Genomic DNA, 233536 nt, shown 5'->3' with positions numbered 1-233536 from the left:
GAATTAAAAATTAAAAGACGGGGTTATACATTAGAGGGGAATCTTTGGGATCAGGTGTTCTGGGAAGTCTGAACCTCTCAAGTACCTCAGAAATGGGGAAAAAACCCCTAAATTCCCTAAGAATTAAAAATTCAAAGGGAGGGTTGTACATTAGAGGGGAATCTTTGGGATCAGGTGTCCTGGGTAGTCTGAACCTCTCAAGTACCTCAGAAATGGGGAAAAAAACCCTAAATTCCCTAAGAATTAAAAATTAAAAGGGAGGGTTGTACATTAGAGGGGAATCCTTGGGATCAGGTGTTCTGGGAAGTCTGAACCTCTCAAGTACCTCAGAAATGGGGACAGAGAGAAGGGAAATGCAGCTGGGAAATTGGGATAAAAAGGAGGCTGCATCCTCCAAAAATTGGAGAGACCCCAGGGGATGCCCCATGGCCTCTGCCTGTACTGGAATAAAGCCAGAAAGGGCTGCTCTGTCTCCTTTTTGGACATAAACCTCTGCTGTTTGTGGGTTAATTTTCCTGACACCTGTGAGGTGTCTGTCTGTCTGTCTGTCTGCCTGTGCAGCTCTGGGGAGTTCTCCTCATCTCCACTCCAGTTTCTGTTTGGTAACGTGGCTCAGCAAATAAATAGTGACTTGTGGGCTTTCACCATTATAAACCAGCCAAGATAAGAGTGGGTGAAAAATGACAGATGAGCGGAAACAAATCATCCAGAATCATGAAAAGATACCAGAGGGGGGGGAAAAAAAAAAGGCTTTTTACTGTGATTGTGCAGAAAATCAATAAAGCCCCACTACAAGGCAGTGCTGCAGATAACAAGCAGATGATATCAGTTTTCATGGAACATATTGTTCAGCAGGCAGAACGCTCTCGGAGGCTGTAATGGTGCATCATAAAGTTTAAGTTAGTGTTGTTGGTGAGGAGATTTAAATAAAACCTAAATGCTGACATTTTGATGGTTATTATTTATTCAACAGCCTGAGATGTCAAACCTTGTTGTGCTCAGTTTTGCAAGGAAGAGAAGCTCCAGAGAGAGCAGGCCTGGAGTGATGGACAGCCATCACATCCCACACCTCAGCACAATCCCAGGCGGATTTTCTCCCAGAAACAGGCTTGAGGGCAGCCACAGACACACTCTGCCCTTGGCAGAGAGAATTCCTAGAGCAGGAATATCTGTGTGTGCCCTCAGACATGCAGTAGCCTGGCCATGAGCTCCCCAGGAGCATCCTGTGTTGTTGGAATGTTGGGGGACACAAGGCAGATGATGAACTGAGGGCCTGGTTAACATAAGAGATTTGATAGCAGGATGCCTTGGCAAAAGCAAAGAGAACTTTGAAAATTAGACCTGGATTGCAAGAAGATTAAATCAAACGGGTTACTGGAAAAAGAAAATCCCATTAAACTCTGCAAGCAAGAGATGTTGTTATATGCATAATTTTGTGTATGTGATTTTAACCTAATCCTTGTAGTACACATTACTAGTCTCCCTAAAATATTATATATTATATATATATTATATAAGTGCTTGTATCCCACAATGAAATGGAATATAATATAATATATAATATATAATATATAATATATAATATATAATATATAATATATAATATATAATATATAATATATAATATTATATATAATATTATATATAATATTATATATAATATTATATATAATATATAATAAATATATAATATATCATATGTAATATACAATATATAACATATAACATATATTATATTATATTATATTATATTATATTATATTATATTATATTATATTATATTATATTATATTATATTATATTATATATATTAATTATTATATATTATATTGTATAAGCATTTGTATCCCACAATAAAATGGAATATAATATAATATAATATAATATAATATAATATAATATAATATAATATAATAATAAATTAGCCTTCTAGGATCACGGAGTCAGATTCTCAATTCCTCCTTCATCCTGGGGACCCCAAAAATACCCCACACCTTGGTCACTGGGTCAACAGGGGAAATGTTATTGGGGTTTAAAGTGAAATGGTTTTGTTCTGCCCATGGAAATGCTGTTGTTCACTCTCCACGGGGTGCTCCTGCCAAGTGCAGCCGTTGCAGAGTGCTCACTCTTCTGCTAATTGCAAAGCTAATTGTTCTTACTGCAGAAGCCATTACAGTGTGTCGTTATGCTGCAGTTAACGAGATGTTTGGATTAAATGGCTCACTAAAAGTCAATAAAAAGAAATTTGCTTGACTATTCCTTTAATTTTTCAGATGCAGTGTTAATTCACTGTTAATTCTCCCCAAAGGCCTGGATTCATTAAACTGCTTAACACAGGACTAATAAATGCATATATATTGTGCAAAGGCATTAAGGCAGAACTCCAGAGCAGGGAGAACAGGATCAGAACCCCAGAACAGGGAGCAGAACCCCAGAACAAGGGATTGGAACCCCACAGCAGGGATCAGAGCACCAGAAAAAGAATCAGAACCCCAGAGCAGTGAGCATGGGGATCAGAACCCCAGAACAGGGATCAGAACCCCAGAACAGGGATCAGAATCCCAGAACAGGGATCAGAACCCCAGAGTAGGGATCAGAACCCCAGAACAAGGATCAGAACCCCAGAACAGGGATCAGAATCCCAGAACAGGGATCAGAACCCCAGAGTAGGGATCAGAACCCCAGAACAAGGATCAGAACCCCCAAGCAGGGATCAGAACCCCAGAACAAGGGTTTGGAACCCCAGAGTAGGGATCAGAACCCAGAAAAAGGATCAGAACCCCACACTAGGGAGCACAGGGAATCAGAACTCTACAACAGGGGATCAGAACCCCAGAATAAGGATCAGAACCCCAGAGCAGGGGGCACAAGGCACCAGGAGGACGCTGCACAGTGCAGATGTCAGATGGACACACAGCCACCCCCCAGAAGGACCCCAATGACAGCATCAGGCAGCTCCTGTCCCCTGGCAGGGCAGGGCAGTGTCCCACACTGCAGCTGGGAAAGGATGGCCTGGATGAAAACATCCCTAAATGATGGAGGAGAGATTGCAGGGGGAGAGGAGCAGCAGCCCTGCCAGAAGTCACTGTGAGGGGCACCTGGGGACAACAGGAGGTCACAGGGCAGTGGGAATCTCCACACCTTGGAGCCACAGGACAGGTCAGTGACTGCTCACCTGGCCTGGGTCTGTGGCAGGTACTGTAATCACCATTTATCTGGCTTTACTTGCATTTTCCTACAGTTCCTGCCAGCAGGTTTGTCAGCCCTTTGGGACACAACAAAGTGCATCAGGAGCAATATGAATATATCTCTTCCAAAATGAGATGAAAGAGCTCACAGCACTTTTAGCAAGTATCCCAAGCATCTGAATTCTGAGCAGAAAGATCTCATTTCAGCTGTAATGAACTATAAAGAAGGAATAAATGCTTTTTATGCTGGCTTGTCTTGCAGAAACCCATCCTCCTTCGTTTGTCTCACGGCTGTGTGTGCTCCATGGGGTGCTGCCCTTGGGTTTCCTGCTGCTGGAGCAGAGCTGGAGCCATTCAGAGAACAGCCAGACACTGCTCCAGCCTCGAGGAGGTTCAGGCCAGGTGGACAGGGCAGGGTGAGAGTTTTCTGCACAAGAAGCATTTTCAAGGGCAAACGCAAAACAATCTGATGAACACTGAGAAAATTTTACATTGAGTGAATGTCTAAAGGAAATCCTTTAGTCTCACTTCTTGCTTTCCCTGGCACAGGTTCCTGACATGCTGCCAAGCAAGATATGACAGGGAATTATGCCTTTAACTAGGCAACAGAGGAAGGAGAAGCTGAAAAGCAGAATAAAGGGGCAGCCACACTCCTATTGCCTGACACTGGGCTGCTCCCAATGGCTGAATCAGTTACCCCAGTGCTGGAGATTGCAATGCAGGATGTGTTCCATTACCATCTGTATGGCAGATTGCCTTTGTCAAGTGGGAAGTTTGCCTTATCTCTCTCTGAGTGACCACAATCACTCCTCCCTGGGGAGGGGACATTGCTGATACGAGCTCTGGAATGTCCCTGCATGGCTGATAAGAACTACAGCATCCCATTGGCAGATGGGAGCCCAGAGGGAGGAGCCAAGCATTCCTACCCGGATAGAATCTGGAGATTCTGGAACACCAGCACGGCTTCTGCACTGCATTGCCCAGAGGAACAGCAGCTGCCTCTTGCCCTGGATCTGCAGAGGCAGAGACTGCACCTTTCTCCAGGATCCCTGCTCCAGCAGAACCAGCCCTGGCACTGCAGGAGGGCTGAGCCACAATTCCAATGGTTCTGCTGCCACCAGCCTGACCCACAGGGTGTCAGGCTGGGTTCTGACTCTGCCACTGTTGCTTTAGTTCACTGCATTCTTTATTTTATCTTTTTATTTTTTTCCCTATTAAAGAACTGTTATTTCCTGCTCCCATATTTTTGCCTGAGAGCCCCTTAATTTCAAATTTACAGCAATTCAGAGGGGTGGGGAGGGTTTACATTCTCCATTTCAGAGGAGGTTCCTGCCTTCCTTAGCAGACACCTGGCTTTCCAAACCAAGACACCCAAGCACACAGAGAGATGGGAGGACCTCTGGTGTCACTGATTCTGTTTCCAAAAAGGTGTTACTGCTGTTTTGAAGCCACTTGAAAACACACCAGCCACACACCAGCCTTCCCACAGCTCAGTCACCAGGGCTGCACTGAGTGTCACAGGCTGTGAGTGTCCCCTGTGCTGGCACTGTCACTGTCACTGTCACTGTGGGGTCCCCCCAGCTCCCACCACTGCCCTGACCCTCCTTGGGGTGTTTTTTTGTCCCCTTTTATCCAGGACAGAGCTGCTGTCCTTGTGCAGATGGGCTCCTCAGAAATGATGACCCCACAGCTCAGTGCCAGCCAGGGCCACTGCAAAGCTTCAAAGGGAGCAGGGGAATGGAGAAGATGACAGGAATAATGAAAGGCACAGCACAAAATGGGGTTTAACAGGAGTTCAGAGCCATTATCCAGATCACAGCAACTCCTCAGAGCTGGGTGCCAGGTCAGGAATTCCCTTATGGAGAGACCCAAACAAGGCTGGCAGGTGAGGAAGCTCCAAAGCCCCAAAGCCCCCTGCCAGAGGGACTCTGCCGTGCCATTCACACTCCCCACATCATCCATCCTTATCACACTGCCAAGAAAAAGGTTCCTGTTCCCTGGGACTCATCCTCAGTCTCATTAAGAGCAGGGCTGGATTACTAAATTTTTAACCAGGGGAAGCTCCCATGTCCATTACTGCTTTCCTCCCATGTTTATTAAAGCAATAACTTTGTTTTTAAAAGGGACATGGTTCCCCTGAGCTCTCGCACACTTTGGTGTCCTAATTAAAAATATAAATTAGAGATTGAGCAGGTCTCGTGCTTCAAAGGAACATAAATTGGGTGGCTTGAAGTGCTGGGGGAAGTCTGGGCACAAAACACTGAGGTGGCTCTGCAGATGTCTCGGGGCCTCTCCAGCTGCTCAGAGTGACCCCAAGATGTGTTAGAAAGTCTCTTTTCACAGCCTGGTGCTCAAAGAAGGAGTCAGAGCTCTTCAGTTCTTGTTCTCAAGGTTGTTTATTGTTTCTTATCTATAAAATTTTTTCTCCTGTCCAGCCAAGGTCTGTTCAGCAGGACAGACAGAGGCACTCTGGCCACCCTCGGGGCAGTGTTGTTATCTTTTTATACTAAAACTACCTGTACAATATTTATAACAACTTCCCAATACCTATCACCTATGTTAGACAGTGAGCTTCTACTCTAAACCAATCCAAAAGTGCCACCATCACAGCAGAAGATGGAGGCCAAGAAGAAGAAGAAGGAGAAAGGCTGGGCACACCCAGATTCCTCCATCTTGCCCCCTGAACCCCCATTCCAAAAACCCCCAAATCTATTTTTCACCCTGTGATAAATTCACTATCATTCTACTTATACTCTTGTGGCTTGCAGATCCTCATATAAGGTTGGTAATTTTTTCCATGGGTCATAATCAAACCCACAGGTGTGTCCTGGGCTCTGTGCCAGGATCCCTGAGCCCCCTGGCAGGGGTCCTGGCAGTCCAGGACAGCCAGAGGGATGTCCTGAATCCCAACACAGGTGATGGTGCCTGAGCTGAGAGGAGGAGGAAGATGGGGGTGAAGCAGCGCTCTGAGGGCCTCATTCACAGCCCTGGGCACTTTGGGAGAGCTCTGATTAAAATTTCATCACCTGTTCCTTTTGCAGAGCAGAGGGGCCCTGCGGGCTCTGTCAGCTGGAAATGTTCCTGCCCAGAGCCCTGGAGGCGCAGCTGTGGCACCAGCCCCACATCCTTCCATGCTCTACAGCCCTGCCTTGGAGTTTTTCAGCCCAAATCTGAGGGACAAGGAGGAATCTGGGGTGCAGATGGAGAATGGGTTAACAAGGTGACCTTCCTGCTCTGGGTTTTGCCTGAATCAATCTTGCACCTTCTGCAAGTCCAGAAAAACAAAATTCAGTTTGGCCACAAACAGAGAATTCTGGAGGTTTGACACAAAGCTGGATTTCTTCTTAAGTTCCCAGGTACATTTTTATCTGTGCAGTCACACATATCCACACAGACACACGTGCACATGGACCCCTCCACATCTACAGCTGCATTGTGAGGGCCCTGACAAAGGAGGAATGATGAGGAGGACTCCATTGATATCAGAAGGCTAATTAATTATTATTTATAGTATAATTTTTATATTTATAGTAATAATATATTTACATTATATATTTTTATATTATTTATATTATAATATTATTTATAATATGGTTTCTAGATATAACATATAACATATAACATATAACATATAACATATTATATATTATATATTATATATTATATATTATATATTATATATTATATATTATATATTATATATTATATATTATATATTATATATTATATAAAATTTATACAATATATATTTATAATATTTTAATTTATATTATTTGTATTATTATATATTTTTTGGATATTATATATGTTATAGTTATATAAGATATAGTTACATATAATATAATATATATTATATTTTATGTATCACATTTTTATATATTATATATTTATATTTTATATTTATAGTATATAATGTATTTATAGTATAATTAAGTATAATTATTTATTATACTATATTATTCTATACATCTAAAACTGAACCTGCCAAGCACTCAACCCTGCACACAACTGCTCACACTGCCCTGAATCTCGTGACTGTCACCCAAAAGTCCTGACACACACACACACACACACTCTTGGACCTGATAGCACAAAGAAACAAAACACCATCACTTTGGGTAAACAATCTCCATATTGCATTCTACTTTTGCACAAGCACAGGCACAGCAAATGATAAGAACTGTGTTTTCTTTCTCTCAGAGGTTCTGAGAATGTGAAACCCGGAAATATTCTTGAGAAGAATTGTGCCTTGCTTTTCTCTGTGCAGAGAAATGTGGGGCTGGCAGAGTCCCTGCACATACCCAAGTGCACATGAACCCTGCACATCCCTGTCCTGGCAGTGCCCCCAGTCCCCCCCAGGCCAGCAGCTCATCCATAACCATCACACACATCCACCTTCAGCTGAGAGATGTGGCCGGACTTTGCTCTGTTATCTTTCCGTTTCCATGGCAATAAAAGTAGCTTCTGATAATGGCTATTTCCTAAGAACTGTGAGGGTTTGGTAATTTTAGCAGCATTACAGCACAGACTTCAAATGGTCAGAGTCACTCAGGGTCGCTCTGCCTTGGGCTTTGAATTGTGGGGGGATGTGAGCAGGTCCTGAAATCCAGGGGAGGTTTTTCTGCTTATCCTTAGCTTATTCCTTGTATGCCTGTTCCCAAGGGATCCACAGGACTCTGTTCAGCCCCAGGCAGGTTTTGGGACTGGTGCTGTTTGTGGTGATGGTGTGACTGCAGGAAGCTGTCAGCTCACCCATCATCTGAACCTGCCTCACAAACAACAGCTGAATTAATGATTGCCATAAAAAAGAAAACAATGCCCCATGCTCCCCAAAGCCTGTGGTGCAGGAGGGTACAAGTAATGCCCAGTTAATGTACCAGAGGATGAATTCCAGCTCTGCATGGATCACCCAAATGACCACGGATTCTGTGGCCACTCCCTGCTCCTCTGAGCCACACCTTTCTCCCCATCAGCTGCTGCCCGGGTGCTTGAGCAAACACCTGACCTGATTTTTGGCTGTGCTGCTGCAGGAGCTCTTTGCCAGCCCCAGGATTCTCAGGAGAAAGCAGGACCAACATCCTGCTCCTTCCCTGGGCTGTGCCTCACCCACCCTCTCCTGAGGCTTCACTGCACCGACCCCCAGACCCTGAGGAAAGGTTGTTGGGAGGAAGAAAAATTCCATTTTCCCACGTTTCCAGTGCCTAGTTATAAGATTTAGAGGCAGTTCTGTTCCTGGAGTGTGCTCTGGCACTGATGCCCCAGGATTTCAGCTTTTATATTTTTTCATCTATTTGTAATCCTGCAGTTCTTTAGTGTAGAACTCCAAACTCCACACACAGTGGGAGCTGCTGCTTTCCCATTTGGGGCAGACACAGCAATTCCTCTCCAGGCCTGGCAGTCAGGGACACCTCACTGCCTCAGGCCCCAGAGATGGAAACAAAAGTGAGTGGGGGCAGCAAACTTGGGGTCAATGACTTCATTAGCTGAAGCTGTAATTGGAAGATGAACCCCAATATGCAAATGGCCCAAACTTATAAAAGTGTGAAAAGCTGTGACCCATTGTCCATTTTGGGTGTAGCCCCTGGGGGGCTTTGTCTGCCCTAAATGTACCTGAAGGCCCTTCAATAAACAGAACTGCTTTTTATTGCCTCAATTTTGTCTGGCCTCTGTTTTTAGGTAGTCACAAAAAGGCACCAGCACAGCCTCACTCTTCCCATGCCATCCCTGGGGACAGCCTGGGGACCTCACCCAGGTGGCACTTCCTGACCCATGTGGCAGTGATTTAATCTCCAGATGTGCTGAGCATCATCCTGACCTCAGAATCACATTCCTCCTGCTCTCGAGAAGCCAAGCTTTAATATGAAGTGTGAAACTTCTAATTTAGTGTCACATCAAATAATAACTGGCGTGTTCAAACTGTTGCTTGTATTAGTCAAACAATCACAGATCAGAGCCAAAGGCTGCTCTTCTCTCTCCTTTACCACTGACTTGCAATTAATATTTATAAAGCAGGAGGGATTTTTCTTTAAAAGGGAATTTGCAGCTGTCCTTTGGACTCTCAGACACAGGCTGTAAAATTTATAGGCTTTCCTTCACCTTCACTCTAAGAGAACAAAGCTTTTCATATTTATAATTTTAGTCTGTAGGGACAGAAGGGAAGCCAAGCATGGTGAGGGATGGGAGAGAGCTGGGATGGGGAGGGGGAAGGCACTGGCAGCAATGGGCAGCTGGTGAATACCAGCAATCATGAGCTCAGCTTCACACAGCCCCATGGAAATGCCCCTGGATTTGAGGAGTGGAAAACTAACTTTTAGAGCTTTTTATTTAAAAAAAAAAAAAACAACCAAAAATTTCCCCCTTTGGTGAAAATGTTCGTAATTTCCCATTGTAAAATCATTCCAATTTATTCACAATATTCCTGAATATCTCATTGTGAAACTGAAATTAAAATATCCCAATAGGCTCTGGCAGAAAACTTTGCGTAAGCGTGATAGGATTTTCCCACAGTAATAAGTCCCCAAGGAAAAATACATCAGAGAAGAAAATGTTTCAAAATAACTGTTCCCAATTAAAACTTCACCAGGATTTACATTGCCCAAGTTTTCTTTTTTCCCAGCATGATAAGCATAAAAATGACACACACCCAGTCCAACACCAATTTCTCCCCAAAATGACAGAGCAGGAGCCACACACCACACTCTGGGTGAGACACCGAGCTGGAATGACCAAACTGCCTCCTCTCATTCCTCACTTCATTATTCCCTTGCATTTTGAAGTCAATATCAATAAAACATACATTAGAATTGCAGAAATCATGGAAATGTCAAACATCTCTCACTCGCTTTGGTGAGAACTTTGCTAAGTACCAAATGCAAATGTGCAGCTGGTGCCTCTGACATTTTGGTTCCTTTGCTGGCACAGGCTAATCAATTCAGTTTCTAATTTTAATTTTATCAGCAGCAAATCTGTTGGATTTTTCAGGCTCTGATGTAGGCCAAGTCACTTCTAATCAAATTACCTGGGCTCTGATAGGCTTTGCCTGCACTCTGGGCAGCACCAGGATCACAGTCCCAGGTCCTGATTCCACTCCTGGTCCTGCTCCTCTTGATGAGAATGCACAAATTGACCCTTTCCTCACAAAATTACACAGTTTTCACATCCCAGATCAAGGCCAGCTTTGCAGGACTGTGCTGGAGGTGAAGGACCTGATCTCCACCTGCAGATAACCTGGAGAGCAGGGAGGGAGGTGGGAGGGGTGGCAGAATGACCAGGTTGGAAGAGACCTCCAGGATCAAGTCCAACCTTCAACAAACAGCCCAGTGTCACTAAACCAAGTGCCACATCTGTTTGTCACCCTGCTTTTTTAGGGTTTTCTAAGCTTTCTGATGTTGACATTCTTGTAGTGAACTTTCTCACACACTTTCTGTAAATAACTCATTGTTTTGCATTCCTTTATGGAAGAAGAGAAAGTTGATGTGCTGTTGGTTTGACCAGTGCCATTGGAGAGGTGGCACTGTCACCCTCCAATCCACTGTTACTCTTGGAAAACTATAAATGTTAGAGTCAGAAAATAAACTTCCCTTTTCCTTCACCTTGAGAACAGCGGTGTGAGCTTGTGTTTTATCGTGTCCTATAGCGATATGTGTTCACCTTTGAACACTTGACAGAATCACAAAATTCCCAGAATTCACAGAATCACAAGGTTGGAAGAGACCTTCAAGACCATAGAGTCCAACCCAGCCCCAGCACCTCAACTCAACCCTGGCACCCAGTGCCACATCCAGGCTTTGTTAAACACACCCAGGGATGGGGACTCCACCACCTCCCTGGGCAGAACATTCCAGAACTTTATCACCTTTCTGTGAAAATCCTTTTCCCTGCTCTCCAACCTGTATTTCCCTTGGTGCAGCTCGAGGCTGTGTGCTCTGGTTCTGTCAGTTCTTGGAGAAAGAGCCCAGCCCCAGCTGAGCACAGGCACCTTTCAGGAGCTGCAGAGAGCGATGGGGGCACCCCTGAGTCTTCTCCAGGCTGAGCAGCCCCAGCTTTAGGGGTGGAGAGGGGGCAGAGGAGCTCCCTCCTCACACAGCCAGCCCCTAAAACAGCCCCAGCCTTTGCTGTCACCCATGCTGTCACCTCAGCCCTTTCCCCCACCCTGGGGACAGCCCCCATGCCCCACTGCCCCAGGGAAGGGCCCTGGCCATGTCCTGTCCCTGCTCCCTTCCCACCCTGGCCCACAGCACTGAAAATGAAGCCCCATTTTCTGCTGGAAAGGGAAAAGTGGCTCCCACCCTGACCACTGAACAGTGTCAGGCACTTACTGCTGGGGAAGTTTCTTTCTGACACAAAATGAATGAGCTTTCAGACCTGCTCAAATGGAGAACAGAACCGGAAACAAGGTTCCTTTTTGTGTCTCCTAATCTCTAATTCAGCTGCTGGTTTCAAAAACCATCCTGTGATGTCCAGACTGAGTTTGCATTTAATGCCATTTTAATTTGTTAAGATTTTTAACATTTTCTCCTGCCTTTCTCTGACACAGGGTGTCATTAGTGCAGCAATTAACCAACCTGGTGACCAAACACATGTGATGAGCAGTCTCTACATCCCAGCACTGACTGATTTCCAGTCCCACCAGCCACAGCCATGGCTGGGTGTGCACACATTTGTACACACACCCCTCTGTGCCTGACTGGCAAGCTGGGGTGAGTCACAGATAAGGCTCCATTTTGCTTAAAGAGCCCTTAAAAAAACCCCACTCTTAAATAGCAATATAAGCACTTAAAATAAGTGTTTCCTTGAAAAATAATATTGTATTTTCAGAGCAGGGATGGCAGCCAGGACAGACAGACAGGGTCAGGGCTCTGGCACAAGGGAAGCAGCACAAGAGAAGCAGACCAGAGCACATCCTCCCACTGCTCCAAGGTTGTAGCTGCTCCACCATTATCTGCAGCCTGGAGTAATCTCCAATCTTTATACTTTAATCTGTAAAACAGACAAAGAGTTTTTCCAGCCTTTCATGTGCTGAATGACAGGCCTCGCTCTCTCCCCAGCATTTCCTCTGACTCACTCATTACAGGCTATTTTAGAACGTGCTAATGACAAAAAATACATTTTGAACTTTACTCTTGTGAGTGAATAGAGAAACTCCCCTTTGGGGTATTTGTCAAGGATTTCTTCTCTTCCCACCCCATGTCCAAGGGGTCCCTACGTTCTGCTCTGCAAGAGGCCTTTAAGTTTTTACTCAGAAACAAGCAGGACTCACCCAAGCTGTTCATGCAATGAAGTTTTCACTCCAACTAGGATCAGGGACACAAGCCAAGCAAGAGAACCAAATAACTGATTTTATCACCATGCAAGGAATTTTTTGCCCTGAAGACATGGTCAGGATTCAGAGGAAGAAGTCGACACTGACCAGACAGAATCCTGTGTTTGAATGGAATTTATGCATCATGTATGAAGTGTATGAATATGCAACAGGCTGTTGCTTTTAAGGGTTAATCCTCTGTTAATATGGGTCCTTTTTTGGGCTTATTTTGCCCAGAAAAGGAACCCAGTCTGTCCATGACTTTTTGTTTTTATTGTCTCATATTGTCCTAAATCCTAATTGTCCAAATTTTTATTACTCTAATTATATTGTTGGAATGTTGGGGGACACAAAACAGATGATGGACCTGGTTAACATAAGAGATTTGATAGCAGGATGCCTTGGCAAAAGCAAATGGAACTTTGAAAATTAGACCTAGACAGCCAGAAGATTAAATCAAATGGGTTTACCAGAAAAAGAAAATCCCATTAAACTCTGTAAGCAAGAGATGCTGTTACATGCATAAGTTTGTGTATGTGATTTTAACCTAATCATTGTAGTATACATTACTAGTCTCCCTGAAATAGGATATAAGTGCTTGTATCCCACAATAAAATGGGATTCTGATCACCAAGTCAGTCTCCCTGGCTCTCTCCATGGCCAAAATTATATTGTTATTTTCATAACCATTGTATTACTATTAAACTTTTAACATTTTAAAAACAACTGATTGGCATTTTTCACACTGTGCAACCAGAGCAGAGCAGGAGCTGCTGCAGGGGCAGCCCTGGGGAGCAGAAGCTGCACAGCACAAGTTTCTCTCTCCAGGCTGGTTCCTGCTCCCCACACTGCTCCCTCCAGGACAGCAGCTGCTGCTGCTTTTGCTTCATCCATAGATCCTGCTGGGCCTCCCACACACTCCTTATTATTCTGCCCAACATCTGTTCACAATTTGTTTCTAATTCTTTGCTCTGCTCCTCCTTGCCTGACTCTGGACGTGGAGTTAAATTCTTGTGCAGAGCTGGGGCCTGAGGAACTGGAGAGCACAGGCACTCCATCCCCTGTGCCCAGCAGGTGGGATTTTTGGAAGGTGAATCCTGCAGCATGTGGTGTTTGTGAGGTGAGAGATGAGAATCTGACTCCATGTTCTCTGAAGGCTGATATATTATGTTATTTTAATTATATATGAATATAATATAATATAATATTGTATTATAGTATATTATAATTATATTATATTATGCTATACTAAAACTATACTAAAGAATGAGAAGGATACAGAAAGCTTCAACAATGAAAACTCGTGACTGACTCAGAGAGTCTGACACAGCTGGCTGTGATTGGTCATTAATTAAAAACAATTCACATGCTGGATAAACAATCTCCAGACCACATTTCAGAGCAGCAAAACATGGAGAAGCTGAGGCTTCTCATCTTGCCAGGAGAAGCAATCCTGGTGAAGGGATTTTTCAGAAAATATCACAGTGACAGCAGCACAGGTGCCCTGTGAGCCACCAGGGCACCTGGATGGGATGGCAGGTTGTCACCATAGGACACGAAATAACACAACATACACACGCAGCTCTTCCAAGGTGAAAACAGAATTTTTAATTTCTGACTCCAACATTTATAGATTTCCAAAAGTGACAGTGGATTGGAGGGTGGCAGTGCCACCTCTCCAATGACGCTGGACAAACCAACAGCCCATTAAATTTCTCCTCCTCCATAAAAGAATGCAAAACAATGAGTTATTTACACAAAGTGTGCGAGAATGTTTGTTACAATAATGTCAACATCAGAAGGCTTAGAAAATCTTAAAAAACCAGGGCAACAGCAGCTCCCTCAGCAGCCCAGCACTAAATGCCTACCCCAGGCCACCAAGGTGGCAGCTGCTGTGTGGCTGGCTCATATCAGTGGGCATTAAACCACCTCAAAATTAACTTCTCAAAGGACAAAGCCAGCGCTGAGCTGTTCTGCACGTGCACAGGTGCAAGCGAGAGCCAAGCACTGCCCCGGGTTTGCAGAACGCTTTGGATCCTCTGGAGCAAAAGGGAGATACAAACTGCTGGGTGGGTGCCAGGTGGTAATGGTAAGCAGATGGCAGCAAGGCTGCTGAGAGAGGATGGGTTTATTTACTTGCTTATTCATTTATAGACCATATTTTGGGGAAAGAAAATGAACGTGACTTTGTACATCTGCACTCAGAGAGGAGAGGCAAGGGCACAGGCCGGGCCTAACAGGCCTCTGCCTCCTCCCTCCCTGCTCTCCATGGGAGCTGCAGGTGTAGGAAGGACAGGGATGGGATCCTTCCCCTCCAGCACAGTCCTGCAAAGCTGGGCCTGATCTCAGTGCAGAGCTGGGGTATGAAAACTAATAATGAGCACATCAGAACTACAGCAACACGCACTGAGAGGGGCTGCTTGGCTGCAGCTCTGTGTCAGCAGTCCCAAAGATGTTCTGGCCCCTGTGAGGAATCAGGGATCCCTCTCCAGCAGCCTGTTCACCCCTCACTGTCCCTGGCTGACAATCTTTCAGTCCAACTGCTCAGAGTGAGGATCCTGCTCTCTGCCAGCCTCACATCCCTCATGAGACCCTTCTATCTCACTCCATAGCTCCTCTCTGTCTCAAAATTGTCCCCAGTGACAGAACATCCTGCCCCACCCCCAAGTGCCTTAAATGTCACCTTCAATGCTACACAATGCACCTAGAATGGAGTAAAAGAGCAGAGAGCCCAGGTGCAGGAGCTCCTGAACTGGGGTGGGGAAGAAGCCTGGTGTAGGAGTGTTGGGGAGGAAGGATGGTCAGGATGGACAGAGAGCAGAAATCTCTGAAGCCAGGGCTGGGAACTTGGGGTTTATTGCAAAGGGCCTGGGTGCAGGGCCCTGCTGGGAGCTGCCAGCCACAGCTCAGAGCAGGCCCAAGAGAAGTAAAGAGAGAGGTAAAAGGATGAGAGAGAGACAGAGAGAGTAAAAGATCATGAGAGAGTGAGGCTCCCCTTACAATACAATAAATCTTCTTCTGTGCTGAATATTCTGATTCTCACTAACCAATCTAGTCCAAGATACAAATCCTACAGCATTTCCATACAGCCTATAAGAATCATTCCATTACCACACAGGGTTACATTTTAAACCCTACAAACTCCTCTTTGGCCCCTTCTGCCAAGCTGGCAGGGTCTGCTCTGCCCCTTGGGCCTGTCTGCAAGCAGAGGGGATTGTTTGATCAAAAGGGGATCACCTTCAGCTGGCCATGCCATTGTTTTCCAGTTGTTCAGGAACTGAGGGATCTCAAAGCTTGCTTTCATTTCAATCTCACTTATAGTTTCCATATTCTCAAAATCTTTTGCCAGGCAATCATATTCATAAGGCTTTCCTGTTTCATCTTCCCCAACAGCACAGAGGCTGACAAAGCCTCATCACCCCTGGCTGGGGATCCAACCCCACCGTGCTGGGCCAGGCACTGTGCACTGGCTGAGCCACCCTCTCCCTCTGGAGCTGTACCTGGTTCCCACCCTGCTCCCACTGTACGTTTTTCCCCTTCTTGATGAAAAGAAGATCTTTTCTGATTGAACTAATTACGCTGATTGAATTTCCTCCCTCTCTGTGTCTCTGAGTGTGAAAGGTTTCCTTAATTTGATGGGGGTAATTGTTATGCACACACTGTCAGATGTTAATGCAATTCTGTGATTGACAGGTAATCAGTGCATCAGCTGTACAAAAAGAGTGAATAAGTCTGTAATTTTATTTCCCCTGATTCCACTGTGTGGGATGGCAGGAAAATCTAAATTAGCAATCAGGGAAGGCAACCCTGCTGCAGCACGGGCTGCTGCAGCCCAGGAGATGGCTGGGGCTGGCATTGCCAGGGCTCCCCTGGCTCTGAGGGACTCAGCTGCAAACACCTGCGGCTGCTGAACCTCCTGTGGCTGCTGAGCCTCTCTTCTGTGGCTGCTGAGCCTCCTCTGGCTGCTTCACTCGGGCTCGTTGTGCTCCTTTGGAACACAAGCCCCATGAGGAACGTTTGAAGGAATTTGGGTTGTTTAGCCTGGAGAAGAGGAGGCTCAGAGGTGACCTCATTGCTCTCTACAACTTCCTGAAGGGAGGTTGCAGACAGGTGGGGTTGGTCTCTGGTAGAACCAGAGGACACAGTGTCCAGCTACAGCAGGGAAGGTATAGGTTGGATATTAGGAAAAAGTTTTTCACAGAAAGAATAATAAAGTACTGGGATGCTCTTCCCAGGGAGGTGGTAGAATCACCACCTCTGGATGTGTTTAAAAAAAGCCTGGACATGGCACTTGGTGCTATAGTCTGGGTGAGGTGTTAGGGCATAGGTTGGACTCGATGATCTTAGAGGTCTCTTCCAAACTCATGATTCAGTGATTCTGTCATTCTGGGATTTGGGCTCCGGCGCTGCTCCCAGGGCAGTGTTTGCACAGAATGCACTTCCAACATGTGAGAGGCAGAATTTCCTCAGAAACCTCAGTGCTTGAGTTCCTCTGAGGAACCCTGAGCCTTGCAGAGTCCCTGGGCTTTGCTGGGGGAGAATCTCTGGGGCAAGAGCTCTCAGTGCCACAGCTACCTCCAGAGAGAGCAAGGCAGAGGGGAGAGTTCTGTCCAGGTGCTGCCCTGGGCTCGAGGGAAGGGAAGGGAAGGGAAGGGAAGGGAAGGGAAGGGAAGGGAAGGGAAGGGAAGGGAAGGGAAGGGAAGGGAAGGGAAGGGAAGGGAAGGGAAGGGAAGGGAAGGGAAGGGAAGGGAAGGGAAGGGAAGGGAAGGGAGCAGCTCGGAGATTGTCGCTTTGCAGCTTCCATGGGGCTGGCAGAGCTGAGTGACAGCGGGAGAAGGAGCCCAGCGCTCCTGACAGCGCTGCCCAATCCATTTACTGCTCCTTGTCAGCTGCTGACAAGCCCCAGACAGGCAGGAGGGAGCAACGCCAAGAAATTCCTCCAGAACAGTTCCAGAAGCCTTCTTACATCCCTTCTTCCCTTCCTTTAGTGAGACCCTGGTGTAATTTGTTGTTCATTTCATGTGGCAGGGTATCACTGCACAGCAGCTCTGAGCAGACACGTGTGCACACAGTGATTTGCTCTCTCTCAGCCCTGTCAGTGTCTGCACACTCTGGGCACAGCCCCTGGGGTGCCAGCACAGCCCAGGGAGAGAAACACCATCTAAGGAAACCATTCCCAAAGGGGGTGCTCCTGTTGTGGTGTTGTGAGGGTCCCCAGGGCGAGGTGAGAGATGAGAATTTGACTCCAAGTTCTCAGAAGGCTGATTTATTATGATATGATATGATATGATATGAATTATATTATAAGAAATGCTATACTAAAACTTTACTTAAGAAAGAGAAAGGCTACATCAGAAGGCTCAACAAGAATGAATAATAAAAACCCGTGACAGACTCAGAGAGTCTGACACAGCTGGCTGTGATTGGCCATTAATTAAAAACAATTCACATGCTGGATAAACAATTCTCCAAATCACATTCCAAAGCAGCAAAACAGGGAGAAGTTGAAGCGTCTCATCTTGCCAAGAGAAGAAATCCTGGTGAAGGGATTTTTCAGAAAATATCACAGTGACGTGCTCCCTCCCTGCTGTCCCCAAGAGCTGGCATTGATCCCTGGGAGGGGACACAATCTGGGGTTAACCATTTGGGGAAAGTAAGGGGATACAAAGACAAAAATGACAACATAAAAATGAGCATAAAAATGACAACACTGGTGGGTGGCACAAAGCCCCTGCCCCTGCTCCTGGGCTGGCCATCCCCCCTGGCACTCACCACACCCGGAGCTCCTGGAGGAGAAGGAGAAGGGGCTGCCCCTCCCCAGTATAAAACAGGGCTGGGGGCTTGGGGACCCCCAGCTCGGGGAGGGATGGTTGGTGGCAGACAGCAGGAAAAGGGAGAGGCAGCAGGACCCTGAGCAGCAGCGGCATTAACATAAAAAAGGGTCAAATCCCTCGTATGAAGAGCTGGGAGTGAATAGCTACATTTACCATTAGTAAGATTTATCTGAAATACTTAAAATCCCTTTTGGAAGGATTTTAGTCTTTAGGAGGCTGGTTGTCTCCCTCAGAGTGTGCATAAACCAGGCTATTCAAGGGGAAAAAAAATAAAAAAATCCGTGCTGATTGGGATGCGGAGCGCTGCCCTGCACTTCAATGGGATTGAGCAGGGGATGAGCAGCGAGGAGCTCTGCCCATCACAGAGATGATACGGGAGACTCAAGGAGCTTAGTGGTTCTTAGGGAAAGAAACAGGGTGTGAGAGGAGAAGATTAGAGCAGGACCTCTCTGTAGTCAATAAACCCCAAGGAACAGCAGAGAGAGAGAGCTGGCAGAGCTCCCCATGTGCTGTGGAACATATAAAGCAGCATCTCCAGCTAAAAGGATGTCTGACATCGGAGAAAATTAGGCAGATTTTTTTTTAAATTTTTTTTTTACCCAGTGTAAGTCACATGCAAAATAAATTGCAAAGGGCGGCAGCAGGAGCAGCTGGTAAAGACAGATTAAAAATCAGATTCAGACAAGCATCTCCAGGCAAAAGAGATATTTAGGATTAGGCTGCTAATTTGTAATCACAGATGGGGATGGGGCTGTGCTGTCAGGCTGGAGGAGGAGCACAGGCACCGTGGATGGAGCCAGGAGCGGGGGATTGCGCCGGGAGGAAAATGCCCAGTGCATCCAGGAGGAGAATTCCCATGCCCGGGAGAAGGAAAATTCCTGTGCCCTGGGGAAGGAGAATTCCCATGCCTTGGAGAAGGAGAATTCCCATTCCCGAGAGAAGGAAAATTCCCATGCCCAGGAGAAGGAAAATTCCCTTGTCTGGGAGAGGGAAAATTCCCATTCCTGAGAGAAGGAGAATTCCCATTCCCGAGAGAAGGAAAATTCCTATGTCTGGGAGAGGGAAAATTCCCATGCCTGGGAGAGGGAAAATTCCCATTCCAGAGAGAAGGAAAATTCCCATGCCTGGGAGAGGGAAAATTCCCATGCCTGGGAGAAGGGGGTTTTTTGGGAGGAGCTGAGGCAGTGCCCGGGGTGCAGCACTGGAGCAGGAGCGTGTGGCGCTGTCTGTGCTGCCTGTGCCAGCAGAACTGTAGGTGGCAATCGCATCTTGTCACGGGAGGAGGAGAAAGCTCCGTCCGCAGGCTCTGCCCGAGGACTGGGGAGGGGGCTGCACAGAGCCCCCCTTTCCCTTGCTCACATCTGTCAGGAAAATTAATCCACAAACAGCAGAGGTTTGTGTCCAAAAAGGAGACAGAGGAGTCCTGGAACTTTATTCCAATAAAGAGAGAGGCCATGGGGCATTCCCCTGAGGTCTCTCCAGTTTTTGGAGGATGCAGCCTCCTTTTTATCCCAATTTCCCAGCTGCATTTCCCTTCTCTCTTTCCCCATTGGCTGAGGTACTTGAGAGGTTCAGACTCCCTGATGCGCCTGATCCCAAAGATTCCCCTCTAATGCACAACCCTCCCTTTTAATTTTTAATTCTTGTGAAATTTAGGGATTTTTCTTCCTCATTGTTTCTTTCACCTTTCAATGTCCAGTTTCATTTATCAGCCAACCTACAGTTTATTTGTAAAAGCAAATACCTTTTTCCATTCACCAATCAGTGGAATCCTCCCCATTATTTAATTTATCTCCCAGTGCTGGTTTTACCCACCAGCAGACCCAGAGCTGGTTTGGAAAGGCACTGAGGCAGCCCCGGGGACATCTGCAGGAGGTGACAGCTCCTGCCAGGAGCTGCAGCACCGTTTGGGCTGTGTGACACCCCCACTCCATCCGTGGGGACAGTGTGACACTCACAGCCCTCCTGGGGACATGTGACACCCCCAGCCCTCCTGGGGACAGTGTGACACCCCCAGCCCTCATGGGGCTGTCTGTGCTGGAAGTGGAGACCCCACCCTGGCTGCTACAGCCCTGCCAGCCCAGCCTGAGCAGCCGAGGCAGGTGAGAGCTGCCAGGTGAATCCTTTTGTGGATTTAAACAGCCTCACAGCTCTCCAGCACACGGACAAGAGCCTCGGGTGAGAGTCAAGAGTCATCCAGATGGTTTTCTCTGCCCTGCAGCACCTCCTGTCCTTTCCCTGCCTCTCCCCAGCCCTCTCTGAGCTGACTGCCTGGGGCTGATGGTTTCACTGCAGGCTGCTGCTCTCTGCTTTCCATTTCCTCAGCAGGAATTTCACAGAATCACTGGGTGGGAAGAGACCTTCAAGACCATCAAATCCAACTTCAACTCAAACCCTGGCACCCAGTGCCACATCCAGGCTTTGTTAAACACACCCAGGGATGGGGACCCCACCACCTCCCTGGGCAGCCATTCCAGATTTTTATCACTCTTTCCATAAAAAACTTTTTCTTAATATCCAACCTGTATTTCCCTTGGGGCAGCTCGAGGCTGTGTGCTCTGGTTCTGTCAGTGCCTGGAGACAGAGCCCAGCCCCAGCTGAGCACAGGCACCTTTCAGGAGCTGTGAGAGCGATGAGGGCAGCCCTGAGTCTCCTTTTCTCCAGGCTGAGCACCCCCAGCTCCCTCAGTGGCTCCTCACTCACAGGGTTTGTGTTCCCAGCCCCTCTGGATGAGCTCAGGAGTCCCAAAATCCTTCCCAAACTGAGGGCCCAGAAGCACAGACACCTTTCAGGAGCTGCAGAGAGCGTTGAGGGCACCCCTGAGTGTCCAGGACAAGCACCCCCAGCTCCCTCAGGGGTTCCTCACAGGGTTTGTGATCCCAGCCCCTCTCCAGCCTCATTGCCCACTCTGGATGCACTCAAGCATCTCAACATCTTCCTAAACTGAGGGGCCACAACTGGACACAGGAATTTTGTCTCCTTTGCCTCCCCCAGACCTCTCCCTCCTGCCCAGGAGTGAGGGGCTGGTGTGGCTGATGCTGGGGGCAGCTCTGAGCATGAGTACAGTTCTGAGCATCCTTCCCAGGCAGGGCATTGCCATACCAATAAAAATCCAGCAAGAGAAGCAGGACTGAAGGCACTCTCTCTTCTCCAATCCCCACCTGACCTCTCCCTTCCTGGGGAGGGTCTGGGGGCAGCAAGGAGCCACCATCATTGAAATCATGACCTTCTCCCCCATGGTTTCTGTGGGTAAGTGCTGTAGCAGGCACCACTGTGGCTCCCATTGGGGAATTCTGGGTCAGAACCTACAGAATGTGGAGCTGCTGAAAACAGAAATTCCTGGAAGCTGCCCCTTTCTTCAAAATATTTGGAATTTTTGTCAAAAAAAGGCTGACAACACCCAAACTGACTCTCTTGGACTGGCTTCTCATGCTCTTCAGTTTTCAGCCAACATTTTTCAGTGGGTTTTGGCAGAAAATCTTTGGGTTTTGACAGTTGTTCTTTTCTCAATGACAAGCTGACATCTTCCACTACATTTTTTTTTTAGAGTATCTGAGTTTTGGTTGCTGGAATTTGACTCGAGAAAAAAAAAACTGATTTTCACAAACTCTGTAGTAATAAAAGTGAAATTATCAGTGGTCAGGATGATCTGATGGGATGGGAGCTGCTGGGAGATCTCAGGAAGGAGAATGGGGGACAGAGTGTGACCTTCCAATTCCTCACAGCCAGGAGCACCAGATTTACTCATGGCATCTCAAACATTTGTGCCACCATTGCCTTCTGCCTCTAGGGCTGCACATTCATTCACTCCTGCCAAGGCCTGTAAAGAAGTGAGCAGCTCACTCAGAGCTCTCAGTTCATGCCCCAGCTTTGGGGTCTCCTCTGGTCCAGACAAAGCATCCCTGAGCTTCTCCTCACACTGATCATAAATTGAGAAGGTATCAGACATCACCTGATAAAAACAGACTTATTCCCCCAGAGCACTCCTGAGAAAAGCCCTAAATGCCTTTGGGAACCCAGGGCACAGGGAATATTTCTCTGTCTGCTCTGGGGTGCCCCACTGACTTTGACCCTCAGTCATGGAGAAAGTTTCCAGACTTCAAGATAGACTGGAATCCACAAAAGTGTGAAATAGATCATAGAGAGCAGTGTAGGTGTTATCACTTGGTGAGAAATTGAGGGTTTGGGATTTTCAGTATGTTGTGGATGGAAGCAAGATGGAGGGCACAGGGTGTTGTCTGGGGTTTCTTCTTCCTCCTTCTCCATGGGTTTGGGTGGCATTTTGTAATTGGGCAGAAAAGTCCCCATTGGGGGCTCTGTGGGATCAGTTATTGGGTTAAAAGGGAAAATAATCCAGGTGTCAGCTCTTCATTGGATAGTTCAGTCTTCAAAGCCCTTGTACCAAGAGATTGTTGGCCATTTTGTGGTGCCTTCTAATGAAAAGCTGCTGAACTCACAGTAATGAGACTGGTTTCGATAATAAAACACCTGAGTCCCAACATGAACTACTGTAGATACAGAGAAACCCACAGCTGGTACCCCCACAATGTCCCTTCTCTGGACACAACCAAAGTATCCAGCTCGTCCCTGTCACCTGCCAGGACCCCACATTCCCTGAGTTCCAGCTCCTGCCTGACCTGCCATCCTAAGCAGAGGGAGGAGGATGAGCCCAGCTGGGAGGGCCTTGACTGTCACCCTGTGAATCATCAGCATTAATATGGCCCTGACATGGCTCTTTACAATTTACTGCATGTGATGGACTCGGGGAACATCATTGTTTTAATTACAGCCAGGCAAGATTGGTTATGCAAGGCAATAAATCACTTGGCTGCACTGATTAAACAGGAGTAATATTTTGAATAAGTGACTGTCTCAGGAACGATCATCACAGTATTACATTATCATTCTCCCCTGCATGTATATTGCAAACAAAATTAAATGGAGATGTCAAGTTGCACAGAGACTAGACACTAATTAAGGCCAATGCTTTGAGGACTTTTCCCCTTCCTCCAAAGGTGAGACTCTGGAGCAATGACCACTACAAGTGGCTTTTCCCACCTGTTCTCTGGATTTAACACTCACTTGCCAGCGAGGCCAGCAGCTCCTGGGCAACACCTGCAAAACAAGCGGGCAGATGGAAGGAGGATTGGAGGAAATGCTCACATCAGGCAGAAAAGAGAGAGATGTCCTTAGAGCAGATGAAAATTCTGCCAGGGAATGTGTTGAAGATTGCAATGCAAGATGTTTTCAGTTACCATCTGCATAGCAGATTATCTTTGTCAAGTGGGCAGTTTGCCTTATCTCTCTCTCTGAGTGACCACAATCACTCCTCCCTCAGGAGGGGACACCTGCTGATAACAGCTATGGAATGTCCCTGCATGGCTGATAAGAACTACAGCATCCCATTGGCAGATGGGAGCCCAGAGGGAGGAGCCAAGCATTCCTACCTGGATAGAATCCAGAGGTTTTTGAGACACCAGCACGGCTTCTCCACGGGATTCCCCAGAGGAACAGCAGCTGCCTCTCCTTGCACTGGATCTTCAGAGGAAGAATACATCCTTCTCTACAGATCCCTGCTCCAGCAGAACCAGCCCTGGCACTGCAGGAGGGCTGAGCCACAATTCCAATGGTTCTGCTGCCACCAGCCTGACCCACAGGGTGTCAGGCTGGGTTCTGACTCTGGCACTGTTGGCTTAGTTCACTGCATTGTTTATTTTATATTTTTTTTCTTTTCCCTATTCAAGAACTGTTATTTCCTGCTCCCATATTTTTGCCTGAGAGCCCCTTAATTTCAAATTTATAACAATTCAGAGGGGTGGTGAGGGTTTACATTCTCCATTTCAGGGGAGGCTCCTGCCTTCCTTAGCAGACTCCTGGCTTTCCAAACCAAGACAGAAGGGGAGTGCTCTCCATGGCTGGGAGAGGAGCCCAGCCCAACCCCAAAGCTTGGCTTCAGTCCCCCAGACAAGGGCCACATCCTCACAGACACTGTGTGTGATGGGCCACATTCTAAACGAGGTGAGAGACACGATCCAGTGATCCTCCCCAGTCCTGAGCCCTGGAATGATGAATTGTGCCAGACATTCCAGGCGAGTGTTATTTATTTGATCTGATTTTTACGGAGAATTAATTTTTCTGAAAGTACCTACTGGTACCTTGAAGAAACATTGGCATGTTCATTAGATTTATAGCTTCTTCCTGGGTAATGACTAATACATGAAGAGCCTGAGCCTGGTCCCTGCAAGGCAGGCAGAGTCTCGTGGGAGGGATACACCAAGTGAGAGAAAAGCCTGTGTTAGACTGACTTCTCTCTCAAAATAACCATAATGGTGTGTCTTAGCTGGTTGCCAGAAGAGAGACAAGAGAATATCATCAAGGTGAAATACTTTCTGATGAGCATCTTTCATGCTGCAGAGCCTCAGCCAGGTGCAGGAAAGCTTCCAGCTGACCCGAGGTTAAATCTCACATCAAACAGCGAGCTCATCAGCCTGCTCCTGCTCCTCCAAAGGAGCTGGAACAAGCTGTGGGGCTGGCCTGACTCCAGCAGTTTGGCAGCTCTGACCTGCCCCCTTGGCAGCCCTGCTGTGCCCCCAGAGCTGGCATTGTCCTGCCCTCCTGGGCCGTGCTGTCCTGGCAGGGCTGAGCCACGAGTGGCGGCTCCTCCAAACTCACATCCCGTCACCACCTGCACGAAATTGATTTTTTAGCACCAGGCAGATGGGTGTTAAAAGTCAGGAGTGCAATTTAGGGGGTTTGCAGCAGCCTGGAATGGTTCCTTTATCTATTTTTTATTGCTCCAGCATTTTGAGTCCCAGCTGACACATGCAGTAGTCAGGGCTGTTATCAGTTCCTGCTGCCTGCTGATGATTCCCATACCCCAAACCTTTATGGGGGATTTAGGAACACATGAGTGGGTCTGCTCTGCCTTGCCTCACCTCTGTTATCCTCAGTGTCATCAACATCCACGGGCACAAATCTCCCAGCATCTCCCTGAGCAGCCCAGGGATCTCCCTGCTGCCCCCACCTCTCCTGCCAGAGCCAGACCCCAGACACTGCACTTTCCTCATGCTGCAAGAATGGGGCTTGGTTTGCATTGAGGGAGCCCTGGCTGAGCTGGAGCAGACCCCTTCTGCTTGGCATCAAATGGCATTATCAATGAAAAGAGAATTTTGACTTCTAATCTGCCCAGAAATTGCTCTCTGGAATGACTGATGCCCCACGGACTGCCAGCAACAGAGCTGAGCTTCTCCTGCAGAGCAGGGCAGCAGTGCCAAACTGCAGGTGAAAAACACTTCTCCTGCATCACAGTGATTAAAATATGGTGAATTTTTAAGGTAATTCCAGTGTCATTCATGCTGTCTTCAGACCATGTCTCATTTTCCTTGCAGCAGCATTCAGACAGATCTCCAGTGTGCTACACACTGAGATTTTAGCATTCATTTCCATCCATTTCTCTTTCTTTTCTTTTGCCTTGAGGGGCTTAGAAAGGGTCAGGAATGTCTGTTCTGTGTCACAGGCTGTACTGCACACCACCACAGCTGCTCCACCCGTGCAAACTCTTGGGTTCCATTTCCCTGGGAAATGTGTACGTGGGTCAGGCTGGGGCTGCTGCAGCACAGGGGGAGTCACTGGGGCACTCTTGCACCATAATCTGTGCCCAAATTTAGTCCCTGCCTGCGTGGTGCTGCCACAGGGCCAGCCCAGTGAGGGACATCCTCAGTGAGGAGATGACATGCTGTGCTGACATGGGGGACAGGCAGGTTAAACAGCTGCTGTTGGTCACATCCATCGGGGTGCTGGGGGACACAGGGGACAGAGAGGAGGGTTAAACCAGTCTGACAGCCAGCCCTGGCTCTGCATTTCTTCCTGCCAGTGCCTCATTCAAGCTTAGCTCATGTGGGATGCAGCAGCTTTAAAAACTAAAGTGGGACATTAAATAATTCCCAGAGCACCCAGCAGTGCAGGGAGACCTCTTGGAAGGACACAGGAAACGAGGCCATTCATAAAATGAGCACTCAGAGCCCTCAGCAGGAAGGCAGGGATGCAGCCAGGGGGATACAGGGACAGTGTCCCCACATTGCTGGAGCCAGACATGGCACTGAACCTGATGCCTCAGCATGTTAACTTTTCTATTTTTCATGTATTTGTAATCCTGCAGTTCTTTAGCGTATAACTCCAAACTCCACACACAGTGTGAGCTGATGCTTTCCCGTTTGGGGCAGACACAACAATTCCTCTCCAGGCCTGGCAGTCAGGGACACCTCACTGCATCAGGCCCTGAAAGATGGAAACAAAAGTGAGTTGGGGGGAGCAAACTTGGGGTCAATGACTTCATTAGCTGAAGCTGTAATTGGAAGATGAACCCCCAATATGCAAATGGCCCAAAGTTATAAAAGTGTGAAATCCAGTGACCCATTGTCCATTTTGGGTGTAGCCCCTGGGGGGGCTTTGTCTGCCCTAAATGTCCCTGAAGGCCCTTCAATAAATAGAACTGCTTTTTATTGCCTTAATTTTGTCTGGCCTCTGTTTTTAGGTAGCCCAAGAAGGCACCAAACCTGCTGAAGGTCTGCCCTGCAGAGACCACCCCAGCAGCCCTTCCCAAGAATTGCTGCCTCCATTCCTTTGGTCCTTCCCCCTCTCTGGCAGGGCTGGCCCTACAGATCCTCATTCTCACCTTAATTGGATTTTAGGGCTTATTCCCAATTATGGGAGGGAGATCAGACCTGGGTACCCCCCTTACTCCTTCCCCTCCTTTCTCTCCATCTCCAGTCTCAGCTCTGCAGGGGTTAAAACACAGATATTGCCTTTCTGCTCAGTGAACCAAGTGATAGGATTGCAGTTAATGGTAATTTGAACATGTTTGGTCAACTAGAAATACATAACTAGATTGAAACATGAAAATGCCCTACGAATTTATACAACTGATGCATTTGAATGCGCTCAGCTGTTAACTTCATTGCAAGAAGGATGGGAGAAATAATTTGCAACAACCCACACATTTTTTTATTGAACCTTTGCAAATAGGAATAATGTATCAAACATATCTCTGTGTCTGCCTCACACCTACAGGCAGCAGCACTGTTCAGGTATGAGTCAGCTGCAGCACTCAGGATCTGATGGCAGAGGTTTTCATATACAAAAGATTTCTCTCTCATCTGACCTCGTTCCTTTGATAGCCAGAGCTCTCCCAGCAGTTGTGGGCACACAGACAGCCTCTGCTTCCCCTCCCTCCTGCCTAAGCCAGGCACCTCACTCTCAAATTTAACTTTGAGCTGCTCGGTGACCACCAGGCCACCCTGCTCTGCCATTCTGTCACTCAGAGAAGGCTCCGCCGGTGTCACGACCACCTGAAGAACAAAGGATCTCAAACCTCCTCCCCACTTGTACCTGCCAGCAATCCCAGCTGGATGCACTCCCTTTTCTCCTAAGAAATGCATCAAAGAAATGTGAGCCATGGCTGCCTATTCCTCAGCCTCCAAGGAAGGAGGTGGGAGTAGCTCTAGCTGGGATCCCACATGGAAATTCATCCCTGTGCAGAGCTGGAGGCACTGGCTGGGATGTTTCTGCCAGGAGCTGCTCCTGGAATGGTTTTTCAGACCTCCCATCCCATCCCATCCCATCCCATCCCATCCCATCCCATCCCATCCCATCCCATCCCATCCCATCCCATCCCATCCCATCCCATCCCATCCGTGTCTCTTGTTCCCTGCTGGGTCTTTTCCCTGCCTGTTTTCACATGTCCTGGAAGGGAGATGGAGCTTGTGGTCCATCAGAGCAGCCCTCACCAATGGGTCCAAGAAGGAAGGAGAGGATGGAGCTGGGGCATTTGGTGGGGCTGGGGCTCAGCACCCCCCTTGCTCATCAGCTTGAGAGGCTGAAGCTCAATGAGTTGACAATAAATCCTCCAGCTTTCCCTATTTCAACTTCACCATTTTCTCCTCTCATCTTGTTAGAGGGTGTAATTTATGTTGTGTGTGTCCATTTACCAGCCATTATAACCTAAATGAAAGAAGAGATGAAACATATTCTCTATTTAAAGCTTCCAAAATAGGCCTGATTAATATGTCCAATTGATTGTTCAGCTGTTCTACTTGCTAATCTGCAAAAACTAATTAGACAAGTGGGAAACCAAAATACTGGGTCGTTTTCATTGTGTGCTAATGAATGTTCTTCGGTTTAGCAAATGTTTTGTTTCTACCATGGAAAAAGAATAACACTGGAGATGGATCTGGCTGCCATAGTGGGAAAGCTGCACCACCAGTCAGATCCATAATTGATATGTCTGACTAGACTGGCCTACAAAAAAATAGGTATTGCCTCTCTAGGAAGCCTGTGTTTGGGGCCAGGCTGCAGACAAGCTTTCTGGGTTAAATCTAGTAAAAAAACATGGCTCTTTAATCAGATTGCCAGGTTCACAGCCCTCCCTGCCCTCTCACATCCTCACCCCAGCAAACAAACCCTTTTTGCCCCAAACATGCCCTTCTGAAGGAGTCCTAGAGGCACTTCAGGTATTCTGGAAAAATCCTCTCCTTTCCTCTAGAATTCTCTCAAAGATTGCTGCTTTCAATTCCCCATGTGCAATTTGCTGCTGAATAAGTGAATTTGCTCTTGGTGTTGCAATTTGGAGTGTCTGCACATTGCATCCTTAATTGTTCCAATTACTAACGAGGCTGCTGGGAGCCATGTGAGCTCAGGTCTTTGCTACCTTAAAATGGGCACCTAAAAGCAGGGACACTAAAAATGGATAATTCAGGTCAGAATGAGAAGCAGAGAAAGCCGCGCAGGATGTGGGGAGGAATCTGTCTGCAGCCCAGCAGCCAGGAGAAGCCAGGAGCTCATCTCCAAGTTTCAGCAAGCTGAGGAGAGGTAGTTGAGATGCAAATGTATGCACTTTGTAAATAACCCTTTTACTGCAGGTTAAAAGGCAGTTTCTGGGATTACATACGGAGGAGAGACAATTAGAGCAACTCCCAGTCTGTGGCTCGCCTCAGATCAGCACGTGTGGCTCAGCTGAGCAGAGTAAAGAGCCCTGATCAGCTTGATCCTCTCCTGTTTGATCTGGAACTTACACAATGAATATCTAATGCCTGCCTGCTCAGTACCCAGGACTCCTTAAACTGAATAACTGATTCCATTAAGAGGGCATTAGCTCTGTACGCTCATAATTAATCTCCTCGAGAGAACTGAGAGTTCAAAAGACTCGCATGGAGTAAGGACATTTTACATGGCACAGCTCATTTTTCCCTAATTGATTAATTTAAAGCCATCTCTAGAGCCACGTTCTGTGGCACAGAACCTCTTGTTCTTTGCCCACTGCCAGGCCAGGGAAGGCCCTGGCACACCTGGCAGCCTGCAGGTCCCATCTCCCTGGGGCTGGGGCTGGTGGTGTTCACAGGGGTCCCAGGACCAGGGAAGAGATGAGGATCTGAATCCATGTTTCAGAAGGCTTGATTTATTATTTTATGATATATATATATATTATATTAAAACTGTACTAAAAGAATAGAAGAAAGGATTTCATCAGAAGGCTGGTGTTGTATGGAAAATACTTTTATGGAAAATCCGTTCCTTAGGATTTTTTATGGAAAATCCTTTCCTTAGGATTTTTTCTCCTGAGAAGCTGAGAGGCCTCAGGAACAAAATATAAACCATGGTTATCTGCTGCTGTGGAATGCAACAGGTGCATCTGGGATTGGGCTCATGTGGTTGTTTCTAATTAATGGCCAATCACAGCCCAGCTGTCTCAGACTCTCTGTCCCAGACACAAACCTTTGGTATCATTCTTTCCTATTCTATTCTTAGCCAGCCTTCTGATGAAATCCTTTCTTCTATTCTTTTAGTATAGTTTTAATGTAATATATATCATAAAATAATAAATCAGCCTTCTGAAACATGGAGTCAGATCCTCGTCTGTTCCCTCAACCTGAGACCCCTGTGAACACGGTCACAGGCTAGCAAGCAAGAAGAAGAATGGGATGAATAACAAAATCCTGTGTCTGACCAGAGAGAGACACATTTGGACTGTGATTGGCCATTAATTAGAAACAACCACATGAGATCAATCCCAGATGCACCTGTTGCATTCCACAGCAGCAGAAAACCATTGGTTACATTTTGTTCCTGAGGCCTCTCAGCTTCTGAGGAGAAAAAATCCTAAGGAAAGGATTTTTAAGAAAATATCATGGTACAGCTGGGGATTGCCAGGGACACTGCAGGGATGCTGATGCTGCTGGGATGCTGCAGGGATTCAGGCTGCCCAGGCAGGTGCTGCCCTCGTGCTCTGCTCTGTTTTGGGTCAGGGAACCCAGCACTGCCACAGTTTGGTCATTTGGCAGCTGTGTAAGGAGTGAAGCACATCAGTCAGGGGCTTTTCCAGGTTTTGATCCCAATATGCTTTGCTGGATCAGTAAATAGAAAGTGTGCTCAGGGAAAAATGGTCTTTTAGAACTGGCAAAATGCTGTGGCTGCTGCTGAGAAACTGCCCAGTGTGTGTGGGGCAGCAGGCACAACACACAGCTAACCACAAGGACCATCAGCTAAACTGAAAACCAGAGTGTTTGCTGCTGGAACCAAACATTCCTGCAGCCCTTAGGAGGGCTCACAGCACTGGGTGTTGCCATCAGGTTATTTGATTAACTTCTTATAATCTGAATTAAGTAAGGAGTTGTTCTTCCAAATAGTGCAGCCACAGAAAAGTTGAAAACAACAAACCCAGGCCTTTGATGCTCAGGACATGCTGACAAGGTGTTGTAGCAGGATCTGCTGGATCCTGCAGGGATCAGATACTGCAAAACAGCCCTAAAACAGCCCCAAAACAGCCCTAAAACAGGCTGGCTCAAAGCATCAGCTGCACTGGCTCTTGGATCAAGTGGGAATAGTGATGGAGTGCCCTTCACAAGAGCCTGTGGACTTGCAGAGTGGCAAAACTCCTGCTGCACCTGCCCAACCTTTCCTGCACCCTCCCAACCTCCCCAGCACCTGCTCCAATTCCTGCCACCTCTCCCAAGGTTTTACATATTGGTTTACCAAGGTTTTACACATAGGGCACTTGAAGAAAAGTTTGAGCATGGTGGAAAAGAGGGATTTGCCTTGGGAGGCACAGGAGCTGTCTGGCTGCAGTGCTGGTGCTGTTTATGCCTCGTTGGCTGTGTCAGAGCTGGGGTTTAGTTCCAAGCTGAAGCTGTTTTCACTGTGTGCCCTGCTCTGAGGCCCATGCAATCCCCAGTGGGGCTGTTCCCACCCCAGGCAGGACTGGCATTGTCATTGCCATCAGCCCTGCCTGTGTGCCAAGCCCTGCAGGAAAATCTCCATCACACCTGAGATGGTGCCACAGGGACAGGAGCACCAACACCACAGAGAGGCAGAGGTACAGGAAAACTCCTTTCTCATAAATAAGAAGTGTTTCAGTTGAAACCAAATCATTCATTCTGCTCAGAACCAGGCACCAGCTGACCACCCCAAATTTCCAGTAGTACCCAAAGAAAAGACAGCCTCCAATAGCTGCTGCAAATGCTACATCATGATCTCCTGTTATTTAATTCTCTGAGAGCTTTGATAGCTTTCCATAAGTCAAGGTTTATTTGCCTTCCCTTGAATGTCACGCATAATTCTTGTGGAAATGTTTATTTGCCTAATGCAACTTTTAGTGTCCAGGTTATTTATTCCTTCCATTTGTCAGCTAAAAGAAAGCCTCCCTTAGCCTCCAGCCTGATTACTTACAGTAATGCCGTGGCTCAGGCTCTTTCATCTTCTCACTGTGACTGAAATGCATTTACAGCTGAATGGATTATCACCAAAAAAATCTAATTTTAAAAAGTATACTACATTTTAATACACTTTGCATTGCACATAAGTAATCTGGGAGTTAAAAGCTAATCAGAAACTTCTATTTTGTTAACTGCGAGGATTAACCAATAAAGGGGACGTGTAGGGGGAATTTCAGGATGAGGAAACTGCTGGGTTTTCTTCTCTGTTATTTATGTGACAAGTCCCCACGAGGCCTCACTCATCACAGCTCCCTGTGGGTGTGCAGACCAGTGTGGGCCCACGTCCATCCAGGAGCTGACAGCTGCTCCACAGCCCAATGTGTTTCCCAACATCCCAAAATCCCAACATCCCAACATTCAAACATCTTTCCCACTATCCCAAAATGCCAACATTCCAACATCTTTCCCAACATCTTCCCCAACATCTCAACATCTCAGCATCCCAATATCACAACATCCCAATATCCCAACATTCCAACATCTCAACATCCCCAAATTCCAGCATCCCAACGTCCCAAGATCCCAATGTCCCAGCATCCCAACATTCCAAAATTCCCACATCCCAACATCCCAAAATCCCAAAATCCCAACATCTGCCCCAACATCCCAACATCCCAACCCAGCTGCCATTCCCAGGGTTGCCCCTGCCACCTCCTGGGGCTTTCCACAAAAGTGCAAAGGCCCTTTCCAGGTGGGAGCAGCTTGTCCCTCTCTCCTCCTCCCTCCCACAGCCCCACACTGGTGGGTCCATCCCAGCTGCAGTGTTTTCCCATTCACAGAATCCCAGAATCTCTGAGGCTGGAAAAGCTTTCCAAGACCACAGAGTCCAAGCTTTGACCAAACCCCCACCTTGTCACCCAGCCCAGAGCACTCAGTGCCACCTCCAGCTGTTCCTTGGACACCTCCAAGGATGAGGACTCCAAACCTCCCTGAGCAGCCCCTTCCAATGCCTCACCACCATTTCCATGAAAAAATTCCTCCTGATGTCCAACCTGAACATCCCCTGGAGCAGCTTGAGGCCGTTTCCTCACATCCTCCTGCTGTCTGCCTGGGAGGAGACTCAACCCCACCTGGCTACAACTTCTTTTCTAAATCTGCAGGGTTAAACCCCTCACCAGAGGTGCCCTTGGGGCCCCACAGGCACTCCCTGTCCCATGGGAACACACAGCCCACCCTGCCCAGGAGCCCCCTCGCTCATCGGCCTCCAGAACACAGAGCTGGTAAGAAAAAAATGAAAAATAATCCTGCTAGAAGAAATTACTGTATGTCAAAAATAATACTTTGCCCCCGGACTTTCTGCTCCCACTGAAAATGAATCATCTTCTGGCATTAAGCAGCCACAGCTTTGTTATTAACAATCAATACCATTACAATACACCTAAAACTTGACTAAATGCAATTATGGCACATCAAAGAATTTTACAGCTTAAGGGGCTTCAAAGACTTCTCAGCAAGGATCCTGAATTCCTGGCTTTGGCTCCCTGCACCCAGATGGAGGGAGAAGTCACCATCAGTGGGCATTAATGCTTGGTGATGCTCAGTGACAGCATCCAGGGGCACCAGGGGGATGGAGGGGGTCACAGGAGCCAAAGAACCATCCCATGGTGTCTCATGGCCTGGGGAGATTAATTTAGAGTCCAACGCTGTGAAATTAACTCAGTGCAAAACAACAATTAGCATAACAAGGCCTCCTGGGATTCATTAAAGAGGAGCCTGGCACAAGAAATGATGAAGTCTCGCAGTGCTGGGCTGGCTGTGGCCTCACTGGACACAGAGGGGGTGATTTGGGATTGGGGATGATCTGTCTGTGGGATTGTTTTGATGTGCTGTTTGTGGTGCATTAAAAACTGCAACTTAGTGCTCAGCGTGAGAATGAATTGGGCTCTGCACACAAGCTGTCACCTGTGCTGAGAGGTGTGAAAAAATTATGAGCTGCATTGTGTGGGAACTACAAGTAGTGCTTATTGCCAGGAATAAACACAGACATTTGAGCTGGGAAGTTGAAATTAAGCTGTACACAAAACACAGATTTATTTGGTGGGTTTGCAGGAATTGGCAGCTTGTACAGTTTCACCCATGGAAATCAAGGCTCCTGCCCATCATTCATAAAAATATATATATATCACATCTATTACTTGCCTTGCCTGCAGCTCCAGGTATTTGTACAACCAACCCTGTGTGCCCCTTCCTGAGCTGGATTTAAAAGCCCAGAGGGCAGAGCCAGCACAGTGGTTCAGTGGCCACTGTGCCCTTCATTCCTTTTCTCTCCCAAGTAAGTGAACTCTGAACTCAGTTTGACCATCCATATATATTTACAAAAATTTAGAAGTTATTTTGGAAAAGCAGAAGGATGTTGCTATTACATTTAGCATTTTTTAAATTAAACTTTATATGAAAATGTATGCTGCTGTAGAAATATCATGATGGCTCCATTTTTGAAGGCTGAACATAAGAAATGATGAAGTATTTGAAATGCATTTCATAACCTTGCTAGGTCTCTGGTGGCTTCCTCGGGTGAAGGGTTCATGCCACTGTTCCAAAGCATAGCCTGTCCTATCAGCATTGGGTTGGATTTTCTGGAATGGTTGGAACTCACCATGTTGTGCACTTTGTTCTGCAGCTTCCTGCTTGTGAAAAATGCGTATTTTATGATTGCCTTTTCACAAATATTAAAATGGATATTATATTTGTTATGTTAGAAAGTTATGCTGTAATAAACCTAAATAAATAATAAATAACATAAATAATAAACCTTTTAAATTTTTTTGGAAGTGAGGATCATTTCTCACAAAAGCAAACCAGTCTGCAGGTCCATGTGCTCCCAAATAGCCACTCCATCCCCTCTGGATGCTGGGCCTCTGTGAAAAATGCATATTTTATGATTGGCTTTTCTCAAATATTAAAATGAATATTACGTGTGTTGTGTTAGAAAGTTACGCTGTATTAATTTTCTTAAGTAGTGTGTTAAATATAGTTTTAGGTTATAACATAAGCTTAAAATACAAACTATGCTACGTAAGATACTTTTTAAAGAAAGGACTCGCAGTGAGATAGCAGCCACAGGACACCCAAATCTCTCAGAGAAAGAGAATTTATTGCTCCATTATCAGGAGAGACGAAATTCTTCCTGCCTTGCTCAGGCCTTAAGAAGCCATCAGGATTCAGAGGAAGAAGCTGACACTGCCCAGACAGAATCCTGTGTTTGAATGGAATTTATGCATCATGGATGAGGTGTATGAATATGCAACAGGCTGTTGCTTTTAAGGGTTAATCCTCTGTTAATGTGGGTCCTTTTTTGGGCTTATTTTGCCCAGAAAAGGTACCTGGACTGTCCATAACTCTTTGTTTCTATTGTCTCATATTGTCCTAATCCAAATTGTCCAAATTATTATTACTCTAATTATATTGCTATTTTAATAACCATTTTATTATCATTAAACTTTTACAATTTTAAAAACAAGCGATTGGTGTTTTTCACACTGCTCAACCTCAGCCCCTCCAGCCCAGCCCAAGGAGCAGCTGGGCTCCTTCCTCTTCCTCCTCCTGCCCCATCACCTGCAGCTGCAAACAGAGCAGTTCATGTCCTGTTTGCTGTCTGTGCTCTTAATGCAACAGCACAGAGGGAGAGATGTTTCCTATTTTTAGCCTTGTAGGGGGTGTTTTCTTCTGGCTGAGCTGTCACAGCACCTCCTGCTCACACCAGGCACACACAGAGGGTGATGAGAGCTCAGCTCGGCCAATGAACCCTCTGGCAGTGAAGGGCCAGCTCACACCAGCTGCAGCTCCTGGCTGTGACGCCATTCCCACTGCTGGGAAGAGCTGATTCTGCAGGGAAAGACAGAAGCAACATCTGAAACCTCTGAAGGTTTCTGCTGCTGGTCTTTCTGCAGAAGCCTGCAACTCTTCCTTCCAGCTGCTTTTCCCCAGGAAGAACAGGAACATTTTTCACCTGAACACTGTTATTGCCACATCCAGGCTGACTCTGAGAATCTGTCACCCTCAGCAGAGCTGTGCCTGCACCACCAGGACGCCTCTGTGCCTTGGGGAGACCAAGCAGAGCCTTTGGTGTTGTCATCTTATGGCAGGGGTTCCATCCATCCATCCATCCATCCATCCATCCATCCATCCATCCATCCATCCATCCATCCATCCATCCATCCATCCATCCATCCATCCATCCATCCATCCATCCATCCATCCATCCATCCATCCATCCATCCATCCATCCATCCATCCATCCATCCATCCATCCATCCATCCATCCATCCATCCATCCATCCATCCATCCATCCATCCATCCATCCATCCATCCATCCATCCATCCATCCATCCATCCATCCATCCATCCATCCATCCATCCATCCATCCATCCATCCATCCATCCATCCATCCATCCATCCATCCATCCATCCATCCATCCATCCATCCATCCATCCTCTTTTATAGCACTCTTATTCTCATTGGTCACAGCTGTGGCCTTTTAAAGTCAGGCCTGTTCCTAATCTTTGATAATTGGCCCAGCTGCAGCTCCTTAGGGGTAAGATTACTTTATACCCTATTTTTATTTTCTTATATTCTATCCCCCTACGCTTTGGTATCACACCCCAATGCCACTGCTCTTGTCACCCTGGGGTGGGTACAGAACAACCCACAGCAACCTGAGGAAATGCAGAGGGGGCCATGGGCACCTCAAGGCTCTGATCACAGAATGGCCAGGTTGGAAGAGACCTTCAAGACCATCGAGTCCAACCCAGCCCCAACACCTCAACTCAACCCTGGCACCCAGTGCCACATCCAGGCTTTGTTAAACACACCCAGGGATGGTGACTCCATCACCTCCCTGGGCAGAACATTCCAGAACTTTCCTGGCAGTGCTGTGTTCCCCGCTCATGCTGGGGTGGTCAGCAGGGTCCTTGGGTGATGGCCATGGCAGCTTCTGGGAGCCTTGGGGCCTGCCTGGGCTTATGATCCCTTGGAACTTGGCAGAAAATTCAGATTTTTCCAGTCAGCTTCAGACCTGAGAACAACTATCTGGTGTGACTCAGCAGCACCAGCAGGGCTCTCCTTGCCTCCCTTGCCAAAGCCTGTGATTATGAGCAGTGAAATGGTCCTTTGGAAGGACCTGCCCCTTCTAACTGACATTTAACTGCTCTTGCAGCTGGGGAGGAAGGTCACAGCGCCGAGGGTTTCCAGGATCTGTTCCTTCTATTAATTCATTACTCTAGGTAGTGTCAGGAAAATTAATCCATAAACATCAGAGGTTTATGGCCAAAAAGGAGACAGAGGAGCCCTGGAACTTTATTGGAATAAAGGGAGAGGCCATGGGGCATTTCCCTGGGGTGTCTCAAATTTTTGGAGGACACAGCCTCCTTTTTATCTTCCCAGCTGCATTTCCCTTCTCTCCTTCCCCATTGGCTGAGGTACTTGAGAGGTTCAGACTTCCCAGAATGCCTGATACCAAAGATTCCCCTCTAATATATATATATTTATAACCCTCCCTTTAAATTTTTAATTCCTATGGAATTTAGGATTTTCCCCATTGTTTCTTTCAGCTTTCAATGTCCAATTTCATTTATCAGCAAACCTACAGTTTATTTCTAAAAGCAAATATCTTTTTCCATTTATCAATCAGCAGAATCCTTCCCATTGTTTCTTTTCTCTCTCAGTGCTGGTTTTACCTACCAGCAGACCCACAGCTTGTTTGGAAAGACAAATCCCTCCTTCCTCTCAGTAGCAGGAATCTCAGAGTGCTCCAGAAAATCCCACTCAGGTCCCTGCACCAGAGCTGCCCATGCCCGAGGGGAATCTGCTGGCAACTCACTTCACATTTGCATTCCCTGAAATTCTGGGAGTGAATCCAGCAAGGATGGGCCCAGAGCAGCATGGATTTCTCTGCTGCTTCTCAGTGAAAGTACAGGGAAGAGAACCCACTTGTAAAAATCTCATTATTTTGATTTAAAATATTCCATTGCAGCTGGTCGGTCATAAAGGAATGCGTAGAATCATTTTTTGAAAATCAGAGTTGCTTTTTTTTCTTCATGCCACAAACATGCAGGGAACACAATGTGAACGTCCCGGGTTTACTGTAATAGGGAAATTGCTGAAATCAATCAACCAGTGGGAAATACAAGATCCAGGAGGGACCTGCAGGTTGCCTAATGGAAAGCATTAGTATTTTAAAAATAACTGTTAAAAAAATGCACCAACTTCAGCATTAAAATTGCTTCTATTAACACAGATTGTGCTGGCACATTTTAACATGGATTGTTTGCCTTGTGAAACCCTCTTGAGCCCAGAGCTTGCACTGCTGGGGGGTTTGCTGTGATTGGGATCAGGGAAGAGCCAGGGAGGGAAGTTTTTGGCATCTTAACACTTTGAAAATTGTTGTATTTTTTTGGGCTTACCTAAAAATAGAGGTCAGACAGAATTAAAAGAATAAAAGAGGATATTTTTATTGAAGAGCTTTCAGGCACATTAAGGGCAGATGAAGCCTCCCCATGGGGCTACACCCAAGATGTAATGGTCATGAGTTTTTCAGACAGATATAAATTTGGTTTATTTACTTATCAGGGGTTAATTCTCCAATTACAGCTTCAGGTAATGAAGCCACATACCCCCAGTTTGTTCCCCCCAATTCATTTCTCTTTATACTTATTGGGGCCTGAGGTTCTAGGGCATCCTTGGCTCTCAGGCCTGGAGGAATTGTTTTGTTTGACTAAAATGTGAAGACAGTAACTAACACTTTAAATGGAGTTTAGAGCCATACTCTAAAGCAGTAGAGAATATATATCTATATGTCTATATATCTATATATCTATATATCTATCTATATATATATCTATATATATATTTTTATATATAAAATATATGTATTTTATATATAGTTTTATATTATATATAAAATACTCTAAAATAGAGTATTTTATATATATTTTATATATAAATATAGATATATTTATATATTAAATATATACATTTTTAATATTGAAAAATAGAAAAATAAATAAAACCAGAGAATTTTATGTATATATTATGTATATATATATATAATATATATATATATTTATATATATATATAAAATATATTTTTTTATATTGAAAAATACAAAAGCTAAAATCCTAAGGCATCAAAACCATAAGATAGAGCAGGGCTCTGGGAGCCAGCTGCCCACAGAAGAACCTGTCCACAAACATTGTCCCCTGCTGTCCCCAGGTCACCCAGGTGGGATGAGCCAGCTCACCCCCGCCTCAGCTATTTTAAAGCACAGACCTGCAAACAAGGGGAAGGAGGATTTGCAGAGGGGCTAGTGTGTAATTAAACTTTAAACATTCAAAACTAAAATTATATCTTCCTTTATTGAAAAGAGGCATTTAAGAGCTCACAGTCCTGGAAGCATTGCAAGGCTAATGGCAGCCACTCATTAGAGCAGACAAAGGAAGCGCGGGCTCTAATTTGTCTTTAGGCAACTGTCTTGGGCTTGAAGGCCGTGGGGATGGGGAGGAATGCTTCTGAAGTAATGAAAAAATTAAGGGGCTTCTAAAATAAAGCAAAATTATTTTATCTCTGATGCAGGAGGTTGATCTAAATATAAACAGAAAGAGAGAAAACTCTCTGCTACTTATATAAAGCTTTAGGGAAAAAAAGCTTATGAACTGAACTGGTCTTTCCACTGTTTTCTGATTTTTATTAAATAATTCTATCAAAATGACCAAATTGATCAAAATTTTCTTCCTCTTTCTTGGTTTTTATTAATTTGCCATGAGTATTTTATTTCAAACCTGCATTCTCGACCATTTACCTGTTACCTAAACAGCCCAGTGAAATGGCGTCACTTGGCAGTACCTTTAAATAACTCAACCTTCCTAAGAACATTCAGGCTGTAGTTTTCCATTGATTCTAAAGGTAAAACAGAAGCCCACATCCTCATCACACCTTACCCTACCCCATTCCATTCCTTCCCATTCCATTCCATTCCATTCCATTCCATTCCATTCCATTCCATTCCATTCCATTCCATTCCATTCCATCCCATTCCATCCCATCCCATTCCATTCCATCCCATCCCAGTTATCATCTCAAAGCATTCACCTTTAAAGACTTTATCTTGGGCTTCAAGAAAGGCCATTGAAATCCAAAGACCATTTAATAGGATTTTGGATTACTGACACCCAACACGTTCAGAGTCTGCAAAATGCTTTGTGGGAGGAGACCCCATCAGATGCTCCTGGAGCATCTCACAGCCCAGAGGAGGAGCAGAACTTTCCAGCACCTTCCCTGCTTGCTCCTGCCATTGCCAGCATGGAGTGGTGTGGGAATGTTCCTCACTCGGGGTCACCAAATGGGGAATTTTTCTTCACTTGGGGTCACCAAATGTGGTAATGTTCACAGTGGTCCCAGGATGAGGGAAGAGATGAGGATCTTGACTCCATGTCTCAGAAGGCTGATTTATTATTTAATGATATAAATTATATTAAAAGACAATGATATATTAAAACTATATTAAAAGAATAGAAGAAAAGATTTCATCAGAAGACTTGAAAGGAATAGAAAGGAATGATAATAAAATCTTGTGACTGCTCACAGCCTCGACACAGGTGGCTGCCATTGGTCATCAAGTAAAAACAATTTCACATGCTGGGTGAACAATTCTCCAAATCACATTCCAAAGCAGCAAAACATGGAGAAGCTGAAACTTCCCAGCTTCTCTGGAGAAAAGATCCTAATGAAAGGATTCTTCATAAAAATCTGTCTGTGGCAGAGTGGCAGTGAGCTTCTTCCTCCCCAAGCCCTCTCCTCCCTGAGCATCCCCCTTCCTGAGCATCCCTCTCCTCGGGCTGTGGGACCCCTGTCTGTGCCCTGTCTGTCACCAGGAGACAGAATTTACTCTGCACCCCCCGAGGAATGGAGCAATCTTCAGGGCTGGAATGGTTTTTACGGATTTTCCCTTTCCTTTGGCGAAGATTACCCGCTCGGTGCTCAGGAGCTGCACACAAAAGCCTTAACAACGCCTATTGTTGGGGAGAAAAACATCCCCCATCCAGCTCCCATGGCTTCATCGAGCCCTTTGAAACCCTGATTGTGCTCCAGCACAATGAGAGAACATGATGATGAGAGACTCCGGGGAGGAATCCAGGTGAGCTTTGCGTCAGGATGGAAATGAAGGATTATTTGCCTGACAAAGCAGCAAGGTGCTCTCTCTCTGCGGGCACTTTCCAGGGTGCAAATCCCCAGGTCCAGAAGCAATTTCTCCTCCAGCCAGTTCCCTTTCACTTGAGGTGTGGGTTCGCCCAGGACAAAGAGAGCCAATACAGAAATGTGTCTGAAATCACCAAACCTTGGCTTTTGGGGCTCTGGGAAACACCTTGGCCGGAATTTCTGTCAATTGCTCTGAAGGATTTCCCTGTTTCAAATGCATCAATATCCAGCTGCTTCCTTTCAGTACAGCCTCTCCACCCATCTCATTCTTTATTTAGTGACTTACTTCTCTCCCCGTGATAATAGCACATTGCATTCCCATTAATGCCGAGTTAATTCCTCACTATTGGTATCCAGAGATTTAATGATTACTTACTTGCTTTAAAATAATTATTTTTATTGTCAATCATGCAAGTGGATAACGAGAGACTCAGTGAAATGATTTCTGTAGCTCACAGGCTGGCTGTGAGATGATCACCTCCCCAGCACCTCCCTGTGAACTCAGCTGATCAAAAATTTTTCAGTTTTTGAAAATTTTCTTTCTTTTCTTTTTTTTTGAGGCATTGGAGCTGGGCAAAACCCATGTCTGCCTCCTCTGCCTCAAAAACTTTGTGGTTTCTTTTAAAAAATATCTGTGGTCTTGGTAAATGTGCCCAGAAAAAGTGTGACAGATGAGCAGTGCCACCGTTGACTCTCACAATTAAAAGGCAAATATCATATATATATATATATGTTAGGAGAAGTTTTATAGATTTATAGTTAGGTTTTACTCCCTTGTGTTGTTATCAGGGGTGCCCTGGGCTTGGGACATTTGGGAGGGTGGGATTGTTACCATGGCAGCAGCTGATTTCCAATCAAGATTTTAAAAAAGTGATCTCCACCCCTGAGGGAAGGAGGAGTGGATGGACAGAACTTTGGGAGGGGCCAAAGGGTTAAAAAGTGAAACCTCCATGGTGTGGGTGAGTCCATGGTGGGGAAAATCCTCTGCTCCCAGTGCTGTAATATTTTCTCTATTCACTCTTCTGTTGTATTTTGGATAAGGTTTTAACAAACCTTTTACATTTTTTTGGAAGTGAGGATCATATCTCACAAAAGCAAACCAGTCTGCAGGTCCCTGTGCTCCCAAATGGCCACTCTAGTTCCTCTGGGTGCTGAGCCTCTGTGAAAAATGCATTTTTTTTTATGATTGGCTTTTTGCAAATATTAAAATGAATATTATATGTGTTGTGTTTTAGATGATAACATAGTGTTAAAACAGAAACTATGCTATGTAAGATACTTTTTTAAAGAAAGGACTCGCAGTGAGATAGCAGCCACAGGACACCCAAATCTTTCAGAGAAAGAGAATTTATTGCTCCATTATCAGGAGAAACAAACTTCTTCCCACCTCACTCAGCCCTGAAGACAGTGTCAGGATTCAGAGGAAGAAGCTGACACTGACCAGACAGAATCCTGTCTTCCATAAATTCCATTTTGAATGGAATTTATGCATCATGGATGAGGTGTATGAATATGCAACAGGCTGTTGCTTTTAAGGGTTAATCCTCTGTTAACGTGGGTCCTTTTTTGGGCTTATATTGCCCAGAAAGAGGTACCCGGACTGTCCATAACTCTTTGTTTCTATTGTCTCATATTGTCCTAATCCAAATTGTCCAAATTATTATTACTCTAATTATATTGCTATTTTTATAACCATTTTATTACTATTAAACTTTTAAAATTTTAAAAACAAGCAATTGATGTTTTTCACAGCCTCCAAGGCCAAAGTTTTCTGCAGTCAGACCACGGCAGGAACAAAGCAGCTGCAGTTGGATCTTAATGAACACCCGGGCTCTGCGTGAGGATTATTCACTGAGTGCTCAGCTCAACCTGCGCTCTGGGAAATTAGCCACAGATTTCATTTTCTCAGGGAATGTCGATTCAAATCTTGTGCCTGTTTCTGAGAAACAGTTTCATCTCCCACAATGCCACTTAGAAGAAGCAGGAGAACATTATTCCTTGAAAGCAGATGAGAGGTCTCTCTGTGTGGCTCATGTTAACAGCACGGGAGAGAGCTGCCCTGGGGATCCATCCCAGCCCTGTGGGGAGCTGCTGAACAGCTGCTGCCTGGGATCTGCATGCCTTATCCTGCCTCCCTCAGCGTGGGCAGGCACCCCTCTGTGAACTCCACCTCTCTGTGCCCTTCACTCTCTGCACCCCTCTCCTCTCTGTGTGCTTCACCCTCCGTGTCCTTCATTCTCCATGTCCTTCACCCCTGTGTCCTTCACCTCTCTATGTCCTTCATTCTCCATGTCCTTCACCCCTCTCTGCCTTTCACCCTCCATGTCCTTCACCCTCCATGTCCTTCACCCTCCATGTCCTTCACCCTCTGTGCCTTTCAGCTCTCTGTGCGCTTCACCCTCCGTGTCCTTCACCTCTCTGTGTCCTTCATTCTCCATGTCCTTCACCCCTGTGTCCTTCACCTCTCTGTGTCCTTCATTCTCCATGTCCTTCACCCCTCTCTGCCCTTCACCCTCTGTGCCTTTCACCCTCCATGTCCTTCATTCTCCATGTCCTTCACCCCTGTGTCCTTCACCCTCTGTACCCTTCACCTCTCTGTTCCTTTCATTCTCCATGTCCTTCACCCCTTTATGTCCTTCACCCCTCTCTGCCTTTCACCTCTCCATGGCCTTCACCCTCCATGTCCCTCTCCTCTCTGTGCCCTTCACCTCTTTGTGCCCTTCACCTCTTTGTGCCCTTCATCCCTCCATGCCCTTCACCCTCCCTGTCCTGCACCCCCTGTGCCTTTCACCCTCTATGCCCTTCACCCCTTTGTGCCCTTCACCCTCTGTAACTTTCACCCTCCATGCCCTTCACCCTTTTGTGCCCTTCACCCCTTTGTGCCCTTCACCCCTTTGTGCCCTTCACCCTCCATGCCCTTCATCCCTCTGTGCCCTTCACCTCTCCATGCCCTTCACCCTTTTGTGCCCTTCACCTCTCCCTGCTCTTCACCCCCCTGTGCCCTTCACCCTCCATGCCCTTGACAGGAACAGCAGATTTGTCTTGCCAAACCAGCTGGGGGTCTGCTGGTAGATAAAACCAGCACTGGGAGATAAAAGAAACAATGGGAAGGATTCCACTGATTGATAAATGGAATGAAAGGGATTTGTCTTTACAGATCTACTGTAGGTCTGCTGATAAATAAAACTGGGTACTGAGAGATGAAGGAAACAATGGGAAGAACCATTAATTCCATAGGAATTCCACTGATTGGCACAAGGAAAAGAAAAAGGGGGGTACACTTTAGAAGGGGGTCTGTATTAGGTGATTTGGGAAGTTTGTACCTCTCCAGTACCTCAGCCAGTGGGGCAAGAGAGAGGGAAATGCAGCTGAGAAATTGGGATAAAAAGGAGGCTGCATCCTCTAACAACCTGAGAGACCCCAGGGAAATGCCCCATGGCCTCTCCCTTTATTGGAATAAAGTTCCAGGGCTCCTCTGTCTCCTTTTTGGACACAAACCTCAGGTGTTTGTGGATTCATTTTCCTGAACAACCCCTCCATGCCCTGCAGCACCATCCCGCACATCCCCAGCTCCTCTGCTAAACACTTCCAACCTGTTCCAACCACAGCACCCTTCAAACCCCCCTCTTTAACTAAAGAGATTTCTCTGCAGGAAGCCTGGCAGCCCCTTCATCCCAGCCCCAAAAGGGTGAGAAATCACTGACCCTGAGAGTAAAATGTTTAAAATCATTAGTGACTGCTCTGGTGGCAGCCGATTACACGCAAATTTCTGCTCGGTGATTAATTTAATCTCAGAAAATGCCTCCACTGTTCACTTTGGGGGAGCTGATGAAATAAGAGAATTAGGTTCTTTTCTGAGTTACATTCTTGAAAAGCAAATTTTTGGCTCAAAATGAAAGTTTAATTTAATTACAAGATTAAACTCTCTTGTAGTGGAAGATGCAGGGCTTCCTTTAAAGTGTCAGGAGAGCAGCCATGGCAGAGAAACAGCCATGTGGCTCCTGGGCTGCCAGTCCCAAAACCTAGCCCACAATGGCAAGTGCCAAATGAAATGAAAACCTTGCTCCTGCTCTTTACTCATCAGCTCAATGTGACTGAACAAAGGAGTCAATTATCTGCTCTTTCAGAGAAATCTCTGTGGAGGAAAACTTTAATTTGCTGGATAAGCTACACCTTGCATATTGCTGATCTTTTAAGTACTGGTTTGGAGGTTCCTTTGGTATTTCTGAGGATGGAGAGCACATCTCAACACAGAGCCTGGGTGAGGACACCAGAATCAGCAGTCATGGGGCCCAGCCTGTGGTTCCTGTCACTCCTGTCCTCTGTGGCTGCTTAGAGATTTGATTTTCTTTAAGGCACCCAGGCTCCTCCTTTTCACATCAACCAGCCAGATAATGTGATGGATTTCACTGCTCCACAGGCCAAGAAAGCTCTGCTCCTTCCCAAAATGCCTCAGAGCCACATAAAACCATCATCAGAAAAGGTAAAAAACAGTCACAAACAGTTATTTATCGACTTACAGTTTAAGAAAATGTTGTTTCCTCTCACTACCAGAATAGTATGAGATGCAGGCTCTAATGCTATTGCTCCCACTCTTCAATCAATAACTTCCACAATAACTCAGCCTCACTCACCCCAGCCCACGTTTCCAGCCTCATTTCTCAGTGCTTTTGACGAGCCCTGGAGAATAAAAGGATGTGGAATTACAGCGACCATATTACACACAAGTGATGTGAAAAATGCCTCAGCCCCTGGCACCCAGCTGCTCCCACAGTCGATAAATTCAGCACTTCTGAATTTGAGGGTGAATTTCTGAATCTGAATTTCTGAATCTGGTTTCTGCTTCTTGCCAGGGCCACATCACACCTGGAAGGCACCATTTCCTTCCTCAGAGCAGGTGTGTGGTGGGAGGGGATGGCCAGGGGTGCCAGGAGAGCCCACATGGCTGGGCTGGTGATGAGGGTCATCATCTCTGAATGCCAACCATGCTCCTGATTTCCTTCTCTGTTCCATTTTCAACCTCTTCACTGTCACCATCATATTTTCTGAAAAATCCCCTTGCCCAGGACTCTTCTCCTGGGAAGCTGAGAAGCCTCAGAGAAAAAGGAAAACAATAATTATCAGATTTGCTTCTCCCGTGTTTTGCTGCTTTGGAATGTGGTTTGGAGATTGTTTACCAACTGGCCATTGTTTGATTGGTTTCATGTGAATTGTTTTTGCTTAATGACCAATCATGGTCAGGCTGTGTTGGGACTCTGGAAGGAGTCACAAGTTTTCATGATTATCTTTTAACCCTCTGTAAGTATCCATTCTGTATTCTTTAGTATAGCATAGTATAGCATTCTTTTCTATAATATAGACCGTAAAATAATAAATTAGCCTGAACATGGAGTCAGATTCATCATTTCCTCCCTTTGATGGGGGTCTCAGAAAATAGCACACTTCACATTGCAGCAGGTCCTTGTCTCTCATTTACAGTTCTGCAGTGTCCCATTCCATCACAGCCTCATTTAATTTGGAATTCTGAGGTGATCAATGCTGGGATTCACTAATCCCTCTCATAACCAAGAGGCTGGCAGGGAGAAATTCCCCTCCTGCTGCACCCCCCATTTTGGAGTTCTGTCAGGGAGCTCGCCAGGGAAAATGTGGAAGCCTGTAATTATGAAGTTATTCCAATAATTTAGATTTTCTAAAACACTTAACTCTGATTCTGGAAGGTCTCAACCATCTCTCAGGCTCAGACCTCATTGTACCCTCTGACCAAAATTCATCATGACCTGAGCATCACTGCCCTGGATTTGGTTTAACAAAAGCCACATCCTCTCCTCTATGAATGTCATTAATTATGGAAAAAAATGCACCTCAGCTTGGGATAAAATAAATATGTGAATAAAAGACAGATCTAATAAACCTGGACAGAATTTATGATTTTTTCAGCCATCGCTTTGCCAGAGATAATGTTGCACAGTAAAGCTGATTTGCTGGATGAGAACCATATAATTTATCCTGTCAGGGAACATAAGAAATCTTGTCTATGAAGGGGATGACTGATGGGCTCATGGAAACTGGCAGGGAAGCAAATAAAATAATTTTGTCTGTTAAAAATATCTAATTATCATGTCCTTGTTTATGACAACGCACGCAGGTGAGGACTGTGTCAATACCTATAACAGAGATTTCTGCTTTATGCTGAAACTTTCTTTTCATTTCAAACTTTGAGCATTTCTAAAGCTAATAATTACAGCTGTTAGCTCTTTGCACTGATGTAAGAGCTTATCCCCAAGAAAAAGCTCTGGTACCTGAGCTGACACCACTTCCCTCTGCCACGTCTGCTGGGAATTTTCTGTGTGAAAAAAAGCACAAGTTCAGGTCAGCTAAAACCAATCAAACCCCCAGGAAACAGCCTGGGGCTGTGCTGGGTGCTTCTGTCACAGACAGACAGGGCTGTTGGGGGGTGTTTGGGGCTGTTTGGCCATTCCCATCTCACACCTCAGCATCTCCCCAAAGGCTTTGCCATTTTGGCTGCTGGTTCTGCTCCCCTGGTGGGAGCCACAGCACTGCCAGGAATCCAAGGTCCCTCAGGAGGGTGAGGATGTGACCTCTGCCAAGGCCACAGGGTCCCTGAGCTCCAGGGTGTCCCTGTGCCTCTCCCCACTGCTCTCCCTCCAGGCTGTGCCTGAAGAGCTGTGAGCAAGAGGGAGAGGAGAAGGAAATTGAAACAGAGAGATGGAAAAAGGATGACCTGATGAGAAGAGCTGTAAAAATCACGGTTTTTTGGAATTCTGTGAAGAGAAATAGAAAATATGTCTTAAAAGCCACTGGAGCTGAGAGCTGGAAAGGTCAGAGGTTTGCCTTTGCCTGTGCTGGAAGCTCTGATAATTGCTGTTTAACAGGGTTCACTGGTGAGGAATGGTTTCAGTGGCAGGGCTCGTTCCTCCTTTGGAAGTGCAGGCCTGGCTTAATAACACCTTATTCTGCAAAAAATTCCACTTCACTGGAGCATGTGTGGAAGGGGCTTTGGTTTGAATGAGGATTGATGCCAGTCCTGCAGAGCAGGGCACCTAACCAGCCACAAACCAAGGCCTTTGTACCCAAACTGTCCCCAGCTGTGCTAAACAGCAGAGTCTGACCAGGCTGACTATTCTGCAATAATCTCAGGGAAAGGGCTGAGCCCCTCTGCCCAGCAGAGATTCACTGCCAGGTCATAAAACCTGCCTGAAGCTGGAGCCTGGTGTGGGGGCTAATTGCCATAATAATGTCTGATAATAATAAATAATAAACAGGGATGACAGAACCTGTAAATGATATAACCTATAAATAATAAAAAATAATAAACAGGGACAACAGAACCTGTACAAAAGTGTGACAGCTCAGCAGGAGCCACCTCTGTGCTCCAGGTGGAGAATCCAGAACAATCTCCTGGCTGGAGAAGGGGTGCCTGGATGGGTCCCCAATCTCCCTGAGACCAGAACTCCTGGCTGGCCTGGTCTGGGGCTGCACTGGGACACCCTGGGCAGCTCTTTACAGCCCCCCCTCCCCATTGCAGGGTGCTGGGTGCTGCTGGGGCTGGAGCAGAGTGGGACCACCCTGGGGGGAGCCAGGTCAGGCTGGGGGGCAGATGCTGATGCCTTGGAGTGGCTCCCTAGAACAGGGGCTAGACAGAGTTAAGAGATAAGAGTTAAGAAGTGGGCATTTACTAAATACAACCTTCAACAGATTGGTATTTATTCAATAGTGGGTATTTATTAAAGTCCTTCAATTAGATGGGTATTTATTAAATAGTGGGTATTTATTAAAGGCCTTCAATGGATGGGTATTTATTCAATAGTGGGTATTTATTAAAGGCCTTCAATAGATGGGTATTTATTCAATAGTGGGTATTTATTAAAGGCCTTCTGACGCCTTGAAACCTCTGAGAGGGGCTGCACCCAAGCTGGACAATGGTCATGAGTTTTTCAGACAATTATAAGTTTGGTCCATTTACATATCAGGGGTTAACCCTCCAATTACAGCTTCAGGTAATAAAGTCAATTACCCCCAGTTTGCTCCCCCCAGTTCACTTTTGTTTATACTTTTTGGGGCCTGAGGCACAGGGTGTCCTTGGATCTCAGGCCTGGAAGGATTGTTCTGGCTGACCAACATGTGAAGACAGTAACTAACACTCTACATGGAGTTTAGTTATACACTAATGCAGTACAGGACCTGAAAAATATAAAATCTAAAATATTAAGGCATCACAGCCCTGGGCTGGGACCACAGGCACACCCAGGCAGGGAGAGGGAGCCCACACTGGCTCTGACCCAGAGCAGGTGCTCTGCTGCACAGGGCAGGGCTGGTGGCTGCCCCAGAGTCCTCCCTGCCAGCACTGTGAGGAGCTGTGGCACTATTTTTGGAAGGTACAGTTATTTTGGCATCTATTTTCTCTGCATTCCCTCTGTTACTCTCACATCCAGGCAGAGAATGACATGGATGAGCTGTGCTGCCCTCACCCAGATGTCCTGATGCAGGGTGAAAGACCACAGGTGCTGTGAGGTAAAATGCCAGAAGAGAAACTGGAAATAATAAACATGGACAACAGAACCTGTGCAAAAACAGGTACAACAGAACAGTGCAAAATAATAAATGGGTGCAATAAATAAAGGGAATTAAATCCCAGCAAAATCAGGTGGCATTTATGTCGAGCATCTTCTTTGCAGATTACTCATGTAGAAAATGTGCCCACATCAGCACAGACCTCAGTCTGGCTCCAAGATTAGATAATACTCAGGCAAACAACTCTCATAATTCTGTGTTATGTGCTATCCTGTTGGCTTCCAGAGACACTTCTGAACACAGCTGCATGCTAGGACACAGAAATAACTGTGTCCCCTCACCTCAGGCGGAGTCTGGGGCGGGCAGGAGAAGAGCAGGCACAGCAACAGGTGTGGACATGACCCAGCCCCAGGAGGGAAGGTGATCTCAATAAAACAATAACCTGAGGTGATTTTATTCTGGAGAGCACTCATCAGGGTTCAGCTTGTGCTAATTAGAGGAGCATCAATCACTTTCTAGTTTAGTAATGTCACCTCCCATGGCATCAGCACCCATCCTGTCAGTGCTGCCCACTGGGCTCAGAGCCACCCTGCTCAGCTGAGGGGATGGACATTCCCAGGAGAGCAGCCTCTCCTCACATGGCTGCAGAGTTTAACAAGGCCAGGGCCTCATCAATGTCCTCAAGCACCACCAAGATGCTGAAAATCTCGACACTCTAAGAGCAGAATCATCCTCAGGCCATCGCTGTCTGGCTCGCAGCAAGACAGTCCAGGCTATTCTTCTTGGGAATCTCTTTGGAAAGCCTACTTTGTGGTGATAAGGGCTGAAACTGCTTTATTTCCCCCTCTCCCTGCTGGCTTTGGCTCACGCCCTGTGTGGCTCTTTGTGTCATTTTTATAGTGATTTCTAACAGCCTCAGTGGAGGGAGTGTGATTTACTGCCAGAGACAGGCTGGCTTTTGTCAGAGCTGAAGTGGAAATGTTCCCATTGTTGAGACTTGATGGCACTTAGCTAAATAAAATCATGTGGGAAACGAGGAAAACACAGATATTCTCTTTGTATTAAACAATTATTTCTTCCTCAGAACACCGTTGGTAGTCAGCATTTCCATCCTCCTGCGGCAGCTGCTGTGTGAGGACTCCAAAGGCTGCTGTGTGTTCAGAGCCTCTGCTGAGGAGCTAAACCACAGACACACCCTGGCTGGACATCCCTGGGTGATTCCAGACAAATTCTGGTGCCCAGCCCCTGCCTGCTGTGGGGGTCCCACCCTGCCTGGCCCCCAGGAGCTCAGCAGGGCAGCAGGGCCATGACCAGGCCCCAGCCTGGCCTTCGCATCCACAGGGTCAGGGCAGGAGGAGCTCTGTGGGTGATTGTGTTGATGCCTTAAGATTTCAGCTTTTATGTTTTTCATGTATTTGTAATCCTGCAGTTCTTTAGGGTATAACTCCAAACTCCACACACAGTGGGAGCTGCTGCTTTCCCATTTGGGGCAGACACAACAATTCCTCTCCAGGCCTGGCAATCAAGGACACCTCACTGCATCAGGCCCTGAGAAATGGAAACAAAAGTGAGTTGGGGGCAGCAAACTTGGGGTCAGTGACTTCATTATTTGAAGCTGTAAATGGAAGATGAACCCCAATATGCAAATGGACCAAAGCTATTAAAGTGTGAAAACCTGTGACCCATTGTCCATTTTGGGTGGTAGCCTCTTTGTGGGGGGCTTTTTCTGCCCAAAATGTTCCTGAAGGCTCTTCAATAAATATAACCTTTTTTTTTTTCCTTTTTTTCTTTAATTTTGTCTTGTCTCTGTTTTCAGGCAGAGACACAGGCACAAGTGTCCCCCTTTTTGCACAGCCTGGGATGCTCCAGCTGAGCCAGGCACTCCCCCAGGACCCAGCAGCCCATCCCCTCTGGAACACAGCACTGGCTGGAGCCAGGGACTCAGGACAAGAAAAAAGAAAATCCAATTAAAACTCCACTTGCAGATGGACACTGACTCAGAGTTTCATAAATAAAAGCTCCATTTCCTCCTCCTGACCTGGCCACGGGCCCCAGCTTAGCCATGACCCCCCGAGGCAGAGGCAAAGACTCTTCTTCCTTTTACCTGTGCTGGGCTGTCAATCTCCTCCTTATTAAAGCTGGAGCTGTATGTCAAAGGTGGCAGCTCCCTGCTACTAAATTCCACCCCTCAGAGCACACCTTCCCCACTCTGGTGCTCTGTGTTCGTTAAGGTTCATTTTCAAAGTGGCTGCAGCCCGTGCTCCCAGCGAGTGCAAATGCCAAACTTTGCAAGAGATGAGGGGAAGATGGGGGAGATACCACCATCATACCCTCTTTAAAAATTGATAAAAATAAGATTAACAGATGCCTCTGGCTGTGAGGCTCCATCGCTGGAGCATCGTGCCTGTGCTCAGCACATCTCCATGGCAACTCGCATATGTGGCCTGAATAGGAGCGTCAGGAAATTCGGGGTTCTCTTGGACTTTCAGGATGGTTTGGTTTGCTCAGAGCTTGCCTCCACAGCTGTGGGGGTAGGGAAGGTAGGCAGGGGAGCAGTGTGGGGCCTGTGGGTTTCCAGCACCACTGTTTCTGTTGGAATTCCCCAGGTAAATCAGGTTTGCAGGCTGGGAAGCAGGGGGGTGTGTCGGGGACAAGAGTGGCTTCGTGGGTGGGATGGGGCAGGCATGAGCAGCATCCTGTCAAATCCCAGACAGAGACTCCAGTTCAGGGCTGGGTAAATGGGAGGATGGTCTGAAGGAGCCAGGGAGTCCCATCCCTGCAGTGCCAGGAGTCAGGGAAGATACAGGTTGGATATTAGGGTACAGGTTGGATATTAGGAAGAAATTTTCACCGAAAGGATAATAAAGTACTGGGGTGCTCTTCCCAGAGAGGTGGTAGAATCACCATCTCTGGGTGTGTTGAAAAAAAGACTGGACATGGCACTTGGTGCTATAGTCTGGGTGAGGTGTTAGGGCATAGGTTGGACTTGGTGATCTTAGAGGTCTCTTCCAACCTCATCATTCTGTGATTCTGTCATTCTGTGAGTTTACAGGGGTGTAGGTGCACCAAGGGCCCTCCTCCCTCCCACCTTCATCCCCCAACACACCCCACAGAACCTGGCTGAATGCTGCTCTTCACCTGCACGCAGCACAGCATGGGCCCAGCTGGGTGGAAATATTCCATTTGATGCTCCACATCCCCTTTTCAACGTTTCATCTCCCTCCCTCCCTCCTGCTGCTCCCTGCAACTGGAACAGTCCCCCACCATTGTATTTGGGGGTGCTCTGTGGCAGGAAGGAAGGAATGATGAATCTGACTCCATGTTCTCAGAAGGCTCATTTATTACTTTATGATACTATATTATATTAAAGAATACGAGATTACACTGTACTAAAGAATACAGAAAGGATACAGACAGAAGGCTAAAAAGATAAAAATGGAAATTCCTGACTCTTTCCAGAGTCCTGACACAGCTTGGCCCTGATTGGCCAAAGAGTGAAAACAACTCACAGCAAAATCCAATGAAAAATCACCTGTGGGTAAACAATCCCCAAAAACATTCCAGATGAGCACAACACAGGAGAAGCAAATGAGATAAGAATTGTTTTCCTTTTTTCTGAGGCTTCTCAGCTTTCCAGGAGAAAAATCCTGGGCGAAGGGATTTTTTTCAGAGAATGTGAATGCCACATTTACCTTCCTCCTGAGGAAGACTCTGGTTCAGCTCAGCAGGTGCTAAGGAGCTCAGAGCCCTCCTTTCACCCCTGAGAGCTCAGACACTGACAGAGACCAAAGCTGAGCGAGTCAAGCTAATTCTGTTACAGAGAACAGCATTGATTTGTTGTCACAAAACATTTGTTACCTGAACAGCATTTCCAGCTGAAAAGGGAGGAGGGAAAAACCCTGCTGAAGTTGAGAGTTTTTGCTAATTTAGCCAAACTTTGGTTTACAGCTGAGAACATGCTCTCCAGCAGGGAGAGACAGAATCTGCTGATGTTGCTGCATATTCCCCTGATAATGAGGCATCTTTTGGGGAGGATGAGCGCAGCAAACCCAGAGTTCTCACACCAGGGGGGTGTTTTCTCTTCCCTCTTTGCACAGCCCATCAACCAGCCTGTCCCTCCAGGCTCTGCTGATGCCCCTGTGCTGGCCCTGGCCACCCCAGCAGCACTGGGAATGATTCCCTGGATGCCTTCTCCCCTTCCTACAGTGTCCACAGGCACTGACAGCAGAGCAAACTTCTTTTTTCAAGCTAAGGAGGCTGTCCCAGGGGCTGGGGAGGGTGCAGGGCCTCCTTGGGAGAGGGGGAAGTGCTTCCCCCTCCCAGCCCTGTGGTCCCCTATGTGCTGCAGAGAAGTTACTTTTGATTTGAAGTTACATTTATTTGAATGGAAAATCCTCAGCTTAAATTGCAGCAGGTTTTGTGATATTTAATATCCAAAGCTGGGAAAGGTCATGTCTGTCTGAAAATAAAATGAGGTTTAATCTGGAGATTGTGTGTGGCAGGTTTTTTATGAAAATTTGGTTTAGAAATAGATCTTAAATCCATAAGGTCACTGAGAGGAAGGTTTTTCTTTCTCAAAGACTTATCACTCCCATATCTCAGAGGAGCAAAGGATAATTCAAAGAGGAAAACAAAATCCTGTGACTTCCCTTCTCTTTATTTCTGCACCTGCACCCAGAACGCTTCCTTCTGCATCCATTTGTCATACTCCTCCTCTTCTGTTTATTTGAATATCTGTGTTTAGGGTGTGCAAAATATGATACTGTGGTTGCATTCCTCCTGACTATTTGTCAGTACCTTCACGTTGAGTTCATGACAGCACATACACAAAGCAACCTTAAGAGGACCCAAAGAGTTTTTTTCCAAAACCCCAAATGCTAAACTGCATTTTTTATCCTCACTACTACCCTCAATCCTCCTGTCCCTCTCCAGAGGATCCATGTCCATGCTCTGGACATGGCCATGGGATGGACATCCCTGTGCAGCTCTGCTGCCAGCTCCAGGCTCCTCTGCCTGCATGTGAGCTGAATTCTCCTCAAATTCCCCTTTCCTCACAGACTAATGGAGAGGTCCCTGTATTTAACCACTGATGTTCTCAGCAGCAGAACCAGGATCACAGAGAACATGAGGTTACATCACAGGGCAGCGTGAGGGCTCCCTGATGCCTTAGGATTTTAGCTTTTATATTTTTCAAATCCTCTACTGCATTAGTGCATAACTCTAAACCCCACATAAAGTGTTAGTTACTGTCTTCACATTTTGGTCAGACAAAACAATCCCTCCAGGCCCGACATCCGAGGACACTGTACAGCCTCAGGCCCCAAAAATATAAACAAAAATGAATTGGAGGGAGCAAACTGGGGGTATGTGACTTCTTTACCTGAAGCTGTAATTGGAGGATTAACCCCTGCTATATAAATGGACCAAACTTCTATCTGCCTGAAAAACTCATGACCATTGTCCATTTTGAGTGTAGCTTCTTGGGAGGCTTAACATACCTGAAGGCCCTTCAATAAATATGTCTGCTTTTAGTCTTTTTACTTTGTCTGTCCTCTGTTTTTGGATAAGCCCCAAAAAGGCACCACAGCACCCAGAGCAGCAAACAGAGCACAGCCAGAGGGTGGGACCACCACTGTGGCCAGCATCCCCCAAGAGACAGGTGGTGTCCCCAGGCCACCCCTGGAGATCATCTCCCAGGACTCTGCTGAGCCTTTGGTTGTCCCAACTTTTCTGTGCTTGTGCAGTCCCCAACCCATAAACAGCATTGGGAGGGAAGCCTTGTGTCACACTTATATTTCCCTTTGCCCAGGATTCTTCTCCTGGGAAGCTGAGAAGCCTCAGAGAAAAAGGAAAACAATATTATCTCATTTGCTTCTCTTGTGTTTTGCTGCTTTGGAATGTGGTTGGAGATTGTTTACCCACAGGTGATTGTTTCATTGGGTTCTGCTGTGGGTTTTTTTCACTCTTTGGCCAATTGGGGCCAAGCTGTGTCAGGACTCTGGAAAGAGTCACAAGTTTTTCATTATCATCTTCTTAGCATTGAGTAAGTATCCTTTCTGTATTCTTTAGTATAGGTAGTATAGTCTTCTTTAATATAATATAATATCATAAAATAATAAATTAGCCTTCTGAGAACATGGAGTGAGATTCATCATTCCTGGGAACCCCTCATATACAATAGCCCTACTCTGCCCAAATTTGTGTTTGAGTGGCACAAATTTGGGGCTGCAGCCTCTCCTTCCCAGCAGAGCATCCCCCGAGGAGCCCCAGCCCTTCAGCTGCTCCCAAAGCTGAGCAGTTTACCAAACCTTTTACTGGTGTTCCTGTCGCTCTGTTTGATCTCGTTAAGAATCAAAGAAGGCAATTACATCCCTAATCTTGTTCTGTGAAACTGTAGCTACAGATAAAAACCACCACGAGTAACACATAGCAGAGCACGAACACAAACAAGAGAGGAAAAAATGACAACTGATCTTTGATGCTTGACTTAAGGCTCCAAGAAAGGAGCTTCAGAACTCCCAGGAACTTCAGATCCCTCTAAGACAGCTCGAGTGCAAGCTGCAAACTCAGGGACTTTTTTCTGGCACTTGTGTACCAAGAACAGAAAGTATCAGTGAGGCCTGAAGATAAGGTTTTCTTCTAATTCTGGATACACTTACTAAGACAAGCAGAGATCTGTGAGATTTCAGGGCCCAAAGGGAAAGGAAAACAGGAGAAAAGGAAAGGAATTCCAGCTTCATCAGTACAGGGATGAACCTCAAGGAGTTATGTCATTTGGTTTGCTGAAAAAACATTGTTCTCACCTTGGGAGAAATCCTGCACACTGGAAGCTCTGTCTGGGACTTAAAAATCTCAGTTTAGAATTACAAGGTCTATCCCAATCCCACAGCAGAACTTGTTTAGAATGAGTGTTGCTCCTCTGGGGCTTGTGTGCAGTCGCTCCTGACACAGCCCTGTAGGAACCCAGGTGAGCAGCCCCAGTGATATTTACTTTTCACTAAGTACCTGAATCCTTGCAAAAATATCTGCTGTAAAACAAGAATTACTGCAACATAGGGATTGATGTTCCAGGTGATTGCAGAGTCCTGGAGCTCTGATGGGAAGGGCAGCACTGCATGGGGGGATATTGTAAATGCAGGTCCACCAACGAGGGGAGAGAATGATGTATCTGACTCCATCTCATCAGAAGGCTAATTTATTACTTTATTATACTATATTCTCTTAAAGAATACTATACTATCTATACTAAAGAATACAGCAAAGATACTGAATGCTAAAAAGATAATAATGAAAACTCATTACTCTTTCCAGGATTTTAGCTTTTCTATTTTTCATATGTTTGTAATCCTGTAGTTCTTTAGTGTGTAACTCCAGGCTCCATACGCTGCTTTCCCATTTTGGTCAGACACAACAGCTTGGCCCCAATTGGCCAAAGAGCCAAAACAACTCCCAGCAGAATCCAATGGAACAATCACCTGTGGGTAAACAATCTCCAAACACATTCCATGTGAGCAAAACACAGGAGAAGCAAATGAGATCAGAATTGTTTTCCTTTTCTCTGTGGCCTCTCTTGCTGCCTTTCAGCTTCCCAGGAGAAAACCCTGAGCAAAGGGATTTTTTCAGAGAATGTGAATGCCACAGGGGGACACCAAGCCAGCCCCATGCACCCCTCTGGGTGGCCTCAGCTGCCACATCCCTGTCCCTGCTGGGCTGACAGAGCAGGCAGAAAGCCACAGTTTGTCTGCTACAGTGGGGAAAGGTGGGAACACGTGTCCCCTTGAAAACAACAAATGCAGATAACTTAAACTGCATTCCTGTTCCCAAGGGATCATGCATAATTCAGTGCTAACGGAGGCTACACAGACACTTCAAACCAAATGTGCTCAGCCCTCAGATCTCAGAAATCACCCAAGGGATGCTCCCTTGCAAGGAAGCCTTTGCCATGGGGAGCTGAGGCCATCAGCACATGGACCAGAACCAGGGAAAGCCTTGGAAACCTGTGAGGCTTCAGAACCTCCCCCATCAGCTCCCTGGGGCTGTCGGGACTCAGGTCTGGCAGCTTCACATCCAGCTCAGCTACTGAACACCATCCCCAGCTCTGGAGCACCCACCCAAGCACCCTCTTGACCCACAGAGCCCTTTGCCACCCCCAGGGCCCTTCTCCTCCTGCCACTGCTGCATCCTGGGGCAGAAGAAGGACAGGGGGAGGACCCCGTCACAGGGCTGAGCCCAGCAGGCCAGGGAAGCATTAAAATCGGCATTTGGAGAGGAAATGTGACACCTGGTTATTACACGACCTAATGGAATCAGCCAAGTGGTAAATGTAGCTTTTAAATAGGTTTTGTGCTCCCCATTAGCTGCCGTGATGCTGATTAGTTCTGACGGGGAAAGGGCTGGGCTGCAGCTTTCCCACCGAGGCTGCTCCCCTGCCTGGGGCTGTGGGGGCTATGGGACCACCAAGGAGGTGAGCAGGAGCCACCTGCAGCATCCTGCACCCATCCAGGTGTGGGAAATGATACCCACTGTCAAAAATGTAAAATGTTCATGAAAACCTTATCAAAAACCTTATCAAAAAAACCTTATCAAAAATACAACAGAAGACTGAATGGAGAAAATATTACAGCAGAGGATTTTGCCCACCATGTGCTCATCCATGCAATGGAGGTTTCACCATTTAACCCTTTATCCCCTCTCAAAGTTCTGTCCATCAACTCCTCCTTCTCTGCTCAATGGTGGAGATAACTTTTAAAAATCTTGATTGGAGGCCAACTGTTGCTATAGTAATGAGTTACCCTCCCAAATGTCCCAAACCCAGGCCACCCCTGATAACAACACAAGGGGGTAAAACGTAACTATAGATCTATAAAACTTCTCTTAACATTATATTTGTGATATATATATATATATATATATATATATATATATATATACACACACACATTATATTTGTCTTTTAATTCTGAGAGTCAGCCATGGCATTGCTCATCTGTCACAGTAAAACATAACTACAGATCTATAAACCTTCTCTTAACATAATATTTGTGAGATATATATATATATATATATAGATATATATATATATACACACACATTATATTTGTCTTTTAATTCTGAGAGTCAGCCATGGCATTGCTCATCTGTCAAATTCAGGGGGAACTTCTGGGCTTGTGTCATTTCTGTTAAGGGAAGGCACCTGCCAGGGAGCAGCAAACACCCAGCACCAGCTCTGGAGGCTCCAGCCACCCACTACAAGTGATTAGTCTCAAATCAGGAGTCTGTTTCATGAAAAGAGCTAAATATTATTTCTTAGTGTTTACAAAACACAAACAGGTGGGAAGGAACACATGGCAGAAAGCTCTGGGCAGCCTGGGAGAGCCTGTCTGTCCCCACAGCCCTCCTGGGCAGTCCTGCTCCTCACTCCCATCCTGGGAATGATCTCTCAGGATTTCAGCTTTTATATTTTTAATGTATTTGTAATCCTGCAATTCTTTAGGGTATAACTGTAAACTCCATGTGCAGTGTGAGCTGCTGCTTTCCCATTTTGGGCAGACACAACAATTCCTCTCCAGGCCTGGCAATCAAGGACACCTCACTGCCTCAGGCCCCAGAGATGGAAACAAAAGTGAGTTGGGGGAGCAAACTTGGGGTCAATGACTTCATTAGCTGAAGCTGTAATTGGAAGATGAACCCCCAATATGCAAATGGCCCAAACTGATAAAAGTGTGAAAAGCTGTGACCCATTGTCCATTTTGGGTGTAACCCCTGGGGGGCTTTGACTGCCCTAAATGTACCTGAAGCCCTTCAATAAACAGAACTGCTTTTTATTGCCTTAATTTTGTCTGGTCTCTGTTTTTAGGCAGCCCAACAAGGCATCAAACAGGGGCTCACCCCTCACCACATCTCCTGGGCTCCAGCCCAGTGATGCCCATGGATGCACAGCCTGGTGGGTGTTGTGTTTGCAGGGAATGTCTTGACAAAGGCAGGAATGATGAATCTGACTCCACGTTCTCAGAAGGCTCATTTATTACTTTATGATACTATGTTATATTAAAGAATGCTATACTAAACTATATTAAAGAATACAGAAAGGATACTTATAGAATGTTAAAAAGATAATAATCAAAACTTGTGACTTTTTCCAGAGTATCAACACAGCTTGGCCCCAATTGGCCAAAGAGCCAAAACAACTCACAGCAGAATGCAATGGAACAATCACCTGTGGGTGAACAATCTCCAAACACATTCCACATGAGCACAACACAGGAGAAGCAAATGAAAATAATTGTTTTCCTTTTCTCGGAGGCTTCTCAGCTTCCCAGGAGAAAAATCCTGGGTGAAGGGATTTTTTCAGAGAATGTGAATGCCAGAGGTGGGAAGGGGAGGGATGGGCTCATCCCCCAAGAGCCACCTCTGCTCTGCTCCCAGTGACTCCCTGCCCAGCAGCCCCCAGAACACAGACTGCAGACACACCCATCTGCTGGGCACCCTGAGCCCACCTATTCTCCTGAAAGGAAAACAGAAATGCAAATGATGCATTCTGGAAGGATCATCTCTATCACTGCTTAAAGATCTGGGTTTGGGAGGGATTCCTTCTCTGTGTGTTTCACACTGACCTGGGGCATCCTCCCCTCCTCCTCAGGGAGGGATCAGCCAGTCCCAAACTCAGAGCTCTGAGATTTTGGGAGAGAAAAAGGACAGGGAGGTCTCCTGCCATTGATTCTGCTATCAGCACACCTGTGAGCCCTGCCACAGGTTTATCTGCTGCTGTTATGCTGCTTTTTTTTTTTTTCTTTCAGCTAAACAGGGTTTGTGAAAGGTTTTTATCTCCATTCACAGTTTCTAATAAAACCAGAGCTCAGATTTCCTCATTGCTTTACTTTGCTCTCCAAGCTTGCCAGCACTCCTCAGATTTTCAGAGTGATCCAACAACTGCTTTTATTCTTTTCACTTGCAGTCAGCGCCCTCATGTTTTCCCAGGATAAAGCTTATTAAAAATGCATAAAGAATAGAGGCTTATGGAGAAAAAAGGCAAAGAAAAATAATCTAGTTAATTGGAATTTGGAAAGGGTTTTACTATCATGGGTTTAAAATCCAAACCAGATTTCCAGTCCCAAGCTGGTTCCATTTGCTTTGGCCCAAACCTTGTTTTCATGAAAAGTGTTTAACGAAAGTGTTAAAGGAAACATCAAATTTGAGTATCTTAAAATTCTGCAGTAAAGATGTTCAAAATGAAAAAGCCATTTTGATTCAACTTGTCTGACTTCCAGGCTCAGGATAAATCTTTACTTTCCATTTCCAGTGCAGGGGCAGGTTTGTTCCTTCCCTGGAAAGGAGAATCCTCAAAGAGAAGAGCAGCAAGCTTGTTATTTCATTTAGTCCATAAACAATCCTTTGTTTCCCAGTAAGATTATACCAACCCCAGTATTTTAATTGTGCTATAAGATCGTTCAAAATGACAATAAAAATTCATGGATTTATTTCCTTTTAAAATGAGAACATTTATTCAGAGTGAGTAAAAGCCCCCTTTGCCTAGCAGGGGGCTGAGCACAGAAATTGCTTTTTTAGGAGAGTAACTCCTGCTCTTTATGCAAATACTGATGTATGGCTGAGGCTCTGGGTATTTCCATTGTCTGTTTATGAACTTAGAAGCTTAAAATCTTCCTGCTCAATCCAGTCCAAGGCATTGCCCTACAGCTGGGAACAGGATGGTTACTAAACCAGCAGCTCAGAGAAGCAATTCCAGCAACGGCCCGAGAGAGCCCAGCCTGCGGGGCCAGATGTGCACACACCCCCTCAGTGCCAGATGTGCACACATCCCACAGTGCCAGATGTGCACACACCCCCTCAGAGCCAGATGTGCACACATCCCACAGTGCCAGATGTGCACACCCCCCCCCTCAGAGCCAGATGTGCACACCTCCCTCAGTGCCAGATGTGCACACACCCCCCTCAGAGCCAGATGTGCACACACCCCCCTCATAGCCAGCTGTGCCCACATCCCTCAGTGCCAGCTGTGTGCAGACCCCCTCAGTGCCAGATGTGCACAGACTGCCCTCAGTGCCAGATGTGCACAGACTGCCCTCAGTGTCAGCTGTGCACACACCAGCTCTCAGTGCCAGATGTGCCCAAACACCCCCACCCACCCCGTGCCAGATGTGCACACCCCCCCCTTAGTTCCAGCTGTGCACACACTGCCCTCAGTGCCAGCTGTGCACACACACCCACCCCCATCCCATGCCAGATGTGCACACCCCAGGCACCTCAACCAACAGCCCCAAGTTCCCTGTGAACCTCTGGCTGGACTGCAGGAAATATCAAACAGCCCGTGGGTTTCATTTTATATTCATTTTTATATTCCACTGTCTCTATAAACCACCTCTAGCAAAGCTCTGCAAGCAACAACCCCCAAATTCAACAGATGTGCTGCACTTTTTAACCCTTATTATACAGAACAGAAAATAACCCATAGTATTTCTTCCAAATTCATTTATTCCATATTTTTTTATCTCCAAAGTTATTTATTTCTTTCCAAATTTATTCCTGAGCATCAAGACTCACTGTGCTGACACATAGGACCCTCTTCACTTCTACTTTAAATGTCACTTAGCTGCTGTGCTGGAGTTTCAAGTGTTCCCTCTAATTTATGTTATTTGTGCACAATAATTGTTATTCCTGTTGCACTTAGCAACACCCTTTGAGAATGAAGAAGCACAAGTCACTGTGTACTCACCAGAATAAGTTTTTACACAGGAATATTTGAGTGCCAGTTGCTAAAACCCAGCCTAAATATGCCAACACAGCAAACTTTGAGCAGAGCTTAAAGAATCTGGAAATGCAACACTGCTGAAGGAAGCCTGGCTTTAGCTGAACAGCTCTGTTCCTTCTAGCTGCTTCTAGAAATGTGAATTTTAAAGTGATTATTCCAGCAGCTTGTAGCACAAAGGAAATCAGAAGGACTATTCCAGCCAGGAAACAACAGCATCCTGGGGAACAAACCCAAATCTCCTTCGCAGGTGCGAGCAGAATTGCCTGAAGGGCTTCACACAATCAATAAAATTTCACTGCAGATGGATCCAAGCTGGAGCCTCCTCTCCTCCACTCTGAGTTCAGGTGATATTTCCTGTGGAGGTTCTCACCAGGGCCTCGTTACTGGGGGTTCCAGCTGCTGCCCAGCCTCCCCTGCTCCATCCTCCTGCGCTCACTCTGCCTTGGTGAGGTTTTCAAACTGTCCCTTGAAAATCAAACGCTGCCAGGGCTGTGACACTGGAGGCAGAGGTGCATTTGTGATGGTTTGTTGGAGTCCAAAAGGCAGGGAACTCTCAGAACTTTGGGGCTGGAAGCCAAAGCTTAGAATTAAACCCAGGATTTGATCTGAGACCTCGGAAAAGGTCCCCAAACTTAGGTGGTAGAAGTGAGAACGTGGATTTATAGTTGAAAGCAGAGACACGTTAAGTTATGAAGAAGAAGGTTTAGAATTTTGGTTTGGGATGTAGAAAAAATAAACGTAGTTACAGAGGTAAACAAGAAAATTAGAATGCAGCACTGTAGGTTTGTGTGTTATAATGTGATTGGCTAAGAAAGCTGACACTGTAGTAAGGGTCCATAAGACAGAATATTTAAGGTTGGGTCAAAACCATAAATATCCTTGTTGGCAGTATTTTATTGGTCAATAACTCCTTAAAAGGTCTCGTAACTAAGGGTCTTGTGACTTTCTGAAGCATGCATCCCACAGGCTGGTTCTGCTCTTCTGGAGGCATCTGCTCCTCCACTGTGTTGCCCCTGGCTCCTCTCCCTCCTTCCAGGACAAAAAAGGCAATTTGGGGTCAAACAGCTCTGCCTTAGAACAAAGCCTGTGGCTCCATCCAGCTGCCAAACCCCAGGTTTTCTCCAGATAAAAACACCAGCCAAGTCTCTACTCTGACAAAATCCTCTTTTCCCAATATGTTTGTGTTTACCACAAACTGCCCAATTTTCTTTAATGTGGCAGCAGTCACCCTGACAGGGCACATTTTGGCTGAGACTTCATGCTCATAAAATCTGGAATCAGAAAGTTCTGGTTCCCACAGCAACCACAGGTAGCAATTATCCTGGTTCTGGAAATTTCTAGAATAGAAAGAAGATTTGCTTTCTGCAGCCCTCTGTTAAGTGCACAGCAAAGGATATGTCTGTGTGCATCAAAATGAATTTATTTTTCTTTTTGCTCTGTTTGTAGCTCTGTTTACACCTTAGAAATCTTTTCTATATCAACATTTTTGGACAGTTTTTTATACCTGTTACAGAGCACAGAACCTCCTAAAACACATCACGCTTAATTTATTTCCACTTAGCTCTAGTCATTGCAACAAATGCAATTCATTGCACTTTCTGCAGCACGTTTTCCCTCTGTACATCACGTATAATGAATATCACCACAATAAAATTCATAGTTTGTGACACTCCTGATTAATACCAGCTTCTCACGAGGAAGAAAGATTACTGCAGCCATTATGAATTTATACAGATCTTGCTTTTTCTATTAGAAGACACGCAGTGATGCAGGCTGCTTCCAGAAAGGGAAAACCCTTTCCTGCCTCTGATGGAACAAAGACAGAAACCCGGAGCACAAGTGTGGTGTTGTGAGGTCCCCAGGGTGAGGTGAGAGATGAGGATTTGACTCCATGTTTTCAGAAAGCTGATATATTATTATATTATATTATATTATATTATATTATATTATATTATATTATATTATATTATATTATGTGACATTACATTATATTACGTTATGTTATATCATATCATAGTCTAAAACTATACTAAAGAATAGAGAAAAGATACATCAGAAGGCTAGAAAAGAATGATAATAAAAACCCCTGATGGACTCAGAGAGTCCAACACAGCTGGCTGTGATTGGTCATTCATTAAAAACAATTCACATGTTTGGATGAACAATTTCCAGACCACATTCCAGAGGAGCAAAGCATGGAGAAGCTGAGGCTTCTCATCTTGCCAGGAGAAGAAATCCTGGTGAAGGGATTTTTCAGAAAATATCACAGTGACACACAGTGCCACATTTGCCCCTACCCATGCAGCTGGACAAATGGCCATGGGTATTCTCAGCAGGTTAACACACTTTAAATGTCATCATCTCCACAAAGAAAGAAAAGAAGAGCAGTGTAGTGTTTCTGTCAGGATTTTTGAGGACTTGCACATCTCCCTGAATTCCCCTCAGAACATTACTATGATTAACAGGCCACTGGCTTGCTGCGGGTTTAGTGGTTTATTTTTCTCTTTAATTGGCCAACCACACCTAATGAATCAGTCATTCTTTATCTCCAGCACCTGCTCTCCTGAGTGCAGAGCAGGAAGTGCTGAGCAGACCCCAGGCTGCTCCCTGGCTCCTTCAGGGAGATGCTCTTGCCCCTGGAGCAGTTCAGTGATGCCCAGAGAGCTCCTGTCACCTCCATTCCTGCAGTTACACACTCCTCTGGGCTGCAAATTGCTTTTGGTTCCTCCCTCCCTGACCTGCAGCACTGTTCAAATTCCAAGGAAAGATGACAAAGATCAAAGCCCAATTTCCAATCTACTTTTGCTTTATGTTTGCTGCCAGCCCTGTGTCAGCAGCCCCTGCTACAGCTGCGCTGTCCATTGGGGTCTGAACATCCCTGGCTCTGCCTTCCCAACCCCAGAGTTGCTCCTCCCTGAAGCCTGGTGGGAGAAAAGGGATAATTTCTGCCTCCCACACAGCAGGCAGCCTACATCTAATGAGTATCAGTGTTGCAAACTGTCCTGATCTCTTCAGTGCCTTCATATGTACTCGGCCCTCTCAGAGCCAAGATGCAGCACTTGATTTAAATTTTTGCTGTCAGATCTGATTAAAAATTAAGTTGAACACAGTTGTAGGGAAACTAAATTAGCATTCTTTTTGAGTAGCACCGTGTAATTTAATGCAACAACTCATACAATTGAGTCATGCAACTACTAATATATGTCTAGAGGATCCAAAGGTTGGGAGCAGGCAGGGACACGGTGCTGGTTGAAGGAGCTCAGGCAGAGGTACAGGCAGGAGCAAAGGAGCATTTCACCACTCCAAAGAGAGGAAAATAAACAGAATATTGAAATCCATAGGGTGGAGTTTCAAGAAGGCAGCTCTAACTGGGCACTCCCTCCTTGCAAGACAGATGGAAATTTCCATCCTTACTTTCTGTTTAGGATTTTTGGAGAACGCTCTCGGAATCTGTGTTGGAAAGGAGCTCTGGACTTCTCTGTTTGGTTTCAGCACAGCCAGCCCTCAACCCTCCCAGAGCTAGGAGAACCTGCTGCACACCTCATTTACCGAGGTCCTGCTGGAATCTCAGCTCCCATAGCCAAGAAACAGCCAAGAGGAGCCATGATCCAGGTGAAGAGAGGGGAGGAACAGCCCATTTTCTGCCCAGGCCATCCAGCTGCACTGACCTCCCTAAGGGCAGGTCCCCATTCTGCACCAGGACCCTGCAGGGGTGACCCTACACTGATCCCACAGCTGTTAGAGGTTACACAGACAGTACCCAAAGCCACACAGGGCAGGGATGCAGCCAGAGGACGAGCTCAATACCCTTTGTCCCAACATCATAAACATAAAATCCCTGCAGTTTCACAGAAAGACAGAGTTACAGACATCCATTGAGAAGCACATCCCCTCTCCAGAGGCTGAGCAGCTCGGGACAGTTTTCATTTCTTTGCAGCTTTCCCACTGAATGGAGACAGCTCTGACACTGGGATTTCAATTCAAGGGCCATTTAGGATTGAAAAATAGAGACAGGATTATATACAAAATGGGAGCATTTCACAAAAACTCTGTCTCCTGCTCACTCTCTGAGAATTATTGTCCCTTATTATCCAGCAACAAAGGGAGGATTTGCTGCTTTGCCAAGGTGAGCACAATCAGTCCTCCTGTCATTCTGCAAAATGGAAAAGGAAAATAACATTGACCTGAAACCTGAGCTGCGGGGCTGAGCATGCCATGAAGCTCTGGAACCCTTTGGTGTGTTGCTCCCTTTCCCTTCTTGGGCAGAATTGAGCAGGGAGTGCACAGTGAGCTTGGGGTGTGAGGCTCACACAGGCAGGACAGGATGAGTCACTCTGTGACAGGGACTCTGCTCTATGTGGCAGCAATTTTTTGCCATTAGCAGAGTTCTGTGAGTGCCATTCAAGCTGCCCATCATTCCTGCAGGTATTTTTGGCTCTGAGAATGCTGAGGTTCATTGTGTAACCCACTCATCCCCTCAGCTCCATGGCTATTTATACCCCTGTCCTCACAGGCAGGGGCAGGGCTGGCTCTGCAGCCAGCTGAGGGCTCAGCAGCTGCTGGTCAGCAGGATGCCCCTTCTTGCTGCCTTCTGCTCACCTTCACAGACTTGCTATAAAGCAGCTCAACATCAGAAATTCAGAGCCAAGGTCTGGGCCAGGCAGCCTTGCTTTGATCCAGCTGGAGGAGAGAGGCAGAGGTGCAGGAATGGATTTGGGAGTGATTGATCTCCCTGTCCTGTTCCCTCCTGGCAGGAGCTGTCAGTCCAGCCTGCCTCCTTCCCCCTGCCAGATGCAGAAGGGAAGGAAATGTTTCCCTTGGGGAAGTTTCAGGTCGTGCCGTGCTGCCCCATCCATTTCTGCCCCCCAGAAGGAGCCAGGTCCTGCCCCAGCAGCCTCGTGGGGCTGTGGCAGTGAGTCTGAAATGCTCCTGGGTGTCACATTTACATTTTCTGGAAAAATCCCTTTGCCCAGGATTTTTCTCCTGGGAAGCTGAGAAGCCTCAGAGAAAAAGGAAAACAATTCTTATCTCATTTGCTTCTCCTGTGTTGTGCTCGAATGTGGAATGTGTTTGGAGATTGTTCACCCACAGGTGATTGTTTCATTGGATTCTGCTGTGAGTTGTTTTCACTCTTTGGCCAATTGGGGCCAAGCTGTGTCAGGACTCTGGAAAGGGTCAGGAGTTTTGATTTTTATCTTTTTAACCTTCTGTAAGTATCCTTGCTGTATTCTTTGTATAGTTTAGTATAGTATTCTTTAATATAACATAGTATCCTAAAGTAATAAATTACCCTTCTGAGAACATGGAGTCAGCTTCCTCATTCCTTCCTTCATCTGGGGGGCAACATAAATACAACACCTGGGCATGGACACACCTCAGGGGGGTGAACACAAGGGTTCCACCTGCACAGCTGGAGACTCTGCTCTGAGCACTGGGGATGTCACTGGTGCCTTAGGGTTTTAGCCTTTGTATTTTTCAAATCCTTTATACTTTTCCAATTTATGTTTTCAATCCTGCATTAGTGCATAACTCTAAAGTGCATATAGCGTGTTAGCTACTGTCTTCACATTGTGGTCAGACAATACAATCCTTCTAGGCCTGAGATCCAAGGACACCTCACAGCCTCAGGTCCCAAAAAGTACAAACAAAAGTGAACTGGGGGGAGAGGAGCAAACTGGGGGTAAATTACTTCATTACATGAAGCTATAATTAAGGATTAACCCCTGATATATAAATGGACCAAACTTATAATGGTCTGAAAAGCTCATGACCATTTTCCATCTCTGGGAGGCTTTGACTGCCCAGGGTGTATCTATTGAAGGCCTTTAATAAATCCCCACTTTATTCTCCTCACTCTGGCTAGCCCCTGCTCTAGGGAGCCACTCCAAGGCATCGTCCCCAGTTCCTCTGCAGCCACAGGGCTGAACGAGGATCACTCTGATGGGACTGAGGGCTGAGCACAGCCCCTCTCCCTGCCTGTGCACAGAGCTCCAGGGAGGAAACAGCCACAGGCAGAGCCTGGGAGCAGCTGTTTGGTGCTCAAGCACCCATCTCACACATTAGAGATGGTGATTTCTGTGCAGGTGAGTTTTTACAGGCATCACAAACATCCTCCTGCCTCTGCTGAAGGGCACTGTGAGTTCCTGTGCACTAATGCACCAAACAGAAATGAACCAGATTTGGAATCATCACCCAAAGCTCAGCACAACATCCTGCGCTGTCTCAGGACCACTCAACAGCAGAACAGGCACAGAGATGGCAAAACTGCAAATTCCTCCCTATGCAGCAGCCACACAGGGCCCTTAGGTCTATTTTCCATCCAAGTGGATCTAACAAACACACCTGGAGCTCACTGGCAAACCCTGCTGTGGGCCACCCCTGCAGCAGCTGCTCCCAGGGCAGCTCCAGGAGTGCCATGGCCAGAGGAGCAGCTCAGGGAGGCCCCAGCAGCCCTGGGAGGAGCAGACACTCGATATCCTGCTGCAAACAGGCAGCCAGCAGAGCTGCAAGACTCTCTAAGTGCCTTATTAGGGTTTATTAATTCTTCTCTAGGAAGTGCTGCCAAGATAGGTGTTGGGCAATTATCTGCAGACAGAGCTGCCACCAGGAATCAGCATCTGCAGAGAGCCCTGTGGAAGGAGCCCTGGTCCCTCTGGAAACGTTCAGTCAGGAGAATTTACAGTGAGTGAAGGGAAACTGGTGAGGACTGCAGCACAAAGCAGCCAGGGCTCTGTGCCCCCAGGGGGGGATTACCTGACCCCCACTCCACCAACAGCCCCCAGCCCCAGGGACTGCACCCCCGTGTGCTGGAGCTGAGCACAAAGTGGGAATTATGAATGCTTCCCCCCTAAGCCTGTAAAAACAAAGAAATTCTGTCTCTTCCTGCCCTACAGCTGAGGTTTCAATGGGCATTTCTGCCAAACGAGGCTGAGGTGGGACACAGACCTGCTAGCTGGTCACCTGCTAAAGAAAACAGCTCCCCTGAATGCCTTCTACCTGTCAGCTCCAATTCTGACCCAGCTTCTCCCCTCATGCAAGGCTGCAGGGTTTTAGGATGAGAGGTGGCAGGTTCTGTCTCCTGAAGCCTGGAGGATAATTTGGCTGGACTGGCCCCTCAAGATCTGTCTCTGTCTGGACCCAAAAAGCAGCACCTGAGCAGGACTGGCCCCTTCAATGCTACAGGCACAGCCAGCAGCTCCCTGCCAGCCTTTCCAACACTGAAATTGCCTCCAGTGGCTCACACAGGCTGTGAGGAGGAGCAGGGATGCTCAGGGGCCATGAGCTGCACAACCTCGTGCCAGGGGCTACAGCCCAGCCCAGCCCTCACCTCACCCAGAGAATTCCCTTTGTGTGAACCTGAGGAGCAGAACAGCTCATCCCACTGTGACAGGCATTATTCATTCATTGCTCAGCAGAGATATTCAAATCCTTCACCCCTAAAATTAAAGCCTGGCTCTTTGAATCCTGCTCAAGGTGTCTCACCCCGTCTCCCTTCCCTCCCTGTGGTTCCCAGCTCCAGAATTCACACACTCTGCACAGTTTTGCCTTAGGTCTTTAACAAGAGGAGTTTTGCCACTGCTTATTATCACTAAAATTATGTGTCACCTTGGGTTTTCCTCGCTCCCTTTAGCGCATTCCGCTGCTGTCTCCTCCATCTATAAAAGGAAACTTTATGGCTCTTTGCTCTCTGCTTCTTAAAAATTGCATGCAAAAAAGAAAAATCTCTCTCTCTCTCTTTTTTTTTTTTTGTTGTTAATATGCAGAAATAGTTTGTGTTGCACATTCACTGCACAGTGACCTTCTGGCAGGACTGCACAACTGTTCGTGGCTGATGTGAACAAGGTTTTACAGTGGCAAGAGAAATGTTGGGGAAAATGTAGATTCTACACTGGCTTCTCTCACCTCTGGGGCTTTCCTCCACTGCCTCATAAACAAAGGTTTTGTTGACCTGCAACACTCTCCATCCTGACCTCCTTTTAATGCCTTAACCCCAAGATTAGACACGTTTGTCTGCAGCTGGTGCAGGAGAGGGATCCCAGAGGTACCTGCTGAGCTCTGTAAGGATACAGGAATGTTACCAGATGAGGAAATTTAAGCCCAAATTCCTTAACAGTTTTTCAGTGAAGAGTCTCATCCCATAGGACTGTTGAATTAACCTGTCTGACATTCCTTTTCTCTACTGGGACAAGAAAAGCCACCAAATAACAGCCCTGCTATTCCTTAAATCCAAGGGACAACCCAGGAAGAAAACCAAACATAAATCCCAAAGCAAGGAGGGAATGCAGAGAATCCCAGCCTCCATAACTGATACAAAATTAATTTTTTTGTTCTACTTGTTGGCTGCTCTGTCAAACCCTGAGGCACATAGCTTTGAATGATGTAACAAGGACTCTCCATAGACTCCTCCAGCATTTCCTTGTCTCTCATCATTAGTAACATTTTCACAACTTTAACTAAAAAAAAAATAATAATTAAAGATTGAGGTAAACTGAGTCCTGTCATTCCTGCTTGCAACAACAGCAGAAGTGGATGTATGGAGAAAAACTAAAAGTATGTATGTGCAGAGTGACATTTCCCACTCTGTACTTCCAGCTCTGGTAAAGTGTCAGGAATTTCCTGATTTTCTGCCACCCAAGGACATCCCCCATGCCCTCCCTTCCCATCCATGGTCCTCCATAGCATCCAGTACCAAAGCCCTCCATGCTCTGAAAACAAACATTTCCCTCTGTTTCACAGCTCCACGTGGGTGAACACCAAATGCAAATCCTCTGCACAGAATATTGCTGCTCCCCCTCTCCTTCCCAGGTCTGTGTGACCTCAGGGGGTACCCCCAGCCCTTACAGGGGTAAAATCCACCCTCAGATTCCAGGGCTGGTTCCAGGCAGGATCCCTTTAAACTATTCTCCTGTGGATCCTTTCATCCTGAGAGAACACAGTTGCCTTCCCCCTGGAGTAACTGGGATACTTTTGAAGTTGTTTTGCCAGCATCCAGCTCGAGCTGGGCTGGGTTTTAACGACATCGCCACGCTCCTCTTCCACATCTACAAAGATTGTTTTGATACTTCAAGAATATTTGACTTGCTAGCCAAAATAAAGTACTAGAAATTGAATAAAAACTACCCTTGAATACAGAAATCACTTATTAACATGAACTTGGTCTGTAGGATAGGATCTGGCCTGACTTCCCAATTAGCTCCGACACCGGAGTCTGCTGTTGGAGCCAACTGTGCGAGACACAGGGCTATTAATTAACTGCTGCAGTTTCCCTCGGCTTTTGTCAGCTCCTAAATTGATTTTTCCCTAAGTGACAGGGTGCATGTCTAGAGCAAGGGCACAAGGAAGTCCCCCTCACTCCAGAGCTGAGCACATCCCCAGGGAGCAGAGTTGTCCCAGAGCAGGGCTGGGAACCCCTGCCCAAGCTCAGCTCCAGCTCAGAGCTCTTGGGAGTTAGCTGAGTACAGAGCCCACAGAGCTGCTATCAGACTCATTTGCCAAATAAAAGGAGGCACAGAGGTGCAGCACCTTGATCCCACAGACTTGCAGCTCTTTCAACAAGCACCCGAAAATTGGAGAACAGACAACACCCCATCCCTACTGCAGCTCCACACTGCCAAGCCAGCCTGTCTCATGCTATTTTTTATTGTTATTATTATTATTGCTGAGATGCAGATGAATTAGTTCTCTCGGGGCTTTGCACAATTTTTTATTTTGCTAAGCTGCATTTTCTTTTCCAGAAACCTTATTTTGATGTAAATCTTGTAAACAGGGGACTGGTTCGTTCAAATGCTGAGCACAAAAGCTCTTCCAAAGGAGTAGATCAAAAGTCTGCAGTTGGCTTAATGAAAGACAGACTGACAATTAGGCTGGGCAGAACTGCATGGATGGGGGGGAAAGGCAGATTTAAGGGTTTAGTAATTGCCTGAGAGCACATGGAAGGAGAGATGCAGAGCAGTGAGAAGGGGTGGGGAGGATGAGGATACCTTTCTGCATTTTTGCTGTTCTGAATGCCCTCGATGTAAAATGTCCATTGTTAAGGCTCATACAAAACAGTTGTGCACATGCTAAGTGCTGAGGCAGATAGAAAATTGAACAAAACTGGGAATATTGAACCATTTAGAAAAAATTGTTCAATATTTAAAGTGTTTTCTTTCAATCAGGTGTACCCATTGTGCTTTCTTTTCAAGCTGTTGCCATTCCCGAAATGACTACCAGGGGATAATTGTGGTACTTTTCACAAATGAAGCAGAGACAACACAAGAAAAGCAGCAGAGCTGTCAATATCATGGCCAGAACACACAGCTATTGTCATGCCCTGACACCAAAGGCATCGATCCTCCCTCTGCTGCCACTAACAACAGGGAAGAGAAAGAGTGGAAGGATGAGAAGGGCTCACTCTGGGAGAGGCTGGGCTGCCTGCATGGCTGAGGGGCAAGAGAATGCTCTTGGCTGGGGTTTGATTGGTCCTGAAAGTTCTTTTTGCTTTGTTTTGAAGAATTCTGCCATAAAAATGGGATAAAACAAAATTGGTGGATAAAACCAGAGTGCAGGTAGAGCCCAGTTCATCATCACTGGAGCCCATCCTGGAGAAACTTGAAATTAATTAGTGCTGTCCCAATGTTGCACAGTTACTGTAGCCTGGAGGAGGTTTCTGATGTGGGAACAGGCTCACCAGTGTGTTCCAGGAGCTCCTGAAACAAGAAAGAAGGCCATGATATTAGAACCAAAAGTAGATTAAGTGCAGGAAAAGAGACGCCAGATCATGTCAGTTTTACAGAAGCATTCACTCCCTTTTGAGCCTGGGTAATTTGCAAAGAATTAAAGGCCTGATGAAACAAAATGGACTTTTAAAGATGCCTGGCACACTGCAAGTGAGCTCTGCTGATGGTTGTGTGGAAGGCTCACTTGCACCCAGTGTGAGTAAATAAAAAGATTTGGATGAAAACAGCCAGGAAGGGTGAAGCTGGATGTGGCCAGCAGGGATGTGACCACACACCCCACTTGCCACAGACATGGCTGGGGCCTGTTGATGCCTTAAGAGATTTGCCTTTATATTTTTTAAATCCTTACTGCATTGGTGCATAACTCTAAAGCCCACATGAAGTGTTAGCTACTGTCTTCACGTTTTGTCAAACAGAACAATTCCTCCAGGCCTGAGATCCAAGGACACCCTACAGACTCAGGCCCCAAAAAGGATAAAGAAAAGTGAATTGGGGGGTGGGGGGGAACTGGAGGTATGTGACATCATTACCTGAGGCTGTAATTGGAGGATTAACCCCTGATGTGTAACCAAACTTATTTCTGTCTGAAAACCTCATGACCTGTTGTTTGTAGCATTCACATTCTCTGGAAAACCCCTTCACCCAGGATTTTTCTCCTGGGAAGCTGAGAAGCCTCAGAGAAAAAGGAAAACAATTCTTATCTCATTTGCTTCTCCTGTATTTTGCTCACATGGAATGTGTTTGGAGATTGTTTACCCACAGGTGATTGTTCCATTGGATTCTGCTGGGAGTTGTTTTCACTCTTTGGCCAATCAGGGCCCAGCTGTGCTGGGACTCTGGAGAGAGTCACAAGTTTTTATTGTTATCTTAGCATTGAGTAAGTATCCTTTCTGTATTTTTTAGTATAGATAGTTCAGTTTTCTTTAATATAATATAGTATCATAAAATAATAAATTAACCTTCTGAGAACACGAAGTCAGATTCATCATTCCTGCCTTCATCCAGGGGCACCCCAAATACAATAGTCTGGGTCCTTTTGGGTGCAGCCTCTGGGAAGCTTTGGCTGCCCAAGGTGTATCTATTGAAGGCCTTTAAGAAAATCCCCACTTTATTCTCCTGACTCTGTTCTAGGGAGCCACTCCAGGGCATCATCACTGTGACTGGATGATCCCTCCAGTCCCTTCCAACCCAAACCATCCTGTGCCTCTCCCAACCCCCAGAGCTCACACAGGGACAGCCACGAGCATCACAGGCAGGAAAAAAACCAAACAACAAAAAACTAAAGAATAAAAACCCTCAAAAGTTTTATCTGCCAGCAGGGCCCAGAACAACCTGCATGTGAAGCTCTGCAAGCTCATCTCTGGATAAAATCAAAGAGTTAATGTGGAAGGGAAAAAAGATCCTGCGTTGACTTTTATCTAATCTTAGCTGGACACAGCAGATTATGCAGAACACTACAGAAAGCAGCATAAGCATTTCCTTTGGTACTTGAAATTATTCACATTATCTTAAAAATAAATCATGCCTATTGCCCCTTTGAAGTTCTGTCACTATTTTTAATCGTGGAGCTGGGGCTTGGCTTTTGAGGTGAATTTGTCAGTAATTTATGCTAATAGATTTCTGTGCTGATGCTGTGTGCATCTCTGGATCTGTGGAGATGCCAGAGCCACGATAACCACGGGAACATCAGCACATCTGCACCAGCCTGAGATGGTGAGCAGAGCCTTGCTGCTGCCATGGTCTCAGTCCTGTCCCCCACACAGGCTGCTCCAGCTCACACATGCGCTTCCTAGAGCCAAAAACATTGCACAAATGCACAAAAATATGAGATTTGTATTTTTCCTGATATGTCTTTTCTTCCTGGGCTCCTGATAAGAGCCTTACATCTTTAATTTTTCGGTTTTTAGCGTCTGTAAATGCAACAGCTTTCATTGTCACTTGAATGTCACTGGCAGCAAACACGGATTTTCCACCTCTCATAATGCCCTGGCATGAGGCCGTGGCACATTCAGGGATCATTTCATCAGATGCATAACACACTAATCTGCTCAACTCCAATTATTTAGCCATATGATCTGTGTAAATCTGACCAGCTTGCAGCAGCTTCAGGCCTTGATGTGTTTGTGAGTAATGTTGATCCTGTGATTAATTTTGGCAGTTTTAAATCTTCACCATTAACAGGAGGGTGTGAATAACCAGCCCCTACAAACCAGCTCTTGCAGAAGCTGATGCTCCAAGGGCTGAGCTGAAGCACATCTGGTATTCCAGGAAATCAGAAACACACAGATGTTATTTTAGATCTGGAATCTGACACCCCAACCAGACCCTGCCAAGGACTGGCTGTGGACATGGCACCAGGTGATGACCATCCTGGCCCAAAAAAATGTTTTTGATAGCCAGCACAATGGCAGATGCAAGTGGCTGCCCTCAAACAGAGCCACATCACCCTCCAGGTGATGCCAGCAGAAGAAAAATAATATCTGGTTTCACATCATATTGCCATTGGCAGCAGAGGAGTATTTTAAAGGAAAAACAGAAACACTTTCAGCGTGACTCTAAGCTAACTGGTTGCTTTGGTTTGGTTTATCTCAAACACCAGTGCTGTGCATGGCTCCCCAGCCTCACTGCAGGAAGCTCACAAAGGGAAAATGCTCAGCCACAGGTACCTGGCTCAGCCCACCTGGCCAGACCCCACCCAGCCTCCCCCTCCTCACAGCCAGCACAAAACATCCTCACTGAGCCAGCTTAATGCAGAATTATGTGGAATGAATCCCCTCAGAATACCTCACCTGTGAAGGGTGATTACATCTCATTTTCATGTAAGGAGGACCTTAAATAACATTAGGTCTTACAGGCTTTGCCTGTGCCTCCGAGGAGGAAGGATGGATGTGTAACCTTCATGGATGAGGGGCTGTGTATTTATTGTGGGGGAATGGAAGAGCAAATGGAAGAAAGCAGGGGAGCTTAATCCCACACACACTGTGGATGCAGTGACAGAACTTTTTTGGTTCTGGGGAGGGAATGCCTCTGTCTGCCTTGGGAAGGAGCCCTGGTCTGCTGAGGACTCACAAACGCCCATGAAACCAACACCTAAGAGTCACAGAAAGGGCATTTTCACCTTAAAGCCTAACAGTCATTTAGGAACCAGACATCTGAACTGTCTGTTTGCAAATACAGGCCTAATATTTCATAAATAAATGGTTTAATGGCAGCACCTTTGCAGCAGAGGAAGGGCAGTGAGGAGGAACTGGTGATAATCCCAATATTTGGCAGAGAAGCAGAAATGAACTGCAGAGCTGGCAGCAGCCCCTCCTGCCTACCTGCCAGGATTCAGTAGTCTCTGGCCTGGAAGCTTTCTATTGGACTCTGGATTTAATTTTTCACCCTTCTCTACAAGATCAGTGAAATATCCACTTTCAAGGCACTTTGTGTCCTATGGCACCAATTTTCCCCAAGTTCTAGTGCAGGTCCTGTTCCTTCAAATCTCTCCTACAGCAACAGAGATGTGAAAGAGAGAGGAAAAGCATTCATAAATCCTCCATTAATAACCAATATAAAATTCTACCAGAATTTGCTCAAAAGGAAAGAGAATCAATTGCTGTCTGTTCTCAGTTCTTTAAGGCAGCCTTATATTGTTTCTAACGAAACAAAAATCAATATGAAATTCTTCTTATGGTTCATTTTTTAAAGCTCAATACCAGCTGGGTAATTTGGCTGACAATTATGAATGATCTGTTGTGTCACCAGCCCAGGCTCTGCAGCCCAGCCTGCAATCATGTGTTATTGCTTGCAGGTACATCTCTCACTATTGGTTTGCTCTCCACTTTTCTGCAATGATCATTCAGAAATAAAGGGAATTTGCTAATCAATCCCATTGACTTGAAAGCAACAGTTATTAATGCCTTCAGTTTGTTGCTGGCTTCTAAACTTTTTGAATCCATTAGCTACCAGCCCCCATTGATTACAAACACACCCCCACACAGCATTGGCTTTCCAAGAAAAAAAAACAAAACAAAACAAAACCAAACAAAACAGAGCTTTTTGAGTCCCTTTCCACTGGAGGCACAGCGTGGTGGGAAGCCAGCACGAGATGAGCAGGTAATTTCACCACAATGACTTCCCTTTGTGAGTAAAAGTGACAAAGCTATTTTTGAAGTGCCTCATTAAAGATGACTTCATTTCATTTCCAAACAATGCATTGTTCTCTCTCCCCTCCTGCCTGTGCTTCACCAGACCCACAGCTCCTTTCTCCTCAAGGTTTCCAGAACCACCTGTTGGGTTCCTCTTGCTGATTCCCCAACTTCTGGGGATTCTGGCTGGGCCCTCCCCTGTTGGGGGAGACCCTCCTGGAGTGGTTTTGTGTCAGGAAAGAGAGACACACTGCATCTTTTTGCTCTTTAGGTTCTGGTTTGTCAGAAGCCAAAACGTCCCTCTGGCTGTCTTGGATGGCTCAAGCCCTGACCTTGGCACACAGCCCAAGACCCCTGTGACTTTGATTTGGACCCATGGAACAAATTACCACCTTTATATGAAGAATTACAAGTCAAGAAAGTTCAAGTAGAAGGATAGGGAATTTATCACAGGGTGAAAATGTAGAATTTTGGGGTTTTCAGAATGGGGGTTCCGGGGGCAAGATGGAGGAATCTGGGCATGTCCAGCCTTTCTCCTTCTTCTTCTTGGCCTCCATCTTCTGCTGTGATGTTGGCACTTTAGGATTGGTTTAGAGTAGAAGCTCACTGTCTATCATAGGTGATAGGTATTGGGAAGTTATTGTAAATATTGTACACATAGTTTTTAGTATAAAATGATAACACCAGTGTGCCTCAACCCGACCTACGGTGGGTCAGAGAAAGAATGTTATTGATAAGGAAAAATAAACAACCTTGAAAAGCAGAACAGAAGAATCCTGACTCCTTCTTTGACTTCTGGGCTAGGAAAAAGAGACTTGTACGTATCTCAGAGTTACTCTGACCAGCAGAGATTCTGAGACTGGTTCGTTGTTATCTTGTCTAGAGTTTTGCACGCTGTCCACACCAGGTTCAGCGTGCTGGAAAAGCATCACAAAATGGCCAACAATCTCTTGGTACAAGGTCTTTGAAGACTAAACTGTCCAATGAAGAACTGACACCTGGATTATTTCCCTTTTAACCCAATAACTGATCCCAAAGAGCCCCCAATGGGGACTTTTCTGCCCAATTACAAAATGCCACCCAAACCCATGGAGAAGAAGGAGGAAGAAGCAGCATGAAGCAGAAACCCAGGACAGCACCCTGTGCCCTCCATCTTGCTGCCATCCACAACATACTGAAAATCCCAAACCCTCAATTTCTCACCAGGTGATAACACCTGCACTGCTCTCTATAATCTATTTCACACTTTTGTGGATTCTGGTCTATCTTGAAGTCTGGGAAACTTTCTCCATGAATGAGGGCCAAAGTCAGTGCTGCCCTGGGGGTCAGGGCACCCCAGAGCAGACACAGAAATATTCCCTGTGTGCCCTGGGTTTCCAGAACCACCAGAGGTTCTCCTGGCCCTGTGTCCTGGCAGAGCCACTGAGGCTCCGGTGCTGGCCAGGTTGGATCAGGCTCTGCCTTGGGCCCCATCCCAGCACCCCTGACACCACAAATTAGGGGCTGCACAGGGCAGCACCCACAGCCTCAGAGCACCCACAACCCTGATGCCAACCCAGCTCAAAAAACTCCTTTTCCCCTTCCTGGGGAGCCCAGTGTGCCCAGAACCATCCCAGCCCCAGTGGGAGCTGTGTGGCCTCTCCCACACTGGCATTGCTGCATCTTCCACTGAGACTCTCTCTGAAAAATGCATCATGGCCATTTTCACTTTCAGCACAGACACAGCTTTGCTTGGAAGAAAATAAATTAGAGTTGTTTTCCCCAGCAGGAGCATCGTCCAACCCCCAGTCCACCTCAGCCAGCCCTTCTGGACCAACAGGAAATTTGGAATAATTATTTTGGAACAGCATGCAATCAAATGCTATGTGTCACCACTGAGATGCTTGGTCAGCACAGTCCTGGCTCTGTCCCTGGTCAGGCAGATTTGTCCACATAAGATGAGGAGGGAGGGAGAGGGAAAATCCTCCTCCTTCAGGGTAAAACATGTCCTGAAGAAGGTTTGATACCTGCCACTCTTAAAAGATGCTTTTCCTGTGATTTTGCCCCATTTACACCCTGATTATTTTTTCCCCCCTAACAGGAAAATTACATTTAAATGGCCAGGTCAGAATTTAGAGAGAACACTGTCAGTCAGCACAGAGCTATGGGATAGACTCACCAGCCTCTGCTCTGAAGTAGGTCACAGCAACTGTCACAGAATCCCTTCAAACCCATTTAAAATCCAATAAGTCTAAGGAAAAAGACCCGTGGAAATGTATCTAATTTGCAAATCACATTGGCTGGGCTCAATTCTGCAAATCATTTAAACATGTTCTTAACTTGACACTAATGAATCAGCTTAGAGAAGTCAAAGATACTTGAAGATCAGATCTGAAGTGCTCAGCATTTTGCACCATCACATCCCACAAGAGGCAATGTTACTCCAGCAGACTGTGGTGGCACCAGTCACACCAGTCACACCAGTCACACTGTGCAGGGGAGCCCCACACACCCCCAGCTATTTCAACCTTGAGAAATCTCAAGGTTTACCAGGAGATAATTAAAAAATAAAAGACTTAAGTCTCCAAACAGGAAACTTTGCCATTTTTCGAGTGCAATTCACAAGATGCTGAAAGGGATCACTGTGTTTCATTTTGTGAGGAGGAAAAAAAAACCCAAAAGCACTTCATAATTCTCTGGCATTCAGATGCCCTAAATATATCCAGCCCTGCCAGGGAAATCTCATGCTTAGAGCAAGTCTAACATTAGCTGCTTCTCCTCTCAACTGAAAATATTCCTAAAAACATCTGATGGATCCTAAGAGGATCATTCATTGTGCCCCAGAGGCTGGACTGAAGCAGCCCAGAGAGGGGATGGGATGGGATGGGATCAGCACTGAGGGAATTTGAACCTGCATCCAGCTCCCACAGCACCATGCCCAAAGGCAGGAGAATGCATCCCTTCCATTGCCTCTGATTTGCAGCACAGCACCCCAGGGATGTGCCTCCCATGGGCTGGGCTTCCTCCTTTTTTTGGGGTGCACAAAAAGAGATGAGATTTGGAGAACAAGAGGTGGTGGCTTGGACAAGATAGAGGGGAACTTTGACAGAGGGGGCTTTGCTTAAGTGCTTCGTAATTTCCAATAATTGCCAAAAAGTGGGAGGTGGTGCCTTGGCCTCTGTGCTTTGCCAGGTGGAAAAAATAAATTCTTGATGTGGATAAGGGAGGATGAGCAGAGCCCTGGGGGCTGCCTGCAGGCACCTGTGCACTGAGAGGAGCCTCAGCCAGCAGCAGCACGAACAAGGAGATTTCTGCAAGTTCCAGGGAGCCTGAAGGATTCCTCACCAAGGAGGACATGGAAAACCATGGCCCTAAGGAGAGGAAGAGCAGGGGTGGTGGGGGAGAAAGCTCCTGCAGCAGAACCCAAGGAATGCACTTTTTGTCACCCTGGCACCCACAGAAGACCCACGGGTGTGCAGTGAGTCCTGCCCTGAGCCTGCTCTGACAGCAGAGAGGATGAACTGCTTAGGAAAGTAACTCAGCCCTTCTTTTGGGAGAGGGGAAATGGGCATCAGTGCTTTTCCTTATTAATGGCTTGTGATCTGGAGCATGTGATGTGTGCATGCAGTGGTGGGCTGGAGAAGGAACGAGAGAGAGAAATTCCCTGAAGCCATTTCTGCTTATCCTCGTTCTTGCTTTTGGAGCATCCTCAGGGATTGCCCTTCTCACTGCCACTGAGGAGTGGCTTTGGAGGAGAAAGAGGGTGACACAGTCTCAAGGAGCTTATTTACAAGTGCTCTCTTCTAAAGATCAATGTGTTGAGCCTGGTGAAGAACGATTTCAATTTTGCCTTGAAAACTTGGATCAAACCCTGCTGACGATGCAAACTTCCCTGCCATCCAGAGATTAAACTTGTTCTGCTGTTTTTAATGGGGGCCTGAGTGCTTTGCTTGCCAGAGGCTCTCAGCACCATGCTCCCTCTTGGAGCAGATTCTGAGAGCACCCTGCAGAAATAATCCAGTTGTGGCTGCTCAGGAGGAGCCTGATGCATCAGCACTGAGCTGGACCTGGGAGCTCCCCACAGGACACAACTGCAGAGCCTTCAGAAAACTGGGAAAGCTCCAATTCCAATAAAGGACTCTTCTTTCTCCTTTTTGGACATAAACCTCTGAAGTTTGTGGATTAATTTTCCTGACAGGGGTAAGATGTGCTTCCCAAGCCTGTCCCCAGTGCAGACCAGCCTGTTTGGCATTGCACAGGGCTCTTACCTGGGAACAGGGATATGTGCAAACTGTGTGCAAAGACAAGACAAAAAAAAAATACAGCAGACAAACAAATTTGATTTAATTCTGGATCACTACAGGCTCTTATGACCTTGAATAACAGGCAGTGATTGAGAGTGTGATGGCAGAGCGAGGACACAAGTGTCCTGTGCAGTGCCTGGGTTTACAAGAGGTCTATATTCAAACATCCAAAGCAATTTATAGCCAGAGGTCCCCTTGGCACACAGCATCTCCTGGGAGCTGACTGTCTGGCTGAGGCTGATCACCCTTGACTTCACCTCGAGCTGCTCACTGCCTGAGCCAGCAATCAATCCTGCAGGCTGCTGGCCCTCGAGGCTGCCTGGTTGGGAGTGAGCACTCAGGGAAAGCAAGGGGCTGCTGCTGGAGTGGATTCCTACCTCACCTCGGGTCATTGAACCTGCCTGGTTGGGAGTGAGCACTCAGGGAAAGCAAGGGGCTGCTGCTGGAGTGGATTCCTGCCTCACCTTGGGCCATTGAACCTGCCTGGTTGGGAGTGAGCACTCAGGGAAAGCAAGGGGCTGCTGCTGGAGTGAATTCCTGCCTCACCTTGGGCCATTAAACCTGCCTGGTTGGGAGTGAGCACTCAGGGAAAGCAAGGGGCTGCTGCTGGAGTGAATTCCTGCCTCACCTTGGGCCATTAAACCTGCCTGGTTGGGAGTGAGCACTCAGGGAAAGCAAGGGGCTGCTGCTGGAGTGAATTCCTGCCTCACCTCGTGCCACTGCACCTGCCCTGTGAGGTCCCTCTCCCACCAGGGTGAGAGGAACGAGGGATTTGTCTTTACAAACCAGCTCTGGGTCTGCTGGTAGAGAAAAACAGCACTGAGAGATAAAAGGAACAATGGGAAGGGCTGAGCCTACATGATGGTGGTGCCTTTTTGGGACAACCTAAAAACAGAGGCCAGACAAAATTAAAGGCAATAAAAAGCAGTTCTATTTATTGAAGGGATTTCAGGGACATTTAGGGCAGTCAAAACCCCCCAGGGGCTGCACCCAAAATGGACAATGGGTCACAGGTTTTCACACTTTTATAATTTTGGGCCATTTGCATATTGGGGGTTCATCTTCCAATTACAGTTTCAGCTAATGAAGTCATTGACCCCAAGTTTGCTCCCCCCAACTCACTTTTGTTTCCATCTCTCAGGGCCTGAGGCAGTGAGCTCTGCTCATTTTTAAAAACCTGGTTTGTTTTCCATCTGTTGAAATTCATTTTCTCTGTTTTCCTACCACCATTAAAATGCCAAATAAAAAACATATTTAAAAAAAAATTTAAAGCAGCATTTCTTTCTTCCACTGAATAGTAATACACACTCTCCAGGCCTGGAGAGGAATTGTTGTGTCTGCCCAAAATGGGAAAGCAGCAGCTCCCACTGTGTGTGGAGTTTAGAGTTATACACTAAAGAATTACAGGACTACAGATATATGGAAAATATAAAAGCTAAAATCCTGAGGTATCATGGAGAGCCCTGGGGCCCCCCAGCCAAGACTCCTCTTCCCCTTCTGGGTCCCTCTCCACCACCCTGAGCCCTTGGGTGTGCTGCTCTCCCTCTGCCTGCTCTGCATTTAGCCTCTGAAGTGCAAAGCCTTATTAAACTCATCCTCAGTCACTTCAGAGTGGCAGCTGAGGCTGCCACGCTCCGCCAGCCGCTGATTTATTAGTCAGTCCTGCAAGACTTTAATCTACTCGCAGGGTTTTTCCTTCTCTTTTCCCAATTCATAAACGGGTATCTTTATATTTAATCTCTAGTCCAACTACTCTGTACTTGACCTTTAAACTGCTACACGAGGGTGTGTAATTGCCTCTCTCCAGGCCACATCTGCCCACTGGAAGTGCCTCAGCCCCAGGAGGGCAGAGCTGGGATATTTTGCTCGCCCCCACTTTCAGGCTGGGGCTCACTGAAATATTACATGAGGATTGTGATGGCTTTCCTGGAAAGAGATATATTTGCTTCCAGTCAGTGCAGAAAGGCATCTGACTCCCCTGGTGGGATGCAGAAATAAGTGCTAACGGATCTATTACGTGTGGTTTTGCCTTTCATTTATTAGAAAACAGCCACTCAGCCCAGTCCAGCATCAGCCTCCCCCCCATCCTGGGCAGAGTGGGCATCCCACCCCCAGCTGAGCCTTGGATACAATTAAAGGCTTTGGGGATGAAAAATATAAAATTAAAATTGTGCAGAACACATAATTTTGCCAAGACCTTACTCTCCCTTCCCCCCAGGGAATGTTTATAAACCAAAAATAGTTATGCAAAATTATGCATTTTTTTGTTTTGTTTTATACTGTAAAAAGCCAACACAGAGTGCTTCTCTGTGTACAAATACTTTAAATATCAAATGCTTACTGGACACAGTTCTGGCTTTTCCTTTACATTTGGAAAAAGCAAACGCTTCCCATGGAAAAATTATGGAAATAAACAAGGAAGGGAGGCTCGTTATTTTTCCAAGGGATTTTCACACCAAGTTTCAATATGCAAGTCACGCTCCCACCATGGAGGACTGTGCACAGATACAATCTAGTGAAGATTTTGTGTACACTGTGTAAAATAAAGCCACTTCAGCTTCATTTTGCTCGTGCTAAGAGCTGCTTAAATGTATTATTCTCCTGCCTCATCACCGAGCAGAAACAACACACAGAAACAGCAGCAAAATTAAATTAAGGGATTTAGCTCCAATTTACAGCCACGAGAAGAAAATGTCCTGTATGAGGCACCTCCAGAGCTTCTGCAGGGGGATCTTGGAGCCCTGCATCTGCTGCACTGCCATAAGGAACCGTCTGGAAAAGGTTTCCAAAAAAAAGCCACCCACAGCTTGGCCTGGGGCACATCATCTTCGATCCTCCTCCACGGGGATGGCAGCAGCTGCCCAAGGTGCTCAGTGGCACCAGCCAGTGCTGGAGGGAAAGGTGTCTCCCAGCAGCAGCAGCCATGCCCAGCATCACTGCTGGGATTTGGAAAACCAGAGTGCAGCACATTTTTAAAAACCCGGTTTGTTTTCCCATCTCTTGAAATTAAATTTTCTCTGTTTTCTTACCACCGTTAAAATGCCAAATAAACATCAGATTAAAAAAAAATATATAAAAAGCAGTATTTCTTTCTTCCTGTGAATGGTAATACACACTGGAAGCCTCCCACACTCCCCTTTCAATCTACAAATCCCCACATGCTGCACAATCTCCTTCCCAAAGGAAAGAACCTGAACCCGTTCATTGCTTGCTAAGCTGAAAAGTGCCAAAATTAACCCAGACACTGGCAACTGGGAATAAAAGGGATTGAACTGATACAATGGTCTGCTTTAGGAGGTGTCTTGCAGCAGCTTTAAACAAGGCCACTGGAAATCCCTGCTCCAGAGGGTCTTCTCTTGGTTTGGAAAGACAGGTGTCTGCTAAGGAAGGCAGGAGCTTCTCTTGAAATGGAAAATGCAAACCCCTTCCCTCCAAATTGCTGTAAATTTTAAATTAAGGGGCTCTCAGACAAAAAATATGGGAGCAGGAATAACAGTTCTTTAATAGGGAAAGGAAAAAAAAAGATAAAATAAAGAATGCAGTGAACTAAAGCAACAGTGCCAGAGTCAGAACCCAGCCTGACACCCTGTGGGTCAGGCTGTTGGCAGCAGAACCATTGGAATTGTGGCTCAGCCCTCCTGCAGTGCCAGGGCTGGTTCTGCTGGAGCAGGGATCCTGGAGAAAGGTGCAGTCTCTGCCTCTGCAGATCCAGGGCAAGAGGCAGCTGCTGTTCCTCTGGGCAATGCAGTGCAGAAGCCGTGCTGGTGTTCCAGAATCTCCAGATTCTATCCGGGTAGGAATGCTTGGCTCCTCCCTCTGGGCTCCCATCTGCCAATGGGATGCTGTAGTTCTTATCAGCCATGCAGGGACATTCCAGAGCTGTTATCAGCAGGTGTCTCCCTGGAGGGAGGAGTGGGTGTGGAAGAGATCAGGCCCAATGAACAGAAGACAACTGCCATACAGATGGCAAACAGAATACAATTGACTTGGCAATCCAGGACAGCTCCTCAGATCCCATGATCCGAGCTGGGAGGGAGGAGCTGGTGGTGGTGGCTGATGGAGAGGTTCTCCCTCCCTGCTTTCACTGGACACAAACAAGCCTTGAAAAACTAAACATTTGTATCTGAGGGTGGTTTTTGCCAGATACTGCCCCCAGCCCTACAGCCCATCAGAGCTGCAGGTGCTGGGCTTGGCACTGCCCACTGCAGCAGGAAGCAGGGACAGAGCCAGGAACAGGCAGGACACTGGGAATTGCTGTTTAATTATCCAGGCAGGACATGGGGAAAAGTGAGCTCTGCAATTCCTACAGAGACTGGGGTTTGAGGCTGAAACTGGGGGAGATGCTTGGGGTGGTTGCAGGCAGCAATTTGGCTGAGAGGTGCCAGGTGAGCACAAGGATCATCCCAGCCCCTGAGCCAGCTCATGGGCAGGACATGGCACCCCCTGTGCCCTCTCACAGCCCTGCCCAAAGGTGGGATCCCTCCGTAGCTCAGGGTCAGCTCATTTTCCTCTGGCAGGCAGATAATTTTTGCCTGCACACATTTAACACTCCTCATTTAACATTCCACAGCATCTCCTGTGGGCAGCACCCCCTGCTCCCTCCAGCCCCCCTCTCCCTTCCCAGGGCAGGGATCCCCTTGTCCCCACACATCAGGCCAGATTTTGTTCCCAGTGGGTACAGCCAGATCCACCCACAGCTTCTCACCCAACATTTAAACTTCCCCTGGACATGCTGGAACAACCAAGAAATTTGCTGTGAATTGGAAATGGGCCGGAATTTGCAGGGATTGGGCAAAACAACTGGCTGCAGCTGGCCAAATTAATTCCCAGCCTAATTCCACTGAAGTGGAATTTATCAGGCATTTGAAATAACATGATCTTTTCTTGCCCTTTGCATGTGTAGAAGGAAAAGGGAAAAAAAAAAAAGGTATTAACAACTCATTCCCAATCTTTGCATGGGTAATTAGCCATGTGGGGAGCAAAGAGCCCTGTGCACTCCCAGGCTGGCAGGTGCCCAACCTTCTGCTGTGCCAGTTGGTACCTTTGTTCAGGAGGAAAAAGGAGCTGGGTCTGTACAATGGGCACGTGCTGGGGCTGGCAGGTCACAAACAGGTCACGTGAGAGTGGAGCAGAATGCCATGGAGCATACCAAGTCTCTTTGTAAACTGGTTCCATGCAAAGATAATAGTGAGCAGAGGCTAATGCTGCAGTCTCTAATTTTCTTGTCTGACTAAGCAGGCATAATTTACACCCATCAGTTGCAAATGGCTTCTCCCACCAATCCTAAAGATAGAGGACTTTTTTTTTTTTTTAAGGGAAAAAAAAAAAAAAGGAAAAAAAGATGATTTCCTACCTCTGCAGAAAGAGGATGAAAAACACATGCAAAGGCTGTCTGACACAAATATATATTTTCACTCAGCTAGTTCAAAGAGATCATCTTGCAGCCCTGAAACAGGAGACCTTGATGGAACCAACTGGCCAAAACAGCTTCTTCTGTCAGATATGAGCACAGGGGGTGATAAAGACAATAATTTGAACTGGTCTTACTTAGTCATTTGCTCCCTGTTGCCCTTTTCAGCCCGTTTGACACGCTGCAATTGCACAAATTCAGCTGCTGCTGCACAGGGCTGCCAATCAGCCGGGCAGCACGTGGCTCCATTCCACAAGCCCCAGGGATCTGTCACCTCTCAGGTGCCAGGACAGCTCTGTCCCTGCTCACAGCCTCCACATCACATCCAGAAAGGCCATGCAGGTCTCTGCATCCTCCCTTGTTCACCTTCCTGGGCTGGCTCTGTCCATTGGGAAGTGTCTGGTCCAGACTCCCGGGGCACCAGGATGCCCTCAAAGGCTCAGCAAAGGGGCCCTGCCAGGGGTGCCCAGGGCGTGTTGGGCTGCACAGGGTCCATGCAAGAGCTGGCAGGGGTGGAGCTGCCCCTGTGGCAGAGCCAGGGTGGCTGAACCATCTCCAAAACTCCCAGCTCCCCATGCCACCCAAGGGTGCCACAGCCCCACTGTGCCCGGCCAGGTCTGGCATCCCTGGCGCAGAGACCCTGCAGGGCACCCTGGGACAGGGCAAACTGCAGCAAAACTGATTCAAAATAACAAGATTCACTCCCTTTGTGTGGTGCCACAGCCCCTCTGTCTCTGCCAGGTGGGAGCAGCCAGATCATCAGGGTCTGGCATCCCTGGTGCAGAGACCCCACTGTGTCTGTGTCAGGTGTGTGACACTCTGAGCCTGTAGGGCACCCTGGGACAGGGCAAACTGCAGCAAAACTGATTCAAAATAACAAGATTCACTCCCTTTGTGTGGTGCCAGAGCCCCACTGTGCCCTGCCAGGTCTGGCATCCCTGGTGCAGAGGCCCCACTGTGTCTGTGCCAGGTGTGTGTTTGACACTCTGAGCCTGCAGGGCACCCTGGGACAGAGCAAACTGCAGCAAAACTGATTCAAAATAACAACAAGATTCACTCCCTTTGTTACTGTCTCATTCAAAGAGGCTCCATTAGCCTCAGCTACGCCAGCTCCAGGCAGGAAGGTCTGGGAAACCTCTGTGGCCATTGTTGGAAGGGTCAGTGTGCACCCCCAGCACAGCCCTTGTCTCACCCCCAGTGCTGCTTGGCTGGGAAGGGGCAACAGCAGAAATTGGTGCTGCAAATAGCACGGCAGGAAGGGAGGGAGGAAAGAAGGAAAGAAGAAAAGAAGGAAGGAAGGAAACAAGGAAACAAGGAAACAAGGAAGGAAGGAAGGAAACAAGGAAGGAAACAAGGAAGGAAACAAGGAAACAAGGAAGGAAACAAGGAAACAAGGAAGGAAACAAGGAAGGAAACAAGGAAACAAGGAAGGAAACAAGGAAACAAGGAAGGAAACAAGGAAGGAAGGAAACAAGGAAGGAAAGAAGGAAGGAAACAAGGAAGGAAACAAGGAAGGAAACAAGGAAGGAAGGAAACAAGGAAGGAAACAAGGAAGGAAACAAGGAAGGAAGGAAACAAGGAAGGAAGGAAGGAAACAAGGAAGGAAACAAGGAAGGAAACAAGGAAGGAAGGAAGGAAGGAAGGAAGGAAGGAAACAAGGAAGGAAACAAGGAAGGAAAAAAGGAAGGAAACAAGGAAGGAAGGAAACAAGGAAGGAAGGAAACAAGGAAGGAAGGAAACAAGGAAACAAGGAAGGAAACAAGGAAGGAAGGAAACAAGGAAACAAGGAAACAAGGAAGGAAGGAAGGAAGGAAACAAGGAAGGAAGGAAGGAAGGAAGGAAGGAAGGAAGGAAGGAAGGAAGGAAGGAAGGAAGGAAGGAAGGAAGGAAGGAAGGAAGGAAGGAAGGAAGGAAGGAAGGAAGGAAGGAAGGAAGGAAGGAAGGAAGGAAGGAAGGAAGGAAGGAAGGAAGGAAGGAAGGAAGGAAGGAAGGAAGGAAGGAAGGAAGGAAGGCTGCTCCTGCTCCTGCAGGGTGGGTTTGCCGGCGGGGGTGATGCCACCCGCATCAGAGAGCACCGAGAGCCTTTGATCTGCTCGGGCAGCACGCAGGGCTCTGATCCCAGCCCAGCCAGGGAGGGAGGGCAGCGCCTGCTCCCAGCCCCTTCCCACCCTCCCGGCTCCTGCGGGGCGTCGCTGCTCCGGGTCTGACAGGAGCTCGCGTTCTCCCAGCGCGTTCTCCTGACTTTCACAATAATGTATTCAGCAGAGCTGGATACATTTCAAACCAGCTATTATACCGCGGCGTGTTCCAACACAAATATATGCAGTGTAGCGAAGCAACAATTCTGTGAGCACCGCACAGGCTGAGGAACCCCGCACTGCCTGCCCCGGGCAGAGCAGCCACACCTTCACCTTCACCGCGGGAATTGATTGGGAATAAACCTGATAAAAACCTAAATGGGAAACTGTAGCGTTTGCAGGGAACCTCAGCGAGGGGACAGAATGATGAGGAGGACTCCATTGATATAGATATATCTATATAACTATATATATAGATAGATATATATAGAGAGAGAAGGTGAATTAATTACTTTATTTTATTACATTACGTCTAAACTGAATCTGCCAAGCACTCAACCCTGCACACAACTGCACAGAACTGCACCCCAAGTCGTGACTTTGGGTGAACAATCTCCACATTGCATTCTACTTCTGCACAAACACGGGCACAGCAAATGATGAGAAATGTTTTTCCTTTCTCTGAGGTTCAGAGAATGCGAAACCCAGAAATATTCTTGGGAAGAATTGTGTCTTGCTTTTCTCTGTGGAAAGAAATGATGAGGAGGACTCCATTGATGTCGAGATATATATAGATATATATATAGAGATATATATATATAAATGGCAAATTAATTACTTTATTATACTATATTACATTACATCTAAACTGAATCTGCCAAGCACTCAACCCTGCACACAACTGCACAGAACTGCACCCCAGCTCATGACTTTGGGTAAACAATCTCCACATTGCATTCTACTTCTGCACAAGCAAATGATCAGAACTGTGTTTTCTTCCTCTGAGGTTCAGAGAATGCAAAACCCAGAAATGTTCTTGGGAAGAATTGTGCCTTGCTTTTCTCTGTGGAGAGAAATGATGAGGAGGACTCCATTGATGTCGAGATTTATATAAATAGATATAGATAGATAGATAGATAGATAGATAGATAGATAGATAGATATATGGCAAATTAATTACTTTCTTATACTATATTACATTACATCTAAACTGAATCTGCCAAGCATTCAACCCTGCACACAACTGCACAGAACTGCACCCCAACTCATGACTTTGGGTAAACAATCTCCATATTGCCTTCTACTTCTGCACAAACAAATGATGAGAATTGTTTTTCCTTTCTCTGAGGTTCAGAGAATGCAAAACCCAGAAATGTTCTTGGGAAGAATTGTGCATTGCTTTTCTCTGTGGAGGGAAATGTGGGGCTACAGAAAACCACCCCAGCAGCACAACACAGGAGCTGGCAGCACTTCCCTCTGCCCCAGCCCCACCTGCCTCCATCCCAAGCACACAAACCCTGCTCAGAAACAAACACAATGCCTCTCCCTTCCAGATGGAACGCCGAGTAGGAAGTGGGAATTTTCCCTCTTCCCTCCGCCCCACAACAAGCCAAATGTAACACAAATCGCAGTGAGTTTGGGGCGGGGGGAAAGGCAGATGAGCTGGGGTTTGCTTTTGCAGGAGCTGCTGGAGCGTGGGCGGCAGCATCACCTCATCCTGGCTGCTGGCACGGAGTTAAAGCCTCTCCCAAAAGAGGCACGGAGTTAAAACCTCTCCTAAAAGAGGCACCGAGGCATGGAGTTAAAGCCTGGACCAGAAGAGGCATTGAGGCACGGTGTTGAAGCCTCTCCTAAAAGAGGCACAGAGTTAAAGCCTCTCCTAAAAGAGACACTGAGGTACGGAGTTAAAACCTCTCCCAAAAGAGGCACAGAGTTAAAACCTCTCCCAGAAGAGGCAGAGAGTTAAAGCCTCTCCTAAAAGAGGCAGAGAATTAAAACCTCTCCTAAAAGAGGCACCGAGGCAGAGTTGAAGCCTCTCCCAGAAGAGGCACCAAGGTACGGAGTTAAAACCTCTCCCAAAAGAGGCACAGAGGCACAGAGTTAAAACCTCTCTTAAAAGAGGCATAGAGTTAAAACCTCTCTTAAAAGAGGCACAGAGTTAAAAGCTCTCTTAAAAGAGGCACAGAGTTAAAACCTCTCTTAAAAGGGGCACCGAGGCACAGAGTTGAAGCCTCTCCCAGAAGAGGCACCAAGGTACAGAGTTAAAACCTCTCTTAAAAGAGGCACAGAGTTAAAGCTTCTCCCAGAAGAGGCAGAGAGTTAAAGCCTCTCCCAAAAGAGGCAGAGAGTTAAATCCTCTCCTAAAAGAGGCACCGAGGCAGAGTTGAAGCCTCTCCCAAAAGAGGCACCAAGGTACGGAGTTAAAACCTCTCTTAAAAGAGGCACAGAGTTAAAACCTCTCTTAAAAGAGGCACAGAGTTAAAACCTCTCTTAAAAGAGGCACAGAGTTAAAACCTCTCCCAAAAGAGGCACAGAGGCACAGAGTTAAAAGCTCTCTTAAAAGAGGCACAGAGTTAAAGCCTCTCCCAAAAGAGGCACAGAGGCACAGAGTTAAAACCTCTCCCAGAAGAGGCACCGAGCAGACCCAAACTCCTCCTGCAGCACTGCCGTGCCCAGCTCAGCATTCCTCAGTGCCAGCACAGCTCCTGGATGGTTACATCCGAGAGCAATGAGGGATTTGTCTTTCCAAACCAGCTCTGGGTCTGCTGGGAGGTAAAAGCAGCACTGGCAGATAAAAGGAACCATGGAAAGGATTCCACTGATTGGTGAATGGAAAAAGAGATTTGATTTTACAAATAAACTGTAGGTTTGGTGATAAATGAAATTGGGCATTGAAAGGTGAAAGAAACAATGGGAAGGAAAACCCCTAAATTCCACAAGAATTAAAAATTAAAAGGGAGGGTTGTACATTAGAGGGGAATCTTTGGGATCAGGTGTTCTGGGGAGTCTGAACCGCTCAAGTACCTCAGCAATGGGGAAAGAGAGAAGGGAAATGCAGCTGGGAAATTGGGATAAAAGGGGAGGCTGCGTCCTCTAAAAATCTGAGAGACCCCAGGGGATGCCCCATGGCCTCTGCCTTGATTGGAATAAAGTTCCAGGACTCCTCTGTCACCTTTTTGGCCATAAACCTCTGGTGTTTGTGGATGAATTTTCCTTTCACACCCAAAGGGATCCTCCTTTCAGTATCTAAACTTGCCATCAAAACCAGGAAATCTGCTGTGGCACAGCTGCAGGAGCCAGGATTAACCAGAGCGTGGGGTGAGACCGGGGAGGGAGGGAGGGAGGAAAGGAGGGATGCTTCATCGTGGATCTGCGATCCGCAGGCTTCAATTCCATTTAGCAAGCCGTCAATCGAGCTGCGGGTGTCACAGCGAAGGGCCGGAGCCGGGACGGTTTCAGTAGAGGGCACTCAAGTCCCAGAAATCCGCATTTCCCAGGTATTTTCCCTCTCTGATGTTTTAGGAGCCGACTTCGGCACATGAATCTCGGTAATGCGAGCACTGAGCCTCATAACTCAGATTGATTGTGGTTCTATTAGACCTGATGCATATAAATCTAAACAAAACACATGTGGATGGAGCTAATTCCAACGAACCAGTTTAGATACCATTACAGAAATAAAGAGAAGCCTCTTTTTCTTCATTAGAATTGAAAAATGCTGTAGCTATAGAAATGCTTATGTCTCTTTCTGCCAGGTTCACAGTTCTGCCGCTGCTCTAAAGCATTAGTCTGATTTGAAAATGTCTTTCTTCAATCAGCATTTTCCTCTAGATATTAATAATCTCAACACTATTTCCCACTTTTGCAAGTGGTTCCCTTTCATACTCAAAAATAAGAGATCTTAAATCAGTGTCTTGAGAACACCCATAAACCCACAAAGCTTTATTTGTAGGTGAGAGGGCTGAATTTTTTACGTATATAAAAACCCCCATAAAATGTACACAATTTCAAATCTGACCTGTATAGTACCTGGAGCTCTAAATACCACACATATTCATAGTAAAAACAGCAGCACGAAAAAATAACATCCAAATATCTTCTCAACAAACTCAAAATAACGAATCGACTTCTCCTCACTGGTACACTATGTTCACAAGTTATAAATACACCAGAGTTTGCATTAATTGATACACTCTTAAATGATGAATTACCACATTAAAGCTATTTTCACAGCACTTATGAACTGGGCAAATATCTTGTATTTTTAGCATTGCTGTAACAAGCCATCCAAAGCCAAAGCCCTCCTGCCACCTTTGATCGTCCTCAAGGCACAGCCAAAGATTCCTGAAGAAAATCCTGACTCAGCTTGGAGTAAATCCTGCTCCCCAGGCCAGCATCCCAGCCAGAGCTCTGGGTCCATGAGGAGCTCTACCAACCTTCCAGGTTCCTCCTTCTTTTGTCCAGCCACGCTGCCTGTGCTGTGATTGTCCTTCACAGCCTGGCTCTGGCTCCAGGGGAAATCTGGCCTGGCTGCTGGAGGTCACTGCTCACAGGTCTGGGTCCAGACAGCCCCTCCATGGGCACCAGAGAAATTGAGTCTTTGTATGGGGAAAAAAAAAACAAACCCAAGCAGTGATGGTGCAACACGTGAGAGAAGTTTCCAAAGTGCCCTCTTTGTAATCCTGCCACAGAACAGGCCTGGGTGCTACCCAGAGAGGGGAGAATTGCCAGGTCACACAAGAGAGATGGGATGGGGACAGTGTGGGAGCAAAAAGGGAGGGAGACACAGCCATGGTGGAGTGGGGACAGTGTGGGGATGTGGGGACACAAAGGGAGGGAGACACAGCCATGGTGGGCTGGGGACAGTGTGGGGATGTGGGGACACAAAGGGAGGGAGACACAGCCATGGTGGGCTGGGACAGTGTGGGGATGTGGGGACACAAGGGGAGGGTGGCACAGCCATGGTGGGCTGGGGACAGTGTGGGGATGTGGGGACACAAAGGGAGGGAGACACAGCCATGGTGGGCTGGGGACAGTGTGGGGATGTGGGGACACAAAGGGAGGGTGGCACAGCCGTGTGGGCTGCTCTGCTGAATGCTCTCTGGTTGCTTTGGGAAGGAGAAGCCATGGAAGCAGCCCTGGAGTGCTCCTCTGCCAGTGCCCAAGCTCATGCTGTGATAATTTCTGGTACAGGGCTGCTCCTGTCCTGCCCTCTCTGACCTACACACAGGAGATGAGGACTGTCTGTGACCTTGACACACCCATCTGCCACTAATCAAATAATTTAATACAAAATAAGCTGTTTGTGCTGGCTCTGCAGTAGAATCCAGAGCCTTATCAGTGCCTGGTACTGACAGAAAGGCAGGAAGCAGCATCCCAAACTAACAGAATGTTTCCTCCCAGCTACAGTTTAATTTAAACTCTCCACAAAATCAAACCTCTGCTCCATGTGCTGGAGTCTGCAAAGAGCAAAGAACAGCCACAGCCGAAACAGCCCTTTTTACCTGCTCCCTCCCAACAGCTTTGTGGGGCTTTTTTATCTGCAGGTGCAAAGAGTCACCAGGTTGTGACATTTAATTTTATACCAAGTTCACAGAAACAGCTGTCCTTCACTTAAGCAGTATTTAAAGAAGTTTTCTTCCATGCCCTTTTGCTAAATCTTATCCACGCTGGATGTCAGGAGGGATAAAAATATCCTTAACACGAGCCACTCTTTTCTGTAACCAATTTGGCACAGGCAGGAAGGTTCGGGCTGGGAGCTGGAGCCTCGGCCCTGCCCACAATCAACACCAACACCCCTTCCTCCGAGCCTGGAGGGGGCTGAGCAGCCCCTCTGCCTCTCTGCTCGGGGCTGAGGAAGGAGTGAGGCGTTCCCTCCACCACGATGCAGGGATGAGACCCCAGCTGCACCTTCCCATCGCACCGGGGAGGCACCGCAGCGTCTCCGCCAGGGGCTGGTCCTGCCCTGGCCGCGTAGCCAGAGGTTTTCCCAGATTTTCCTTAGGATTCCGTGCTGATGACGGCTCCCTGGCAAGTGCCCCACTGCTGGTGTCCCATCAGCCAGAGCCCAGACACCGCTGCAATGGGGAATCCACTGCGTGTCCACCTCCCCGCAGCGGTCCCGCAGAGGCGACAGCCAGCAACTTCTCTTTGAGTTGTAGATCAATGACGCCTTGCATTATTGCAGTGTTCCTCCTCCAGTCCACACACCTCGGCTCCCAAAACCTCCTCCGGGATGGGGCTCTGGAGATCAGCGTTTCAGCATGCCGGGCTTGCTGCTGGGGAAAGAGACGGGCGAGGAAAATTAAAAAGATGAGCAGATACAGAGTAATAGTATGTTTGTAAGAAAATTAAAGATTTGCTCTTCAGCTGTTCCAGGCTGGAGTGAGCAGACAGCTGGCAAATGGGAACGATTGGAAATGATGGAATAGATCAAATTATTTAAATAAGAAAAAAAAAAAAAAGAAATTCACCCTAGCCTGGCCCAGCACGTTGACAAAGCAGCTCCCGGTCCGCGGCACGGGCAGTCCTTTGTCTCTGTCACCGAGGTCATTAAACTCCGGCTGCGGAGCGCGGCCCGGGCGCTCCGACCGCTGCTGCAGCGGCCTCGGCCCCGGCCGCCCCCGGGATGCCGCCCCCAGCCCCAAACCCCCCTGCCCGGCCTCTCCCGGCGCCCGACGGTGGGGACACCGGGACCCCGGGGTTATAAGGGACCCCCGAGCCTTTGGGGGACACCGGGACCCCGGAGTCATAAGGGACCCCCGAGCGCCTGGGGTCGGGAGCAGAGGGAGCAGAGGCGCTGCCGGGACCCCCGGGACCCTTTGGCCATCGCCCCCCGCCCCGCGGTGCTCGCCGAGGGTCCCCCTTGGCATCCCCACCCGGGGGAGCGGGCGGGTGACAGCAGTGTGTCAGTGTCGGGGTGTGAGTGTGTCAGTGGCGGGGTGTGAGTGTGTCGGGGGGGACGTGAGTGTGTCAATGTGAGTGTTGGTGTGAGTGTGTCGGGGGGTGTGAGTGTGTCGGTGTGTGCACGCTCCACTCCGGGGCTTTGCGCGAGCCGCGCATCAGCGGTAGGAGGGGACAGAGCCGCTCCTGGGGCGCACCGGCAGCCCCGGCTCCGCAGGTGCCGCCCGACCGGCACCGGCACCGCACGGCTCGGTCCGGAACAGCCCTGCCCGGCTCGGCTCGGCTCGGCTCGGCTCGGCTCGGCTCGGCTCGGCTCGGCTCGGCTCGGCAGGACGCGGAGGGGAGCGGCCGGAGCTGTGGCTGCCGCGGGACGGGCCGGCGCGGCCGCTCTAAGATGTGCCATGAGCCGCCCGGCCCCGGCGCCGAGCGGCCGCTCCTGAGCCCCGGGCAGCAGCCGCCCCCGTCCCCGCTGCCCCTGGGGCCGTAGGGCCGCGCCGGCCCGCGCCCTCCCCAACGATGCCCCATCTCTGGCCGGCGCTCCGCCGCGTCCTCTGGGAATACTGGGCAGCGCTCCTGGTCGGCGGCTTCTGGGGACAGAGCTCGCACGGGATGCCGCATGTCATCCGGATCGGTAAGCACCGGCGGCGGCCGCGGGAGAACTTCGGGGCCGGGCGGAGAGCGCGCTGCCCGGGGGATGCGGTACCTGGGGCTGCGGGATGCGCTGCCCGGGGCCGGGGCGGAGGTTCCCCGGGTGAAGGATGCGCTGTCCGGGGCCGGGGCGGAGGTTCCCCCGGCCAAGGATGCGCTATCCGGGGCCGGGGCGGAGGTTCCCCCGGCCAAGGATGCGCTGCCCGGTGCCGGGGCGGAGGTTCCCCCGGCCAAGGATGCGCTGTCCGGGGCTGGGGCGGAGGTCCCCGGGTGAAGGATGCGCTGTCCGGGGCCGGGGCGGAGGTTCCCGGGTGAAGGATGCGCTGCCCGGGGCCGGGGCGGAGGTTCCCCCGGCCAAGGATGCGCTGCCCGGTGCCGGGGCGGAAGGTGCCGGCGGCGCGGCGAGGCGGGGGCTGTGTCCCGGAACGGAGCGGGCAGCGCTCCCGGTGCGAGCAGCCGCCCCGGGCGAGGTGCGATGGGGGTGCCGGGCACCTTGCGAAGAGGAGAGGAGAGTGCTGTCCCTCTGTCCCTTTCCCCGGGGAAAGGGAACGCTTTGCTCCGGAGAGGAGAAATGCTTTGCCTCTGGAGAGGGAGGATGCTGAGCCCCCAAAGACGGGGGATGCCGAGCACCCCGAGAGGGGGGATGCTGATTCCCTGGAGAAGGAGGATTTTTGCTGACAGAGGTGGGGGATGCCGAGCCCCCGGAGAGGGGGATGCGGCTGCTTGCGGTACCCGGTGCGAGGAGAGCTGTTGAGCCTGCGGCAAGAGGGTGCTGTGCAGGGGTGCTTTGACCCAGGGCTGGATGTGCCCAGAACAAGGGACAGACAGCCCGGGGGGGCCCGCGGCACCGAGTCCCGCTGCCTGGAGGATGCCAGTGGGCTGGCTCCGCTGCAGCTGCTGCTGAGGACCAGGCGTGTTTCATTAAATTGCTGAGGTTCTGGGGAAAATTAATTTTTAATAATGTTACATAAAGTAATTGCACAGATAACATCCTGGGAATGAGTCTGCGATCTTTCTTTTTCTAATTAAACGAGATACTTGTTTTAATCATGTCATGTAAAGAACGGTGCTGATTTCTGTTACATCCCATGCACTTTGCCATTGGTACACATTCCCGGGGATTTGCTGTCTGCCCACTAAAAATTACAAGGACAGGTTTACCTGTCTTTTGACAGTTCAGATTTTATCCTAGAGAAACCAGTGAAAACTGAATAGATTTGTGAATAATATTAACTGGAAAAAAAAAAAAATTGGGTCTTACTTAAGCCAGTGCAACTGCACAGCAGCAATGTGAAAACCAGAAAGAGAAGAATGCTGCTCCTGAGGGACAGGTGCTTTTTGAAGTGAAACACTGTCACCTCCAGCATGACTTGAAGTGGCTGCATGGCCCAGATTGTCTCATGGACAAGGGCTTGATTCCTGCAGCTTGAGCATCTGGTATCCCCCAGACTTCCGTGGCTGGGGTGCTCCAGGCAGATGTTACCCCGTGCACATCGTAGTGGCAGAAATCTTGGTGGAAAAGGTTAATGGATCTGCCTCCGGGCCTGGGGCCCTGGCGGCTGCTGAACTTTCACCAGAGCCAAGCTGTTTAGTATGCTCAGCCTCCTCCTGGAACAGCTGGAAATGTTTTGTGCCGCACAAACCCACTCCCAGGAAGGCTCCGTGGCTGCTGACAGTCCCACTGCAGGAGCGGGGAGGTCCTGCTGTGAGACCCCCGCTCTGCGTGCCACCAGCCTGTCCCCAGCGCCAGCTCCGCAGTGCTGGGGTGGCAGAGTTTCCCTCCCCGGCAGGTCCCAGGGCTCTGATGGCCTTTGGGACCGACAGCCGTGTGCGGGGGGGCTGTGGCAGCTGGGCTGCCGGGCTGGCAGCTCCTCCTGCTTTGGGCTTGGCAGCGGCGGGGCCGATTCTTGGTGGCCAGAGCCGGCTGCTGCCAGGCTGGAGCCCCGAGGAGGCGGCCAGGGGCGGCTGCAGATGTGGCAGATGCTCGTGGGGAAATGGGCTGAGGCCGCTGGGGCTGGCGGCTGCTGAGACTCCAGGGAACACTCGCCTGGCTCATGGGGGACATTCAGGATACTCAGGAGTATCCCTGGGGGCTCTGTGGAGAGGTTTAGTCTCGACTCTCAGTGCCTCAGTTGTCCTGCAAATGGATTTTCCAGGCTCAAAGCAATTGCACAAAAGGACAGAGGAGATTTCAATGCAGACGCTGCTGCCAGCCCTCCACGAAAACACTCGGGTCTGCTGCAGCTCTGCTCCCCTTCACCGGGCAGGCAGGGAGGGATGGAGGCAGGGAGGGAGGGATGGAGGCAAGGAGAGAGAGATGGAGGCAGGGAGGGATGGATAGAGGTAGGAAGGGAGAGATGGAGGAGTCAGGGATGGAGGCAAGGAGGGATGGAGGCAGGCAGGCAGGAAGGGAGGAAGCGTTGCCCACTGCAGGAGCACAGCTGTGCCACTGCCAGCACTGCCGTGCCTTCCACAGGAACGCTCTGGCATTTACCTGCTGAGAAATCCCACAACAGCCAGCCCCTCATCGAGCCACCTTCTTGATCACTAAAGTAAGAAACTTAAAAGATCAGGAGAAGGCTTTAATCGGGGCTGCAGGGAGATCTGTGTTTACCTTCTCTCTCAGCTAAAACTGGCATCATTTTGTGACCTCTTTTTCAGCCCACTGGAAAACTGCAGCTTCTTGCCCTGCATTAATTTGTGCAAAGATGCCCTGGCTTTCAAGTAATTATTTTAATTATTAGGTTATGACAAGACGTGCAGAGCACTTAAGTAACTATTGGTTTAGCACTGAAAATCAAACCAGAGAGAAAGCAGGTAACTTCTCAAAGCTCTCTTTTTTCCTTGTGAAGCTGACTATTAAAATAAATACAGGGAGAGATATCTAAGAAAGGGAAGAAAAAGCCAAAAGCGCTCTTTCTCTCACCAGTAAAATATAAATATTTAATCTACACATCTAAACATAATCTATACATGCACATGTACAAAGAAAATCTGTGCCTTGTTGCAGGATGGGTTTTTAAAGCAGGAGTTTATATCTGAAGCTTCTTCAACAGCTGCTCGGTTATTACGCAATCTGTTAAATATTTGAAAAAGCCGTATCAGAAAACACCACCCGAGTGCTCAATTCAGCTCCGAGGTGCCCTGGAGCAGAGGCAGAGGAGGGTGGTGGTGAGAGGAGCTGCCCGTGCCCACCCCGCTGAGGGATCCTGCGCTGCTGCCCGCCCTCGCTGCGGCTGAGCCGGGCACTTCACACCTGGCAGCAGGAGCAGCTGAGCCTTTGCACTCTCGCAGCCAAAGGAGTGCCAGGAGGAGCTCATGGGACCGTGCAGAGCCCGTTTGTCCAACCCTGCACTCGGATTAAAAAGCAGTTGTAGCACCCTTGAGCACACAGACAGAGCCTGATGCCATTTTGCAGCGCTGATGGCACCGTCCTTAACAAAGCAGGGCGGGATGGCTGGGTTAGGTGGAGCAGGACTGGCGGCTCCAGACCCATTTGGTTGCTGAAGCATCATCGGGAATTCCTCCGAGTGCTGCTTTTGGGGGATGGTGTGTTAGTGAGACACAGTGCGGATCGGCTGCCAATGGGCTGAGATCAGTAAAGGGTAAAGAACAGACCCCGGGCACTGGGCAGGCAGCAGGAGCTGGGTTTGGGGGGTCCTGAGTGGGTTTGCATTCAGGAGCTGGGTTTGGGGTGTGCTGCACTCAGGAGCTGGGTTTGGGGGGTCCTGAGTGGGTTTGCACTCAGGAGCTGGATTTGGGGGGGGGGGTCCTGAATGGGTTTGCACTCAGGAGCTGGGTTTGGGGGGTCCTGAGTGGGTTTGCACCCAGGAGCTGGGTTTGGGGTGTGCTGCATTCAGCAGCTGGATCTGGGGGGTCCTGAATGGGTTTGCACTCAGGAGCTGGGTTTGGGGTGTGCTGCATTCAGCAGCTGGGTTTGGAGGGTCCTGAGTGGGTTTGCATTCAGGAGCTGGGTTTGGTGTGTGCTGCACTCAGGAGCTGGGTTTGGGGGGTCCTGAATGGGTTTGCACTCAGGAGCTGGGTTTGGGGGGGGGTCCTGAATGGGTTTGCACTCAGGAGCTGGGTTTGGGGGGTCCTGAATGGGTTTGCACTCAGGAGCTGGGTTTGGGGGGTCCTGAATGGGTTTGCACTCAGGAGCTGGATCTGGGGGAGGGGTGATGAGTGGGTTTGCATTCAGCAGCTGGATTTGGGATGTGCTGCACTCAGGAGCTGGATCTGGGGGGTCCTGAATGGGTTTGCACTCAGGAGCTGCTGAGGAAGTGACTCCACTTGGCCCTGCTGCCATCAGTGCCCTTGGCCACCCCACTCCTGCCAGGAGTGCCCCTGCTGTGTCCCCTGCGTGGGCAAGGGGACAGGCAGGTCCCACCCTGCCCCTGGGTCACCCCAAGCCCAGCTGTGTGCCCCTCTGCAGGAGGAGTGTGCCAGGCCAGGGAATGGGTTCATTTTCCTTGCTGCATCACCTCCATGTCTGGATCTTCACTTTTGTGCCAGGATTTTACTGAGCTTCTACTCCTGCTGATATTTGTGGCAATAATCCCACCTCAAGCATGTCTGACAGTCCCACTCCTGTATCTCTGAAGTCACTGTGAGCAGGATCAGTCTCCAGCAAAGCTTTTAAACAAACAACCCTGCGTGAGGAATTTATCAGATTTTATTTCTTGTAGTGTCTTTCGGAGCTGTGTTTGCATAGAGAAGGGGTCAGAGCATCGATTGTTTGTATGATTTGCAAGTAACACAGAAAATACAATCAAATTGGAAATCCTGTGAGAAAAATATCATTGATTATTTTACACAAATACATAGAAAACAAATTCTGGGGATAATTATCCTGCTCTGTGTGATTGGCTTTTCTGAGGCTTATTATGCCTGTCAGGAATTTTATTTTGAAACCACCTTCCCACACTCTGCAAATGAAGTTGTATTTTTAAAAATAAAGCAGAATCAGGCTTTTCCAGGCTGAAAAGGCAGCACCCAAGGGCTGGGAGCTGCACATCCACAGGGGACATGAATGGGAATCCTCAACAGGGCAGCTCCAGGGTTTTTCTGCCCAGCTCCTGCCTGGTGACCAGAGTGGCCAGAGTTCTTTGAGGAGGCTGGCAGGGGATGGCACCAGGCTGGTTTTAAATCACTTATTGCCTTTGTAGCTTCTGCTGCATTCCCCTGGGCATTTCTGTGACCGTGCACCCACTGCTCAAGCATTTCATGGTTGATAAAGTTATTTCAGGTCACGAGACACTTTGTGTGTCAGATAACACATTCTGGTAATTTCAGCAGGATAGGAGGGCGGCAGTGTAAATTGTTTGGTGGTAAATGAATTCTGAATACATTTGAATAACAATGTTAACTCTTTATCGCAGAATAGTCTAATTATTTGATCTTGGCATTCTCTCGAGAACTTCATACAGGAAATTAAGATCAAACCACACAGCAGAAAAGAATAGACTCTCATTTATCACGAGGCAGGAGAGACACCAGAGCAGACAGCTCCGTGCTGGGCTCCTGCCTCGGGGCACTTGGGCACCCTCGGGCCGGGGGCAGCAGGGGCTGGGCACAGCTTAAGGGGTGGGGGAGCCTTGGGGGGCTGGTTGTGAGTGGAGAGAGGGGGGTGCACATCTCCTGACACTGGGACACTGTGAGACACTTACTGGGACACAGTGACACTCACCAGGACACAGTGACACTCACCAGGACACAGTGACACTCACCAGGACACAGTGACACACACTGGGAAACACTGACACACTCTGGGACACAGTGACACTCACCAGGACACAGTGACACACTCTGGGACACACTGACACACACCAGGACACAGTGACACTCACCAGGACTCAGTGACACACACTGGGAAACACTGACACACTCTGGGACACAGTGACACTCACCAGGACACAGTGACACACTCTGGGACACACTGACACACTCTGGGACACAGTGACACACTCTGGGACACAGTGATGCACACTGGGACACCCTGACACTCACCAGGACACAGTGACACTCTGGGACACACTGACACTTACCAGGACACACTGACACACACCAGGACACAGTGACACTCACCAGGACTCAGTGACACACACTGGGAAACACTGACACACTCTGGGACACAGTGATGCACACTGGGACACACTAACACACACCAGGACACAGTGACACACACCAGGACACAGTGACACACGCCAAGACACCCTGACACACTCTGGGACACACTGACACACACCAGGACACAGTGACACTCACCAGGACACACTGACACACTCTGGGACACACTGACACACACCAGGACACACTGACACACTCTGGGACACAGCTACACACTCTGAGACACACTGACACACACCAGGACACAGTGACACACTCTGGGACACACTAACACACACCAGGACACAGTGACACACTCTGGGACACAGTGACACACTCTGGGACACAGTGACACTCACCAGGACACAGTGACACACTCTGGGACACACTGACACACTCTGGGACACACTGACACACTCTGGGACACATTGACACACTCTGGGACACAGTGATGCACACTGGGACACCCTGACACTCACCAGGACACCCTGACACACTCTGGGACGCAGTGACACATGCCAGAACACAGTGACACACAGTGAGACACTGTAACACTTACTGGGACACAGTGACACACACTGGAACACACTGACACACCATGGGACACAGACACACACTGGGATGCCTTGACACACCCTGGAACACAGTGATGCACACTGGGACACAGTGACACACACACCAGGACACACTGACACACCCTGGGACACACAGACACACACACTGGGATATCCTGACACACACCAGGACGCTGGGACACACCCTAGGACACACTGACACACACTGGGACACTGCGTCACACGTGCCTGTGGCACCTCCTCTCGTGCTGCAGTCTCACATCTGGTTTTACCACCAGCAGGTGCAAATCCCCCTCTCTGACCCGAATCTCTGCCTCTCGGGTGTTTTTATTAACGAAACCAAGCAGAGGCTGATGTTGGGAGAAGGTTCCTGTAAAGCCCGCCCGGAGCGACACTGAGCTCACTCTGTCCCCGGCAGAGCTGGCTCCCTTTTCCTGGGCAAGGAGGCGCTCCTTGGGTACAGAGCAGCGCTTGCAGGGAATTAGCGCTGCCGAGGGAATCCCAGCCTCCCCGCCTGTCGCGATATGCGCTGGCGCCCAGCCGGGCCCCGCATCGGCAGAGGGCAGTGCCCCGCCGCGGCTCCCGCACCGTCCTGCGGAGCAGCGCGGATCCATAGCGCTCACACCGAGCTGTGCCGGCACAGATGCGGTGCTGGAGTCTCCTCCCGGGGCAGAGGGGATCCACAGCGCTCACACCGAGCTGTGCCGGCACAGATGCGGTGCTGGAGTCTCCTCCCGGGGCAGAGGGGATCCACAGCGCTCACACCGAGCTGTGCCGGCACAGATGCGGTGCTGGAGTCTCCTCCCGGGGCAGAGGGGATCCACAGCGCTCACACCGAGCTGTGCCGGCACAGATGCGGTGCTGGAGTCTCCACCCGGGGCAGAGCGGATCCACAGCGCTCACACCGAGCTGTGCCGGCACAGATGCGGTGCTGGAGTCTCCTCCAAGGAGCAGAGCGGATCCACAGCGCTCACACCGAGCTGTGCCGGCACAGATGCTGGAGATGCTGGAGATGCTGGGGATGCTGGAGTCTCTCCACCCAAACCAGCACGAATCTCCAATGCTCAAACAGAGCTGTGCCAGCAGAGATGCTGGAGATGCTGGAGATGCTGGAGTCTCCCCCCGGAGCAGCGGGGATCTCCAGCGCTCGAACCGAGCTGTGCCGGCACAGATGCGATGCTGGAGTCCCTCCTCCCAGAGCAGAGCAGATCTCCAGCGCTCGCACAGAGCTGTGCCAGCAGAGATGCTGGAAATGCTGGAGTCTCCTGCCGGGGCAGAGCAGATCCCCAGCGCTCGCACAGAGCTGTACCAGCAGAGCTGCGGTGCTGGAGTCTCTCCTCCCAAACCAGCACGGATCTCCAGCTCTCGCACAGAGCTGTGCCAGCAGAGCTGCTGGAGATGCTGCGGGTGCTGGAGTCTGTCCTCCCAAAACAGCACGGATCTCCAGCTCTCACTCGGAGTTTTGCCAGCAGAGATGCTGGAGTCTGTCCTCCCAAAACAGCACGGATCTCCAGCTCTCACTCGGAGTTTTGCCAGCAGAGATGCTGGAGTCTCTCCGCCCGGAGCAGCACAGATCTCCAGCGCTCGCACCGAGCTGTGCCCAGCCGAGCTGTGGAGATGCTGGAGTCTCTCCTCCCGGGGCAGAGCGGATCTCCAGCGCTCGCACCGAGCTGTGCCAGCAGAGATGCTGGAGATGCTGGAGTCTCTCCTCCCGGGGCAGAGCGGATCTCCAGCGCTCGCACCGAGCTGTGCCAGCAGAGCTGCCGTGCTGGAGTCTCTCGTGGAGGAGACACAATGGCAAATCCGCCCGGCGCGGCGCTTGTAGCCAGCATTAAGCCTCCTAATCCGGTGTAATGTGTGTCTCCACCAGTTTCGCAATCTCCTTCGCCTCCTCTCGGCTGCAGCTTTACCGCGATGCTGTCTGGGCTGTTCCCTGTGCACAGCAGAGTCTCTGGGAATGGCAGATAGCGAGTGGAAAGCACGGAGGGGGGATAGAGGGGAGCATTGAGGGCTGAACGAGAGGATAAGAACGGCTCTACGGCAGGAACAGGAGTGCTGTGCCCCTTGGGGAATCCAGCTCGGTTTGCCAGGCAGGGATTGTCGCAGTGTGGGCCGGTGCAGAGGGGATTTCAATGGGATGGGGAGTCGTGCATTGATACATCGATTCGTGTTATTGACAGTGAAAACAGGGACGATGCGCTGCTGTTTACCACTTGTAATAAAGACTAAAACAGATGCAGGTCCTTAGCACAAACGAGAGCTCTTAAAGCAGGTGGAGGGCTCAGCTCATTGCTTTGTCATTGCTCCTGCACCAGCTTTGCTTTGTGGTTGCATTTGTTAACCCCTTCTGCCTCCTCTCACCCCCCTTTGCTGTGCTGCCCCCGGGGAAGCCACAGCTCCAAGTGCTCAGATTTGCACTGTGAGACTCCCACCTCGCCAGCATTACCTGGCTCCTTGTGCTTTAAATCTGCAGCGAGACTCTGAGCATGAACACACAAATACGGATGTGACTGCTCTGTTATTCCTGGCAGGGAAGATCATCAGCAAAACGTGGTTCAGCTGCAAACGGCTGAGGAGAGCGTGGGGTACCCCTGCGTCAGAGGCAACCCCAGAGCTGCTCTGAGCTTCCCCCACGCTGCTCAGCTCTGCAGCACTGGCAGGAAGAGAGGAGAGCAGACACCAGCCTTGGGCACCACACAGTATCTCTATTATTCAATACTTCAGTCCAGGGACCTCGTTAGGCTTCGGCTTTTTTGCTGTGCCCCAGCCAACAAGCTGCACTCCCCTGTGTGGGGTCAGATTCAGAGAATAAAAATAAGTATTGGGAAGTAATAAGGGAACAACTGGCACATTCTGTGTCAGCTCGTTGTGCCTGGGACATCCAGCACAGCAGTGTGACCTGGAAAGCAGCAGGAACGACTGGGCTTCCAAAGGCACAGACCCTGTGGGGACATTTGGAGAAGTTTTTAAGCAGACAGATAAACCAAAGGCACAAAACAAAGACTTAAAATTACATAAGTGTTCAGACAAATTGGTGAATTTGGGCCTTGCACTTTGCTCATTGCTCTGGAAATTGGGCACTGGGGATCTCCTCTAAAGGGTACCCATCTCCCCTGGACTGGAGCACTCAGTGTTACACAGGCTTTTGTGACAAAGCCCAATTTCTCCTTGGCACCTGCAAGCAGCAGCTTGGGTGGAAATGGTGGTTCCTGCCTCCAGTAAGGACTGGGATGAGGCCACTGACTGCCCTGGCCCTCATTAGCAGGTAGTGACATCTGATGGCTGCGGCATGGCCTTTGCTCCCACTGGGGACTTGGGGGTGAGCAGACCAGATCTCTGAACTCACCAGCTCCCAGGTGAGTAGGAAGGTACATCATTCCTAAAATAACAGAGCTGGCTCTGCAGAGCCCAAACTCCATTAGAGCCGTGGAAGTGAACGGGGAGAGAGCCGGCGGCGCCGTGGGCGGCTCCCCCCACTCTAATGAATAGACGGCTGTCAGCTCGCACTCTTCTCCCAGGATGAAGCAGTAAATAAAATCTGGTGTAACCCACAAATTTAGCTGAGTTACGGCTGTCTGTGGGGACTGAGGTGTTAGACTTGTTGGTTAGTTTTGCAGTGAATTCAAAGCGCTCTGAGGGAAGTCACCGCAGTGATTTTAAATTCCGCCCTCTGCGAGACACCGTGCCTGCCTGGGCTGAGGGGGATTTTTCCTGCCTGCAGCAGAAGTTTTGTGCTGGGAACAGGGTGGATTCTGTTCTGAATGGAACAAAAAGCCACAACACCTGCTCAGCAGAGGAGACAAGGCTGGATGTCACAGAACCTCAGAATGCTTTGGGTTGGAAGGGACGTGAAAACTCAGCTCATTCCACAATCTCAGAATGCTTTGGGTTGGAAGGGACATCAAAGATCAGCTCATTCCACCCCTCCACATGGGCAGGGCACCTTTCACTGTCCCAGGTTGCTCCAAGCCCTGTCCAACCTGGCCCTGGACACTTCCAGGGATGGGGCTGATGTACCCCTGGGGCTCTGTCACTATAGGACACGAAATAAAACGATGCACACACACTGTTGTTCTTAAGGTAAAAAGGGGGAGTTTATTTTCTGACTCTAATTTATAGTTTTCTAAAAGTGACAGTGGATTGAAGGGTGACAGTGACACTGTCCAGTGACACTCTCCAATGACACTGGACAAACCAACAGTCCATCAAAATTCTCTTCCTCTATAAAATTATGCAAAACAATGAGTTCTTTACAGAAAGCGTGTGAGAAAGCTCGTTACAAGAATGTAAACATCAGAAGGCTTAGAAAATCTTAAAAAATCAGGGCAACAGGGCTCTGTCAGATCACCCTGCCCACTGCTGGCACCAAGAGCAGCCCCTCAGCCATGCCAGGGAGGTTCCCTCCCTGCAGAGCCTTGGGACAGACACCAGTCCTTTAGCACTGCAGAACTCTGAGCTGATATTCTTTTATCAGATGTGCAGCAAAAGGTACATCATGATTAGCCTTAAAAGCTTAAGCTTTTTCTTTGCCTGTGCGAGACAGATTTATAATATTTCCCCCTCCTTTTTTAAGACAGGATTCTTAGTGCGGACAGTGATTTATGGAACAATCAATTTCCTTATCTACGTAACACATTCAAGTGATCCATCAACGCCAGATAATCAATCCAGCTCGGGATTTTAAGTGTATATATGTATACTTGTATATATATTTTCCTCCTGTACTGTTGTCAGGCCAAGTAATGTCTCCCTTTCTTTGCTCCTTTCCTTTCCCAGTGACTTCTGTTTATGGTGTGTAAAAGAAACCCCCCGACGTTATATTACACCTTGTAAGTTTTACAGTACTTGAGAGGTTTATGTGCTATGAATGTAAAGGGCAATGCAATAACGCAAAGGGCAGTGAGACATTTTTAAGCACAGAAGGATATACACAGAGCTGAGGAGATAAATCTGGGTGGATAATCGTCCCACTGTGTCTCTCCTATTTATGAGAGGAAAAGACATTCGCTGCAAATCATGCTTCAGGTCACTCGTGCTCTGGGCTCTGCTCTGCTCTGCATTATTGGCTGCTTTAACTGCTCTTAATCTGCTTTGAGGTCTCTGCCCTGGTTTGGAGCAGTGTCCTGGCCCAGCAGAGGGGGCTCAGCCCGGGTGGGGAGTGATTCCCCATGGCTGGGGGGGTACATTGATGCTGTGCAGCTCAAGGACTGGTGTGAAAAACCCCAATCACTTGTTTTAAAATTTTTGAAAGTTTAATAGTAATAAAATGGTTATAAAAATACTAATATATATACACACACACACATATATATAAATATATAAAATAAATTTATACCTAAAATTTATATTGTATAAATATAAATATATAATATATATAATATATATATAAATAAATAATATATATTCTAGAAATATATAATATATAATATATAATATATAATATATAATATATAATATATAATATATAATATATAATATATAATATATAATATATAATATATAATATATAATATATAATATATAATATATAATATATATGTATAAATAAAATCATATTATATATATAAAAATTAGAGCAATAAGAATTTGGACAATCACAGTTAGGACAATAAAAAGCAAAGAATTTCGAACCTTTGGATGCTTTCTTCAAAAAAGCATGCCAGCTAACAAAGGATTAACCCTTAAAAGCAACAGCCTGTTGCATATTCATACATCTCATACATGATGCAAACATTCCTTTCAAACTAGGGATTTTTCTGTTTATTGCCAACTTCTCCCCCTTCATCTTGTAAATCATGGTTTGGCTCCATGGAGCCTGAAAGGATGCAGAAGGAGCCTGGTTCTTCCTGCAATATTTCTTCTCTTTGGGATTTTAATGTCGTTGTTATCTCTGCACAAAGAATTTCTTGATAATCTTTATCCATTCCTTGAGCTAGTTAGAAAAGTATCTTACATCGCATAGTTTCTATTTTAATATTATGTTGTAGCCTAAAACTATATTTAACACACTGCTTAAAAGGATTAATACAGCAGAACTTTCTAACATAACACATATAATATTCATTTTGATATTTGTGAAAAGCCAATCACATAATAGGCATTTTTCACAACTGGGGTATGTGGAATTTGATGTGTCTGTCCTCTCCGAGTTGGGAAAGGGCTGAGCTAGGGAAGGAACTGTAGGAGGGAGTAAGAGGAGTCACAGCTGCCAAATCTGGAGCTTATGGGTGGTTGAGCTGGGAAAGAGGAGCCTGGGTTCAGCCGCCCACAGTCTGGGTGTTCGCTCCTGGGGTTTGGGCTGGGCAGGAAACTGTTCTGAGAATAGGTCTGGGAACTTCAGCTGACACTGTTCCTGCAGGAGAGGAACTTCTCCTGGGGGCATTCAGATTTCTGAAACATTCAAGCTATGAATCCCTCTCAAATGTGAATATTCAGAAGTCAGCATTTGCAATTAGCAGTAGAATTGGAGACAAAATGCCATAATTCGTTTCAGAGGTCAAGAGAAGTTGTACACAAAGGTCACTGTTCCATTCAAAATCCAATTTGTTTTTTGGGCTTACTATGGCAGAAATGCTGATGATTTTGTTATTGCCACATGATAAGTACTTTCTGTGCAGGAAAAGATTTTGCCTTGATTACTTTCAGTTTTAACTGTCTGGGGCAGAGATGGGATTTTCCTGATTTGAACCATCTCTTCAAAAGAGACCGCGACCAAAAACCTCGTGGTGTGGCAGAGCCCCATGGAGCTCCCAGGGGCAGGAGCTGGTGGCTGCTGTCCTGTTTGCCATGGTGGCAGCAGCACTCCAGAATGTCCCTGGGACGGGAGGAGAGGAGAAGAACCTGCAAGAGAATCCTCTGAATCCATGTCCCTCCCATCCAAGCAGTTCTGCAGAGCCCAGCGCCTCCTGCAGCTCCAGGTGCTGTTTGTTTCAGCAGCAATGCCATCACCATTTTAAGCCGAACCAGGGACCTGTAAAAAGGGTGTTCTTGGTTTAAATCTCTGGTCTATAAAATCTTAAGGACCTGCTCTTTCTTTATAGGGAAAGAAAACCATTTCTTCCTCATTTTATGCACTTTTCTTCTTGCGAGTTTTTATTTCTGCAAAAGCAGTTTTTGTCATCTTTGCTTAGACAAAATTCAAAGTAAGACCCTGGATGTTTTGCTTCAGGGTGGCATCTCAGCTTGGCTCATAATATTTGAATGGAAATAGGATCTTCAGTTTTCTTTCCTATTCATCTACATCACAGCAAAAGGGTTGTCTGGAATGGGTGTTGCAAAATCTTAGATGAAGCAGATAATATTTTTTAAAATGGAGGGTTTGTCCCTGCACAGTTTATCAAATTTCCTTTAGGTTAAAGTTACAAATGAGGTGTTGAATACAAAAAATGCTCAGTTCTTTGAGCAGCTACCTTCTACCCTGTGGCGTATTCCAATAGCCAGGACTGACTTTGGATGTGTGCCTATCTATTTATAAAGGATCAGTAAATAAAATGTTTAGAACCATCTTTACTGAATTTTCTTCGACATTAATGCAGTGGTTTCTATTTGGTTTTCTTTTCTACAGTGCAACTTCATCTATGAAATGTGGCAATTTCCTTCTGCTGAAGGGAGAGCAATGGCTCAGAACAGCCAAAATCCAGCCTGGGCTGCAGATCCCTCTCTTTACACTTTGGATTTGCATTTACTTTAGAATTTTTCTGAGGCAATTCCCACTTAATTGACTGTCACTCCCTTTCCTTCTGTCCCCTGCTCCAAGGATCACACACACACTTGGTGCCCCTGGCACAGCCACTCCCTCTGTGACTTTCATCTCAGCTGCTGAACTCCCCTCCTCATCCCCAGGCCTCAAAAGTGGAGGGAAGAGATGAGCACAGCTGAAATCCTGAACAAGCTGTACTTCCTGGTATTTTAAGAAAATGCTGAATTTTAAGAAAATACAGAGTTTCCTCAGCAGCTGGATGAGATTTTTCACTTGGGAACAGAACCCCCAAAATGTTCCTGGCTTCCTAAAGATGCTGTGAGGTGCCACCAGCCTGGGTGACAGCACTGGTGACACTCTCAGCACCCACACTGACCCCAGCACTATGTGCACATGATTTAAAGGGAAGTTTCCCCCCAGCCTGGTGACCATGGATATTTAATGCTGGCCCAGGCACCTCTATATTTTGTGTTATAGGCCTCTATATTCAGTGTTATTAAGGTCACTCTATGTGGTTACACGACTCTTTGTGCTCTTTGAGGGTTTGTGGGGAAACCAATTTCCATATGAATTATGGAAGTTGATACCAACAGGGCTGTAATTCGTAAATTGTTCTGACAGCAACATTTTGTAACAGAACACAGAGAAACCAGGGTAATAAAACTTGCCATTAAGGGAGTGGACTTGTGAGTCCTAGAAAGAAATCTTGTCCAAGGATTATTTATGATCATTGCACACCAAAATGTGTTTTTGCATTTTTATTGCTGGCAAATTACTTGTAAACCCACCAGGGAGCTAATGATTTTTCCTCTGAGGCCATGCAACTTCATTTTGGTTTATATATATATATCCATTTCTGCCACCAGTTAAGCTGTCACTTTTGATTTAGATTAACCATAATTATTTCGAAATAGCTCAGGTGTTAAAGGGTTAACTGTCCTTTGACTCCAGCTGACAAAATCCACAGGACAGTGATTCCAAAGGAGAATGGTGGTGCCTGGGCAGCTTTTCCCTGGATCACTGGAAAGGTGCTAACCACCTCTAATGGGGAGCACGGATTATTTATGTTCTTCTGCTGCTTCTCATTAATTTTTCAGAGCACTTGCTTGAAGAGTTCCGACTTCTCTGCTCCTTCATTAGTGTTACCTGCTCAGCAGCGTGCAGCAGGGGAGGTGGCACTTCTGAAAGGAGATTTCTGCTTTGCAGGGGGAGAACAGCAGCAGGAAGCTCTGGACAAGGAGCTGGGAGCAGGGACAAGGTTTTAGAGAGGTTTTTGCCTCCCCAGCAGGGCTGGCTGGTGCAGGGGCTCAGTGGCCTGAGCCTGCCCGGTGGCTCCTGTGAAAAATGCCCATCACTTGTTTTTAGAATTTTAAAAGTTTGATAGCAATAAAATGGTTATAAAAATAGTAATAGAATTAGAGTAATAATAGTTTGGACAATTTGGATTAGGACAATATGAGACAATAGAAACAAAGAGCTACAGACAGTCTGGGTACCTTTTCTGGGCAAAATAAGCCTGAAAAAGGAGCCACGTTAACAGAGGATTAACCCTTAAAAGCAATACCTGTTGCATATTCATACATCTCATACATGATGCATAAATTCCATTCAAACACAGGATTCTGTCTGGGCAGTGTCAGCTTCTTCCTCATAATCCTGATGCCTCTTCAGGGCTGAGCAAGGTGGGAAGAACTCGATTGGAGAGCAATAAATTCATTTTGTCTGAAAGATTCAGGTGTCCTGTGGCTGCTATCTGGTGCGAGTCCTTTCTTAAAAAAAGTATCTTACACAGCATAGTTTCAATTTTAACATCATGTTATAACCTAAAACTATATTTAACACACTACTTAAGAGAATTAATACAGCGTAACTTTCTAACACAACATATATAATATTCATTTGAATATTTGCAAAAAGCCAATCATAAAATACTCATTTTTCACACTCCCATCACCCAGGGCTGGTTGCCTGTGCTGAGCCACCCTGGAGCCCTCCAGGGCAGTGCAGCTGTCCCAGCCCCAGCACACGGTGGCTTTTCAGCATCACTGATGTCAGAATTCAACACATCCCTCTGGCTGTCCTGGACTGCCAGGACCTCTGCCAGGGGGCTCAGGGACCCTGGCACAGAGCCCAAGACACCTGTGGGTTTGACCATCATGATTTGCTCCATTATGACCCATGGAGCAAATTACCAACCTTAGATGAGGATCTGCAAGCCACAACAGTTTAAGTAGAAGGACAGTGAATTTATCATGGGGTGGAAAAGTAGATTTGGGGGTTTTTAGAATGGGGGTTCAGGGGGAAAGATGGAGGAATCTGGGCGTGTCCAGCCTTTCCCCTTCTTCTTCTTGGCCTCCATCTTCTGCTGTGATGGTGGCACTTTTGGATGGGTTTAGAGTAGAAGCTCAGTGTCTAACATAGGTGATGGGTATTGGGGAGTAATTGTAAATATTGTACAGGCAGTTTTAGTATAAAAAGATAACAACACTGCCCTGGGGGCAGGCAGAGTGCCTCTGTCTGTCCTGCTGAGTGGACCTTGGCTGGACAGGAGAAAGAATTTTATAGCTAAGAAACAATAAACAACCTTGAGACCAAGAACTGAAGAGCTCTGACTCCTTCTTTGAGCACCAGGCTGGGAAAAAGAGACTTCCTAACACATCTTGGGGTCACTGTGAGCAGCAGAGATCCCGAGACACTGAGGGGTCCCTGTGCAGCCATCACTGCTCCTGCTCCCTCCCTGACAGCCAGGCTGAGCTCAGCTGCACCCCTCGCTGTGTCCTGTCCCCCAGATGTCACCAGGGCCTCTGTGTCACTTCACAGGACAGCAGCTTTTACCCTTTTCCTCCTTGGGATGCTCCAGTCACTCACAGCAGGAACACCCCGGCTGCAGGGAGCTGCAGGGAGCTCAAGATCAGCCTTACAAAGGTTAAGGCAGCACTAAATTATTCCTGGCCATGGCTCCCAGGGTGATGGCACCTCCTCTTTTGTGATGTGCAACCTTGGACAGATTTTCCTGGTGCAAAAGAGGCAAGAGGTGCCCCCAGGGATCACTCAGTGGTGCCACCCACTCTTGTCAGTCCAGATGGCATCCCCTGGGCACAGGTAGCAAATGGATGGAGATGTTTGTTAGACTTTGGGGGTCATGGGACATTTGTACATTCATTACCACAGTCACCAATGACTAATTGCATTTTTGATCGTAACAGAGCGTTTCGTTAGAGCCACATTTCCTTTATGGATTTTCAAAGCCTTATTTTTAGAGAAATAGTTTTTGATCTGTTGTTGGCTCTTCTTCTGCTCTATTACAGACTCCCTGCATGGCTTTGAACAAATGGCTTTGCTCTTCTTTTCCTTAATTCTGTACTTGTAAAATAGGGCTGAGCACGCTACCAGCTCCTCTGGGCTGTGGGGATGGGAAGGGTTTAGAGCCTGCAGATGTCAGTAGCTGAGCTTGCCACACCCAGCAGGATCTTTGAGGCACAACAAACAGATATGAGCAGGCACAGCCCTATTACCAGTGAAATACTGAGATTATAACCCAGGACTCTCTGACTGGAGCAATTCTGGGGAATAAAAAAAAAAAAAAAAAAGAGTATCCTAAATACACTTAACTGCTTATTTAATGTAGATTTTAAAAGTTATTTATCGAAATTTAGCAACTGTTTACTCAATCCAGTACTGGAAAGCCTTTAAAACATACTCTTAATAATCCCTTTGTATTTAACTAATGTACAATAGCGTGTGCTATTACATTGCAATTACATCCTATTTGAGACACTTAATTAAAAGGGAGGCTGTAATGAGCTCCCAATTGTTTGGCTCCTCAGCCAGACCCACACGATGGAGGATTCTGCCTGTCAGTGGTGCCAGGCTCATCCTGGAATGACACAGTGGCAGCATGGAGCTGCTACATGTGAGCCTGGGGCTGTGTGGGGCTGGTTCTGTGTGGGGCTGGGTCCATTTGGGGCTGGGTCTGTGTGGGGCTGGGTCCATTTGGGGCTGGGGCTGTGTGGGGCTGGGTCCATTTGGGGCTGGTTCTGTGTGGGGCTGGGTCCATTTGGGGCTGCTCCATTTGGGGCTGGTTCTGTGTGGGGCTGCTCCATTTGGGGCTGGTTCTGTGTGGGGCTGGGTCCATTTGGGGCTGGGTCTGCGTTGGGCTGGGTCTATTTGGGGCTGGGTTTGTGTGGGGCTGCTCCATTTGAGGCTGGGTTTGTGTGAGGCTGGGTCCATTTGGGGCTGCTCCATTTGGGCCTGGGTTTGTGTGGGGCTGGGTCCATTTGGGGCTGCTCCATTTGGGCCTGGGTTTGTGTGGGGCTGGGTCTATTTGGGGCTGGTCCTGTGTGGGGCTGGTCCATTTGGGACCTGTGTGGAGCTGGTTCCATGTGGAGCTGTGTCCATATGGGGCTGCTCCATGTGAGGCTGGGTTTTTGTGGGGCTGGATCAGCAGGGTCACAACCCCACAGGTCTCTCAGGCCCTGGAGATCACTCCCACTCCATCTGGGATGGCTCCAGTCTTCTCCTCCTCTCTGGGAGAGAGTTTGGACCATGGACACTTTGTGATTCTGGGCTCCAGAGCTCCCCAGGGCTGGAATGTCCCAGCTCAAGGGTGCTCTTCAGAGGCAGCTGCCCATCCCAGCAGCTCTGGCTTCATTACTGACATGGGAACCAGCAGCAGGCCCTGCCCTGCAGGAGCCACCTCCAGCTTTGAGCTGTGATGTGGAAGGGCAGCAAATTCTGATGTGGAAGGGCAGCCTTGGAAGGTGCACCAAGGCCAGAAAGCTGTGTGGTGTTCATGGGAACCTTGGGAACCCTGCTGTGTGCCTGAGCATCACACGGTCTGCCCTGCTCTGCCCTGGCCTCTCCACAGCTGGGAATCACAAATCTGGCACACAGGGCCCTGCTGGGAATCATAAATCACAGTGCCATGCTGGGAATCACAAATCTGGCACACAGGGCCATGCTGGGAATCATAAATGTGGCACACAGTGCCATGCTGGTGTGGTCACCCTGCCCCGTGCCAGGCTGGCTCTGTGCACGAGCTCTCAGACATCTGTCTGCAGCCAGCTGCTTGCCATCCCACCAAGTGGCTGCTCTGCTTCTCTCAAGTAAAAAATAAATAATAATAATCCAAGCCCCCTTTAATTCAAGGCTGTTTGAAACCAGAAGTGACAGCAGCTTTGTGCTCGCTCCGTGGCGGGATGTGAAGTTAATTTGTATAAGTGATTCTTTTGCTTTTAATTTATCAGCCAAACTGAGGGACACAGGGACCCCCACGAGGCATGCCTGAATCTTTCAGGAGTGGAGCTTGTTTATTCAAGTGCTTAAATATAGCTCTTCATTGTGTGGCTGATCCTGCAGTGCAGTGCAAGGAAGGCAGGATAGGAGATGCCTCTGCTCCCTGGGTCACTGTGGTGCCTGTGCAGCCCCCAGAGTGAACCAAACCCTTCTCCCACAGAGAACTGAGAGAACAAGGGCAGAGGGATCTGTGTGCAGCAGCTCTTTGGGTTTTGCAGGGGATTTTTAGGCCAGCCCAGGTTTATGAGCTGCCCATGAACCCAGTGCACAGCATCTCATAAAAATCCTGCTTCCTCCTCTTGTTGGATTAAGTTTCTTTTTTTGATTCAGAGATGAGGTAATTGAGAGGTGTTTTTCACTTCTCTACATTCTCTTCAAATCCATTTCCCACACCCTCTCAGCTCTGCAGTTTTATTTTGTTTGCAGTCTGAATCTAATAAGAGGATGAAGGGAGGTTTTGGCAGGGAATGGTCCCAGTCCTGGGCGTGGTGACTGATGCAGCCACATGTCAGAAATCCAGGATAGCAGCCCTTCCCTCCCAGAGAAGGGGCCAGAGAAGGCTGTTCCCTGGCATTTTGGTTAGGAAAGGAAGGATGCTTCAAAGTGAAAGGGAAACAGAAACCTCCAGGTGTTTTTTGTTGTTCCAACTGCTTTAAAATGATGTTTAGATTTCACGTATCAGTAATTACATCCACTTGGGTGGTATTTAATGCCAGCCACTGATGGATGCTCTGTAATCCTATAGAGAGAGAACACGTTTGTTTTCTGAGGCTAACTGCACACAATCTGTTATTGTGTGATGTTGAATACTTTGAGGGTTGGTGCCTTTCAGCGTTGAGCATAAAAGCCAGGCCTCCCTGACAATAACCTCCATTAATCAGGCCTCCCCAGTCCACAAGCCTTGGAGACTGCCACGTCCTCTTTGTACACCAAAGCTTGCCAGAATTCCAGAGTGAAAAACCTCCTACCGATCTCCCTCTCTTTCATTTCTTCTTCTTTTTTTGGTTTAAACAGGAAAATAGCCTCCCAGTACAGCTCCCACTGCTTTAGCTGCATCTCCACACGTTTCTTTTAAACTAACTGACAGCTTATGGTGGGAAGGAGAAGCAGCTGCAACTTGTTGGGAGCGGGGGAACTTCACTTCCAGAGGATTCAGCTCCTTTTGTTTTCCACAAGAGCTGTTGAGTGCTCAGAGCTTTAAAAAAATAAGGCCACTCATTCAGACTCCTGCAACATGGATTCAGGGCAGAGGTGCCCTGCAGGCTCTCCAGAGAGCTGGGAGCAGGAATGAAGGTCCCCCAGAGCCCCACTGGCTGCTGTGCTTGGCTACACTTCCACAAACTCCCATGGGAAATGAAATTCTGGTGCTTCAGCTCAACTTTTCATCCCTGTCGGAGTCCTCAGCTGTGCTGTTTGATATGTCCCAAACTCCCCAGCTGCTCTGAGTGCATGGGAATGACAGAAGGAGAGGACACAGCCTTAAGCTGCACCAAGGGAAGTTTAGGTGAGATGTTGGAAAGAAATTCCTCACTGAAAGAGTGACTGGGAAATGGGATTGGCTGCCCAGGGAGGGGGTGGATTCACCACCCCTGGAGGAGTTTAAAAACAGATGGAGGTGGCACTCAGTGCCAGGGTTTAGCTGATAGGAGGTGTTGGGGCAGGGCTGGGTGATATTAAAGGTATTTTCTAACCTGAGTCATTCTGTGATTCAGGGCCACTCCAAAATGAGCCTGTTAGAAAGAAATTCTTCACTGAAAGAGTGGCTGGGAAATGGGATTTTCTGCTCAGGAAAGGGTGGAGTCACCACCCCTGGAGGAGTTTAAAAACAGAGTGGAGGTGGCACTCAGTGCCAGGGTTTAGCTGATGAGGGTATGGGTTGGGCTGGGTGATATTAAAGGCATTTTCTAACCTGGGTCATTCTGTGATTCTATTATTCTGTGATTCAGGACCACCCCACAGTCAGCCTGCTTTTCCTGAGGTGCTGAAGCATGCCAGGGCTTCCAGAGTGGAATCACTGCAGGGCAGGGCCAGGCTGGGCTGGGGCAGCACTGCAGGGAATGGGAATTCTGGGCAAGAAAAGCATGGCCACGGGGCTGGGGAGGGAGGTGTGGGTCACCTGGCTGAGGAAGGGAGTTTGAGGAGAGCAGAGGGTGTTCCAAACACCATCCTCTTCCTCTTGGGCAGCTCCAGTGGGGACGTGCAGGGTCCCAGCTTGGCCAGCCCAGCACAGCTGAGCCACTGTTGTAAACCAGTGGCCAAATTCCCTCAGGGCAGGCAGGCCACGGGTTTGTGGTGCTCACTGGGGAGAAGAACCCTCCAAAATGGCCAAGGGTTTGTGGTGCTCCTTGGGGAGAGGGACCCTCCACAATGGCCAAGGGTTTGTGGTGCTCCTTGGGAAGAAGGACCCTCCACAATGGCCAAGGGTTTGTGGTGCTCCTTGGGGAGAAGGAACCCTCCACAATGGCCAAGGGTTTGTGGTGCTCCTTGGGGAGAGGGACCCTCCACAATGGCCAAGGATTTGTGGTGCTCCTTGGGGAGAGGGACCCTCCACAATGGCCAAGGATTTGTGGTGCTCCTTGGGGAGAAGAATCCTCCACAATGGCCATGGGTTTGTGGTGCTCATTGGGAAGAAGGACCCTCCACAATGGCCATGGGTTTGTGGTGCTCATTGGGAAGAGGGACCCTCCACAATGGCCATGGGTTTGTGGTGCTCATTGGGAAGAGGGACCCTCCACAATGGCCATGGGTTTGTGGTGCTCACTGGGGAGAGGGACCCTCCACAATGGCCAAGGATTTGTGGTGCTCCATTGTGGCCCCCCACAATGGCCAAAGGTTTGTGGTGCTCCACTGTGGCCCTCCACAATGGCCATGGGTTTGTGGTGCTCCATTGTGGGCCTCCACAATGGTTTAAAGCACATTGGAAAAAGGCAGGACATGAAAGAAAAGCCACACAAACCTAGACTGCAGCTGGACACTTTGGTGTTGAGCAGTGTGTAACCTTCACCTCACCCAAGCTGTATTTTCCTCCTGAAGTCAGTCCCTGCCTGTCCTTGAGGGGCAGTTTCTCAATGGAGAAAAGACTCCTCGGAGCTGCCAGCCAAAATAAACCTAATTGTTGCATTGTGTCTGAGCAAGTCTGAAAGTTGCCAGTAACAGCTATCTCAGACCATCACAATCAACATAATTTTGGTCTTAATTGCTAAGTATTGCTATAGAAAGACGGGTTGTCTTTCTGCTCCAAGTCCTCACAGTTGCTCTCCCAGGTTTCAAGATGCAGTGAAAGTTTTTGGGCTGGTTTTTCTTTTTTTTTTTTTTCACACTACGTTTCAAATGCTTCATTGTCAAACTGGTTAAAAGCCCTTATTTATAAAACGTGTGCGTCTCTTTCAGCTTAACTGAAAAGGCATTAAAATAACTGCAGCTGTGGAAAGAATAATTACAGCGAGATTTTGTCAAGGACTCTCTTGTCTGATGTTGCCATCTGTGACATGGTGAATGCAAAGATCATTTGAAACATAGGCAGTTAATGTAGAGAATAATTTCGGAGCTTTCGATATTTATGGTAAATTATTTAAGTTTATTGTTTGGTTTTATGGCCTCATTATTCTGTGTGGTAAGGATCTCTGCTTTTTGTGTTGTTCTGCACTTCGATTTCCACTTTGTGAAGGAAAAGAACCCTGCAGTAAAAGTAACACTTCACACATTTCAGGAATGTTTCAAGGAGACATCATACTAATCAGATTATTTTCATGCACCTCAATATCATCCCTGATGCCTTTTAAAAAAAAATCTGCAGATAAAGATCTTCTTCTTGACCAGGTGTTAATAGCCAGTCCTTCAGGCATGGGCAGTGACAGGGGCTGGTAAACATTACAGACTTGCATTAATTTTCTTTTGTCTCTTAGAATATTGTTTCTGAGACTCCCTCTGCGAGGACATTGCTGCATTATTTCCTTCAACAACCCCTGACTGGCCAAATTAGGAACAGACTGTCGCACTGGAAATGAGTAATTGGCTGCCAGAGACACAGAAAAGGGGACTTGGCTTCCCCCAGCCTGGCTGCTCTGTACAGGGGCTGGTGCTGGAGCCAAATTCGTGTGTTAATTAATCAAATGAGGGCATGGCCAGGCTGTGGGCAGCTCCTGTGTGGGCACTGCCAGGCTCCCCATGCTCCTCCTGTGTGGTGGTGTTTGAGGGTACCCAGGACAAGGGAAGAGATGAGAACCTTGACTCCGTGTTTCAGAAGGAGTTATTATTATTATTTTTTATTTTTTATGATTTATTATTTTATGATGTATATTATGTTAAAAGAATTTATTATTTATGATTTATTATTTTATGATGTATATCATATTAAAAGAAAATTATATACTAAACCTACACTAAAGAAAGAGAGAGGAGACATCAGAAAGCCAGAAAGGAATGATAATAAAATCTTGTGACTGACCAGAGAGTCCGACACAGCTGGACTGGGATTGGTCATCAAGTAAAAAACAACCACATGAGTCCAATCAAAGATGCACTTGCCACATTCTGCAGCAGCAGATAATTATTGTTCACATTTCATTTCTGAGGCTTCTCAGGAGAAAAATCCTAGTAAAGGTATTTTTCAGAAAATGTGTCAGTGACACTCCTGCTCCAGCTGGGTGTGTCCCATGTCACCTGCACGTCCTGCCCCACAGCAGATGGGGACAGCACCCTGAGAGTGTTTCCCTCCTGTGCCCAGGGTGCAGCTCCTGCACTCTGAGCAAGGTGTGGGCAGCTGTGTCCAGGGAGGGACCCCAGGAGGAGACTGTGATGGGGTGAGGGTTGAGGCCTTTTTGGGACTACTTAAAAAGAGAGGTCAGGCAAAATTAAGGCAATAAAAAGCAGTTCTATTTATTGAAGGGCTTCAGGTACCTTCAACATTTAGGGCAGACAAAGTACCCCAGGGGCTACACCCAAAATGGACAATGGGTCACAGCTTTTCACACTTTTATAAGTTTGGGCCATTTGCACATTGGGGGTTCATCTTCCAATTACAGCTTCAGATAATGAAGTCATTGACCCCAAGTTTGCTGCCCCCCCAACTCACTTTTGTTTCCATCTCAGGGCCTGAGGCAGTGAGGTGTCCCTGACTGCCAGGCCTGGAGAGGAATTGTTGTGTCTGCCCCAAATGGGAAAGCAGCAGCTCCCACTGTGTGTGGAGTTTGGAGTTATACCCTAAAGAACTGCAGGATTACAAATATATAAAAATTATAAAAGCTGAAATCCTGAGGCATCAGGGTCACCCTGGGTACAGCACCCTGTTCCTTGCTGTGGCTCCTTACTGCAAACCCCCCCCCAGGCTTTCTGTGTAGTGCAGGGGATGGTGCTGCTCACAGAAAATGAGGTTTGCTCCTTCTGGGGAACTTCACGTGGCTCCATCTGAAAAGCATCCGTCAGCACTTTCCTGGAGGTGCTGCACAGCACATCCTCAGCAGCACTGTGAAGCACAGCAAGTGCCTCCTCCAGCAGCTTTCCCTGCTCCTGCAGCACTTCCACAAGCCCAGGGATAGCTGAGACAGCCCAGAAGAAGTATTTTGTTTGGTATGAACTCTGACTGTGTTCACAGGGGTCCCAGGATGAGGGAAGAGATGAGGATCTGACTCCATGTTTCAGAAGGCTGATTTATTATTTGATGATATATATTACATTAAAACTATACTAAAAGAATAGAAGAAAGGATTTCATCAGAAGGCTGGCTAAGTATAGAAAAAGAAGGAATGATAACAAAGGTTTGTGGCTCACACTCTCTGTCCGAGCCAGCTGGGCTGTGATTGGCCATTAATTAGAAACAACCACATGAGCCAATCCCAGATCCCCCTGTTGCATTCCACAGCAGCAGATAACCATTGTTTACATTTTGTTCCTGAGGCCTCTCAGCTTCTCAGGAGGAAAAATCCCAGGGAAAGGATTTTTCATAAAAGATGTCTGTGACAATGAACTTTTCAGTGGAATTGGGATTGTCTTTCCACCAGCTGAGGGCTGCAGCTCTGCTGTGTGCTGGCAGTCCTGGGCAGCTGCTTTGGAGAACTTGGGAGGGATCAGGAGCCACCTGTGTGCCCCTGCAGAAGAGTCTCTTCCCACCAGCCAGCCTTCTGTGTGTGCCCTCTGCAGCTGCTCAACATCTGGATCTCTGCCTGGCTCTGTCCTGGCTCAGCACAGCCTGAGCACCCAGAACTGCTCCAGCTTCTCCTCCACGGGTCACTGGGCAGGGCACAGCTGCTCCAGCTAGGAGCTCTGCCCTATAAATGTGTGTTTGTCCCCAGGAGAGGGTTGTGAGAGGCTCTGGAAACCTGAAATGCTGCAGGAGGTGGGAGGGGAAGGTCAGGAGCCTGCAGTGAGCAGATGTGCAGCAAGCTGGGCTTAGTGCGGCCAGCAGGGCAGCAGCACATGGTCACAAGGGCCAAGTTGGCTCTGTGCAACTCCTGCACAGAGGAGACAAGGTCAGAACCTTTCTTACACCCTCGTTTTGCACCCTGAGCTGTGTTTACAGCCACAGCAGAGCCTCTCTCCAGGAGCCCAGAGCCCCCTGGTCTGTGCCAGCAGCACCCACTCCCTTTGTCCATACATTTCTTTTCCCTGTGCATAAAGGCACAGAGGGCAGAGGTGGCAAATCCAGCCCAAATGCTGTGGCCTTACTACAAGGGGAACTGAACTGGGAACAAACGTGAGGGTCAGGGATTAGTAGAGAAGAAACCAGGTAACATTTATTTTCCTATCTATAATCCAGCCCTGGGCCAGTTCCCTGTTTGCCCTCAGCCATCCAGGGGCACAGGAATCCCTCAGGAGCTTCTCCTGAGCCTCACTTCCCACCTCAGGCTGTAAAGGAGGCTTTGCCACATTTAGCTCAATCTTTCACATTTCTGTACCTAAAATTAGACCCTGTGCTCCATCCCTGCAGTCCCGGAGTTCCCAGCTCCAGGGAGGTCGATGTGCAAACGTCTGCAAGCACATGAAGAAATATTGAAAGAACAACATTTGCAGACCCCTGGAAGCCAGACAGTGCCAGGTGTTCCTTTATTTAGAAGAAAAGTAAGTTTGTGTACGCAGGTGGTTTATGCTAGTTAGTAAATTTTGGTAATTTGTCTATCCCTGGTAAACTTGCTTTGCAAAACAATGCAGCTCATTTTGGGAACAAATGAAGCAAATAGATTCAGAGCTGTGCAGCTGATGAAACACAGGCAGGACAAAGGAGTTCCCCACTAGGGACTTTTCCTTCCCTCTGAGCAGTGATGGTTTCTAAGCAGTAGCATGTCAGAGAGTGCGAGCTCCCTGTCCAGCTCAGCCCCAGGTGGAGCAGGAACCTGGTCCTGCAGGGCTCTCTCCAGGCTGGGGGCTGCCAAAAAACACCAGTGGGAGCCAAAAACCTCAGTGGGGACAGGAAGACACTGGAGCTCCAAGACAGCCTCAGGTACTGACAGCAGGAGCATCATCTTTGGTGTAGGACGGTCAGGATGGACAGAGAGCAGAGATCTCTGCAGCCAGGGCTGGGAACTTGGGGTTTATTGCAAAGGGCCTGGGTGCAGGGCCCTTTAATAATAACAGCTCAGAGCAGGACTGAGAGAGAGAGAGGTTGAGAGGGTAAGAGAGCAAAAGGGTAACAGAGCGAGGTTCCCGTTCCAATATCATCAATCTTCTATGTTGAATATTCTGATTCTCACTAACCAATCTAGTCCAAGATACAAATCCTACAGCATTTCCATACAGCCTAGAAGAATCATTCCATTACCACACTGGGTTCCATTTTAAACCCTACAAACTCCTCTTTGGGCCCCTTCTGCCAAGCTGGCAGGGTCTGCTCTGAGCCTTGGGCCTGTCTGCAAGCAGAGGGGATTGTTTGATCAAAAGGGGATCACCTTCAGCTGGCCATGCCATTGTTTTCCAGTTGTTCAGGAACTGAGGGATCTCAGAGCTTGCTTTCATTTCAATCTCACTTAGAGTTTCCATATTCTCAAAATCTTTTTCCAGGCAATCCTATTTATAAGGCTTTCCTGTTTCATCTTCCCCAACACCCTGGGATTCCTGATTCCTCAGAGACTGTTTCAGTGGTGGGAATGCAAAGGCCCCAAAAATCTCTGGGGCTGCTGGCCCAGTTACCACCAAAATCAGGCAGGAGAAACCCTGCACTTGCTTGTAAGCAGAGTCCTCGTGCTCTTTGGTTTCTTTTCCTCTGGCTCTCATACTTGTTAACTCAAATTAACATTCATAATGCAGAAGCCATTGGAACATGCCTTCCAGACTCCCAGATATTCCTGTTATGGTCAGGATTAATCACAAGGGATAATTAGAGTATTAAATGAAATAATTATAACATTATGACTCTAATAACCAAATTCATGGATATTAGCTTCCGAGAAAAGACAAATAGAGGAACCAGAGAAGTTTTGATGGATGCCTCTAGCTGCATTTTTTTTTTACTTTGCATTTTTGATTTAAAACTCCCAAACATCTTCCATGCTGAGGCAACTTCCCATAATCTGAGAGGGGGAGGTAGGGTTGGAGCCATGGGGCTGGTGGCAAGAGGGGCTCCTGCAGAATATCCACAATACACTCCTGCAGAATATCCACATTATATTCCTGCAGAATATCCACAATATACTCCTGCAGAATATCCACAATACACTCCTGCAGAATATCCACATTATACTCCTGCAGAATATCCACATTACACTCCTGCAGAATATCCACAGTATACTCCTGCAGAATATCCACAATATATACTCCTGCAGAATATCCACAATACACTCCTGCAGAATATCCACAATATACCCCTGCAGAATATCCACAATATACTCCTGCAGAATATCCACAATACACTCCTGCAGAATATCCACATTATACTCCTGCAGAATATCCACAATATATTCCTGCAGAATATCCACATTATATTTCTGAAGAATATCCACAATATACTCCTGCAGAATATCCACAATATACTCCTGCAGAATATCCACGATATACTCCTGCAGAATATCCACATTATACTCCTGCAGAATATCCACCTTATACTCCTGCAGAATATCCACAATATACTCCTGCAGAATATCCACAATATACTCCTGCAGAATATCCACATTATACTCCTGCAGAATATCCACCTTATACTCCTGCAGAATATCCACAATATACCCCTGCAGAATATCCTCCTTTGCAGCTGCAGAAGGCTGAGCACCCCAGGACTGAGGAGGGGGGAGCACCCTGACTGTCCCTGCACCAAAAAGCCCAAAATTCTACTTTTTCACCCTGTGACAAATTAGCTATCGTTCCACTCAAACTCCTGTGGCTTGTAAATCTTCACACAAAACTGGTCATTGTTTCCATGGGTTAAAATTGAAGGCACAGGTGTTTTTGACTCCGTGCCAAGGTCTCTGAGCCCCTTGCCAGGGCTGGGTGTCCTGCAGGGGAGACAGAGCTGCTGGAATGCTGGGGCAGGTACCTACAGAGGGATTTGTTTGTGTGGCAGTGCCAGTGCTCCTGCTCTGCCCTCTGGGTCCCCCATCTCCTGCCAGCTCAGAGATGCCTGGCAGGTCTGGCTGCAGCCAGGGCTGAGCCCAGCCAGCTCAGCTCTGTGGGACACCAGGCTCTGGCAGCACCTCCTGGCCCCAAGCATCACCTCCTCTGAGAAAATGGAGATTTTCTCTGCCTCAAGGATGTGATTATTGTATCTGACAGAGCCCTGAGTGCAGCCAGGCTTGGCTTGTCCTACAGGACAGCTGCTGCTCTCCAGGGATGCAAACCCTGGTGGTCAGGGCTCCTTGGAGCCCAGGAGCTTTCTGGGGCACTAATGTATGCTCAGTCTCTCTCCTATATTCTGTGTCGTGCTACGGAGGAATAAATGAATTCATTAAAGAATTATGCAATTGCAAATGTTTAAAAATACCAAGTACGTACATTTCTGGGAGCCTACACAGCCCTGTGAGGGGCTGGATGGGGATTGGCACATGTTCCCAGGGAATGGAACAGGGAGAGTGCTGCTGGGAGTGCAAGCTCTGCTGCTCAGTGCTCTGCACACACTCAGCACAGGCAGGGCACTAAAAATGCAATGAAATCTAAAATACACAGACTAAGCAATTTCATCTTTCCAACAAGCAATGTTAATTCTAGATAATAAATTGGGATTTTTATCATGTGATCCCTGGATGATTTAGAGTACAGCCAGATTTATATTAATATTGAATATTTCCTCTCTCAGGCAACAAAAGAGAGAGTTCTTTTTGGTACCTGGAAGCACTTCCCACGATCTGGGGAAGAAATCTCAGTGTGAACTACTAATATGCCATGCTCCATATATAACCTTGTATCTGCACTTGCAGTCTAGATATTCTAGTCAAAGTTTTTGTGTCACTCAGTTCCAAAAAGAGACAAGAGTTGGGGAGCAGTTACACATCTGAGCATGCTGTAAATGCCATGGGCCACACACCCCATGTCCTGCACACTGTGGCTCAGTGCACACCCCTGCAACAGCCTCAGCTTTGGAGTGAGTCCCTGCCTGAAGAATGCAGTGCACCACTTTAATTCCAGAATTTCTTCATAATATTAAATTATAAGAATTTTTTTCTTTTTCTTTTTTTCTTTTTTTTTTTTTGCAGAGTTCTGACAAAGCAGTCAAAATCCAGTTGCAAATGCTCTGCTGTTTATTGATAGCTCCATAATACAGGCGAGGTAGGATGCCAGACAGCTGCATTTCCTGGCATTTAAAAAGAATTCACTGTAATGTATTGTAATGCATTAGCATAATAATTGGTAAGCATTCGCAGATGAATAGTTTACTGACTGATAGATTTTGTACAGAAACTGTGAAGGTTACATGGAGGGTGAAAACATTTCACTGTGTCAATGAACATACTTAATTTTTCTGGAAGTGCTATTTAAATTGTGCGGCGCTGGGACATTAGCATAACAAAGACACAACGCGAGCTTGTGCCGTGATAGGGAACATTGCCCTGCCGGGCTCCGGCAGGTGACCCGGGAAAGGTGGGGCTGGGAGCGCTCCCAAACCGGCCACGGGACGGGCACAGCCCCGCCTGGAGCTGCGGCTCCTCCTGGTCCTGCTCTTCTGCCTCCGCATCCCTGCGCGGCTCCTCTCCTGTCCCTGTCCTTGTCCCTCCTTCCCTGCCCTTGTCCCTTCTGTCCCTGCCCTTTTCCCTCCCTTCCCTGTCCTTGTCCTTCCTGTCCCTGCCCTTTTCCCTCCTGTACCTGACTTGTTCCTCCTGTCCCTGACCTTCTCCATCCCTTCCCTGCCCTTGTCCCTCCTGTCCCTGTGCGGGTCTTCTCCTTTCCCATCCCTTCTCCCTCCAGTCCTTGCCCTTGTCCCTCCTGTCCCTGCCCTTCTCTCTCCCTTCCCTGCCCTTTTTCCTCCTGGCCTTGCTCTTCTGCCTCCCATCCCTGTGCAGCTCCTCTCCTGTTCCTGCCTTGTCCTTCCTGTCCCTGCCCTTCTTCCTCCTTCCCGGCCTTTGTCCCTCCTGTCCCAGCCTTTCTCTCTCCTGTCCCAGCCCTTGTGCCTCTTGTCCCTACCCTTCTCCCTCCTGTCCCAGCCTTTATTTCTCCCTTCCCATCCCTTGTCCCTCCTGTCCCTTCTCTTCTCCCTCCTCTCCATGCTCTTCTCCCTCCCTTCCCATCCCTTCTCCCTCCTGTCCCTGCCCTTTTCCCCCCTGTCCCAGCCCTTGTCCCTCCCTCCCCTCCTTTGTCCCTCCCTTCCCTTGTCCCTCCCTTCCCAGCCCTTCTCCCTCCCTTCCCTGCACTTCTCTCCTGTTCCTGCCCTTGTCCCTCCTGTCCCAGCTCCCCCTGCCTGCTCTGCCCTCCCAGGTGACAGAGTTTGGATCCTCTGGCTCACTCCAAGTCTGATGAGCAGCAGCTGAAGGAGCTGGGGGGCTCAGCCTGGAGAAAGGAGGCTCAGGGGGAACCTTGTGGTTCTCTAAACCTCCGTGGCAGGAGGGTGGGGCTGGGTGGGATCAGCCTCTTCTCCAGGGGACAATGGACAGGACGAGTGGAAACGGCCTCAAGCTGCTCCAGGGGAGAGTCAGGTTGGGCATCAGGAAGAATTTCTTCATGGAAAGGGTGACAAAGCATTGGAAGGGGCTGCCCAGGGAGGTTTGGAGTCCCCATCCCTGGAGGTGTCCAAGGAATGACTGGAGGTGGCACTGAGTGCTCTGGGCTGGGTGACACGGTGGGGAGAGGTCACAGGTTGGACTTGGTGCTCTTGGAGAGCTTTTCCAAGCTCAGTGATTCTGGGATTCTGTACTGGTATGTGCCAGTGGGCTGGGCACTATTCTGGGCTTGGTGACAACCCATGCTCCTGACCCTGGGGGTCACCACAGCTCCTGTCCCATGTCCCCAGAGCCACCAACACTGCGTCCTCCAGAGCTGAGCAGTGGAGCCTGAGAGCAGCTGCAGCACCAAGCTGAGCAGGGGAAGGGGGCAGCACCAGCAGGGTTTGGGCTCAGGGCAAGAGGAAAGATGCAGAGAAGCAGCTTTTAAATGTAATGAAGTGCAGGGTGTGTGTGTCTGGGATGTTCCTGTCAGGGCACAGGGACAGGCACCTGCTAATGGACAAAACCTCATCTCTGACTGGGACATCTTGAAAGGCTTGCACCAACTCCCAAGTTTCCTCTGGGTCTTCTGAGGTCTTGGGCATGAACAGACATCACCTGGGTCCCCTGGAGAAATGCACATTTCTGAATAATTCACAGCCTTTGGCTGCTGCCTCAGTCTCCTCCCTGTTGTACCACAGGCTATCACAGTGACAACTCTGCAATTACCTCAGAGAAAACCAAAAAGCCACTTGGAAGGGACACAGCTGATTTTTTTTGGACATAAAATTCATGGAAAGCATTTGAAATCAGATTTTCCCTTGCCATTATATATGTTAATCCCACTGTCATCTGGAATAAACTAGGGAAAACAGATGTGAGGACGAATGAGATATTCCAGCATGGGAGAAGACAAAGATTTCATCTCCACTGGCACCAGGTGGTGGGAAACCAGACACACAGACAGACCTTGCCTGCTGGGGATCCCAAACTCTTTTACCACACAGTTAATGGTCATCTCCAGAGCAGGAATATGGGATTTCCTTAAAATCAAAAATCACCTTTTTGTCCAGGTGATAAACCCAAAAAATCTTCTTCATCATATCCATCTGACCTGTAGTTTCTACCAGAAACAAACTGATTTTAAGTGGTTTTAGGATTTCATCTGAAAGCCTCGTGGACAGGTACAGTTGCACCGGTACCACATGAAGTGTGGTACAATTCATTTAATTTCTTCCAGAAATGATGGAAGGATGAATCAAACCTTATTTACAGGGATCTTTTATCTTAACATTTGTGGCTTTCATTTTTCCTCCCTGGGAAGTTCCTGTGGCATAAGGGGGGAAGCTGCAAACAGGATTTGTACTTCAACATTTGTCATCAACAAGACGCCCTTCTGTAGATTTTTAAAACCACCCTAAAACATGAAACACATGGGATATAAATAATGGATTAAGAAAATCTTGCTAGAGGTAAGAATATGTAATTGCTGGAAGAGGTTCCTCATTTAAGAGCAGGAATATTTAGGATTTTGGGGAAAGAAAATCCGTAATGAGGAGTCCACAGACATACAGCTGCATTCCAACCAGACCCTTCCATGCCTTCCCTCAAAAATGTCACATTAAACAATTAAACAACTCTTCCTCCTGGTATTTTAACTGTGAATCTTCTTCTTGATGAGCTGTACACAAACATGACCCGCTCGACTCCCTGAGTCTGACTGGAAACAAGGAAATGGAAATGCAGTTTATAGTAACAGATTTCTTCTGACTTTACAGCTGCAATGTGTTTCATTAACACTTCTGCAGCAATTTGCACTATTAGGGACACATTTGCTTCCAGTAAAAGGAGAGAAAATGCACCAGTGTGGAGTGTAAGGATGGTGTCAGCAGGCAGTGCCTCCCACGGGCTGCAGCAGGCCTGGGGATGGAGATCTCTGGGCAGACACCTCATCACTGGGTCCCTCTGATGCCTTTAGCTTTAATAGTTTCCATATATTTGTGATTCTTTAGGGTATAACTCCAAACTCCACACACAGTGGGAGCTGCTGCTTTCCCGTTTGGGGCAGACACAACAATTCGTCTCCAGGCCTGGCAGTCAGGGACACCTCACTGCATCAGGCCCCAGAGAGGGAAACAAAAGTGACCTGGGGGAGCAAACTTGGGGTCAATGACTTCATTACCTGAAGCTGTAATTGGAATTAATTAACCCCCAATATGCAAATGACCTGAACATATAAAAGTGTGAAAAACTGTGGCCCATTGTCCATTTTGGGTGCAGCCCCTGGGGGGCTTTGTCTGCCCTAAATGTACCTGAAGGCCCTTCAATAAACAGAACTGCTTTTTATTCCTTTAATTTTGCCTTTTCATTCCTTTAATTTTGGCCTCTGTTTTTAGGTAGCCCAATAAATCATCACCAAACAGGCCAAGAACCCCACAAAACAGGCTGGACACATGCAGGCCTGGTGTGGAATGGAGGTGGCAGTGGCTCCCTCAGCACAGAGTTATTCTCAGGCAGCATTTCTAGAGGATTGTAAATAATTACTCTGAGGGGAAATAAAATATTTCTCATTCTTTCTCCCACATTTCCTGTGTCTGTAGTACAACACTGTCATTCCTTCATGTTTCTTAGTAATTCCACTACATTTTTGATGTGAGGGAAGAAGAGAAAACACCTTCCCCAGAACACTCCAGAGGAGCCTTGCTCTGAATCACATCTCTCACAAGACCCAACACTGTTGTGCTCTACCAAGGCAGCCCCAGAGGAACTTCAGGCTCCTTGTGCTCAGTAAAGACTTCCCAGGAGTTCAAAAATCAGTGGAAACAGGGCCAGGAATTTTGGACTGTTTGGGTTTTTTCAGCTTTTGGTGTCGCTGCCTCGGCCCTGGCCCTGCCTGCAGCATTAGGTGATGGAATATAAATAATTTTACCTAATGCTGCCCATCACATTTTAAAAGGAAGCGCACAATATTTTGAGATGATTTGTAACAGAAACAATCCCTTATTCCTGGATAAAACATCCAGTGAAGGCATGAAATTCACTCACCAGGAAGGGAAATGATGGAGGCAACTGGAGCTCTTCCAGTCTGGGTTTGCTGGGGACAACGGGGGCAGGAGGTCTTGCAGTTTGCTTGAGAACAAAAAATGGCATTTTTTAGCTGAGGACTGGCTTTGGAAAAGGGCTGGATGGCAAATGGAAAAAGAACAAAAGCAAGTGGCCAAAGGGAGTCTGGGTGTGCTGTCCCAGGGTGGCTCAGGACGTGTTAAGGGACTGCAGCTTCAGAGGGAAAAACACATCCTGACACCAAAACGCTCATTAAATTTTACTTCTGGTTCTTTAAAGGAAATCTATTATTTATTTCTGTTCAGATATATTTAATAATTAGCTGAAGAGAAAGCTAGCAGCAGATGGAGACATTCCTGGGGACAATTTGAGTGCTGAATGTTTCATGATGTACAAATGGAACTCGCAGCCCTTTGCTTCAGACAGAAGGGGATTTGCAGAAAATGTGGGAGGTGGCAATATTTTTTTTTAAATGCTGTTTGTTTAGCAAATAAATTTTTACTTTATTAAAAACACAAATTTTTAAGTCGTCCTGGGGAGTGTGTTAAAATCCATGTTAACATCTTCATGTTTTACACCAGATGAAAGCAGATCATTCCCATGAATGGAAATGATGCTAATCCCCGGGTAATGCAGACAAAATCCTGAGTGCAGCTGTGAGTGGGCTTGCCTATGACAGCAGCACTTCCTCCTCGCAGGAAATCCCTGCAATTTCAGGAGAGTTGGTACTTCTGCTAATTTTAAACATGAATATTTTGCATTCAGATGAAGACCCCTGGAGGGGTGGCCTTTGCTCCGGGCTGGACTCATCATTCCTGAACAGAAAATATGATTTCAAGGATTTTTTTTTTATTAGAGGGTGGACCTTGCACAATCAAATCTCAATAAAGATGCATGCAATGTCCCCTAACCTAGAAAAAAACCACTATTTTCAGTCCATTCCTTCAGAGTTACTGGGGAATGATGTGAAGAGGGAGCTCAGCCTCCTGCAAACTCCCCTCTGCACTTTTTCATGAAAATACAAGCTTTCTTCCTCAAAATTTAAACCTTCCTCCCTCCCCTGTAGCACCAAAATCCCCTCAAATGTGAATTTTTAAAGTTTGAATTTCAAACATGCTTTGCCAAAGCCACTGATGGTCTGTAACTGCAGAGGGCACAAACGCTCCAGGGGCTCTGAGCCCTCCCAGAAGTGCCACAGCTGGGAGAGGAGAGCAGGTCTGGGGGTCCTGGGGCTCCAGCTGGAACTTCTCGTGCTGGGAGCACCAATGCCTTAAGATTTTGTCCTTTCTGTTTTTCAAATCCTGTTCTGCATCAGTGCATAACTCTAAACTCCATATAGAGTGTAGTTAATTGTCTTCGCATTTTGGTCAGACAAAAAAATTCCTCCAGGCCTGAGATCCAAGGGCACCCTACAGCCTCAGGCCCTGAAAATTATAAACAAAAGTGAATTGGGGGAAGCAAACTGGGGGTATTTGACTTCATTACCTGAAGCCCTAACTGGAGAATTAACCCCTGATATCAATAGAACAAACTTATAATTGTCTGAAAAACACATGACCATTGTCCATCTTGGGTGTAGCCTCTTGGGGAGGCTTTGTCTGCTTTTCATATACCTGACAGCCCTTCAATAAATATATAAATATATTCAATATTTATAAATATTGAAAATGTATAATATATATAAATATATAATATAAAAATATAAAAATATAAAAATATAAAAATATAAAAATATAAAAATATATGAATATATAAGTATATAATATATAAAAATAATATCTATATATGCACAAATATGCAAATATAAAAATGTATACCTTTATAAATACACAAGCATAAATATATAAAATTATAAAATGTAAATACACAAGTATACAAAAATATAAAAATATAAAATTGCATAAATATATAAATAAATAAACATAAAATATGTTATATATAAATATATAAAATATAAATATATATGAAATTAATATATAAATATGTCTGCTTTTACCCTTTTACTTTGTCTGGGCTCTGTTTCCAGGTAAGCCCCAAAAAGGCATCAGCACCATCCTTTCCCCAGCCCTGGCAGCCCTGCCCAGGGCACAGCAGTGCCACGTGCCACCCTGGCAGGGGATGAGTCGGTGCCCTCAGCCCTGAGAACACCCTGGAATGTGGACTCTGGGCAGTGCTATGGATGCTGGATGCTCTGCACAGCACACTTGGCTGCCCCCATATATACTGGGTAATAAATGCCCCCTTGGTAGGAGGAGATGGTATTTCATTGCAAAAGTAAAAAAATAATAACGAGGGAAAGTGCTATCTCAGCTCACTGCATAAACAGCTCAAATAAGCAATATGCAGGCATATCATTTGGAACCCAGATTAATAATTTCTGTTCTGAGTGGTGGTAGCTGCCCTGATTTATTGTGGTGATGGTGTTACGGCCTCAGACTTTATTGTCCTTTAAATTATACTGCAGTCTATACAGGAGGCAGACAGGGATCTAAATCAAGTGTTATTGCCTGTAAATTTGGAAACAAATAGTAGTTTTCCCCCCTTTAAATCACTGAGTTTGTGTGTTTTATAAGGTGAACGTTACGACTTTTTATGGGACTGAAGTTTTTGTTTCCTCACCTCTCTCTCCCAGAGCACAGAGCCCATCCCAGCCCTGGGGGATTCACAGCCACTGTGGCTCTGCCTCCTCTCCATTTCCTACAGAGCTCTGAGAGGGGCTCAGATCTGCACTGTCAGGGCACCAGTTATTGATGTTTGTTTTCTGGGGGGCTCCCTGGATGGGGGAAACCCTCCTGTAGCAGTTCTGTGCCTGGAAAAAGGGACTTTTTCAGTCTTCAGGTTCTTGTTTATTGTTATCTTATCTAAAGTCCTGCATGCTGTCCACACCAGGCTCAGTGTGCTGGAAAAGCACCACAAAATGGCCAACAATCTCTTGTTACAAGGTTTCTTAAGACTAAACCATCCAATTAAGAACTGACACCCATGGCAGAGCCACCACAGAGATGTCCTCTTGGGTTTCTGTGGTTGAGATGACCCTAAGGACCAGAAAGTCTCTTTTTTCCCAGCCTCGTGACCAAAGAAGAAGTTGAGGTTTGTTGGTTCTGCTTTTCAAAGTTGTTTATTTTCTCTTATCTATAACATTCTCTCTCTCTGACCTGCTGAGATCTGTCCAGCAGGTTGGGTTGTGGCACAGTCCCTGCTCTTGGGGTGGTGTTGGCTTTATATACTAAGAACTACATGTATTTTATTTACAATAATTTTCCAATACCTATCACCTATGTTAGACAGTCTGTCTCTATCCTAAACCAATCAAACAGTGCCACCATCCCAGCAGAAGATGGAGGACAAGAAGAAGAAAGAGAAAGGCTGGACACACCCTCCATCTTGCCTCTTGAACCCCCATTCTAAATCCCCAAAATTCTACATTTTCACCCTGTGACAAATTCACTATCATTCTACTCAAACTCTTGTGGCTTGTAAACCTTCACACAAAGTTGGAAACTGTTTCCATGGGCTAAAATCCAAGGCACAGGTGTTTTTGATTCTGTGCCAAGGTCTCTGAGCCCCTTGCCAGGGTCTGGAGTCACCCAGGGAAGCCAGAGCAATGTCCTGGGTGCTGGCAATGTCCCTGCCTCCAGCACAGGGACAGGGACAGGGACAGTGAGAGGCTCTGACAGCAAAAGGATCGTGTCCCAGAGGGCCTCTACAAACCCATGGCTGTGAAGAGCTTCTGGGGCTGTAAATAGCTGAGAGAGAGAAAGGAGAGACAGGGAAGGGGAGGGAGGGTGGGAGCCTTGTGATGCAGATGGAGGGGAGAGTGGCTGGAGCGTGGTTACCAAGGGACAGCATATGGCACATTACAAACCCCTCCTTCTCTCCCAAAGCACAGCATTCCAGCTCTCAGCTGAGCACTGAGAGAGCTGGGCAGACCCCTCCTTACTCACACAGGGGCTGAGGGGCTTCTGCTCTGTCCTGTGTGGCAGGAACCTTGGACAGCTACAGGGACAGGCAGGGCGGGGACACTCAGTGTCCCCAGCCTGTGGCTGGAGCCATGGACAGAGGATTCGGGGAATTTTCGCACATCAGTTCTGGCTGTGATGCTGCTTGCAGACCTGGTGGTGATGTATTTGCCTGCCCTCCTCTCAGGCAAGAAGAAAAATGGGGTAGGCAAAATGTTTCTGTATCTGTAGGCTGGGAACAAATCACTTTTATGTTAGCAGAGCAGCTGTAACCATTAGGGAACCCTGGTGGCCTGAAAGAGCTGCTAAAGAAAACCCTCCTGAGCTCCTGTGACACCTCAGTGGAGATGCTGTGACCATGGGCTGGCCCCAGTGCTGGGCACCCGGTGGGGTCCTGTAAGGTCACAGCTGGGGCAGGAGATGAGGGGAGAATCCTCCCTTTCCCCTTTCCCAGAGGGGAGAATCCTCCCTTTCCCCTTTCCCAGCGCTCTGGTTTCATTAACAAACAGATTTGCAGTAATGCCTCTCCTCTTCAGCATAGCACAAGCAAAAGCTCTGCGTGTAAATAAACATGAGAAAAGCCTTTGCTATCACATCTGCATATTTTAGTTGAGCAAATGTTGGAGTTATACAGGGAATGAAATGGCCTTAAACTGCACTCAGTGACCATTCCTGATCTCTTCAGTGCTCAGTGCCCTCATGGAGGAGAAACTGTACCTTATCATGGAAAGTTCCTGAGATTTCTGGTATTAATTCCTGCTGCCATGCTTTCAGGCAATTCAGCAGCTTCTCACCCATGCTGTGCTTCAGCTGAGAGGCAACTCCAGAGAGCTGAGCAGCCCCCATGAGCTGAGCACAGGCAGCTGGCCTACAGTTCTCTGTGCTCTGAAGTGGAAATCTGCACTCAAGAGCTGCAAAAAAGGTGTAAGATGCCACCTTTCCAAGGTGTCAGTGTCCTAAAAACAACGCAAAGAGGCCTCAGCCTTGGATGTGGCAGCCTGTGCCTCACCTCCTCTGTCTGCCTCTTTGTTCAGGCTCTCAGAACAATGACACAGACGCTATCAAGGCTGAACTTGAGATGACAGCCAAGTTTGGAGCCCCTGCTTTTTGAGTGGGTTCATAAATTCAGCATCACATGGTTCACTTTTTCCTTTAGAGATCTATAAAAAGCAGAGTGCATCGTGCCCCAGCGGGGCTTTGGCACCAGAACGGTGCCATTGTGAGAGCAATCTCCCCTGGCTCCTGCTTTAAACACCCTCCTGGAGTCCCTCTGCCCACGTTCTGCTGAAAGCACTCCACAGCTTAACAGGTTTGACATTTTCATTTCTGTTTTCCTTGAAACCCTTAACATCATCTGATTGAGCATTACAGCCTGTTTGCATCCTGTTGCCTGCGAATTTCTATCACAAGCCCTCACACTGGAAGCACGAGGCGTGAGGCTGTGACAGAGATGTCCCGATGAAGTGAAGGATGGCAGATGAGCTGCTGCAGCCCCTCTCCGAGCTGTGCTCTCCTCACAGACCATTCTGTAGATCATTTGCTCTCTGGCTAATGGCTCCTGGCAGGTAGCACAAGAGCCTGTTTTTATTTCATGAGCGCTCCGAGGCTGCTGCCAGGGCTCCTGGGCTCTGCTCTGCCAGGAACACAACTTTGCACTTTTCTCCCATCAGCTGCTGCTGCAAGGGCATCACAGACCCTGTGCTGCTCTGTGCTACCCCTCAGCATCATATTTGGGGGTACAGGCAGTTGGGGACTATTGTATTCACAGGGTACCCCCATGGCAGGAATGATGCATCTGATTCCATGTTGTCAGAAGGCTAATTTATTACTTTATAATACTATATGATATTAAAGAATATATATTATATACTACATTATACTATATTATGTACTATAATTATATAGTATAATTATACTATTACTAATTATTAGTAATTATATTATAATATATAATTAAAATTATATATATAATAATATAATATATATAATTATAATATACTAATATTATTAGTAGTTATTATACTATACTATACCGTTACTATACTATACTATATTATATTAAATATACTATATTATACTATGATACCATATTATATTAAAGAATACTATATTATATTAAAGAATACTATATTATATTAAAGAATATATTATACAGTAATACTATATAATATTACCATATTATATTAAAGAATGCTACACTATACTATACTAAAGAATACATAAAGGACACTTATAGAATGCTAAAATATAAAAATAAAAACTCGTGACTCTTTCCAAAGTCCTGACACAGCTTGGCCCCAATTGGTCAAAAAGTCAAAACAACTCAGAGCAAAATCCAATGAAACAATCACCTGTGGGTAAACAATCTCCAAACACATTCCACATGAGCACAACACAGGAGAAGCAAATGAGATCAGAATTGTTTTCCTTTTTCTCTGAGGCTTCTCAGCTTCCCAGGAGAAAAATCCTGGGCGAAGGGATTTTTCCAGAGAATGTGAATGCCACAGGGGAGTGAAATGCAGCCTCACCAGGAGCTGTCAGGAGATGGAGCCCATGCCAGGCAGCCTCTCTGCTGGGAGCTCCTGACTAAGGAGCTGCAGTTCTGTTATTAATACTCCACACATTTACATATTCAGGCATTAGCAAGCTGCTCCTCACAGCTCTTCCCAGGTCGTGTCCCACAGCTCTGGAACACGCTGTTCCACAGGAGCCTGTGGCTGTGAAGGACCCAGCTCTGGGCTGTGGGCAGCTCAGTGCCTCGTGCCACTGGAGGTGGCAGCCCCAGCACTGCACCTCCCCAACCCAACACCTGCCCAGGGACTGCCAGGGTGGGGGCCAAAACAGCGCCCAGGTGGGTGCCCCAGAGCTGCACCTTTGTTTCAGGACCCTGCACCTTTGTGATTTCAGGACCCAGAACCTCCGGTCCCTCCCCTGATAATTCCCTCCCAGGTGTGTCAGTCCCCTCTCCTCTCCCCTCCCAGCACTGTCTGGCACTCCTGGCATTCCAGAAGGGCCTCGAGTGATTGGCAGATCCAAAGGATGCCCTCTACCCCTGGGGGGCATTGGGCCATCCAGGTGTCCTTTGTCCCTTTGTCCCTCCCCTCCTGTCCCTGCTTGGTGCCTCCCTGCCCCTTCCCTGCCCCTCTCCCCGGGGTTAAAGGAGCAGCAGCCACGGGCTCAGGGAGTTCTGTGGGAGCTGGTGCTGCATTCAGAGGCCTGAGGGCCAGAATAAAGCTCTGGATCCAAAGCCTCCCTCAGAACCGACTCCTTTCCTTCACCATCCCCTTAAAGCTTCTCTGCCAGAGGGAAACCCCAGGAGCAGCCCCTGTTATGGGGGGAAGCTCCATCCCAGCACCACCAGAGCTCCTGCAGGCCTGGACTTGTCTGCAGTGCCCAACTGCAGCACCCAGCCAGGCAAAAGTGTCTGTGGGGTGAAACACCACACACCCAGCCAGGCAAAAGTGTCTGTGGGTGAAACACCACATACCCAGCCAGCCAAAAGTGTCTGTGGGGTGAAACACCACACACCCAGGCAGGCAAAAGTGTCTGTGGGGTGAAACACCACACACCCAGGCAGGCAAAAGTGTCTGTGGGGTGAAACACCACACACCCAGGCAGGCAAAAGTGTCCCTGGGGTGAAACACCACAGGGCTGCTGTTTGGCTCAGCAGCAAGGGCCTGACAAGCTCAGGCACGTCCCATTGGCCATATTGGTAATATTCCAATACTCCTTGTACCCCAGACTTCATCCCCCCCACAAATCCTGTTCTGCTCCCCCTCTGCCTTCAGCTTCAGCAAATCCATCCCAGACAAAGCCAAGGCTACAGAGTGCCTGGCAAGCAAGGAGCTTTTCCAAGCCCCATTATGTGTTCAAAGGTGCTGGACATCAGAAGGACTGCATGTCCCTTTCATTGCATAGCAACTAATCCTGCCAAGATGATGATGATGATGATGATGATGATGATGATGATGATGATGATGATGATGATGATTGCCACAATTTCAGAGCTCTGGGTGTTCCCCCTGGAACAACAGACCACACCAGGGACAGGTCAGTGCTCCCTTCATGGGATGTCAGGTCTGTGTGCCAACACATCTGAGGGGTCCATTCACCTTTGATCTCTCTTTTACCTTCTCACCCTGTGAGCAGAGGCAGAGCTGGGTGTTCTGCCAGCCTTTGCCCTGCTGGCAGGCTGTGCTGGTTTGTACACAGGCAGCCCCAGCAGGGATGGCACCTCAATGGCTGCACTCCCTTTTCCTTCCATTTACGTGGGGGTCCAAAGCATGGCAGGGTTCAAAGGACCCCCAGTGTCACAGCAGCACGCTATCATCTCTGGGAGCATGATTATAGCCAGGACTGAAAATTGCACAAAATACCTCCCCAATGATGAAGATTGCAGGGAGGCTGGAAAATTACCTTTTTCATTATGTCTTAAAAACACTGCAATCTCAGGCTGTGTCTGAGATTCCAGGAACTGGTGTGTTGTTCAGAACAGCACTGCTGGAGTGGGCTTGCAGAGAGCAAAGCAAATGGAGCCTTCTCTCAGCCAGGTACATCGGGACCCCTGTGACCACTGGTTTTAAATCCCGACACTCTGAATTTTCCATGGTTGTTGAAAGCTTTCTGCAGCTCCCACTAAACGGCAGGAAATGCTGGAGGAGGTTTAAAAGAGAAATTGGAGCCCAACAGATGCTTTTGCAGGCTCTCAGAGGTGTTCCACTGCCCTGGGCTAACCCAGGACCAGGGCTGGAGAGGGCCCAGGAGAAGGGAAAAGCACAGGGCAGAGTCTCACAGCCGGGTCTGTGTCCCCTCCAGGCTGCACTGGGGATCCTGCAGAGTGGTGGGGTCGTGCAGCAGCTCCTGCAGCAGTGCAGGTGAAGGAACCCCGAATTCCTCTCAGCAAAAACCATCCTGTGCCAGGTGGCAGAGGACACACACTGGGGTGGGAGCACTGAGCTGCCAGCCCAGGGTGCTCCATGCCCTGTCCCTGTCCCCTGAGCCAGGGTCTGGCAGCAGCTCTGCCAGCTGCCTTCTCCCCATCCACAGGGTGACGCCTCAGGATTTCAGCTTTTATGTTTTCCATGTGTTTGTAATCCTGCAGTTCTTTAGGGTATAACTTGCACATGCAGTGTGAGCTGCTGCTTTCCCTTTTTGGGCAGACACAACAATTCCTCTCCAGGCCTGGCAATCAAGGACACCTCACTGCCTCAGGCCCCAGAGATGGAAACAAAAGTGAGTTGGGGGCAGCAAACTTGGGTTAAATTACCTAATTACCTGAAGCTTTAATTGGAAGATGAACCCCCAATATGCAAATGGCCCAAACTGATAAAAGTGTGAAAATCTGTCACCCATTGTCCATTTTGGGTGTAACCCCTGTGGGGTTTTTTCTGCCCTAAATGTACCTGGAAGCCCTTCAATAAATAGAACTGCTTTTTATTGCCTTAATTTTGCCTGGCCTCTGTTTTTAGGTAGCCCCAGAAAGGCATCAAGGGCTGCCTGCTCCATGGGCACGGGGCAAATGTGCTCTGTGGGCTCCATCCAGGCACAGGCAGAGCACGCAGGTGGGTTGGTCAGACACCTGTGAGCATGGACAGGGCTCAATCCCTGCCTGCCTAAAGGAAAAACCTGCTCCAAACTGCCTGGATAAGGTGCTGCAGAGCCACAGAAACAACTGTGCCAGCCAAAGAGCATCTCTCCACTGCCCTGAGCTGAGTTTGGGCTCTGGAGTGAGGGATGGGCACACCAGGAAAAGACTTTGCCCTCAGGGAATTGGGAACCTTTTTCCTCACATATAGAATAGAATAGAATAGAATAGAATAGAATAGAATAGAATAGAATAGAATAGAATAGAATAATACATCAGCCTTCTGAGAACTTGGAGTGCAGCACCCAGATTCTCTCATTTAAACATCACAGAGGCTCCAGGGGCTGAGGTGCAGCTCCTCAAGCTGGGGAATCTTTCTAAGCAACTTTCTGGTCCTGCACAGCTGCTCACAGAGCATTGGCACCACAGCCCTGGCCAGCAGCTCCCAGCCACTGCACCCCCAGCCTCGGAGAATGTACCAGAATATGGAGATAAATTTTATCCAGCAAATCACAGAGGAAGAGAGCTTTGGCTGGGAGCCCACCCTGAATGGGAGCCAGCAATGAAATTAAAAGGCAGAAACAAACCACAAAAAAAGCATTGTCGAGGAAAAGGAAAAGTGGCAAATTGGTAACAATAAGGATAAATGTGAAGCAAAAAATTGATAAGAAAATCTAAGGGCATTCTGGTAGAATATCCATGGTCAGCAAGGCAGAGGAGAACAGGTGGAACCCTATGGAATTATTGAACTGATTGTTAGAGGAATATGATGTAATTGTTGTTACCAGTGCAGAAGCAACCAGGAGAATATTCAAACAGATTTCCTGATCTAGACATGGAAAGAAAAGTGGCATCTAGTGCCAATGAGGGAATGAAGTGCTTTTCTTCTGTGGGTATCAGAGATAGAGCCCAAACTGCAGTTTCAAGGAGAAACTAAAAACCCAACAGCTGCCCCCAGGCCTGGGTGATGGCCTGGAGCAGCTCTGGGTGCAAGGGGTGATTCCAACAAAATGTGTGAGATCTGGAGAGCTCAAGCAGTCGGGAGAGAGTGGTTGGTGTGAGGGAGGGGAGAGCAGGACGAGCCCATTAATGCAGGCTTGGCAGAGCTGACAGGAAAGTCCAATGCTGGAGCATTTAGCAGTGGTGTGATGCTGCTGCACACATTTCCATGGAAAACAGTCATCAAATAAATCTGACTCTGCTCTCTGAGGAGGTTTGGGATTTGGGTGATACAGCCTCTCTTATCCAGGGCTGGAGTTCAGTGTTGAATGAGCCTGGTGGCATAAATTGGTGTGAGGAGCAGTTTGGGAGGATGGGGAAAGGAACAGAAACTGGTGAGGTGCCTCTGGAAGGGTCTGAAGGGGCAGATTGCCATTTCTTGTTTTCCTGTCTAATTTTAGGGGGAAAAAAATAAATCACTGTACCACTATCTCTGAACCCTTCTTAGAAACAGCATCACCTTGGAGCAGTCCAGGTGGAGAGCTCACACAATTCTGGGAGCAAGGGGTGATGTCTCTGATTTTTAGAGCAGGAAGAAAGCACCAGCACCACCCATGGCTTTGTATCCTAGAACAAGAAATTTTATTCTGTCATTGTGATATTTTCTGAAAAATCCCTTTGCAAGGATTTCTTCTATGGCAAGCTTCTCCGTGTTTTGCTCCTCTGGAATGTGGTCTGGAAATTGTTTATCCAAACTTGTGAATTGTTTTTAATTAATGGCCAATCACAGCCAGCTGTGTTGGACTGTGAGTCAGTCATGGGTTTTTATGATTCATTCTTTTCTAACCTTCTGATGTATCCTTTATTTTTCTTTAGTATAGTTTTAGTATATATAGAATAGAATAGAATAGAATAGAATAGAATAGAATAGAATAGAATAGAATAGAATAGAATAGAATAGAATAGAATAATAAATCAGCCTTCTGAGAACTTGGAGTCAAATTCTCACCTCTCACCTCATCCTGGGGACCTCACAACACCACAGCATTCTGGCAGAAAAGGCACTCAAGGGCTATTTCTTCTCTGCTTTATGTGGTTTAATCCTTCTTTCCCCCACCCCAACTGTTCCCACTGCTGGGAAGTAACACATCCCATGTGTCCCTGCACCAAGAACTCCAAACAATGTGCTGTGTTTGGAGGGCTGTGAACAAAACACAGCCCATTTGTGAGGCACTTACTGGTGCTGCTATAAAAAGCACTTCCCATGAAGTGTGCCAGTGTGGCACAGCTGCTCAGGTCACCACTGGTGCTCCAGACACTCTTCCTCTGCCTGAATCAATTTTTGGTGTCATTTTTAGCATGCAGTGAATCTTATTCCTTGCAACAGTAAAACAGTAGGGCACTAAATAATCGCATTAGGGGAGGTGAGAACAGATGCATCTTGTTTTTTGAAAACATTATTTCCAATTGAATCAGCCTGGTGAATTCATGCTCAGATATTCTGTGCTGTAGGGACACTTAATAATAAAAGTTCCTTTCACTTGCTTTTCCAGGGGCACAAATCTAATACACGACTGTCAAACTCTGGTCACTATTGAATTTACACTGGCTTTTTTTCTGGCTATCAAGAGCAACAGAGTGGCCCAACTTGAGCAAATTGTGGCTGTTTGGAGGAGCTGCAGTTTCCCCTCTCAGCCAACACAGCCATGCACGTCTCCACATCATTTAGAAGGCTTCAATCTGGTTTATAGCAGTCAAACTCAGACCAAAGGCAAGAACAAGGAGATGCTGCCAGACCTCCCAAGGGATAATGATGATGATGACCAGGGGTGGCTCTGGGCTGGGCAGCACCAAGCAGGACCTGGCTCTGCTCAGCCCTGGGCTGCTGCTGGCTGGGACCAATCTGGTCACTGTTGAATTTACACTCGATTTTTCCCTATCAAAAGGAACCAAGTGGCCCAACTTGAGCAATTTATGGCTGCTCAGAGGGGCTGGAGTTTCCCCTCTCAGCCAACACAGCCATGCACGTCTGCACATCATTTGGAAGGCTTCAGTTTGGTTTATAAAAGTCAAACTCTTTCAGGCCAAGGACAAGAACCCAGGTTCAAGGCTTCAATTTGGTTTATAGAAGTCAAACTCTTTCAGCCCAAAGGTAGGAACCCAGGAGATGCTGCCAGACCTCCCAAGGGATGATGATGATGATGACCAGGGGTGGCTCTGGGCTGGGCAGCACCAAGCAGGACCTGGCTCTGCTCACCACTGGGCTGCTGCTGGCTGGGACCAGCCTGAGCACTATTGAATTTACACTGGCTTTTTCCCTGGCCATCAAAAGCAACCAAGTGGCCCAACTTGAGCAATTTGTGGCTGTTTGGAGGAGCTGCAGTTCTCCTCTCAGCCAACACAGCCATGCACATCTCCACATCATTTAGAAGGCTTCAATCTGGTTTATAGAAGTAAAACTTTTTCAGGCCAAGGGCAGGAACCCAGGAGATGCTTCCAAACCCCCCAAGGGATGATGTCCTGGTTGGAGGCAGAATGACCAGGGGTGGCTCTGGGCTGGGCAGCATCAAGCAGGACCTGGCACTGCTCAGCACTGGGCTGCTGCTGGCTGGGTCCAGTCTGAGCCCCTGCAGGGCAAAGTGGTTTTTCCTTCTGTCAGTATGAAGTAAATACCACCCCACTGGCTGAAGGCACAAGTCTCAGGCTAACAGGCATAAAAAGCCTTTTTTAGCAGAGTTTCTGAAGACGAGGCATTTGAAGTCGGCGTCTCCGATGGGTCCCATGGCAGCTGAGCACCTGTGATTACGTGCTTTCATTAGATTTTTGTGTTAATTGAAAATGCTTTTGAAAGCCATGGAGTGCTGTTGTGCTGCAGCCTCAGTGACCTCAGCCAGGGCTGAAAAAAGGAGCTCTTTCCTTTGAAGCACCCAGGGAAGAGAAGTCTGGCGCCAAGATGCTCAGAAAATTGGTTCTATTATTATTTTAGAAGCAGAACAAACAGATTTGGCACCAGCAGCAGAGAGCCTGGCCCAGGTCAGTGTTTCTTGCCTGGGCTTTTTCCATTCCCACAGGAATCCACAGGCCTCTCCCAGCTCTGCCAAATGCTGAGGGGCTCCAGGTACCCGGAGAGGAACTCACTCCAGGACAAGTTCTCACTGGAGCTGAAAGAACTTTAGAAAGGAGATTTCCTCCCCCATTTTCCCTGGCTGGAGAGCTGCAGTGAGTCAGGCTTGCTGAGAGTGATTCAAGCCTGGGTTTTATCCATTCAAACACCTGCATTTCTTTCTTATTTAGCTGGATCCATCCAAAAAGAACTCAACAAAGACATGGGGTTTCATGCAGAAATCGAGTAAAAGCTATCATACAATTTTGCTCTGATGGGAGGCAAATACAGAGTAATTTGGGCTGAATTTTCCTTTAAGTTTCTTTGGAAATGAAACCTGAAATGGCAAGGAGGATGAGGGAAATTGCTCCTCTGTATCCCTGGGAGCTGAAATTGCTGAGTACTGCAGAGCTCCACCAAATCCCCTTATTCAGGACACACTCTTGCAGCATAGGTAGATGGGACAGGGCTGAGATTTGAGAATGTCACAAGCAGCACCATGAGCAGGCAGGGGCTCTTTTCTATCCACCATGTGCGTAACAACCCTGGTAGGCAGAACATTTTCAAATATCCTCAATGTAAAACTCCTTTTCTTTTAAATGAATCTGCTTACCATGTATATGCCATGCAGATAGATAAGGGATAATGTGTTCAACACAAGGTAATAATTCTTCATCATGCGAGCGCCTATATTCACAGACAACCTGCAGCTGAGAAAATTAAGTGTAGGCAGGCCCCAGAAATACCTGTTTGGTCATCCAGTAGAGCAGAGAACAAGCACTGAAGAGTTCAGCCTTCTGTGTGTCATGAGATGACAGAACCAGGGGTCAGTGACCACTCCTTCTGCACATTCCCACACTGTCCAGCAGAAAACTGACTCTGAGCCAGCACAACAAAGTTTCTCCTTCCTTCAGATGAGCCTTGTCTTGGTTTGGAAAGCCAGGAGTCTGCTAAGGAAGGCAGGAGCCTCCCCTAAAATGGAGAATGTAAACCCTCCCCACCCATCCAAATTGCTATAAATTTTAAATTAAGGGACTCTCAGGCAAAAATATGGGAGCAGGAAATAACAGTTCTTTAATAGGGAAAGGAAAATAAAAGGATAAAATAAAGAATGCAGTGAACTAAAGCAACAGTGCCAGAGTCAGAACCCAGCCTGACACCCTGTGGGTCAGGCTGGTGGCAGCAGAACCATTGGAATTGTGGCTCAGCCCTCCTGCAGTGCCAGGGCTGGTTCTGCTGGAGCAGGGATCCTGGAGAAAGGTGCAGTCTCTGCCTCTGCAGATCCAGGGCAAGAGGCAGCTGCTGTTCCTCTGGGCAATGCAGTGCAGAAGCCGTGCTGGTGTTCCAGAATCTCCAGATTCTATCCGGGTAGGAATGCTTGGCTCCTCCCTCTGGGCTCCCATCTGCCAATGGGATGCTGTAGTTCTTATCAGCCATGCAGGGACATTCCATAGCTGTTATCAGCAGGTGTCTCCTCCCTGGGGTCCTCCCCCCTGTCCCTCCCTGAGGGAGGAGTGATTGTGGTCACTCAGAGAGATAAGGCAAATTGCCCCTTTGACAAAAGATAATCTGCCATACAGATGGTAATAGAACACGCCTTGCAATTTGGAACAGCCCGTGGTAGATACCCACATGCTTTCTCCAGGTCAAGGCTGTGGTGGGATCTACATCTCTGATAGGGCTGGGAAGCAAAGCTCCTGTGGCCTTTGGTCCCTGCTGACTGCACTGTCCTGGGGCACAGGGTCACTCAAACACACCACACTCAATGTGCATCTGCAGGGCATTTTAAGGAAGGCACTTTAAAAATGAAGACATGAAAGTGCCTGCAAATCTAAGACACCCCACACCACAAACGTGTCATTGGAGTTTGAGAACAGGCTTGACAAATAATGGAGCATCTGTTCTGCAAAAAGCAGACAAAGGGAATAATCAGGCCTGGGCTTCTTTTTAGATCATAATTCACTGCTGGAGTGTGAGTGTCTGTGGCTGGACTCCTGATAAGCAGCAGGCAGGCAGGATGTGGTGACCAGCTGGTGCTGCTGGCAGGGCTGCCTGCACTGCAGCAGGGCTGGAGCAGGACAGGAGGGGAAGCCACAGCAATTCTGTGGGAGAGGAGGGGAGAGGCAGGCACTGAGCCCCAGAGCACAACTAGTGTCACTGTGGATGGTTCTGGACCCCACACTGCTGAACCACACAATGCCATGAGGATTTTTTGCCTTTTCTTTTATATACCTTTGATGAATTCTCAGTAACATGCCCTTAACATGCATATTTGTGATTCCTTAAATCTAAAAACTTAACATAGTCATAATATTCTGTTAGGTCAGGAAAGCAAACATCCTAAATGCCTTGCAGTTGGAGACTGGAAAGCCCTGTGCTATCTTGAAAAACCAACATCCCCTCTAAAATACATCTTATAAACCAGGATTGGGCCCATCCAGGGAGGAATACTTTGAAACAGGAGGATGTCACACTATTCATTCAAGCCTCTAATTGGGGGATATTCATTAGATATGCTAATTTGCAAGGTCAATTAAATTACGTACGTCATCTATCGTGTGTGCATTTCAGCATGCTCCACCTTGGCAAAGCGGTGCACTGTCACACACATCTTTTATGGAAAATCCTTTCCTGTGGATTTTTCCTCCTGGGAAGCTGAGAGGCCTCAGGAACAAAATGTAACCAATGGTTATCTGCTGCTGTGGAATGCAACAGGTGCATCTGGGATTCGCCCATGTTGGATGTTTCTAATTAATGGCAAATCACAGCCCAGCTGGCTCAGACAGAGAGCCCCAAGCCACAAACCTTTGTTATCATTCTTTCCTATTCTATTCTTAGCCAGCCTTCTGATGAAATCCTTTCTTCTATTCTTTTAGTATAGTTTTTAAGGTAATATATATCATAAAATAATAAATCAAGCCTTCTGAAACATGGAGTCAAATCTTCATCTCTTCCCTCAACCTAAGACCCCTGTGAACGCCGTCACAGTGCACCATAAAGATCCTTATTAAATACCCAGATAAAAACCCTTTATCCCTTAACTGTGCTTGGTGCTGAGGGAAAGGCACCACCCACACTGCTGTACCCCACACTGGGGCTGCTGTGCCCTGCCCTGAGCCCTGCCAAGGCTCCCAGCCCCTCCACACTGAGGGCACGGCAGGAAACTAAAGAGCCAGAAAAGCAAGGAACTGCCAGAGAGAAGAAAAACGACCCAAATGTAAGTGACAAGTGTTGTTTGAATAGGAAACAGTGTCTCGCTGAACTCTGCACATAAAATGAGTGGAGAGAGTGGGAAATGTCTGAAGCAATTTGCAGGAGTTTATTGAATCCCCACGGGGAGCTCCAGATGGTTTGTGTGGCCAGTGTGGCTTTTGTTGCTCGTGCAAAAGCTGCCCTGAGTTTTCAGGAGCGTTTGTGCTGGCAGCAGGGTTTGCTTTCCTCTCTCTCTACCTGCACTGACAGGGGGATTTTCTCCCCACAGGGACCCCTCTGTCCTCCCCAGTGCCACCACCAGCCCTGGACAGGAGGGCCCTGCTGTCCCTGTGCAGCACTTTGGTGTTCCTCCCCCTTTTCTGTGTCATTTGGGAGTCACAGGCTCATCCTCAAACCTGCACTTCTGTTTTTTATGACGCTTAAAGATGTTTTTGTGGGCTCTATAATGAGACAATCTGTTGTCATCAGGCTGTTCCAGCGGGTTTGTAGGCAGGATAATGCTCTGGCACAGCATTTCCCTGAGGGATGAGATCCACGGGGCTGCTCCTGGCTCCTGTTACAGCTTCCTGTGACAGCACCAGGTACGAGCCTCCACCCTGTGCCCCACGAGTGTAAAGACATCAGGTTTGAACCTACAAGATCCCCACACAGCTGTGGAAACCCAGGGCACACAGGGAATATTTCTCTGTGTGCTCTGGGGTGCCCTGACCCCCAGGGGAGATCTGACTTTGACCCTCAGTCATGGAGAAAGTTTTCTGAACTCCAGAACAGACTGGAATCCACAAAAGTGTGAAATAGATTATAGAGAGTAGTGTAGGTGTTATCACCTGGTGAGAAATTGAGGTTTTGGGATTTTTAGTATGTGGTGGATGGAAGCAAGATGGAGGGCACAGGGTGTTGTCCTGGGTTTCTTCTTCATGCTTCTTCTTCCTCCTTCTCCATGGGTTTGGGTGGCATTTTGTAATTGGGCAGAAAAGTCCCCACTGGGGGCTCTGTGGGATCAGTTATTGGGTTAAAAGGGAAAATAATCCAGGTGTCAGTTCTTAATTGGACAGTTTAGTCTTCAAAGCCCTTGTACCAAGAGATTGTGGCCATTTTGTGCCTTCTAATGAAAAGCTGCTGAACTCACAGCAGTGAGGCTGTTTTAGTGATCAGAAATAATGAACACCTGAGTCTGAACATGAACTGCTGCCTCAAGTGCCTTCAATGCAGACCCAGAGAAACCCACAGCTGGGACCCCCACACACAGTCCTGTCATAAACAGTACAGCCATCCCCTGCAAACCCTCCCCAAACTCCTCTTGGAGCACCAGAGCCAGACTTTCAGCCTGTGCAGAGCAAATGACTCCCAGGACCGGGGGAGGCAGCAGCTCTGGGGCAATCTGTGACTTTGCAAACCACCTCCAAGGCAGAGAGAAGCCCTGAGTCAATTTTACATCCCAGCTATTCTTTCCTTGCAGTTTCTGATCAGCCCCCACCATCTGCTGTGTTCTCACTGTGTTCTACCTAAAGTAGGAAGAAAAGTATTTGAGGTTTGGGGGTTTTTTTTCAGTTGTGCATTTTTAATTGGACTATAAATTCCACTTTGTTGTGTTCTAGAATGTTATTTTTATTTTCCAATAGAACTGTCTCTTCTTTGATGAGGGCAGAGATTTATTACCCAATTTGCAGCTTTACACCTCCCTTTTGGTCTGTTGTTTTAGCTGTTTCCTGGTTATACAGACAATCCCTTTTCCCCATCTTTTTATAGGTGAATTTCCTCAAGTCCTTGTGTCTGCACTACTCATTAATGCCCACTTCTTTCACTCAGTCTCTTCAGGATTCATCCTGGATCCATCCACAGGCCTACCTTTCCATTTTATATCTTCTTGAGGATGTCTCTGAGCTTTCCCTAATTAGATAAGACATTGTCATTGGGCAGTGTGATGTTACAGTGATTTTATGGCCGTGTTTATGCTCTGTCCCCATGCCCAAACCCTGCTCAGAATTACTGAAAGGCCATTGCATGTGTTTATTTTTATACACCCATGGAGAATGTCACATCACAACTTTCAGTCCAGCCTCTGCTTGCTGGTAGGTGAAGCCACAGCCTCTTGCCCAGGACCCTGAACCGGTAACTTCTATTTCAACTGAGTCTGTGCAATGGAAGGAAAATGGAGCCAAAGTTAATTTAAGCACAAATACCCTGTAACCTGCTAATTAAACCAACTCCCCGGTGCTCTGCCCTAAAATACCTCCTCATTAATAGGCAGGGCAGCAGGGACACAAGTAGGACACAGCTGTGCCCTGGCAGAGGGCTCTCCTGGCTTGGGCACTGCCAGCCCAGCATGGGGTGGGCATGGAGACCTTGAGGGCCTGCCCTGGGTACCTGAGAGCTGAACTGCCCTGCACACCTGAGAGCTGAGCTGCCCTGCACACCTGAGAGCTGAGGTGCCCTGCACACCTGGAGACCTTGAGTGCCTGCTCTGGGCACCTGGAGGGCTGAACTGTCCTGGGAACCTGGAGAACTGAGTTGCTCTGGGCACTGCCCTACACACCTGAGAACTAAACTGCTCTGCAAACCTGGAGATTTTGAGTACCTGCCCTGCACACCTGGGCACCTGAGAGCTGAGCTATTCTGCACACCTGAGACCTTGAGTGCCTGCCCTGCACACCTGGAGGGTTGAACTGCCCTGGGCACTGCCCTGGGTACCTGAGAGCTGAGCTGCTCTGCACACCTGAGAACTTGAATACCTGCCCTGCACACCTGGAAGGCTGAACTGCCCTGCAGACCTGGAGACCCTGAACACCTGCCCTGCACACCTGGAGGGCTGAACTGCCCTGGGCACTGCCCTGCCTGGCCCTCAAGAGCCACAGCAAACCCCAACCAGGCTGTTCCCAAAGGATAATTTGCAGGCAGGATAATGCTCTGGCACAGCATTTCCCTGAGGGATGAGATCCATGGGGCTGCTCCTGGCTCCTGTTACAGCTCCCTGTGACAGCACCAGGTACGAGCCTCCACCCTGTGCCCCACGAGTGTAAAGGCATCAGGTTTGAACCTACAAGATGTTGGGTGCTGGCCCTGCTGCAGCCAAAATGCAGCCCAGGGCTGCTCTGGTGTGTGGAGGTGACTCCAAGGGACAATTCAGGTTTTAATTCCAAGCCCTGCACTGCCCACGGGGCTCAGTTTCTGACCTTTCTGCACAGGATTGCCGTGTTTATCTAAGCAAAGCCTTTTTTGCTTCTAAACTAAAGAACCAACCCACATCCTTCACTATTATTTCAGTCTATTTATACAAAGTGTAGCTCTGTGCAGACTTGAAAGGTCACAGGAAAACCCAGGGAGTGAATTGGCCCCTTCAGTTCTAATACTGCCTTGACATTGGGAAGATTCCTTGTATTAATCCAGGAAAAGGCACAGGTATTACTATCTGATTCCAGTTTAAAAAATGAAAATTTGCAGAACGATTCAGAAGAGAGAAAAGTCTCCCCCCATCCTTTGGAAAAGTGTTTCCAGTGCGGGTGGGTGAGCAGCAGGAGGAGGAGGAGGAGGAAAGTTCAGAAAGGCATTTGTGTTTATCCCTGTAGCTCCTCAGACAACCCCCATGTTCCTCTGTGACCTTTCACTTGCACTCGTCCTGCAGAGCCAGACCTTTGTGTGTCTTTGTTTCAGCATTTCAAAGCAGGGATTATTTGAAGAACACCCAAGGAAAAAATAAGTTTCTAATATCCACGCAATATACCCTGTAAGAATATGCTTCAAAACACACTTGAGCAAGATGAACAACCCCTGCTTGGATGAGCTCTGGGAGGGAAAGCGAAAAATAACATTATTAACAGTAAAATCTGTGAAGGACAAAGCAACACACATGGCTGCACTGATGACCATGGCCCATGGCCCATCACTGTGACTGAGCAGAGCCACCAGCCCATGGGGACATGTCCTGGTGTCCCCAGGAGAGCCACAATATCCTCAGCAGCTGTCTTGGTTTGGAAAGACAGGTGCCTGCTAAGGAAGGCAGGAGCTTCTTTTGAAATGGAGAATGTAAACTTTCTCCACCCCTATGAATTGCTGTAAATTTAAATTAAGGGGCTCTCAGGTAAAAATATGGGAGCAGGAAATAACAGTTCTTTAATAGGGAAAAAAATAAAAGGATAAAATAAACAATGCAGCGAACTAAAGCAACAGTGGCAGAGTCAGAACCCAGCCTGACACCCTGTGGGTCAGGCTGGTGGCAGCAGAACCATTGGAATTGTGGCTCAGCCCTCCTGCAGTGCCAGGGCTGGTTCTGCTGGAGCAGGGATCCTGGAGAAAGGTGCAGTCTCTGCCTCTGCAGATCCAGGGCAAGAGGCAGCTGCTGTTCCTCTGGGCAATGCAGTGCAGAAGCCGTGCTGGTGTTCCAGAATCTCCAGATTCTATCCGGGTAGGAATGCTTGGCTCCTCCCTCTGGGCTCCCATCTGCCAATGGGATGCTGTAGTTCTTATCAGCCATGCAGGGACATTCCAGAGCTGGTATCAGCAGGTGTCCCCTCCCAGAGAGGTGTGATTGTGGTCACTCAGAGAGAGATAAGGCAAATTGCCCACTTGACAAAGGCAATCTGCCATACAGATGGTAATGGAATACATCTTGCATTGTGATCTTCCACAGCAGCCAAAGCCATGTGTGTGACACAGGAGCTGTGGCACCCTTGGCAGCCAAAGCCACCTGTCCCCAAACCCCTGTGCTGCCAGGGTGAGCTGTGAGTGCTGCCAGCCATCCCTCCCTGAGGGACAAGGGGATGAGGGTGGGGCTCTCTCTGACCAGCTCCAATATTCACACTGCCAGGGGATTCTATTGACCAGCCGCAGCTGCCAAAGAGATTAACTTGGGACACCCTTGTGTCTGGATTACTCTGCTGGAGGAAATGAGGAGTTGGGGGTTTCCTTAAGTGAGGGGAGAAAGGAAAGAAATGTCATGAAACTCGTGTCTGGAGCCCATTCAGTTGTTTTAGCAGCACATCAGTGAATGAAGTTCAGAGCAGCTCCTGCTGCAAAAGCAAAAGAAACCCAGTTGGAATAAACATTCTAATCCAGTCAGGGTTTCTGTCTTCATCTCCAAGGGGACTGCAGGATCATTACTGCATTAATGCTAAACAAAGCAGGAGGAACAGAAGTTGTAGCTGTAGGATTTTTGGTTTCATCAAGCCTGACATCTCTGAGATAACACATAATTTTCATCTCCATTTGAAAGCATTAATAAAAATTTGTTAGTTCAGCATGAATGCTTTGGGAAGAACCTCCCAAATCCACAAAACTGAACAAAGAGCTCAAATGCACTGAAATGAACTCCTGTTTATTGGGGTAGAAGCATTTTATTACTGAAAATGGGAAAGGATCACACCTGGAGCTCCAGGCAGCACTGGCTGCCTCATACCTGCCAGGAGGGAGAGAATCCACACTGAGCCAGGGTCACTGCTGATCCTGAGCAGAGAATCACCTTCCTGGGCCTTAATCCTACCATCTGCAGGCTCCAAAAGTCACATCCCTCCTCCCCTTGCCTTCTAGCTGGTGTCTGTTTTTTTCTCTTTGCACTATAAAGCTGGAGGATTCTCTTTCTACTACAAAGCTGAGCAAAGCACTAAGCTGGGTTATCCCACTCATTGTCTGGCGAGACCTGACTTAGGTCAGGCCTTGCAGCATTTCCATAAACACTGCTTAGGAAGTGAAATAATTCACACCACGTTTCCTGGGAGTATTTTCCCAAGAGGGACCTGAGCAAAGCCTGGAGAAGCACAGAGCTCCAAGGAAGGCAAGGTCACCTCCATGGCTGGGGCACCCCTAGGGCAGCAGGGAGGGGGGCAAGGACAGACCCCACCTCACTTCTTGGCTCAATTTCAGATTTTTTCTGCCCTGTTGCTGCATTTCAGCAGCAAGGCCCACCACAGGAGCTGGAACACCACCACTGATTCCCAGTGCTGCCTCATAAATCCTCATCATTATTGCTGCCTTTTTTGGGCTTTCCTAGAAACAGAGGCCAGACAGAATGAAGAGACTAAAAGCAGATATATTTAATGAAGGGCCTTCAGGTACATTTTGGGCAGACAAAGCCCCCTCCAGGGGCTACACCCAAGTTGGAAGATGGTCACAAGTTTTTCAGACAGATATAAGTTTGGTCCATTTACGTATCAGGGGTTAATTCTTCAATTACAGCTACAGGTAATGAGGTCAGATACCCCCCTAAATTTCTCCCCCCACAATTCACTTTTGTTTATACTTTTTGGGGCCTGAGGCAGAGGGTATCCCTGGATCAGGCCTAGAAGGATTGTATTGTCTGACCCCAATATGAAGAGAGTAGTTAACACTCTATATGGAGTGTAGAGTTCCACACTAGTGCAGTGCAGGATTTGAAAAATATAAAAGCTAAAATCCTAAAGCATCATTCCAGCCCAAGATGCTACTGGTAGATTTTAGCTAAGGGAACCCCACAAAGCAGGGGAGGTGCACAGACTCACCCTGGCAGAGCAGCCAAGGCCAACAGCAGCTGTAGGAGAGCACAGACCAGGGCAAGAGGATGCAACCTGAATGCCCTGGGCCCCCTGTCCAGCCCCTTGCTGGGATTGTACTGGGACTCACATGTTTGCAGTCCTGGAGTCTCTGTGCTCCTGGCTGACCCCGAGATGTGTCAGAGTCTCTTTTTCCAGCCTGGCAGCTGAAGAAGGAGTCAGGATTTTTCTGTTCTGTTTTCAAGGTTGTTTATTTTTTGCTTATCTATAACATTCTCTCTCTCTGACCTGCTGAGGTCTGTCTGGAAGGTCGGGTTGTGGCACACTGACCACCCTTGGGGTGGTATTAGCTTTTTATACTAAGAACTACATGTACAATATTTACAATAACTTCCCAACACCTATCACCTATGTTAGACAGTGAGCTTCTACTCTAAACCAATCCAAAAGTGCCACCATCACAGCAGAAGATGGAGGCCAAGAAGAAGGAGAAAAGCTGGACATGCCCAGATTCCTCCATCTTTCCCCCTGAACCCCCATTCTAAACCCCCTAAAATTCTACATTTTCACCCTGTGATAAATTCACTATCATTCCACTTAAACTTTCATGACTCGTAATTCCTCCTATAAGGTTGGTAATTTTTCCCATGGGTCAAAGTCAAAGGCACAGGGGTCTTGGGCTCTGTGGCAGGGTCTCTGAGCCCCCTGGCAGGGGCTTGAGCCCTCCAGGACAGTCAGAGAGATGTCCTGGGTTCTGACATGCAGCAGCTTAATTCTGAATATTGCAGAGGACAAGTGGCAGTGACCCGACACTTCATCTAATCAGATTCACGTGCTGCTGCCCAGCACAGTCCTACTTACTGCTGGGCCAGAAGATGCTAGAAGCATCTTTTCCAAATAGCTTTTAAATATATTACACGCCTCAAGAAGAAAGTGCTGCAGGAACTGGCTGGGCTCTGCAGTGGGGGGGGGGTGTCTCCTGCATCCTCCCTGCATTTGCTTTCACATGGGCAGCTCTACTTATTAATCTTGCTTTTTGTCACTTAACTCTGAAACTGAGGATATCACTCAAGTTCTGCAGCAGTTATTTGTAAAGGAGAGGAAATTCAGGGATGCTGTCCCCAATTCATTCCATGGTCCAGGCACGGAGCAGTGACCCCCATGGGGCTGTTCCCTGCTGCTCATCCCACACACAGGAGGAAGAGGAGGAGGATTGTTTTGCCCAGCTTGATGTGGTTTCCCCCCAGACAATCTGCTTTCTGCACAGCCCCTGTGAGAGGAGGACGCCAGCTCGTGTTCACTGATTTATAAATAGGGTGGGAAATAGGAACCCTTCACTCCTCAGCTTTCCTGTCAGAAATCTCTTCCTTCAATGTGCTTTTAAATTAAAGTCAAATTCAGCTCAACTGCATGCTCAGCTCCTTTTGCAGCTCCCACTCACCAGTATCCCTTTTTCTCAAGCTTCTTCAAACCACTTTTCCATTGAATTCATGCTACTCCCAGTTTACAGCTCCCAGTTTACCCCATTACAAAGGAGATGCACCTAAAATGTAAAAAATGGTAGGAAAAAACCTATTCCAGAAAAAGAAAAGAAGTTTCACTTCAATCAGTAGATTCATTAACCCTTCCAGAGACCTGCCTGCTCCCTGGAGCAGTTTGCTCATTGGTGCTAACGAGGCATGAGTTATTGCTCATGTTTATGATAGGTTGATGTATCCCATTAATTAGCTCTGCATGAATCAATGGAAGCCACTGAACACATAATCCTTGGTAATTCATAACTCTGGAGCAGAGGAAACAGTGTCCTCAGCACTAAATAAACAGTCATCATGATGATGAATCTCAGAATTCCACAAAACATCAGGGCTCCAGGGCTGGTGTGAGCAGTTCCAGGGTCAGGTCAGTGCTGAGCTGCCAGGGGCACAGTGACATCCTCTGTCTCGAGTGACAAAGGGCTGTGTGAAGCACTGCACAGTGACTAACACTCAGTTTTAACTGGATTTGGATCTCTTAATAAAGCTTTCCTCTTCCACCTCCTCTAGAATTGGAATGCTTTTCTAATTCCCCCCTTTTCTGATCTACCAACTAATAATTTACCCATTTTAATTTGTGATTCACTGTGTTTAGTCATAATAATGAATATTCAGCTTCATTAGCAGATACTTGGTTCAGTTCCTACTGAGACACTCAGCTCTGCCAGGGTGGCAGCTGGATCATTGGCAGCAGATCCCTCTGGCACTGGGGTCACTGAAAGTGAATCCTTTTGGCACTGGGGCCACTGGCAATGGATCCATCTGGCTGTGGGGTCACTGACACTAAATTCCTCTGGCAGTGGGGCTACTGGCAGTGGATCCTTTTGGCAGTGGAGTCACTGGCAGTGGATCCTTTTGGCAGTGGGATCATTGGCAGTGGGGTCATTGGCAGCAGATCCCTCTGGCAGTGGGGTCATTGGCAGTGAATCTTTTTGGCAGGGGGGTCACTGGCAGTGGATCCTTTTGGCAGTGGATCCCTGTGACAGTGGATCATTGGCAGTGGATCCTGTGACAGCAGGATCTCCCTTTGGGGCAATAGTCCCCAGTTCTGTAGGAACACAGTGCTGATGGCACTGACATGGTGCCCATGGCACTGATACAGTGCTGATGGCATTGAAGTGGTGCCCATGGCAGTGACATGGTGCCCATGGCACTGATGCTGTACCCATGACACTGACACGGTGCCCATGGCAGTGATGCGGTTCTGATGGCACTGAAGCTGTTCCCATGGCAGTGACACTGTACCTATGGCACTGACGTGGCACTGATGGCACTGATGCTGTACCCATGGCAGTGACACGGTGCCCATGGCAGTGACGTGGTTCTGATGGCACTGATGCTGTTCCCATGGCAGTGACACTGTACCTATGGCACTGACGTGGTTCTGATGGCACTGAAGCTGTTCCCATGGCAGTGACACTGTACCTATGGCACTGACATGGTGCTGATGGCACTGACACGGTGCCCACGGCAGTGACACTGTACCTATGGCACTGACATGGTGCTGATGGCACTGACACAGTGCCCACGGCAGTGACACGGTGCCCATGGTAGTGACGTGGCACTGATGGCACTGATGCTGTTCCCATGGCACTGACATGGTGCCCATGGCAGTGACGTGGTTCTGATGGCACTGAAGCTGTTCCCATGGCAGTGACACTGTACCCATGGCACTGACATGGTGCAGATGGCACTGACACGGTGCCTATGACAGTGACACGGTGCCCAGGACAGTGACAGGGTGCCCACAGCACTGACGTGGCACTGGTGGCCCTTGGTGCCCATTACCTCTCTGGAGCAGGGTGCCCACAGCAGGTGCTGCCCTCCCCTGAGCTCAGCCCCAGGCTGTGTTTGGGTGCAGTTCCCTCCCCTGGCACAATCAGAGCCCTTTTGCCAGGGGAAAAGCTCAGCCCAGACAGGACCAGGACCCTGCTCTGCTGTGAGCACCCAGCTCTGCACGGGCACGTGCCAAGCCCTGACCCCGGGCAGAGGGGCAGGAGCAGGATAAACCCACTGCCAGGGCAGGCTGGGAGCTGGCAGGGCACCCACCGCGGTGACAGGGACACCCAGCCACCCTCCATGAGGTTTTTAAAAGCTGGTTTTGTGAAGGAGTGATGGGGGCAGGATGGTCAGGATGGACGGAGAGCAGAGATCTCTGCAGCCAGGGCTGGGAACTTGGGGTTTATTGCAAAGGGCCTGGGTGCAGGGCCCTGCTGGGAGCTGCCAGCCACAGCTCAGAGCAGGCCTGAGAGAAGTAAAGAGAGGGGTAAAGAGAGAGAAGGCAAGAGCGTGGAAAAGAGGATGAAACAATAAAAGAGAGGATGAGACAGCGAGGTTCCGGTTACAATACCATAAATCTTCTTCTGTGCTGAATATTCTGATTCTCACTAACCAATCTAGTCCAAGATACAAATCCTACAGCATTTCCATACAGCCTATAGGAATCATTCCATTACCACACTGGGTTACATTTTAAACCCTACAAACTCCTCTTTGGGCCCCTTCTGCCAAGCTGGCAGGGTCTGCTCTGAGCCTTGGGCCTGTCTGCAAGCAGAGGGGATTGTTTGATCAAAAGGGGATCACCTTCAGCTGGCCATGCCATTGTTTGCCAGTTGTTCAGGAACTGAGGGATCTCAAAGCTTGCTTTCACTTCAGTCTCACTTATAGTTTCTATATTCTCAAAATCTTTTGCCAAGCAACCATATTTATAAGGCTTTCCTGTTTCATCTTCCCCAACAGTTTTGATCATTTAGGGGATGTGGAATCCCTTTGGAGCTCTGCTGCCAGGCAGGTCCAGCACGTCCCCTCACATCCCCTGGTCTGTGTGTGGTTGTTTGTAAACCAAGAGTACAGATGACAGGAAAATAATGAAAGCATTTTTCACAGCAGATCCTTTTGTCATTCCCCCTTTTTTTTTTTCTTTCATTCCCTGGAATAAAGTGCTGCTGTTAAGCCAGCAAATCTTTCAGCTGTAATTAGCCTGGGCATTCAGAATTGAAAATTAAGAAATGGTTAAAAGAAAGAGAGGGAAAATAGCCATTCATAAAATATATTGAAGATTGTAGGTTTTATAAATGCCGTCCCAAGGCAGACCTTTCCCACCATAAAAGATTTCAGTCAAGACAGATTGGGAAGGAATTTGTATAAAATTGTGAGCTTTTATTCTCACAGGTCCCAGTGTGGGCCCCTGTGCTGCCCCCATCTCCAGTGCCCACCAAGTGCCACATCCTGGCAAAATCTGTTTTTTCCCACTGCTTAACAACACTTAAACATTAAAATAGCAAGAGGAAAAGGCAAAATCAGTCTCTGAATCTCCCAATTACACCTTTGGCTGCCCCAAGCACCAGCAGCAGGGGCAGGTCAGTCCTGCAGAGCTCCACACTCCCTCTGCATCCCACACTTCCTGGAGACCTGTTGAAATCTATTACAGACCTTTGATCTCTTCCTACAAAAAGGATTTTTCTGAGGAGAGGAGATGGGATTAAGCAGGAACAATTTTCCCAGGGCATTCTGTGGGGTTTTTTTTTCCCCCCCTCCCTTCTCTGCTTTCTTTTAAACAGAAGATGCCAACAGCAAAGGTCCTCACAAGGTTTTGGGACTGTCAGCTCCCGAATGGAATCCATTCCATCAGTCAAATTTAGCATCTATCAGGAGCAAATACTCAGCATGTGGCAAAAAAATCTTGCAAAACGGAACTGTTAAATATTTAGGGCAGATGACAAACAATGTGTCATAATATTTGCAGAACTGCATTTGCCTTTCAATGCCTTGTCTCAGTCAAGGCCCCAGTTTTTGGAAGCATCAATGCAAGAGTGAGAAGCAAGTTGACTGTTGGTGTTTGGCTACACTGTGAATGGAAAACAGGATTTAATGCAGGTTTCTTATGTCTAATACTGCTACATACCAGGTGGGTATTAACATTTATTAGCTGCGTCTTAGCAATGAATATTGGAGAAAAATTTAATTAACATGCAATAATTGGCATTTTAATTTAGCTTGGCAGGTCTGTGTGCAGCCAGTGGTGTCTCCCAGTGCAGAGCTCAAAGATTTGCAAAATCCAGTTTACCTGGGAAGACAATTTTTTTCCCCAAAGAAGAGGGTTTTGGTTTCCAACACCCTGTATTCAGTTTACAGTGAATTTTCACAAATGAACCTGTTGGACCCAGTTTGCACTGGGATAAATGGGAAGAGCAGCCACCTGCTTGGCAGAAGCTCTGCTCCCCAAACTGGGGAGTGTGTGCAGGGGGACACGGGGCCAGCCCTCATCTCTCCAGCACATAGCAAAGAGAAATCCAGAGTATTTTATCACCCTGCAGGCTTTGTTAGAAGCCTGGCACGAGGTGGGGTTTGTGTTTCAGTGTGGCCTCACTCCCTGCTCTGCACCTCACCCCAATGGACACCCCAGACCCCTCCACAGGGCAATAAAACCCCACAGAAAATACTCCCAGCCAGCCACCTCAACCCTGGATTGCACATCTACAATAATTTGAAGCTTTCACCCCCTTTTTTCCCCCCATATATTGCAGTGTAACACATGCTGTCAGCTCAAAGCACTGCCATAAAGGTGACATTTGAGTGTGCCTGATTTATCCAGCCTCAGTGATTGCCAGGACACCTCTGCTGAGTTCAGGCTGTTCCAGTGAGGTTTTGAAAGTTAAGAAATGGGAGGAGAGGGTTGGGCATGGGGGGACTGGTGGCACAGTCCAGTCCAGTCCAGCTGCCCCTCCTTGGCAGGGAGGTGGCAGAGAGTGGAGGCTGGAATTAACACCATGGTTGAGTTCTAGGGAGCTCACACACAAATCTGAGCAGGTAAATAATGCCAGGGAGCCCAGATACCTGGTGAGGTGTCCCATAGTGGGAACAAAACAAGCACAAGTAGCCAAAGCTGCCAGAGAAATAATTTTACAGAGAAATAAACCACTCAGAGCCTGTGGGAGCCTTTCCCAGCCAGGAGGGCAATGGTGGGACGTGGTGTCACTGGGACATCAGCCCCTGGGGGAGTTCTGAGGCTGCAACCCCACAGCCACTTTGGGAGCTTTGCATTTCCTGTGAGCTGAATATTGTGTAAATTAAAAGATCCGTGGCATTTTCCTTGCCTTTATCTTGCTGGGAATCTGTTCCTCTGAGATTATGATGCTGCTTTCTTTTTTTTTTTTTTTTTCAATTAATTGAACCGCTTTAAAAAAAAAAAAAAAAAAAAAAGCAAGCAAGCAAGCCCATTTCATTTTAATCATGTGTTATGCAAATTAGAAATTTAAATATCATTAAGAAATCTGTTGCTAACTTAATTTATTTCTGCTGTAGCAGCACGGAAAGCTTTTGATCTGAGATTAGCGCTTTGATCCGCTCCCTTGGCCGGGGTTACGCTGCAGCGAGCGCGAACGCTCGGATGTCAAACGTGCAACACCAGAACAGCTTGTTCAGAGCAAGGCAGAGGAAACGCTGCCAATTAGGCCAAACGAGGAGGCTTTGCAAGGAGAATTTGTTTCCAGGAGCCACAGTGTGGTGTTTGTGAGGGGACCCTCGGAAACAGCACCCACCACCCACAGGGTGGGGTTGGTGAGGATGAGGGAGGAGATGAATCTGGCTCTGTGCTCTTGGATGGCTGATTTATTATGTCATGAGAGATATGATATGATATGATATGATATGATATTACATTATATCATATTGTATAATATCACAGCATATTGTATAATATCATGTCATATCCTATTATGTAATACATATAATATTATATGGCATAATATAATATAATATAATATAATATAATATTATATTATATTATATTATATTATATTATATTATATTATATTACATTATATTATATGTTATTATTATATGTTATTATTATATGTTATTATTATATGTTACTAATCTCAGATCAAAAGCCTTCCATGATGCTATAGCAGAAATAAATTAAGTTAGCAACAGATTTCTTAATGATTACATTACATTACGTTATATAATATCATATTGTATTATATAATATCATGTTGTATTATATAATACCATATCATATTATATTACATAATATTATATTACATTATATTGTATTCTATTACATTCTAATATATTACATTATATTACATTACATCATATCCCATCATCTCATCATATCATATCATATCATATCATATCAGAAATTATACACTAAAACTATACTAAAGAAATAGAAAGGATGTATCTGAAGGCTAGAAAAGAATGAATAATAAAAACTCGTGACTCCTCAGAGAGTCACTTACAGCTTGCTTTGATTGGTCGGTCATTAAGTAAAAACAATTTATATAGAACCAACCAAAGATGCACCTGTTGGTAAACGACTGCTAGACCACATTCTAAAGCAGCAAACACAGGAGAAGAGGATCAGATAATTATTATTTATATTTTTCTCTGAGGCTTCTCAACTTCCCAGGAAAAGAAATCCTGGTGAAGGGATTTTTTCAGAAAATATCAGGGTGACACCACAGCCTGTTCTGTTCTGTGCTGGCCATGCCCCGGTGTCACTAGAGGACATGAAACAACACAATGTGCACACACTTCTGTTCTCAAGGTGAAAAAAGGGAAGTTTATTTTCTACTCCAACATTTATAGGTTTCCAAAAGTGACAGTGGATTGGAGGGTGACAGTGCCACCTCTCAATGACACTGGACAAACCAACAGTCTATGAAATTTCTCCTCCTCCATAAAAGAATGCAAAGCAATAAGTTATTCACATAAAGTGTGTGAGAAAGTTCCTTACAAGAATGCAAACATCAGAAGGCTTAGAAAATCTTAAAAAATCAGGGTGACACCCTGGCCCGTGGGGACGAGCAGTGCCACATCCAGCTGAGGATGCAACAGGTCATCCCCAGGAGCAGTGACAAACCTTTCCAGACCTTCCCTATCTACTGTTCATTAAAAACACAACCTGCCATGTTCCATTAATTCCTCATTTAGTGAGAGTAAAGTGCTGATACATACATTTTAGCTCCAGTGGTTTTAATCAGTTAATTTAACCAGAAGCATTAATAATGTATTGCTTTGCCACTTGACTGCTCATCTGTTAAGCAGCTTATACATAGAAGAATGTCACCCCCTGTGACATGAAGTGCCTAATTCAGAGCAAATGAAATAGGATTTTGCATATTCAATACAAAAATGAGAAAAGAAGGAGACACCGTCTCCTGGGAATGGCTCAGCCTGCTGTGATGGGATTTCTGTCCTGGCAGGTGGGAAATCCCTCCTCGTGGGACACACTCACACTTTGTGGATCTGATTTTCTGGTTGAATTCATTTCCTTGGCATTACTCAGCAAGTACCTGGCTCTGCCTCCTGCTGCACCGTGTGGTGGAATCAGAGGCACTGGGAATGCATCTCTGTCCATCAGCTCCTCCAGCAGCCACCCTGGGGTCCCAGGGACACCCCCAGAATGACCAGACTGGGGGGCTGGGGCAGGGAGGTGACAGCAGGACTGCTCCCACTCAGGTTTGGCTGCAGGATGCGGGGTGACAGCAGCTGAAATAGAAATGTTCCTGGTCACATTTGGGGACAGCAAGCTCCTGGGCACTGGGGCAGTGTCCTGCCCACCCCACTGTGCCTGTCTCTCCTCTGAGCTCACGGGGGACTCAAGCTCCATGTCCTGCCTCTTCCCAAGGATATCCAGCAGCAAATCCAGCCAGGTGTGCTGGGGAGCTCAGGAACACCCAGACCCGAGCCCAGGGGAGCTGTGCTCAGTCCCTGCTTGGCTCCATTGCTCTGTAGGGCATCGTAGGGCAAAGCTCCTGGGTGGGCAGGTTCATCATGGGCTCCATCAGCCCCATGAAACTCAGCAAAAGCAGGTGGAAATGCCTTGGACCTGAGAGCCAGGGAAGCTGCCAGGGTGGGAGCAGCTCAGGGACAGGCTGGTGCCTTTTTAATTCACACAAAAGAGACGCAGAGCGAAGGCAGCAGCGTGTGAGCGATGCAGACACACCGGCTCTGAGGTTAATCCCTCCCCACATTCCAGGCAGCTCCTGCTCCTGGGTTTTTAGCAATCAGCATCCAGAGCGAGGAGCTCCCGTGGGCAGGGCCAGCTCAGCCCCGGGCCGGGGCTCTCTTGCGTGATGTGCGTTGATGAAGCCTGAAATTGCTTTGGATCCGTGGCTGTGCTGCATCACATTAAGCAGTGCCACGCTGAAGTGACAGGGCCAGTGCATGATCAGCAGCAGTTGAAGGGGACAGGGACTCACATCCTGCCGCTCTGTCAAAACCCAGAACCCACTGACAGGCCACGGGAATTATTTTCAGCTCCTTCCCAGAAGGTTTGTCTCAATCAGTTCACAAGTTGTGCTCGCTGCCTTGGCGTGGAGCAGCTCCGTGGTCCTGCTGCAGGGCACATCCCAGGATGCTGCCTCTGACACACAGGGCTGGGGCAGGGATCCACTGCACCTCTCTGGCAGCAAGGGCTGCCCAGGAGTAATGAGGGTTCTGGAAGGGTGGGAGCCCCCAGAGCTCCTGGCACTGCTTCCCTCACTCATCAGTTTATAGGGTGGGGTTGTTTCTGTCTGGGGACCAGCTGGCATCAACACCAGACCTGGGGGCTCTGCTCTGTGCTGGGCTGAGCACAGGACCAGCTCCTTAGGGCACACTCGTGGAGCATTTCACTGCAGGAGCTCCTTGGGACACATTCCTGGAGCATTTCACTGCAGGAGCTCCTTGGGGCACACTCCTGGAGCATTTCACTGCCACAGCTCCCTGGGACACATTCCTGGAGCATTTCACTGCAGCAGCTCCTCGGGGGAAGGTGCAAGGAGAGATTTCTTGTGAATAAATCTGTCGTTGCTTTCTGTAGGAGCACCGAGGGGTAGGATGGTAGCAACAGATGGAGAGCAGAGATCTCTGCAGCCAGGGCTGGAACTTGGGGTTTATTGCAAAGGGCCTGGGTGCAGGGCCCTGCTGGGAGCTGCCAGCCACAGCTCAGAGCAGGCCTGAGAGAAGTAAAGAGAGGGGTAAAGAGAGAGAAGGCAAGAGCGTGGAAAAGAGGATGAGAGAGTAAAAGAGAGGATGAGAGAGCGAAGTTCCCATTACAATACCATAAATCTTCTTCGGTGCTGAATATTCTAATTCTCACTACCCAATCTAGTCCAAGATACAAATCCTACAGCATTTCCATACAGCCTACAAGAATCATTCCATTACCACACTGGGTTACATTTGAAACCCTACAAACTCCTCTTTGGGCCCCTTCTGCCAAGCTGGCAGGGTCTGCTCTGAGCCTTGGGCCTGTCTGCAAGCAGAGGGGATTGTTTGATCAAAAGGGGATCACCTTCAGCTGGCCATGCCATTGTTTGCCAGTTGTTCAGTAACTCAGGGATCTCAAAGCTTGCTTTCATTTCAATCTCGCTTAGAGTTTCCATATTCTCAAAATCTTTTGCCAGGCAATCATATTTATAAGGCTTTCCTGTTTCATCTTCCCCAACAGCTTTCCCTTTCTGTTTTGCTGATGTTTATTGCCCTCTAGATTTCCCTGCTCTCTCTGCATCCTTATTATTGCACCTGAGACTGCCACAGTCCCCCAGCCTGGGCAGGCTCTGGGAGCTGAAGCTCCATTCCCAGGCACAACCTCGTGCTCCAGGGAACTTCTTATCACTTCCCAGCAGTGTTATCTCATTTTCTATATAATGCTGCTGTATAAACAGCAGCTCTCAGGGGACCTGGGCCATGACAGTGAGATTCTCCCCACTAGATTTCTCAGCCAAGCAGCAGTGTCAGGTTCCCCAAGCCTTCCCAAAGAGGCAGCTCTGTGAGGAAGACTCTCCATAGATTCTCCACTCTCTGCCTCAGGGAAATTTAGTACACACTTAATTCTGTGTACCTGTCCTCATTGGCCCATTTGTTAATACTGTCCCCAAAATAGAGCGATTTGTCCTCAGAAGAGGGCAAATCCCATACCTCAGAAGGCAACAGCAAAAACATTTTATAACCTCAGAGAAAAAAAACCCACAAAAAACACAGCTCTGGGCATGGAAGGGCTGTGAGAGGGAAGGGGAGCTCCTGTGTCCCTGAGGAGCTCTGCCAGCTCCATCCTGGGTAAGAGCTGTCTCAAACCAGGTATTTCTTCCTGGATGTCACATGGAAAGAGGCTGTCAGAGCTGTCTAAATGTGTGAACAACACTGTCAGCGGGGGAGAGAAAAGTGTTATCAGAAATAGTTGTTCTTCAAAGCTAAATAACTCCGTGATTTATAAGGAGTAGAAGATAAGAGATCACACCGCACGCTGAGGGCTGCTGGAATTTTCTTTCTGAGAATGAAAGCTGTTTGTTTTGGTAAAAAAGCAAAAGAGGGGAGAAATAAAAACCTAAAATACTTTGACTTTCTTGACTTAGCTCTTGACAAAGATAAAAATAACTGCACTGGCACTGAGCCCATGCAGCCATGTCCTGGGATCACCGGGGCAGTGAAGGAGGGTTCCCAGCACATTGTCCAGGTCTCTTTCTGGCTCATTCCTGGAACCATTCCCAAGGTTTTCCAGCACCATCCCTGGGGACAGAAGAATGCAGGGCAGTTTTGCTGGACGCAGACACAGCTGGGCCTGTTCTGATTGCCATCAATGGGATTTTAGGTGTTCTGTGGGATCCAGGGTTTATCCTGGAGAGGCTCAGGTTCTGCTGCTCTGAGGGAGAGCCTCTGTGGTTTTCAGCCAAACTTCTCCTTGTGCCAGGCCAGGCTCCTTCTGCCTGCCCAGCCCCACTGCTGCTCCTCTGGTCTAGACCCAAAGGGAGTTTCAGGCACTTGCTCTGGGATCTCATTTCAGATTTTGAAAGCTCCTCACCTTAGCAGTGATGTCGAGGTCATCAAATAAAATAACCTAAAACAGTCAGACACGAAGCTGATTGTAATTAGTGTGTTTTCCCATACGCTGGCTGACATACTCCAGGGAGCAATTAGTCTGCTTTAAGAGTAAAAGACAACTGAATAATTATTTAACCTGCCTGGGATTGATTTTAAAATCCAAGAAGTCAGATATAATAATGGATTACTTCATCAAAAAATATGTAAAATAAGTGATAAGGGTTGAAAGCTTTCATCAACAGCTTGTGTGAGGCATCTCCTACAAGGGTGACTCCCAGTCCCAGATCCCGCTGCACCCAAGGCCCCCCCAAGCATGGCATAAAAAGGTTTCCAGAGAAAAATATCTATGCAAACAAAGTCAACCTGAATTGATAAACTTCAGTTTGTGTGGTGCTGCAGTGGGGAGACCTCGGGCTCTATTGACTGGTCAAGGAGCAGCACACACAAATCAGGCAGCAAATCCTCTCAGGAACCTCAGGAGGGTGTCACAAAGCATGACAGACCTTGTCACAGCCATCTTTTATCTCTCTGCCAAGCCATGGGAGGGGAAGAAAGAAGGAATGAGGAGCTGAGACCTGCATGGACAGGAAAGAGTGGGAAAGGCCACGAGCACCACAGAGCATCCAGCGATCTCCAAGACTGGGATCGAGCTTCCAAAATAGATTTAGAGAGGGACAGCAGCACTAAAGGAGCTCCAGTTTAACTCTCTTGGGTGGGATTTGTTGATATGAGGTGTATAAAAGTGGAGACTTTTGTTGTGAGCTTTTCACACCCATTGACTCTCATCTCTGAGACTGAAGCCAGGTGAGGTTTCTGCCCAAGGTCTCTGTGGGATCAGCCTGAGCTGCCCACAGCTGTCCAGCCCTCAGCAGCAGATTGCCCAGCCCTGCTCCTTCATCTGTCCTGCTGAGGCTTTCAGGGGTCCCCTGGGGTGCCCCAGCCTGGCCATCAGCCAGCTGATGTCACACCCCTCGTGCTCTCAACGCCACGAGCTGAGCGTCCCCATTTTGCTCAAATGGAAGAACTGCAACAATTATTTTCATAATTAGCTGGCTTTGCAAATTAATGCCAGTTATGCTGTGTAATCATGATGAAGATTATGCATTAATCAGCTGTTTCAAGCCAGTTATTAGGCTCTTTAAATAATGATGGGAGTGAACATCTCTGAAGGAGCGGCGCGCAGCCAAGAGGGACGTGAGGATCCAGAGGGGTGTGCCAGGCTCAGATCTGACCTCAGGGGCTCCCAGTCTCCCCAGTTTATGAGCAAACACCAGGCTGGGCATGCCATGGCTGCCCTCAGCACCTCAGGGAGATTCCAAATGTCCCAGAGTACCCCCAGTATTCTCAGAGTACTCCCAGTATTCCCAGAGTACTCCCAGTATTCCCAGAATACTCTCAGCACCATCAGGTGCTCCCAGTCTCCCCAGTTTATGAGCAAACACCAGGCTGGGGCATGTCCTGGCTGCCCTCAGCACCTCAGCAGCTGTGGGAGATTCCCAATGTCCCAGAGTACTCCCAGTATTCCCAGAGTGTGGTTTTTGTGAGGTTTTTAGGATGAGGGAAGAGATGAATTTGACTCTATGTTCTCAGAAGGTTGATTTATTATTTTATGATATATATTATATTAAAAGAATGCTATACTAAATCTATACTAAATAATAGAGAAAAGGATACATCAGAAGGTTTAACAAGAATGAATAATAAAAACCTGTGACTCTTTCTTGAGCCCTGGCACAGCTAGACCGTGATTGGTCATTAAGTAAAAACAATTCATGTGTTTAGATAAGCAATCTCCAAATCACATTCTAAAGCAACAAAACAGGGAGAAGCTGAGGCTTCTCAGCTTCCCAAAATCTTGGCGAAGGGATTTTTCAGAAAACATCACAGTGTCACCAAAGCATTCCCAGAGTACTCCCAGCACCATCAGGTGCTCCCAGTTTCCCCAGTTTCTGAGCAAACACCAGGCTGGGGCATTACTGTGGCTGGTGTGGGAGATTCCCAATGTCCCAGAGTATTCCTGCTGTGCTCCCAGCAGTGGGAAATGCACAGAAACACATCCCTGCTGCCTGTCAGCTCTCTCATTGCCTGGCCCTGAGCTCAAGGTGCTGGGTGGCTGCACAGAAAATTCTTTCCTGCCAAAAAGCCCATTATATCCAGCTGGATGTCTGGAACAGGAATTTCTTTAGGATCAAACACCAATAATCCACATTCCCAGCCCTTCTGTATTATCTCATAATAGGACATGCTCCAAAGCAGCTTTGAAAGTGCTGGGCTGGGAGAAAGGCTAATGCCAGCTAGTGGATAATCAATGTAACATTTATCAGTTATCACTTCAGGACAATGCTAGAAAGCAAAAAAAAAAAAACCTGGCTAAACAGTCTGGACAGTGAAGCTTTGAACAGAGAGATGTGGTGAATCTCACACTCACTTCAGTTTTGTTTATTGTGTCTGATTTAATATCGTAGATGAACTTTCTTCTGCCCTAAGAAACTTAAATTGAGCTGCCAGCATATGCAAACTTTGATGTGGATGAATAATTTTCTTTGCACCAGTCAAAACCCAAATGTTTTGGCACAATCCAGTGAGAATGAGGCACGTGGACAATTCTGCTACACTCCTTCCTACGCTGCTCAGCACTCTGGATTGAAAACCTGCCCGTGAGTGACTGGCTGAAAATCACGTGAGACTGAAATGACACTCCAGAATGAGCATTCAGCCTCTTTTTTTCTTTATTCTTCTGCCTATTACCAAAATTAGCACTGAGTTCAGTGTTTTTTGGGGGTTTTTTTCTAGCAGAGACACGCAGGAAACAGCTCAAACTTATTTTATGTCTATGAATGTAAATTAATTCCCACACTCGCTTCACAACTGGGGACAGGATGCACAAAGGCTGCAGAGGAAGAGGAGGAAAGGGACTTGTCACGATCAAGGGGAGCAGAAAGTCAGAGGCTTTTTGCAAATCCTTCTGCTTCCTTGCTGAGAACATCTCCAACCATCACTCCTGTGCTTCACCCAGTCCATGGCTCTGGTCACGTTTCCATGAGGACACCCAGAGCATGGCCATCAGCCAAGCTGTCAGCTTGGCTCTGGCCAAACTGGAACTCCTGGCCAGCACCAAACTGCCACAAAACTATAGAAAATGTGCTCAGGCTGCTGGAGGAGGATTCATGGCATTGCCTGAAAGCCAGCAGGGCTTAGCAGACATCTGTTGTCTACAAGAAAACATTTGAGGACTATCTTAAATTGAAGAGGAAGGTTTTTCCTTCTGCTAATGAACCCTGAGACCATCTGTTACCAATTGTACTTGCTTCTTTCGCTCATCCATTTATTATTTTGGTTTAGTTTTGAATAAAATATGAGCAAGGTTTGTGTCTTCCTGTGGTTCTGTGAGGGGCTCAGGGTGGCTCCTGCATCTCAGAGACAAGGAGACATCATTACATAACCCATCCCTGCACCAAGTCACTGCAATTAGAGTGGCTGTCAGTGGGAACTGAGGACAAGACTCACAGACACAGAGCCAAGAAACCCAGCCACATTGTGACATGAGCTTGTTGCCCTTGGGGAGGTGTAATGGCATTAACAACTTTTGAACACAGGAAAGCTGCATCTGAGATGTGCATTACTGAGCAGAGGAGCTGTAGGGCAGGCAAATCCAGAAGTCTCTGCTGGTCTGAATTAAAAACTTGGGGAACTAAACATGCGGAACAATAAAAAAGGAGAAGGGGACTGAAAATGGCACTGAAAATAGCCATCAGCAGCACTGCCCTGCCTGTCTCCCGTGCAAGGACCAGATGGGTGATGAGGCAGGAGGATTTCAAGAGGAGGGCAGTGCCAGTTTTGTACCCAGTAACTCCTCAGAGCACGGATCATGGCAATAAGCCTGTCCACTTCCCATGGTCTGGACCTAAAGTTTTATGGGAAGCCACTTATCTAGCTCATAAAAATATTCCAAGACTTTAAACCACCCGTTACTGCCCCACAAAGCTGCCACCCTGAACATTCTCATAGACCAGAATATAAGAGAAACCCAAGTTTTCCTATCTTCATTTCAGTACAGGACAGGTCCTCGAGCAAGCCCTGCTCCACCTGCAAACATTCCAAGAGTTTTCTCTTCCTTGCTGCATAAGTTTGTGAAAGAAATTGTGGCTCAAATGTGGATTTTTTTTTTGTCTTGCAGGAGGAATCTTTGAGTACGCAGATGGCCCCAACACACAGGTGATGAGTGCTGAGGAGCAAGCCTTCAGATTCTCTGCCAACATCATTAACAGGAACAGAACTTTGCTGCCCAACACAACCCTCACCTATGACATCCAGAGGATACACTTCCACGACAGCTTTGAAGCAACTAAGAAAGGTAAGAGCAGAGCAAACTTCTGAGCAGCTTTGTGGCCGTTTATTCAGCAGAAGAAAGGTCTGGTTTCCAGACCAGCAGCTTGTTCTGTCCTGCTCTCACCAGTGATCTGGATGAGAGCTCCTGCTGGAGCTGACCTTCCAGAGGCATTTTAATACAAGGGGAACAACTACCTTTTTTTTGCCTCTGAAACCTCAGAAAACTCCTTTCAGGTCTGCTCTAATCCTGAGCAAAGGTCTGGAGGCCATGCCTGTGTTTGTGTCGCTGCATCCCTGGCAGTGCTCACATCCATCGCGTGGATGTTCTGTTCTCTTCACAACAGTCACTTTTGATTACTGGATAACAGCAGCACACTTGAATTGCTGAAGGGGAGGGACTGCACAGCAAAGGCTGCGAGCTGGTGACCTGAGGGCTCGTGGAGTTTGATTCTGGCTGGGGAGAAAGGAAACCTGCTGCCCGAGCTGGCAGCTATTGGAGGGATGTCAGCAGGAGGGAGCTGTCTGCTCCCAGCCAGCCCAGCGACCCCCTGTCCCTTTTCAGATGGTTTTGTGGAGGAGGCTCCCTCAGAGGAGCTTGGCACTCCTCTGTGCCCCCACCCAGCCCCTTTTCAGATGGTTTTGTGGAGGGGGCTCTCTCAGAGGAGCTTGGCACTCCTCTGTGCCCCCACCCAGCCCCTTTTCAGATGGTTTTGTGGTGGAGGCTCTCTCAGAGGAGCTTGGCACTCCTCTGCACCTCTACCCACTGGTCTACACCCACCTGGTATAACTCATCCTCTCTCTGTGCCCAACCACTGCTGTAATTACCCAATATCAGTGCTGGGTCAGTGCCCACAAGTGTCTGGGCTGTGCCCATGGCTGCCCCCATGGCTGCCCCATGCTTAGCCCCCCCAGGCTTTGCTGACATCCCTGCCTTCCCCCTCCAGCCTGTGACCAGCTCGCTCTGGGCGTTGTTGCAATATTTGGACCTTCCCAAGGCTCCTGCACCAACGCTGTCCAGTCCATCTGCAACGCCCTGGAAGTGCCCCACATCCAGCTCCGATGGAAGCATCACCCTTTGGATAACAAGGACACTTTCTATGTCAACCTGTATCCTGACTATGCTTCCCTGAGCCACGCCATCCTGGACCTGGTGCAGTACCTGAAGTGGAGGTCAGCCACTGTGGTGTACGACGACAGCACAGGTGGGTAAAGAGGGGCTCAGAGAGGGAATCCTGGAGATTTCCTGTCTCCTGGGTCTCTTTGGGGAGCTTTTCCTATGCACCCTCTCAAGAGCCAAATGATGCCCCGTGCATTGATGGGTCCCCAGGAGTTCCACACAGTGCTGTGGGAGGCCCTGGGAGCTTTCTAAGCATTTCATTCACAAAGCTCTCAGCAAGTGGGACCGTGAGCTGGCACAGGGTCATGGAGGGGTTTATTGGCATGGGGTGACCATCTCAGCCTGGCTCTTTTGGCACTGTGGTGCCCCTCTACAACGGAAAAGCTGCCTTGGAGAGAGCAGTTCCCAGCTAAAACCAAAAGCAGTTCTGGAAAGTTTTTTTTTGTTTTCTGGATAATTCTGTAACACAGAGCTGGCAAAGTTCTTCATGTAAGGAAAGCTGTTGACGGCTAAACAAAGCAAAGTGCTGCACAGCTCTAGATATAGACCCCCCCAAAAAACAAAAGCCACATTGGATAGCCTGTCCAACCTAATTTCGCTAAACCAAATGGTTTCTTTAGGGGAGGGCTGATGAGAACACAGTTTGACATTCCTGTTTTGCAAATGTGGGTCACAGTATGTTCCCTTCGTGGCATATTCTAATGCATTTCTTCTGTGCAGGGGGACACGCTTCTCTCTTCCCCCTTGCAATAGGCATCTGCTGAAATTCTCCTTGCAACCTCAGATTCCAATAATTCCTGCTCAGCTGAGTCCACCATGGCTCTTTGCCTTGTGCAGGAAACAGAAATGAATTCTGAGGGTAGTAGGAAGTTACGGGTTGTGATTAAGTGACCGTTACGATCTACGCGACTCATAAATCCAAGCCCATATTCATTTTTGCCTTTTGCTACTGTGCATGGTAAATATGCAGATTTTAATTTGTTGTGCAGCTGATTATATCACACCCTGCCCTTTCTCAAGGGCACATCTGCTTAAGAAAACTTTTTGTGATCCCAGAGGTTGTGAGGTTAGGACCAACCTGCTGTTCTCCCCTTCCTACCCAGTGCAGGGACCCCATCCAACTCTACCGGCTGCAGTGGTGGCAGGGGAGCACCAGGAAAAGCCATTCTGTCCTAGAACAGCTCCTCTGGGGTCAATGGTTGATGTGTGGCACCTTGGCTTTGATTTGGCAATGGCCATTTGAAGGAGGGATGGATGGATGGATGGATGGATGGATGGATGGATGGATGGATGGATGGATGGGGGATAGATGGGGAATGGATGGATGGATGGATGGATGGATGGATGGATGGATGGATGGAGGGATGGATGATGGATGGATGGATGGATGGATGGATGGATGGATGGATGGGGGATGGATGGATGGGGGATGGATGGATGGATGGATGGATGGATGGATGGATGGATGGATGGATGGATGGGGGATAGATGGGGAATGGATGGATGGATGGATGGATGGATGGATGGATGGATGGATGGATGGAGGGATGGATGATGGATGGATGGATGGATGGATGGATGATGGATGGATGGATGGATGGATGGATGGATGGATGGATGGATGGATGATGGATGGATGGAGGAATGGATGGAGGAATGGATGGATGGATGGATGGATGGATGGATGGATGGATGGATGATGGATGGATGGATGGATGGAGGGATGGATGGATGGATGGATGATGGATGGATGGATGGATGATGGATGGATGATGGATGGATGGATGATGGATGGATGGATGGAGGAATGGATGGATGGATGGATGGATGGATGGATGGATGGATGGATGGATGGATGGAGGAATGGATGGAGGAATGGATGGATGGATGGAGGGATGGATGATGGATGGATGGATGGATGGATGGATGGATGGATGGATGGATGGAGGGATGGATGATGGATGGATGGATGGATGGATGGATGGATGGAGGGATGGATGATGGATGGATGGATGGATGGATGGATGATGGATGGATGATGGATGGATGGATGGATGGATGGATGGATGGATGGATGGATGATGGATGGATGGATGTCAGCCCTGATCCCATTCTGTGGAGAACAGGGGAAGCACTGAGCTGCTGTGGCCCAGCAGTGGGGAAGGCAGCCCTGTAACACTGTGGGTTTGTCTCTGTGTGACACCTGAAGGCCTGATACGGCTGCAGGAGCTCATCATGGCCCCGTCCCGCTACAACATCCGCCTGAAGATCCGCCAGCTCCCGCTGGACACCGACGACGCCCGGCCTCTGCTCAAGGAGATGAAGCGGGGCCGGGAATTCCGCATCATCTTCGACTGCAGCCACCTGATGGCAGCTCAGATCCTCAAGCAGGTGAGCAGGGGGCCAGCGGGACAGCAAAGGGGCTGCCCAGGAGTCCTTGGGTGTGGGGTGGCCATGGTGAAGAGTGGCACCATCCTGGGTGCAGCTTTCCCTTGGGCTGCAATCCACAGCCACACTAAAAGCTACAGCATGTCCATCCTCCAAGGACACTGCTGGATTTCTACAGAAAATGGTGTTTTCACTGAAAAATTTGAAGAATTGGCTGTGGGTGAGAACAAATAAATGTTACAGGAAGAGAAGGGGCTGTGCTGAATGCAGCACCCAGTCCAGGCTGGTGCTGGACAATTCTGTGGCTCTCTCTGCAGCTGCACAGCCCCAGCCTTCTTCCCTCTTCCCCCTTCTCCCTTCATTCAAGCTGGCTCTCCCAGCCAGGAGGGACTGCATCCTCTGTCCCTTCCCCAGCAGCGTCTGCAATTCTTGGACTTTAAGCCAGATGTCAGTGATTTTCCATTCTTTTGGGCTCCCTCCTTTCTTCCTCCACTGGAATTCTTGCTGCTCACCCCAGCTCCTCCTCATTCCCAAGTGCCTTTGGGTTTCAGGGTTAATATGAGGCAGAGGAAAAGGCTCTCACAGAGATGCTAAAAACCAGCTGGTGGAAGTGTTGCTCCTATCAGCCCAGCACAACACCACCACACAGATTAAATAAATCCCTGAAGGGATGAGAAAGCAAGCACAAGGCAAGAGCCTTCCCCTGCAGCCTGCTTGATGCAAAATGAAGGGAAGTGCTCAGAGAACTTGGAAAGCCTGGGAGGGATTATTATGGGAAGCAATAGAAGGGGCTCATTGTCTCCTGCCAGTTATTTTCCCGTTCTGGTTGTGTTTGGTGCTGCTCACTTATTATGCAGTTTATTATAGTTTATTGTGCCATCTGCTCAGCTCATCACCGCTGGTGCAGAGTGAGGAAGATGGAGGAGAGGGGGGACTAGGGGAGACAAGTCTCTCTAAGTCCTTCTGGCTGGGTTTGTGTGTGTGTTGGGGTTTTGTCAGGACCTGAAGCCACAGATTTCAGCTTAGCAATAAAAGACAGTGTATTTTTACTCAGGGAAATACTAGTATATTTTCAGATTCTGGGAAGTTGCATGAACCCAAACCACAGCCTGACTGCTCTCTGCATTCCTGGCCACTCTGGTGTGTAACATCAGGCAGGTTCAGAGCAGTGCACCATGATCTGCAGGTCACCTGCATCTGCTGAAGACTAAGAGGTGTAAAAACCTCGTATTTTCCTCACTTGTCTACCTGTAGCAAGAAATGTATGCCTAGAGGTGCCACTTTCATTTCTTTACCACTGAAAATACGAGCTAGGCAAAACCATCTCCTAGAGGAGGGGAGTCTGCTTCCCTTCACAGCAGCAGAAGAAAAATGCACAGAACAAATAATGGACTGGAAAAAAAAAACAGGGAGGAAGGCCCAGCATTCTGTTTATGGCAGAATCAGGAATATTAATATTTTATTGCCATTATGTGCCTTTTGTAACATTTTGGTCACTACACCAGTCAGCTCTGCAGACATTTCGCTGGATGGAGTCCCTGGAGTCTCTTGGCCCTGCTGCCACCCCCATGGATGGCAACAAGGTTGTCACAAGACTTGTGCTAAAATTTCCACTCCTTGACTCTGATTTTCATTGCACATCTTCAGAAAACACAGAAGGTTTGAGCACCTACAGCCTGTGCTGGCTGAGCAGCTCTAATGAGCAGTGCACACACCGTCATGTTAGTCAGGATCTTTCTCCCCAGGGATTCAAGGTTCCATGATCAGCACAGCACTGATCATCTGGGCAGTTTTTGAAATTGGAGTAGTAAAAAATGCATGGATTAGTAATCCATGAGTAACACCACATGAGCCAGCACAACACCACATGAGCCAGACTGTCACCTACTGGTCCAGCCTGGGTCCCTTGGTGTGACCAGACATCAAACCATCCATTAGTTTGTCCTCTTGGAAAACAAATAATTGTAGAGACCTATCACAGAGTGAGTCCTGCTTGTGAGACTCTCCTGTCCTACCCCAGATTCTCCAGCCTTCCTCAGTTTTGGTCCCTTGTTGTCACTCCAGGTCTGTTCCCGGGCTGTCCTGAGCAGCCTCTGTGCTCCACAGGGCACAGCTGTGCCTGTCAGCTCTGACAGAGCTCCTGCTCTCATCCCAGCCACTGCCTGTGGCTCATCCACCAGGATGATCATTTATTCATTTCCCCACAAACCCAGATGCATCCTGCCCCAGGCTGCCAGGGCTGGGAAGCTGGAGCTTCCTTCTGACAGCAGCTCTGGGCTCCTCAGCTATGGCCAGAGTGATCCAGATGTAGAACATGAACTGGGATCTCATTATGTGCTCCAGACTGGCTCCCCATCACTAACTGGTGCCATTCCCTGCTTCAGCTCTTTGAACCAGGGTGTGCAGGAGGGAGGGAGCTTCACTGCAGCCCCCTTGATGAACTGACCAGACTGGGGGACAGGATGGTGAACAGCCACAGGGACAGCCCCCAGATTCTCCAAAAGCTACTTCCAGAACAGGAAACCTGGGGTGAAATCACACTTTGGAGTCACAATATCTCGGCTTGCAATCCCAATCCTTTTCTTTTCCCTTGTTTTTTGACATCTCACTTCTTTTCAGACTGTCACTTCCTTCCTCGGAGGTAAATTCCGCCCTAGTAATTTTAGCAAAAAAAACCAAGGGAAGCAAACATTTCCTGGGGGGACTTGAAGTCACTTTCCCATCAGTGGGGATTTTAAAGTGCTCTTGCATGTGTTTTCTCCAGAAAACATGCTCACACAGTCAGCATCCCAGCCAAACCCACAGGAATCTTCCTGTCACCAGCCACCACTTTCAAGGTCACCTTTCTCATAGACTGAAACGTGCTCCCCCCACGTTGTGAAGGGTCTGGACATGGTCATCCAGCCAAGGCCCCCTTCAGCCCATGGTTGTCCTCTGAAAGAGCTTCCAGACAGTCTGTTCTCTCCAGTGCTCAGTTATGCAAATCCCAGCAATCTGCAGGAGCCATCCTGTGTGTAGGGCTGGCAGGGAATCTCAAGCTGTGCTGCCAAGGGCCCTCAGGACCCTGATCCCCTAAAGCTGAGGGACAGGGGATGTTCCCACTCCCCATCCTTGTGCCTGCACCTTCACCGACCCATATTGTGTTTGTGGGGTGCCCCAATGAAGGAAGGAACGATGAATCTGACTCCATGTTCTCAGAAGGCTCATTTATTATTTATTGAAGGCTAATTTATTATTTTATGATACTATATTATAATAAAGAATACTATACTAAAGAATACTAAACTAAACTATACTAAAGAATACAGAAGGGTTACTTACAGATGGCTAAAAAGATAATAATGAAAAACTTGTGACTCTTTCCAGAGCCCTGACACAGCTTGGCACTGATTGATCATTAAGTCAAAACAATTCACATGAAACCAATCAAACAACCACCTGTTGGATAAACAATCTCCAACCACATTCCAAAGCAGCAAAACACAGGAGAAGCAAATCGGATAGTTATTGTTTTCCTTTTTCTCTGAGGCTTCTCAGGCTCCCAGGAGAAAAATCCTGGGTGAAGGGATTTTTCAGAAAATATGAATGTGACAGACCCACTTCTAAACCAGGCCCTAAGTGAGGATCTGACTGTTGTGTTCAGGAAGGAGGGACAGAGGCAGGAGCTCCATGAACTCAGTGCACAGATGGGATTGAAGGTGGGCATGCAGAGCCCCACAATTACTCATGTCAGGAATCAAAACCCTTTCAGCTGCCTTCTTAGACACTACATGGATGTGTGACCACAGAACAGGCTGTTTATGGTCAATCTGCACAGGTTTCTGGGAGGTTGCTCATGGTTTGGTGTTGGAGGAGGAAAGGTGACCTCCTTTCCCAGCTGTGCCAACAGAGCCTGTGGCCCTGGACGATCCTGCACCCATGAGTGAAGTGTCACCATGCCCTGGTGAAATATGGGTCTCCTTGAGCCAGGTCTTATAAGCTCTTGGAGATCTATCTCACACCCAAGATAGCTCAGCTACCTTAGAAGGCATAAAATCAGCAGGATGGCTTCTGTGGTAGCGTTGGAAACAAAAAGGTTTTAATGAAACAAAACTCTTTACAGAGCAAAACCGAGCCAGGTGCAAGAGGTTCTTGCTCCTGATAAAACAACTCACAAAAGCAATTAGTTTCTTTGTTCTCTTCTTTTTCTAGTAAATTGCTCAGGTGGGACTTTTAGGCTCCTGTCCAATTGGTTGTCCTTAAGTTTGAGGTGAAGTCCTCCAAGTCCTATGAGATTTTTCACCTAATTGAGGAGAGAAACTTCTGGGCTTTTTTCCTTTTTAAAGGGACAAAGGACAGTTTTGTCACTCCATCAACAGAGGGCACATTCCTATACCCTGGCACAGCCAGGGACGCCCAGTGTCACCCAGAAATGCCACCAGCCCTCATGGCAGCTGCACACTGAGGCTTTGCCATGGTTTCACGATGGTTTGAGGACTACAGCTCTGCTCAGCTCAGCTCTTGAGCATGTGCCTGTTGCTGATGAGCCTGGCTTAACTGCTCCATGGCCTTAGTCCTGAACCAAACCTGGTGTTTCCAGTTTCTTAACTCCTCTATGGCCTCAGTCCTGAATCCAAACTTGGTGTTTCCAGTTTCTTCACTGCTCCATGGCCTTAGTCCTGAACCCAAACCTGGTGTTTCCAGTTTCTTCACTGCTCCATGGCCTCAGTCCTGAATCCAAACCTGGTGTTTCCAGTTTTTTCACTGCTCTATGGCCTCAGTCCTGAATCCAAACCTGGTGTTTCCAGTTTCTTCACTGCTCCATGGCCTTAGTCCTGAACCAAACCTGGTGTTTCCAGTTTCTTCACTGCTCCATGGCCTCAGCCCTAAATCCAAACCTGGTGTTTCTGGGTGTCTCCTGCCACATTTACCTACAAGATCTGAGTTTTATGTTGCATGGCTGCTGTAATGTTCTTGTACCCCTTTACTAACCCCTTTTCCCTCCTCTTCTTAAGGCTATGGCAATGGGGATGATGACAGAATATTACCACTTCATCTTCACCACTCTGGTAAAGTATCTGGCTGTGCACACACCTTGTACACACTGATGGGGATTGGGATGTGAGCACAGAAAGCAACCTGTGCACACTGAGAGGGCTGGGATGTGGGGGGGAACTGGAGGTGGAGGGTGGGATGGGTGCCTGATCCTGGTCTGCACTGCCAGGGGGAGGGAAATGCAAGAAAAAGGGGAGACCTGGGACCCTGCCAGGAGGAGAGGACAGGCCTGGAGCTGCTGCAGCTCAGGGTCAGACCCCAGTGGCCTGGCTGTAACTCCTCTGCTCTGCAGCACTGCCTGAGAGCTGTCAGTCCCACCTTTTCCTGCAGGATGGCTCCTCTCTCTTGCATGAGGAATCTGGGGGATTTGGGGGTATTAATTTCAGGAATTTTGGGACTGAATTTCATGGATGCTGGGAATTTTTGGGAATTAATTCTGGGGATTCGGGGAATTTTGGGAATTCCCACCTTTTTCTGCAGGATGCCTCCCCATTCCTGTATCATGAGTTTTGGGACAGAATTTTGGGAATTTTGGGACTGAATTTCAGGAATTTTGGGGCAGTCCCTCCTTTGGAGTGCACAGATGAGGGTTCTGGCTTTATTTCCCCTCCCAGTCACTTTGATTTCAGTGTAGCCCCCCACACAGTGACAGTGAGCACAGGGAGAGTGCAAGGCTGCAGCCCCCACCCAGGATCTGGTGGGATCCTGATGCAGCAGGAGCTGGGAATGGGCACCCAGGACCCCTCTGGAGCCAGGAGCAGCCCTGCTGTGGTCCAAGCCTCAGCCCTGCAGGTTTATTTTGCAGGAGGGGAGCTCAGCCTGACATTAACTCCACTCTGTTAAACGTGGGCCAGTCCTCTCTGACTCTGGGAGGCATTTGGCTTTCCTGGCAGGGTCACTTTTGTCTCCATTTAAGATGCTATTGTCTAGTCTGCTGTTGAATTTGGTGTGATTTTGAAAATCCAATTTATCTTTTTTGCCTTTGGGAAAGAAACAGACGAAACTAACCCTTAAAAACGACAAAATTTATTTTTCAAATGCAAAAGACATTTTAATTACCCCAACTGCCATTATCTATTCCAGGCAGCTTTAAGCATTTCCCAGATAACCTCCTATTAATCAGCCCCAGCTGAGCCTGGAGTACATTTCATGTGTAGGTACAGCCTGGAGGTGGGAAAAGAGGAATTATAATAAATTAATAGATAAGCAATCACAATTAATGCCACTTTCCTGAAATAACAGTTATATCATGGGAAAGATATTTTAATCTGTCATTCCTTAAGGCAATGTTTTCCTAGCTTGCAATGCCTGTGCTTCAGCTTCCCCAGTACGAGACCCATGGGGTGCTAATGAATTAGTCTATTATGTTATACTGAATGTTTCTAAAAGGTCCCCAGTCAATACTGAGCACAGTGTATCAACACTTGGCATGAAATGCTTCAACATTTCGCTAGGCAGCACGACTACAGTTCACTGACTCCAGCAAGAAGAGCCCCATCAGCCTTTTCCACCACAGGACGAGGATGTCTGATGAGCACTGGTCCCTGTCACATGCAGATTTTACACCCAAAGCCCTTCAGGGAACACCCCAGATCTCCACCCTTGTGGGGGCTTTGGGTGAGCTATGCAGGTGTAAAAGCTGCATTGCAGGTTTAGTCTCAGAACACGTGGAAAATGCTGGTCCAAATGCGACGTTCTGGTGAAGTAGAAAGGGTCTTTCCTTTTGCACTCAACACAGAACATGGGAAACCAGGTGTTATAATCTTATTGGGGAGCAAAAAGTAACCTTTTTTTAAAAAAATTATGTTTGGTATCATCTCTGTCCCTCTTCTTTCTGGATGAAAGTATTTTATTTTATTTATTCTTTTAATACTCCATGTTTTAAGCCAATATTACAGAAAGTATTTTTGCAATTTCTATATTTTTCATTTTTTTGGTAGAAAATGAAGCCTTTTTCTGGAGATGGAACTATACCTCTATCAACACTTTTCAAAACCCTGGTGAAACTCTTGTACCCTGACATTCCTACGCATAGACTCAGTTATACCTTAACACTTTTCCCTGTTTTGTTCAATATTTGAGTCTGCTAATTCTTCGACATTTATGAAGTGAGATAATGCAAAATTGCAACGAGAAAAACCAACAAAGACTCAGCAGTGTGTAAAATGGGGCTTTGGAGCCACAGCCAAGCCCTGCCAGCTCCCAGGGCAGAGCTGTGGGGACACCTCACCCATGGGATGCCCTTCCTGGACCACTTTTCCAGCCTCCCTCTGAGGATGTGGCATCACTGAGGATCAGTCCCCAGCACTGCTGCCACCACCAAAGAGCCCAAACTGGGCAAACTGGGGAAGGGGGAGAGCATCACAGGAGCACTGAGAGCAAAATTAAGGGTGCAGGGGAGAATTAATCTGCAGTACAGAAAATAATGAGTGAAAGGGAATGTAGATGAGGTGGAAAATAGAACCAGATGTTTCAATTTGTGGCTGTGCAGGAGCAGAAAATCCAGAAGAAACTGATCTGATGAGTCCCATCCACACCTCCCCACGTCCTGACACTCAGCTGGTGTTCTGGATTATCCTCTGATTCCAGGAGGTGATAAATCAGGCTGCAGCTGAGATTTAAACTGGAACCAAAGAGGGATCTGATGGGAGGTTGGTTTCTATAGGAACTTGGTGAAAGGAAGGGTCAGTGGGGAGCAGCAGGGCAGGGACAGCACCCAAAATACCAGTGGGATCTGAGAGGTGGCCAGGGCTGCTGGTTTGGCAGATGGGCAGCAGAGACCATGAGGGCTGGAGCTCAGGGATCCGATTTGTCTCACCCAGTCACATTCTGAGGGGAAAATCATCGGATTTTGCAACCAAAAATTATTTCCTCACAACAATTTCTGGAATACAAACTGAAGTGTTTGATTAAAAATGAATCCTGAGAAAAACAGACCCATTCCAGCAGGTCAGGCACAGAACTGCTGTCCCCACTCCCAGCCAGAGACACGAGCACCTGTCTGAGGTCAAACCACTGTATTTGCCCTTAGCTCCCTTAAGTCATTTAAAAGTCAACATTGTGGCCTGTTCTTCACAGTGCCCTTTAACAGAACGTGCAGGTTTGCACTTGCAATTTTTCAGGGTTAAAAAACAGCCCAAAAACCCAAGTCCCAACTGCCATTGCAGGGTGATTAATGATTTGGTCCCTGCTGCACCTGCAGCTTTGAGCACTGCATCCATCAGCAGTGAGCCCTGGGGCTGCAGAGGCTGGGGCCAGGCTTACAGAAAAGATCAAACCCCCAAAGCTTATTAAAGCAAAACAGCCATAAGAACCCTCACTCCCCCACAGAGAATGATGCCTCGGTTGCTGGCAAGTGGTGCTGCTGTCCTGCTTTGCTTAGGGCAGCACATATGGGACTTTGCCAGCCCCCTGTGGGCAGATGGGGGCTGCAGATGGGAGGCCCCAGAGTGTGGCTGTGTCCCACCAGCACAGCCCCAGCACAGAGCACAGAACAGGCACAGCCACATAGCACAGAACAGGCACAGCCACATAGCACAGAACAGGCACAGCCACAGCACAGAACAGCCCCAGCACACAGCACAGAACACAGAACAGCCCCATCACATAGCACAGAACAGCCCCAGCACACAGCACAGAACAGGCACAGCCACAGCACAGAATAGCTCCAGCCACAGCACAGAACAGCCCCATCACACAGCACAGAACAGCCCCAGCACAGAGCACAGAACAGCCCCATTATACAGCACAGGACAGCCCCAGCACAGAGCACAGAACAGCCCCATTATACAGCACAGAACAGCCCCAGCACAAAGCACAGAACACAGAACAGCCCCACCACACAGCACAGAACAGGCACAGCCACAGAGCACAGAACAGCCCCAGCACACAGCACAGAGCACAGAACAGCCCCAGCACACAGCACAGAACAGCCCCAGCACAGCCCCAGCATCTCCTCCCATACTGAAGCTCATTTTTGAGAAGCCCCTGTGAGAGCAGGGAGTGTCACATATTCACCCCCACGCTCCATTGCAGACTCGTGGCGTTGCCTTTCCGCCTCCCCGGCTTTAAACTGCCGTGAAACCCTTGCAGAAGTTGTTCAGGATAAATGCTGATGAAATATATCCCATCCAACAAATGGTTCACCCCTGACTGCCATCTCACCACACTCCCTCACTCCCCCCTTGGGTGAGCTGGCTTTGGGGAGCAGATCAGCTGCCACCTGCTCCTGATGTGCTGTCTAACCCAAAACTCCTTCCTCAGCACTGAAGCTGATATTCAGACACGTGGACAGCCAAGAGCTGCCCCACAGCAGTGCTTCCCCAGTGCCCCCAGTATCCCCAGTGCCCCTTGCCAAGCCATGCTGGCAGGCTGGCAGCCAGCAGAGCTGAGCACTGCCTGGCTCTGCTTTTCACATCCTATAAAGGGCACCCTCATTCATCTGCAGACTGTGTAGGCTGGCCAGAATGTCAAGAAATGCGTCTTAGTTCCTCTTTGATAGTCTGCAAATTGGTGTTTTGCATTCAGAGTGACTCTGTCATCCCCAGCACCCTGTGGGCCTCAGCACTGCCAGCAAATCCTCTGTGGAGAGGCCCATGGGAGCTCCAGACACAGAAACTCGGCCTTGTCCCCCCTCCCTGGGTCACAAGTCTCTTTTTCTAGGGTCACAGGCAGGTTTTCTCCCCACAATCCACTCTCTTTCATGCTGAGAGCAGGTTCTTTGGCTCTTTGGTAGGAGTTCCCTTCTGCTGTGTGTGGGGGAATCTGCACATACAGCGCCCAAATTGCACCAACACCTCCAGGCCTCTGCAAGCAGCCACTGACGGCAGCAGGCAGCACAATCCTCTGAGAATCCTCTGAATTCCTGAGGGATCTGTGCTGTGACTGTGCTCACAGGGATCTTAGGATGAGGGAAGAGACGAGGATCTGACTCCATGTTTCAGAAGGCTTGATTAATTATTTTATGATATATATTATATTAAAACTATCCTAAAAGAATAGAAGAAAGGATTTCATCAGAAGGCTGGCTAAGAATAGAATAAGAAAGAATAATAACAAAGGCTTGTGGCTCGACTCTCTGTCTGAGCCAGCTGGGCTGTGATTTGCCATTAATTAGAAACAGCCACATGAGCCCAATCCCAGATGCACCTGTTGCATTCCACAGCAGCAGATAACCATTGGTTACATTTTGTTCCTGAGGCCTCTCAGCTTCTCAGGAGGAAAAATCCTAAGGAAAGGATTTTCCATGAAAGATGTCTGTGACACTGTACTCCCTCCCACCTCCTGTGGGCTCCGCTGTCTCGCTCCAAACACAGACACGCCGACCGACGCAGAAAACTCAAACAAAACAAAGCTAAGCAAAATGTTTAAAACCGGTTTCTCTCTTTTAAGGATCTTTATGCATTAGACCTAGAACCATATCGCTACTCTGGGGTGAACCTGACCGGATTCCGGATCCTCAACGTGGAGAACCCCCACGTGTCCTCCATCATCGAGAAGTGGTCCATGGAGAGGCTGCAGTCGGCGCCCAAGGCCGAGCTGGGGCTCCTGGATGGTGTGATGATGGTACGGGCAGTTCAAACAGGGCACAAGGGTCTGGGAAGCAGGGCAGGAAGGCAGGAACAGTCATTGAGGCCTAAATGCTACTCTTATTGGTTTTTGTACCAGTAACAACTCATCCCAGGTATCTGCTCTGAGGTGCTTTCTTGCATTCTTTAACAGCTGTTCCTCAAAGTCTGGGGTGAAACATTCACCCCACTGCTGTGGGGCCAGCTGCCAACAGATTGTCACCAGACAAGCCAGGACATGTCCCAAAGGGGCCCAGCTGTCCCTGAGAGCAAAGGGACATGAATTCTTTAACAACTGTCCCTCAAAGTCTGGGGTGAGGCCCACACCCCACTGCTGTGGGGTCAGCCACCAACAGATTGCCACCAGACAAGGTAGGTAGCCAGGATGTGTCCCAAAGAGCTCTAGCTGCCCCCAAGAGCAGAGGGACACAGGTTCTTTAACAATTGTCCCTCAAAGTCTGGGGTGAACTCCACACCCCATTGCTGTGGTAAAGCTCCTGCTTGGGCCCAGCTGCCAAGAGACTGCTACCAGACAGGTAGCCAGATTGTCACCAGACAGGTAGCCAGGATGTGTCCCAAAGAACTCCAGCTTTGAGCCCTCAAAGCCCCTTTGGCTTTGCTCTCAGCCCCAAGAGCAAAGGGACACCAGCACCCAGGGCTGGCAGCACAGCATACAGCCAGGCTGGACCAGGCACTTTGCTGAGATTGAGATGGAAGAAAGAGCCAAAGCAATGGGCAGAGATGGGCTGAGCTGCAGCTTTGATGGCTCCTTTTAGGGCCTGATGGCAGCTCTGCTCTGCTGAGTTACTGCTGGGAAGGTACAGCACCTGCTCGCCCATCTGTCTTCCCTGCCAGGCTGTCTCCGACCCCCAGAACTGTTGACTGCCTCCCTCCTCCCTTCCCTTTAGATCTGCCAGAAAGTGGCAAAGCCTCCCAGACTTTCACCTTGAAGTGGCTCCTCAGATGCCTGCTGCTGTGTTTGTTGTTAGGGGAGAGACCCCCACTCTCCTGCAGGCTCCTACCTCGCCCCAGGCTGAGCCCCACTGTGCCTGCAGCACAGCTCGGTCCCCATCCCCTCTTTGCTCTCTCAGAGGGATCCTGCCTTTGATTCCTCTTTGCCAGGTGTCTGTACACTGGGGCCCTGGACTCAGCTGGGCATTACAGTCTGTAATTCACCATGAAATTGCATGGACATATCCTTGCCCCCCTTTCCTCCAGCCCCAAATTCCCAAAGCTGTCCCTGCTGTGGTCCATACTCGCCCACAGATGCAGGTGGGGCTCCTGCTCTTCATGCTTGGTTGCTGAGGGAAGGGAAGGTCACAGGGATGGCTGCCAAGGCTGGGGGATTTTCTCCATGGCTACGTCCTGTGAGATGTTTGCTCAGTTATTTGCTGTATTATTTTGTTTTATTGTGGTTTATTACGCTGCTGCTACACTCACATCTGTTTCGTGGCTCCGTGAAGCCAGCAAATAATGTATTTTCACTAGGAGGTCTTACCACATCAGAGTGAGAAATAAATCCAATTCTCTTGATCAGTGTTTGGATGTAAGATGGGGCATCTCAAATTGAATCTAAAATCATCACATTATATGGGGGAAAAAAGTTCTCCCTAGTTCAGATCACTGAAATGCTAGAATATGTTACAAAGCCATGAGGTCCTGATTTTGGTGACAGCTTGTGTCATTTTTGGAAAACTGTGTGCCCACAAACATCTCTGTTTCTTATTTTCCCATGTATAAAATAGTGTAGAAAATATGTTCTCATATAGTTTTTTTTACACTCAGACAAAACAGACTCGATATTAAGAAAACTCTGTTACTACCTTCCACATTTAGAAGCCGTTGCCTCCCTCTTTGACACCACAGCAGGAAATGTGCAAGAAACAACCCGAACAGACAAACGGCACTTCCAGAATCGCTGATTTTAGACAAAACCCTGAGCTTTTGATCTAAACAACCAAGGAACCATCAGGGAGCACAGGCAGAGAAACCCTGGGACTGGCAGGGGTAACTCAGAGCAGGTTCCACCTTTTCTTACTGTGAAAAAAGCCAATAATTTGTTTTTAAAATTTTAGAAGTTTAATGGTTATAAAAATAGTAATACAATTAGAGTAATAATAATTTGGACAATTTGAATTAGGACAATATGAGACAATAAAAACAAAGAGTTATGGACAGTCCGGGTACCTTTTTCTGGGCAAAATAAGACTGAAAAAGGAGCCACGTTAACAGAGGATTAACCCTTAAAAGCAACAGCCTGTTGCATATTCCTACATCTCATCCATGATGCATAAATTCCATTCAAACACAGGATGCTGTCTGGGCAATGTCAGCTTCTTCCTCATAATCCTAACAGTGTCGTCCTGCCCGAGCGAGGCGGGAAGAAGTTCGTTTCTCCTGATAATGGAGCAATAAATTCTCTTTCTCTGAAAGATTTAGGTGTCCTGTGACTGCTGTCACAGTACGAGTCCTTTTTTTTTAAAAAAAAAAAGTATCCTGCATCGCACAGTTCCTATTTTAACATTTTGTCATAACCCAAAACTACATTTAACGCACCGCTAAAGAGAATTAACACAGCATCACTTCCTAACACAACACATACGATATTCACTTGAATATTTGCCAAAAGCCAATCACAAAAATGGGCGTTTTTCACACGGCGAGCCACCGACGCTGTCCCCCTTCCCTTTAGACAGACGCTGCCCTGCTGTACGACGCGGTGCACGTGGTGTCCGTGTGCTACCAGCGCGCGCCGCAGATGACCGTCAACTCCCTGCAGTGCCACCGCCACAAGGCCTGGAGGTTCGGAGGCCGCTTCATGAACTTCATAAAAGAGGTAAAAACGTGGGTTCTGTTTGACTATAAGCATTATTTCCCCCCGCCATGAGGAGCAGGTTCCCAGGGGTAGGTAGTGGAGGATTGGTAGGTGCAGCGTTAGAAAACTCCCTGGACCGGGAGTTGTGCAGTCCCTCAGTGCTCCCACTGATGCCTTAGGATTGTAGCTTTTATATCTATTTTATAGCTTTTATTCATCTATTTGTAGTCCTGCAGTTCTTCAGTGTAGAACTCTAAACTCCATATGCACTGTGAGCTGCTGTGGTGGTCCCAGGACCAGGGAAGAGATGAGAATCTTGACTCCGTGTTTCAGAAGGCTGATTTATTATTTTATGATACATATTATATTAAAAGAAAATGATATATTAAAACTATACTAAAAGAATAGAAGAAAGGATTTTATCAGAAGGCTAGCAAAGAATAGAAAAGGAATGATAATAAAATCTTGTGACTGCCTCAACACAGGTGGCTGTCATTGGTCATCAAGTAAAAACAATTTCACATGCTGGGTGAACAATTCTCCAAATCACATTCCAAAGCAGCAAAACATGGAGAAGCTGAAGCTTCTCAGCTTCTCAGGAGAAAAGATCCTAATGAAAGGATTTTTCATAAAGTATGTCTGTGACATATTTCCCATTTTGGGCAGACACAACAATTCCTCTGCAGGCCTGGCAATCAAGGACACCTCACTGCCTCAGGCCTTGAAAAAATGTAAAACAAAAGTGAGTTGGGGGGGGAGAAAACTTGGGGTCAATGACTTCATTAGCTGAAGCTGTAGTTGGGAGATGAACCCCCAACAGGCAAATGGACCAAACTTATAAAATGTGAAAACCTGTCGTCATCCATTCTTTGGGTGTAGCCCCTTGTGGGGGGGTTTCATCTGCCCAAAATGTACCTGAAGACCCTTCAAAAAATATAACTGCATTTTATTGCCTTAATTTTGTCTGGCCTCTGTTTTTAGGTAGCCCAGAAAGGCATCAGCCCCGCGGGAGCTGCAGGGCTCAGCACTGCAGCTGTGTCTGCTCCAGCTGGGCTCGTCAAACATTCCGCGTTTCCCCGGCTCCCGGGGGGCTCCGAGGGCTGCACATCCCACAGGCAAACCACCTGCACGCCCAAATGAGCAAACACCAGCCTCCCCAGGAGTCCAGGGTGGCAAGGCTGGGAGCAGGCTGTCACTGCTCCTCAGGAATTAATGAGGGAGAGCCAGAGGAGCGTGTTTACTGGGAGAAACGCCAGTTACTCCCCCTGAGAATGCATCGTGCCACCTTGATCACACTGGAATATTTCAAGCTCCCCCACCCATAAAATAAACACATTTCTCAGTGAGCAGCCTGCACGGGGCTGCTCAGGGGAGAGATCCCCAGGCTCAGCTCCCCACTGCTGGGATGTGATGCTGAGCAGCAGCCTGGCATTCCTGCAGGAGCATCCTCCTCAGGACAATGTCACAGCACACCCAGCTCTGTCCCCAGGCATTGGGCGCCTCACTGTCCCCCAGCTCCTGCTCTGCTGGCACACAGCACCAGAGAGATTCATTCTAGGGTGCTGCAGTGGGAAAGAAATCAAATTTCTTTCCAAATTTCAAACATGGGGTTTTTTTGTGGAATTGAATTGAGACATCTTCACCCCAAGCTCCTGCTCCTGGTCCCAGTCAGACCAGGTTGTTCAGGACCTCAGTCAGCCAAGCACTGAAAAATCTCTGGGAATGGGATGTCCCCAGTCCCAGTGAGCACCTTCCCATCCTTATGCTGCCAAAAACTGAAGCAGGGCACCAGCAGCACATGGCCCCAGACTCCTGTGCCTGTTTCCAAACCTCAGATCTTGCTTGCATGAACACATTCTTGGCCTCTTCTGCTCCAGTCTCCCTCTGGAAGGACAGAGGGAAGCATCCCCAACATTTAAGCTTCCACACACCTTGGAAGCAGCAGCAAGTTGGAGCACAAAGGGATTTCTCCTGGCTGGAGCTGCCCCAGAGCCGGTGTTTATCAGCACCACAAGGATGAAGGCAGCTCACAAGGATGCTGTGATAAATGCAAGTCGTTTTCTACTGAGTCATCACGTCCTGCAACAGCTGGTGAGCACAAAAGGTGCGAACAGAAATTGTAGCAAGGACTGCAAGAGAGGGAAGGAAATCTCCAGCTCCGTCTGCAGTCTGAGCAGCAGCAGAGGGATTATTAATTAATCAGGCTCTTTAGGGAGAAAGAATCAGCATAAGGACTAATTAAAAGAACATACAGCGGAGGGCAAAAGATTATTTATGATACTGAGTAACAGCCCTGCTACTTTTTCTCCCTTCCACAGGCCCAATGGGAAGGATTAACGGGACGCATTGTCTTTAATAAAACCAGTGGTTTACGGACAGATTTTGATTTGGATATCATCAGTCTCAAAGAAGACGGCCTTGAAAAGGTAGGCAGGGTTTGTTTTATCTGCATGTGGCTGAGGATAACGCCGGTGCTCAGCAACAGAGAGATGGTTGGTGCTGTATTGATTCCAGGTTTCTGGGGTTTATATAAAAGGATATTCACTTTGTGGGATTTCTCAGATCCTTTTCCATGCTCAACCATGACTCACTCGCCCTGAAGCCAGTGCGTGGGATTACAGATTGCAGAAGTGCTTGTGGCACTTTTCCTGGGATAGTGGAGGCAAAAGAAACTTTCTGAGCATCCATTAACCCCTCCCTGCCCTAAGCAGGCAGGAATGATGCCTGTCCCACTCCCTCTTGCTGGCCTGGCTCACAAACTCTCAGTTCTTCTCTCAGGAGACCACAGCCCTGGAGATCATCATCTGCAGTCATTTCCCACTATGAAATTGCCCAAGGCTGGGAACAGCCCCAGTTTATTACAACCTGGAATCTGCAGGATGATACACTGGGTATTTTGTTTATTACCTAAGGGACAATAAGGAAAAAAGAGAAGTGTGGCCTTGCCTGTCTGGCTGGGGGGTGTCATGAGGGTCGAGAGCATGAAAGCTGCAGCCTTAGGTCCTCCAAATTAGTGCAGATCTCCTCTGGGCACAGTAAAACCATGCTGATGTGCAAATCTGATCCCAGGTGTGCCTGGGGACTTAATTTCCTTCCCTTCAATTACTTAAAAAAAGCAAACTTAAAATAAAAAGGCAACACACAGAGCCTTAAAGCCCTTAGAATGCAGGTTTCAAGGTGAGATCAGCTGATGACAAACAGAGCAGCAAGCGGCCAGAGCACAGGGAGCTGTGATTCCCAGGAAATTCCATGATTCTGACTACTCTGTGGGCAGCTCTGTGTCCCTGTCCTGCTACAGGTGTCTATCACCTGTACAGGAGGAATTTGGCAGGGCAGCAAGGCCCTTTCTAGAGCAGAGTCTGCTTCGAGACAGGTACCAGGTGCCTGTGGCAGCCTGGCTCTGTCCCTCTGGGCAGGGGGACAGGTTCTGAACCCACAGGACACCTGGCTGGGGTGGCAGGGAGGGATTTCAATTACCTGTGCATGGCCTGAGAGCACAGGGGACTTGTCCAGGGAATTAATCACTCAGCACAGGGAGGCAGCCCCCGGGCTGGAGGCAGCCGTGGATCCATCCTCTGTTTGGAGGGGAGGCCCCCGTGCCACGTCCCCCTTTCCTCACCATTTGGCTTTCCTGGGATTTGAGATGAATGGCAGTCACATTTCCCCACCACAGCAGCAGCTCTGTGCCTCAGGTAACACAGCTCAAGGTCACCACAGCCCTCTCCTGCTGGGGAGATTTTGGTGTCAAATAAGGAATAAAGGAAAGGTTTCAAATCAACACCGTGACCTTCAGTCTGGCTGGTTAAGAAAGGAGGCAGGACAGAGCTGGGGAAGGTGCCTTGCAAGAACTGAGCAGCAGCTGACCTTTGCAACCTTATTTCCTTACAAAATATTTTGTTTATAGAGCATAACCCAAAAATAACAAGACATCTTTTTGAAGTTTAGCAGCACCGAGGCGCTGCTGGAGAGCTGTGTTGGGCGGATAATAGAAAACATTCCAGCTTTTTGTACCACATGAATCCAAATGTTTAAGCACAGCCACAGAATCACCTGTCAAACCAACACCTCTCAGGTGGGCTGAGCAGAGCTGGCACCAGCTGGAGTTATTGCAGTTCTCTGTCACATCAAGCCCACTGGAAGCTGCCAAACCTCGACGTGTCCCCTGCACACCCCATCAACTTTTGTCTCCAATAATTCAGAGATTTCACAGTTCCCACCATTATTCTTCTGAAAGCTTCGTGTCAGCTCCAGAGGGGTTTTAAAGTATCGATGTCAAATCTCTGTTGAAGCCAGAATTCTGTCAATAGTTAATCTGAACTAACAAAACACCAAACTACAAACAAATCCCAGCTGGATTGTGCTTTATGTATCACAGCTTATGTTTGTTGAGCTTTAGGATTGAACCCCCTGATCCTCATACCTCCTGGATGTTCCAGGGATTACAGGAGTATTACCAAATCCTAATTACATATAGTTTGACTATCTGACTCACACAGTTCTCTTAAAGCACTTTTTCCTTTTTCTTCCTTTTTTAATATTTTAAACTGATTAATTCGGCCTTAAGTGCCGTGCATTTAATTTTCTTAAAGAAAACGTAGCAAGGCAGAAGTGATTGGGGCTGCAGTGCAGCAAACTGGGGCCTCTCAGGCTTGCTTTTTTCCCATCCACAATAATAACAATTTTTGACATTGCAGCTGTTGTGTGATCCAAGGCAGAGATGGGGGATCGCTTCGGTTTTACCTGAAATATTTAAAACCTTTCACAAAGTTCACGGAAACTCTTCCAGAATTTATGACAATTTTTTTTTGCCAGGCAGCATTGCTCATTACAAAGTCTCTTTTTGGGGATGCAGTAAAACCAAGTTCTCCCCTTGGACTGCTGGAGAGGCTGAAGAATCTTAAAAACAGCAATAAATAAAAGATGGGAAGCTGCTGGCTCCCTGGTGGATTGAGCTGCCTGCCTTTGGCTTCTCTCCGAGTCCCACCTTGCAGTTTGACCCTACAGATGGATCGTTCTGCTCCCATTTCCAGGTGGGGTTTGTTTTTTTCTCACTGCCAGGCTGGCTCTGTGGCCACCCTGCTCCATTTGCTGGCAGCACTCCCACATCCCTGCAGCTTTCCTGACATTTTATCTCTCTGTCACAGTCCTTTAGCCACTCCTGCCTTCAAAGTTTGTCCCAAAGCCTCCCCTGCGCCGTGGAGATCAGGTTAACAGGCTTAGCCTCGCCCAGATGACTTCCTTAAACAGAGACATGCTTTGCCATTTCTGGATCAATAGACCTCATTGAAGTCTAATAATTTATTACATTTGACAGCTTGAGAAAACAGAGCACCTGAAATAGAGCTGATGTGCCTGTGCCACCCCCTCCTCCGGGTTTGCAGCCAGGATTGAGGCCCCTCTATTGCAGGGATTTCCCAAAGGGGGGCCCAGGGCCTTGCCTAGAGAGGTGTTGGAAACCTCCAGCTGATTTGCCACGGCACAGAGAGCAGGAATGGGCCCTATCAGGGATCTGCAGACCTGCTCGAGCCCTTTTTAATCCTCCCCACCAAAGCAAATTGGTGGGGAAATGGAAAAGAAAGCAAATGGACTCCGATTTGTGGTTATTTTTCTTTTGTTGTGCTTTATCCTTGCCCAGATTTGACTCTTTAGTGTGGTTTGATTGTTGCTCTGTCCGGTGCCTTTGCAAATTGTTCATTCATTCATCCCCTAAATTCCAGCTCCCAGTCTCCATCCACTGCAGCAGCACAGGGACTGTGGAACATGTGTCACATATGGAACATATGTCACATATGGAACATGGACTGACCTGCAGCTGAAGGGTTAATTCATGGTAATTCCAGTTTTGCTGCTGTTTGCTGAAGAAGGAAGCAAACAAAAAAAAAAAAAAAAATTCTCTTTTCCAGGCCAGTAGGATGCTGGGAGCAAGTGAGGAATGCAAGGCAGGGATTAAGGAATGCAGTAGAGATTGAGGAATTGGAGATGGGGGGGTTCACTCTGTTGCTTTGCTTCCTCTCAGGTTGGAGCATGGAGCCCTTCAGATGGTTTGAACATCACAGAAATCTCCAAAGGACGAGGGCCCAACGTCACGGACTCGCTGAGCAACAGATCTCTGATTGTCACCACGGTGCTGGTAGGGCACTGCCAGCCTGCCACTGTCCCTCCCCACATCCCCAGGGATATCCCAGGGATCCCCAATGGCTCTGAAAGCTCACAGCACCCCAGTGCCTTTCAAAAGGATGGGACTCGATACAGCGTGGATTTGTATCATAAAAGGAACGGGACCAAGGTGCCCAGAGGGGAACAGAGACAGGGGACACCTGGTCTAGGGCAGAAGGGCTGGAACCAAAGGTCTTGTATCCCTCAGCAAGGGGTTAGCAGGGTGGGAGCTGAACGTAAGCCAAAGACAGATGCTGCAGCAGCTTTCCTTGCAAATCAGCCGCTCCTCCTAACGAACTTCCCATCCACCACATGACATTTTTTCCCATTAAACATTTCCAGGGCTGTGGAATTGTCTGGGTCCAGGCCATGGTTCCCACCACACCTCAAAGGCCATGGCATAATGCAAAATGATGGAGCCAGGAGGGGACTGTCAGCCATCTGCCTTTCACAGGCTTTTTTCAGGCAACATTTCCATCTCAAGCTCTGCAAGCACGTAGGAATTACATAAGGCATGGGGTGAGATCAGTTCCCATTAATTGTGCCACTCCATGGGCCTGCACACGTGCCACGGGGCTTCCACCATGGAACCAGGGCTGTCCTGGATCCCTGTGCCCAGGGGAGGAGGATGTGCTCAGACCTGAGTTCTGCAGTGATTGCGCTGCGTGTGCTGGAGTCTGGAACATAAAATAGAGCCCTGGATGTTATTTGCATTTGCAACACCCCTTTGTAGTTCTGCACTGCTGTAAATGACGAGAGAAGAGCCATAGGAGGAGCCTTTAAAAGAAAAAGCATGAAAGGCTATTTTTTCCCCTTTTGCTCATATTGCAGTGACTTGTTGGAAGAGAAATATTACCCCAGCAGCCAGTGCCGCTCTCCCCAAGCAATATGGGAACTGTGAAGTTATGAAATTGAGGGCACCTTCACTGAGAAATCGATTAGCAAACTGAGAGAGCTTGTGAATTGGATGTCTGGCTATTTTCAGTAATAAATTGTGAAATAGTCCGTGAATAAGTGGTTCACAGAGTTCAGAATTACCCCCTAGGAAATGTTTGAGACCTGGAGATACATTACTGAAGCGAGCGGCGTCCTAATGTTCAGTGCTTCGGCTGTTAAATATGTATGTAATCCCTGCAGCACTTCCCAAAATTAATAGTGCTTTATGGCTGCTCTGGAGCCATGGATTTATATCGAGATCCATAGATTCAGCTGATTCACAAACAAAGCACTAATTCCAGAGCAGAAAGCTGAGGAGGCGGCGGGGGAGCGCAGGATTGAGCCGAGCTGCGCGTGCCAAGCTAAACTCCATGGGCGTGATGTGATCAGCTGGGCCTTAGAACTCTGCAAATGGGGCTCTGTGTGCTGCCACGTCCCCTCCTGACCCTGCTGCTGGGGCAAAGGAGCACCCTCTGCCCCTCCGTGGGAGCACAGAGCCCCAGGGCAGAGCTGGAGGCTGGCAGGTGGGCAGAGACAAGCACCAGCAGCCTCCACAGCCCCACCTGAGCCCTCTCCTCAGAGCACCCCACCCCAAACCAGGCACTGTAACAGGGCTGTAATGAGTGCTCCAGACCTGCCCTCCCACCTCTTCACGCCCCCCCATGCCTGGGCAAAATCACAGGAGGCGTTTTCCAGCACAAAGCTCAGCCCTCCCTCACCCTCCCTCTCTGGCCACCCCACAGCAAGGACAGGAGCCCTGCAGACACCCCCAGTTTGAGCCAGGGACTGGCTGGAGGTACCTCACCTCCTCTTGCCTTGCAGCTCTTGCCTGCTGCCCACCACCTTTTCCATTTCCATCTGTCCTCCACACGTTTTATCCTCAGACTCCCCAGTGTTGCTCGTCCTCGGTGGCTGCCCAAGCCTGAGAGGCACCAAAGGATGCTGGAGTTCTCTGTGTGTCCGTTTCAACTCCACCTGCCAGCCCCTGCTCGAGGGGAGGGATCCACAGGTGCTTTAGCTCCTGTCCCCTGTGCTGGAGCTCTGCTGTGGCTCACACACCCCCAGCTCTCTCAGACAGCCAGAAGTGCAGCACACAGCACAAAGTTTCCCTGGCCAGAAGCAGGGCAGTGTCCATCAGGCAGTGCCAGCACAGAGTGAGCTCAGTGGGGAGGTTTTGGGGTGGCCCCAGCCATGCACAGCCCCCTCACCCTGAATTTCCCCCACCAGCCTGTGGTGAATGGCAGGTGCCGTGTGCAGGGCGCGGGGGTGAGTTTGTCCTCCCCCTCTTTTGCTGTTTCTAACACTTCATTTTCAGAGCATGAAATGGTTATTTTTCTCCCTGAAATCCTACCAAATGGAAAACAGTTGGCTGCTCAGAAGAGACAAAATTAAATTTTGTGGGGTAAACAAGGTTGCTAATTAGCTGATGCGCTGTGCAAAGTTAATTTATTCCCAACATGTCACAGTGCCAGCCCTGCCTGGAGAGCCGCTGCCTGGCGGCTCGGGCTGACCTGCAGAGGTGGCCTTGCCTCCAGCTGACCCTGAACTGGGAATTTTTGCTCTCCCTGTGCAGGAGGAGCCCTTTGTGATGTTCCGTAAATCTGACACGGCGCTGTTCGGCAACGACCGCTTTGAGGGCTACTGCATCGACCTCCTGAAGGAGCTGGCCATCATCCTGGGCTTCTCCTACGAGATCCGCCTGGTGGAGGACGGCAAATACGGGGCCCAGGATGAGAAGGGCCAGTGGAATGGCATGATCAAGGAGCTCATCGACCACGTGAGTGAGCCCCTGCGTGGCTGGGGAGGGTTGGCTGTGCCAGGCTGTGCCCACCACTGTAAGAGCCTGAATGAGAGATGCAGGACTGCTCTCCAAAATGCAGTTTGTTACAGCCAAGATGTTACAGCAGTCCAGGGTTGTGAGTGGCAGAGCCTGTGCCTACAGCTGTCAGCTCCAGCTGCAGGCAGGCCTGGAGACCCACATCCCTCATTCAGACTCTTACTAATGGTGCCTCACGTTGGGTGCCACTGTAAGAGCTGAAATGAGAGATGTGGGACTCCAGGCTGCTCTCCAAAATGCAGTTTAGTACATCCAAGACATTACAGCAATCCAGGGTTGTGAGTGACAGAGCTGTGCCCACAGCTGTCAGCTCCAGCTGCAGGCAGGCCTGGAGACCCTTTGGTTTAGGTTACAATGCATTATTTACTTTTCTTTTGGTTACAATGCATTCTATACTTTTCTTTGCTGGGCATCTTAATACAGTAGAACCAATCTATACCTGAACTTTTATCTATAGCCTATCATAACTACTGTAATTACCATACTTATGTCACTATTCTCCAATCACTAAAAGTTAGTACATTACAGTTTAAGCTAGAAGTTGTTTTTCAGTTTTTTTTGCAGTGGAAAATTCTGAGACTTTTTTTACTTGCAACATCTGTTGACTTGTTTGCCTGTGCTATCTTTCTGCTTGGTAAAAACATCTTCTTGTTTGGGATGGGTTTATCCTTTGCTCTAAGCCATAAAAACCCCCTCTAACTAACACACCCTTTGCCTCCTTGGTTTATCCAGTAAGACTGGCTCAGCAATTCTTTTCTTCTATATCAAAACTTGCTTTCATTTCTATTCCTTCATCAGATTCTACATTCAAAAATCTTTCTGCTAAGCACACATATCTGTGAGACTTTCTTGTCAAACTTTCATCCCTCCCAACGTCCCTGGGCTGGCTCTCTGGGGTGGGAAAGGTGAATTTCTCACTGTCCCAGAATACCCACAGCGAGCTCCTGACCCTGCTTGGCTCCTTGTCACACTGCTTGCCAGAATATCCCTGTGTCTGTCTCTTCCAAATATTAATTTGCAATTCCTGAAAAGGGCTGTTTTCCCAGCACAGAAATGGGCCTGGTGGCTCCAGGCCTGTCCCACAGTGGGACACAGGCTGGGTGTGTGGAGAGGGCAGAGGCTTCCCCTGGGTCCAGGGCACATGGGCTGTCCTGGGCTGGCAGCATGAGCTGCTCTCACCCCCAAGGACAAGCACAGGCAAGGGCACAGCGCCAATGCAGCCTGGGGAGTCCAGGCATGTCCCAGACACAGCCCAGCCCAGAGGAGACATCCAGACTGAGGGAGCACGTGTGCCCTGGACAGTTTCATTTTTTATTTTCCGTAAAAGCAACTTATTTACTAAAATCTCCTGGGACACAGAGCTCCCTCTGCCACACAGCAGCTGTGCTTCTCCTTCCATGGCCATTTCCAGGAGCCCTTTAAGCCCCAGGGAACCTGTTGGAGCAGCAGCTTTGCTCCCACAGCCGCCAAAGCGTCGCCACCTCTGAAACCGCCACTCGCGGCCAGAGCTTGCTCAGTTTGCTAATTAGATATCTTGCCTCCAGCACATCCTGTGATCCCAAGGGCCCAGTTATGGAGGTGAGGAAAGCTGGTGTTTTTATGAATATCTGATTCCCAGAGAAGGCCTCTGGAAGTAAAGCTAAGGACAAAAAGAATGCTGCTCCCTGCAGCACAGGCAGCAGTGCAGGCAGCGCAGAGAGCTCTCCTCCTGAGAATCCTTCTCAAGTGGGGCAGCCCTTGACCACCTCCAGGTCCTGGCTACATTCTGAACCCAGAGCCCAGGCAGCAAAGACACAAAAATAATCCCCTGCAGAGCTGTGATGTTCTTACCATTCATGGGAGAAGAATGAGTTTGCTGGGTGAGTCACTGTGGTGTGTGGAGAGTCAAGCACTGGCTGGGACTGATGAGTGGCTCAGGAGCTGGGCTGGGCTTCCAGATCTGCTCTCTCTGCCCTAAATGACATTGGACAAGTTGCTTCTGTGCCCTGCTTCCTCCATCTGTAAAATGCAGATGATCATGATTATGTCCCTTTATAGGGACAGAGTGATGCTTAATCAGTTTGTGACAAGCGCTGCAGCCCCGGGCTGGCCTGGCCCAGGGAGCAGGAGAGCAGCAAGGGCAGGCAAGGACAGCCCTGGGGAGCAGGACTCCATCTCATGGGGGAGCTCTGCAAACCTGCCTTGGTGCTTCTCCTTCTGGAAAACTCCGTGCAGCTCAAAGCACAGATTTTAGAGCCTCTTACACAACAGCCCCGCCGAGTTCGATGAGTGGCAGTGTCCCAGTGGAAGCTCTGCTGCTCCGAGTGATGTGAGTGACACAGATCAGAGCTGACACCGAGTGGCAGCTGTGCCCCTTGGCAGAGCCCCCCGGGACACGGCTCCTCTGCCTGGCCCTGCTGCTGGGAGCAGCCTCTGGAGCTCTCTCAGTGCTGGGAGCAGCCCCTGGAGCTCACTCACTGCTGAGAATGGGCTCTGGAGCTCTCTCAGTGCTGGGAGCAGCCTCTGGAGCTCATTCACTGCTGGGAGCAGCCTCTGGAGCTCATTCACTGCTGGGAGCAGCCTCTGGAGCTCTCTCAGTGCTGGGAGCAGCCTCTGGAGCTCTCTCATTGCTGAGAATGGGCTCTGGAGCTCTCCCACTGCTGGGAGCAGCCTCTGGAGCTCATTCACTGCTGGGAGCAGCCTCTGGAGCTCTCTCAGTGCTGGGAGCAGCCTCTGGAGCTCTCTCACTGCTGGGATTGAGCTCAGGAGCTCAATTGCCACTGGGAGCAGCCTCTGGAGCTCTCTCTGCACTGCAGGGCTCACAAGGAACAAACCCCTCCCAAGGGAACAGAAGCCAATCATTCAGGCCAAACCATGCCACTTCCAGTGTCCTGCAAGTCACCACAGGACTTTCAGGAGGCTTCAGCCATTCCCAAAGCTATGGTCAGCTACCTGAGATAGACAAGAAGGAGGTTTGAGGAGCAATCTCATTAAATAACCCAAAATTCGTGGTCAAACCTGCATTATAGCATTTCTTGGGTAACTATCTAAAAAAAAGCCAATCAACACACAGCAGCAGGAAAGGGCCAAACCTCCTCTTCTTGCATGCTGTGTTGTTAACTCTGAGATGCAGCTCTGTGCTCTGTCCTGCATGGCTGAGCTTGTGCCTGCAGGGACACTGCCCAGGCCCCACATGAAGCCATTAGCTCCTTTATCTGCATGCCATTGCTTTTTATAGCAGTGTTTATGTAAAGCCTTCAGAAGTGGAATTGCAGCCAGATGGGCCCTTCCTCAGCAGCATCTTCCCCTGGTGTGGGGAAAGGCACAACCCATGGGCACTGCAACAGGCCAGAGCGAGCTTATTTCACACCCAGGAGGAAAAGTGTTAGAGACAGCATTCAAAGCAAGTGGTGGTGATGAAAACAGGGCTGCCCACATCCAGAGTTTGATATCTGAGCTGCCTTTCCTCTGTGTTCAGCTGGTTTTCCTCTGTGTTCAGCCCTGAAAGCAGGGCTGCCCACATCCAGAGTTTGATATCTGAGCTGCCTTTCCTCTGTGTTCAGCTGGTTTTCCTCTGTGTTCAGCCCTGAAAGCAGGGCTGCCCACATCCAGAGTGTGATATCTGTGCTGGTGTTCCTCTGTGCCTCCTTCTCATAAACAAATTGGAATCATTCAGGTGGGAGCATAAAGCAGGCAGGATTTTGTGAGGTCCAAATAGCCAGGTCAGGATTGATTCAGGGCAGAAAGCCTTTGCATTGCTGAAGACCCACTTAGCCCCCTGGACTGCTGTGACACAGGTGGGCTGAGCTGGTGTGGGCTCCCTGAATGACCTGGGCAGAGCAGGGGGCGCTCCTGGGGTGAGGTGAGAGGCTAAAATGGTGATTATTGTTCCTGAGAGGGCCTGGGGGATGTGGAAGCAGCAGATTCTGAGTAGCAGGAAGCAGCAGATTCTGCATGCCAGGAATCAGCCAACTCAGCTGAGGCTGAAATTTGGAGAGGAGGAGATGGGCAAAGCAAGGGGCACCTGTCCCCTGGGCTGGAGATGGCATCAGAGGAGCTGGGCGAGGGTGGCCTTGGCAGGTGCATGACAGCAGTGTCTGGGGGACAAAGGTGCTGCCACCAAAGGGGTGAATGCCCAAAAGTTGGCACCCCAAGGGTGAATCACATGCTGGGACAGGTGTTTACACAGTGAGCACTCTGGGCTTGCTGCAGTCACGAATCCTCCCCCTCCTCTGCCTCTGATCCAGACGTGCCTGGCCACAGGCAGGGATGCCTCAGGCTATGATCCTTTGTAAAATCCCTGTGTTTCTAGTCTGGCCTTAAGCATAAACAGGAAAAGCAACAGCAATCAGAGCAGCCACAGCACGACCCTGTCTCTGACAGGTCCCCAGTAGCAGATCCAGAGACAACAGCCCCATGCAGCCTCATGCAACAGCCCTGCCCTGCTGCCTTTCATCTGCTGCTCGTCCTCAACACAAAAAGCCCCTGTTTTGAGGAGTTCAGTTCATTCCCTGGAGAAGTAACCTCAGCCTACTGCTTATTGTCACCCCTCTGGCCATTCCCGCAGAGGAGCCTTGATCAGAAGGGCCAAGAGAGCTGAACTCAGGTATTCAGGGAGGTCTGAGGAACCCAGGTGATGCAGAGAAGCTCCTGAGCCCTTTATTCATAGCAAACAGGGAGCCTGACAACTGCCAAACCTCCTCCTTTCAGCAACAGTGAACTGCTATTGATGTTTATTCATAGAAATTATTACTGATACAAGCAAAGCTCCACTGCACACCGTGGCCCATCCGTTCTGATTTATAAATTCCAGTTGTCTGGCAAAGCAATGCCTGCAAATCTTCCCTATTGTTTGTGGGCAGAATCCCATAAAACCAGCAGAATGAGTTGTTCTGGACATTTTGCACAAACTTGTTCACAAATAAAACTTGTCTTCTGCCACGACAGTGCACATCACATTGCCATTCAATCTGAAACTTCAGGTGGGAATAAAAGAGATGTGGCAAATACTGGGGTTTCTGATGGAAATCCCTGCCAATGGCAACTGTGGAGGACTTGTAATATCCATCCTTAGGGACTATTCCTGACAGCTGATTTAACAATTCCACAATAAGTGGGCATTTTCTGACAGTAAATTCTGGCAGAAATACAAGTGGCACCACACTGCCAGCTCCCCATTAACTCTCCTGCACTGGTGGATGTTTTACCTCACTTGTCATGAACTGGGGCTTCATTTGATGTCACTGGGACAAGGATAGGGAGAAAACAATTTAATTGGATGTGTCTTCCACCTTTTGTTTAGACAATGCAGGATCTCAGTGTTAGGGACAGGATGGTGTCACAGCCATCTTTTATGAAAAATCCTTTCCTTAGGAGTTTTCCTCCTGAGAAGCTGAGAGGCCTCAGGAACAAAATGTAACCAATGGTTATCTGCTGCTGTGGAATGCAACAGGGGGATCTGGGATTGGGCTCATGTGGTTGTTTCTCATTAATGGCCAATCACAGCCCAGCTGGCTCGGACAGAGAGCTGAGCCACAAACCTTTGTTATCATTCTTTCTTATTCTACTCTTAGCCAGCCTTCTGATTAAATCCTTTCTTCTATTCTTTTAGTATAGTTTTAATATAATATATATCATAAAATAATAAATCAAGAGACTTTCTGATACCTCAGGGTCATCTCAACCCCAGCAACCTGAGAATGGAGCAGGAGCAGGGCACAGCAACCAAGCAAGGAGAGCAGGGAGCAGAGACAGGGCCCAAGGCAGAAGCCCCAGTGCTGGCAGTGGCAAGAGACACCGAGGGATGACAGTGCCAGACCTGGGTAACAATTAAATCAGTAAAACACACACACACACACTATTTCTGTCTCTCAGGCAACGCACACATGATTAGTTTATGTAAATACCTAACGCAGATTGGCAAAATAAGCACAGAGGCAGCTTCTTTTCCTGAATAAATATTTATCTTGGTGCTTATGCTGTTGGTGGGCTCCTCCATGACCAGCCACTGCCTGCAGCTTGGCTCTGGCTGAGGGCAGGCACTGCAGGATCCCCACAGTGACCACGGCTGCACAAGAGCTGTCCTGACCCACAGGCCACATCTCCCTGATAAGTGAGAACTTGGAGATAAGAATTGGCATTTTCTGATGAAAACCAAATCTCCCTGCAGCAAATACGATCATCCCTGTGCTGAACACCCAGTGCTGAACTCACAGCTGTTCCAGCCAAGTGAAATGCTGGAACTGGGTGAATGAGGAGATCCAAACCCTTGGAGGTGTGTTAGAGAAGTGTCTGTGTTTGATGTGCCTTGGCAGAATTCATCTTTTTGGCCTCAATTCAGCAGAACACTTAAGAACAGGCACAAGACTTGGAAGACGTGTGAGCTCCAGTAAAACAGAGGTGTAGGCTTAAGTGGTTTTGCTGGACAAGGGTCTCTAAGCCACTGGCACTTGCTCTAATTCCTCATCTTTAATAAAACCCACCTGACTGTGCAACAGCACAAGAGCCAGGGCTGAGTAAGGGAAGCAGCCAGAGTCTGGTAATTGACTGCCCAGTTTGGAATGTCAGAGCACGACAAATCAAAGCTTCACCCTTGGTGGGTTTGATTTAGATCCTCTCTGTCAGCAAAGCCTTAATTAGAGGCCACCTTCAGAAAAATCTGCATTGATAAAAAGGATGTGGAAGTGCAGCCCTGTGCTGCCTCTAATTGCTCAGAACATACCCCAGCCCAGGCTCCAGAACCCCTGCTCTGTCCTGCCTGAATGTGACATTCCCTGCAAGGACACAGGGCTGGGAGCACATCACAGGAGCTGCTGGAGCCACACAGTAAAATTTTATTTCTGTGCTAAAAGCAGTTGGATCCCTGGGCATCCATGCAGAGCTCTCTCTCTTCATTTTCCGTGGCAAAGCACAAACTCCAGGCTGTTCTTTAGCTCACTGTATTGTTCTGACAAATTTGGCTGAGGATCCCTCAGCCTGGCCATTGCCAGTGAGCTCTGACCACAGAACATTTGCTGCCTCCTTCAGAAAAAACCCATAGCCAAATCCTTCAACATCTTCCTTGCCTTTCCCTGGTGAGTCAGGACACCCACACAGAAGTGATGGAGGAGGGAAAATGCTGCATTTCTTTTGCCATTTCTGCCTTGTGACTGTGTGGAGCACTAAGCCAAAATTTCCAGGTGTGCTGTGAGGTGGTGGGAGCAGCCAAGCTCCAAAGCTGCCAGGATGGTCCCTAGGGTGCAGAACATCCCCAGCTCAGGCTGGGCAGCCACCAGTGCCACCTCCAACCCCCTTCAGCTTCTGCCCATGTCACCACAACTGGCACAATGGGCTCGGTGGGAAAACATTGTCCCCATTTTCCACAGGTTTTGACAAATGCCAGTGACTGAAATGAGCTCTGATGTAAAAATGAATTTCCATCTGGAAAGTGAGAAGGAAAGGAAACCAGGGAGCAGCTGGAGAGCCATGTTAGAACAAAACCACATCATTTTTACCCTTGTTACATAATTCCTGAAGGCCTCTGTTCAGGAGCTCTAAGGCTGCACTCTTTGGAGGGGGTCCCTTACACACACACACACTTGTAAATGGAAAAAAAGCTCATTTAGAGACTCTTCCTTCAGTAGAAGACCTAGATTCCTCTATTTATAAATATTGCACTGACTTGATCACAGATTGGCAAGGTCAAATGAAACCTTTAGCACAATGGCCAGGGATCTGCTCTCGTTCCTCCAGTTCCTGCTGAAGCAAAGTATGTTCCAGCCAGTATTGATTTAAAGTCCATGAATAATGACAAATCTACTGTATCTCAAGGTAATTATCACTCATGGGTAATTTAGAATTTTAATTTTCAGAACCAGATGTTAAATAAATCTTGCCCGGGCTCCTGGCATGGGGAGGAGGTTCTGCTCAACTTCAGAGCTGTAATTTATGTGTCTGTGTTTCCTTGGAAGTTCACAATCCCAAAGAATGATTTGCAAAGCTCAGGCAAGGAGGGTGATATTGAGGAAACCTTGGATGTGTTTACTTGTGGCTTTTAAGAACCTGGATGAATGTTTAGTGAGAGGAATGGATGCAGCTCTTAACCAACAGAAAGAGGGTGAATGTGGCTGCTCGTTGAATTAACACAGAAATTAGTAAATAATTAGAAATAATGGAAACAAGCACACTTCGTACAAGCTGTCAGGATTAGGAATATGCTCAGCTGAAATTCTCCATGGAGCTCAGAGCACTCCAGCAGGATGGGCTGAGGAGTCCTTCATCAAACAGAGTTTGCTCAGAGGGTCTCACCTGCACACCTCCCTCCCACCCACAGGCACTGAGCATTCCTGCCTGAGTCTGAGCCCCTCAGGCTGCACCATGAAATGACTGAGGAAAAAGAAATTGAACCTTTTAGCTCAGGCTGCCACAGCATGGCTCCCTGCAGCTCCATCCACACCCTCCTCTCCTCTTGCATCAGTGTGAAAGGCAGAGCAACAACAAATGAAAGGAAGGACAACAACGACAGCAACAAACCACTGCTGCCAACAGCAGGCTCTGCACGCAGCCTACTTGCTGGTGTAGAGTCTTGTGGCAAGGAGCAAGCAAGACAAGGGCCACTGACACTTTAGAACTCTGCAAAATCTGATTTTTCTGACCGTTTCAGGAGAGTTCATCACATTGGGGCAGAAGCTGGTGAGGCTGTAATGCCTCCATTTGGTTGTGCTGTATTTTACAGTGAATATTGTACCCCCAACATCTGTACTCCACAGCAAACACTGTACCCACATCTGTATTTCACAGAAAACACTGTTACCCCAACATCTGTTCTTCACAGCAAATACTGAACCCCAACATCTGTATTTCACAGCACTGTACCCACAACATCTGTATTTCACAGCAAACACTGAACCCCAACATCTGTATTTCACAGAAAACACTCTACCTCCAACATCTGTATTTTACAGTGAACACTGTTACCCCAACATCTGTACTTCACAGCAAACACTCTACCCCCAACATCTGTATTTTACAGTGAACACTGTTACCCCAACATCTGTATTTCACTGCAAACACTGTATCCCAACATCTGTATTTCACAGCACTGTGCCCCAACATCTGTACTTCACAGCAAACACTGTACCCCAACATCTGTACTTCACAGCAAACACTCTACCCCCAACATCTGTTCTTCACAGCAAATACTGAACCCCAACATCTGTACTTCACAGCAAACACTCTACCCCCAACATCTGTTCTTCACAGCAAACACTGTACCCCAACATCTGTACTTCACACCAAATGTGTACCACACGTGCAACAGCAGGGGGAAAGCCCAGGGCTGCACTCTGGGGGTCCTTGGCCCGTTTCTGCCGTGTGAGAGCTGTGGTGTCTCCAAGGGGATGGAAACACCTTGGTTTGTGACTCCTCCTTTCTCCCTGCCTGTGTTCCTCCCCTCTCTGCAGAAAGCTGACCTGGCTGTGGCTCCTCTGACCATCACTCACGTCCGGGAGAAAGCCATTGACTTCTCCAAGCCCTTCATGACCCTGGGCGTCAGCATCCTCTACAGGAAGCCCAACGGGACCAACCCCAGCGTGTTCTCCTTCCTCAACCCTCTCTCTCCTGACATCTGGATGTACATCCTGCTGGCCTACCTGGGGGTCAGCTGTGTGCTCTTTGTCATAGCCAGGTAAGGGGTCCCTGCTGGCAGCTGCAGCATCAAGCCCTTGTCACCCCTGAGATCCCCCCCTGGTCCATCCCCATGGGGCTGGATGGTTTCACTTTCACACTCTCACGGCATGGAAGAATTGTAAGATTTCAGGAGTTTTGCAGCCTTTCTGTCAGCACCTCCTGGTGTATGAAGAGATGTATTTCTGTGTCATTGTCCGTTCATGCTCTCTGCTCACACCTTTCCCAGCCTCTGCTGGGACCTGAGCTCCCATCTGCCCCACCATTTCCCACTTCTGTCTCTGTAAAGCTCACACAAACCCTTCCCTATATCAAAAGAATGGAGATGCCTTTGCTACGGATCAGACATTGTGTCTGTTGACAAAATTAATATGCATTTAATTAGCATGTTTAAATCCTCTATGTTTAAATGCAGAATTTGCATACATTTGCATGTCTTGTTAATTCCACAGGGCCTTTGATGAGACACAGTCCAGGGCTGCTCTCAATCCATGATCCCACCTTTTCAAATCAAAACAAAGCACTTTCCCCCTCCTGCAGGCAGGTGCCCTCCATGACCACACACAGCCCTCAATGGAATATTTTGCATAAACACCTCATCCAGGAAACATTCCTCAGCCCACTCTGCAGTTTGATGCTCATTTCTCATTATTTCCAGTTGAATTTATAGCAGTGGGGACTTCAGAACCCTCCCTGTTTTGGTCTCAAGGCCTGCTGTGCTGCACCTCCCTGGGAGCATCCATCAGGAGCATTCCCCCCTCATCCACTGGCATTAGGAGTCAAAGGAGAAATCAGATACAGAGCTGGAGCAAACAGACTCCATTAACCCTGATGGTACAGCAAATCTACAATTTTCATCATCCCTCAGTCCAGGGGGGCATTTAGAGCAGATTTCCTGCATTCACTCTGTCATATCCAAATTACACAGAGCAGCAGAGTGAGCTGGGCACGAGTGCTGTGAGCACCTGCAGTGCTCACATTAGGAGCTTGTTTATTCCAGCTCATAATGGCCAGATCCAGCCCCCATTGTCCAGACCCCACTTCCAAAGCATGTTAAACATGCATGGTGAGGCAGGTACATCCTCTGGTTCCTCCTCTGCACGGGGACAGAGCTGGACATTTGTTTTCTGTCTCTGTTGTATCAGGGACAGCTGAATGAAGCAACACAGACTCCAAGGTCTCCTCAGAAGTGAAGTTTATTAAATATCACATTCTTTTATGGACTGTTCCAAGAAAGCTGGACCTGATTGGTCCTCAATCAACACCCCTCACCTCACTGGCTAATGAGGAGCACCCTTCTTGTACACATCTTACAAGTAAACAACAAGTTCAAAACACCAGCTGCAAAGATTAAAGATTATTTTAATTCTTTCTCTGAGCTTTCTCAAAGCTCCCTCAGAACAATGCCTGGGAGAGTTTATCTGACTTTCTCCCTGACCAGACTGTCAGCATCCAGTTTTCCTCTCAGAGGATATGGAGGGCCCTCCCTGATGCAGATCCTGCAATCACCCTCCTGCCTTGTCCTTGCCTTCCCTCCCCACCCAACCTGTCAGGGGTAACCTGGTGCTCTCAGCAGCACAGGACTCTCCTCTGGGCATGTGCACCCAAGGTAACCATGAGAAGGAAAATCCTCTGGTGGCTGACAGACAGCCCTTGTCTGTCTGTCCCTCTCATCCAGGCAGGGCACAGCTGAGTGGGTTTCGATGGCACAACCTGCTCTTGTGGCCTGCAGGGACAATCCAAATCCAATTTTACATTTTGGAGCTTATGTTTCCCAGCTCATAATGACCAAATCCAGCCCAAATTGTCCAGATCCCAGTTTCAATGCATGTTAAATGTGCAAATTGCATCTGCATGGGAAATGCTGCAGAAAGGCTGAAGGAAATGCTGGGGCAGGCCCTGATGTGAAGCCCCTCAGTCACCACATTGCACAAACAGGGATGTCTGTCCAAGCATGGCAGCATTGCCTGGCTTTTGGCTGATGTTGAGGGATGAAAACCTGAAGAACTGTGGCTTTGTCTCAGGTTTTATTCTGATATGAACCTCAGCACCTCACTCCATCACATCAATTATGATGTTGTAGAACAATTTTTCCCTATCAGGCTATTTTTTTTTGGACTAAATTCAACACATAAAATATTGCAATTACAGTTCCTTTTTCACATTTTGCTCCTGACATTTCTTCTGTCATCCTATTTTTCAAATAACACCAAGTATTCGGGGTAATTAAAATTCTGCTGGAATGGTCTTTTTAACACATAGAGATGGAAGGCAAGAGATTTCACAGGGAAAATATTTATTGCATTCTGAAGTAATGGAAACAATATCTGCTTTTGACCCCAGCAAGGCCTCTGAAATCCAATTCTCAGCAGAAAACCACAATCAAAATAGAAAAGCCTTAATTCAGAAACATGACTCTTCTGAACTAGGCACCAGAGCCCTCTGCTCATGCCATAACCATAGGTCAATGCCACTTAAAACAGACTCAGGAACTATTTAGAGGCAGGCAAAGGATGCATTTGGTTCATCTGTCATTTTAATCAGCCTTTCTTCACTATTGATGGAGCTCCCGGCCCCCAGGGAGCCACCAACACTGGCTGGCCTCACAGCTCCCTGGGCTGCTGTGTCTGGAGCTTCTGGTGCCAGTCCTTGGGCTCAAACAGCCTCCAAATTACACCAAACCCCTTTGGCTGCGTGGCAGGGTGGGTGGCAGGGTGGATTTAATCTTCATTCTAATTGCAGCAAGATCTGGTGTGGCATTCACATTCTCTGAAAAAATCCTTTCACCCTTTTTCTCCTGGGAAGCTGAGAAACCTCGGAGAAAAGGAAACCAATTCTGATCTCATTTGCTTCTCCTGTGTTTTGCTGCTTTGGAATGTGTTTGGGGATTGTTTACCCACAGGTGATTGTTTCATTGCATTCTGCTGGGAGTTGTTTTCTCTCTTTGGCCAATCAGGGCCAAGCTGTGTTGGGACTCTGGAAAGAGTCAGGAGTTTTCATTATCATCTTTTTAACATTCAGTAAGTATCCCTTCTGTATTTTTTAGTATAGTTTAGTACAGTATTCTCTAATATAATATAGTATTATAAAGTAATAAATTAGCCTTCTGGAGTCAAAAACTAAAATTAGCTCTTCATGGAGTCAGATGCATCATTCCTGCCTTCATCAGGACATTCCCTGCAAATACAATGGAAGTAGTCCATTGAAAATTTCTCTGGAGACACAATTTAGACCCAAAAGTATTTTCTGTTAGATCTTTCAAATTTCTTCCAAATGCTTCAACTTCCCGCCCAAAGAGCTGAAAGAGGCAGGAGAATGATGCTAGGTTTTGATGAAATATTTCTCAGAGCCCAGAGTGCATGTGAGGATGAGGGAAGCCAGCCACAGAGGATCCTGAATTCCCCAATTGATTTGAGCTCTGGGGTCAATGAGCTCCTCTCCCTCCTTCCTTCGTTACCTCTTGCTTCCACTAATGGTTTCTCTGCTCTGGAGGCTGTGGCTGCTTTGCAGATTTCTGAATATTTCTCTGTCATTTGAGCTGCACTGGTAGGTTTTTGCTCAGACCTTGAAGTTCTCCAGCGTGTCATCTTGCCAGGCTCATTGATCTCACCCATTCCCTTTCTTTTTTTCATAGTCTTTCATTGGCAGCCCAAGAAAGTTTTAATCTAATTCCTGAACTCTGGCTTTATCTGACAGAAAGGACCAAGACACCATCCTTTATCCACCTCTGGTGTGAATCTATAGCAAGTTCCAAGGAATAAGCAGCGTGTAAAGCCAGGTCTGAGTTCAGCCTGGTTCTTGTTTCCTTGCTGATTTCCTCTGATTTAGAGAGCAGAGGAGGGTGAGCAGCAAGGAGAGCCCAACCTGGATGAACAAGCAGCAATGCCAGGGTGCAGCCTGAGCAGGACCTGGGCTTCCACATGCCAAACCCAGCACAGGGAACAGTCCCTGCTGCAGGAAGGTGAGATAAACCAGGAGGAAAGGAGAGCTCATTGCACTGTAACTTGAAGGTGGGAGACAGAAGCAAAAAGTGGCACGGCTGTGCCCCTCCAGGGTAACCTTCTCTAAAGCCACAGGAGCTGTGGGCTGTGCCCTGTCCATCCTCAGGGATGGTTTTCCCCCAGTCCCCTCCTATTCCTGGCACTGCCAGGACCACAGCTCGGCACTCCCACGTGCCCAGGGCAGGTTTCAGTGCCAGGAGGTTCCCGGCAGGGATCTGGGGCCCTTCTCCAAACAAATCCAGCTGTCTGAGCCAGGCCACCCTGGAATGGAGCCACAAACCCTCTCCTTGGGTGGTGGCACATCTGGTGGGGAATTACAGAGGGAAGCATCTCCTGATAGAGGCTGTGGGCTGGGCTTTGAGAAGGGGCTGTTGTGAATCTCCAGGGATTCCAGAAGGAAGCAGAGATGATAATTAATGCCTGGTTCAAAAGCAATTATACCAATTATGTTTTTAATTTAATCTCTGCAAAATTTGGGACTCTCAGAAAATGTAAATAAACAGCTCTAAAAATATTAACATCTCTCCTGTTTAGCATCCTCCCCAGATCCTGGCTAAATGAGCTCATTCCCAGCAGTGCTTGCCTGCCAATCTTGGGCAGAATTTGCAGAGATGTTCCTTGGAAATTCCCTCAGTCTTGCTCAAGAACTGCAGGGCTATCCATGGAAATTCATCCCCACAGGGATTAAGTTTGTCCACAGCAAACTGCCACCACATCCCAGTGTTCTGCCAGTGCCCTGACTGGGCCAAACTCCTGCTTGTCAGGATGATGGAAGGTTCTGCTTCTCAGTGACCTAAATCCCACCCTGATTCCCATGTGCATTGGTGGGAGAATCTCCTAAAATACCAAATTTGTCCCTGCTAATACTGCAGAATGACCAAGGCTCCTCCTTAGTCAACCAAAAATGCCATTTTTTCCCACATTTTTGAACTGGTACATACAAGAGGTTATGTGTCTGGACCCCATCCCATCCCATCCCATCCCATCCCATCCCATCCCATCCCATCCCATCCCATCCCATCCCATCCCACCATCACATGCTCTGGGTGCTGTTGTAGGACACAGTAGTGAAAAGATGATCCAAAGTGACCAAAGGCTCTGGGGAAGCCATCTGAGACACCTCAGGAGGACTTGGATTCCCAGGTCTCTGCTCTCCAGAATGCAGGACACAGATTTACAGCTGTTGGGTGGCTTGGGCTGAATTTGCCTTTTTCTCCATAAAGCACCAGAGGGTCAGCAGCCCCTGCACAGCAGCACCAGAGGCACTGAGACTCTTTTTTTTCCAGTTCTTTTAGGGTCTTGTCCTGCCACATCCCAACTAAGTGATGCCTCAAGATTGTAGCCTTTATATTTTTCAAATCCTGTGCTGCCTTAGTGCATAGCTCCACATAGAAGTGTTGGTTAACTATCTTCACACTTTGGTCAGACAAAACAATCACTTTAGGCCTGAGACCCAAGGACACCCTACTGCCTCAGGCCCTGAAAAGTATAAACAGTGAAATGTGGGGAGCAAACTGGGGGTAATTGACTTCATTACCTGAAGCTGTAATTAAGGATTAACCCCTGATATGCAAATGGACCAAACTCATAACTGTATGAAAAACTCGTGACCATTTTGGGTGTAGCCTCGGAAGGCTTTGGCTGGCCAGGGTGTATCTATTGAAGGCTTTTAATAAATCCCCACTTTATTCTCTTAATCCTGGCTAGTCTCTGTCCTAGGAGCCCCTCAAGGCATCATCAGGAGCTCTGTTTCCCTGTGTGCTGCAGGTTCAGCCCATATGAGTGGTATGATGCCCACCCCTGTAACCCGGGCTCAGACATCGTGGAGAACAACTTCACCCTCCTGAACAGCTTCTGGTTTGGGATGGGAGCGCTGATGCAGCAAGGTAAGGGCCACCCCCCTGCTCTCAGGGCTTTTTAAATTCAAAATTTGGTTTGGATGCAACCTCCCAGCACCTCCTGGCCCCTGCAGCTCCGAGGAGGAGCACTGCCTTCATCTCCCTCAGCTGCTTCATTCCCCCACATCCCACGGGCTCTGCAAATTCCTATTTCTGTTCATTCCAACCATTTCTTCCCGAACTGGTTGAGGGGAGGGGCCATGTGGGTTTGCTTTCTGGAGGGGCCCCCCTTTGGAGATTCTCTCCCAAATTTGCCCTAAACCAGGACAAAATTTGGCGCCCAATGTGTGCCACTAGAAAAGGGTGAGGCTCCAGAACACCTACAGTGTATTGATGATATCATTGTGTGGGGGAACACAGCTGTGGAAGCGTTGTTCCATTTCAGGATCTCAGACCTGGCTCTCTCTCTGCTCTAAATCAACTTTTCCAGCAGAGAGGGTGCCTTGCCCTCTGCTCCATCCCCATTTTTCCCCTCCCCTGGTCACTCTGAGCAGTGTGAGATGCCCTGAAGCTCCCCCAGCCTGGAGGAGCTGCCCCGGAGCCTGTGCCCAGCAGCCCCTCAGGAGAGCTGCCAGAGCCACCAGGGTCACAGGGACCCCAGAAATGGGACAGGGATGGGATTACACCCCTGTGTGTGTGAATGGAATAGAGAGATGCAACGAACAGAATAAATCTGTTCAGAAGGCAGCAGGGAGCAGCTCTGAATAAGGAACGAAATTCAGCTGCGATCTAATTGCAGAAAATCCAGGAATAGAAATAAGTGGAAAATGTCAAACATTTGTCACACTTTAATTTACCATGTATCAGTGGTTACATCCAGAGAGCAAAAGAAGCACACCCTTGGCTCAGTGGCAGGCACAGAGCTGCTCTGAGCTCCACTGCTGCCTGTAATAGAGATTCCTCCTGGATCTCAGCTGCCCTCGTGGACAGTGACAGTTCCCAGCAAGGCGGTTTAGCAGCATGAATCATCCCTCTTATCAGATGCTGATAAATGAAAAGAGCTATATTCTTTTTAACTCAATTCTGCATCTGAGAAGAAAAATATTTCAAAGCCAGACTGATGTCACAGCATCCAATGCATCAAAGGGCCGGAGATGGAAGAGGGAAGAAGAAGGATCTTGAGGAGAACCAAAGCACCCTCAATATCCAGGACTCCTCCTCTTCCTGGTGTCTCCTTGCTGCACTCTGAAGGGAGGAAAACTACACCCCATGCTCTGCTTTGATGCCACGCTGCCTAAAATTGCTTTGCAAAGCCCAATCTTTGTTGCACTTTCCAGGCTGATAAATCCTCTGAGCACAGCTGTTTCAAACCCAAAGCTCTTGCCTGGCTTTAAAAGGTGTTTTGGGTGATTACAAAAATAGCACAACCCATTTAGCCCTTCATGTCTGCTCAATAAAAGTCATTCCAGACCCACTACACCTTTTATGCTGTAACATCTCCTGCTTCCCCATTTCTGACTGGCATTCAAAGCCCTGGACCCTGATAGTGCCTTTCTCTTGGTGTTTGATTTTTTTTAAAACCTTGTGTATTTGAACACACTCCCCAGAGTGAGTCTTTTGAAAATAATCTGTATAAAAGCAAAGCCCTTTTTAAATGGCAGAACAAAACACTCATAAAAGTTCATAAATAGCTTGCTATTTAAATCTCATAAAAGCAGCCCAGTTAATTACTTCAGTTTGGATGTTTCCTGTAAATTGGGCACTGTACCCAAGGTCAGTAATCAAGGAAGAGGGTTTTTCTGCAAATGCTACAAAAACCCCACTGATGTCCTCGCATTCAAGATATCTGGATAATTTGCCTTAAAACCAGTTGGCTTTAATTGCGTGGCTGTAACTGTTTTGACAGTGAAATCTGATCTCATATATATATATATATATATATATATATATATATTTATGTACATAAAATGTTCGTATGGATACAAAAACTGGGGTTTTTCCCTCTATTTCCTCTGCCCTCCTTCCCCTGTCCCAGGCTCAGAGCTGATGCCCAAAGCCCTGTCTACTGATGTCCTCCATGCTGGATAATCTGCCTCTAAACCAGTTGGCTTTAATTGTGTGGCTGTAACAGTTTTGACAGCGAAACCTGATCAAATAGAAATAGAAATAGAAATATAAAATGTACACATAGATACATTAGATGGGTTTTTTCCCTCTATTTCCTCTGCCCTCCTTCCTCTGTCCCAAGCTCAGAGCTGATGCCCAAAGCCCTGTCTGCTTATGTCCTTGCATGCAAAATGTCTGGATAATTTGCCTCAAAACCAGTTGGCTTTAATTGCGTGGCTGTAACTGTTTTGACAGTGAAATCTGATCTCATATATATATATTTATGTACATAAAATGTACATATGGATATAAAAACTGGGGTTTTTCCCTCTATTTCCTCTGCCCTCCTTCCCCTGTCCCAGGCTCAGAGCCGATGCCCAAAGCCCTGTCTACTGATGTCCTCCATGCTGGATAATCTGCCTCTAAACCAGTTGGCTTTAATTGTGTGGCTGTAACAGTTTTGACAGCGAAACCTGATCAAATAGAAATAGAAATAGAAATATAAAATGTACACATAGATACATTAGATGGGTTTTTTCCCTCTATTTCCTCTGCCCTCCTTCCTCTGTCCCAAGCTCAGAGCTGATGCCCAAAGCCCTGTCTGCTTATGTCCTTGCATGCAAAATGTCTGGATAATTTGCCTCAAAACCAGTTGGCTTTAATTGCATGGCTGTAACAGTTCTGACAGTGAAACCTGACCATATATATATATGTATATAAAATGTACGTATGGATACAAAGAATTGGTTTTTCCCTCTATTTCCTCTGGCCTCCTTCCCCTGTCCCCCCCAGGCTCGGAGCTGATGCCCAAAGCCCTGTCTACACGGATCATTGGTGGCATATGGTGGTTCTTCACCCTCATTATCATCTCGTCCTACACGGCCAACCTCGCAGCCTTCCTGACCGTGGAGAGGATGGAGTCCCCCATCGACTCGGCAGATGACTTGGCAAAGCAGACAAAAATAGAGTATGGAGCAGTGAAGGATGGAGCTACCATGACCTTCTTCAAGGTGAGACCGGGCAGAGGCTTTCTGCCTTCCAGGCAGAGATGCCAACGGGAGCCAGGACAAAGATCCAAAGACAGAAAATCCTCCCAAGCCGCCCCTGCTGCTCCTTCTTGCAGCTTCTCGCAGTCTCACATCTTGCCCAGACTGAGACTGTCACTCACCTGAGTCCCACCAAGGCTAAATCCCCCTCGCTGTTGTTAACTGAAGTCACAGGTACAAAATTAAACTGATTTTACACTTTTGCAGGCTCTACCCATTATTGGCTCGGACACCCTAAAATGTAGCATGTGCCAAAGTGCAGCCTGTATTAAAGCCCTGCAGAAACATCTTACATTCCTTAAAGCATCATCCCAATTTCCACATCTGACCCATGGAGCCCCCAGGCTGACCCAGCCAGCCTTCAGGGACAGAGGAGAGCCCAAATGAAACCCACAGCTGGACAGATGTGCCCTCCCTGACCTGTATTTTTTACAGCTGAAATATCTTTCTTGTCCTTCAGGTATTCATATCAATGTAATCCAGTTTTATTAACCTCTGAGATCCAGGGCAAGGTAACACTACCAGTGCATCACAATCCAATTGCATTAATTTCGTCTATTTAAAGCATAATTAAATTCAGAAGTCAGTCAGATTCCACCACAGCCTCAAAAATAGAAAGAAACTGAGAGATGTAAAATGACCTTTAAAACCACTGCTGGCCTGTAAAAACCCAGTTTGAAAAGAGAGAGAATAAAAGGATAGAAATGAAGGATGATTAAGGAATTATCACCTTGGCAAGGAAAGAGGCCCAAAGGAAGATCCCAGGCTTTGGCTCAGCAATGGGAGCTGGCTCCCCCTCACCTCTGGCTCCTTCCCCCTCCACCACCCTCATGCAGAAGGAAATCCATGTGACTAGCACAGTTCAGGCTTTACCAAGCAGTTTGTGCCTGGTGCTGCAAGATCTGAGCAGGCACAGGGCGATGGCAGCTTGACGAGGACTCAGCAGTTTAATTGGCAAGACTCATTAAAGGAAGGCAATATGCTGGATTTTAATGACAGAGGGAGCATTGTTCCCATGTCTCCTGGCTCTGATCTGGCTGAGAAGCCCCTGTCCTCCCTGGATGTGTGTCCTGACTCTGACAGGAGTCTGATGAAGAGCCACAGAGGGGCTGGTTTGATCTTTAGTGATTCTGGGAATGCCCAGTTTGCCTCCTGCCATGGAGCTGCTCTGCCCATGGCACAGGCAGATGTGTGGTGATGTTTTCCAGAGCCAAATAACCCTGGAAGAGCCAGCAGGGAAAGGCAGGCTGTAACTCTGTGCTTTAACTGTGCCTTCCAATACGAGTTTTATATGGGAATAAAAGGAAACTGTCTCTTTTAACAATCATCAGGACACAGCATATTTATTGCTTCATATCATTATCCATCAGAATCATACTTCAGGCTTCTAACTGCCTTGGCATGGTTTATTGATGCAGAGTATTTTCCTTTCCCTTTTTATTATCACTGTTGTATGGAGATGAATTCTCAGGAATGTCCTTTCTGACAAGCAGTTCCATTACTGGAGCAGTGGGAGCTCCCACGTGGGGAGCTCTGCTTGCTTGTCCTTCCTGTCCAGGGGGATTTTTTGGGGCAGACAGGATTTTAGTATATTTAGTGCATTTTTTACCCATATATTTTAGTATATTTAGCTATACTTGGCCCAAATTGCTGCCTGGCTCTTTGTGTGGCTGTTCCCCAAATTCATTCCTGTCCCACCAGCTCCTTCCTTTCTCCCTGTGGAATCAGCTGCAAGCTGCACACACCAGCCCTGAGCACCCCTGGGCCCTGCAGCCCCTCTGTCAGAGCCCATCCTGTCCATGCTGGATCCCCCCAGGAGTGCAGGAGGAGAGCAGCACCCTGATCCTGGGGAGAATGGACAATGGGAGGAAGAGGAAGAGGAAGAAGAAGAGGAAGGCAGACACCTTGCATGCTGTTCCATGAGATGGATCCCAAAGCACTGACCTGTGAGTCACCAGGGACACTGCAGAGGGTCCCAGTGGAACCAGGACCCCTCTGGAACAGCCCCACAACGAGGGATTCTGCTCCCACAAAATTTGGCCCCGTGCAGCCAAGCAAACCAAGAGAGGGAAGAAGAGAGAGCTTTGTTGGCACGTCCTGACTTCATGGAAAGAACTTTTGAGAGGCTCTTTACTCCCTGGCAATGCAGATTGAGTTACAGGAATAAACATGGATCAATTAATTTAGGAACAGCATCTAGAGTTCATTATAACTCATAAATCCTTCCCACCCTGCAGAGGATGCTGCCTCTCTGAATGGAAGGCCAGATCTCATGTGCAGTTTGGAGTCTGGCTGTGAGTGTGTGTACACAGATACTCATACAGAAATGTTAAATCCTCAAGACTAAGTATCTTCAGTTGGTGGAAATCAATTTATTTTTTTCATACAGGCTGGAATTGAAAATCTTAAGCCTGCAAGTTCCTTTCTTGCCAATTTGGCTGATAAAAAAGCGTATATGTCTTGGCAAGATGCCTCGTAGGGGCTCCTCTAAACGATTCCATTAATTGATTTGGGTGGCTGGCCCTGCAGAACTGCTTATTAAAGGTGGCTCCTGAGCTGTGACTCTGAAGAATGAACTCGGAGGCGTCGTCGGCGTCGCTGCCTTCGCAGGGGCTGGCACTCTGCTTTCACACACACATCTCATTTAGCACTAACACGGGCTGATTAAGATGCAGAGCACAACAGAGCAGATTCTGGTGTTATTTATCCTGAATAAATCAAGGAGAAGCTCCACTCGTGTGAGCAGGAGTGAGACTCGAGCCCGCTGTGTGAGCCACTGTGACGGCGTTCACAGGGGTTCTTGGAGGAGGGAAGAGATGAGGATGTTTCTGAAGGCTTGATTTATTGTTTTATGATAGATATTACATTAAAACTATACTAAAAGAATAGAAGAAAGGATTTCATCAGAAGGCTGGCTAAGAATAGAATAAGAAGGAATGATAACAAAGGTTTATCTGTGTCCAAGCCAGCTGGGCTGTGATTGGCCATTAATTAGAAACAACCACATGAGATCAATCCCAGATGCACCTGTTGCATTCCACAGCAGCAGATAATAAATGTTTACATTTTGTTCCTGAGGCCTCTCAGCTTCTCAGGAGGAAAACTCCTAAGGAAAGGATTTTTCCATAAAAGATGTCTGCCACAAGCCACAGCAGCAGCAGCCGTTGATAATCAGCAATATCTCCATCATTCCCAACATCTCGGGGCTCCTGACACAGGAACTTCTCTGCCAGTGTCAGATCATTTGTCTTAATGCTTCAGAGCACCCAAGCAGCTCCTCCTCATCTCCCTTTGGCAGCAAAGTTGTCACTGAGGGGGACCTGGGGACATTCCAGAGGATATGAGGGCACAGGAGGGTCACTTTACCCACAGCCAACCAAAATATGCTTCTTTTATGAAGCCCATAAAAGTAAATGGTGAATCTCTTGAGAAGAAATTAGCACCCAGCCACAGCACAGCAAATACCAGATCAGACCAGGAACTAACCCCAGTTTTTAAAGTTTAACTATGGTAAAATCAGGGGTCCAGCAAAATAAAATGTACACACAAATAAAGAACACAGGAAAAACCATCAGCAAAATAAACACAATTTAAGGCATTTCTTATTGCTAAATTACTATTAAGATGGTTTTGCTTATTTCTGTGCTGCAGTCCTGGCTGACAACATCTGAATTCCCATCAATAAGCAATACCTTTGCACTGTGGCCCAAGTATTTGAGAGGAGGAAGGGGAGAAATGAACTTTTCCTTCAGCTTCAAAACATGTTCTGTGGCTGAATTGTGTGTGAGCTGGAGCAGGGCCACTCCTGCCCTCACTGCTCCTGTGATTGGGGATTGATGACCAACATCACTCCCACAGCTGCTTCTGGGTTTGGAGAAAACCATCACCCTGTGAGGCTGTGCTGGGAATTACAGCCGGGCAATTTTCCCTTGGAAAAGCAGTTTTCTCATCAGGTTTTAGAGCCTGAAGCTGCCCTGAGCAGGGCTGGGTGTGAGCTGGCCTGGCAGCACCAATGGCCTCCTGGAGGGACCCCCAGCTCCTCTGCCCTGCTGGGTCTCTGTCGCAGACAACTTTTATGGGAAATCCTTTCCTTAGGATTGTTCCTCCTGAGAAGCTGAGAGGCCTCAGGAACAAAATGTAACCAATGGTTATCTGCTGCTGTGGAATGCAACAGGTGCATCTGGGATTGGGCTCATGTGGTTGTTTCTAATTAATGGCCAATCACAGCCCAGCTGGCTCGGACTCTCTGTTCGAGACAGAAGCTTTTGTTATCATTCCTTTCTATTCTTAGCCAGCCTTCTGAGGGAATCCTTTCTTCTATTCTTTTAGTATAGTTTTAATGTCATATATATCATAAAATAATAAATCAGCCTTCTGAAACATGGAGTCAGATCCTCGTCTCTTCCCTCATCCAAGAACCCCTGTGAACATGGTCACAGGTCTCAGCCCTGAGCCCAGATCTCTGTCCCAGCTCTCTTTAGGCACAAGTGAGCAGTGGCAGCAGTGACAGCAGTGACAGCAGTGACAGCAGTGACAGCAGCTCCACCCTCCCTGCCAGCCCTTCCCAGGTGTGCCCCAGCTGCAGGAATGCTCCACCCCTGGCATTCCGAGCTGGGCTCAGGGCAGCACAGCCAGAAGTGACAAATCTGGGCTCTTCCTGGCATCCCAAACACAATTAAGTCCTTTCAAGCTGGTCAGGAGTAGTGATTTAAGAGAAGAAGAGAAAAGTGGTTTTTCTCTTCCAGGGAGCCCTGTCTCGTGTAATTTCAGTTGCCTGAAGAGGTCCAGTGCCTCATGCAAGTCCCATTTGCTTCACTAAATGCAGCCTATTGATTTTTTGCCAGTTTATTTTGCTCTGTGCTCTAAACTGGGAGAACACTGATGTTAAAAGCTCTGTGTCAACACTCAAGGAGCATTAAATGCAGAAAGAGAAGAAGAGAGAGGGAGAGCCAAGGAACCCAGAGGCCTCTGATGTGAACTATATAAATGTTAAACAAGTCCTTATCAGCCAGCTGAGCACACGATTCATTTCAATTACCCATTGTAATGTACAGATATTTAATAATCCTTTTGGAGGCTACATTTCTTGCTGCTCTTTGAGGTTTGATAGATGCCACAAATCTACCTTACAGGCACTGGTCCAGATTTTCAAGCGAGGGAGATTATCCTGCCTCTTGAATGAAGTTTGCTCCAGCACATCCACTGCTGAGCATTCATCAAGTGGATTATAACGAGCACAAGCTTTAATGGAGAAGAAATGAATCCCTGGGTATTTCAGTCAGGAGAAGGGGCCCACAGGGTTAGAGGCAGAGGAACAGCCTTTGTTTGAACAGCACTGCACTACCCAGCTTCGGGGTGATGAGCTTTTGTTTCACTTTGGCTAAACATGCTGGAATAAAGGAGGTGGATGGGCAAAGCATTTGGAAAACGAAGCATTACAAGGGACTTTCAGCCACCTCACCGTTATTTATTGTGGTTTTATCAGAAGAACCTGTGCTGGCACATTTTGGGTGATACTGACAAAATGATGGGGAGCTGTGGCAGCAGCAGTTGGGCTGGGCTTGGGCTCCATCTCCTGCTTTCTCATGGAAGGACAGAGACCTGTGGAGAGATAAACGAGGCTGAAATCACAGCTCTGCAGCAGCCACTCCTCGTGCAGCAGCTGCTGAGAGGCCACCCTGATTCCAGACACAGCACAGGCACTTATCTGCCCCCTGACTTATCAGCCAGCTCCAGGCTCACCAAGCAGCACAGGGGAGGAACAGGTTTGGCTGCCTAAGCTGCCTCTTATGAAATAAGAAGGCAAAAACAGATCCAGGAAAAACAAGGAATGGGGCAGGAAAGAAGAACGGTGCACAAAGGAGCTGGCAGCAGTGGGAACACAAGTGTGAATATCCAAGTGTTGTCCCAGGGCTGGTCTGAGGGAGAAGCACTGACCCACAGGGGCACTGGGACCAGCAAAGGGGCAAGAGGACACTGCTCTGCCTGTCTGGGAAACCCTCCTGAGCTAAAGCCAGTTCTGGCCAGCCAGTCTGGTCTAGAGGAAGGTGTCCCTGCTCATGGCAGGGGGGGAACAGGATGAGCTTTAAGGCTCAAACCATTCTGGGATTCTGAGATTCTGTGCCTTTCGTGATGACTGACAGGGACAACTCAGAAGGTGCTCGTAGATAAATGGTACTTTTCAAATGTTATGGCAAGACATAAAATAACCACATTTCTTCTCTCTCAACACATTTTCTGTAAGGAAAAAAAAAACATTCACATGAATAGCAAGCTAGAAAACATATTCCATCCTTTGCAACAGAATGTCTGCTGATAGTGAAAGAATATCCATGTTTATTTTTAGCCGTAAGACAATCTTCTTGAATATCTCTGTGCTTCTGTTTACGTGGGTACGTTAAATCTGTTTGGCAGTTGCACATATCTCAGAGGAGACTCGTTTCCTTGCCATGCTTGAGGAAAGACAAAAATATCAGAGTTTGTGTAGAGAAAACCACGTCCTCCAAAACTCTCTGTTCTTTCTGCATGCAGAAACATTACAGGGTAAACAAATGCTGGTTGGGAAGTGAACACATTTAAGCAGATCTGCCAATGGACTGGGAGTGGAGGGGGCTGCAGGGCTTTGGGCAGGTTCAGTTCCACCTCAGGACCTGAAGAACATGCACAGTGGGGTGTTTGCTGCAACCCTTGTGTCTCTTTAAGGCAGCGTAAATCTAAACAATGCTGGGCAGTGAAGGCATTTAAGGCAAAGTCAAATTCATGGTTGCTCCATTGTGTGATCTGCTCTCAACTACTACTATTATTATTATTATTATTATTATTATTATTATTTACTGAAAAGTTACCAGCTCTCAGCAAATGGAGAATTCATTCTTATTTTGGGGTTGGGGGGGGGGGTGTTGTTTTTCCAGAAATCCAAAATCTCCACTTTTGAAAAAATGTGGGCGTTCATGAGCAGCAAACCCACGGCACTGGTCAAGAACAATGAGGAGGGGATCCAGAGAACCCTGACAGCTGATTATGCTCTGCTGATGGAGTCCACCACCATCGAGTACATCACCCAGAGGAACTGCAACCTCACCCAGATCGGGGGGCTCATCGACACCAAAGGCTATGGCATTGGGACACCCATGGGTAAGTGACAATTCTGCAGTGCCCCCGAGGGGAGCTGGTCACCACAGACACAGCACAGGTGATTGTTGAATTGTGATTTCAGCATTTACCTCAGAAATCCGGTTCCTCCCATGATAATTCCCTCCCAGGTGTGTCAGTCCCCTCTCCTCTCCCCTCCCAGCACTGTCTGTCACTCCTGGCATTCCAGAAGGGCCTCGAGTGATTGGCAGATCCAAAGGATGCCCTCTACCCCAGGGGGGCATTGGGCCATCCAGGTGTCCTTTGTCCCTTTGTCCCTCCCCTCCTGTCCCTGCTTGGTGCCTCCCTGCCCCTTCCCTGCCCCTCTCCCCAGGGTTAAAGGAGCAGCAGCCACAGGCTCAGGGAGTTCTGTGGGAGCTGGTGCTGCATTCAGAGGCCTGAGGGCCAGAATAAAGCTCTGGATCCAAACCCTCCATCAGAACCAACTCCTTTCCTTCACCATCCCCTTAAAGCTTCTCTGCCAGAGGGAAACCCCAGGAGCAGCCCCTGTTATGGGGGGAAGCTCCATCCCAGCACCACCAGAGCTCCTGCAGGCCTGGACTTGTCTGCAGTGCCCAACTGCAGCACCCAGCCAGGCAAAAGTGTCTGTGGGGTGAAACACCACACACCCAGGCAGCCAAAAGTGTCTGTGGGGTGAAACACCACACACCCAGCCAGCCAAAAGTGTCTGTGGGGTGAAACACCACACACCCAGCCAGGCAAAAGTGTCTGTGGGGTGAAACACCACAGATGCCACTATTTGATCAAGCAGCAAGGGCCAGACAAGCTCAGGCACATTCCAGCTATATTGGTAAATATTCCAATCGGTGATTAAGATAATCCACTCCCAGTAGCAAATTTCCAAATACCACTGTCTGCCCGTTGAAGAGAGGTCTGAACTGCACTGCTTAACACAGACACCTTCCCTGCTGGGTGGGATTTGTGTCCCCCTTTCCCTCTGTGTATAACAGTGTCCCCACCCCCAGGGTCACCGTACAGGGACAAGATCACCATCGCCATCCTGCAGCTCCAGGAGGAGGACAAGCTCCACGTCATGAAGGAGAAGTGGTGGCGGGGGAATGGCTGCCCTGAGGATGAGAACAAGGAGGCCAGTGCTCTGGGTGTTCAGAACATCGGGGGGATCTTCATTGTCCTGGCAGCAGGCCTGGTGCTGTCTGTCTTCGTGGCCATGGTGGAGTTCATCTACAAGCTGCGCAAAACGGCGGAGCGCGAGCAGGTACTGACTGATTCCCCCTGGTTCTCTGTGTCCCCTTAGCTTTGCATGCTGACCCCAGAGACAGGCAGGGAGAGGGCAGAGGGATCCAGCCTGGCACCCTAAAATGCCATCCCCAGAGGCTCACTGGGCTGTCCCTATGACAGCCTCCACTCAGGGGAAAGTCACGTCTGTTCTGATCAGAGTCTGCTGCTGCTGCAGCCAGAGCAGGACACATTGGTAGGGTGGTTTAGAGCAAGCTGACAAATAAATCATTAAAATATAGGCAGAAGTCCCTAGGAGTGGCCTTTCTCAGCTGTTACAGCCTTTTGAAATCACCTCCCATGCCTTCTCCCCAGTCCCATTCAAAGAGGAACAAGTCAGGGCTCACCAGGAAGCCTCACACTGTCCCACAGCTCAGCCACACTCACAGACACAGCCCATCATTGCTGACCAGTGTCCAGGAAACAACAGAACTGCTTTTATGTCCTTCTCCTGCCCTGGCTGTCCCAGTGCAGTAAGTGGAACGTGCACTTGTGTGCATGATCAGAAATCAAAGCAAGCTGCCCTCATGATGGACTAGACAGAGAAAGGAAAGCTGCCCAGTAGAAGGAGCTCCTCTAAAATCTCTAAATTCCTTAAAGTTTATGTCTCAGCATCATCCCTACTGTCCCCAATAAAATGGGAGAACAGTGGCTGACAGGCTATGGAGCTTTACAGTTCCACACTAACAAACTGCAGGCTTACAAATACCTGGAAATTATAACAGCTAAAATGCTAAGGCATCACCCCCACTATCCTCAATAAAATGGGAGAACAGTGGCTGACAGGCTATGGTGCTTTATAGTTACACAAGAACAAATTGCTGAAAATTATAACAGCTAAAATGCTAAGGCATCACCTCCATTGTCCCAAATAAAATGGGAGAACAGTGGCTGACAGGCTATGGAGCTTTACAGTTACACACTAACAAATTGCAGGATTACAAAAAAAAAAAGCTAAAATGCTAAGGCATCACTCCCACTGTCCCAAATAAAATGGGAGAAGAGTGGCTGACAGGTGCTGTACAGTTCTACACTAACAAAGTGCAGGATTACAAATATCTGAAAATTATAAAAGCTGAAATGCTACAGCATCACCCTCACTGTCCCCAAATAAAATGGGAGAACAGTGGCTGATGGGCTATGGAGCTTTACAGTTACACACTAAAAATTTTCAGGATTACAAAAAAAAATATATAAGAGATTAAATGCTAAGGCATCACCCTCACTGTCCCAAATAAAATGGGAGAAGAGTGGCTGAGAGGCGCTTTACAGTTCCACACTAACAAATTGCAGGATGACAAATATCTGAAATGCTAAAATGAGCTAAAATGCTAAGGCATCACCCTCACTGTCCCCAATAAAATGGGAGAACAGTGGCTGATGAGCTTTACAGTTCCACGCTAACGAGTTGCAGGATTACAAAAAAAAACCCCAAAATTATAAAAGCTGCAATGCTAAGGCATCACCCCCACTGTCCCCAGCGCTCCTTCTGCAGCGCCATGGCCGACGAGATCCGGCTGTCTCTCACCTGCCAGCGCCGGGTCAAGCACAAGCCCCAGCCCCCCGTGATGGTGAAGACGGACGCCGTGATCAACATGCACACCTTCAACGACCGCCGGCTGCCCGGCAAGGACAGCATGACCTGCAACACCGGACTGTCACCTGTGTTCCCCTAGGGAATGGCACTTGGGGGGGGTGGGAGGGAAGGAATGGCGGCAGACACGGCTGGATGCACCCTGAACTAGGGAAGAATGGATTAAAAAACAAGAGAAAAAAAAAAAAAAAAGCAAAAAAAAAAAAAAAGCCTGGTTTGTTCATTTCGAGAACAAGGCCTTTGCAAGCCAGCTGCATCCATCACCGCAGAGGAGCCAGAACTTCCAAGCACGGACAGTAACGTGGGTCTTGGGGCTTTTTGCGTTTGTTTTGTTACTTTTCATTCCTTTTTTTTTTTTTTTAATGCTTCGATCCTCCAGGCCTCATGGAGTCCAACCACCACCCAGGAGTCTGATGTTTACACACTGCAAACAGGCGGAGGTGAAGCAGAATTGAGCCAACCCCGAGCGGGTGAGGAGGAGCCGCGAGCGTGGCTCCATCAGCACGGCAATAAACAGGAACACTCGGTCAGGTGTGAGCACCTGATCCACACCGACACACACAGCACATTTTTGGAATGGGAGAGGCCTCCGGGAAGCCCCAGGATGGGGGAGGCTGTGCTTGCCCCAGAGCAGCTGGCGGTGGCCCTCAGCTCGCGGCTGTGCTGGCCGCAGCCCCCCGGAGCGGGACAGCCACGTGGCAGCGCGGTGGCACAAGGTGACACAAGTTCCTCAGCAGATCCAGGGCAGCTGACTGGGAAGGGGAAGGTGAGCCTGAAATGTACCCAAGCTCTGGGCCAGGGAGGACACGGCGTGGCACGCACGGGACCTCCTGCACCTCCGAGTGACAGCACCCACGCTCCCCAAGCCAAGCTCCAGCCCAGGGTGACACTGTGATCTCCAGGTCCTCAGCTCTGTCTCTGCTCTTCCTGCAAAGCTCAGTCTCTCCTGCAGAGAAGCATGGGAAGCGACCATGTCAACAGGCTCCAGCAGCAGCAGCAGGAGCAGAGCTGCTTCCAAGAGCCAAAAGTACCGATTTCCATGAAATTCAGCAGTGCTGAACTGCAGCTCCACACTGGGAGGGACTGTGGGCCTGGTTTAGGACTAAGTGCTCTCCATGGCATCAAGGACCTGAAAGATGAATCTCAGCCAGAGCTGACCTGGGAGAGGCAGAGCCGAGCCTGGGATCCCTCCTGCTCTGACCAGGAGCTGCCACCCCTCAGGCAGCCTCTCCATGGGATTTAAGCAAACACACACTAAAATGTTTTTAGGAAATCTTCCATGAATTGTCTTCTTATTTTCAGGTTGCTTAACCCAGAAGGTTGGTCCTGCAGATGAATTTAGGCAGAATTACCAAAGACCCCTCTGCTGACCTAAGGTAACCCTTGAGTTACTTCCCTCAGCTCCATCCCTGCCAGGGAACCTGGCAGCCAGTGGGATTCATCCACAAAATTAAACAAATGGAAATTCCTCTGCCCACCATAACCCAGGATGTCACACATGTGATGCAAAGGTGCTTAAAAGCTCTGGTTTAACCACTGGTGGTGGAGAAAACAGCAACAGCCTTCCCCTGCAGGGGAAAGAGGGACAGAGACCCTGCAGGACCCCACCTGTGTGGAGGGCAGGGATGGAGCAGTGCCCAAGCCCTGGGCCATGGGTCAGAGGGTGCTGAGGCCACCACAAGCTCTCCTGAGCTGCACAGCCATTCTGGAAAGTTTATCCTTGCCCAAAGGAACAAACCTGACTGATTTTGGATTTTTCCCCACCTCTTCCTCTCCATGCTCAGTTGGGAAGGCTGTCTCCAGCTGAGCAGAATTAGCAGATTAACTCAAGGGGGAAGAGCTGCTCCCCCGCCCTACCATGGAACACAGTTTGTCCTTATTTTGCTTTTTCCATGATGTAAAGAAACAATAGAGTGACCCCAAGCAAAGCCAGGTGATGTGTCATATTTTGACTCAAGTAAAGATATGCAAAGAATTTACATTCATTTTCACCTTTTCACAAAAACCATGAAAAATTAGGGATGAAAGCTGCCAATGCAATGGGCATAGCAGATTCTTACTAGTTTGCTGCACAAATACCTTGAGCAGAGGACAAGCTGAAGTGTGGGGCAGCTTCCCAAAGCTAATGACATGCTTTCTGTGTTCCTTTGCAAATCCTTAGGCTTGTCAGAGTAGTAGATTTTATGTTTTCCTTGAGGATTTCTAAGCTCTAAAAAAAAAAGGCAGAGATGCAAACAAAGCCTGAAACTGGCTTTAAATGTCCAGAGAGTAAAATACCACAGAAATCAGCATTCGTTTTGCTTCTTGGCAGATTTTTTTTAAAAAATAAATAAATATTGCTAATACCACAAACCCCATTTATTTATTGACACCAGCCTGATTTGATTTTACTCACAAATGTAACAGGTGAGCATCTGGAATTACTGGTGTACAAACCCTTTTCCTTCCATCCCTACACCCCTAAACCAGCCACGAACTGCAGCCAAATTCCTGCATCTACCCCATGGCTTTGTGTTGATCGCTCGGAACGCTTGACATCCAACAAGGGAATGTTCTGCAGCACCCCAAAAAATGCAGAGGGACCCCAGCTGGTGCAGACCTTTGGCCCTGGCCCCGCTCACTGTGACCTGAGGGGACGTGCAGGATGTCAGCCCCAGCCTTCCTGCGGGACCGGGGGCAGCTCGGCCCGGAGAGCTCCCGGAGCCTCCCCGTGTGCTCCAAAGCCATGTGTGCTCATGCCAGAGGAGGAGCAGCCAGCCCCGTGCCTCACAGCCACGGCCCTGGGGGCTTGGGAAGGGACAGAGCCGATGACAAAGCCTCAAAGCCTTCCCTGAGCACATCCGTGACCTGGCTGGGACTGGCGACAGCTCAGTCTGAAATCGTCTGACTTCCAACGCTGTTCCTTCCTTCACTTGGAAAACTGAGCAGAAGAACAGAAAAAGCAGGTTTGGGTTATTAAACTGTATCTGAACTGTTGTCACCTCGGCTCACCATCCCCTTACCACTTGCTTTTTCCCTCCAACTCTCCCGTGAGACAGAGCAGGGACAGCCAGCAGCTTCCCCGGGGTGGAATTTCTGTTTGGAGTCGACCAACAGCACGTGTCAGGTGTGGTGTGGAGGGGACAGACCCACAGAGAGATGGAATATGCAAAGGGGAGCCAGCTCTGGGCACCCACTGCTCCGCCTGGGACTGGGCTGGGTGCCAGCACAGAGGCTCTCCAGGAAGGTGACAGCAAAGGGACATTGTGGGTCCTGGTGGCTTCACCCAGTGCTCACCCCAGCACCCAGAGTGCTCGGGGCTGGCAGGGCAGGGGCACCCCCAGGCATTGGCATCACGAGCCCTCTGCTCTGTACCTTACTTTGACATGTTTCTCAAAAAAAAAAGAAAATAAAAAAATTTAAAAAAAAAAAAAATAAATAAATAAACAGAAAAGAGTGGGAAAAAGGAAAAAATAGTCTCCGTGACATTCAGGGGATTTTCCTTTGTGGACATGCAGAATTTCTATGAATATAGTTTTTTGTAAACATTTTGTAACAATTTTGGTTTCATAGTAACTGTGTTACTTGCTGATCATTCTAGACTGATGTAAATACAATTTCCAAAAAATAAAAAAAAAAAAAGAAAAAATTCTGATTATTTTCCTTTTTAAGACACTGTGATATATCAAAGTGCACAGTTTGCTGTATGAAGTAATATGGTTTTAAATTTTAAATAAATAATTTCTAGAAAATAATGAAGTTTCTGCCTGTTTATACTCAACATCTCCCTTCCTTCTGGCTCAGATTCTGCCCCAGACTCCCACTGCTTAACAACATCCCAACTTTATCAGCCATTAAGCCAGTGATGATAAAACCAGTTCCCAACTGGACCCAAACACCTGGGAAATGCTGCTGGTGCTGCTCACCAAGGGGGTTGTGGCACATGTGGGGCAGCAGTGATGGTCTCAGGAGAAGAAGGGAAGGTCCCAGTTTTGGTCAGAGGGAGGGAAGAGACAACGAGGCTCAGACAGGGCAGTTCTCCCTGCTCTCACAGCATGATATCAGACAGGTAATTAAACCTGGATATTCCATTAAGAGCCATCCACAGGAGCTCTCTCTGCCGTGGTTTGCCTGCAGGCTGCCTCAGCTTTTCATCACAGAGAGGTGCAGGAGCCCCAACAAGGCCTCCAGGTTCATAAAGGCTCTGTTTGCCTCTCCCCTCCCATGTAAGTCAAAAATCTTATTAGCCCCATAAAAGCTGAGAGCACCCTAAAGGCCAGTGTTTATTACTCTAAATCTTTATGGCTCTGCTTTGTTATATCCAGGCAGGGAGGAAAACTCTGTGGTTCCTGGGATGGGAGCGGTGAGTGCAGCTGGAGCTGTGCCCTTTCTACAGAGATAAAACAAACCCCAAAAGTGGAGGCACAGCCCCAGGGGTGGCTCTGGGCTTCAGTGGCACAGCCCACTTTGCACACTGAGAAATGAAGACAACTCCTTCTCATTTTTAAAGCGTTTTTAAGGGTCACCCTCAAAAATCTTTCACATCTCTATTCGCTTGAGCCCCCAGAAAAGCAAAGCTTTGAGGCTGGTGCTGAGGGGGATCAGCAGAGCCAAGCCCAGCCTCACTTTTATGCTCTGAACCCTGATCAATATGCTAAGAACACAGCAAAAAAAAAAGAAGAAGGGAAAAAGGTAAAAGCAACGGCTGCCTTTGCAAAGCTGCTTCTGCATCACTTAGCATGAGAGACCCTCTGAGGGAATGAAATCCCTTCCCTCGTGCGGGGGGAACGGGAGCTCCCAGCTGCGGGGACAGCAGGGGACAGCAGGGCCAGCAGGGGCTGACCCCGCACGCCAAACCCCCGGCTGCGCCGGGAACACCAGGAATTGTCAACATAAATCGTTATCAGCATTAACGGCAGGCAGCAATTAACCTTGTCAGTCAGCAGCTCACCCTTTAGTGCCCGTGACCCACCGCCTGCAAGCTGCCAATCACCTCCCGATGAATAATGAATGAGACAACAGATTTCACTCATAAAACAGCACTTCCCTTTCCCTTTAAGCATCAATTAATCCCTCTGGGCAAAATATGGAGAAAATCAGGTAATGGTGAAAGGTGTCTGCCCACCCTCCCACCTCCCAGTCCCAGCCATGCACCTTCAGATATTTTAGATTGTCAGCTCAGCAGAGAATAATTTTTAACCTGGATTTCTTCCAGCAAAATCCCATTTCAAAGCGGTAATTGTACATCTGTGAGCAGGTGTTTTGCTGACCCTGGGTGTCAGTGCTCTGATACATCCCTGTGCCCTCTCACAGGCAGCTGACATGGGCCACCACGACCCCTCTGTGCCCTCTCGCTCTCTATGAGCACCAACTCCTTCCTTCTCCCCAAGCCAAACCAGGCAAAATCTCTGCCACTCACTGAGGACTCAGGCAAGTTTGGACCTGAATGTTTTCAGAGGTAAATTACACTCGATCTCCTAAATGGAAATTTGGGGGTGGAACAGAGGGAATGATGGCAGCAGGAAATCCATTGCCTCCTCTAGCGCCTGCCAGAGTGGGTTGGGCAGGACAGTCCCTGCATGTTATAAAAACTGTGTTTGCATCACTATTACAGAGCCCAAACAACCATGGAAATGGGGAGCAGCACCTGCATATAATAACTTTCCATTTAATAACACTCTTGGCTGTCCAGCACCAGGATCTTCCTGAGATTTTCACCAGTGGCATTATCTCATCCCAGCCCAGCTTACTGAGCATGACAGGTTGATCCCAGCTCATGCCACCTCCATCTCTGGCTCCACAGATGAGAAATTGAAGTGACTTGCAGCACAACCATGTTAGGAAAATTAATCCACAAGCACCAGAGGTTTGTGTCCAAAAAGGAGACAGAGGAGTCCTGGAACTTTATTCCAATCAAGGGAGAGGCCATGGACCATTCCCCTGGGATCTCTCAGATTTTTAGAGGACACAGCCTCCTTTTTATCCCAATTTCCCAGCTGCATTTCCCTTCTCTCCCCATTGCTGAGGTACTTGAGAGGTTCAGAGTTCCCAGAACACCTGATCCCAAAGATTCCCCTCTAATGTACAACCCTCCCTTTTAATTTTTAATTCTTATGGAATTTAGGGGTTTTTATTCCCCATTGTTTCTTTCATCTTTCAATGTCTAATTTCATTTCTCAGCAAACCTACCGTTTATTTGTAAAAGCAAATCTCTTTTTCCATTCATCAATCAGTGGAATCCTTCCCATTGTTCCTTTTCTCTCCCAGTGCTGGTTTTATCAACCAGCAGACCCAGAGCTGGTTTGGAAAGACAAATCCACTGTTCCTCTCAGGACTGTGCTGGGAACATCCCGGGGATGCAGCTGCACTGGGGGACAGGGACAGGAACAGGGACGGGGACGGGGACAGGGACAGAGACAGGGACAGGGACGGGGACAGGGACGGGGACGGGGACAGGGACAGGGACGGGGACGGGGACGGGGACAGGGACAGGGATGGGGACAGGGAGAGGGACAGGGACAGGGATGGGGACAGGGACGGGGACAGGGACAGGGACAGGGACAGGGACAGGGATGGGGACAGGGAGAGGGACAGGGACAGGGACGGGGACAGGGACAGGGACAGGGACAGGGATGGGGACAGGGACGGGGACGGGGACAGGGACAGGGACAGGGACAGGGATGGGGACAGGGATGGGGACAGGGACAGGGACAGGGACGGGGACGGGGACGGGGACAGGGACAGGGACAGGGACAGGGACAGGGACAAGGACAGGGATGGGGACAGGGATGGGGACAGGGACAGGGACAGGGACGGGGACGGGGACGGGGACAGGGACAGGGACAGGGACAGGGACAAGGACAGGGATGGGGACAGGGATGGGGACAGGGACAGGGACAGGGACGGGGACAGGGATGGGGACAGGGACAGGGACGGGGACGGGGACGGGGACAGGGACAGGGATGGGGACAGGGACAGGGACGGGGACAGGGACAGGGACAGGGACAGGGACAGGGACAGGGACAAGGACAGGCTCCACACACCCCAGGGCTGCTCCTCTGCCAGAGCTGGACAGCACCAGCAGCTGCACACACGTGGCCCTGTCTTTCCTTGGGAACCCCAGACACTAAAAACACTAAAAGTGTGTGATCCTGCCCCAAACCAAGAGCTGCCTTCCTGCCACAGCCCCAGGAGCTGCTGGTGGGGAGATGGGGCAGGGCAGAGCTGCAGGGATGGGGCAGGAGCAGAGCAGGAGCAGCTCAGCCTCAGGGACATTTCAGAGCTGAGAGCTCTGAGCAATCTGCAGGGGCAGACAAGGTGCTGACACCTTTTATTTTAAGCAGTATCGATGGTGCTATTTAGCACACTCTAAAGCACGCTGAAAGCATCAGCTTAGTAAATAAGAACTCTTTTGGCAGCGCTGAGGTGACATATGGGCTCTGGATATAATGTGCCTTGAAATGGTTGTCGTAAATTAGCAAAGTGATGTGACACAGGTAACACCTCGGAGCCTGCTCGGGCTCAGGGGAGGAGCAGGTCTGAAGAGGTTCCTTTTCATGGGCTTGAAAGGGAGGCGGGAGGAAGCAGAGCACAGCCCCCAGCAGAAGGGAAAAGGGC

The 233536-nt window shown here is 48.0% G+C and overlaps 1 protein-coding gene across 2 annotated transcripts; it reads left to right on the top strand.

Moving 5' to 3' along the window:
• Positions 1-96263: 96263 nt before the first annotated feature.
• On the top strand, positions 96264-229674 carry GRIK3 (glutamate ionotropic receptor kainate type subunit 3). Of its 2 annotated transcripts, none has more exons than XM_077189444.1 (16): positions 96264-96736; positions 171324-171500; positions 172420-172677; positions 174802-174983; positions 179975-180028; positions 185406-185579; positions 188274-188417; positions 190715-190822; positions 194413-194526; positions 197062-197265; positions 206745-206968; positions 212736-212854; positions 215705-215922; positions 222870-223092; positions 224076-224326; positions 226320-229674. In XM_077189444.1, exons 1-16 carry the CDS (start codon positions 96622-96624, stop codon positions 226833-226835), a joined length of 3081 nt encoding a protein of 1026 aa, XP_077045559.1. In that variant the 5' UTR covers positions 96264-96621; the 3' UTR covers positions 226836-229674. The 2 variants fall into 2 exon arrangements, with proteins under 2 accessions (XP_077045559.1, XP_077045560.1); XM_077189445.1 differs by lacking the exon at positions 226320-229674 and adding an exon at positions 225828-226093 and having other exon boundaries at positions 96265-96736.
• Positions 229675-233536: the final 3862 nt, after the last annotated feature.

This window comes from Agelaius phoeniceus, chromosome 22 (assembly GCF_051311805.1).
Source record: "Agelaius phoeniceus isolate bAgePho1 chromosome 22, bAgePho1.hap1, whole genome shotgun sequence".
NCBI classification, from domain to species: Eukaryota; Metazoa; Chordata; class Aves; order Passeriformes; family Icteridae; genus Agelaius; species Agelaius phoeniceus.
The sequence above is the reverse complement of the archived record's forward strand: the minus strand, read 5'-3'. Positions and strand labels throughout refer to the sequence as shown.

What these genes read in the sequence shown, in the direction of transcription:
- GRIK3 (XM_077189444.1), top strand. Translation starts at nt 96,622, where the DNA reads ATGCCCCATCTCTGGCCGGCGCTCCGCCGCGTCCTCTGGGAATACTGG. An exon ending in AAGAAGACGGCCTTGAAAAG is followed by an intron (nt 190,823 to 194,412) that starts GTAGGCAGGGTT and finishes GCTTCCTCTCAG; the next exon opens with GTTGGAGCATGGAGCCCTTC. An exon ending in TGATTGTCACCACGGTGCTG is followed by an intron (nt 194,527 to 197,061) that starts GTAGGGCACTGC and finishes CTCCCTGTGCAG; the next exon opens with GAGGAGCCCTTTGTGATGTT.